The sequence below is a fragment of the Mesocricetus auratus genome, unplaced genomic scaffold, assembly GCF_017639785.1.
Source record: "Mesocricetus auratus isolate SY011 unplaced genomic scaffold, BCM_Maur_2.0 Super-Scaffold_100019, whole genome shotgun sequence".
Taxonomy (NCBI): domain Eukaryota; kingdom Metazoa; phylum Chordata; class Mammalia; order Rodentia; family Cricetidae; genus Mesocricetus; species Mesocricetus auratus.
This window is the reverse complement of record NW_024429200.1, coordinates 1,649,716-1,937,906: the sequence shown is the minus strand read 5'-3', so window position 1 is coordinate 1,937,906 and position 288,191 is coordinate 1,649,716. Positions and strand designations below refer to the sequence as shown.

Genomic DNA, 288,191 nt, shown 5'->3' with positions numbered 1-288,191 from the left:
TCGCTATCGCTATTGCCGTTAGAAGATGGCGCTGACATCCACTGTCAGTTGGAGTTAACTGTCGCTGTCAGTTGGAGTTAACTGTCGCTGTCAGTTGGAGTTAACTGTCGCTGTCAGTTGGAGTTAACTGTCGCTGTCAGTTGGAGTTAACTGTCGCTGTCAGTTGGAGTTAACCGTTTAAACTGTGCCTCTCCCGTGACGTCATCTGGGGTGATGTGCAAACCACCAATCCCGGCTCTACACATCTCACTCGGAGCTCCTAGGCTTATATAAGGGGCTGGGTTTCTTAGCTTGGGGTCTCCCTCTAAGAAGCTGATCATCTATCTCTCAAGATGCATTAAAGCTTTACTGCAGAAGGATCCGAGTGTTCTGCGTCGTTCTTGCTGGCGAGACGGTAGCGCGGGACATCTGGTGCCGAAACCCGGGAACTCTTCAACATCGCCGGCGCCGCGGAGACCCCTCGGAAGACGGGGCGGATTCAGAACTGCAGGGACGTAGGTTCAGAGAGGTATGCTTTATCCTGAACAACCCTTTTCTCGACTTTGGCCTTAGTTTGTCATCACCGTGGGACGGGTCAGTGGAGGCTTTGGTGCTAGTCCTGTTTGTCCTTCTCCTTCATCGTGGCTGGTGCTGACAGAACGGCGCTGTCCGTCTGGCGCTGTCCGTCTGGCGCTGTCCGTCTGGCGCTGTCCATCTGGCGCTGTCCATCTGGCGCTGTCCAGTCTGGTGCTGTCAGTCTGGTGCTGTCAGTCTGGTGCTGTCAGTCTGGTAACGGAGTTGAGCGCGTTTTTAGATAAGCTGTCAGCGCGATGGGGTCGTCACAGTCAGTGGTTACAGCCTTACAGACTGTGCTAAAACAAAGAGATCTTAAAATTGCACCACGAACACTTCAAAATTTTGTGAAGGAGGTAGATAGAGTGGCACCATGGTATGCTTGTTCCGGGTCCCTCACTGTGGCCTCATGGAACAAGCTAGGTAAGAACTAGACAGGAAGCATGCAGAAGGAGATCTCTGCTTAGGTACCAAAGCCATTTGGAAGCTAGTTAAAAACTGCTTGGAGGATGAGGCCTGTCACCCTGCTATAATAGAAAGTCAGGGAACCTTAGAGGAAGTTCAGGATAGCATGTCAGAAACTGAACGGAGTGAGAGAATGGGAGCTCGCAAAAGAAAAGACATGTCTAAGAAAAAAGGCCCTCCCAGGAAGTTAAGAAAGGGGAGAGAAAGAAGGGAGTTATCATTCACCCCTTAACAAATCTAAGAAAAAGAAAAAGCCAGAATCTAGTCTATACCCTGCAGTAGAGCTAGAAGCCTTGGAGCTAGATAATTCTGATTCTGACACTCTGGATTCTAGCGAAGAAGGTGGTCTAGAGGAGGAGGTGGCACGGTATGAGGAAAAAAGATATCACCCTGATAGACACCGGCCACTGAAAACAAAAATGAATGTGAGGCCACCGCCTATAAATCCGGCGGGCTCACGCCCCTCAGCGCCTCCGCCATATGAGCTTCGGCTGAATACTGGTACTGACTCCTTTTTACCTTTAGAGGAACGGAGAAAAATACAAATGGCTTTTCCAGTATTCGAGAATGTGGAAGGCGGAAGAGTACATACCCCGTAGATTACAATCAAATTAAAGAATTGGCCGAATCCGTTCGTAATTATGGGGTCAATGCTAACTTTACCACATTACAGGTGGAAAGGCTTGCTAATTTTGCCATGACTCCCACTGACTGGCAAACGACAGTGAAAGCAGTGCTTCCCAACATGGGACAATACATGGAATGGAAGGCTCTCTGGTATGATGCAGCCCAGGCACAAGCTAGAGTTAATGCCACGGCTGAAGATGAGAATCAGAGGCAGTGGACATTTGAAATGCTGACAGGTCAGGGTCAACATGCCCTTAATCAAACCAACTACATCTGGGGCGTCTATGGTCAGGTGTCGGCCGCCGCTATTAAAGCATGGAAGGCCCTCACAAAAGGGAGAGTCCAGTGGACACCTTACAAAGATTGTCCAAGGACCCCAAGAGCCATTTTCAGACTTTGTGGCCAGAATGACAGAGGCCGCCAGTCGCATCTTTGGTGATTCAGAACAAGCTATGCCCCTGATTGAGCAACTTGTCTATGAACAAGCAACCCAGGAATGTCGAGCGGCTATCGCCCCTCGCAAAAGCAAAGGTTTACAAGATTGGCTCAGAGTGTGCAGGGAGCTGGGGGACCCTAACCAATGCAGGACTAGCTGCCGCCATTTTACAAACGCACAGGTATAGAGATTTATCTAATCGAAAAGCTTGTTTTAATTGTGGGAGAATGGGGCACCTTAAGAAAGATTGTCAAGCCCCTGAAAGAACAAGAGAATCGAAGCTTTGCTATCGTTGTGGTAAAGGTTATCATAGGGCTAGCGAATGCAGGTCAGTCCGGGATGTAAAGGGAGGCTTCTGCCCCCTATTGAAGAATCCAAGGTACCCCAATCAAAAAACGGGTCACGGGGCCCATGGTCCCAGGGCCCTCAGAAATATGGGAACCAATTTCAGAAAAGCAATCAAGAGGAAGTAGAGGTTTCCGAGGAACCTCCGGAATGGACTTGCGTGCCGCCTCCGACTTCTTACTCATGCCCCAAATGAATGTTCAACCGGTCCCAGTCCATTCCCCTGGACCTTTGCCCCCTGCCACCATTGGGCTTATTCTGGGCCGTGGCTCCTTAACTTTACAGGGACTCATTATATATCCTGGGATTGTTGACCCATATCATAAAGAGGAGATTCAAGTTCTCTGTTCTAGCCCTCGGGGTGTATTTTCTATAAAGCAGGGAGATAGAATTGCACAACTGGTGTTGCTGCCCTCCCTCGGGGATGGAGAAACCTACACTTTACAAAAAAGGGCTATGGGATCTTCTGGAAGTGATTCAGCCTATCTGGCTATACCCCTAAATGAGAGACCTACAATAAAATTGTTAATTAATGGAAAAGAATTTGAAGGGATAATGGATTAGGGAGCAGACAAAAGCATTATTTCACTCCATTGGTGGCCGAAGTCTTGGCCCACTGTTGTTTCATCTCATTCTCTACAAGGTCTTGGATACCAGTCCTCTCCTGCCATCAGTGCCTCAGCCTTAACCTGGCGGGATGCTGAAGGCAAACAGGGATGTTTTACCCCCTATGTGTTGCCACTCCCTGTAAATTTATGGGGACGAGATGTGTTACAAGCCATGGGCATGACCCTAACTAATGAATACTCCCCCCAGGCATCAGCCATTATGGCAAAGATGGGGTATACAAATGGTAGAGGCTTGGGTAGGCAAGAACAAGGCAGAATAAAACCCATTACACAACACGGAAATCGGGGTAGAAAAGGACTGGGTTTTATTTAGGGGCCGTTGAGGCTTCACGACCCATACCATGGAAAACAGAGGAGCCGTTATGGGTCTCTCAATGGCCTCTATCCTCTGAAAAATTAGAGGCTGTCACAAGATTAGTGCAAGAACAGGAACGGCTGGGGCATCTAGAGCCTTCTACCTCCCCATGGAATACACCAATTTTTGTTATTAAGAAGAAATCTGGGAAGTGGAGATTACTCCACGACCTGCGGGCCATTAACAATCAGATGCATCTTTTTGGCCCTGTTCAAAGAGGCCTTCCTTTGCTTTCTGCACTTCCTCAAGATTGGAAGCTTATTATTATAGATATTAAGGATTGTTTCTTCTCTATTCCACTTTACCCACGGGATAGACCAAGGTTTGCCTTCACTATCCCTTCTCTTAATCATATGGAACCAGACAAGAGATTTCAGTGGAAGGTACTGCCGCAAGGCATGGCCAATAGCCCAACAATATGTCAGCTATATGTGCAGGAGGCTTTGGAGCCAATTAGGAAGCAATTTACATCTTTAATCGTTATCCATTATATGGACGATATTCTTATTTGTCACAAAGAGTTAGATGTTTTACAAAAGGCTTTTCCCATGCTGGTGGCTGAATTAAAACAGTGGGGATTAGAGATTGCCTCAGAAAAGGTTCAAATTGCAGATACAGGCCTCTTTTTGGGCTCAAAGATTACTCCCAAAAATATAGTTCCTCAGAAAATAGAAATTCGCAAAGACCACTTACAAACATTAAATGATTTTCAGAAACTTCTGGGAGATATAAATTGGTTGAGGCCCTTTTTAAAAATTCCATCTGCTGATCTAAAACCCCTCTTCGATCTCCTGGAGGGTGAGCCTCATATCTCCTCACCCAGAAAATTTACCCCTGCCGCCCACCGAGCCTTACAGATGGTGGAAGAGGCCTTACAGGAAGCACAATTACAACGAATTGAGGAGTCACTACCTTTTAATCTGTGTGTTTTTAAGACAGCTCAATTGCCAACTGCAGTCCTGTGGCAACATGGACCATTACTTTGGATTCATCCAAATGCTTCCCCTGCTAAGATTATTGACTGGTACCCTGATGCTGTTGCACAGCTCGCGCTTCGCGGAATAAAAGCAGCTGTTACACATTTTGGCAGGGATCCTGATTCCTTGATTGTGCCTTATACTGCTGCACAAGTTCAGACCTTGGCAGCCACATCTAGTGATTGGGCAGTTTTAGTTACTTCCTTTTCAGGACAAATTGATAATCATTTTCCAAAGCATCCAATTTTACAGTTTGCCCTAAACCAGGCTATAGTGTTTCCACAAGTGACAGCTAAAGACCCACTCCCAGATGGGACTGTGGTGTACACTGATGGATCAAAAACTGGTATGGGAGCTTATGTGGTCAAGGATAGGGTTATATCTAAACAATATAATGAAACTTCACCTCAAGTTGTAGAATGTCTGATAGTACTGGAGGTTCTTGAGGCTTTTCCAGGACCCCTCAATATTGTATCAGATTCCTCTTATGTGGTTAATGCAGTTAATCTCCTTGAGATAGCTGGAATAATAAGATCCTCCAGCAGAGTTGCTAACATCTTTCAGAAGATACAAGCTGCCTTGTTAAATAGGAGATTTCCTGTTTTCATTACCCATGTCCGAGCACATTCTGGACTCCCAGGTCCCATGTCCTTAGGGAATGACTTAGCGGACAAGGCTACAAAGCTGGTGGCCGCTGCCTTGTCTACCCATGCACAAGCAGCAAAAGAATTCCATAAGCGCTTTCATGTGACGGCTGAGACCTTGCGCCGTCGTTTTGCTCTATCCAGGAAAGAGGCTAGGGAAATTGTTACTCAATGCCAGAATTGCTGCGAATTCTTACCTACTCCCCACATGGGAATAAACCCACGTGGCATTAGACCATTGCAGATGTGGCAGATGGATGTTACTCATATTCCCTCTTTTGGAAGGCTTCAATATGTTCATGTTTCTGTTGACACCTGTTCTGGCGTAATGTTTGCCACACCCCTAACAGGGGAAAAGGCCTCATATGTGATTCAACATTGCCTTGAGGCCTGGAGTGCTTAGGGAAAACCCAGAATTTTAAAAACAGACAATGGACCAGCATATACCTCTCAAAAATTCCGACAGTTTTGTCGGCAAATGGATGTTACCCATCTAACTGGCCTACCTTATAACCCTCAAGGACAGGGCATTGTGGAACGTGCCCATCGTACACTCAAATCATATCTGATTAAACAAAAGGGGAGTATTGAGGATGTTCTACCCTCGGTACCAAGAGTTGCTGTATCCATGGCACTTTTTACCCTTAATTTCTTGAACTGTGATGCCCAAGGCCACACTGCGGCTGATCGCCACAGTTTAGAGCCTGATAGGCCAAAAGAAATGGTAAAATGGAAAGATGTCTTGACTGATCTCTGGAAAGGCCCGGATCCTATTCTTATAAGATCCAGGGGAGCTGTGTGTGTTTTTCCACAGGAGGAAGAAAACCCCCTGTGGATCCCTGAAAGACTCACTCGAAGAGCTCCTTCACAACTCCAGAATAAGAAGGATGGAGGCCAAGTGGGTGATGAAGACTCTCCTACTCGGGATGATGGTTCCTAGTATGATGGGAGAGTTACGGTGGGCCATCATGTCTACCTTCCCCCTACCGATGCCAGTGATGCAGAATGCCCAGGTGTTCCCTAGATTTTTCACAAATAATAGAGAGTTGGGGCTTGCCTTTTTGCCTTTAGATCCTCAGATACAGAGTTTTCAGGATGAGAGAACCTTGTCATTAGTAGGAAGCTTGTGCTTTACTGTGATTTCTTCATTAAAGGATAATTTTATTCATATGGATCCAGAAAGATCTAATGCTAATCCTTTTGAATTAATGGAAGCTGTACTGATCTTTCTCCTATGATAGTGAGAAGGGACAGATTACTTTTGATTGGAAAGGGGCATTAGGCAACAGTCTGAGTGAGGGACAGAGCTCTGGATCATCTGATTGGTCCTCCTCCAATGTTAAGTATACCCCTTTTAAGAGAACTAATTATTCAGCTGCCCTTTATTTGGGTTGTGAGTAATGATACCTTAGGTAAGAATCAGAAAGAAATAAATTGTTCTGCTTAGAATTGTTTTTATGCATTATGCTGGGATGCTATTAAGCACCCTTTTGCTTTGGTAATGCGCATGCCTCGATTTATTCCAGCTCCTGTTGAGGCGCCAAGTAATTTGAGTTTGTTTAGGGAAAAGCGAGATTTTTGGGATCTCTGCTATTATTGTGGGCCTGATAGCCACCGCCGCGGTTACTGCTTCGGTTACCGCCTCGGCCCTTGCACTTTCTGCCACTGTGCAGACAACTCAAACCATTAATGAACTATAGGCCACTGTGACCATGGTCCTAGATAAACAGGCCACTGCCAATTCTCAGATACAAGGAGGCCTGATGTTGGTAAACCAACAGATTAATTTGGTTCAGGAACAATTGGATATATTGTGGCAGATGGCCAAATTGGGATGTGAACAAAGTTGCCTGGCCTTTGTGTCACTTAGTACAATATGAGAATTTTACAAGAGCAGCTAACCTGTCAAAAGCTCTGTCTCAACATTTATTACAGAATTGGACTTTTGAGTTTGAGCAGACACTCCGTGAGTTGAGAATGGCGATCCTGCAAGTGAATTCGACGCATCTGGATCTTTCTCTGATGGAAGACCTCTCCCCCTGGATTTCATCTGCATTTTCTTATTTTAAGGAATGGGTGGGGGTAGGATCATTTAGCCTAGTTCTCTGCTGTGGAATAGTGTTGATGCTTTGGATGGTGTGTACGCTCAGAGCCCAAACAAAAGGAGAAAGTGGTGGTGGCACAAGCACTTGCTGCCTTAGAACACGGAGCATCCCCTGACATTTGGTTAACCATGTTAAAGCAATAGGTCGCTGGCCTCCCAGCTCTTGCACCCCACGAGGCTAGTCTCATTGCACGGGATAGAGTGGGTAGGCTTCAGCAGCCCAAGGAGTTGCAAGGCTAAGCACTGCACAGGAGAGGTCTGCGGTATAACGACTTTCTCCTGGGAGATAAGTCATCTTGCATGAAGGTTCTATGTCATGATCTCCTTCCCCCAGAAAAAAGACATCGGACTGGTCAGGACTTCCTCTGGGGATAAGACCCTGGAGAGGAGCTTTGTACATGTTCCGAATTTGCACATGGGGATTTGACCTCTATCTCCACTCCAAAGTTGTGGGTGTCCTATTGCTTCAAAAATAAATGAATAGGGGGAGATGTGAGGAGCCGCCCTCGCTATCGCTATTGCCGTTAGAAGATGGCGCTGACATCCACTGTCAGTTGGAGTTAACTGTCGCTGTCAGTTGGAGTTAACTGTCGCTGTCAGTTGGAGTTAACTGTCGCTGTCAGTTAGAGTTAACTGTCGCTGTCAGTTGGAGTTAACTGTCGCTGTCAGTTGGAGTTAACCGTTTAAACTGTGCCTCTCCCGTGACGTCATCTGGGGTGATGTGCAAACCACCAATCCCGGCTCTACACGTCTCACTCGGAGCTCCTAGGCTTATATAAGGGGCTGGGTTTCTTAGCTTGGGGTCTCCCTCTAAGAAGCTGATCATCTATCTCTCAAGATGCATTAAAGCTTTACTGCAGAAGGATCCGAGTGTTCTGCGTCGTTCTTGCTGGCGAGACGGTAGCGCGGGACAGGTACACATCACAGTATCTTCAGGGTCACCAGGATAGGGACAGTGAGTGGTCTTTCGGGTGCATATTTTAGGGGTGTGAGTCTTGTTACCCCCCCCCCGGGTTGTTTGAAGCCGGGTGTCTGTATAAGTTGCTTCTTATTTTGACTTGGTGTTATGATTCCTTTTTTCCCCGACAGCTTATTCCTGATTCTAAGTCTGTGGTATGTTTATTAAAAACATGCCTGGAGGAAGCAGGTCACACCGTCAAGTTGTCGCTCCCAAAATCACCTCTGCGAGCAAGGGAGATAGCTTCTTTGGTAAAGTGCTTGGCTTGCAAGCATGAGGACCTGAGTTAGATCCCTAGGACCCACAAATAAAGGGAAGTTGGTTGTGGTAACACTCATTTGTAATCCAGTCAGGTGGACCCTTGGGTCTCACAGGCCAACAAACTAGTCTACGTGGTGAGTTCCATTCCCTAAGAGAACTATCTCAGAAAGCAAGCAGACAAAGATGGGAAGGGAAGGAGAGAGGGAGGGAGGGAGGGAGGGAGGGAGGGAGGGAGGGAGGGAGGGAGGGAGGGGCAAAAGGAAGAAAGAAATTAAGGTAAGTAGAAACTTCTGAAGAATGACACCAGAGGCTGTCCTCTGACCTCTATGAGGCATATGGGCACACTCACGCAGAGCCCCATGGATCAGACCTCTCTTTTGGTCTTATTTGCCTCTGTTTTCTTCCTGACATTGTGCCTGTCTCTTTTTCTATCTTTTCACGCATTCTTTATTTCATCTACTCCTCTTTTCTCTTTTGATTCTGTTTCCTAACAAATCATAATATAGCCAATTTTGTTTTTTTTTTTACTATTGTTTTATTAGTCTTTTTTCTCAGTTATTCTTAAGAAATTCATTTGCATTTCCACTTTCAACTTTAACTTGGTTTCAATGATCTCTTTGTAAGAGAGCTGGTATTTAATAATGACAGTTCACTGACAAATATCACACCCACAGGGGATTTTGAAAGAGTAGATAGTGCATTCAAATGAAGAATCATAGCAGCTACAGCTTTAAGGGCAAAGGGTAGACCAGACCAGAGACTTGGCAGGGCAAAGGGGACATGACTGTTAGACAGACATGCGTGCAGCCTTAGAGGGACTTGCACGGACAAGGCCGGGATGACAGGGAAACGTCACTCATTTTCTGTTTCTGTTTACAGAAGAAAAACAATCAGACACCCCGGTGGGGGTGGGGCTGAGGTGATGCCCAAGAGCACTCAGCTGAAAGGAGTTAGTTAGGAAGAACGAAACTTGAAAGTGCACGAGAGAGAAGCCTCGAGGAAGGTGCAGGGAGGCAGGGCGGTTTTGCTGGAGATGGCAGGAATGGCAGACTGGGCTGATTTGTCCCTAGGAAGTAGTTCTGAGAGGTAATCAGGCTCTGCAGAGGACCTCCTGTGATAACAGGCGGGCAGGCAGGAGCTCCTTGCCTACACGCAGCTCGGCTGAACTTGAATAAACACGGGGAGTTTGGAAGAACATAGCAAGAGGAGGTGGCTAGGGCTAGTGGTGTACAAGGCCATCAGGTCCTGCTAAGTCAACCTGGCTCGGGGACCGAGCCTGAACATCAATGTGTATTGTGTTTGTATTGTGAATTTCCCTCCTACTGACATGAGCCTGCCCTATGGGGCAGGCCCTAGAGGGGTTGACCCCCATGGCAGAGGACTGTTGGGCTGACACTGATCTAAAGTTGCTAGTGGCCTCTTAAATGCCAATCCAGCGACCTTCCTCAGCTCTCCCACCACTGGGACTCTTAGGCAGACCACAGCTAGACTCTGTCATTCCTCTTCAGTCTCTCTCCTCTCTATGCAAAGTGTTTCCAATTTTCCTTCAGCTTTCCTGGTCATTTCCTTCGCGAAGAGCACCGTCATGACACGGATACCTGTGGTCCTCAGGGAGCACAGGCATATGAATGGTAAGGAGTGCGTTTGGGGGCAGGGGGATGGAACATCTTCGGCCAGCCTGGGGATTCTGGCAAAGGACAGCAATATGGAAAAGTCTGTGCATCTAGGATCTACACAAAATGAGATCACCGCCAGAGGCTGTGGTGGAGGAGGATACTGGGGAGACTATGCCAAACTGAGGAACCTGTACTTTATCCGATTGCACCAGGTATGGTTAGAAAATGAGTTGGATTCTGAACGGACTGAGTTCAAGGTTTCTGAGACATCCGGACAGGGCTGCTCCGCTGAAGTTGGGCGTTAGAGCTTGGAGTTCTCTAGCCAAGAGATTTCAATGGAGATGGGCTGTTTTGAGTCATATGTGTATAATATGACGCTAATCCACTATCCATGGGTGGGGGTCGCACAGGGAGGTAGTTGTGTTTCTCAAAGTGGGGTCCTTAAGCCACAGGCATCAAAACCCTGCGGGAGACAGCTAGAGGTGCAGGATCTAGACCAAGCACCTAATCTACCTTGATTAGCATTTATTCCCTCTGGGGTAGATGTACATAGTGATCTTCTGTAACCACTTGGTCTGAGGGGAGGCTTTCCCTCTTAGCTCCTGATGGCCTACTTCTAGCTTAGCTCTCCCTGCTCTGTTGGCTCTCTCTCGACAAGCTCTTTGTCTATGCCTTTCAGGCGGATCTTGGCATTGATGGGTGTTCCTAGATCTGGTCCCACATTCCCAACAGCCTTCTAGAAGCTGCTACCAAATGGAACTCATCTGCTCTTCTTGGAGAAACACCATCCTCCTGTGCTTCCACAACCCGCTCAAGTCTGGACTAATTCTCACCGTTTCTCTTCTCACAGCCCCTCCCATTAGTTCACGCCCCCCTCTCCTAGGCTGCCAGTGCCCAGTGAGCCTGGTTTCACCAGGCACCCCGGCTTCACCAGACACCCCGGCTTCACCAGACACCCCGGCTTCACCAGACACCCCGGCTTCACCAGACACCCCGGCTTCACCAGACACCCCGGCTTCACCAGACACCCCAGCTTCACCAGGCACCCCGGCTTCACCAGGCACCCCGGCTTCACAGGCACCCTGGCTTCACCAGACATCCTGGCTTCACCAGTCAGCCCCACATCACCAGACACCCCGGCTTCACCAGGCACCCCGGCTTCACCAGACACCCCGGCTCCAGTCTTTTTCTTGAATGCATGTAGCCTGATGATAAAACTGTCTTCCTGCAGCCACACCATTGCTCAGAGTCGCTGAGTCATTGCTACCTACAAGTAACCCTTAATCACCTTGACCAGACAGTAGACTCGAGTTGTCATCTGCCCCAAACCAACCTTCCAGTCTCGTCCCCCACTCTTGTCCCACCGCATCCTGAGTGGTGGCCTCACCCTTTAGTCCCTGCTCACCCTGCCTTCTGTCTTCTCCATCCTTTCAGACCCAGCTAAGGTGCTTTCAGGAAGCCCTGCCTGACACCCCCACCTGGTATTCAGGTATTCCCTTCGCTCTACCACCCCACACAGGATTAAGATTCTTTGTTCCATTTTTTAAAAATACTTTATCCTCCCCTCTCTGGAAACAGCTGAACAAGAATGGAACACGGGAAATGTATGTCTCAACTCTATTGCTCCCAACCAGATGATGATATAGAGTTTATCTAAGCCTCAGTTTCCTCATCTGTGGAATAGGATAATGATGCCTGCATCACCGGTAGAAATTAGCAGAGCACACAGGCGTTTCCAGCAAGTGAAGCACTGTAGTGTCAGATACGGAGGAAGGGCTTCACAGGCACAGCGACTGGTGAAGAAGGATGTTTCTGAGAATCTCTAAAGTGTGACCTGGGAATACACATGTAAGTGATCAATGTAAGGAAGAATTTAGTCTGGGGATCACTTATTTTTAGTTTAGCTAAGATTCATATATTTCCCCAGCTTAAAGTTTCAGGATTCTTTTTGCTTCGATTCCTGGAGCTTTCACTCTATGGAGCAGACCCATTAGGTATGCAAGTTGGGTTTTATTTGAACAGCAATGTGCCTGCCCCAGGAGTGATAGTCTTAAGTCAATTTGTGGAAAAGCAACCACGTTCCAGTGGTGACTGCATGGTGGCCTGTTCTAGCCGAGGAGGTAAAGGTGAAATTCGGAGCTACTGGGAAGTGTTTTACTTTTTATAAGAACATTCCATAGGAAGAGAACACACACACACACACACACACACACACACACACACACACACACACCACTCCTTCAGCCCGTCACAGTAGCATGGGATACTTGAAGTTGCTGCTGGAGGCTTGAGGAGTCAGAGAGAGGTGGGCTGAGGAGGGGAGCCAACCTTGAAAGCCTTGGCCTCTGATCTGACTGACAGAAGAGACCTCCCCACGAACACAGCCGTCACAAGAGGAGCCATCCTCACAGCTAATAGCATCTTAATTTATTTAAGAAATCAATTTTTGTCATTTCTTGATAGTATTTTTATCACAGTTGACATGTAGCTCTTTAAAAATATTTCTACAGCTTCAAAGTGTAAAAAATTTTTTTTTAAGAAACAAAGGATCCTTTGTCACAGAATCCTGAGGATTTTCACTGTGTGTGTGAGATGAATTGGAATTTTAAAATAATTTGCAATATGGCAATATCTTCCATTCACATTCCATTTGCCCTGGGTGGTACTTAATCAGCAGTCGGAGTTGCCAATTTGCTTATCTTTTCTTTAGGAGACAGACACTGCTGGCTGATTTGAGCTAGTTTATTTTATCTCCTTGAGTCGGATGCTTAAATAGAAAACAGAACAACAAAAGATCTCTCTTTCTCTCTCTTTCTCTCTCTGTCTCTCTTTCTCTTTCTCTTTCTCTCTCTCTCTCTCCATCTCTCTCCCCAACACACACACACACACACACACACAGGCATGCACACATACACATGCACACACATGCACATGCATGTGCACACATGCGCACGCGCGTGCACACGCGCACACACACACTATTAGACCTTCTGACAGTATTTCATTGATTCCCCAAGTTGACTGCAAGTGGTAGTATACACCTGTAATCCCAGAACTCATGAGGCAGAGAAGAAAAATCAAGATTCTGAGCTAGGACCTGGGGTAGAGGGCAGTGACTCGGAGACAGAGTGCCTCAAATGATGTCTCAGGTTCAATTCCTAGTACTGCCTGCACCTCAAACCCCCCTTCCAAATTTGAGGCCAGTCTATGCTATGTAGAGAATTCCAAGCCAACCAAGACTATATAATGAGATCTTGTCTCAACAAAGCAAAAACAAGCCTTTGAATGTTAAGTACTTTGAGACTGGAGAGCAGTGGGAGGCTTTCAGGATGAAATAGGCTGGTAAACAACAAGATGTCAGCACTGCACACCTGACTCTGAGCATTAGACAGAGCCAGGCAATAGCTTGAGGATGGCCAAGGAGAGAATGTGCTAGAAACTTAGACCCATGGGGCTTACAGTGGTGCCTTCCCTGCCCACCCCAGTTAACGTTACAACCTGTTTTGTCACCCCTGCTATCCTCTACTTGAAGCCATTTTTCTTTTCCTACTGTTTGTAACCCTTGCTTTGTTTTGAGAGAATGGGTCTCGGATAGGAGCTAGTCTTGAACTCTGTGTAGCTTAGGATAACCTTGAGGTCCTGATCTTCCTGCCTCCACCACCTGAGCGCTGGGATTACAGGCTTCCAGGAGATGCTTATATATGAGGTAAATAAAAGGCATAGGGTTGCAAAAGAAAGTAAGTATATTGACACATAGTTACTAAGTATCCATTTACTGATACACTAAAGAACAAGTTCTAATCAGAAAGCCCAATGGCTACAAAGTAGCAATGAATAGAAATAATAGTCCAAGATATCTATAACAGCTGCCAAAAAGATAGAAAATACTGTGATTTCTGGTAACAATGTTACAATTGCTACTATTAGTATACTAGTAAACTGCTACATTCAGGCTTGAGGTTTTAAAATCAATGAAAATGAAAATGCCCCTGCCCCCGTCTATTCAAATTCACAGGACCCCTGATTGCTATCTCTGAGACAACTCTTGTGGATCTGGAACTCTAAGATAAGAATTCCCATTTTAAACTATAGTGGCACACACCTATAATCCCAGCATTTGAGAGCCTGGAGCAATAGGGTCACTTTGTGTTCAAGGCCAATCTGGGTTACATTGTGAATTCTAGGTCAGTCTAGGTTATGCAGAAAGATTCTCTATCAAAAAAAGATAAAAATCCTATTTTTTATTTATTTCCCTGGGGTTCCTCTGTTTTTGGTTGGTGTGTGTGTATGTGTGTGTGTGTGTTTGTTTTTTACATAGATTTGATAGTCTTCTAACACCATAAGTTATTTACATTTTTTATTGTTCCTATTAAGATAAGATGTAAGCTCCTTGCAGCATTTGGCTGTTTTGTTCACTGATGTGCGTCTAGAATAGCTCTGACATTTACTAAGGGCTTCCTCAATGCCAGTTTTGCAACAGTGGCCAGGCTGCACCAGTGTGGACAAGAAGGCAGGGCCTGGAGTTTACATGCTTCTTCTAGTTTCCTGCAATTTCCTGTCCCCTCCCCCAATATTCTCTAGCTCAAGAAGTATTTAAGATAGGGTAGATTAAGACCTTTGCCATCAGAAGTTTGTCAGTTACTAAGGATGTGATTTTTGGAGCTAGACTGATATAGGATTTTTTGTTTGTTTGTCTGTTTGGTTGATTGGTTGGGTTTCTCTGTGGCTTTGGAGGCTGTCCTGGAACTTGCTCTTGTAGACCAGGCTGGTCTCTAACTCACAGAGATCCGCCTGCCTCTGCCTCCCGAGTGCTGGGATTAAAGGCGTGTGCCACCAACGCCCGGGGTAGACTGACATAGTTAACATCTGCTTCCACAGCACAGTTGCCCTATGACTACATTTGCTAATTGTTCCGTGACTTGGTTTTTATTTTGTGTGCTGTGTCTCTGTTTTATTGTACAATTTCTGTTTCATTTATTAGTCAATCATGAGAGGGTTTACTACATGCCTGGTCTCTGTACTCGTGTTCCAGTGGGGAAAGAGACAAGGAAACACCAGTTACAGCCAAGATAGTATGATCAGGCTCTGATGAACCAAAGACAAGGCACAAGATTCGTGGGACTCCTAAGCCCCACCAAATTCAGTCTTAGCATACTGCCACAGTCAAGAAGAAAACTTCAAATACGTCCTCTCTATCTTTTATCTATCTGCCTATCTGTCTCTCTCTCCTTTTTTTCTCCACATCTCTCTTTTTTCTCCACATCTGGAACAACACCAAGGAGGATCTAAATTCACACTCCATGCCAAGAGTTAGAAAATCTCCTTTCTTCTGCCCCCAGCTATCCCAGGGCTTCTTAATGTGGATTAAATCAAACTCTTGCCTTCTTCCTAGGGGTGAAGGGTTAGGCAGGGTAAGGATTTCAGGGTTCTCTTTGGTGGTTAGTAGAGAAAAAGACTATAGCCACCCTCTTGCGCTGATTTTGCCCATGCCCAGGAGCACACAGGAGAGGGACATTGTAAAGGAAGTGACACAAAAAAGCCAACCCCTTAATGTTAGAAAAGAAGCATAATTAGCCCAGGAGCATATCTATGGAATGAGAGGTCACAGCCCTCACCTGAGGGGCATTCAGTCAGACAGGAGGCTGGTGAGAGAGGTCAAAGGGAGAGGGGGTGTCAGGGAGGTGTATCAGGCAAGGCCTGGTCAAACTGCATCAAAGAAGGGGGATTTGCTTAGAGATAATGGCAAGTTAAGGAGCCACAGATGAGCGGCTAGAAGCCTTTACTGGCTGCAGGGATGCCCACAGCAAGGAGGCAGTGGGAGTGAGGGGCAGTAGAAATTGCTGGGTCCAAGAGACAGTGTGTGTGTGTGTGTGTGTGTGTGTGTGTCTGTGTGTCTGTGTGTGTGTATACACACTCGAGCTAGAGGTCAACCTCATGTATTGTTCCTCAGGAGCTGTCCCTCTGGCTTTTGAGACAAGGTCTCTTACTGAACCTCAGAGCAGAGAAGTGTTATGAGCTTTATTTTATTTACTTTCATTATGGTTGTACATATGTAATATATGTGAATACAGGCAGGCACGCACATCACAGAATATGTATGAATGTCAGAGATCCATTTTTGAGAGTCAGTTCCCTCTTCTCCTTGTCCTCCTCCTCCTCCCAACCTTCTTTTTAGTTTTTTACAGAGTCTTGCTGTATAATGATGTGTGTGTATATCTGTATGTGTGTGCATCCGTGTGTGTGTGCGTGCGTGTGTGTATCTGTGTGTGTATCTGTGTGTGTGTGCATCCGTGTGTGTGCATCCGTGTGTGTGTGCGTGCGTGTGTGTATCTGTGTGTGCGTACATCCGTGCGTGCGTGTGTGTGTGTGTGTGTGTGTGTGTGTGTGTGTGTATACACATAAATATTTGTTCCTCTGAAGATAAGTATTTTTTCTCCCCAAAGTGGAGCAGGGTATCTGCATGTATCAAGATACAGTACACTCTTGAGAAACACACGATGCTGATTCCATTTATGGCAAGCTAATTCCTCACCCAATATTTATTGTATTAGCTTCTGGTATATCAAAGGTTACTCAGTATTCTACACCTAAATATTTGGATCCTAAAAGGATCTCTCTCTCTCTCTCTCTTCTCCCCACCTCCTTCCCTTCCTCTCTCCTCCCCACCCCCTACCAGTATATTATTAGTCTGATTTTAAGAAGAATCAATGTAAGTCTATGGCTTGAATGGAATGGATCAACTTGTCAGGTCCTTGGTAACTCTCAAAATAGATGTACCTAGACCTCAAAGCTGAGACCTGCCTTGATCCACCCCATGATCAATACACAGAGATTCTTCTAAAACCCAGCCCTTGGGAGGCCAAAAGAGCCAATGGGCCTCACCCACAGCCTGGCTGGTAGCTTATTTCCTGGCCACTTTCTTGTCTGTATTTCCCCTGTAGATCTCAGAAGTTAAAGACTGACTATTAGTCCAATTTCCTATGGAACTTGGTCCAGCATCTGGGTAGAGTTCATTACTAATAAAAACAAGCAAACAAACAGGTGTGCTGGTCCATATCTCTAATTCTAGAAGATGGAGACAGAAGAGCCAGAGTTCAAAGCCATCCTCAGCTACATAGTCAATTTGAGGCCAGGCTTGGATACATGAGATCCTGTTTTAAAATTAATAAATCAATCAATAGCCTGGGAAGATGGGTCAGAGGTAGAGGCACTTGTGAAAGCAAGAGAACCAGTGATGAAGTCCCACATAAAAGTGGGCAATGGCCACAAGTTCCTGTAACCTTAGCATCCCGGTGGTGGTTGGTGAGGAGAGATAGACAGGTCTCAAGAGCTTTTTGACCAACCAACCTAGCCAAAAGGTTGAGTTCAGTAGGAGGCCTTATCTGGACAACGAGGTGATGTAGAGGAAGATGCCCAAAGTCCTCCTCTGATCTCTGATTGTCCATACATGGGCATATGCACCTGCATATACACACCAACCAATCAACCGATACAAACCAAGACTGGGTCCAGAGGGGTTTTTTGCCAGTCTGTTTTGAAACAGAATCTCAAGCCTCGTCTTGAACTTGCTAGGTAACAAAGGATGAACTTGAACTTCTCATCTGTCTGTTTCTACCTCTCATGTACTGGGATTACAGGTGCATGACGCTGTGCTCGACTGGGTGTTTGTAAAAACCTTATTTCATTGCATTTTTATTTAGCATTTATTGGGGGGATGCATGTAGCATATATGTGGTGGTCAGAGGACAACCTGCAGAAGTTGACTCTCTCTTCCCAGCAGTTTCTATCACCACCTTCAGTCTCAGGCTATGCATGAGTGCGTGTGGCGCACGCTGCATGCTGCATGCGTGCGCGTGCACACACACACACACACACACGAGTGCTCAGTCGGGCAGGGGAAGAGGCACATGGCTCTAGTTTCAGGAGATTCATACTCCCTTAAAAGCATTGCTTTTCTAGGTCAGAGTTGTCTGGTACAAACAACATATATGTGAGTGTTTTAAATATGTTTTTATATGATTTTGTCTAAGCCACGTCTCATGAATAGACAAAACTTGAGGATAGAGCCATTTTAGAAAGTTCCTGTATCTCTCATCTCTCATCCATATTAGGTCATGGTAGATCACAGAACAGATAAGGATATTGATTTAAAAATAACTGTACAAACAAACTATGATTTATCCATACCATTTAATATCATCCAGGGATCAAAGTGAGGTAGCAAGCCAAAAAGACACAAAGGGAATTTCCATGAATGCTGCAACAAGAGAAAGAAGCCAGTGTAAAAAAAAACATGCTACTGGATCCTTCTAACTGTGACATTTTTTCTTGTTTGTTTTTTGTTTTTTCCCGATATAGGGTTTCTCTGTATTGTTTTGGAGCCTGTCCTGGAACTCACTATGTAGACCAAGCTGGTCTTGAACCCACAGAGTTCCGCCTGCCTCCACCTCCCGAGTGCTGGGATTAAAGGCGTGCAGCACCAATGCCGGGCTAACTGTGACATTTTAAGATAATCGAGGATGGATAAGTATCGGACTGATCCTCAATTTCCAGGGATCAGTGGGGAGGAGGGAGGGGCAAACAGGTTGGGTGCAGAGGACTTTTAGCACAGTGAAACTATTCTGTTTACTGTAATAGATCCATCATTATACATTGGTCAAAACCCCAGAACATACGTACAACAGGAAGAATGAGCCCTAATGTAAACAATGGACTTCTGTGACTAATACTCTGTCAATATTGGTTCATCAGTTGTAACAAATGCACTACATTAATGCAAGATGCTAATGACAGGGTAAAAACTGCGTGAGGTGGGGGAGGAGAAACAAGGGGTTATATGGGAACGTTCTGTGTTTTCTGCTCATTTTTCTGAAAACAAAACAAAACCCCAAAGTGCGACTAATCTAAAGATTTTGACTGTAAGCACTAATGAACACAAAGATAAAGAATGTTCTATCTGGAGACTGGTGGGCTGCCTCACTTCTGTAATCCCAGCAGTTGTAAGATGAAGCAGGAAAAGTACTGTGAATCTGACACTAGCCTGGGCTTCATGGAGTCCTAGGCAAACCGGGGCTCATTTACACTCCCCTAAAAACATTGCTTTTCTAGGTCATTGTTGACCCTGTTTCGAAACATAACAAAACAAAGTAATCCCACACTAAAGAAGAAAATACATTGTATCTTCCTGCAATCTATATTCCATGGGTGTGTCTACTGTCTAAACTCACTTAAACTTGCCACTTGGTAGGGTGCTGATACAATATCCAGGAGTTTAAAACCAACCGAGTTGGTAGAAAAGTATACAAAAGAAAGATATGTTCTTGTGCTACAGGTTCTTTCTTATCCCAGTGTTGAGGAAAGCCTCAGCACTTAGCACACAGCTTTTAATAGGAAGAAAATCCATTATAATATAATCGTGGAGTCTTACCATCAGTAGAAAGAGGACCTGCACAAATTTGTCATTTAAAAGCTCCCTCCCTCCCTCCCTCCTTCCTCCTACATCCTTCCTCCCTCCCTTCCTGTGAGCACACACTAGCACAGCTGGAGAATGAGAGGTCAGATGTCCCCTTCAGTCTTTCTTCATCTGATTTTTTTTTTTTTTTGAGACGGGGACTCTCATTGAACCTGGCTTGGCTAGACTACCTCAGGTCAGTGAGCCCCAGGGATCCTCTTGCCTCTGCATCCCCGATGTCTGAATTACAGGCACAGCTGGCTCTCTGTGAGGGTGGTGGGTCAAACTTAGGTCCTCGTGCTTACCCAACAAGCTCTTCAGTAATGGAGACTTAGCCCCAGCCTCATCTTTTTCTCTGGGACTTGAACTTACTATGTACCTGAGGATGACCTTGAACTTCTAATTCTCCTGCCTTACTAAGTTCCAGGATTCCAGGCGTGCTCCTCTATGTCCGATTTATATAGTGCTGGGGATTGAACCCAGGACTTCATGTATGCTAGGCAAGCACTCTACTAATGAGCTACATCCCCAACCCCCAGCCTTGGTTTTATACTCTTTTGTTGTTATGTTTTGTTTTGTTCTATTTTTTGTTTTTGAGACAGGGTTTCTCTATGTAGTCCTGACTGTCCTGGAACTAGCTATATAGACCATGCTGGCCTTGAACTCACAGAGATCCACCTGCCTCTGCCTCTCAAGTGCTGGGACTTGCATCACTGTGCACAGCTCTTTTTTTTTTTCTAAGATTCTTAACAGAGGATTTGAGGAAAAGCCAAATCTATTTAGAATGAAATGAGTATTTGAAGTCATAGGCAATCAGCTCAGTTAGCAGTGGAGCCCAGTTCACAGTGTTGTTTTCAACTTTGAAAGAATATGCTTAAGATAACTGACCCAGGAGACTTCTCCCCCGGGACTATGCCTGAACTGTTTATTCTGAGCTGTCTGTAGTCACAGCTTCTGCATCTGTGAATTAACTGGAGGATCAAAATCATTCCTGAAAAATTGCATCCATATTAAGCATTTCCAACTTTCCTTGTCATTATTTCCTGAACAATGTAACATCATCGAATGACTATTTGCTTAGATTTGCATTGTGTTGGGTATTGGTATAAGTAACCTAGAGATGATTTTAAGTCTACAGAAGAGGCCTGGGGGGAGGCATCTATGCAAACACTATACATTTCACACTAGGGACTCTGGTGTCTGCAAAATTCTGAAACTAATTCTCTGGCATACCAAGGAATGACTTTCGAGGTCAGGCAAGGATTTGGGCCACAGACTTAGCCATTTCCCTCATGTAACCGTGCACGGTAACTAATATCATTTTGCGTGGCAACCAAGATGGCTTAACTGACAGACAAAACCATCCAAGTCCTTTACTCCCAGTGCTTTGCCTAATAACCATGGAGAACCCAGCTGGCTGCTGGAGGTGGCTTCATTTATTAGTTAGGAAAAGAGGGGCTTCCCCTCCCGTTGGCCAGTATTTCCCGTACCCAATAAACAGCGCCCATCAACTTCTTTCCTGTTCATGAACTCTTTGTGTTGGAAGGGAGGCAGAGAGACAGGCCAGTCAGTAAGCAGGGGTGGCAAAGGTGACTCTCAAGTGTCCACTTGCAGCGGAGACTATGCCAGCACCATGAAAGGCCCACACCAGACTCCCAGAACCCCCCCTGGATCCTGAGCATTGGTCTGACTGCATGAAGTTCACTTGATTCCATCTATTACCTTCTCCAATAATTATGAACAGCATGTTTACCAACTAAAGCAAAGAGAGGCTTGCTTAAATTCTTCTCAGAACACTCACGTTCTGCATTCCAAGTGCTTAGCCTGGGGGTCGCCATTGTGTACACACAATAAATCTTAGTGTATCGAGAATCCAGGCAGTCACAAAGCTCTGATGATGGAGGTTTTTTTTTTCTTCTTTAACAGACAGAAGTCAGGGAGGGCAGTCAGACAATGAGACTCAGGCAAGGGCAGCCCTGAATCTCTGAGCTGGGGGGGGGGGGAGGGGGCAGAAATGGATGAAACAGGGATTCTGAGAAAAATGACAATAAGCAAGCCAGAAAGGAAGGAAGGAAGGGAGGAAGGAAGGAAAGGAAGGAAGGAAGGAAGAAAGAAAGGAAGAAAGAAAGGAAGAAAGAAAGAAGCTGAAGCAGTAAGAGAAGAGAGCACTGAGATAAAGGAGAGTGAGAGATGGAAGCTGGTGTGTGTGAGTGTGTGTGTGAGTGTGTGTGTGAGTGTATGTGTGTGAGTGTGTGTATGAGTGTATGTGTGTGAGTGTGTGTGTGAGTGTGTGTATGAGTGTATGTATATGAGTGTGTAAGTGTATGTGTGTGAGTGTGAGTATGTGTGTGAGTGTGTATGTGTGTGTGAGTGTATGTATGTGTGTGAGTGTGTGTAAGTGTATGTGTGTGAGTGTGAGTATGTGTGAGTGTGTGTATGTGTGTGAGTGTGTATGTGTGTGTGAGTGTATGTATGTATGTGTGTGAGTGTGTGTATGAGTGTATGTGTGTGTGAGTGTGTGTGTGTGTGTGTGTGTGTGTGTGTGGAGAGCGGGGTTCACCAAAAGGGGAGGTGTAGCAGGCAGAAACCAGGGAGCCCTGGGTGGGAGGAGCCCAGACCCCACTGCAGGAAAGCAGGTGCATTGTTCTTCAAACTGCATTGCTCACTGCCTGCCATCTGGCTTCTGATGTGCGTGAGGAAAGCAAAAGCAGAAAACAAAATGCCGGTCAGTAACCCTGACGATGAAGAATGTTTGAGGAGGTTTTGAGGAGTGTGAGAATAGGATCCATTTATACAGAGATCAGCACCTTTGTAAATGTCACATATCAAAACTCAAACAGAACGTTTGGCTACCAAATCTTGATGTCCTAGATAGAAATCTTATGCACCTCCAAAAATTCCAGATCCTAACTCTGTCCCTGAAATGGGACAAAAAAAAACTTGAAGGGAACAAAAATACTCGAAGGAAACTAATTTTCAAAGAAAGATTGATTGTGTTGAGCACAACAGAGTAGATAGATGTGTGTGAATGTAGCCTAGATTCCAAATGTCATCATTACCATCATCATCACCACCGTTTTCTGGTACTTGGCGTTAAACCTAAGACCTTGCTCTACCTCTGCGTTATATGCCCAGCTCTTAAAAAAAAACAGCCGGGCGGTGGTGGTGCACGCCTTTAATCCCAGCACTCGGGAGTCAGAGGCAGGCGGATCTCTGTGAGTTTGAGGCTGGGCTGGACCAATAGTCTCCAAAACAATACAGAGAAACCCTGTCTCGTAAAAAAAACCAAACTTTTATATTTCGACGATAGGGTCTTGCACTTATCCAGGATGGCCTTAAGCTCACTGTGTATGTCAAGTGATATTCCTGCCTCAGCCTCACAAGTCGCTGGAAGTGCAGGCCAAGGAAGAGTGAGTCAATTATCTGAAAGACAGATTAACCCTTGCTGACCTAGAATGTGGTCCATGAGCCAGCCAGGCTGGATCCAACACTCTTGTTCCAGTTCTAAAGGGACAACTGTCATATGGGAATTGCACCTGGGAACCTTGCCATCGCTGGGAACCGTGACCAGGGAGGGCTCCCTGCATCCCTCCGCCTGCCTGCTTCTAGGACGTTAGCATTGCTGTCTCCCATCCTCCCCTTTGATTCTCTCTTCTCGACCTCGGTATCCCACAGCCTTTTCTTCAGACTGTCTTTCGGCTCCTCCTTTGCCATTCTCAGATCTCTTAATGAAGTCCAGGCCATCATTCTGTAGCCTTTCCCCGTTTCATCCTGCACATGATTAGCCCAATGTTCCTAGCACAGCTTTGGGCCCCAGCGTCTCCGAGGTCCCCTTGCTCTGTCTACAGCGGGAAGCTCAGCCTGCCTCATGAAACTCATGCATGATGAAGTCCTCTACTAAAAAGACACGAGTCTGCAGAGACTTGGGCTCATTCTGCATTTTCTTGTCTCCCTTAACCCCAGTTCTGGATAACACTGTAGAAATTGCGCCTCTGCAATATTAACATGCCTCCGCCCCATCATCTCCATCATTACTACCGTCACTGGGGCTCGCCTCACACCTTAGGATAACTACAACTTACTCCCACCCTCCCTGCTCCTCTCCATCCCTTCCAACTCACTCTCCACACAGTGGTCAGAAGCAATCTTCTCCAGTGCAAATCAAATTGAACCATCCTGTCAATGGCTTCTCATTGTACCAGAATAAAGTCCCAAATCTTTGTCAAACCCTCCAGGGTCCTGCCCAGTCCACTGCCTGCCTCCCTCTAGCTGGACATCTGTGGGGTTCTCACTGTTACCTCCACCACTGTTTCCAACTTCCTGCCAGGCTTTCGGGAGAAGCGTCCATTGCCCATCCTCTTCCTGTTTCTTGGCTGGCAGAACCCCCTCGCCTCTCCAGTCTTGGGTAAATGTCTTCAGAAAAGCCACTTTGTTTTGAGACACCTCTGGCTGCCCTGGAGCTTTCTTTGTAGATCAGGCTGGCCTCTAACTCACAGAGATCCGCCTGCCTCTGCCTCCAGAGTGCTGGGATTAAAGGCATGCGCCACCACCACCCGGCCTGTCTTTCTTAAGTCCTCTTCTATGCCCTCTGGTACTCCCTCTAGTTCACATTCTGACTGTCCTAAATTTTCAGTGTTTTCATTCATTTCATTACAAACAAAAACAAACCCAAAATCAACCTACTGATTCAATTCAATCATGCTTCTTCATGTATATATGGGAAAATATATTTTAATGTGTGTGTGTGTGCGTGTGTGTGTGTGTGGGGGGGGTGCCCTTGAAGGCCAGAAGAGGATGTCGTAACTCCCAGAACTGGAGTACAGGCTTTGTAAGCTGCCCTACTTGGGTGCCAAGAACTGAGTTCAGGTTGTCTACAAGAGCAGTTGGTGCTTTTAGTTGCTGAGCCACCTGTCCAGTCTGGGCTTCGTCCCCTCACGGAGACTGCTGTGGAACTGTCTTCAGCTTTCAGTACCTCCTCACTTTCATTTATTTCTTCTCTGTGCACAACTTCTTCCTATCTTCCTATTTTTTAAATTATTCCAAATAGTTTCAGAAACAGTTTTAGCAGCCTTCAAACAAACCCTAGGACACTAGCATTGAGGGGCCAGGGCGCAGACAGGTGGGGCTCTGAAGATCACTGGCCAGTCAGCCTAGCTCAATTACAAGCCTTAGAGTCTGTGAGACACCCTAGGCTAAGTCTTGAGCCTTGTGCTAGTAGATAGGGAAAGAATAGTTTCTACAACACGCGCGGTCCAGGCGCTCTTGACATTGAGAGTTCAGTGGGGAGACAGATAGGACATCAGGGAACCAAAGGACAGATGGGGCATCAGGGAACAAAAGGTGGAGAGCAAACAAAGAAAGACACCTGCTGTAGACTTCTCACCTCCATTTGCCCACGCACGCATGTGCACCCACATGCACAAGTATGTGCACACACTAACAAGTCCATACACACACCACACACATATCACAGCACACACGCACACACACACACCATATACACACTTATACCAACCACATAAACACACCAACAAAAGAAAAGATTGAGAAAAGAAGGAAAGAAAACCAAAATAAAGCAGCAGTGAAAAATGAACCCCTCCTCCTCTCCTGCTTCCGGAACCTCATTCTCTCCGCCTCTCACGCTCTCCTTTGCGTGTGCCGGTACCTTGGCTTCCCCTTTGCTCTGTCTTTCCACTTTCCCACTGTCATAAGTCATCTCATGCCTCTAGAAATTTCATGCCATCTGAAGACCTGGTGACTGGTCCAGAGGTGCAACCTAGTATCTCCAAGGCTGTGTTAAGTAGCTAGTTGTAGCATATTCTCAGCTAAAGATCTTCCAGACCAGACACTGCAACTCCACATGTCAAAAGGCACCCAAGTCCTCCTTCTTCACAGGACCTGTCTGATGCATGGTGACGGAAATCATCTAACCTCCGAGTCACCTTAGGTTCCTGCCTCTAGCTCAGCTACTCTCTAGCTAAACAACCCTGCCCTAATGCTCCTCCCAAACTTCTGCAAAGATGATCTCTTCTCTCCTTAAGCCCTTCGAAACCACAAGCTCCCGGTTTCTTAACAGACTCTCAAAGGGCCCTCTTGACCTCACCCAGTCTGTGGCTGCTACCTTCGGTTCCCAACTTCCTGAACAGTTCAGGGATCCCTGTTCAAGCCAGCCCTGTCTGCTGGTAAATGGTTGTGATATCTCATCTTCATTGGTAGCTTGGTTGGGTTCAGAACTGCTTAGGAAACATACCTTTATGTGTCTTTGAGAGGGTATCCAACAAAGTTAAAACAAAGCAGGAAACTCACAGCTCAGATGTGGACAGCAGTAACCCATGGGCTGGGGTTCAAAAAGAGAAGCCAATCAGCACCAGAACTCACCTCTCTCTCTCTCTCTGTCTCTCTCTCTCTCTGTCTCTCTCTCTCTGTCTTTCTGTCTCTGTCTCTCTGTCTCTCTCTCTGTCTTTCTGTCTCTGTCTCTGTCTCTCTCTGTCTCTCTCTCTGTCTCTCTCTCTGTGTCTCTCTGTGTCTCTCTCTGTCTCTGTCTCTATCTCTGTCTCTCTCTCTGTCTGTCTGTCTCTCTCTCTCTGTCTCTCTGTCTCTCTCTCTGTCTTTCTGTCTCTGTCTCTCTGTCTCTCTCTGTCTTTCTGTCTCTGTCTCTGTCTCTCTGTCTCTCTGTCTATCTCTCTGTCTCTCTCTGTCTCTGTCTCTATCTCTGTCTCTCTCTCTCTCTCGGCTATGGACACTGCGGCTGTCTGTCTCATGACTCTGCTACCACAGCTACAGCTGCTGTCCCCACCACACCTTCCCAGCTACAACAGATTTTAACACCTCAACCTGTGAGCCGAAACAAACCATTCCTTCCTTCAGTTGCTTTTATAAGGTATGTAGCCACGGCATGGAAGAGAGAACTCACACAGTGGTCTTCTATTCAGGGGATAAACCCTGATCCTTCACCTTCCCAGTGACACTGATGGAAATCCTCCCACTATGACCAGTCTTCAGTCTAAGCACGGCGTACTTGCCTGCGGACTTGAGAGAGATGTATAGTAGCCACCATTATGTAATATGTCTACCATGTTTGAAGGACCTAAAAATACTTCCCCAGAGCAGAGATAATGGTAAAAAAAATGTAGTAAAATAATAATGACTAGTAAAATAGAGTTTTGGTATTGATTATCTTTACTTCTCCACTTAACTATACATTTATACAATTTATTTATTTTTTTAACAGTGGCTACACTTAGCAACCATCTGGTAAGATTCCAAAACATGTAGCAACTGCCTTCCTCCGCCTGTTCTAGGCAGCTATGGGTGCGGCTCAGCTCACTCCTTGCATGGAGATGCCTGGTCTCTGATGGTCGTTCTGCGCTTAGGTCAGCTCCGCCCACGTGGCATGCAGCTCCGCCCACGTGGCATGCAGCTCCGCCCACGTGGCATGCAGCTCCGCCCACGTGGCATGCAGCTCCGCCCACGTGGCATGCAGCGCCGCCCACGTGGCATGCAGCTCCGCCCACGTGGTATGCAGCTCCGCCCACGTGGCATGCAGCTCCGCCCACGTGGCATGTGCCCTTCTCCCGCTCTGACAGAGCTCTCACCATACTGAGGGCATCCTGAGGTCAGAGGCTACGGCTCCTCTTCATCCACCCAGTACAGTCCTCGGTCCATGCACAGTAGACAATGAGCAAGCTGCTGTTCTCTGCTGGCAACATTCCTCCTTCCTTATCTCTAGTTGGAAAACTGATACATGGTACATGATAGAACCATTCGCCAGGCACCAGTGAAAAACTGAATGCTTAGTGACCGGATGAGCTGACTATGTGACTCGAGCATTTGTAGGGAGGAACAGTTTCCTAGTATCGATTTGGAGGAGGGCAGGGTCTACTCTCACTGCCGGTTTCTAGACATGAGGTCCCCATGCGCGTGACGATCATGACCTAGGCTTCAGAATGCAAATTCATTACAGGTGGGAAACTGATTGCATTAGACAGGGCTCTCCGGAGAAACGGAGTCAAGACACTGGGTGGGTGGGTGGATGGATGGAAGAGTGATGGACAAGATGGGTTTGCTATGAGGGTTGGGTCACCTAGCTATGGAGCTAGGGAGGTCCCACGATAGGCTGTCTGGAACCTGCAGTCCCAACAATGCCAGGAGTTTGCTCAGCCCAAGTCTGAAGATCTCAGAAGTAGGGGACCTTGAGATATAAGTCTCAGTGCAGGGCCAAAGGCCTAAGAACTGGAGTAAGGTAGAGGCAGGCATTGAGCCCAGACTCTAAAGGCAAAAGAGCTTGGCGTTCTGAACCCGAAGGCTGGAAGATAGAGATAGAGGGTGCACACTTGCTTTTCCTGTCTTTATGTTCTGGGGGTGGGATTTGGAGAATGCAGCCGATTGGGTGCCTGCCCACATCAGGGCCAATCATTCCCACTCATTTTATCAACTCATGTGCCAGTTTCTCCTGGGCACACCCAGAGATAATGCTTCTTAGGCAGGTAACCCTTAGCCCAGTCAAGTTGGTACCTAAGAAAGACCCACCACAACGACCAATTAAGGTGCTTATACATCTGATGTTATGAGGTGTTCTAAGCGGTGGCCTTGTCTTTTTTAATGAACGAAAACTAATTTCATCATTTTGGGATGGACAGAAAGCAGGGTAATCCCTCAGAAAGAGTTAGTTAGCTACTGGACAGAGCAAAACTGTGGCCGAGCATCTTTTGTGTGACAGGTGCTGTATTAACTACTGCAATGGGATATAATTCACAGTTGCATTGATGTCAATGGGATGCTCGTTATTATGGTGACATAGATTCTAATTTCCAAATCTTTTCCAAGAGCCTCATGTTTTTGCAGCCAATTAACTGCACTAGATGGTGTCTTTGGGCTCCTAAGTTGCAACACATCTACAAAAATTGAGCTCAGATCTTACCAGGAGCGAGTCATAATTTACGCACTTGAATTGTTTTATCTCTTACAAGGACGACTTGTTTACATAACAGAATCTTTTTTGTTTTCTGAGCAGATTCAACAGTTCCATTAAGCAGCAGCCAAAGTCGCCATCACTTTCCAGAACAGATTTCAATCTTAGCAAGATTTATATTTCACAAATAAATATTTAAAAGCAAACCATAACAGAGCTAAAACTAACCATATCACATAGCCTTAAAGTATGCCAGTTTGTCTAGACTCGGGTCTTGTAGAAATCGTGTGTTACTAAAACCTGAGAGAAATTGGAGTTTTTCCTTAAAGAAAAGTTTGGGGTCTTTAAGATCCTATCTACAAATGACCTCAGTCTGAAAGACAAAATCCAAAAATGGAATTTTTTCCCTATTTCATTCAAATTTCAGTTGGTAGAATTAAAAAAAAACTTATTTTGGGTTTGGATTCAACCTTATCCAATTTTGAATTAGATTTCTCAAAAATCTCCATGCAGAAATATTATTCCTTGCTTATGATAGGTATAATCTATATATTCTCTCCATCCAGCCATTCCTTGTCAGGCTCAGACTAGGTCACCTTGGTGGGTGGTTAGCAGACATTTCCCAAGAACCTTAGATTCCAGGGCTGGCAAGACTGCTCAGGGGGAAAAGGCACTTACTGCCAAACCTGATGACCCAAGTTCAGTCTCCAGTGCCCACATGGCAGGAGAGAACAGGCTTAGGCAAGTTTTTCTCTGACCCCCATGTGTGTGCCATGGCACATGTGTACACACACACACACACACACACTTACATTCACATGCACTCACTCACACACATGCACTCTCACACACACTCACATTTACATTCACATGCACTCACACACATACACTCTCACACACATACACACACACTTACATTCACATGCACTCACTCACACACATGCACTCTCACACACATACACTCTCACACACACTCACACACATACACTCTCACACTCACATACACTCTCACACACACATACACTCTCACACACACATACACTCACACACACATACAGTCTCACACACACACATTTACATTCACATGCACTCACACACACATACACTCTCACACAAACATACACACACACACTTACATTCACATGCACTCACTCACACACATGCACTCTTACACACATACACTCTCACACACACACACTCTCACACACATACACTCTCACACACACATACAGTCTCACACACACATACACTCTCACACACTCTCACACACATTTACATTCACATGCACTCTCACACACACATACACTCTCACACACATACACTCTCATACACACATATACTCTCACACACACATACACTCTCACACACACATACACTCTCACACACACTCACACACACATACACTCTCACACTCACATACACTCTCATACACACATACACTCTCATACACACATACACTCTCACACACACATACACTCACACACACTCACACGCACATACACTCTCACACTCACATACACACATACACTCTCACACACACATTTACATTCACATGCACTCTCACACACATACACTCTCACACACACATACACGTATGCGTGTAGCATGCATGCGCATGCACGTTTGAATGTGTGTGGACGCAGATGCATGTGGGTGCACATGCATACATGTGTCCATGTATGTGGAGACCAGAGACTGATACTCTTCTGGATCACTCCTTGATTTATTTCCTGAGATCAGATCACTTTCTGAACCTGGAACTCACCATTTTGGCTTGTCTATGTAACCAACTTGTCCAGGGACTCTCCTGCCTATGTCTCCCCAGTGCTGGGCTTACAGGCAGACTACCACACCAGCCCATCTTTTATCTGGGTGCTGGGGATCTGAACTCTGGTCCTCACATTGTTGTGGCAAGCCCTTTAGCCAGTGAGCCCCCCTCCCCCAATAAGTGCTCGCTTGCTGCTTGAGCCCAGACTGCCTTGAACTCATTAAGCAGCTTGGGTTTCCTGGCCTGTACCCTCCAGAGCAATTGCCTTTCATAAATCTCAGGTGCGTGCCTGAAGCAGATGGTTGAAATGTAGGGCTGGTCATAAATCTAGGCCCAGTGGCTTCCAGCTCTTATATTCCAGGCTCTCAAATGCTGGCCTTGGCATAGCTGGAATTCATGTCACAGAACGGCCTTCTATGGGTGGCAAGTCAGTGTGTTACACTTGTTTCTTATTGCCATCCTTGAGAGCAGCAATGCGCAGGAATGCCAGAACAGTTGACATCTTCCTCTGGACCATAAAAGGTGTTGGGAGGGCTCTCCAAAGCTAAGGCAACCAGGCTGAACCGTTCCGCACTGTGTGGTGAAGGCTGAATTCCCACTGAGCAAGTGTGCATGAACACAGAAACAGGATATCAGCCCCGCATTGTGTGTGTGTGGGGTGACCTGGGGATGTACAGCCCCAGAACAGTGGCCTTCAAATCAGGCACTTTTGATTGAAACCAAAAGATATTCCAGAACTCTTTCCCTCCCATGATAGTAATAACATTGAGGGGTGGGAGAAAAGCCAGGTATGGTGTGCATGCTTGTAACCCCAATGCCAGTATCGTGGTGCATGCTTGTAACCCCAATGCCAGTATGGTGTGCATGCTTGTAGCTGCAATGCCAGGTATGGTGGTGCATGCTTGTAATCTCAATGCGGGGGAGGTAGAGGCAGGCAGATTCTTGGGGGTGGGCAGGGGCTCTTTCTGGCTAGGCAGCCTAGCCTACTAGGTGAATACCAGGTCAGCCAGAGACCATGTCTTGAAATAACAAGTGAACAAACACAACTGAGAAATGATGGCTAAAGCTGTCCTCTGGCCTCTGCAAGCAAGCGCACACGTGATCACACACCTGTGTACCTGCCCACACAGGGACAGAAACACACACACACACACACACACACACACACACATGCGCGCGCGCGCACGCACACAGCAAAAGCAAAAGGTGTTTTCTGCTTTATATTTGTCTGAGCCTAAATTTTAGAATGAACACGCGTTGCTGTGTGTGTATGTGTGTGTGTGTGTGTGTGTGTGTGCATGCCAGGATGTCTTTCACCTTTTGGTGCACCGTGTGGGCCGTGCATAAATAAAGAAGGAACTTTCTCAGAACACAAGAGCCGGCAGCGAGTAGGAAGAACATGCAGGAAGAGAGGGTGGACTATGTCCATAACCCGCCTTCCCACTCCCGCTTGGGAAGGACAGAGGCTGCAGCATCCGTGTGCAGGAACTCGGTACCTTCTCAGCCTCCCAAGAACAGTGGGTGGGTATCCCACCCCCCACGCCTCCAGACTGTAAATGCTTCCAAGGTGATCCCCTGGGGAGGCCCCCATGCTGTTTGAAGCAAAAGTGGGGACGATCATGAGTTTGATGCCAGACTAGGTTACACGGCAAAACCCTATCTCAAAAATTAAAAACAAAACAAACGGCTGGATGTGGTGGCTCAGATATTCAGTCCTAGCACCCAGGAAACAGAGGCAGGTGGATCTCTGTGAGTTTAGGGTCAGCCTGGTCTACATAGTGAGTTCCAGGCCGGCCAAGGCTCCATAGTGAGACCCTGTCTAAAAATAGGACAACTCCCTCCAAAACAAACAAAAACAAACACTCCTAAAGAAACCAAAAATTTGAGTACTGGTGGAATTCATGTTCTACTGAACTAATTACAGTTTCCTGAGAAGAGTTAAGGATAGAGGGGCAAGTCCAGGATTCTTGGGCTTTCCAGAGGTTTATTACTTAAGAAGAAAACCCTCTATAGACTTCCTGAAGTCCTCAGACAGTCCAGATGCGCAACTGGGTCCCTGCCACTGCTTGTCTGTGAGTATGTTCCTGAAGTCACCTTCCCTGTGGCTGTGGACTGCAATAACTCTAGAACTCATGGACTCTGAATTATCCATTATTATACTTACCCATAATTACCCATTATTATCCATCGTTATATTCATTATTCACATTAAACTCTGACAAATATTAGGTTTTACAACGACAAGAGTCTGTACTTGTTTTGTTTTTTTTTTCCACAGTTGTGGCACTTGGAATCTATTCCTAATAAGAGATGGATACGAGGGTTTGGTACCTCCTTGCTTCTGCTCCTCCCCACTCACCGAAGAAGGGGTAAGTGCTTTCTTCCCGTTGGCTGGGTCTTGCTTTCGTCCCTGTCTGGCTCCCTTTGGATGAGTGCTTCTTTGGGATGGATCACAGGACTCGATGTTGCCTTTACCAGCATCCGTGCTTCCTGTCTGGCCTGGAGGAAGCTCTGTTCGGACAACATCAGCCCCTTGTTTCTGGAAACCATCTGAGTTGGAAGAGATGGTTTGAGCCATCTCTCTCTCTGTTGAGAAGCCATCCCCAGAGCTCTGTTCTTATGTTGCTCACTCAGTCATAGCCTGGGCTATTGGTTTCTTCTCCACGAAAGCTTAAGTCTGGGACACATGGCCCCTGCCTCTGTCTCTTCCTTTCTTTCTGTCTCACATATGTTGGGAAGATCACCAGAGTGACTGACATGTTCTGGGCTCTGACTATGCTCCCCACCATAACGGTCATGGTGGAGACTGCCGTGCCAGAAGGAAGCAACAATTTCTGGCCCTGCTGTCACCTAGATCACTGAGCTGATCTGCTAACACCTGGCCGAGTGTTCTCTCAGCACAGCTGTGTCTGAATCAGGAGCTGGTCAGCGCCATCAGATCAAAGAACAGATGTGGAATGTCCTAGTCCAAAACGGCATAAAGGGCTCTTCAGAAGCCCAGTGACAGTCCCAGGATGTCACTGACTGAAGGCCGTGGGGAAGCATGATGCAGACGTCGAGGCCAAGCCATAGAAGGCGGCTGCTTTCTGAGGAAGAGAAAGTCCCCAACTGAAGGAATTCAAGCAGAGAGCTGGCAACCTGGTGTCGGGGATGCTCTATGACACTGTTCCATGACTCAGTGCCCAGAGCATCCGTGTGGTATCCAGATGCCTCCCAAGACTGCCGTTGTTACCACTAATCCATGTCCTCACATGACTAGTCCATCCTGGGATCTCCATTTGGGTCTGATGTCCTGGTCACTGGGTCCTCTTCTAGCTCTGTCTCTCCTAACCTGTGGATATTCCATGGTACCCTAGTTAGGTGAGACATCAGGTCCTTCAACCCCAGATAGGAGCTCAAGTCCTGCCTCAGATCCATGCTGCACTCCTGTTCTAAGTCTGTGGGAGAGGCACGGGGGCAGGATAAGCGGGGAGAGAGCGTGTGTGTGTGTGTGTGTGTGTGTGTGTGTGTGTGTGTGTGTGTGTAGAATGAGCTTGACGGATTTTGCAAAGCAGCCCCGTGAGGCCCCCAGACCTTGCCCTCACACTTTCCCCGTTTGTAGGTAGACTGACCAAGCGGACAGATTAGTGTGGCCAGATCCTTGTGGGAGGCCGTATCTTCTGACGTGAATTATTCTAATCAGCAGCTTATTCCAGCTAGCAAATGCAGTTGAGTTAACACACCCCAAACTGATTTTGTTGGCAAACATCACCCAACTGTTTTCTTATTAATTTACCTTGGCAACACCTCTCCATCATGCAATTATGTGGGATTTTAGACCCATATTTACACCCGACCCACACATACCTTATGCTACCTCATCTTCTGCTACCATGTTGAGAGAAAGGACACAGTCTTAGGTTTCTGCAGAACTTCATATAGTATTACTGGGAAATGACAAAGACGCTGGTTCCCAGGAGTAAAAGTTCGGGACAGCCCAGGCTTGGGGAGAGGCCACCTGGAGAAGAGAAGGTGTCCCTTGGAACCTGAGAGGCAGGGGAGAGACTCTAGGCAGGTGTTTTCTGGATTTTGATTGAGTTGCTGTGAGTAAGGTCCATACTTTAGAATTTTAAGATGTCTCCCCTCATGCTGTGACTCCTGGGAGACAGGAAGGGCTGAGAAGCACAGCTCCCTCAGTGGGGGCCCAGTGTGTCAGCAGCTGCCCCCTGGGAGGTCGCTAAAGCTGTAAATTCTCAGGTCCCAGTCTAAACCCACTGAGTCAGAAGCTCCCAGGACAGCCCAGATATCCGTGTTTCACTCTGCAGGGTGTCCCTGAGGTGAAGTTGGAGAACCAGTGTGTTAGAGACTTGGGGCTTCAGATATTCCTCTTAAAAGCAATTGTCCTCAGGGCTGGGGAGATACCTCAACGGGTAAAGCGCTTGCTGACCAAGCCCAACGACTTGAGCATGAATCCTCAGAACTTGTGTAAAGCTAGACTCAGTAGCACACACATCCAGAATCCCAGGGCTTTTGTGAGGGGAGGAGGCAGGGCAGAGACAGGGGAACCCTGGGGAGTCTGAAGGCAGCTAGCCTGGCCTGTGCAGCAGTGAACTGTCTCAGTAAAGCAGGACCCACACCTCTGCGAGCCTGCCGGGGTGCCCGCTCACACACGTGAATGGGTGCTGTGTGTACACGTCAGCCCCCTCTGCCCACCAAACACCAAAGCAGCTGGCCTCCATCTTCTCTGTGTTCCTCAGCAGTCCCGTCCCTCGCTCCTGCTTCCTGCCTCAGAACTTGTGTCAAGACTGTGTCCTCACAGATGGGGTGGACCTCAACGCTACAGCATTCCACCGGGGAACAGAGCATAGAAGTTGCCGGCCGGTGGTGGTGAATGCCTTTAATCCCAGCATTCGGGAAGCAGAACTCTGTGAGTTCAAGACCAGCCTGGTGTACAAGAGCGAGTTCCAGGACAGCCTCCAAAACAATACAGAGAAACCCTGTCTCGAAAAACCAAAACCAAAACCAAACAAGAAGTTGAAGCCCAGGAAAAGCTGTCTTTTCCTAATGTGACAAGGAGTACTGCATTTTTATCACTTACACAGTGTTCTTGTTTATTCAACAGCCAGGCTTCTGCCTGGACACCTTTTTCTCCCCATCCTTCCCTATTGGTCTACTGGTCTTCAGCCTCTACAGTTCCATCTAAGACACATTCCAGAAGCTGCCCAAGATGGCTGCCTTGCACTGCCTCGCTTCTACAGCCTCAGCCCTGTTGATGAGACTCCGGCAGGGCAGGCCTCCTGTCTGTGAGTCCCCCCTGTGGCCCCTAACTTTTTAGCACGCGTCTTTCTCAGCGCCCTGCACCCGGTCCCTACCCCTTCCCCCCAGCCCATCCCCTTTCACGCACACATAAGCTCCTGCTCACACATGCACAGACACATGTGTGTGTCCACAGAAATCTTAACCGGGACATCTGGCACCTTCGGGGTAAAGTCCGTGCTCCTCGGCCTGGTATCCAGGGGCTCCGTCTGCAGCCGCCTGCCAGCGTCCAGCCTTAACCTCCCGCTAGCCTTCTTCACGAACCCCGCCTCCAGTCGGAAGGGTCTGCCTGGGAACCCTTGATAAGATAAAGCAAGCAACGCTAGACGTGAACCCAGAGCAGCTGCGGGACAGCTTCTGATGCTCGGGGTTAGAACAGATTCATTTGGGTCTTTTGAGTTAAGTGAGTGCAACCCAGAGACTGCCCTGTGGGGAGGGGTCTCAGGGGCTCGGGACCTCGACGGGGCTTTGTGGAAGTTCACCCGTTCTAGCTTCCTTAGAACATCCGGTCTGAGTAGGCGCTTGATGGCTATTGCCTAGAAAATGTACCAGTTGTTTGGGTTACGGGAACACGGCCTCAGTTTACCATTTCAGGTGTGCTTGAGGGCTACCGCCTACCCTCATAACCCAAAGAGCACTACTGCCACCTGGTGGCAGCTACCTAACACACAGGCAAGAGTTCGTTTCATTCATTCCTTCACTCATTCAACACTTTGTGACTTCCTCCTGAGTTACAAGCAGGCATCTCCTGGCCACCTGGGGTACATCACTGGGTCAGATATGGTACTCTCTAGCTTCTTTCTGGCGTGTAAGTAAATAGGAGTAACCTCAGTACTGTAGGTTTGGGGTGCTATGGTAGGAAATAGATGGTCAGATCCTTTCCTTTTTTAAATGTAAATTAGAAACAAGCTTGTTTTACATGTCAATCCCAGTTCCCTCTCCCTCCCCTCCTCCCCTGCCCCCTACCGGCGCCCCCATCCCCTTTCTGCTCCACAGGGAGGGTGAGGCCTTCCATGGGGGACCTTCAAAGTCTATCATATCATTTGGAGCAGGGCCTAGGCTCTCCCCCATGTGTCTAGGCTGAGAGAGTATCCCTCTATGTGGAGTGGGCTCCCAAAGTCCATTCGTGTACTAGGGATAAATACTGATTCACTACCAGAGGCCCCAGACATTAACCAGATCTCCAAACTGCCATCCTCGTTCAGGGGGGTCTGGAACAGTACTATGCTGGTTTCCCAGCTATCAGTCTGGGGTCCATGAGCTCCTCCTTGTTCAGGTCAGCTCTTTCTGTGGGTTTCTCCAGCCTGGTCTTGACTTTGCTCATCACTCCTCCCTCTCTGCAACTGGATTCCAGAGTTCAGCTCAGTGTTTAGCTGTAGGAATCTGCCTCTGCTTCCATCAGCCACTGGATGAAGGCTCTAGAATGGCATATAAGGTAGTCATCATTATCAGGGGAGGGTGTTTAAGATAGCCTCTCCACTACTGCTTAGATTGTAAGTTGGGGTCATCCTTGTAGATCTTTGGACATTTCCCTAGTGCCAGATTTCTCTTTAAAACTGTAATGGCTCCCTCTATTATGGTGTCTCTTGTCTTGCTGTCCTCTATTCTGACCCTGACATGACCTTCCTGCTCCCTCATGTCCTCCTCTCCTCTTCTCTTCTCCTTGGGGGCCTTTCTTGAGGGGACATCTACTCTTGAGAGTTGAAGATGGGTACAGGAAGGAACCTAGCCTATGAGGGAAGGGTGAGGTATAGGTGATTCAGGGCCTGTCATAGGTTCATAAATGATGATGTCTGGGGCCTCTGCATATATACCAATATGCACAGGGGAACATACAGGGTGGGAATACATACCAGCAGAGACAGGGATGAAGGGTATGGAGAACTGAGCCTTGGTCCAAGCAGTATGACATCTCAGACGGTCAGTGAGGTAGGCTAAGATGAATATCACATGCAGATATCCCCAGAGTCCCAGTGGGGATGGGAGCAGGCTCCAGGCAGTGGGATAAAACAGAACCTAGATCTCAGCCAGCCTCTATGTCAGTGGTTCTCAACCTGTGAGTTGAGACTCCTTTGGGGAGGTCAACCAACCCTATAACAGGGGCTGCATCTCAGATATCCTGAATTTCAGATGTTTGCATTATGATTCATAACAGTAGTAAAATTATAGTTATGGAGTAGCAGCAAAATTAATTTTATAGTTGGGTGTCACCACAACAGGAGGAAATGTAATAAAGGGTTGCAGCATTAGGACGGTTGAGAACCACAGCTCTAGGCAGTTGGGAAGACGGGGCAGAGGTTGACACACCATCGCCTTAGGAGCTAGTCCATTTCCGTGCTTGTCTCCTGAACTGGTTATGCAGATGCAGCCTTGGGAAGGCCTTAGTTGCCAGCCTGTTCTAACAGCTTGTCATCGCTGGGATTGAGTGTATGGCTCATGGTCCTCCTGCCGGTGACAGGAATGTTCTTTATCTCCCAACCTAATAACGTTTCCTCCTGGGCCTGACTCCTTTCCGGCCTCCTTCGCAGTTAGGTGCGGCTGCGTTTCTGAATCCAGGCCAAGGCAAAGGCTGATAGAACACTTCTACCACCTTCAGGCCTGGCTTGCCAAGCTCCACCTCCCAGCATCTTCCTCTTGCTTTTCCATTGGCTCTGGGTGACCCAGCAGGGACACCCAAGGGTCTGCTGAGTCACAAGCTCATGGGATGGAGGGAGCCTGGATCCCTGGGCACTGTGTGGAAGCTGCTGACAGGATTGCTTCGCTTGGACCATTGTATGAGTGACAGTCTCATATCTGCTTCCTTAAGCTAGTAAGGGTTAGCAGATCTTTGTTACATAATTCTTTCTACTCTTTTCCCTAGACCCAGTTCCAATTCTCATGCCGTTCTGGGCAGGGACAGCAGGATCCTGCTATGCACTGATGATTTTCTTGGCGGCAGCTGCTGCCCAGACTTCTGACGGATAACGCATCTTCTGCTCTATGAGCTCTCCTTATTCGTCCTGTGTAGAAGTCATGGGGCCCTCTCTTCCCTGTGGTGAGCTGTCCCAGGGCTGACAGCTTAAGGAAGGGCCAACTGCAGTCCTGCTGTCAACCTCTGCAGATTCTGCTTTCTAGGCATGCAGTCTATTTCCTCAGTGCCTGGCTTTCCCGGTGCCTGGGAGGTGACTGTTCCAAGGTCCTAGCTCGCGGAGAGCTCTCTGACTCGCCGTAAGGCAGTCGAGCCATATGCTGACTCTGCACGTTCGTCGGCAAAGCCGTGTCTCATTGTCAACAGGCGGCCACACTCGGCCGTGAGGCGTGCCAAAGAGAGTCTCCGACTATTTCGGAAGTGCCAGCATCTCACGGGCTGAAATTGCTGGTGGCATAAATTGATGGAGAGGATGAACTGGAAAGGAGGCAGGCTGGGCCATGTCTGGAGAGCAACACCAGGAGCAGCCTGTGGCTGATGACATTGTCTGCTGCCTTCTGATGGCACACACAGGTGAGATGTAAATGGTTGTGTCACTTCAGCCTCACTGTGTGATGGAAGGACCTGTGTGATGCAGACATATGGGTGTTGGAACATCATGTGACGAAACCAGACGGGATGCAATTGGTCTAACTGGCAACCCCCCCCAGACCTGCTTGCAGCCCCTGATGGCTCACCTCACTCCTTAGAAGGAAACTAGCGGCCCTCTCGCATCTCTCCTACATCACCTGGTCCAATATCAAGCCCTGCTCTCGGCCACTAGTGTCCCCTGCGTTCTTCAAGCGCAACAGAGCAAGGACAGTCAATGCCGTGTGCAAATCCAACAGCTCATGGTTGAGAGAATGAGTAAGAAGCAGGAAGCCACCTAGAGGATTGCAAACTATGAGAGGGCGTGGAGGAGAAAGTTGGCGGAGGAGGAATGGGTGTCTCTCTCTAAACACAAGCACAATGGGACCAGGCATCTTGTTCACTCGTCAGACCAGGGGGTCTCGAGGCCTAGGCTGCCGTCTGACGTGAGCAGCTGCCAAGGGGCCAAGGGTATGAACTGCAGAGGACGAAGAGGGGGAGCCGTAGGCATAAGGAGAGAGGCTTGGGAGGGAGGATCCACAAGGACTGGTGATTAGCTTGCAGTGAGCCGTGGGGGTTGCAGAAGGGAGTAAGGGTCAAGGGTGAGCCCAAGTTTCTGCTTGGAACTCCAGAGACAGGATGTGGGTGAGGTGCCGCGATGACTCTAGGTTTAGATTTTCTTCCAGTCGGCAGCATCTGTGAGATAACTGTCAGAGGGGACCCAGTGGGCAGCTGGAAATGTTGGTCTCAAGCTCAGGAATGAGCGCCCAGCTGGAGAGAAGAGACCCGGGAGCGGTCAGCTTGAGGATGCTAATGACAGCCAGTGAGTAAAAGAAACAGCAATGCGACAGACAGGTGATAAGGTTGTACAAAGAGACAGAAAATATGGTCCCTGCCCTCACAACCAATGCAAAATCAAGGTTTGACATAGACCTTAAAGCTGTTTATGCACCTGTCCATATCTCCATAGCAACCCCATAGCACAGAGAGAGCTCTGCCCTCATCACAGGCGGGGACACACACAGATGGCTGCCGTCCTTCACGAGTCTGCAAGTGCAGGCCACACCCCACACCGTGCCAGGCACAGAGGGTGGCACCTGGTGCGGCCCTTTCTCTGCCTATTTTTCTCTCCACAGGCCGCTTTCGCAGCCCTCAGGAGGATGGCCATAATGACTCAAATCCTAAGACATTTTGGGAGCCAGCACACTCGGCCTTTCTGGGGGCAGTCAGTGTCCTTGGCCATTCTGCTTTGTGGCTTTGGTAAAGACAAGCAGAGGTTGCTTACATCGAGTGTGGTGAGGTTTTGCTGAGCCAGCCTCACGGCACACACCACTGTCCCCGCCCCCCTGAGCAGTGGGAAACTGAGATACTGAGCGGTGATGACTCTGCAGGACCTCCTGAGTTAGAAAGCTGCAGTGTGAAGACCTGGACTCAGGACATTTAGGAACAAAAAACTTCTTGTCCTTCAGCGCTGAATGTGGCTTCTCCGTGTTTCTCCCGTTCTTGAGGAATCCTCTCTCCTCTTCTTTCCCAGACTTCTCTCTGCCCTTCCCTGCAGATCTGTGTCATTCCCCCACTGTGTGTGTGTGTGTGTGTGTGTGTGTGTGTGTGTCCATGTGAGAGGGTCGGAGTCAATCTTGGGTGTTGTTTCTTGGGATACTGTCTACCTGGGTTTTACAGACTGGGTCTGTCATTGGCTTGGGACTTCCTCATTAGGACATACTGGCTGCTTAGGAGGCCTAAGGTCTGGGATTACTCGAGACATCCTTCATTCCCCACCCAACTCACAAAATACTATTCATTATGCCTTTCCAGTGCCCTCAAAGCTAACCCTCCTCACAAGTTTCCATGCCTCCTGGCTGACGCAGGACATCTTCTGCCTTGATGACCCACAGACTCTTTCTCAAATGTATAAACCATCCCATCTGCCTCCTGATGGATCTTTCTAGAAGCAAATGTGATCACGTTGCCACCTAATTTTTACTTCCTGTTACAGATTATCTCTGACTCCAGAATGAAGCGTGAATTTCTTGGCTGGCCCACAACGTCTTGAGTGACCTGGCCTGAGAGTATCTGGCCGTCCTCCCCATTCACCCCGACTCCAACGCCTTTGGCTCAGTGTCAGCTGTGCTCCTTGGCTGGGCACACATGATGCTCTTGTCACATTTGGTTCAAATCTTTCCCCAATCTCCTTCCCTCTGATTTTTTAATCCTCTCTATGCCCTGAATGTTCATTAGCTATAATGCTAATGAACTCAGGCAACAGGGTCCCCTCGCTCACCCTCAGAGATGAGCTCCTTCTTGGCAAGACCTGGCTCTTGTAGGTTGAGATTCTAGCCCTGATGCCTAGTGCCTAGGAATGGTCTCCAAACCTGGACAGAGCATCTCTAAAGTACTGGAGGACAATGAGGAGATGGGACTGAACTGGGACAGCCGAGGTTTTGAGTCTTCCCAAGGGGCCCCATTGTCTTCTGCAAGGATGGGGAAAGCGCCACTTTCTGCAACTGCACAACTGCATTTCAAAGAAGCCAGCACCATAGGAAAACAAATGTCCCACCATGGGCTTACTGTGTGAGCAGTGAGTCTTCCAAGGCCCAGACTGGACATTAGTTTTAGTGGAAAAAGAAAGAATCCCTGATGGGTTTAGAGTCAGAAGTCTAGGACTTGAGCCTGCCCTCTAGAATGTTTTGAGAGTCTCATTTTCAGATGGCATTGGGTCAGATCTGACGTCACCAACACCCAGTTTCTGCAGCCTGGAGCCCAGGAATGAAGAGTGTTGTTTACCTCCTCCTGGGGTTGCTCTGAGGTGATGTGACTACACCCCTTTGCTCAGGGCTTGCCTGGCAACGAGTGCCCCCTGAAGATGCTGCCTCTTTTAGCCACCACCGTTGCCTTGCTTTTCTGTCAGAGTCATCAAGCTTAGCGCCGAGCATCTGGGAATCTTCCACTGAGAAGGAAGGCACCACTTAGACATCCACGCATGCAGCTTTTAAACACAGGGAATATGGAGGAACTATCACAGAACTCACGGAGGGAGAGCTTTAAAAGGAAACACAGACTTATGTCAAAACAGTTGCCTCAACTTTGGGGAAATGTCTGCCTCGGGGCAGGAGGGAAGGAAGATGGAATCAGAGGGTGGGGACAAGGGAAAGGCTCCTTGGGGTAGTCCGCTATGTGGTCTCAGTGGACCCCTTCACACACAGTTCTAGGGATTAGGGACAGGAAGTCATGCTGGTTGGACACAGGGTGACACTTCCCGGTATTTTTGAAAGCCTTGTTTATTGCACCCAGCAATCTCATTTCTAAGAGCCCATTTGAAGTCAAGAAAACTGGAAACAACATAAATGCCATTCAATAGAGGATCGGCTAGTTGACTCCTAACATATCCACGGAGAATAGCCATGAGCAATCGTTGATACCTTTCTTTGGATATGGAAGTGACAAATACATCACTGCAGGTAAAATGGTATGGATATAAGGAATGTTTTTCCCACATGAGAAAATGCATTGATACATTAGGGGTTGGGTTGTACTTTAGTTCATCAACAGAGTGTCCCTGCATTGCTTCATGAACAGCAGAACTGTAATAAATCCTTAATTATGCTACTTTCCCACTGAAAATCCTGTAGGTCACTTATTTCTGACCTTTCCACTCCATCCTGGGTAGTTTATGGCCTTGGTTCTTGGAGTGTTATCTCTGTCCTACAGCACACACAGAAAGGGCGTGGCCAACTGTCTTCATTGTCTATTGCTGGGATTAAAGCACCATGACCAAAAGCAGCTTGGAGAAGAAAGGGTTTATTTCATCTTACAATGTGTAGTCCATCATCCAGGGAGGGCAGGCCAGAAACTGGAGGCAGAGCTGATGTAGAGGCCGTGGAGGAGTGCTGGCTTGTTCTCCATGGCTTGTTCAACCTGCTTCCTTATAGAACCCAGGAGCAACTGACCGTGGGTTGGTAGCACCACCTACAGCAAGCTGGGTCCTCTCACATTAATCACTAAGCAAGACAATAGTACCCCACAGACTTGCCTATAGGCCGATCCTGTGCAGGCAATTTTTAAATTAAGATTCCTCCTGCCCAGGTATGTTTAGATTTGTGTCACACTGACAGAAACCAACCAGAACACCATCTCTTCATAGCGTTTGCAGGTTCCACAGATCACACATCACCTAGGGAGACTTCCAGAACCAATACAAGGATGATCACATGTTCCTAAGGGAGTGGGAGTGTTGTTCAGAAAGCTGGGCATCTCTGGGCTGGCCCCTTGCATGCCAAAGCATTGGCAATGAGCAGTGGGAGGAAGGGCAGGCCAGGCATGAGCATACGGTACCCACAGGGCCACGTGAGGGACGCATTCGGGGTGTGGTGGGCGACTTAGCTCGTATCACGACACAGCAATGGGGCCTGATTCTAGTCAGCCTCTCTTTCTGTGTTTCTGTTTCCTCCTTTATAAGTAAGACTTCGCCATGACCCACATTTCTCAGAGCAGGTGGCCTGGTGTGCTCCATCCAGGGCATGCTAATAAACGCCCCTGGAGGAGGGGTCTGGGGCCAAGTGCGCCTGGGTCAAGATGCTTGTCACATCGCACGCTTGACACGCCCAGGGCACATGGGCAGCTTCACAGCTCTGAGCAGTCCTGCGGTAAATAAGCTTACTAAGTGATGTTTATATCAACCTGCCTCACATTTATTTCACTTTGGGCTCTTAGGGAGAATACGTATGTACGTGTGTATGTGTGTATGTATGTATGTATGTATGTATGTATGTATGTATGCATGTATATGTGTGTGTATTTCCTTCCTTCCTTCTTCCCTCCCTTCCTCCCTCCCTCCCTCCCTCCCTCCCTCCCTCCCTCCCTCCCTCCCTCTCTCTCTCTCTCTCTTCCTTCCTCCCCCAGGTGTTGGTCTGGCACACACGCTGAGTTCAGTCACATCTGAGGTCACCCCTTCTCCTCTGAGTCCACGGCCGTGAGCCTGCTGCTGCTCCCTCAACACTTGCTGTCACTCCGCGTGGTAGGCCCTTAAGTTGATAGCAGACCACCTGGCCCTGTGGAGGAGAGGACGGCTCCCTGAGAGAGAGAGAGAGCTCGCACATAGGCCTGCTGCCATCACAGTGTAGAGGCTGATGGGATGGGACGCAGGGAGAAAGGGAGTCTAGAAGCCCTTGGACACCTGAATTCAGACGGCCCCCTGGATTGGGGCCACAACATAGGCACCCACAGCGAGAGGGCAGGGTATTCTGAGAGCTGGGGAAGGGCTTTTGAACTGTATGTACTCCTTCATTTCCAGTGAGCGACCCATCTGTAACCCATAGCCAGGGTTGTGTGGGTGACTTCCGCATTTGAGCACCATCGCCTAATGAAGAGGTTATGAGGCCACACACATGCCTCATAAAAATAGGACTAATCCACAGGCTTTTCCAGCTCAGCCTGAGTGCGTGGACTGAATGAGTTGAAACGCACGAAGGCTTGAGGATAACCGGATCTCCACAGATGGCGTTGCAATGATTGACTGCTGTGGTTTATATTCTTATCAAGGTTCCATTCAGACTTGACAGTTCACACACGCGCAGCGCGCATGCGCACGCACACACACACACACACACACACACACCTTCACCTTACAGGACCAAGATAAAGCTCGCTTTCCCCAAGTCTCCCCTCAGCTTCTCTGTATGGCACCACGCCCACCTGCAGCGCACACTTTGAGGCACCTGGAAGTTAGAGGTGGGTGTCCTCCACTCCCCATTCCCACCAGTCCACCCAGATTGTCCTCAGGGTTCTCCCCAAGTCTCCTTCCCACCCATGAAGCCCCCCAGTCTACACCAAGCTTCATCTCTGGATGGAGGCGCGGTCTCAGAAGTGAGCTCTCTGCTTCCCCTACGGTGACTCTTTCAGGGGCAGCTTGAAGGCCCGTGGCGGATGCACGTGTGGTACGGGGATACAGAGTGAGGCTCCTGACTGTGGCACTGTGGACGCCTGGTCCTTCCCTCAACCACCTCAACGACCCAGTGGGTCGTCTGTACTCTAGGCCCGTGGGTCGTGCTGTAGTCCTTAGACTGTAGGAAGATTCCCCGCCATGCCCTCTTTCTACGGCATTACCGATGCTCTCCCACAGGCAAATCTCCGCCGATGGCTTTCTTAGTTTCCCCGCACTATACCACCTAGTGGGTGATCCCACGGGCTGTCTCACAGTTCCATTTTTAGGACCTTCACAAATGCTGTTCTCCACTAGTAATTATTCCTTTATTTGTAGACACGTTTGCTGTTCATCCATCTGCAAAGAAAATTCTGCAGGACCCGGTGCCAGCCCCATTTGTGAATACGGCAGACCCTGGGTCCCTATGTGCCGCATGAGCGGCTCCCTCTTTACCCTGCCTTCTATCTAGTCTCAAGACGAAACGCACTGACTAATAAGCAAATAAAGTCACCCCGTGGCTGTCATCAGATCATCTCAGAGCTAGAACAAGCAACCCACGCACGAACGTACGTACGTACGTACGTACGTACGTATGTGAGCTTTTAGACAACCAGGAAACCCGCCAGCTCATGCTGAGAGCACCCACCCGAGGCGACGTCTGTGGTCTGCGCCAGCACTCTGAGTCAGGAGGTTCCACTTGTAACCATTGGACTTTGAGGTAGCTATCTCCAAAGCAGACAGTGTTTCCCATCCGGCTGGTGTCTGACCCCCAGGTTCTATGGGACATCTAGAGCGTCCCGATGTGTATCACCCCTGAAGTGTGGATTGACCAAGGTGTAGACATAGATATCTCAGAGGAGTGCTTGTCCCTGAGGAATGCTTAGCGGAGGAGCAGAGGATGGTTACAACCTTTTTGCTTCTCAGTGATCATACCCCCCCCCCGCCCCGCCCGTCTACTGCTATTTCTGGGGAAGCTAACATAAATGTTTATTGACAACACAGTCATCAAGAAAATAAAGTCGCTGATTCATTGCCTTGCCCTGAAACTCTTTGTTTCTCTCTCTGCTTCCTTCCTCTTTATGAAGGCACACTCTAAGGGCGAGCACATTTGGGGGGTGTGCACTTGATGTGAGGTGTTGCTGGCTGCCATTGCCTTTTCCACCGCCGACATACAGGTCAGGACTCCTGTGAGGGCAGAGGATCAACACCCACCTCTGGGGGCTCAGAGGAACGATGGAAGTTTTGGGGTCTCTCAGGTTAGAAGCGAGTGGCACCGTGGTGACTCTGACCCTGTTTGTGGCTCTCTTGGCCCTCCTGAAATGGTAAGTGCAGCCAGCCCCAGGGACTGTGACACGGCTAGAGATGTCCTCCCTGGGACTGTAAAACGTCCTCCCTGGAGCCTGTGGTGCCAGGCGGGGTGTGCGGGCACGTGTTTTTCTTCTTGTCTAATCTAGAGGGGGTTGAGTATTAACACAGCTTCAGAATTAAAAGCAAACAGCCAGGTTAATCTTTTGCTAAAATGCATGAGAATCAAGTGTCAGGAAATGCTGGTGATTCAGTGACTGAGAACGCTGCACATAATTAAGTCTGAAAGAGATGGGAAGAGAAGGAAATCGGAAAGGCATGAGGGATGGCCGGAAGTGTTTCCTCAGGACCCCTCAAACGCCGTCATATTGTCTCACCTTGCTTTCTGAGATCCTTCCTTCACGTTGGGTTTACAACGGATTCAGCCTCTTGGTTCACAGGATATTTAAGACCTGGAAGCTCTTGAGCAAAAGGACCAGTGACAGGGATGTCTGCAGGCTTAATGACAAAGTGGTAGAATGAATTTCCTAATTTTCTGCCACAGAGGTGCAAGTTGTGCAGCCTTTGAAGCTGGGGAACCTGAAAGAATCTTGAACTTGGGCTACACAGTCTCTCCCCCGTGGGTTTGTTAATTCAGCAGCAGCGTTCTTAATCTGGCCCCGGTGATGGCTGTAAAATAAAGACCTCACAAGGAGCTATGTTTGTGTCCCCCTAGCCTGTCAGTTACCCCAGTTAGACTTCTCAATGCTGCCTATGAGTCTCAACCACCTGGGTTTCGGTCTCTCTGGGCTTTAAGGGGAAAGTGGAAAAAAATAATAGAGCTGGAAGAGAGTTTCAATTTATGTTTCTAGTGGTAATAAAGCCTCCTGTAGATTAATAACCGGGAAGGCACTTTGAAAAACATCAAGCATTATGCAAATGTGAGGTATTATTCTTTTGGAATTTGCATAGCCGAAAGTGGAATGCACGTTTGATGTTCTCTGATGATGAAATGACTTCTTGGAAATTGGCTCTGAAGCCCGGCTTCAATCCCAGTGCTCTTTTGCTTTTTAACTGGTTTAATTATTTTTTGAACTTCTCTGTCTCGGCGTGGCTTATCTGGCACTGAAACCAGCCACATGTGAAAACAAGAGCAAATGGCGGCCCCTTGCCCCCAAGCCCCGATAATCCACTTCAGTGTGCTTTTATGCTCTGTAGAATTCAAAACAAAGTATGCGACATGCAGGAGGTGCATAAAAAAAGTCAACCACTATAATTGACTCCCAGCTCTGTAACCCAAAGCAGAGGAAAGCATGTTTGGGGTTGGGGAGGATAGCTTGGAGCACGAGCAAATAGGTGACATGTGTCGATGTCCTAGGCTTGACCCCCCCCACACTGCAAGTGAAAGTCTTAGTGTGTATTTTCACTTCTTTTTCTTTTTTGGTTTTTCGAGACAGGGTTTCTCTGCATTGTTTTGGAGGCTGTCCTGGAACTCGCTTTGTAGACCAGGCTGGCCTCGAACTCACAGAGATCCACCTGCCTCTGCCTCCCGAGTGCTGGGATTAAAGGCGTGCGCCACCAACGCCAGGCTGTATTTTCACTTCTTATTAATGTTCTGATTATGATCTGGGGCTGTAGCTCAGTTGGTAGAGTGCTTACATACCATTCACGAAGCCCCGGGCTGGATCCCCGGCACCACGTAAGTACTGGGTATGGTGACATAAATCTTTAATCCCCGAACTGGGGAGGTAGAGGCAGGAGGATGAGTTCAAGGCCATCCTTAACCAACCCAGATATAAGATCTTGTCTCAAAAAAGAGATAAAGAAGTGCTTATTAATAGTACTTTCTCTCCATCAGCTGCGTTCTGTGGCACTCAAAGCCTCACCTGCCGGAGCCTTCCAGGTGGTCCTGCAGCATCAACGCCTGCTTGGACACATTTCATCACCCCTCTGTCTTTCTCACCTCTGTCTGCTTTACTCTGCCCCCGACTACAGCGTGGCCTCAATAAATGTTTGATGAGCGAGTGAGTGAATTGCACACGTCCCCATTCCTCTGATCACAGAAAGGGCGCGTGTCCTGCCTGATAAGCTGCATGGCTGGGTGTTCCCAATCAGCTTTCGGCAGAGACTCACGGACACACCATCCGGCAAGGCAGCTGTGTGTGCCTAATCTGCTCCCAGGCCCTATTAATAACTAGGTTCAAAGATGAAGAGTGAGGATAGAAGCCTGGAGCACAGGTGGTCAATAGGAAGTAAGAGATAGCGTCCATTCGTTATCGCAGAAGTATTTATTGACCTGATAATGTGTGCCAGCATGGTGGAGGGATGGGGGGATCTGGGTCAAACAAACCAGGGATGGGGCGCCACAGCTGTGGTGGGGGCGGGGTGGGGATTGAGCTCAATGTCTACAAAGCTGAAAATTGCTAGGGAGGAAGCACAGGGATCATGGCTGAGGCCATGGCCCATGGCTATGGTACTCAGCTCAATAACAGACACGCTTGGACTACTCATGGTCCTACTCCAGGCAGGACACCAGGCAGCCAGGAGAAGCCCCCAGTTTGACTTTGGCAAGGCTTCTAACCCTCTGGCTGCATTTCCTGTGAGCATCTCTATATATGGGGGGGTTGTGTCTCCAGGGAAGGGAGACAAAGGTCAGGAATTTGAGGTATAGAAAGACCCTCACTGTCCTCTTGTATCTGAGAAGGTTTGTAGAGAATGGTGTGTTCTACTAGGCTATCTGCCAGGGTTTCCAGCCTTCTGGTATTGGCACACAATGTAGTCATCTGTGAAGCTCATAGTTGAGAACTATGCAATTGAGTTACAAAAGAAAACCACACACACACACACACACACACACACACACACACACACAAACCAAACTCATGTCTTAAGTAAGTTTAAGTGGGTAGTGATGATTCATGCCTTTAACCCCAGCACTCAGAATGTAGAGGCAGGAGGATCTCTGTGAGTTCAAGGGCAGTCTGGTCTACAGAGCTAATTTTAGGACAGCCAAGGCTGTTACTCAGTGAAACCCTGTATTGGGGGGGGGGAAGCCATAAAAATTTTAAATAAGTTTAAGATTTTGTGTTGGGCTGAATTCATGGATATCCTTGGCCATATGTGTCCTGTGGGATGATGGTTGGATGCACCTAGCTGACCTCTTTTAGGGGCTCCCTCTGACCAGTCCAGGGGAGACTGAAGTGGGTAGCCTAGCGCTGAGCAGACAAAGGCACCAGGGACCTGAGGTTGCATCATGCTCCCTCAAGCCTGTGAGTTCTTCAAGGGCTTTTGCAGGTTCTCCCTTCTCATTGCAATTCTGGAAGCACAGAGCTTGCGGCACAGAGGCCCTGCTGATGTTTGGCCGAATGAGGCCAATTTCATAAGTCCATATTCATCAGCTCCAGATACCCCCAGTGGCCTCTGTTGTCCATTTCCCTGATCTCTCCCGGCAGCCTGTACATTGGTCACACTCGACTGTGCAGTGCTGGCAATGCCTCGTGCTGTGCACGGTCAGTCTCCTGGTTCTCTCCCTCAACACTGAGCTCAGGGGTGTGTTCATGGTGAAGCATCCCTCCAAGACACCGAGAAACCCACCTCTGCCCGGTTCCTCTTTCACTCCCAAAGCCTGGCGTAGCGATAGATGTCTAATCAGTGCCAGCAGAAGGCCTGAGTCTCTGCCCGTCCTTTCTCGCTTGGCCTTCTGTTAGAGTTCATGGCTGCACAGAAACCCAAACCTTCCGCCGTGAGCCTCACTTGCTTCCTGAAGCCCTCATGTGTGCGGTGTGAGGCAGCTTGGTGCCTGCCTTTCTAATTATTTCGGCTTGACTGTTTCTACCATCCTGCTTACCTTGTAGGGAGGAGACCATGGACTTAATAATAAGCAAATTATTGTTAAGTACATGAATGGATTTGGAAGAAAGACAAGGTAACGCCATTTCATTTAAAGAGTGACTGCAATAAACTAGGTGTGATATTATTTTGATCAATCCCCCCAAACTGAATTGGTACCATTTCCCAGTGTTGTCCGTTTCAATTGACCGATGCTTGGTTAGGTGGTGTGAAATGGGGCATTGGTGGGTCAGGGCTGCTTCACTAGGACTGGGGATGGAGTTGGGGGCATCCATTAGGTTAGCAGGAAGGGTGTGAAGCTTATGCCATGGTGATTAGCACACTGTACAAACCGTGTGTGTGTGTTGTGTGTGTGCATGAGAGAGAGAGAAAACATTGTGTGTCTTCTTATATTTTTCCCTATCTTATTTATTGAGACAGGGTTTCTTACTGAGCCTGAAGCCCACCGATTCTACCATACCTCTTTCTAACAGGATAAAGAAATCTTTATCTGCCCCAGGGATCCAGCTGCCAGGCCTGACATGTTGCTTGGAAGTTGAAACACACTAGTACTTAAGGGTGTCTTAAGCAACATTCAACTCAACTTACTTCTTGGAGTAAGAATTTCAAACAATTTTGTTTAGAAAAATGATGTCTCCTCCCCAGCCCCATCTCAATGCTGGGTATGAAACGCAGGGTTTTGTTCACACTACACAAGCGCTCTACCACTAGGCCATATCACCGGATTGCAAGCGAAAGCCACCAGATGGCAAGTGAGCCTTAATCTCATAGGGATAAGACCGTGGCTCCGTGGAGAGAGCATGAAGACCTGGGCTCAGATCCTTAGCATCGAACATAAGAAAACAGGTATGGTAGCCCAACTACCAACTATTAATAATAGGCTTCTTTCAGTGGTAGAGTTAGGGAAGATATTTTTCTTCTTTTAGTCTTTCTATAGTTTCCCTGTTTCTTTAAGGAGAGACTACTTAGCAAAAGAAAGAAAGAAAGGAAGGAAGAAAGAAAGAAGGAAATGTTGCTTTTAAAACAAAAAAGGAATGGGAAACCGTTCCTGTCAACAAGCACAGGGGACACAGGAAGCAACAGGGGAGGTTTGGAACCTGAGGTGTCGCAGTTTCGTGTGGGGATTTGGAAGGGTGGTGTCATCAGCACTGAAGGCCCTGTGAAGACAGCAGAGGCAGCACCAGCCCTCACACGTGAACACGGTGGGAACCCGGGGTCTATCTTGGGAAGGTGCAAGGGCTTTTAATGCCAAGCTGTACTTAAAGTTCTGGCTTGAGGGTTCAGAGGTATGAGCTGGTTCAACATTTACACAGGAATCCGAGTGAGGTGGCATGCTGATAAATGCTTCTAAGTCTAGTTTAAATTAAAATGTGTTTGAGGATTACTAGGTCTTGAGATTATCGTGGAAAGCCCAACCCCTGTGCTCAGTAAGTTTCTCAGAAGAGAGCTTGCTTTCCGTATGGGAGAAAGAGTTCCAATTCTAGAGCCTTATCTACTGCCGGGACATATTTAAGATAAACCACTGGGGTAGAATGTGGGTGCCAGATAAGAAACCCAGAGTATGGGAGAGCAAGAAAAAATTATTTTAGTCAGCCCTCATATGTGCCGGTCTGTATTCATGGATTCAACCAACCTCAGACTAAACTATGAAACAAAATAAGAAGAACATGGTAGGAACGCCCAAGAACAAATGTGGCTTTGCCACGTGCAGATGGTACAGGGGATTCACCAGCACAAAACAGTGCTGTGGCACTTCCTGTGGTACCCTCCTGCCCTATGCCGCTCAGCCTCTGCCCATCGCTGGCTTGAGCCTTGCCTGCCTGGTGTGTCATTTGTGTGCCGTAGAGCGAGGACTACAATGCTCACACCTGTATTGAACATGTGCAGGTTTTGCCTGGCCATCATTCCCTAAACAATAAAGCACAGCGTGTTCATTCATCCTATTGGCTATTATAAGTCATCTGGAGGTTATTTAAAGGAGAGTGTGTGTATAACAAAGCCTGAATCATTTTTTGGTAAGGAACTAAAGAGTCTTTGTTTCGATGTCTGTTGGGGGTCTTAAAAATTAGGCTATGTGGATACCAAGGGACACTTGTCTTTTCTGACACAGTCAAGGGTAGGAGGGAAAAGTAGCCAGGCTCACAATGTCAGCATTCAGACCAAAGATCCGTTTAGTCGCCATTCCCAGTTTTTTGTTCCTAACAATATTTGGAACGTTAGATCTAAGGTAGGTCTGCTTTTCTTGGAGATTCATAGAAGATCAAAGGCCCTGGAAAATCCTTCAGGAGAGAAGCCTATGCAGTTCCATTTACTCCAGTATTGCCACATCTATTCGACAGAGTAACGCTGTGCATGGTAGGAGGGAAAGTTAACCCTGGAAAAGACAGCTGGAAGTGAAGCCTGCTACCAAGATGAAAGTCACCCGTTTTAGACCCTCAGGCTCCAAGGGTTGATGTATTGTTCCCTACAGGACAAGAAAGCTACGGAGTCTAGTGGCTTTAACTCGGGGTCACAATGATTCTGGCTCAAAGTTCAACATCAGAGGAACAGCAAGCAACACATTGGTTCATTCAGGGGGCAGGGACGATGCTCTGGGAGTGTGTGAGTGCCCTTGCCATCCGTCAGGGGTGCTACCAAACCACTTGGGCATGGTGTGGGCAGCAGCAAAGATGGTGATAGAACCTTCTGGACGGGGATGGTTAGGGCATTGTTTGTAGGTCCACGTGGACCTAACTACTGCTCCTGAAAAATTGGCTAAACCCCAAATTGTCCACAAATGGCGATTCTTCCTTTTGGTCAGACTCGCTACTCATTGTACTTGGCAGCCCCAAGACCAGACAAAATGCCCCAGAAGCCTAGAAATACACCTCAGAAACAGTGCGGGGGCCCTCACCGGAGCTTTGTGAATGACTCTCGTTTCTCCTGAGACTGGTCCTTTAGCCTTTGCTTTTTTTTTTTTTTTGAGACAGGGTTTCTTTGTGTAGCTCTGTAGACGAGGCTGGCCTCGAACTCACAGAGATCCGCCTGTCTCTGCCTCCCGAGTGCTGGGATTAAAGGCGTGCGCCACCACCGCCCGGCTGGCCTTTGCCTTTGCTTTTCTTTTTTTCCTTTTTGTTTATGCATGTTTTGTGCGTATGTGTCTGTGTAGCACCTGCACGCAATACCGGAGGCAGTCAAAGAGGGAGTCAGGTCCCCTGGGACTTGAGTCACAGAAGGTTGGCAGGGGCCGTGTGGGTGCTGGAGATTAAACCGAAGTCCTTTAGAAGAGCAGCCAGTGATCCTAACTGATGCATCTCTACAGACCCTTAGCCTTGAGCTTTGGTTTTTATTGCTGCTGGTTTTGTTTTATTTGTCTGTTTCCTGAGACAGGGTCTCTCACTGCATGGCCCTGGCTGACCTGGAACTCGCTCTTAGATCAAGCTGACCTCATACACATCCCCCTGTCTTTGCCTCCCAAGTGCAGGGATTACCAGCAAGTACTACCATGCCTGACCTTATAGCTCGTGCTGGCCTCTAATTCACTATGTAATCAAGGGTGACCTCAAACTCCTGATCCTCCTGCCTCCATCATCCTTTGACACATTGCAACCACGCACCACTATGCCTGACTTTATACAGTCTTCAAGATCAAACCCAGGACCTCATGCAGGCTCAGTAAGCTCTATCAGCTGAGCTACGTCTCCGGCCCTGATCTGAGTCACCTGCCAGTCAGACTCCCCTTTGCCAGGGGATGGGCCTTTAGATGGGGCTTGAAATGCAGGGAAGAACAGAACAGGCAGTTCAGAAGAGGGGGACTACTTCAGGCAGGAAGGATCCCTGGCAAAGGTCCATTAGAGGTGCTAACATTCAGCGGAACAACACATTAAGAGTGTGAATAATGGGCAGTTTAGAAATCCATTTCAAAGGCCGTGGATAATTTCCAGTGCCTCGGAGCTCCTAGAGAAGGATGCACGCCGCTCCTCCCTTTTGAGTCTTTTTTCTTTGCATTTTTGCCTGGGATACAATGGGTACTTCAGTTTAATAAGGCACTGATGAGTGTGGAGATAAAAAACATGCCTGCTTGTGAAAACTAGGTCTGCACTTCCTCCAGGACTATTTCTACGGAATATTATGGATTTTTTTTTTGTTTTCTCTTTTCAATAGTCATGCCCAATGTCTGTCCTTCTCACTTTATTGATTTCCCAGAACAAGAGTACGAGGTGTGACTGTAAAACAACGTGACTGATTATTTTAGCATATGCACCAGACCTTATACAGCCAGATGCATTTTATGACCTTCAAAGGCACTTTCTCGATAGGCTGAGCCCCCCCTCCCCCCGCAGATCCACCATGATCAGAAATGGTGTCCTTAGGACTCGGCTGCAGGGAAGACACAAGGTGTTTAGATGTGGGCTCTGGGAAGCCCTCCGGCAAAGCATCTTTGTTGAGAGTGAATTGATCCTTAAAAATAGCTCCCAATTTGGCAAATAGGTGATTAAACTGGCTAATAGTATTTGCAATCTGAATAAAAGGTGATTATAAACAATAAAGCTTCCGGGCACTATTTGCTCATGGAGGCAAATGAACCAGTTGTGCAAGACTTTGGATTCTGCAGGAGGGCCAGATTCACTGGGCAGATGATTTGTTGTGGTGGTGGTGGTGGTGGTGGTGGTGGTGGTTTTTTTTAATCTATTTATTTATTTTTAGTTTTTAAGAAAACTATGGCAATGTTCTCGTTCCTTATGCTCATTCCTTCTTTCTCTTTGTATGTCTGTCTATGCATGTATGTGCACATTAGCATGTGTGTGTGTGCGTACACAAGTGTGTATAGAGGTCAGAGGTCAAAATCGGGTGTTTTACTCAGTTGCTTCTCTGCCTTCATTAAAAAGAAAATTACGTTTATGTCCATGCATCTGGGTGGGAATGGCAGAGGCCCTTGGATCCCTGGAACCGGAGTTGCAGGCCGTGGTGAGACTCCAGATGTGGGTACGGGGACAAAACTGGGGTCCTCTGCAAGAACAGTACATGCTCTCAGCTGCTGAGCCATCTGTCCAGCCTTTCTGCCCTTTCTTCCTTTGAAACACAGACACCCACTGAACCTGGAGCTCACTGATTGGGTAGGGTGGCTGGCCAGGAAGCACCAGGGACCCCGCCCCCATCTCTGCTTCCCCCCAGTGCTGGGGTTAGAGGTTCATGCTGGCATGTTTGGCTTTTTACGTGGGTGCTGGGGACCCACGTCTGCATGCTGCCTGGGATGCACTTTACTGGCAATTTCCCATCTGTCCTTCCCTTATCCAGGAAGGAATTTGGGCCTCTGGCAGCATCTACTCTTGGAGCAGGGGTATCAGTTGCGTTTATGTTGTAAGACGACAGCAGCATTTAAAGGAGCTGAGGTTTAATTTGGTGCATGACTCATTCATCCTGGTGGCCATAGGGACACCTCGACCCATGGTGATCGGAGCTTGTAGCGTGGTTACTTCACATCTTGGCGGGTCAGTAAGCTAAAACTCAGGCCAGAGCTTGAAGTGGCTATCGCCATCAATGCTCACCCTCAGAAATCTACTTCTGTTAGCTAGGTCATGGTCCCAAAGAGTCCGCAAGTGTCCAGAACAGCGCCACCACTGGAGACCAAGTATTCAAACACACTAGCCGTGGGAGCCATTGCCCATCAAAAGCACACTAGGCAGAAATGAAACAAGAATCTCGCTTCCTACATCAACAAAGCAGAAGGTCAGGCTTTTTGTCTGTGCCTTGCTGAGCTACTCAGGTACCTGTTTGATGTTTGCTTAGCAGGAAGTGGAAGTGGCTTTCCCAGAAACAGAGCTACCTAGTATCCCCTTCCCCCACCCCCAGACACCCCAAGAACAAACAGGCTATCCTTTGACATCTAAGGCAAGCACTCATCTTTGGGGACCCTGGTAGCCTTTTAGGGACTTGTTCCTCTGGCCAGGGATGACTTGCAGGGAAAGTGTCTTTGGGGAGCTGAGATCATTGGCTCGTGTTCTCTGGGGCCCTCATGGCTCCCGGTTCATCAGGAATGTGTGATGCTGTGCATCTGCATGGTAGGAGGGACCAGGAGGACTGTGGTTCCAGGCTTCCTCTGGAACTCTCTGCATCTTTGGTTTGTCTGTCACCAGCCTAAGCAGAGTCCAGCTCCAGCCCATACTCATGAGCTATCCCATCCCTCCCAGACATTGCCACACCAAGACAAGCTTCTCAAGTTTCATCTCCATGGAGAACCAGTTCCTGAAGAAAGTTCCAGAAGGAGGCTGCCCAAGCCCCTATTTTCTCAAAGTATTTGGTAAAAAATGGTGTCAGGGATGACCCAAAATGCTAAGCCAAGATCCTAGAAACAGTGGGTTCTCCTCCACCAAGACCCTACTTCCGGAGGACGGCACAGACACGCTGTGGAAAGAACCAGAGGCCGCCAGCACGGCACCACACCACACCAGCAGCTGTCCCCACATTCTGACCAGAGGGTGCCCTAAAATCTCTCCCTGTGGTTCTCTTCTGCCTGCCACACAGCACCCTCCTGCCAGAATGCCTCCCCTGGCTGCTTCTTTACATCCTGTCCACCCTTCAGAAGCCCCCCTCAGTGATCTTCCAGGAAGGACCCTTCCAGCAGGTCAGTCTGCAGTGAGCCTTGCCTCTTCTGCCCTGTTCTCTCTAAATGCTACAACTTTATTTTGCCACACATGCCTATCCTGTCTTCCTGACTGTATGCCCTGAAGGAAGCACCTGAGTTAAAGCCACAAGCGCCTCACAGCGGCCCAACAAACGACAGTCACAACTAACCGCTAGGGCGCCATTGCTTCACAGGATGCTGTTACAGATACGGCCGAATATGTATGTACAAGGGAGGGTAGGATGAGCCACTGCGTTTCCGGCACCTGGCAGAATGCCTTGCTCGTGACTCCTAGTTGAAAGAGTAAATGCATTCTCTGTTCATGCAAGCATTGGATGCCAAAGGCTTTCTGGGCTGTTGCACTGGTTTCCTCGTGGACATGCCGTGGGTGGTGGTCCCATGAGCTCAGGGAGGTAAAGCATTAGGAATGAGAGAACAAGACTAGGGATGATGGGCATGCAGACATGGTACTGGGGATGATGACTGGCGGAGCGCCCCACCCCTGGGAGGGGAGAAGAGCATCCACGGCCACCGTAGAGAGGGAGCAAGGGGCAGGCACTGCTCTGTATGCTCCTATTGATCGCCAGCCCCGGTGGTGGAGAGCAACGGCATCTAAACTCTCCCCCAGCGTCCTCTGTTGATATGATCGTCCCCATAGGTCCGGCGCTCCATTGTCCCCGCCACAATGTGTATTTATGTAGAGATTTATTGATTTCTCCCACTGTAATTATTCAGCTACGAGCCCAGTGGAAGCCCTACCAAGGAGCAGAAGTGATCAATGAGATAGCCAGCATCAGTGGGCCAAGTTATCATTCCACTGCAGAGCAAAAAGACACGGCATCTTAGCTAACCTGCGCCCTCCTAATGTCAATAAACGCGAGATTTACATTGGGCTCCCTGAGATGTGGGAAACACTTCACTCTCCCACCTTCTCAAATCAATAGGCAACGAACGGGCCACGGGCTGCCAAGCATCAAGGAAGGGGCTGTAATCAGTGACACCCTCCACCCTCTCCGAGCACACAGACAACCGGCACTTTAGTAACCACATCCCGAGAGAAGGGGCCGCCGAGGCCGAGGGTGGAAAGCTCTCAGGAAAAGTGCTGTGCGCTGGGAATCAGCCAGACCTTTCATTTAGGGACCAGCAGTTTCCTGCAGAGTGATGCTGGGCAGGTCACGGTTCCTTTCTCGTTTCCTGTGGGTAAGAGGAGGTAACTAAGCCTCATGTCTCTGTGCACACACGCTTTCCACCTTGTCCCTCGCTGACTCTCTGGGACTCTGTCTTGTTTTTTTTTCCTGTCTCTCACCCCTATAGCTAGTCATTAATCCAGCCAGTCTCGATCCTTTGGTGGCCCTGGAGCTGCCCCTTCTCTATCTGCTCTCCTATGGCTGGGGACTTTCAGAGAATCCGAGTCTGGGACGTCTCCCCTGCCTGCCTGTCTCCAGCCCCTCAGATTCACCCTGCGTGTCGAGCCAGGAGACCCCGCAAGCGGCTAACTGCACCCCAGTGTGAAGAAGTAAGCCTTCCCTGGGCCTCCTTCCCTCGAACCAACAATCCCTGGCTCTGCTCATGAGGGCCCTTGGGGACCCGTCCACGTTGGGGCATCTCCTGTCACACCTCTCCGCTGTCCTCACGTCTGCTCTCAGTTCCTCTGAGTACCTCTGCCCACGCCCATTTCCCGCTCTTCTGTGGGAAGTCACTTCTTCACTCCGCTGACAGCCTCATCGTTACATCCTTACCCCCTCACACCTGTTATCTTCTCTCTCTGTCTCTGTCTCTGTCTCTCTGTCTCTCTCTCTCTCTCTCCCTCTCTCTCTGGCCACCCAGCACCTCCTCATCTGAAGGTGGAGGGGGGAGCAGGTGTGACTCGCTTTAGTTGGAACACTCAGTATTTGGCCCAAGAACTCAGTCCACTCCCTCTGGGCAGTAGGCACTCAGTGACCTGGTCGACTGCACTGAACCTATAGGACCCTGTGGGGCATAAACGAACGTCCAGTGCGTGCCCAGTGTTCTTTGATACTTTGTCATCTTACGGGGTACCACTCCGTTCGGGCTGAGTACCACAGGGACCAGCCACCACCCTCATTTGTCACACGGTGAGATTCCATCTGGTTCTTAAGAGATTGTTACCATTGTAAGCCGTGCTATACTATGGTGTGGGCTGAAGTTTATCTCCGTCTGACACGTTAGAGAAAGGATGTGACGCATCACAAAGGGCGTAGCCGAGCCCACTCGGGAAAACTCTCGATACATGAGCAGCTCGCCAGTCCACAGACACCTCACTCTTGCCTGCCTCTCCCTCTTTCTGTAATGGCTCGGAGCTTGGACTTTGTGATGACCTGGGTTCAAACCCTGACTGACCTTATGACCTTAAACAGGCTATGTAAGATATTGTGCCTAAGTGTACCCAGGAAGGAAGGCAGTACAGGAGAGCCACGGGTAATTTTACCAAGGCCAGAGTGTCACAGCCAGCTTTGACCCTCAGATCTTCAGTTCCCATACGACGAAGAGGAGGTGGTCATACTTCCCCATCTCTTTGAAAGTGAGGGTTTTTGAACAACATCCTTATTACCACTGCATGTGCCGCGCCGTTACTAACCCACCGGTGGCAATGTTTAGTGCCCACCAGTTCTTAGCTATTTCAAAAATCTCTTCCTTGAAAGACTGCTTTCAAAGCAAGCTCCTAGCTTAGTCTACTTCCCAGACATGTTCAAGTTTTCCCATGTCGAAATTTACATTCGTCATCTGGCGTGAAAGGGACAGTGCCATCTCTTTTCATGTGATTGTCATTTGGCTGGTTGCTGGTTGCTCTGCCTCTGGGTTCAAGAACTTGAAGCGTAAATGATGTGTGGCAAATTGGCACATAACCCTGTGAAGTCTTCCTCTTCTCTCAGCATAGGCTGTGAGACACTGTGTTTGGTGCTCACGGGAGCCTAGCCCCTAACTTCCCCCATCCTTTACCAGGCCACCAAAGACGTTTCTCTACACTTTGCTCATCTTCTGTCTTAGACCTAGTGAATAATCTAGTTAGTTAGCCAATAAACTAACCAGCCAACCAGTCAACTAACCCAACAACCAGCCAGCTAACCAAATGACCCATACTCCACAGCTTATCCCTCCCCCCTCTTCCGAGACAGGGTTTCTCTGTATTGTTTTGGAGGCTGTCCTGGAACTCACTCTGTAGACCAGGCTGGCCTCGAACTCACAGAGATCCGCCTGCCTCTGCCTCCTGAGTGCTGGGATTAAAGGTGTGACTGCATACTCTACCCACTACTACTCCGTTCTTCCTCCCCTTGCCGGCAGAGAGGCTTGAGAGGACGCCACACTTGCCCATTTACCTTTCAGCTCTTGCTGCAGTTTGGTTTCTTTGCTATGATAAAACATTGTCCAAAGGCGACTTGGGTAAGGAAAGGGTTTGTTTGGCTTACAGGTTATGGTCATCATGAAGGGAAGGCAGGCAGGAGCCAGGAGCCGTGGGGAGCTGCTTACTGGCTTGCTCTCCATGGCTTGCTTAGCTTGCCTTCCTGTACTACCCAGGACACCAGTCTGGGGTTGGCACCACCCAAAGTGGGCGGGCCTTCTTACATCAATCATCAATCAGAGACACGCTCTGCAGGCTTCAACCGTGCCAGCCTCTTGCTAATAACAGGTGATTCTTCCGCTCCAGCTGCCGGGAAGCTGCCGGCTATTAGTTAAAACATACCACACAAATGGCCCTGACAGAGTCTTTTAAAGACTCTCAAACTTTCCTCTGAGATTTCACAAACCAGGCCCCCCAGCTCCCATGTCCCAAGTTCTCAACTTCAACCTTTCCAGTCCTCCCTTGCAGTTGTAATCTGTGATACGTTTAGTCTCTGGTACTGTTGAGCATGTGTCACTGGCCGTCATTTTTCACAGTCATTATTCGTGCATCATGAGTAAAAAGACTGCACTTACTGATTATGGTCCAGTGGCCCTGTTTTATAGATGTAGAAATGAAGCCCTGGGAAATTAAGTGAATGTGGCTGTATCAGTCAGCTGTTGCTGTATAATGAGCTACCCCAAACTCAGTCACAAACAATCACATTTAGTTTCCCCGCGGTCTGTGGCTTAGCAGGAGTAGCTCTGTTCTGGGCTGAGACTGGTGTCTACTCCTTGTGGTTATAATGGCTGAGGCTTGAGGAAGCTCTGTTTTGGACCAGAACACAGAACACAGTAGAGGAAGGAGCAACACTCGAGGCTTTGTTCCAGAACTGCCTTCCGGTTGGCTCAGCAAGCCGCAAATTGAAGCCTAATTGAACGGGCTGAAGAAGATCCCACCCTGTAGTGGGAGGTACTGGTCCAGCCTGTGCCAAGAATGCTGCTGTATAATTTCGATACAGGGAACTCTTGAAGAACTGATTGCCTTCAGTTGCTCCCATGTTCCAAGTCCGTCTCTGGCAAAAACCAAAACAGCAATAAGACAAACAGCAACGAAATCCACTTAAGGCTAATGGATATTTCAGTTTTTACTAAAATGATAGTAGTGAATCCAAGTAAACCAGAGATACTGAGGAGGAATTTGCCAGCTGAGACAGTGACAGGGGGGGTCATGGCATGCCTTACTGTGAAGAGATGATCATCAAGAATTCCTGAAGCAGAGCTGGGCATTGCTGGTGCAAGCCTTTAATCCCAGCACTCGGGAGGCAGAGGCAGGTGAATCTCTGTGAGTTCGAGACCAGCCTGGTCTACAAGAGCGAGTTCCAGGACAGCCTCCAAAGTCACAGAGAAACCCTGTCTCAAAAAAAAAAAAAACCCAAAACAAAACAAAACAAAAAAGAGTTCCTGAAGCAGATCAGTGTAGGACTCAGATTGGACCTGGGCCTAGGAATTTCCAGTCATAAAAAGGATTGAGGGCAGGGACTGGTTCTGGTGACTGGGGGGGGGGGCGCATACTTTCAGGAACCCCCGAGCTCTCAACTCCAGTCCAGGACAGCAGAGTGAGGGGAAGCATGTCTGAAGATAGAGGGAGACCCCGAAGAGACCTGTGTACAGCGTGCTTGACAGGTTTTGAAACAGCAACCCATGCACACCCTTGCAGACGGTGAGCTGCGGTGGAGGACATGTTCTGTGATCTGTGCCAGGCAGAAAATGTATGGATGCAGTTATGGCAGAACTGGCTGAAGTACAAACAGGGCCAGAGACACTTCATAGTCTCACGGGTGCTAGAGCATCCTGGGTTACCAAGGGGAAATGTTTATGCTGGTTACCGGCTTTCAGAAGACAGGGGGGCTCCCTCTTGTCCCAGGCTTGTGGCACAATGATCTTACTTGGGTCACACTGCCCCCTCACCCTTGCCATGTGCACTGCCCCTCCCCCTGGAAAGCTGCTGGGGAGACTGCACCAGGGACCCCTCGTGTCTTCACCCCTAAAGGAGGGCTGACTAAACCATCTGGGATAGAGGGTGGTGGTGTTGCCACAGTGTGCAGGAAACCCAAGAGGAAATAGGAAAAAACGGGACACTCAGTGTGAGCCCACTGCAAGATGGGTTTGGAATGGGGCCTCTTCCTGCCTCACCAACTCTGTCCTTGGGGTAGTAAGGACACAGCACATACATACCACGAATGCCATGTAACACACCCCCACACACATACACCACACACACAGCTAACCACTCCCCCATACCATACACACATTCTACATACCCACGTAACACACATGTCACATACGTGCATATAGCATACATGCCATAAACATTACACACACATTTACTCACATACCACATACATACTACATGCAAATGATACACATACAACACTCACACATAATATACATACACTACATGTACACCATATACACATTAAATATACACCACATAACACATACATCATATGTGCACACACCGCATGCACCATGCATACCACCTATGAACACACACGTTGTACACATACCACACAACTAACATACCCACACATACCAACCACATGTGCTATGTTACTGTACATGTGCTACCAGTCTTGATGACCCTTGGAACAGGCTGAATAGTGTCCCCCTAAGACTCTGGAACCTCACAATATTAGAGTATGGGTCTCTGCAAATATATTCAAGTGAGGATGGTGTCATATTTGAAAGAGAACAGCCCCACAGGCTCACAGGGCGTGGCACTATTAGGAGGTGTGGCCTTGTTGGGGGAAGTGTCCCCAGGGGCAGGCTTTGAGGTCTCAGAAGCTCAAGCCAGACCCAGTGGCTCATGGTCTTTTCCCACTGCCTGCGGACCCAGATGTAGCTCTCTCAGCCATTTCTCCGGCGCCTGTCTGCCCGCCTGCCGCCGTGTCCCTCCATCACGACAAGGCACCGCACCTCTGAACTGTGAGCCAGCCCCAATGAAATGTTTTCCTTTGCAAAAGTTGCCGTGGCCGCGGTGTTCCTTCGCAGCAACAGGAAGCCTAGGACAGGAGTGTTGGTGCAGCCCCAAACCCGGGACTACCATCCTTACAAAGCAGACCTTCTGATGCAGATTCCGAGAGGGTGTGTCGCCACAGGGAGGCGGCTGCCAGGATGGAGGCAGGGAGCGGAGTGAGCGGCATGTGTACCAGACAGGGAAGGCCGGCCACTGGCAACCCCCAGTGGGGGCGAAGGCTGCTCCTCAGCTCCACAGTGGAGCAGGCGGCTGCCACGTGGACCGCCGGGGCTGGTACGGCCACACCCCAAGAGCGCGGGTCTCCCTCAACTGTGCTCTAGGTATCTCTTTTAATGCACCTGAGAGTCCTGGCCTTGGAGAGGAGAAGAGCTTGGATCTGAGCCCAGAGCAGGAAACAGGTCAGCATGACTAAAAATGTGCAAGACTGTCCCAGCCTAAAGGGGGTGAGGCTGGAAGACAGTCATCACCCCCCTCCAAAACCAGGGGGACCCATGGCTCCACCATTCACAGGACAGGCCCATTCCTGTCTCTCCAGTGTGACGTGCAATGCTTTTAAGAGCCTGCTGATGTGACCCCTGTGGCTGTCGGAGCCCCACCCCATCCTGGCACCGGCTTCCGAGTGGCTTCAGGTGTGTCCCTGATCTTTTCCACGGTGGCTGTGCAGTGAAACCCACCGTTTCCCCGGCATTAGTTGGTGTTCTGCAGATCTGACTTGGCCTCCGAGAACCTGAGTTGGCGTCTGAGGTGTGACCAGACGTCAGAGGACCCCTGAGCTGCCCGTGGCCCCAGAAGGTGGAGGAAGGGACAATGTGAAGTGTCTTGGAGGCTTTCAGGTGGCTGAGGGAGGTTTGTGTGAGCGTGACCAGGACCTTGGGAGAGACGGCCTGGAGTCGGATAATCGCTGGAAGCCCTCTCAGGAGGCTGGGCTCTGGGGTGCTGTCTGGGGGAGGCTAGCAGGAACTGGTTCAGCAGTATGGGGAAGCAAAGGTCTCTTTACTGGGGCTGCAGAAGTCCAGCTCAGGGCAGGAGGAAGGGCTGCAGGCTACATTAGGAACCACTGGATATCACTAACTTCCTCAAGCCCAGACGAGGCCACCCTGACCTTGGGGTCCACGAGGTTTCTAGATCCTTTTCTGTGAGCTTCAGTAAGACTGGGGGACCCATTTGCCCTGCACTTGAGCAGCCTGGGAAACGCCGGCCCTACCTGAACTTCCCGCTGTCCTCATGAAAACGAGGCACGTGAAAATGTGTACCTGAGCCCTTTGATACAATAATTAAGAGCCCCACCGCGTCCTCGCTTAACTGAGGGCTGCTACCTCATCTGGGGCTATTAGCAAAGCGAGAGAGCCTTTGTTGAGCTTGACAAAGTGATTAATACAGACTCTCCGTGAATTTTGGCTTCTCAACAGCTTTTGATGCGCTGAGATTCCCCAGTGAGGACAACGCCATCAATTACCTAAACAAGCCACTACCTGCAGGCCTTGGCTGTCTGTGGGGCTCGCCTGCTAATTGGCAGACAGAGTGAGAAATGGCCTCCCGAGGCAGAGGCCACGGCCTCAGCCCCGACCTTTCTTGGAGGAGCAGGCCCTGTAAGCGGCTCTGTGGAGACTGCCACCTCTGATCTGAGGTGGCCTCATTGCTCTTCTCTTCTGCGAAGTCCTGCATATCCTGCCTTCTGTCCCCAGGACACTTTGCTTGTCCAAAGCTCTGTCCCCTTGGGGTTGCAGAACTCAGCACGTGTGTGTGCGCACACACACGTGTGTGGTATGTGAGGGAGGTTCTTCAGCTCCTGGAATCTGCAGCCAGGGCTGCACATGGGCTGTGGTGTGGTGCCATATTTGGACCTCTGTCTGCTGAAGTAGTTTTTTTAAAAGGCTAAATTCAGGGCCTGGAGAGACGGCTCAGCAGTTAAGAGCACTGGTTCCTCTTCCAGAGGACCTGGTGTAAGTGAGTGTGAGTGCCAGACGTCAGAAGGAAAATGTGAGTGAGTGTGAGTGTTACAACTCCAGAGCTGCAAAGGTGACCTGGCTTATGGAGAAGCCAGGCTACTTAGAGTCGCAATAGGACGGTTCTGGAGGGGTAGAGTTGGCTCTGGTGTCAGGGCCAAAGTGGACTTCTTTGGCTGGTCCTTTTACCCTACACCTGGGTTCAATTCCCATCACCTGGATGGCAGCTCACCGACGGTAACCCCAATTCCAGGGGGAACTGACACCCTCACACAGACATGCAAGCGGGCAAAACACCAATGCACATAAAAAACAAATTAACCAGCCTGGTCTACAGAGCAAGTTCCAGGACAGACTCCAAAACAATACGGAGAAACCCTGTCTCGAAAAACCAAAAAAGAATGAAAGAAAGAAAGAAAGAGCCAGGCGTTGGTGGCGCACGCCTTTAATCCCAGCACTCGGGAGGCAGAGGCAGGCAGATCTCTGTGAGTTCGAGACCAGCCTGGACTACCAAGGGAGTTCCAGGACAGCCTCCAAAGCCACAGAGAAACCCTGTCTGGAAAAGAAACCAAAAAAAAAAAAAAAAAGAAAGAAAGAAAGAAAGGAAGGAAGGAAGAAAGAAAGAAAGAAGGAAGAAAGAAAAGTTAGATGCAGGTGCTGGAAAGATGGCTCAGCAGTTAAGAACATGCAGAACTCTTCTAGAGGACCCAAGTTCATTTCCCAGCACACATGGCAGGTGCTTCACAGCCATCTGTAACTCTAACTCCAGAAGATCCAACACCCCTGACCTCTACAGGTCCCCCACTTTAAAAAAAAACACAAAACGCTTTTGATTTTCAAAATATTTAAGGTGCTTGTATTTATACAATTAGGACCCCCCCAACCCTCTCAATCATAGAAGAGGAGTTTTGGGGAAAGGCTTTCTACTCTATCTCTGTATCTGTTGGGTATGTCTAATCTGGTCTTTTAAACACTGTCATAGAGACTGGAGAGACAGCTCAGTGTTTAAGAGCTTATACTGCTCTCAGAGGAACCCGTGAGGCGGCTCATTGACTACCTCTAATTCCTGTTGCAGGGGATCCCATGCAGTCTTCTACTTCTGCATGTATGTGGTGTACATGGACTCATGGGAGAATACACACATACTTACAAAAATGCAATTGTAATTGTAACTTATTCATACAGTGAAGTGACTTGCTGTTCTCTCTCTCTCTCTCTCTCTGTGTGTGTGTGTGTGTGTGTGTGCATGTTCACGTAAGGGAAGGCTTCCGTAGGTGCACGTAAGTATGTGCACCCCGGTGGTCAGAGGACAGCCCTGCGCCTTTTCTCACTCCGCAAGTGATGTCCGACCTCTCGACATTGCAAATTATTGATGTCATCTACGAGGTTCACTCCTGAGTACCACACAATCGAGTTAAAAACAATCAGTGTTTTAAGTAACAGTTTTGTGTTGTGTTAGGCCCAGTTAATTCCTATCATCTACCGATCTGTCGCTTGTCTGTCCTCTGCCCGTCTATTCACAGACCATCTATCGTCATTGGTTTTCCTGGTCAACAAAGTAGCTTACTACAGATAAAGTTAGATAAGTATACAACACTTTAAAAGGCCACACCACCCACCCCCCGTAAGTAAAGTCACTTACCTGCCACTCTGACATCAGATGATCACTTTGTCCCCTTTACACCAGACACAAAGCTTATGTGTACTCACACCACGACTCTACTGTTTGACTCAGTTTCCTTTAATTCTCACTGGCGTGGAAAGACAGGCCGGTGCCCCAAGAGCCTTTGGTGACTAGATGCCTGGTGGCAGAGAGCTGGCTCCCAAGACGAGATGGCCGGCTCAGGCCTCTCTTGCCTGTCCTTCCCGAGCTACCCACCTCTCCCAGCCACCTGGTGTCACTGTCCTAGTGGGCGTCGCCTGGCTCTTTCACATGGGGCTGGGTTTTCATGGAGTGCCCAGTGGAGAGCACACTCAGTGAGCAGGGTGTCTTCTAACGCGTTTGCGTTTCTGACAAGACTCGGTGGCCTCCTGCAGCCCATCCTTCCTCCGGTGCCTTTACGTGGCTGTGGTGTAATGGTCGCGTGCCCTGGTTTGACAGCATCACAGACAGAGGGCCTTCTTACAGGGTCTGAGTTGTTTTTTGTTTTGTTTTGTCCCAGATGGTTTCCAAACTGGCTTTTGCAGGAAACAACTCAGCACCGTTTGCTGTATTTTCTGATTCGTAACTGTATAGCTCAGTAGTGAGCAGAATGACCCAAATAGGAAATGCGGATTTCAACAGAGGGGCCACCTCTTTCATGTAATGTTTGGAACTCAAATGCTAAATTCACTTTTGCTCTCTGCTGTTGAACTTACCTAGGCTCTGAATGCCTGGGCAAGTGTGGTGCCGGTGACCTCCACGATGGCTTGGTACCCAGCCTCTGGCACCGTGCTGGTGAGTGGGAACACGGGGAGCCGTGAAGGGGGCAGCCACCAGCCTGGCGACTCTCTCTATCCCTAATGTGCTGGGTGCATTAGCCCAAGGGCCACACAGGCCCTCTTGCTCTCCTTTCTCCCCTGAGGATAAACCACCATCACGCTCGGACCAAGCCCAAGGTCAGGTGCTGTGCGACTCTTTGTGGTAGAGACACCTTGACCAGGCACAGAGGTTCATCCGGCCCTGGCCACCACACGAGCCTTGAGAAAGGACTGAGGTCTCCTTGGCCAGTCTCTGGCCATCGGGTCAGACCATCAGTCATGCCACACCACAGGCAGACCACACGTCACTCTGTGCCGAGCTCAGACCCACTTTGGGAGTCCTGTCTTCTCAACAGTGACTGTGGGCCACACCCAGCGGGTGAGATTAAGTCTTGTCACTGTAACAAAAAAAAGTATCGCCATTTGTTTTTGTTTATGGAAGCTGTTCTGGTTTTCACTTAAGGTCATAACTGCAAGCTTCCCCTGGGCGGGGGCGGGGGGGGGCAGGGGGGCACATTTACAGATGTAAAAGGAATTGGGAGGTGATGGTACTGGCCAGACACAGGCACGGCAAAAGTTTTCTCAGGTGTCACACACACACACACACACACACACACACACACACACACACACACACACGACTGGCTTTGTAAGGGTGAGGTCATTGTGCTTAAAAAGCCCTGAAGACTAGGATTAAAAAGGAAAAGTGGCCATTAGCTGGGGACTTTTTTTTGTTTGTTTGTTTGGTTTTGGTTTTTGGTTTTTGGTTTTTACGAGACAGGGTTTCTCTGTATTGTTTTGGAGGCTGTCGGTCCAGCCTGGCCTGGAACTCACAGAGATCCGCCTGCTTCTGCCTCCCGAGTGCTGGGATTAAAGATGTGCGCCACCACCGCCCGGCTTGGGGACTTCTTTCTAAGTCATGAAGGTTTCTAGAAGGTGCTTACCTACTTGGCCATGTAGACCATGAGCGCCAAAGCTGATTTTTGCTGCCAGGGCAGAGGTCAACTCTGGTGGGAGCAGCCTGCTGGTCTCTTGGCTCTGCCCTGCAGCTACAGCATCCATGTGTCTGAAGGAGCCCATGACATCCCCATACCAGGCACTTCTTTTCCAGAACATCCCAGATAACGCCTGGCTCTACCTAAATATGAGTTGGTATGGAAGCTGATAACAGCTACCAAAGTTGTCCATGTCCCACCTCATGAAGGTCACTATACGTGGCAACTAGGGGTTGGAAGCTATGATTCAGTTGAGAATTTTAAAAAAATATTTATTTTATGTATATGAGTGACCTATCTTCATGGGCATCAGAATAGAGCACCAGATCTCATTATAGATGGTTGTGAATCACCGTGTGGTGCTGGGAATTGAACTCAGGACCTCCAGAAGAGCAGCCAGTGCTGTTAACCTCTGTGCCATCTCTCCAGCCCCCCTCAGTTGAAAATCTTAAGAAAGAATATTCTGGATTGTGGGGGTGGATCTAAACTAATCACAAGACTTCTTGTGTTACAGGGAGGGGTCTCTAGGTTTTGTCTTTTTTTTTTTCCTTTTAGATGTATTTAATTTTGTGTTGTGAATGTTCTGCCTGCTTGTAAGTATGTGTACCAGTGTGTGCCTGGTGGCCACAGAGATAAAAAGAAGGCATTGGATCCTCTGGAATAGGTGTTGTAGGCGGTTGTAAACCACCATGTGGGCGCTGGGAACCAAACCTGGGTCCTCTGCAAGAGCAGTGAGTGATCTCAACTGAGCCGTCATCTCTCCAGTCCTGCTCTGGTCTCTAGAAGGAAAGATTTCAGGGAGAGACACGGAAGATCGCTCAGCAGGCACTCCAGAGAGATGTGGAAGCCAGGAAGGCAATACAGTGGCCTTTGTGCTACGGGTTTTTAAGACAGCTTATGAATATTTATGAGGTGGGCGGAATATTCTTGAAGCAAGGAGACCCTTTCCTGCTCCCAAGTCACGGTGGGCCAAATCCTCTTTTTATAGTATTTTCCTCATAACCCTCTAGAAAAGCCCACAAGGCAGGAGTGTGTGTGTGTGTGTGTGTGTGTGTAAGGAAATTAAACAGAAGTCACCACCTTCAGAGGCTGCCCCTCGTTAGTGTACCCCAGGTCCTGATACAGGGGGAAAACCCTAACTGCAGCCTGGAGAATGCTTAAGCACAAGGGACTCGCTGACCATCCAGAAATACGGCTGCTGAGCTCTAGTCCCTCTGGTCTGCTTGTCCGGACGCCTTGTCCACGTGCAGAAGGGATGCAGGAGTTCTAGGCGAGAGAAGACACAGGTGGTGAACACAGGCTGTCACTGCCGCCAGCCTGGGAGGCTCCAGGAGGAGCTGGCCTCAGGTGTGAAGGCTTCCAAAAGTGTTTAAGAATTTTGGATTTACAGCCTCTAGAACCACAGGTAGTAAATTTGAACTGTTTAAGCCACCGTGTCTACGGTTACTTTTTTTTTTAAGATTTATTTATTCATTATGTATACCGTATTCAGGTTGCATGTGTGCCTGCAGTCCAGAAGAGGGCGCCAGATCTCATTACAGATGGTTGTGAGCCACCATGTGGTTGCTGGGAACTGAACTCAGGGCCTCTGGAAGAGCAGTCAGTGCTCTTAACCTCTGAGCCATCTCTCCAGCCCCTGCAGTTACTTGTTATATTGGCAATGGGAAAAGCTAGCTTGTTTTAAAAATAGCTTAAATTTCTGACTTAAAAATGGTTTCAATTTCTGACAGGATTCACCATAATATTTACCTTCTAAAGAAGGTACCACCATGCATGTAAAGTGATTTTAATTATAAAGAGCTCAGTTAATGAGTCTCCAAGTTCTACTGCAGTTTTCAACAGTGGGAGAAGCTTCAGATATGGCATCAGAGGTGTACTGTTTCACCCACGTGGTGAAGGTGATGCTATATGTCTGTATCCTTTTGAACTCATGAATTTAAATAGGTTTGATGTTTTGGGTCACCCAATTATTACTGAATTGACTCAACTGTTCGTCTGAGGCATAGCTGTGCCTTGCGGGTCTAGGTGTCAGCTGAGCTGGCAGTTTCTGGAGGCCTTGTTTCTTGCCTGTTTGGGATGAGGACTCAGCACTCCTGTTTCGGATGCCAATCACCATTTTGCCTAAAGCAAACGGGATGTGTTTGTCTAATAGCCAATTAGGAGGGGCAGTCATAGTTACAACAACTATGCAACCCAAAAGGAGCAACCGCCTTAGAGGGGGAATGGAAAATGCTTAGTTCTTTTATTTAATGTCTAAATATAGTTGCTTTAGTTACTTTTCTTATTGCTGTAACCAAATACCTGGCAAAGAGCAGCTTAACAGAGGAAGGGTTTAGTTTGGCTCATGGCTCAGGAGATACAGTCCAACATGGCGGTGAGAGGATGTTTGCTCACATCTTGGTCAAAAGCAGAGACGGGGCTGCCCTCAGCCGGCTAGATCTTTCCCCCTGGCTATTTGGTTCTGGGATTGAGGGGAGAGTCTTCTCCCCTCAGCTAATCTCTCTAGAATTCCTACTGACATACCACAGCTATGCCTCACCAATGCTTGGGTGTTTCCCAATCTCATCAAGGTGACAATAGAAACAGTTAAAATTCGATAGTTGAATCACATATGGCTTGGTTGCTATGATAAAATACCATGACCAAGAACAACTTAAGAAGGAAGAGCTTATTTGGGCTTATAGTTGCAGAGGGAACGGGAGTCTACCATGCCATGGAGTCATGGCTACAAGTAGCAGACGTGGTGGTGGGAACAGGAATCTGAGCGCTCACGCCATAGCCACGAGCACGGGGCAGAGAGAGTGAACTAGGAGTGACCTGAGGCTTTTAGTCTCAAAGCTTGCTCCCGGTGGTGGTCTTCCTCCAGCAAGCCTGCACCACCCAAACTTCTTCAATGACGCCACTAACTGGGGACCAGGCGTTGGAATGCCAAGACTTTGGGGGACACTACCCGTTCAACCACCAATGGCAGTCAATGCTTAAGCTGCTGAGTAGATACTGAGAACGTGTGCTTGTGTTAGGAACTAGATAAAGAGGGTCTGAGCTCAGTGGAGAGCGCGGAGCCAGAGTCGGAAACGGGGGAGTGTTAGTTAACTTGTTAGCTACTGACAGTGACAGGCCAGCATTAAGAGGCCAGCTGCCCACAGTGCTTCCAAAGGAGCGCTCAGCTACGTGCAGGTCCCACGGAGAACTCAAGTGGAGAGACCGGCAGGGCATCATGGGATTGACATAAGATACACTCGACAAGAGCAGCCCTTTCCCGTTCTGCAGGGGCAGCAACTCAGCTGGAACAGACAGAGACGGGGTTAAAGAGACAGAAGGGGACCGCACATCTCCATCTCAAGAATCCCTGCCGAGAGGCGGGGAGAAAGGCGAGGGGCAGGTGGACCCAGGCGTCTGCCCCCTTGCCGGAAGGTGGAGGACACAGGGCCCATTTGCGCCGTGGTGGGGATGGTCCAGGAGAAAAGAAACATCAATGCACCTGACAGAAAGAACTCGGACAGCAAGCGAAGGGCTAGGCAGGGTAGCCCAGTGGGTGGGTAAAATAGCTTGCTGCCAAACCCGATGGACTGAGTTCAGTATCTAAAGCCCATGGTGCGGTAGAGAATCAAATCCTGCAAGTCCTCTTCTGACCCGCATAGGTGTGCACATATGTGCACGTGCATGCACACTAAACACATTAATAAAACAGGAGAATCACAGGACAGGCTAGGAGTACAAATGAAAGGCTGGCTTCATACAGGCAGCCCCCAAATACCCGTCAGCTCACCAGTACCTGTGTTTATGAAGCTTGCATGTTCTGAGCATCCTGCTTCTGTTCCCAGCACTGTCTGTGCAGTCTCCTGTGGTGCTGGCCCACAGAGCCAGAGCCTGGAGGACTGAATAGGTTCTCGGAGTAGGTGATAGCAACACCTGCTTGAAGACAGCCTGACCTGGTTCGAACTCTGATTCTGTCACTGAGCAGCTCTGGTACCTTGGGTGCACCAGTAAATCTCCCCAAACTTGGCACTCCTAACTAGCCACAGGAAAATAATACTGACATCTCCGTTCAAGCGGTCGTTGGAGGTTGTATATGAAATGGCATATAAGCTGCAGTGCCTGGGACATAGGAAACAATGTGACCTAAATAAATGACAATGACAGCAACGATTGTATAGCTCTCTTATGTCAGTGTAAATGTAAAACTGTTGTCTTGTGACAAAATTGCTTTCAGGCTAATGACTGAAACGGCCACATGAGTGTGTATGTGTGTGTGTGTGTGTGTGTGTGTGTGTGTGTGTGTGTGGTGCTTTTACATTATTAGGGGGAAGAACTCGTGTCAGCCATTTATACCTGAGGATCGGGATGTAATTCCGGGGGAGACCACTTGCACAGTGTAGATGGGTTCCTGGGTTCCGCCCCAGCCCGGGGAGGAAGGGAAGAAGGAAGGGAGGGAGGGAGAGAGGGAGGAAGGGGGAGAGCCAGACTTGAGGTACTGAAAGGAGAAATCAGAGTCTTGCGCACAAACTCAAAACTTCATAATTTTTCCACCAGAAACATCTGTGCTAAAACGAGAGTTAAGTTATTTCTGTCCTTGCACCTCCTTACTCTGGGTAGAGAGAGGAACCAGGCAAAGAATCAGAAGGCAGTAGAATGGAGATTCAGCCAAAGTGGCAGGTGACTGTTTTCCAAGTGAGTGGCACGAATGAGCCACACGGCTGGCAGAACCAGACTGGAGATTAAGAGGAAGCCGCTCTCATGGCTGCCTGAGACACAGAGTCAGGGAAGCCTGCAGGCCAGGCTGGCCTCTAACTGGCTTCTGGTATTCTAAACCTCTGTCCATTTGACCCGAGCCCATCAGGCGTTCTGCAAGGCCTGGGGATGTAGCTCAGTTTATGGGGAGCTTGCCCAGAACACACAAAATTTGATCCCTGGCACTGCATAATGCCCGCACACACCTGCAATCTCAACAGTTAGGAGGCGGAAACAAGAGGATGGGAAGTTTTAAGCCTTGCTCAGCTATATAACACACATACGTTGTGGCTAGTCTGGGCTATATGAGATCTTGTCTCAGACAACAACCCCACCCCTACCCCCAGGTTTACCTCAAGTGGCTTCTTTGCCTAAACAACGAACCATCGTCGCGTGTAAAATCCATCAGGAGAGCGCCTTGGCTTTGAGGAAAATGAAAGACCAGGAAACTTGTAGCCTTTGAAATTTAGCCTTATCGTGGAAACACTGCATCTGGTTCAGTGTATGTTGAGAAGGTACACCCCAAGCTTCAGCAGTGGCAGCGCAGGATTCGTATCCTGTAGCATGTAATGATTGCCTTAGACGTGAACATAAAACCAAGGAATTTCATGTGGGACCAGTATGCATGTCTGCTGTCACTTTCTGACTTAAGCATCCTTACTATAAACAGGGACAGAGGTCCAGGATGGTAGTGGCGACCACATTTGCATTAATTCCTGTCAAAGGAAAGCTGTCCTAATATCCCAACACAGTGATCACAGAACGGCTGCATAGGACCCGATAGCCACAGCCCCATCCCAGGCCACCTGCACTTTCGTTGGATAATACAGGATTTAATGACACAACCTAACATGAAAGACAGCCTTCTTTTACAACGACAGTGCTGAAAGTGACAGGGAGAAAAGGAAATTTAATGTATTTTCATGGACTGCCTGGGATGTTTGGGAGAGCACCCTGGTTTTTGGCTTCCCGTGGCTGTGCTATGGAGGACTGATTGGTTCCCAGTTCTAGAAGCTGGAAGGCAGAAATGATCTCCGCCCTCATAGATATCTGGCTTCCTCGTTGTGTGTCTGTCTTCTCACGGCCATCTTATTATTATGTGAATGTGGAATGTCCCTCACAGGCTTATTGTGACCATTCATTGCCCGTTGGAGCCACTCTTTGTTTTGGACATTTGTGGAACCTTAGGAGGTGGAGTCTTAGGAAATGGAGCCTTTAGAAGGTGGAGCCTTTAGGAGGTGGAGCCTTTAGGAGGTGGAGCCTTTAGGAGGTGGAGCCTTAGGAGGTGGAGCCCTTAGGAGGTAGAGCCTTAGGAGGTGGAGCCTTAGGAGGTGGAGCATTAGGAGGTGGAGCCTTAGGAGGTGGAGCCTTAGGAGGTGGAGCATTAGGAGGTGGAGCATTAGGAGGTGGAGCCTTAGGAGGTGGAGCCTTTAGGAGATGGAGCCTTATAAGGTGGAGCATTAGGAGGTGGAGCATTAGGAATTGGAGCCTTTAGGGGATGGAGGCTTAGGAGATGGAGATTTAGGAGATGGAGACTTAGGTATTGGAGCCTTGAAGAGATGGAGACTTAGGAGATGGAGACTTAGGAATTGGAGCCTTTAGGAGGTGGAGCCTTTAGGAGGTGGAGCCTTTAGGAATTGGAGCCTTGCTGGAGGAGCTGGGTCTTTGGGGGCAGACCTTGAGATTTCCAAGCCCTGCCACACTTCCTGCTTCTGCTCCGCTTCCTGACTGCTCTGCCTCCAGGGCTCAGGGACCCAGTGATGGTGGCCTTACCTGGTGGCTTCCCACCGAAGGCTCCCACATTCTGCATCTGAGTCCAGGCTGTGAGCAAGATCTGTGGTTGTGCACAGGACACTCTCTGCTGGTGCCATATGCTTGAAAATGTCTGAATTTTGTGCAGAGACACACAGGCCGTGTTCTAAGTGCAGTTACATAATGAAGGCGTGGACTTGCATAATAATTAGCATGTGTAATTAGGCATAGACTTCTTGTCCTTTAATTAGACAATCAAGACATCTAATTACTAAATTAAGATGTAATTATGTGGCCCAAGATCTTCATATTTCTTTTTATCTATCAGAGAGTATATTTAGAAAATAATTTGCAAAAACTGATGGGAAAATCTCCGATTCGAGAGTGTTAAAGGAGGTATTCAATAGCTGTGAGTCTCCCTTGACCTCTCCATTTGAGGATAAGGAGAGGCATTTGAAACACCATCAGTTGCTTGAAAGGCTACGTTTTCTAGACAGTGCTGCTGACCTAGTGCACACACTAACGAACAGGAATGTGGGTGTGGCTCATCCATGTAATTCACACATGGCTCTAGCGTGTGCTTCATGATGTGCACTTCACGGTGATGCTCTGGGAAGTCATTCAAACGGGCAGTCCTTTCAGATGCTGGGAGGGCCCCCTGCTCCCCGTTGTGCCCTCCCTGGTTCTTCCCCGTCGCTATTTTAGCTATAGGTACAATGCTGTGTCGTGTAAATCCCACTTAAGAGGTGTCTCCCCTTCCCTGGATAGTGGAGGGTTTGCTGAACGATTGGAGAATAAAGCAAATGTCCCATCCTTCTAGCTGCAGAATGTTTTGAGCTCTTGTATTCATCAGAAGCCAGACTGGAGTGCTATTCTGTTATTTTTCCCTGTTCCTAAATTGGGATTTGGCTGATCTCTGCATGATGCTAAACACCCAGTTTGACTCATTAGTTTTTCTGAACCGACTGAACTTTTGACCTGATCGTCTGGCTGGGTGGGGATCGGGGCCATATGGTAGGTTTGCCCAAGCCAACTCCGACTCTAACTGTGTCACCTCTCTGTTCCCATAAACTGAAATATCCCCATAATCCCAGTGTTTGGACGGCTGTACTGAAAAGTAGTGCAGCCTCGTTTGAGCCACTCTTCCTGGTTTGGGGCAGAGAAAATCTTCCTCCCTTATGTGTTTAGGCAGGGAAACAGTCTTACAAAGGCTGTAGGTGGGGAGTAAGGAGGTCTCCTTGTCCCGAGGTGCCTCTATCACTATTTTTTTTCTCAGTGAGGCCATGGCCATGGAATGTGATGAGCAGCGAGTTATATGTGAATAGGGGCTTGGCCTGGACCCAGAAAAATGATACCAGGGAGCTGATTCTCTGCCACTCTGAAGTTTTGGCTTTGTCTTCTGAGTTGTGGTTCATGATAGATTTACGAACTGAGGGACTGAGGCGAGTGTGTGGAGAAACTGACTGAGTTCTAGTGGAGGAAGGTGTTAGACTGCCTCCTCTGAGGTACCTCCAGACCCCTGAAGGCCTGGGGACCCCCTCCTCCCCATCCCCCAATCGGGAGGCACTCCTGAGTTCCTGTCCTCTTTACTAGCTCCCTGCCCTTAGATGCGTTCACTGGGAACTTCTCTCAGCCCAGCTAAGAGAACTCAAAAGTTCCGCTTCATAACAGGGCCAATGACACGGACACGCGCACTCGTTTCTTGGCTCTAAAAGTCTGCTTCTCTGTCCACCCAGGTATTCCACGTCGGCATTCTCAAGACTGGAGAAGTTGGGCATCAGACACCCCAAGCCCTCTCCTTTTGTTGGAAACTTGATGTTTTTCCGCCAGGTGAGACTCTGAATCTTGCAGAAGACTTCCCATTGGGGCATTGTTCCTGTTTACACTTCAGGGGGCACGGCGATCTTCGCAGGAAGAATACGTGCGGCATGTTAAAGAATAACTTATCAAGAGCAAGCGGGCTCATTCAAGGAGGATAGGCCTTGAAAAGTAATCAAATGCAACTTGCTATGTTAACACAGCAAAGGAGAAGAATGTATGCAATCTCAGCAGATGCCAAGAAATACTTAGTAAATTCCAATGGCCATCCGTGACACTAAATCTTAGTGGACTGAGAATAGAGTGGCAAATATAACAGGTGTTGGTGGTGCATACCTTTAATCCCAGCACTTGGGAGGCAGAGGCAGGCGGATCTCTGTGAATTCAAGGCCAGCCTGGTCTACAGAGTGAGTTCTAGGACAGCCAAGGATAGATAAGAGACCCTGTCTTGAACAACAACAACAAAAAGAATGCCTATCATGGGAAGAGCCCTTCTCCATGGGAATGGGCTTCCTTCCTTCCTTCCTTCCTTCCTTCCTTCCTTCCTTCCTTCCTTCCTTTCCCTCCCTCTCTCCCTCCCTTTTGAGGCTGGCTTCAAACTTGCTATGTAATGGCTGTGATCCTCTTACCTGCACCCCCTGAGTGCTAGGATTACAGGTGTGTGCTGCCACACCCCGATCCCGCAGTGCATGCTAGGCAAGCACTCCACCAAAGAATCTACATCTCCAGCTTTTGTGGTTATGATATTCATCTCTTATGTCTCATCAGTATGCATTCATCCATCCATTCATTCACCCACCCCAAAGCCAATTTATTGAGTATTTAAATATACCAGGTTCTAGGATGCACAGGTAGAAGACACTCACACTTTCAAGGTCACCACCCACCCAGCAAGGGTTTGTGTCACCAGTTGGGATGTGTCAGGTACTGGATTGGGAAGTGCAGATAGCAGCTGTGGTCCTGCTCCAGGTAGAACAACCGAGTAGGGGTCGTTGTGGGGGAGTTCCTGAGGAAGGGGGTCCTGCAGGAGCTGTAGACAGGGACACACACCAGGGAGAGAGCATTGCGCACAGAAGAAGGCAGCCATGTGGGGATGGTGGCACCGGTCAACCCGGCAGCCTGGAGGGACCAAAGCCAATGAGGGAAGGCTATAGGACGCAGCTGCATGCGACACATGGGCTAGCTTACTTATAGACTTGAAGGTCGGGCCAGGAACCATTCCAGGCTACTGTCGTTGAGTACAAGATTGGCACTGAAGAGCAAGATTGTCCTGCAAGGGACAGGAGTTGAGATCAGGGCTGCAGAATCCGTGCTGTGCCCAACATCAAGACTGAAGGGTCAGGGCTGGCAGCAGGGAGGCAATGGCAGTCCGCAGAAGAGAACGGCAGGGCCAAAGGACCACAGGGACTCCCAAACTCAGAGGGTTCAGGGGAAGAGAGGAAAACAGCGGTTAAAAGACTGAGCCTGCAGAGCAGAGGCAGCGGCTGCGGGGAGGCAGAAGGAAGTGGTTGGGAGGGGAAGCTGGTTCAGCGAGAAGATATTTTAAGCATCTGGCCTTCAGCTCACGAGTGTGACATGGTAGCGGGGATGACCAGGGCGTTTGCAGATAGGGACACAGTATCTATTTTTGAAGGTTATTATTATTTTTTACTGCCGTTGGTTTTTCTCAGAAGCCTGATTAACTTGTTGGGGACACTGCCTCCAGACCAACAGCAGGCGCCACCAGATCCTGCAGGTGGATTGCCATACAAGGGCAGGAAGGGCTAATTTTGGGCCAACCCTGATAGCGACCCTCAGAGGATGCTGGGACTCCCCCGCCCCTCCCCCTGCATGGCCACTGCTCCACGCCCTAGGCAGAGACTGACCTGCATCTGGTCGCTTCTCAAACACCCCTCTCGTCTCATCCCTCCCTCTGGGGTGCTGGGCTCACAGCTTCTAAGCCCACAGTCACCCCGACAGGCCCCCTACACCCCTCTTGAAGCAAGTGTGAAGAGACTTAAAAGTGTCAGAACAGAACAAACAAACCATGCTATGGGAAGGCGAAAGAAAATAAATCCCCGTACGTTACAAGGCAGGGGGAACCTATCAGATGTAGCCGGTGGAGTAAAATGTGTTTGGTGTTAACCTCCGGAGGCAGCGGGGCGGCTGTCCTGTCAGGAGAACCCTGGCTGGCTGACTCTGGAGAGTGTCCCCAGCAGCTCCTCTCATTGTGAATGTAAACTCTGCCATGCTCTTTCTAAAGCAGGGAAGTCAAATCATTAGAGAGGTCTATTAGTACATAGGCGTACTAATCTGGGCACCCACCTGAGGTACTTGTGTGTGTGTGTGTGTGTGTGTGTGTGTGTGTGTGTGTGTGTGTTTTTAATTAAAATAGAATTACATAATTTTTTTGCTTTTCCTCTCCCCATTATTTCCCATTGTCCCCTGCCTTTAGTTCATGTATAAAAATGAATAGACACAACTTGCTCAGGCCACTTAGTGTTCCTTACATGCGTGTGATTTCTGGCTGACCACTCGGGGCTGGATGACCGAGTGGGGGGTTAACCCCTGGGAGGACGATTTCTCCTGTCTCTGCACTCTGTCGTCAAGTGTAGCTCTCTGCCTGTGGGGGGCCCTGAACTTACACTCTAGTCCTGTTCTCGTCTTAGGCTTTCCTTGCTGTAACCCAGGCTTTCACTGCGGAGTGCGGAGTGCCTGGAAACAGGGCGTGGTTCCGTTCAGGACATGTGCCTTCTCCAACGCTCAGCTCTCGGACCCTCCATCCCTATGGCTCAGATCCCGCTCTTTCCACCCATGCCCTTCCCGACACAGGCACGTTTTCACAAACACGCGCTTCCCGCCGCATCTCACGTGTCTCAGTGCCTGCCCACGTGATGTCCCGTGATGCGTGCCTGTGCTCCCCGTCGGCATCCATTTCAGCCCCATCCCCGCAGCACACGGGCTTTGCAAGTTCTGGCCTCCGCCAATTTTACCCGATGCCCATCTTCCGGTACCCTAAAGTTTCAGCCTAGGAAGAACCTTGCTGAGGGTCTTAGGTTTGGAAACTTGTTGTTTGACATGTAACTTGGATCATGTGAGTTTGGAATTTGTGAAAATTTGGGTAGATTCAGAAGTTTACACATATGAGGGCCATGGAAGGGGACTTGGCGAACGTGAGCCACATCTGAGAGGAATATTGTAGATGTAAAACCAAATAGTTTTCAGATGTGTGAGCAGCAATTACGCACAGAGAGCTTAAGTGCGTGTGGTCTCTTCTGTCCATTAAATAGAGCGGCTGAGAGTTTTACTCAGCAATATTTTTAAAAGCCATTTCTTTACCCAATATTCTGTAGTAATTCAACAAAATATAATGGTTATTCTTCTTTTATTGTTTATGTAATTGTGTTCTTGCTGTCTGTCCTGGGGTTTTTGTTTTGTTTTTTTTCTGAGTAAGTTGGAAGCATTGAAATTTTGCTCAATTTTATTCTTACCATGGTCCTGTGCTCCCCCCCTTTCTTTTGCAGGGTTTTTGGGAGAGCCAATTGGAACTCAGGGAGCGATACGGGCCTCTGTATGGGTAAGGCAGAAACTCAGATTCTCTTATACATGTATTGGTTTCTCGTGTTGAACCAATGTGGAAGTCATGACAATAATAGGAGTGTCCTGAACATTTGAATTCTTTTTTGAGGACTCCGAAGGAGGATAGATAAGAACACTATAGTACATGCATACAGAGAGCTGTCTCTTATTTGAACCTGCATGTTCCATCCTGTGGGTAAGGTGTGCCACCAAAAGTGATGTTATTGTCACCTAACCTGGCACTGGAAATAAGTTCTGTGAATAATGTCAGATGACGGCAGTGTGACCAAGCCTGTCCTGGATACAGTGGGACACCTGGTCTCCTTGTTCGACACCACAAAAAGTAACATAGCCCTTCCCTTTATTTTTGATGGGTTTTATTTTGTTTGCTGTCATTCTTTTTTTAAAAAGAGATTTATTTGTTTTTAACTTGTGTGCATGCGCATTTGTACCATGTGCATGCAGGAGCTTATTGAGGCCAGAAGAGGGCACTGGATCCCCTGGAACTGGAGTTACAGATGGTTGTGAGCCAACATGTGGGTGCTGGGAACTGAACCCAGGCCCTTTGCAAGAGCAGCAAATGCTCTGAACTGCCGAGCTCTCTCTCCGGCCCCTCGTGTAAGCTCTTTTATGACTCATGATGTTTGTGCTGAATCTTTGCTTAGATCGTTTTCTGTATTCAAGTTCTGAAAGACTTGCTCTTTTTGCTTCTCAGCGTGGGTCTGTGCTCACCGGGGTCCCCCGGCTTCCAGTCTGTTTCCACGGCTCTGGGTAGCTTTGCATAGCTTCTCCTAGATCTCCAGGCTGGCAGTCATTTTTCTAGGTGCACAGTTTCTGTGGGACTGCTCTGCCTGTTCTGATGAGTTCAAGTGCTTTAAACCTTTCTGCCCCAAAGATCTGGACCTGTGTTTCCTCAGAGCTGCTATGGAAAGGTATTGGCTTGAGATCTTTGTGGACATGGATGGTCTACCATTTCCTAATTTCTTCTGTGGCCTTGAGAAAGTAAAAAGTGAAGCTGCTGTAGTAGTTGTCTGTGACTGCTGGGTAACACACTACCCCCCAAGCTCAGTGACACAGACAGCTTACTCTTTCGAGTTCATCCGAGAGCTGGCTGAGGTTGGCGGGCCTAAGAGCCACCTGGCTGGAAGGATTTTCTGGGCTTCCTGTGTCAGTCGGGGAGAGGCTCCTCTGTGCAGCTCTGCCTCTCATGTTTCCCATCATCCCTCAGGCTCGTGAGGGCAGGGTGCTCTGGCGGGAAAAGCAGAGACTTGAGAGAGCAAGGAACACCGCTGGACACGCTTGCCAGCATCCTTCCTGCCAAGCCAGGGTTAGAATGAGGCAGCAAAGTCCCTTGGCCAGGCTTGATGCTGATGGAGTGGGGAGGCAACCATTGTCTTCAAAAAACAAGCTTCTCCTTCTTCTCTGGGGCCCCCGAGTGGGGGACTTCACCCAGAGCATAACATTGCATGTGTAGCTTCCGGCTCTGAGCACGGTAGATGATAAACTACCAAGGGGCCGATTGCAGGCCCTCTTTCGTTCTCTAGTGTCTTGTTACCTTTTAAACCTCAGTCTGCAATGGCCTTGACCCCCAATGTGGTCGCCATCTATGTTTCTGGTCCAGTGGGATGCTGTCTCCACCAGAGATAGAGAAGGTTCTCCCTGATGTTAAGTAATAGAAATCACTTTCTTGGAGAATTTTTTTTTTGTATATGTGTTTAGTGTGGAAGCTTTGGGTACCTAAGAATTATTCTTAAATGTCACGTGAAGAGTATAAAGGACACACGTACACACACACACACACAGAGAGAGAGAGAGAGAGAGAGAGAGAGAGAGAGAGAGAGAGAGAGAGAGAGAGAGAGGGGGGGAGAGAGAATTGGTTTCCTTGACAACAGGCCATCCAATCAACTTTTCTTCCCAACTTTAACTAAGTTCACACAATTTATCCTTTTCATTTCCAGAAAACTTGAATCACAGAGAATGATTTCAAATGAGGTTGTAGAGATCAAAATTGCAGAATCATCTCTATTCTTTGTTCCCACCTCTGGTGAAGAAGGCGGGGGTGGGGGTTGGGGGTGGAGGAATGATGGAATAATCTCTTCACACAGAGCCATCAACCTTTTCTCCTATAGGAAAAAAGAAAGCAAACAAGAACAACAAGAACAAAAAATAAGCCCAAAAAAACAAACAAAGAAACCCGACGGGTCCTAAGACACTGCCCGATGCCTCTGGGGACCTCTAACTGAGTCACCAGTGTTGGGGGGGGGATGGCAGTGCTGAATCAGCCTCTATCTGAGCTGCCATCTAGCCTAGAAGACTCTTCTTGAACCTAACCTTTGGTACAATGGGTTCACTGGTTCAGATGTCAGAGGGCCGTGGTCCATGAACAACAAACACCACCCCCGCCTACCCACATCCCATTCCTATCCCCTCACCGCCCCCCCCCCGGCCCCTCCAAGAAACAATTCTGTTTAAATGACATTGATTTCCAGGCTGCTTTTATGACTAGGAAATGGAGTCTATCATGGTCCTCTTACAACTTGAAAAGACCAAGTAGCTTTGATTTCTCGTTGGACGAGTGAAACCAACCCCACACTATGAATGCTGAACAGAGCAGCACCAAGCCCTCCCAAGGCAGCACGGCCTGCTTGTAGACAGGGATGTGTGCAGCTCGGATCACCCAACTGCTCTGAAAGTCAGTAAGGTGACCATTGACCATGACGGCTACTGGGACCCTTACCCACTTACCATAGCAGCTTGGTCAGGGTCTGGGGACTCCTAATTGAAATAGGCTCCTAAGCAGGGTGAGGGGCGGATGTTGTCGGTGAAGAGGGGTGGATAGCATCAGTGTTTATTATTGCTGCCGTTGCCGTCCCTACCACTGCCACCGAGAAGTGTTTTCTCCAGGTGTCTAATTATGTCGGTGGCTTTGCTAGGTCAGTGTAAACCACACCCTCCTTTGAACCTGAGTGTAAACCAGGTAGCCTGGTGTGCACACTGCCTGGCTTCTGCCTCTGGTGCTCCGTCCCTTCGGACATGTGCCGTCGGTATAGACAATTAACGATTATCCATACTCTCTTTTGGTCTGAGGATCTGCTCCAAGTTACCATATTTCATCCCAATGTCCTCAAAAAACGATAGCAGCATCACCACTGATGACTAAATATAAACAGGGTAGACATTATGGCCTACCAATTGTGACAGAGTAGGGAAGGACCCGTTAGTATGCTGTGACCATTACTTATAGATGCACAGGCCCCGAGTTCAGCTCATTAGCAGCTCCCCTGCCTCAGCCATGTTTCAAGCACTCGCTCTGCAGCTCTGCCGCTGTTCAGCCTCATCCCGGTTCTCCGGTTCTCCTTGCCTCCTCGTCACTTTAATTTTGATCTCCGGTGCTGCAAACACCACTCCCCCTTGTTGGATCGCGAGGCTCACTCCTGCACCCGCTACCCGCCACCCACGCACCTGTGCCCCTCCGCGAAGCCAGCTTTGCCGCTTAACCTTCCATCGAAACGTTGAGTCGTAAACAGGTAAACCCGAGTCCCGCGTGTGACCCACAAAGCACGATGGAGCGTGCGGGTGCACGCTTACCTGTGTCGGCTTCATACCCTTAGCTGTGGAGGCAGCCTTTGTCTCCAGCTTCTAGTCATGCGCACAGCGTAGGACGGATGCAGGATTGCGTTTCCAGCCTGCTGTGCTCACTAATGGTCTTCGGGAGAACTTTCCCCTTCAGTACACACCTTATTAAATGCCACATTATTTTTCAGAAGGATTTAATTGTATGGAAATGCACCAGCTTCAAAAATAATTTCTCACTTGAACAATGAATGCCTTCTGCTTTCACAAACAACACTGCGGTGAATACCCTCAGATGTATATCACTACTCTTTTGCCTGAGTACGTCTGTAGGATACATCTCTAGGAATGGGATTTTTAGGTCAGAGACTATCTACATTTTTTATTTTGATATTACTAAATTGCTCTCTCTAGGGCTTATATCAACTTATGCTCCAACAAAAAAAAAAACGAGAAAATTGGATTCTTCACATACTTGCTACTAAAATAAGTGGTCAAAAGTTTATTAGCATTTGATGATATGCTGCTGTTGCTTTAATTAGTCCTTATTTATCATAAGCAACCTTGAACATTTTTCCTTTTTTTTAAATTTAAATTAGAAACAAGCTTGTTTCACATGTCAATCCCAGCTCCCTCTCCCTCCCCTCCTCCCCCACCCCCAACCCTCCCAAACCCTCCCCCCAACCCTCACTCTCCAGGGAGGGTGAGGCCCTTCTCGGGGGATCTCCAAAGTCTGTCATATCATCCAGGGCAAGGCCTAGACCCTCCCTCATGTGTCCAGGCTCCCAAAGTCCATTCATATGCCAGGGATAAGGACTGATCTAGTAACCGAGGCCCCAAAGATTGCTGAGGCCTCCTCACTGACACCCCCATTCAGGAGGTCTGAATCAGCCATCAGTCTGGGGTCCATGAGCTCCCCCTTGTTCAGGTCAGCTGCTTCTGTGGGTTTCATCCACATAGCCCAGTCATTCATTACTCCTCCCTCTCTGCAACTGGGTTCCAGGAGTTCAGTTCAGTGTTTATCTGTGGGTGTCTGCCTCTGCTTCCGTCAGCCACTGAATGAAGATGCTAGGATGGCATATAAGGTAGTTGTCAATCTCATTATCTAGGAAGGGCATTTAAGCTAGCCTCTCCACTACTGCTTAGATTGTCAGTTGGTGTCATCCTTGTAGCTCTCTGGAAATCTCCCTAGTTCCAGATCTCTCCTCAAACCTATAATGGCTCCCTCTATTATGGTGTCTCTCATCCTGCTCTCCTCTATTCTTCCCCCAACTCAACCTTCCTGCTCTCCCATGTCCTCCTTTCCCCTCCTCTTCTTCCCCTCACTTCCCCCCCCCCCTGCTCTGTGTCCCCTCCCCCCATGCTCCCAGTCCACTCAGGAGATCCCGTCCCATTCCCCTTCTCTGGGATACCTTGCATAACTCTCTTAGGGTCCTCACTGTCTCCCAGCCTCTCTGGCAGGGGGATTGTAGGCTGACCCTCCCCCGCTTCAGGTCGAAAGTCCATATATGAGAGAGTGCATGCCGTGTTTCTCTTTTTGTGACTGGGTTACCTCACTCAGGGTGGTTTCTTATCTTTTGCCACTTTGTGTTGTTAGTTTTTCCAATTTATTTGCAAAAATCTCTTTATATATTAAAGAAAGTAGCCATTTATATTTAACAAATATACAAGGTGTTGTTCCCAGGGTGGCGATATTGGGAAGTTGTGGCATCTTCAGGGAGTGAAGCCTGCTGGGGTTCCCTTAAAGTCATTCCAGGCACCCCCTCGCAGAGGACTAGGACTCCACTTATTGCCTCTCTCTTTCTTCCTGACCACAAGGCAACAAGTTCACTTCACCATGGACGTTCTCTTACTCCTATCCAGCCCCTCATTAGACTCTTGAAACCATGAGTTATCTGACCATGGACCGAAACTCCAAAGCTGTGAGAAAAGGCCGCCTATCCTCTTTGCAAGTTAATTAGCTCAGGCATTTTGTTACCATGTCAGAAAGTTGACTCATATAAGATACACCTCTATTTTTTCCAGATGGTTCTACTTAAAATTCATCCTTTTCCAACTGAATTGAAGTGTCATGTTTTTATGCATCATTACTTAGGAATTCCTATACTATATGTGTTTCTGACTCCTCTGCTCCTTTGAAATGTCTGCCTAGCTGGATGTCTTACTGCCTACCCTGATTGGAATGGTACATGTGAAACTCTTTGCATTTGGCGGCAGCTGGTGTTCCAAGAGCACCTTTGCAGTTCTGAGAACCTGAAGCAATCCATCTCCAGGGAACTACGGGTCCTCGTGCTGGAAAAACTACCACTGTGCCAAGCAAATATGCCCTTGACAGGAGGGGCTGACAGGTGTCCTCAGAGTTCATACCGCAGAAAGGGGAAGATTTGCCTGTGCCTCTAACATGGAGGGTTAGCACCATGATTTAATTAGCATGAGTGATCTGATAGCACCTTGTCAGGAAACAGGGAGAATGCGAGGGAGCTTTGGGAGAGTATGGCGTTCTGGATGAAGCTAATGAGGCTGCTTCAAGCTCAGATTCTGAGGTGCTGTTTATCAGGAGCATTTATGCTCCAAAAGTGACTGATGTGTGAACTTCATCCACTAAGGTGAAGACCAGGAGCAGCAGGGAGAGGTTAGCTCTGTGCAGTCAAAGGGCAATATCAACAAATTGGGGGAGAGTTCCTGACTCACTGCCATGGAGCAAGAACGCTGGAAGTTGAGAGGGTTGGAATGGTATGACCTGCTGGAGCAGTACAGTGGGGGATGATGGTTTTCAGACAGACAGACAGACACACACACACACACACACACACACACACAGAGTGAGAGAGAGACAGACAAAATACAGACATACACACACATAGAGACAGAGGCAGAGAGAGAGAGAGACAGACAAAATACAGACATATACACACACATACAGACAGACAAAATACAGACACAGACAGACAGACAGACAGACAAAATACACACACACACACAAATACACACATGTACTGTGAGACATCTGAACACACTGGGTTTGAAAATGTGACCAAGTGTGTCGGGAGAGGGACCAGGGGAACCTACGGCTGAATTGCTCAAAGAAATGTGAGTCGGCAGCAGCGGAGCTCCTGGGGCCGGAAGGCTGTCTTTGCTATTAGGCTGGCTAGAGCGCCACCAAAGGGTGCAAAATAGAAACCAGGCCACGTGGGTTTGGAACCAAAGTGAGCGTGAGACAGAATGTCCTTGAGGCCATAGTCATTGGGTATTATCTTATAAGTTTCAGTATTCTCATGGGTCAAGATGGATTAATCACAAACACCAGGCCTATAAGTTCACAATTTTTAAGTCCCTGGAATTTAAAAAACCGTTATTACATATGTGCTGGCTAGTGTTATGGCATCTCGACACAGCTAGAGTTATCTGCAAAGAGGGACCCACAACTGAGAAAACGCATCCATAAGATGGGCCTGTAGGCAAGCCTGTGGAGTATTGTCTTGATCGATGATTGGGGAGGGTAGACCCATCCCACAGGGAGCCGTATCATTCCTGGGCAGTTGGTCCTAGTGTGTGTATGACAGCAGGGCGAGCCGGCCATGAGGAGCAAGTCAGCAAGCAGCATCCTCCGTGGCCTCTGCATCAGCTCCTGCCTCCAGGTTCCTGCCCTGCTTGAGCTCCTGCCCTGGCTTCTCTCAGTGATGAATTCTGATGTGGACGTGTGAGCTGAACAAACCCTTTTCTCCCTGGGCTGCCTCTGTGGTCCTGGTGTTCATCAGAGCAACAGAGACACTAACTAAGACAGAATGTTAGAGGGCCATTATTTTATCAAGCGTCTAACCCTGACAAAAACAGGCTGACGTAGGAGGCCCTGGAGAATAGGAGGAAAATGTCCAGCGAGACAACTGTCTCCAGGCCAAGTGCATGGCCTGATAAGTAGACAATTACCCTCAGATAAATGAGCGCTGGGGACCAAAAAGAAGGAGAGGGACTGTGTAAGGCCACCGTTCCCTTGAACACATCTGAACCGATTCTCCACTTACCCTCCAGGGCCATAGCTCTTGTTATCCGTGATGGGGAGTCGCTGCAGATTTCCATTTGTCTTGGTGGGGTGGACCATCCTGTTTCCTGGGCTCCACCCACAAGTCTCTGAAGTTGGCTTAAATTCCTGGGTTTCTGATGGTGCTTTCCAGCACATTTATCTCCTGCCGTCCATTGCTCCTCCCATCCTCTTTCTGTAACAAAGTAGAAGTGACGGGCGCTGCAGGCCTTTTTATTATAAATATTTTGTTAGCATACTAAATAATGCATTTTATTCTGACATTTTTATGTAGGTGTGTCGTTATACCTTGTACATATTTGACTCTAACTATCCTCTCTGCCCCTCTCCCTCATCTCGATATTTCCTTTCCTCCCTTCAAATAGTCCCCCTCTGCTTTTATCTCTCTCTCTCTCTCACACACACACACACACACACACACACACACACATACACACACACACACATACACACACACACATACACACACACACATACACACACACATACACACATACACACACACACATACACACATACACACACACACACACACACACACACACACCCCTAGATGCTGCACATATATGATACCTTTGTCTCCCTCCCCTCTCCAATTACCTTGAGTTGTTTCCCTTCTCTTTTTTTTGACCATAAATTTCTTGCTGGGCATCTACATTGGTTCCATGTAGCAATAGCCATGGAGCATGCTGTTTTGTATTTAGATGACTACTGTGTCCCAGCTTTTGTGACTGATACTCAGAAGGAACAAAAGTATACTAATCCACTCTTTGAGTAGAAGCACTCAACAGAATATGCTAGAGTCGTTGTATGTGTGTGTGTGTGTGTGTGTGTGTGTAAAATCCCAGTTTCCACACTTCCTAACCACCTCTTGTTAGGTTAATGGATCCAGGCCAATCATTCACTTTCCATCTGTTTGCTTAGAGGTAAATGAGAGAGTTGAACTGGATCAGTGACTTTGACATTCCGTTTAATTATGAATCCCAGTAAGCAGAGACTGACCACTGGGATCCGGGACTCATGCCTGTGCGTGGGCACGTGTGAGCGCTCACACTCACACAAAGAGGAAACACAAGTTTTGTAAAAGGTTGCCTTCTTTGCTGTGCAGAGCCACCGGGAATGCTTCCTGAGGAAGAAGGCAAAGGCAGACTTCTCACCAGGCACCAGGCTGATTTTATGGCCCCTGCAGTAGTTGGCTTTCTACTGCTGTAACCAACACCACGACCAAAGGCAACTTTCTGTTTACAGTTTCCAGTCCATCGTAAAGGGAAGTCAGATCAGGAACATAGGGCAGAGACATGGAGGCCAAAGTGGAACGCTGCTTCCTGGTTTGCTCAGCCGGTTTTCTAACAGCGCCCAGGACATCTTGCCCAGTGGTGGCTCTGTCAGATGACTCCCGCTCGTGTCAAGTTGACAAAAATCCAACCTGCACAACCACTAGTGTGTCAAGGCCCCTAGTTCAAAAGCAAAGGACCATGTGATATCTGAAAGTCCTTTCCAGACAGGAACTATGCAGCCTCCAGCTGGTGATGACTCAACTCTTTCCAGTTTATGTTAGAAAAAGTGTGTGTGTGTGTGTGTGTGTGTGTGTGTGTGTGTGTGTGTGGTGCGTTTACCCCTTGGGGATTTAAGATTCTGAGAAAGCTCAGACAAAGTCAGCAAGAGTCCACTGTCGACAGCTGTAGCAGATCCAAGTGGCAGCACTGGTCCTCTGGAGACGGCGCTCACCCACCTGACTCAGGGCCAGCCCAACAGCATCATCCTTCCAATCTTCGAAACCACGCCTTCCGTTATTATTGAAATCACTTTTCAGTCCTAGCCCAGAAACTCTTCAGCTGAGAAGTTCACAGAAATAATGTATCACTTGACAATTTTGGATATCTAAGCTATTTTGCGTTAGGTAAAGTTATCCAAGGAATCTGTGTGGCTTTCCTGCCTCAGCATAGCGTGGCTGATATATTCTCGGGGAAATGGGACAGCAGAGAGAGTGACCTAGAAACCACCCTTTCAGTGGGGGTAATTAGGGATGGAAAACAGATGCAGCTCTGGACAGGAAGATGGCTCCAGCTTGCGGGTAATGTGCAGTGTTCCACAGGTGTCCAACCTTTGGACATTACAGTATGATGCTCTGGTGTACAAATGTGCCTGGCTGCCTTCCTAGTTATCTTAGGAGGCATGCAGCCTGCAGGTGACAGGCTGTACACACATGGAGAGTAAGAAGTAGAAACTCCGTGTTCTTGTAAGCTCTGGCCACAGTGGAGTGTGCAGGAGAAGGCTGCCCCCAGAGAAGGTGGTCACTTGACAGTGCCCTGGTGAGCAGTCAAGGAGTCAGCCATCGAGGAAGCCTGTCTTGGCCATTAGGACTCAGTGAGAGGTCTCTGAGCCCTGTAAGGGGAGTCAGTGGAACGGAAGATGGGCTCTGAGCCCAGGGATGAATCACATATGCAGACTCAGTTCTGAGACTCAGAGCATGGTATCAACCCAAACTCAGAACCCAGCTACCTGTGAGGAAAATGCCTGTCCCTTTGCAGCCCATCCAGACCAAGGAAACTGGTCCCCTCCTGCGTTCCTGGGATCATGTAACTTCTGGTCCATAGTGGGGCCTTGGAGGATGGAGCAGCTTGGAGGGAGAAGGGGAGCATCAGAGACTGGGGAGTCAGTTACAGATTTTCCCATTTGTCCTCTTTGATGTCTGTACCCAGATCCACAGCACAGAAGTGCGTATCAGTCTCAGGGTGGGAGGGAGTGGGATCCTCCAACGGTGACAATCAGAGGTAGCATCAATAACTCCTTTATCCCCACATGACAAGCTGCACAGATGTGTTCCCAAACAATAGACTGACTCACATTAGAGTTTTGTAAAAAGCTCTGTCTCTAGCTAATCAGTTTAAAAAAATTCCACACTTAATTGAATTGTACCTGCAACAAATCCAAGTTGTTCAACCCAAAATGCATAATAGAGTTACATAACACTGTCATGAATCACTGTGACATTTGTCAAGGCAGTCTCTCTTCTGGAAGTAAGTCCCGATGTTACAGAGCTTCATGCAAATGTCTCCTGTCAAGAACTCCTCTGCATAGCCTCCAGAGTTACACATATTTACGCGGTTCTGGTAGCTCTTAACCTTAATTAGCTGAGAAATTAAACAGCATTTCTATTCTGTCCAAAAAGATGGACAGACCATCTTAGCTTTCATAATAAAAAAAATCACTTGTAGATTAAAAGAAGCAGAAGACACCCACTCACATAGAACTTAAAGTTCCTTTCTGATCACTGTTTTGTGTGCAGAGACTCTTTTTCAACTTCTCAGATATTCTTGAACAATCTAGACATGATAGCATATAACTTGTAATCCTAGTCCTCAAGAGGTGGAGGCAGGAAAATCACGAGTTCAAGGCCAACCCAGGCTGCAGATGTATAGACTCGATTCCGAGCCTGTATCCGAATCGGCCCTAGGCCCTGGAGTACTTCTTATACCACCACCAGGCCGTGCCTCAGAACACAAAAACAGCAAAACAAAATAAAACCCTTAAAGACGAGAGGGATGGAGAGGAGAAGGGGGAGGAGGAGGAGGAGGAGTGAGAGGAGGAATAGAGAGGAGGAGAGAAGGAGAGAGGGAACCCTTGAATGATTTAAAAAAAGTTTGAAACTTTGTTGCTTACTGGCAGAAAATGAACCATGGTATCTAAAAGTCTAAAACCAAATCAACTGCAAGCATTGGCTTAAATGCTCAAACACACAAGGTCGCACACCCTCCATCACACGCATGTGTAATGCTACTAAACTCTGAGTGATCCGAGCTCTTCATGAAAATGGGCGGAGTCTTCCTTTCTTCTTCAGGACCCTTGAATCTTGGAGAGTTTGTTTACCACACATTCCAATTATCCCTGATCAGTCTTATGTGTAACATTTCCACAGCTATGCGCACAAAGCAATTCCCTAGCAAGGCACCACCGAGTTTTATGATGCTTCCATGCCTAGGGCAGATAATAGAAACTTAACTGCTAAAATAACTTCCTGGATTATTCTTTGCATCTCAAGGACCCTTTCCTGACGACATCTCCTCCATCTTGTCCTCCAACTGCAGGAATTTCACAGCCCACAAGATGAGGCTTTTCCATCCTGGGTTCAGTTCTCAGCTGATGGGTCACTCTATAAAGGTTTCGCTCTCTGACACCGTCTCCAGATCCCACATTAACCACTAGGGAAGCGCTGTTAGCTGGTGATCTTATTGTTGCCTTTCCTAAAGAGGAACCTAGTAGAGTATGCCCTGAAGCGGGGGCTGATGGGCTGCCTGCCCTTGCATGCAAGGTGGATGTACAGATTGTGGTCTGTTGAGCTATGACATCTGTCATCACCTCGAGGTCCCACTCTGTTGCGTGGGGATTCGGCAGTTTGATACCGGGTGGAGACCGTCTTTCCCAACCAGAGACTGTGGGAAGGATCTCCTGCCCCCTCCCTCCATGCAGCGTTGTGCGTTGTTAATGGAGTGCCTGGGGCGTATGAACCACCCAAAAGGTGGCTCTGAGTGAATCTGCTTTTCTTTCAAGGCTGCCTCTAATTCTGCTGGGTCTCACCTCTGCCTCACTGTCCGTCCACAGACGTGTTCAACTGTCAACAGCCCTGACTCCTCCCCCAAGCAGCCAAAAGATTTTCAGGTGCTTCCCTTCCGTGTTTGTATTCCCTGCCAGAGCAGGGTTCTCCAAACCACCCAAGAAGAGAACAGTCTCTTTTCCTTGTCCTCCTCGACGTGGAGCCTAATGGGATACTTCATTTCCCTCTTCAGCATCCTGAATCCCACCGTCTCACATCCAAACCTGTTGGTGACTGCCAGGGCTTCCGGACTCAAGATGCCATGGGTAGCGTTCACAGAGCAGTGGTTTTATCTGAGTTGGGGAAAGGGTGAGCTTTCACGTACACACATCCTGTCTGGAAGAATGGCTTTTGGATTGATGATCCCTGCTTCACAGACAAAGCCAGATACTGAAAGTGACATAAAGGCCACTTAACTAAAGGACGTTCCCTATTGTGATAAAATGTATACAAGACAAAGTTTACCGTCTTGATCATTTCTCATTGTACAGCCAGTGCTGTAAGCATGTTTACAGAGCTGTGTAGTCCGTATGTTCATACGCCAGGTGCTTCATCCCACATACTGAAATGTGTTCCTGGCAGATACTGCCTGCTGCTACCCTCTCCCTCCCCTGGCAACTACCGTTGCGTTTTCCTTCCCTTGACAGAATCACACACTGTGTGTCTTAGTTCACTTAGGAAGCTGTCCTCGGGGCTCATCTATCTTGTATCTCCTTCCTTTTCCAGGAAACAAAAATTAGTACACTGGTTATATCCTCCATGTTTTTGTTGTTCAGCCGTCGACGGACACTGGCTTGCTTCTGACATTTGGCTGCAGTAAATAATGAGCCATGATCACCGGTGTACACGTTATAACCAAGACCCTGCTTTCAGTTCAATAATGCAACCAGGATCACTGGCATTTGCGAATACTTTTTCAAATTCCTATTTTCGGTTTTTATAGCATACATCCTAAAGGGAGAATTACAGCATCAGATAGAAATTCTGCTTTTATTTCAGGGAGGGGGGTGACTTTCTTTGCCGTTTTCCATAGCAACCCCATCATTTTATCTTTGAAGGATATTTTGTAGCAATGTGTAGCCTTCTCTTTCCACCAACATTAGGTGGTGGTAATCATCGTTGTTGTCAAACCTTGAAAATGAACTCCAGACAAAATGTATGCTTTTCCTTGCAAAAAGCCCCCAGAACCCAACTGGCCAGTGTGAACCCTGCATTTCTGATAGGAACATAAGACCCAGTGATTTCCCCCTCCAAACCCACTGGCTGTGAACCTGTTAGCACTTGAAAAATATAAAACAAAGCTGGCCCATTATCATCCAGAGCTCTGCAGTGACGTATATTCAGTTTATTTTAATCCATCCCCAGCAGCCCTCATCCCAAGCTCCTCCTGGTGTTTCCTCTCTGTCAGAGTCTTTACAATTCATGTGTCTACTTTTCCATTCTGCCTTCCCGTCTCGAAGCTTCCTCTACCCCGGGAGCTCACGAGGGCCTTCGGGTCTCCCTGGTGCTGACTTCTGGTTTCCTGTTCGTGGGCTCCGCAGCTTCTTTGTACAGGAGCAGCTCCTTGGTCTGACTGTCAAGGTCAGGTCAGGAGACTTGCCAGTGTGGTCTCCCAGCTGGTCCTTAGGCACCTGTTCCAGCCCTGCGACTGTTTTCTGGAAGAGCCGCAGTCATTGTGCTTGCACAGACACGGTCACTGAGAGAAGTTGACTAGCTCCATGTGTCCAAATGCGGTGGGACCCATGGAGAAGCGTGCACCCAGGCACCTAAGCTTTGGAAGGGGTGTAGAGATTTGGGCTAGGATAGAATGGAGAGAGTAGGCGATAATAGTGTGCTGGGGAAATGTGATGTTGGATATCCATAGAGAACATTCTATTAGCCTTGGTGAATCACCAGAAATAGGGAAGAAAACAGACGGAAAACTTTAAGTAAGAAATGTTCCGTAGGAAAAACAGCAGACTCCAACAAGACTTGGGATGTAAGGATGAAGGTGGATCAGCTTGAGTCGTTGACGTTGGCTTCGAGTCCTGTGGTGGTGAGCACTGATTGTTACCGGGCATGTCAATGAGGGGGTTTCTAGAATGTGTTGATTGATGGGGAGATTTAACACACCCTAGATGCGGGTGACTTCATCCCATGGCTCGGGGCCCTGGAGTAAACAATAAACAAAAAGTGAGTTGAGCACCAGCACTTACCAGTCTTTGCTTCCTGACTTTGGACGCAACGTGAGCATCCCCAAGCTTCTGCTTCCAACCCTTCCCTGCCTGGGGCGGGGGCGCGGGGTGGGGGGGGCTGCAGCCTCAGACTGTGAGCCAGAACAAGTCTTGCTCCCTTAGGCTGCCTTTTGCCACGGCCACAAGGAACGCGCTGGTTCCCGTTCTAAGGATGAAGTGGTGATGCCATAGTGAAGACACTGAATGGGGCAAAGGAGAGAAGGGTTTCATGCTTGCCACAATCAACTGGGATGCGTCACCGCCCACCCAGGTTGCCATAGCAAAACGCCATGGGTAACTCACAAACAATAGGAACTTACTTCCCGTGGCTCTGGGGTCTGGGAAGCCCAATATCCAGGCACCAGCAGGTCAGGTATTTGGTGAGTGTTAGTTTTCTGACTCATGGGTGTCCACACATGGTGGAAGAGGTAATTAAAAGGACTCTGTCCTCATGACATAGCCCCTCCCCTCCCAGGACCCACCTCTGAATAGAATTGCCTAAGGAATTAGGATGCCAACATACAATTTTGGGGGCACAGACACTTAGACAGTAGAAGAGTTGTTAATGGCAGTGGGTCCAGCGTGACTTAGGAGTGAAACCCTCTAAGGATCACATTCTACAAGAGGGAAAGAGAGGGGAATGATGGGAGTTCGGGATGTGTCTGGACTCGGGAATCTTCTGTCTCATCCCTTGGTGGTCTAATGAGCTATTTCTCAAAGCGTGTCCTTTGGACCACTTCCACCAACAATAATAGTTGCTACATAGAAAATGAAAAGGAAGGGTCCCTCCTTAGTCAAATGATGGGTACAGAGTCCAAGGAACACAGACTTCGTTACTGCTCTATCTCAGTGAGCTTCCTGGGAAACTCTCCAAGTGAGACACTTAAGGTAAACTGTTCATTTGAACACAGGACTCTTCTGTGTCCCGTAATATCTTTTGGGGGTAAACATGAAAAATAGGCTTTGGCCAGAAATACAGACCTAATAAATAGTAAAATTCCATTTAAGACAACAACCACCAGCCAGATACGCTGGCTCATTCCTGTGATCCGAGGCAGGTGCAGTCGGATCAAGAGTTCATGGCTATCCTCTGCTACATAGAGAATTGGAGGCCAGCCTGGGCTACATGAGAACAAAACAAAAAAACTAGGCAAACAAGCAGCAGGAAAACACTGGCAAGAGTTAATGAATTATCAGGACAAGCAGTGAGTGCCCTGGGGGGAGGGACTGTCTGTGCTGCAGCAGAGGCTGGGGACACTCCCCTGTGCGCCCTGCTTGTGTGTTTGCTCCCTTAGACCTTTGAACTTCTCTCCTCCCTTCCCCAGCCCCCCCCCCCCGTAGCCAGTCACCCCACAGGATTCAGTGTGTGTGTTTGCATGGCCTATGCGTAACCACTGTGACGTCATAGGTCTCATGCTGGTCCTTAGGTTTCTCCCGTTGTTTTAAGCTCCACCGTGTCGCTGTGTTCTCATCAAATCTGCTGCATTTCCCTGCTGCCTAACGCCTGAGTCTCCCGCCTATCCACTGTTCCAGAAACCCCTCCTCTGGACATCCTTTTATGAGGCTCTTTGTGAACCTGTGAGATGACACTGTGGGCTACCTTCTTTGCTTTTATGACTGTAAGAAATGCTTGTCGTTGTTCCCAGGATCCATCGACGTATCAAACGTTGCAGTTTAAGAGTAGCATACAGCCTTCCGGTATAGTCTCTCCTGTAACCACCCTACAATACTTGCGTTTGACTGAGCTGATCATATGATTCAGAAACACGTGTCTTTAAGATGAAAAGGGCATGCAGGTGGTGAGCACTGTGCGCTGGGTTGTGTAGTGCATTAGTTTGTTGTCCCACTGCTGTGGCAGAATGCCAGGAGAAGCAACCTAGCCCCCGGTGTGGGAGATGTGGTGGCTTGCATGAGGAAAGTCACCCAAAGGCTCGTGTATGAAACATTTGGTTGGTGGCTCTGCTTGGGGGAGGCTATGGAACTTTTAGGACACACAGCCTTGCTGGAGGAAGTATGTCACAGGGTGCAGGCTTTGAGCATTTGTAGCCTTAATCCACTTCTGTATCTCTCTCTCTCTCTCTCTCTCTCTCTCTCTCTCTCTCTCTCTCTCTCTCTCTCTCTCTCTCTCTCTCTCTCTTTCCTGTTAGCTGTTGGGATACTATCTCCCAGCTTCATATTCTTGCTGTCTGTTGCAGTGCCTCCTGTACCGTTATGGACTCTCCCTCTGGGTCCATAAAGCAAAACAAACTCTTTCTTATAGAGGTTGTCTTGGCCCTGGTATTTTCTCTCACAGCAACAGGAAAGTAACTGCTACAAGGTTTCAGACCATTGTGGACAGTTTTTTTGGGGGGGAGGCAGCGTAGCATGGCGGTGTCAGGAGGCTGTTCAACTCATGGTGGCCAAGAAGTAAAGACAGAGAGGGTCCAGGGAAGTATACGCCTTCAAGGGCACCATCCTGACATTTCCTCCATCAAGGCTCCAAGTCTGCCTCTTCCATCACCTCTCAGTAGCCTATTAAAACCCTGAATCCATAAATAGATGAAGCCGTCATGAAGACAGAGTCCTCATGGTCCCGTGGCAGCGCCTGACATACACACGCACTCCATGGTGAGCTTTATTCATCTCCTAGGTGTTTCTCAACACAACCAAGCTGATAATGAGGCTCTATCACTATGAAGATATCCCATGATACTCGCAGAAAGACACACATATCTAGAAATCATGACAGCATGCGAATCAGCCAGACACAGAAAGACAATTGCAGCACGTTTTTCTCTCTGGCAGAACCTAGATTTAAAGTATACAAATATGTGAACACGTGCGTGTTTATGTGTGTGTGTTTGTAAGTCGTGACATTAGAAAGGGGATTTCAGAAAAGGAAGAAAAGATGGGAGGCAGAGAGGGTGATGGGATACGTTTGATAGAATACCGAAAGGAGGGGGCAAATGGAGAGGGAAAAGGACAGGCTAGAGAGAGGAAGTCAAGGAAGGGTACGAATGAAAACAAACGGAAATGACACGTATGCATGAAGATGCCAGGGTGAAGCCATTACTTTGTATGCTAATCTAAACATTTTTTAAAAGACCAGCCACCATGTATGAATCTCTTCGTTAATCTGGAGCTCTGTCACCCCGCTTTTCCTCTCGATGCTCACCGGAATCTGTAAGCATGCCTGCCTTAGGATGTTTGCCTCTATATCAGGCAATGTGATTGTTCATTGTCAAGTCCTCCTGGTAGGATGTAAACTCCATTACAAGAAGTTACCTCTTGCCAATCCTGTTGTTCCAAGCACCTAGAGCAGTGTCTGGCATGTAACAGGTGCTTGCTAAATATTTGTTGAGTGACTAAATACATTGCTGCTTGGTACATATTTTTTTTCTGCAATAAATTTATCCCTAAGGAAACCTCAAATGTTAGGAAGATCTTACTTTGCTAATTTGGGTAACTGGTATTTTCTAGAAGACAAAAAGAACAGGGAGAGATTCCTCTTAAAATCAGAGCTTAGAGGAATAGGGCTCATAATGGTCCTTGTCGGGAGTTAGCCCATTGAAGTACACTATGTATACTATGAAGGATGAAGGAAGGGAGGATGTATTTACAGGTTAGTGGGGCTCCATCCATACGGGGCGTCGGTTGGGTTCTTGCTGGTCTGCCTCCTCTTGTCCTGCTCCCACGGGTTGCCCTTGCCTGGGGTCAGCCTAGGGCACAAGAAAGAACACTGGATTAGAAGCCATCATATGGTTCTAACCCAGATATCCTCAGTCAGGAAGTCCCATGAATCTTTCAGCCATTTGGTCACCTTTTCAACATACATGCGTACCTGCTTATGTCACAGGTCCAGCGATGTGAGACTCAGAGGTCACCCAGAGCCCCGAGGCAGGACCATCAAGGATGCAGGAGTCTAACTGATTTCTTTACTCCTCTGGCCTGAGTTTCAAAGGCCTTCTTGTAGTCGATGGGCGTCTTGGGGGAGACCATACGCATCATGAGCCCCTCCACAGCTGCTCAAGGTTAGGTCCTTGAGTCACGAGTGTGGGTATGCGGGTCCTCTCATTTTTGTGTCTCTGGAGAATATCTGTCCTAGTGCGTCCTCCTGAGTGAGGGGTGTTTTCAGGAGACAGTGCCTCCCATCCAGTTGTCTCCATTTTTTGTACTAATTTTCTTAGCTATGGAATGTGTGTGTGTGTGTGTGTGTGGTCATCTTGAAGCTTACTTCCATTTCTAAAATACTATTATTTATGCTTACAAATTGGCCGGGTATTTGTGGCTTGTGACGCACGTCTTCAATCCCAGAGCTTGGGAGGCAGAGGCAGGTGGATCTCTGTGAGTTCAAGACCACCCTGGTCTCTAGAGCGAGTTCCAGGACAGCCTCCAACACAATACAGAAAAACCCTGTCTCGAAAAACCAAAAAAAAAAAAAATCCTCCCTGCCCATGTTTCTCCCCAGTTATGTGTGAATCTCTTATTAAAATTATCCTTTCTTGTCACACATCTGGGCTTTCTAACACCCAGCTCAGGATAACACATCCCTTGCTGGCACTGGGTTCTTCCTCTGGCTTTATTGTCTTTACAGAAGAGATAATGCTTTCACCAAATTCTCTATTTATATTCTGAGCCTGTGTGGCAGGTGATTTTGCAATATACTTTCAAGTAAATGTATGGTCTATATGTATCGTATAAATGTAATGTGACAGACAGACAGACAGACAGACAGACACACACACACACACAAAATCTCTAGTATCCAAAAATATGCCTGGGTGTAACATGTAGGCAAAAATATTTAGGGACAGCCAAATGACTATTTTAATGTTCCTTTGTCCCTGTGGTACCATCCAACTATTTATTTAGTAGCTTGATGCTGTTGGCATCAACAACTTTGCCTTATAGGCTGTTTTTCATGTTTATGATTCTTACTGTGAAAAAAATAGCTTGCCTAACATCTGTTCTGAATTTGTGTTTGTTTTTTTTCCTTTATTTTTATTTATCTATTCCCAATTGAATTAAATTTGCACCAAGGACACTAACTTGAATTGGAATCTTCAGTGTCCTTCAGGATTTCTACACACTTCAGTACATCTCTTAATTACTCTTTTTTTTTTATTGTTATGAGATACACATACATACCCCGCTCACACAGGCAGATTGGCTTGCAGCTTACCTCTGCCTGTCCCCCTCTGGGGAATATGTTTTATTAACTGAATAAATTAAATGGGCGGATATACTCGATGGAGGGGGGAGGTTTATCGTTATAGGTTTTGTTTCAAATATTTTCCCTCTTGCTGCCCAATTCTCTCCTGTATCCATCGCTCTGTTTTTGGAGAAAGATTTACTGTATCTTAATGTAGTCATAACTCACCAGGGTGGGGGGGCTTCATCTTCAGATGAAGGCTCTGAAGGCTGGAGTCAGGGAAGCTGTCTTCCTGCCTATATCCAGAAACGATGGAGAATAGCTATGTCTGAGCCTCAGACTCAGAAGCAGATCATTGCCTGGACCTGTGACTACCGGAAGACAAGCTTAGGGCCTCTTTGGAAACACAGGCAGCCCCTGGGGGAGCCTAGACACGATCCACACACTACACCATTGTGGAGGCCCCATTCTCCTAGAGCAAGCAGAACCCATATTCCCATGGGCGCAGATGGGGTTGGGTGGTTAGGAAAAGCACAAAGAAGGTGGCGTGAGCTTGGACAGGGCAAAACATAATGGTGTTTCCTCCCCTTGGGGCCTCTCCTGGTGGATCCATAATTCTCTGGCCTTTTCTAGGGTGGCTTCATATGTGACCCCAGACCCCATTAACTCCCTGTTGTCACCGATGCTGAGAAACCTACCTAGAGACCACATGTGTATTCCCAGAGGTCAGCAGGAATGTTCTCAAGAAGGGTGAAAACCTGCTTTAATCCAAGCCTTGAGATATCTACCAGATACAGAGACAGTAGCCTAGATACTCGGAGGGTTTGCCCAGTGTCCCCAACGGACACAAATCCAATGGTCTCTACCACGAATTCTCTGCTCATTCTGAGAAAGGACACCCACTTGGTGGCCTCTCCTTGACTCTTGCCCAGATCTCCCAGAGGCACAAGGCAGAGGAGATGGTTGTCCCATCTCCACAAGCGCCCCCTGTTGGCCCTTGTTCAGGTGTGGTCTCCTTGACAGCCACGTCTGTGTAGAGCTCAGATGACAGTGGTGGCAGAGGCCTTTGTCCGTCCCCACCAGGGAGTTCCATTCCTGCCTCTCTCCCCAAAGAGAGTTAACATCCAGTTTGAAAGGGAAATGCAGACACTGTCCAAGGTGCATGAGAACTCTGGGCAGGAAGTGACCGTAATCCCAAAATAGATCAGGGACGGAGCATGGGATCTAGGCTGTGGAGACTGAGAAGGCTTTTCGGGGGAGGAGGTACTTGCCTGTGGCCGCGTGGAGAGCATCAGGGAACACAAGGGGAAGGCGAACTCTGCTTGGTAAGAACCGTTAGGGAAGGGTCCTGAGGACAGGGCAGCGGGGGAGGGAGTGGAAGGCTGGAGAAGGGGAGGCCCACAGCCCATCACATAATGAGGTCCTGTCTCCCGGGCTCAGGATGTGGGTGATAGTCCTTGCTCACAGCTGTGGAGCCGGTTAAAGCAGGTTCCCGGACTGACAGTGGGATAGGCTTGGTGTATAGCGTGTTGACTGGGCATTCTTGTCTGTAGTGGGATGGAGGCAGGGGGGAGGTTATCATTCTTGTCTGTAGTGGGAGGGAGGCAGGGGGGAGGTTATTGTTCTTGTCTGTAGTGGGAGGGAGGCAGGGGGGAGGTTATTGTTCTTGTCTGTAGTGGGAGGGAGGCAGGAGCTATGGGGGGGCGGGAGGTTATCATCCAACGGGATGACATGGGCCGTCACGTGCTCTGTCGTTGGATGCTGGCTTTCAGGTGAGTTCCTGCAGCTGAAGCCAGCACACAGGGAGCCAATAGCTGTCGCTGCATTGGATGGCAAACTGCTCCCCGAGGAGAGCTCTGGGCGACACACCTCAGCATCACCGCGACAAGGGAACTGGTTGAGATGATAGTTTGACAGAAGCCTTGGTTTGAGGTTAGAGGTGATTTGAAGGTTCTGTACATCCAACTCCCCCCACACAGTGACACTTTGTCCATCTAGGTCTGAGACTTTCTCTGTATGCTGGCCACCAAGGGAGGGGGGCACACAAGCTATCAGGGCAGTCAGGGGGTCTGCAGAAAGGGTGTCCCCAAGCGTTAGAGAGCCATCTGGGCTGTGTGGCCTCAGGGGTGGAGGATAAAGGTGAATAAAGGTCGCCAGTATTGAGTCTTCCCTGGGTCCTTCAGAGGCGGGAATGTGGACACCAGAGAGACAACATGATTTCCTGAAGGACCTCCCCAAACCATCCTCAGACCTCCTCTATGGACCTGCACTTCTGCCGGCTTCTTGGGGATTCCGGAAGAAAAATAAGGCGAGGGTCTGTCCTCCGAGAACTTGCAGAGCCGTGAGGAGCCAATAGGTGTGGTATTAGTGTGATGTGGCGTGATAGAGACCAATAGAGGAATTCTCTGACTGACAAGAGCTTCGGCAGTTATAGCTATATACTTTGGTCACGGGACATGGAGAAATGACCTCAGTGCTAACTAGGAAGGCTCTTCCCTGCAGGCTAGCTCTCAGGGTGCTGGGAGGTGCTATGCAGGTTGCTGGGAGGGGTGGGGTGATTATCAATCCTTCCAACCACAAACCCTGTGAAGTGCAATGATGACCAGCATGCCAAGACATGCCTGTGGGTGCAGCGGTGGTACACACGTTATGGAGGTAACTACCCACTTGCTATTGGATTAAAGGCCTCTGCCACAGGATGGAATGCATGCCTGGCACTGTAACTCTGATCCAGAAGCCATGGTTGGGGAGCCCACAGGCTCCAGCGTGAACCTTCTACTGTCATTCTACCTAAAGAGGCGTGGCTTTAAATTGCATTCTAAGCGTGAAGCTCTCTAGTTTGGTGCAGCCTTTAAACCTTGCCGGAGAGCTTTCCTGCTGCGGATAGTGATTAACACACAAAGTCACAGAGTAGAGAACAAGTGGGTATCTCTGTCGGCCTCACCCACACCCAAGGCTCAGGGACCACCAAAGAAGAGGTATCGGACAGACTTTAAGAGCCAGGGGCCAGGGGGCACTAGAGAGGGACAGCATCTTGTGGGTGTAAGAGGACCGCAGTGCTCATGAGCTCACAGCCGATATTGCCTGTACATGACACGCACAAGACCAAACCCTCCGTAACAAACTGTCGGCAGCTGATGACTTCCCACGGAGGGAGGATCAGTCTTCCTTAAGGCCATGTCCCTAGTAGGTTGGCCACATTCCAGTGCGTAGCACGAATTAGACTTAAGAGGGCCATTTAAAAAGACCAGGACATGAAGCTGGGAAGGGGCAAGGAGGGGGTGGGCCTGGGAGGAGTTGGGGGGTTGGGGGTGGGTATGATCAAAATGTAATACATGGAATTCTCAAAGAGGTAATAAGTAGCTTTTTTTTTAAGTCAGCCGCAAGAGTGGGGGCTCCAAGAACAGGGTGGGTGGGCTGAGGGCCTGGATGGAAAATATACACAGAGCAAAGGGATCTGGAGAAAGACTGCACATTTAGGAACCCACAAACGTCTTTCACGTAACAAGGGTGAGGGGCTGTAATTCTCACACTGTGTGCTGAGACACCCCAGGGCACCACAATTAATACATAGGGTCCTCCTTAAATACTGTAAGCATTTATTGAAAAAATACAGCGCCATCTATTGGTCTCTCCAAGAACTGCTTCCTTCCAATCGTGTGTGTCCATTGAATCCGTGTTCACTGAGTTGTTAGAGTACTTACTGTGTGGACTTTGCTACTCAAGAGCAGGAGTGTGTTAAGTAATTCTTTTGGGCTGTGACATGCTATAAGATTATTAAGTCAGTAAGGAATCCATGAGCTTTGGTAGGAAAGCAGAAGGGCCAGCGGCTAGAGGTCAAAACACTAGAGCTTGCTTCAAACAATAGAAACCCATCAGGACTCACAGTGAGTGAGGTCACATAGTTGCCCCTGTCCCCAAAAGGAAGCTTTGACCTTAATGGGGATTGGCTTTGGAGATACAGATCCCCCCTCCCCACCAGAGCCCTGCAATAGTCTAAGTAGAAGTGGCAAGGCCCAAACACAGTTGGCATGAGAGGTTAGAACTAACAATATGGGAACTACAGCGTCTCTGTAGCATAGTGGGGGCTGCCATAGGAGGAGCAGCTATCCCAGGAGCTGCCATTACCTCAGGAGCTGACTGCCGGGGAGCTGCCGCTAGCCCCGGAGGAGCTGCTTAAGCCAAATGTTCAGGAACCGCAAACTCAAGTTAACGTTCTCTGAACTTCGTGGAATTTGTGAGTCCAGGCCATCCATCACAGTCTTGCCAGAACACATGGCCGCCTTTCCCCGTGGAGCTTTCTGACGCTTCCATATCCAGCCAAAGGTGAGGTGTGAGGCCGTGTGGCATCTCCTACTGACGGGAAGTGAGGCTGTTACCGAGGCACAGAGCCTTTCAGAAGCCTGATGTCTAGTGGTGCACAGAAGGTCCCATCAACCACGCATGTGCTCATAGCCCTTCTGCTGATGTGGGGGTGCCAGGCTTTCATCAGGAACCTCCCAGTGCCCCCGCGGGCACCTAGGAGCTCACTTCTCATAGATGGGGGCAGTCACCGCCCACTAGCCACGCCCACACACAGCTTCAGTGCTGAGGGACTTCCCACTGACCTTCACCGTGGCCTCTTTTATCAAAGAAGCAGGCTCACCATGGACATGATCCGTCCACGGTGACACAGATATTAGTTGCAAACAAGGCCTGGAACTGAGTCCCCAAGACTCCGGCGCCACAGACACAGCACTGTCAGCCTCACCTTGACCTTGACAGCCTCAGGAGGCCAACTTAGTGGCATCCCCTTCCTACTTCAAGTCACACACTAACTGCAAAATGCTGACACGTTTAAGAAATAAGGGACATGAAAAGGAGAAGTACCCACAACTCCCTGCTTCAGATACATGTCCAGACTTGTCAGCCTGTGTCAGCCGGATGCCTGACAGAGTATGAGCTCAATAAATACTTCTTGTATGTGCTAATTAATACTGGGATTGACTATTCTTTACTAGCAGGACCACAACGCTGTTTTTACAAGGTGCACCCCTATCAAGAGGTGGAGCCTGGATCTTTCTGTGTGATTGTGAGTGGTCATCCACCCGTGAATGGCCCTAGAGTTTTGGCACCCCTGCCAGGGGCCTTCTGGAACAGAGTCAGTTGGCCCCTAGGCTAACGCCAATAGTCTCGTTTGGCATGGTTGCCAGAAAGAAGGCAGCTGTGCTATGTTGGTTATACTGGTCAGTTTTGGGTTTTGGTTTGTTTTTTTTTTTTTTTTTTTTGTAAAGGAAGAAAAGAAAACCGCTAATTAAGCAAGTCAAACAAGTGTTATTTTTAACCGCACAATACTTCCCTGGTTCGCCTACATTTTTCTCTTCAACCAGGTGCTTTGGGGTTGGATAAGCAAATTATTATGTGCATAAATAAATATAAATGAATAATCAGTTATGAATTTCTTGCCCCTACAGTAGTCAGCATGCAACTTGGATTAGCGGGGAGCAGGACCTCACCTCCTTAATTAGGCTGGAAGGGGGTTTTTGGTCCATTAAGCAAGACTCTGCTCCCAACAGTCTGCTGGGGGCGGGGAGGATACAGACAGTGTGGCTGGAGCTTGCCTGGGCCCTCCGCACATCTGCTTGCACTGGATTTCACAGACCAGGCCAGCCTGGGAGGGAAGGGAAAGTTAGACATCTCGGAGAAGGACAGCTCCGAGACAGGGTTCAGACGGTCCTGGACAAGTGTTGGTTTCCTCTTCCAGAAGTGAGTAGAATGACTTCCCCTTACTCACCTGCTGCAGTAGAGGCCATGAAGAGCTCAGAGTGTGTCCGGAAGCAAGCACTGATGCTTGTGATGGTCACCACGAAGTTTCTGAGAAGGACTCATGACCCAGCCACATATCACTGACCTGTTTCGTGGTTTGGGATCTTTCTTTGCATCCTATTGGCTGGACTTGAAGAACTGTAATTTCATTTCCCTCTAAACTCACAGGGTTGGTAGGACTTAAAGCCACAGTGAATTAAGACTGCCTGGATTTCACTTCCATGTTTCAGCTGTGGCATAGGGGGTCTGAGGAGTTTGTGTCTAAAACTGTCCCCTGTAACAGGTGACAGTGACATGAGTATAAGTTCAGACCCCGCCTGCCGAGCTCCAAGGCATACTGTATGAGAGCTCCTTAGGAAGCAGGAAGCAGGAACATACATACCAATTTGGCCTATTTTCTTTTGCTATCACAAAACACTTCAGACTGAAAGACTTATACAGAAGAAAGGTTTCTCCAACTCACAGTTCTGGAAGCAGGGAGACCGGGACTTGATGAGCTGCAACTGATCAGAGCCTCATGTTTGTTTGTTTATTTTGCTTGTTTTGTTTTTGTTCTTTTGTTGTTTTTGGTTTTTCGAGGCAGGGTTTCTCTGTATTGTTTTGGAGGCTGGCCTCGAACTCAGAAAAGAGGGCGTCCTGGAAATGGTGCCAAAGTGTCCTTTTAACAGGTCGGGCGACATATCATCAATCCATCCATTCTGAGGCTGAGCCTCTGTGGCCTAATTCATCCCTGAAGATACCACTTGGACACGCCTCTGAGGGCTCCCAGTGGAGATTAAATTACAGCAAAGATTTTGGTAGAAACATTTAAACCAAAGTACATATTAAAAAAATAAGACAGAGATTTTCTTTTTTTTTTTTTTTAGAAGGAAGTCTCCTGGAGACAAGACACAGCAGCACAGTACTAGTTGAGGTCTGCGGATTATATATGATAGAAACCCAAGTCAAACTAACACACTTTAAGCCTGTGGGATCCAGTGAAGGGATTCAAGGCACAGAGGCTGGGACTTGGTAGTGCTTCCTAGACAGACTCTCTCTGGTATCTTAAATCTCTGTGGGTATCCCTCAGTTCCTTCTGCAGATAGGGTTCCCTCCGTGTGGAAGTAAAACGATCCCCACAGCCCCAAATTCACATATTAGACCACAGAGTAGGCGCTCCAGGAGGAAGTGACATTTCATGCACTGTGGAAAAATCCCAGTGCATGCCGGATCATGTGTGCAACCCTTGGACCAATTACCAAGGATGGGATGCTATGCTTGGCCATGTCTGGATGATTAAATCCATCCCATGAGCTGAGGGGTGTTGTTCTGTAATTAACCTTGCCTCCAGAGCTACATGGGACTGGAGACTAGCTTCCCAAAGACAAGAGGTGGGCAGACACACACGGCAGACACACACGGCAGAGCCATCCCAGGCTGTAGGAAGGAAAGCCACACCTGTGTATGTCAAATACATTTTTCCTGTTTAAGATCTTGCCAGGAGCTCCTCAAACTACAGATGAGCATTTTTATAAGCATAAATTCACAAGATTACACAATTTACATGTAAAATGGGGCCAGTTTCCTCACGAGGTTCATAAAGCAGCTCTGAGGCAATTCGAAAGGAATTGTTGCAAAATTGGTTTTAGCATTAGTAATATTACTAGAAAAATACAGAAAGACTCCCGTGGCAGATCCTTCCACCAGAATACACAAGTATTATTTTGCTTTTTAAAAAAAAATCCAGAGGGTGTACAAAATTATTTTGATCATAAGAAACTCAATACAAATATCTTGCCAAAATATACGTGCCTCCCACCGTCTAAGTATTTGAGGAAATGAAAATGGGTGTGCCCTCTGCTCAGACAGAGATCAAGATTTGTAAGGTGGGGCCTGATGTCAACCACACCAGAATCCCCTGGGAGCTTGTTAAAATTATCGGTGACTGGTCCCACCCCTGCCTGAGACTAGGGCCTGGTGGGCCTGGGTGGGACCATCCTTCCTTGAGTGCTCCCCTTTTGGCTTTGGCCAGCTGCTGAGGCTCTGAGCCACTGCCCTAGGAGGGTGGCCCCATCTTGTAGCATCAGAATCTGAGAACTAGTTCTTATTTAGGTTTCTAGGGCCCGCCCAAGCCTGGTAGAACAGGATCAGCTGGGAACGGGCCTATGTCTTTAAGCTCTGTTAACTTCCCGAATGACTTGTAAAATGCTACCTTAGCTTGAAATAATTATAGATGCACAGGGATTTGCAAACAAATAAGCAAAAAATGCACAGGGAGGTTCAGTGTCTTCTTTACCTAGTTTACCCCATGGTGATCTACGCCACCCGTAGGTAAAACTGCAGCATGTTAGCAAAACCAGCAGGTGAACCCAGATCATGTACAGAGATCATTCAGATCTTATCCAAGTATATGGGTACATATAGAGATCATTCAGATCTTATCCAAGTATATGGGCACATATGAGAGAGAGAGAGAGGGAGGGAGGGAGGGAGGGAGGGAGGGAGGGAGGGAGGGAGGGAGGGAGGGAGGGAGGGAGAGAGGAGAAGATACACGTATGTATCTGTCTCTCTCTGCCAGCATCATAGTTTCAACTGCTACAGTCAAGTTTCTGGCAAACTCATTTCTCCTGCTTCGTTCTTCAAGAAAAAAAAATCAGTTATTCTATATCTTTTGTCTTCCCATAAAATTTGTCTATGCTTTTAAGTAAGTTTGTCTATGCTTTTATTAATTCTTAGAAGGATTTTGAATGGAAATACAACATGTCTGCATACCAGTTTAAGTAGGATTGTACCTGTGTCATGTCTTCCAACCTATGAGCATGGTTTGTCTCTGCATTTACTTAGGGGTTCTCCTTCTTGCATTAATAGTGTGTGTGTGTGTGTGTGTGTGTGTGTGTGTGTGTGTTATTGTTGGTTTGTTTGTTTTGCAATGATGGGAAATGAATCTGGGACCTCACGAGCTAGCAAAATGTTCTATCACTGGGCTCCATCCCTAGTTGGTTCTACGGGGGGTTTCCCCAAACTTCTAAAATTATACTTACTGTGGTAGTTTGGATGAGAACGAATTTAAAATTATGAGTTCCATTTTTGTGATCACAGAGCTGTTCAGACTGCTACCATGTTTTTCTTTTGTTAGTATTTTTATCAGCATGAGAAGCAATGGGCTCCAGGACTGCATTTTCACATATACTCTCTTTCTGTCCTCTGTTCCCTACTTGCTGTTCTTCTTTCTGTGTCTAATGTGTGTGCATATGTGTGGGAGTCTGTGCAGGCCATAGGAGGTCATCAGATCCTCTGGACACTTACAGGTGGATGGGAGCTGCCAAGTGGATTCTGGGAACCAAGAGAGACGAGTGTACCTAACGGTTGGGCCATCACACACTCTATTTTTGACTCATTAAAATGTTCCTATCATTTGTGTCATGTTCTTAGTAGTTGCATACACATACCTACATAATCTATCTTGGTCTGTGAGTATGGCTGCCTTACCCTCTGAGTGACGTGTAGAAACCTTCCACATGGGTTTGCCTCCCGAATGTAGCTGTCTCTGGCTTTTCCTCCAGGCGTGTTGATCACGGTTGATGAGATCTTAGCTCTTGCTTCATCCACCCAGGATACTTTAAGAAGTATGTGAGGAATGGCCGCCTATGTTTCACCCATCCTGTGGTCTTTGTTTTATGAAGTTTCTTCTGTTATCATTCCATTTCTCAGTGGAGAATCTCCTTTAACCTTCCTTTGAGGGCAGATCTATTAGTGATAAATTCTCTTAGTTGCTCTTCTTAAAAATGCAATTTTTAACCTGGAAGATACATTCACCAGATATGCACTGGAAAATTCTTGCCTGCAGCAGCTAAAACATGCCAGTTCCTTCTGACCTCCAGGATTTTGGCCTGTGTATATGTACATGCTTGTGCATGTGTACACATGTGCATTGAAGTCAGAGATCAGTGTTGGATATCTTCGTCTATCTCTCTCAACTTTGTATTTTGAAAAGAGTCTTTGTCCTTCAAATTGGAGTTCACCATTTGGCAGGATTGGGTTGCAAGCAAGGCCCAAGGGTTCCCCCATCTCCGCCTCTCCAGTGTTAGGACTACAGGCATGTGCTGTCATGCCCAAGTCCCCCACCCCACCATGGGTCCTGGGAATTATTATTTTCACTCAAGTTCAGCAGTAAACAGAACTGGAGAGTCATCTCTCCAGTCCCCTAGTTTCCATTCTCTCTCTCTCTCTCTCTCTCTCTCTCTCTCTCTCTCTCTCTCTCTCTCTCTCTCTCTCTCTCTGTCTTTCTCTCCCTCCCTCCCTCCTCCCTCCTCCCTCCCCCCTCCCTCCTCCCTCCCTCCCTCCCCCTCCTTCCCTCCCCCCTCTCTCCCTCCCTCCCTTCCCCCCTCTCTCTCCCCTACCCCCTAGCTACCTTTCCCTTCCTGCTTTGTGTGTTGATCATAGTGTTCTGCTGTCATTCTCCACCTCCTTCCCTTAGGACAGGGTCTCCCACAGAGCTAAGCCTCCCATCCTCCTGCCTCCACACACCAGGGTTATAGAAGCACTCTACTGCACCTGGGCTCTGGGGATCTCAACTCAGGTCCTCAGGTTTGCACAGTGCTCTTACCTGCCAAGCTACCTTGTGAATCTCAGTCTCCTTGATTTCTGATGAGAACCTGCTCTCCTTTGTATTAATAACCCTACAAGGAGCCATCTTAAACATTTTTGTTCTTTCTTTTGCCATTTGTCTTCCGGAAGCTTGATTGTGACGTGTCTTGGTGTATGTTTCTTTGTGTTTACCTTATTTGAGGTTCATTTGGCTTCTTGAATTTTTAACTTAGTCTTTTTTTTCAGACTGGAGCATTTTTTTTTATCTAGCATGCCTTCAGATGAAGGTAGTTTACAGCACACTAAGTCTGAGAAGCCCTGCTCTGGGTGGAGGCAAGGCAGGAACTCAACCCCTTCTCAATGTGGACAGAGTCCTGTAAGTGTCCATTCTTCTTGGTTGAGCATCTGTAGCCTGGTTCTTGCTGGTCCTCAGAGGACTCCATGACACCTGCCACAGAGTTTATAAAAACGTTGGCTGATGGCCATGCCCCATTATTTTCAGTGTTCTGTTGGTTAAAAACAGTAAGAAACTAGTTGGTGGCCTTTCTTTCCTTGTACCACATCTGTTGAATTCCTGTGGTCCAAAGACTTCCCTAACAATTTTGGAAAATATGATCACTTGGTTGAATATTTTCTGAGTGCCTAATGGATGCCAGATAAATCTTTTGTCTTAAAAAGTGTAGCAGGCAATAGTAGCACACACCTTTAAACCCAGCACTCGGGAGGCAGAGGTAGGCAGATCTCTGTGAGTTCAAGGCCAGCCTGGTCTACAAAGCTACACAGAGAAGCCCTGTCTCGAAAAATCTAATTAATGAAAAGTGTGTATTGTGCACATGTGGGTGCACATGTGTGTGCATGATGTGGAGACCAAAAAGCCAACGTTGGGTGTCACCTTCAGTCATGCTCCACTTCAGTTTTTGAGACAAGCTGTCTCACTGAACCTGGGGCTCACAGGCTGACTGGCCCAGCGATGCTAGGAACCCACCGTCTCCATGACACTGTCCCAGCCCTGGGGACCTAGAAGCACATGGTCACACCCATCTTTCTCTACGTGGGTGCTGGGGATCTGAACTCGGGTCCGCATCTTGTGTGGCAGACACTTAGCCATTTGGGTCATCTCCCCAGCCCCTTCTTATTTTCCCCCCTTATTTGCTTTACTAGATGAGCATCCTTTTGGCTTGTGGAAACCTGAGTTGGAATGCTCGCACAAACTCAGCTGCCTTTAAAATGTGATTTCCCTTTTAAAATCTGACCCCCGCTGCTGCGAACAGGCCACACCAGCCAGCCAGCCAGTTACACCCAGGAATGTGTCAGCTCGTCCACTGGAAACATGCCTGGCCTGTGGCCCCACTGTTAATCCGCTTTGCCAGGCACAGTTAGTCTCCAGCCACTCACCCAAGCGGGCTGAGCCCTGGGTCTTGGTGGTTTTGGTCCTCAGTCCTTTTGTGAAGACAAACCATGTGTGCAAGCACTTCCTCTGGCCAGAGTTCACCAGCAGCAGGTGCCTGGCTGAGGCTGTCCTCCATGCCCGGATGCTGTGAGTATCTGCTGAACTCCCCTTACAAAGCCCAGCCTTCCGACGCAAGGCCAATCATTCCCGTGTTCTCTCTGGCTTCTGCGTATTCACTCAGTGCAGAATTAGTACAAATGTTTCCCTTCTAAAATGCCAGCCTCTCATGTTTGGAAAGCCCTGCCTTCTCCCCGCATTTACTGCTGGATCTCAGGACCCTTGTCAGGGCATTGACACTTACGGACCTGTCTTTCCTCTCAGCCCATAAGCTGCCTGAGGCAGGGACTGTGTTTATCTAAATTTCCAGTTCTGGGACAAGGTGGCAGTTTGTAAGTGTTGACTGACGGGAAGTGCCTTGGTGACACTTCATCACAAATCTACTATTGCTCACCATTGGAGTCTATTCTCTCTCATCTCTATGTTTTTATTCCCACTTACTGTTCAGACTACATTCTTTTTTTTTTTTTGTTTTTTTGTTTTTTTGTTTTGGTTTTTTTTTTTTTTTTTTTTTTTTTTGGTTTTTTCGAGACAGGATTTCTCTGTGGCTTTGGAGGCTGTCCCGGAACTCACTCTGTAGACCAGGCTGGCCTCGAACTCACAGAGATCCGCCTGCCTCTGCCTCCCGAGTGCTGGGATTAAAGGCGTGCGCCGCCAACGGCATTCTAAACCGCTGCGAGTTTTTTTTTTTTTTTTGGCGGGGTCAAGGGTAGAAGAAATGAGTAAATGTGCCATATTTTAAAAGCAAATTATTTGATCCTTCCTAGGTACTATCTTGGTCGTCGGATGTATGTCACCATCTCTGAACCAGACATGATCCAGCAGGTGCTGGTTGAGAAGTTCGCTAACTTTTCCAACAGAGCGGTATGTAGTTTCTCTCTGCCTGTGGACGAATGGGCGTGGGGTCATCCAAAGATGTGAGGACTTACAGATGTGGGGGGGGTCGCTTGTGATAGTTAGCCTTGGTTGACAGTTGGGCACACTTAGGAAGAGGGGACTTCAGCAGAGGGATCGACTCTGTCTGGCTGGCCTGTGGGTGTGTCTGGGTGGGGCTATTTTTTGACGGCTAAGTGATGCTGGGTACCAAGCCAACTGCGGGCAGTAACATCCGCAGTCAGGCAGCCCTGGATTACATAAGGAAGGTAACTGAACGTAAGCCTAGAAGCAAGCCAGTAAGGAATGTTCCTCCGTGGTCCCTGCTTCAGCTGCCACCTTGAGGTATTGCCCTGACTTCCATTGATGATGGAAGCTGTAAACTAAAATAAACCCTTTCCTCTCCAAACTGCTTTTGATCATGGTGTGGTGTTTATCACAGCAGCAGGGTGCTGGTCATTTTGTTGTTGGAAAGAGTGCATTGGAAGTTTATAGTTCCAGGGGGACTAGAGTCCGTCATGGTGGTGGGAAGGCACAGCAGCAGGTGACAGGTGGTGGCCAGAGAAGGACGTTGAGAGCTGGCCTCTTCAAAGGTAAACTCGAGGCAGAAGAGAGCAGAAAGTAAGGCGAGACTAGATTCCCTCAAAGCCCTCCTCCCGGTGATGTACTTCCTCTAGCAAGAACTTCTGAAGGCTCCACAACCTTTCCGAGCTTCGCCAGTGTGGGGACCAAGTGTTCACATATCCAAAGCACCACAAACAGGAAGCAGGCTACACAGGCTTCTACGGGGCTGGGGTCGGCTCCCCTCAAAACTTAGCTCCCCGGCGAGCACGGGTCTTAGAGAGATGCCCAGAACTGCTGCGGAGATGGTGTTTACACACCTAAGAAACACTCCGAGGAAGCTCCAGCACGAGAGACACTGGAGCGAGCAGTAACGCTAAGGCCAGGAGAGTCTGCTAAAGCTGTGTTCAAAGCTCGAGGATCCACAGGCCTCGTGACTGAGAAATACCAAGCAAGGTTAATAGATGCCAGCGGAGAGTGAACCTTGAGGGTCTGTGCTCACATCTTTCCCCGGAGCTATGAAAGCAGAGAGAGGAGATGAGCAACGTTGGTAGGAAAAATCGACTCCCAGGTACTAACAGCAGGAGTCTACAGAGGACCCCGCCCCCAGGTATTAACAACAGGAGTCTACAGAGGACCCCGCCCCCAGGTACTAACAGCAGGAGTCTACAGAGGACCCCGCCCCCAGGTATTAACCGCAGGAGTCTACAGAGGACCCCGCCCCCAGGTATTAACAGCAGGAGTCTAGAGAGGACCCCGCCCCCAGGTACTAACAACAGGAGTCTACAGAGGACCCCCAGCCCAGGTATTAACCGCAGGAGTCTACAGAGGACCCCGCCCCCAGGTATTAACAGCAGGAGTCTACAGAGGACCCCGCCCCCAGGTACTAACAACAGGAGTCTACAGAGGACCCCCAGCCCAGGTACTAACAGCAGGAGTCTACAGAGGACCCCCAGCCCAGGTACTAACAGCAGGAGTCTACAGAGGACCCCCAGCCCAGGTACTAACAGCAGGAGTCTACAGAGGACCCCGCCCCCAGGTACTAACAGCAGGAGTCTACAGAGGACCCCGCCCCCAGGTACTAACAGCAGGAGTCTACAGAGGACCCCGCCCCCAGGTATTAACAACAGGAGTCTACAGAGGACCCCCAGCCCAGGTACTAACAGCAGGAGTCTACAGAGGACCCCGCCCCCAGGTATTAACCGCAGGAGTCTACAGAGGACCCCGCCCCCAGGTACTAACAGCAGGAGTCTACAGAGGACCCCCAGCCCAGGTACTAACAACAGGAGTCTACAGAGGACCCCGCCCCCAGGTACTAACAACAGGAGTCTACAGAGGACCCCGCCCCCAGGTATTAACCGCAGGAGTCTACAGAGGACCCCCAGCCCAGGTACTAACAGCAGGAGTCTACAGAGGACCCCACCCCCAGGTACTAACAGCAGGAGTCTACAGAGGACCCCCAGCCCAGGTACTAACAGCAGGAGTCTACAGAGGACCCCGCCCCAGGTACTAACAGCAGGAGTCTACAGAGGACCCCGCCCCCAGGTATTAACAACAGGAGTCTACAGAGGACCCCCAGCCCAGGTACTAACAGCAGGAGTCTACAGAGGACCCCGCCCCCAGGTATTAACCGCAGGAGTCTACAGAGGACCCCGCCCCCAGGTACTAACAGCAGGAGTCTACAGAGGACCCCGCCCCCAGGTATTAACCGCAGGAGTCTACAGAGGACCCCCAGCCCAGGTATTAACAGCAGGAGTCTACAGAGGACCCCGCCCCCAGGTACTAACAACAGGAGTCTACAGAGGACCCCCAGCCCAGGTACTAACAGCAGGAGTCTACAGAGGACCCCGCCCCCAGGTACTAACAACAGGAGTCTACAGAGGACCCCCAGCCCAGGTACTAACAGCAGGAGTCTACAGAGGACCCCCAGCCCAGGTACTAACAGCAGGAGTCTACAGAGGACCCCGCCCCCAGGTACTAACAACAGGAGTCTACAGAGGACCCCCAGCCCAGGTACTAACAGCAGGAGTCTACAGAGGACCCCAGCCCAGGTACTAACAGCAGGAGTCTACAGAGGACCCCGCCCCCAGGTATTAACCGCAGGAGTCTACAGAGGACCCCGCCCCCAGGTACTAACAGCAGGAGTCTACAGAGGACCCCCAGCCCAGGTACTAACAGGAGGAGTCTACAGAGGACCCCCAGCCCAGGTACTAACCGCAGGAGTCTACAGAGGACCCCGCCCCCAGGTATTAACCGCAGGAGTCTACAGAGGACCCCCAGCCCAGGTACTAACAGCAGGAGTCTACAGAGGACCCCCAGCCCAGGTACTAACAGCAGGAGTCTACAGAGGACCCCCAGCCCAGGTACTAACAGCAGGAGTCTACAGAGGACCCCGCCCCCAGGTACTAACAGCAGGAGTCTACAGAGGACCCCCAGCCCAGGTACTAACCGCAGGAGTCTACAGAGGACCCCGCCCCCAGGTATTAACCGCAGGAGTCTACAGAGGACCCCGCCCCCAGGTACTAACAGCAGGAGTCTACAGAGGACCCCGCCCCCAGGTACTAACAGCAGGAGTCTACAGAGGACCCCCAGCCCAGGTACTAACAGGAGGAGTCTACAGAGGACCCCCAGCCCAGGTACTAACAGCAGGAGTCTACAGAGGACCCCCAGCCCAGGTACTAACAGCAGGAGTCTACAGAGGACCCCGCCCCCAGGTACTAACAGCAGGAGTCTACAGAGGACCCCCAGCCCAGGTACTAACAGGAGGAGTCTACAGAGGACCCCCAGCCCAGGTACTAACAGCAGGAGTCTACAGAGGACCCCCAGCCCAGGTACTAACAGCAGGAGTCTACAGAGGACCCCGCCCCCATGTACTAACAACAGGAGTCTACAGAGGACCCCCAGCCCAGGTACTAACAGCAGGAGTCTACAGAGGACCCCCAGCCCAGGTACTAACAGCAGGAGTCTACAGAGGACCCCGCCCCCAGGTACTAACAGCAGGAGTCTACAGAGGACCCCGCCCCCAGGTATTAACCGCAGGAGTCTACAGAGGACCCCCAGCCCAGGTACTAACAGCAGGAGTCTACAGAGGACCCCGCCCCAGGTACTAACAGCAGGAGTCTACAGAGGACCCCGCCCCAGGTATTAACCGCAGGAGTCTACAGAGGACCCCGCCCCCAGGTACTAACAGCAGGAGTCTACAGAGGACCCCGCCCCCAGGTATTAACCGCAGGAGTCTACAGAGGACCCCCAGCCCAGGTATTAACAGCAGGAGTCTACAGAGGACCCCGCCCCAGGTACTAACAACAGGAGTCTACAGAGGACCCCCAGCCCAGGTACTAACAGCAGGAGTCTACAGAGGACCCCGCCCCCAGGTACTAACAACAGGAGTCTACAGAGGACCCCCAGCCCAGGTACTAACAGCAGGAGTCTACAGAGGACCCCCAGCCCAGGTACTAACAGCAGGAGTCTACAGAGGACCCCGCCCCCAGGTATTAACCGCAGGAGTCTACAGAGGACCCCCAGCCCAGGTACTAACAGCAGGAGTCTACAGAGGACCCCGCCCCCAGGTACTAACAGCAGGAGTCTACAGAGGACCCCCAGCCCAGGTACTAACAGCAGGAGTCTACAGAGGACCCCGCCCCCAGGTACTAACCGCAGGAGTCTACAGAGGACCCCGCCCCCAGGTACTAACAGCAGGAGTCTACAGAGGACCCCGCCCCCAGGTACTAACAGCAGGAGTCTACAGAGGACCCCCAGCCCAGGTACTAACAGCAGGAGTCTACAGAGGACCCCGCCCCCAGGTATTAACAGCAGGAGTCTACAGAGGACCCCGCCCCCAGGTATTAACCGCAGGAGTCTACAGAGGACCCCGCCCCCAGGTACTAACAGCAGGAGTCTACAGAGGACCCCCAGCCCAGGTACTAACAGCAGGAGTCTACAGAGGACCCCCAGCCCAGGTACTAACAGCAGGAGTCTACAGAGGACCCCGCCCCCAGGTACTAACCGCAGGAGTCTACAGAGGACCCCGCCCCAGGTACTAACAGCAGGAGTCTACAGAGGACCCCGCCCCCAGGTACTAACAGCAGGAGTCTACAGAGGACCCCGCCCCCAGGTACTAACAGCAGGAGTCTACAGAGGACCCACAGCCCAGGTACTAACAGCAGGAGTCTACAGAGGACCCCCAGCCCAGGTACTAACAGCAGGAGTCTACAGAGGACCCCGCCCCCAGGTACTAACAACAGGAGTCTACAGAGGACCCCGCCCCAGGTACTAACAACAGGAGTCTACAGAGGACCCCGCCCCCAGGTATTAACTGCAGGAGTCTACAGAGGACCCCGCCCCCAGGTACTAACAGCAGGAGTCTACAGAGGACCCCGCCCCCAGATACTAACAGCAGGAGTCTACAGAGGACCCCCAGCCCAGGTACTAACAGCAGGAGTCTACAGAGGACCCCCAGCCCAGGTACTAACAGCAGGAGTCTACAGAGGACCCCGCCCCCAGATACTAACAGCAGGAGTCTACAGAGGACCCCCAGCCCAGGTACTAACAGCAGGAGTCTACAGAGGACCCCGCCCCCAGGTACTAACAGCAGGAGTCTACAGAGGACCCCGCCCCCAGGTACTAACAGCAGGAGTCTACAGAGGACCCCCAGCCCAGGTACTAACAGCAGGAGTCTACAGAGGACCCCCAGCCCAGGTACTAACAGCAGGAGTCTACAGAGGACCCCCAGCCCAGGTACTAACAGCAGGAGTCTACAGAGGACCCCGCCCCCAGGTACTAACAGCAGGAGTCTACAGAGGACCCCGCCCCCAGGTACTAACAGCAGGAGTCTACAGAGGACCCCGCCCCCAGGTACTAACAGCAGGAGTCTACAGAGGACCCCGCCCCCAGGTATTAACAGCAGGAGTCTACAGAGGACCCCCAGCCCAGGTATTAACAACAGGAGTCTACAGAGGACTCCGCCCCCAGGTACTAACAACAGGAGTCTACAGAGGACCCCGCGCCAGTTCAAGCCCCCAGCCCGCTTCTTGCTTTTTACGTTTAATGAAAAAAGTTTCAAATAGAAGAAATGGCCGTGTTCAGTGCTTCCCGTATTTTCACAAGGGGAGGAGACAGAAATTATAAGGAAGAGTAGTGACCTTCATGTTGATTCTTAGACAGACTCTCAAGTGAATTAATAAACAGATACTTGTGAGAATGTGGACAGCCATAGTATCAACCATTTTTTAATGGGGTCAAATTAAAAAGGGTGTGTGTGTGTGTGTGTGTGAGCATGTATGTAGGCACATGTTTAAGTGTGTGGTGTGTGAGCATGTATGTAGGCACATGTTTAAGTGTGTGTGTGTGAGCATGTATGTAGGCACATGTTTAAGTGTGTGTGAGCATGTATGTAGGCACATGTTTAAGTGTGTGTGTGTTAGCATGTATGTAGGCACATGTTTAAGTGTGTGTGTGAGCATGTATGTAGGCACATGTTTAAGTGTGTGGGGGCCTGCAGGCTACAGGAGAGGTGTGGAGGTCAGAGGACAACCCCGGGTTGTCCATTCTTGCCGTTCACCTAGTTCAAGACAGTCTCCTATCGTTTGCACAGCACCCCACACCCTAGCTGGCTGGTGAACTTTTATAAATTCCCCTGCCTTCCCCTCCCTAGGACTGAGGGCACATGCTGCTGAATCTGACTTACAGGGGTCTGTGGGTCCAAACACAGGTCCTCACATGTGGCAGGCATTTTAGCCACTGAGGCACCCCCACCCCAGTCTCAGACTTCACTTACCACTCTTACAGAGATGGTAGGTAATGCATTCATTCCTTGGTTGACTTTTTGGCACACCCACCTTAGGGCAGACACTCCAAGGGCACTAATGGTAAAGAGGGAGAAGACAGCATGGAGAGTTCCCCCGGGTCTCGTGAAGATAGCAGAGCAGCAGAAACATTTGCAGCACACGTGGGGAGGCGCCCACAGTGGGAAGTCAGGGTTATCCAGGGTTCAGGTGGGGAAGCTTACTTAAGACTGCATGATGCTTGGGACAGAGTGCTCAGACAGCATTCTCCTGTGTCCCGTGCTTATTGAAAACCAGAGTGGATGTTTGGTCATTATAGAATATGTGAGGACAGATGGCTCAGCAGTTGAGAGCACTGGCTGCTCTTCCAGAGGTCCTGAGTTCAATTCCCAGCACCCACATGGTAGCTCACAACCATCTGTAATGAGATCTGGCGCCCTCTTCTGGTATGCAGGCGTACATAGAGGCAAAACACTGTATACATAAATAAATCTAAGAAAGGAGGGAGGGAGGGAAGAAGGAAGGAAGGAAGAAAGGAAGGAAGAAAGAAAGAAAAAAGAAAGGAAGACAGAAAAAAAGCACTTGCTACACTTGCAGAGGACCTGGGTCTGATTTTCAGCACCCGCATGACAGCTCACAATTCCCTACAATTCCAGTCCTGGGGCTCTAATGCTGCCTTCTGATCTCTTCCAGCACTGCACCCGTGCGGTGCACAGACATGCATGCAGGCAAACACTCACACACACAAAATCAAAAGGAACATATGAGCTCGATACAGACAAGGAAACTGAGGCCCACAGAGGTTACATGGCCGGGCCGTTCACAGACTAACTTGAGGACAGACAGGGGTACGAGGGTCTCCTCTCTCTTCAAGTCCAGCACTGTCTTCACTACCACAGCAGGCGCCTCGGGTGACGTTTCTAGATACCAGCAGTTAACAGAGTAATTGGCCACTGACCATAAATCCCAGATTTACTCATCTTCTAGCCCTAACTTCACACGCCCCACGCCACTAGAAGGAGGTGCACCCTGCCCCCATGCCCTTGGAGTGGCTGAAGGAATCACATAGCGTAGCTACTTCCTGCTGGGCCTTTCACCCAGAGACCCAGGCAGCCCTCGCACTGAGACCCTAAGGCTGATGGTTCAGCCAGGCTTGGGAGGTAAGAGATGTGTGTCAAAGAGCGCAGACAGCCAAGTCACATCCAGGCAAGCAGTGGGGGAGCCCTGGGTTCCTGCCATGCTTCTTGAGCCCCTGAAGAGTGAGTCTCCACGTGGCTTCCCACCTCACGAGAGACGATTCTGGGGCAGGGGACCCCGAGAGCTGGCCCTAAGAAAGCTGCACTCTGAAGGGTGTGCAAGGTGCAGACAGACTCAATGCATGACTCAATGCATGTGTCCTCGCAGAAGCCACAAGATAAAGTCGCCCTTGGCCTCCGTCAGCTTCTCCTCCACACTATTTTTTTTTCTCCTTAATTGCCTCCTCCCAAACTAGGTCTCGGCCCTAGCTGCAGACCGTGGCTCATAATTTCTTTCCTCTTCCACTCGATAAGGGATGAAGCACTCAGCTCTTGGGGTTCTTCCCACAAGATGGAAGAGCCTGCGTAACTCAGGGACAATCCACACGTTCCAATCCGACCCCTGGCTGCTCTCCAACACAACCTGTCTGTCCCTCCAGTCACCCTGGCCTCTGTGATCGTTCTTCAGTCTTCCGGACTGCCACCAGGTTTTTGCAAATGCCCACAGTTCCTGAAACAAGAGGGACTGTAATAACAGGGCTTGCCCTTATTAGCAATGCGAGCTTGAGAAAATCTTAACTTCTTAAAGCCCCCGTTCCTCCTTTGGAAACTGGGGATATGTGAGCTATCTTACTCGGCTGTTGCTAAGTTAGACAGGGCCACTCACACAAGCCAAGGCCCCTGTACAGTAATTGGCAGGTTCGAGAATTGCTCAGTATCCATTGGCTGCTTTCGGCCCTTCACCTGATCGGCACCTATGCAAAACCTAACTGTTCTTGAAGGCTCCCTTGGATTCTGCCTCCTCCAGGAAGCCTTCCCTGCCTCCATTTCCGTTCACTCTCTGCAGTCTCACACTCTCGTTCACCTGCAGCGCTTGTCTGTGTAAATGACCCCACTGGGACTTGTGGCTTTTGTCCTAACTTAGCCATTGACTTTTCAAGCCTAGGGACCGTATTTTCTACATCTTCTTTATACTTTATGGTCCAAGTACACAGTGACTTGTGGCGGGGAGTGTGAAATGTCTTCCCGTGTGTTCATTTGTTTGAACACTTGCTCCCTGACTGGCGCTCCTGTTTTGGAAGGCTGTAGAATTTTCAGAAGAATGGGGCCTAGATGGCCCAAGTGGGTCCCTGGAGAGTAGGTCTTAGCCGCTATAAGGCTGTCTGGCTCTCTCAGCTTCTGGTCTACCAAGATATAAACAAGCAGCTTCATGCCCCCTGCCGTAGCATCAGAGAGCTGCTATCACCGCTGTGACTTCCCCACTGTGATCTACTATACACTTACACCTTGAGGAAGAATAAGTCCATCCCTTACAAGTTACCTATGTCAGGTATTTGGTCGTGCCAATGAGGAAGGTATATACTACAACGTCTCTTACGAATCCAAACGGAATATCCAAATGTCCATAAGCTTGACCTTCTCCACGGTACAAGGTATGCCTGAACCTGGAGATTCCATATCTACTTCCCAACAAGGTCATTCACAAACACGTAAGAAGACACATCATAGATTAGATCCCTAGGAAACCCTAGAAATAGTTTTCCATCTGGGATGACTGTGCTTGTCTTCAGCTTTGTTTATGGTCTTTAAGCCAATTCCATATTCATGATAAAACAACCCTGGTGACTCATTTTTTTTTAAACAGTCATTAGAGTGGGATTTTCTCACAGGTTTTTGAAAGTCAAATTAAACTGGGTTCTGCGGGTCCCTCTTTTCCATTTGCTTGCTTATCTGCTCAAAGAACTCAAGGAGATTAGTGAGGCGTGATTTCCCCTCACCAACACCATGCCAGCCTTCCCTTTAATAAGCCGTATTTACTTAAGTGTTCAGCTTTATTATACATTCACTCGGTAAACACTGAACGCTTACTCCATGCAAGCGTCTACCAAGCGGTCCCTTGTGATACAGAAACACTTCGGCATATTAGTTTGATGCATTAAATGAAAAGGAACTTAAATAACACATAGCTTCATTTTCCACCGTCGAGAGCCTGTCACTGCTCACGAGTCCCATTCTGGGTCGTGCAGGTTCAAGGACAAGCTGGTAGAGAAAGGCTGTGTGAAGCTCTGGAATTTGATCTCAGCTTACGAACATCTCTTGAGGGACGCTTGGAGTTGAGGTGACACAACAGGGGACTCTCTAACACATCCTGGTTCTGAGTAAATATTGATTCAAAAAGTCATTGAAAGAAGTGTTCTTTTTCAGCTGGGTATGAAAGCACATGCTTGTAATCCCTGTACCAGGAGACTTACCTGGGATAGTCACAAGTTCGAGGCTAGCATGAGCCATATAAAGAGGTTCTGTCTCAAAAGAAGGGGTGGGAGACGCGGTAGTTTTTTTTCAAACTCCAAGATGCTGAGCTGAAGAGGCTACAAATGCTCAGACTCATGCGCGGCAGGCAGCTCTCGCGTCACACTCTCCCTCAGATTTTATGAGGCACGTCTTGGCTCCATCTTGTCCATATCCACCCTCCACCTCTGTTGGAACTGCCGGTACTCCCCAAGATGGCTCCACTAAGCCTTGAAGCCAGAGGTGACCATTAAACCCAAATCAATCTTCTTAGAGTTTGGAGACGCTCCATTGTTCCAGCAGCTTGGGACTTAGGAATTTTACTTGAGTAGTTTTCATCCCTTCTTCTTGGTTATCATGCTCTCAGTGGACTGAGGGCAGCTTCTGTTGTTTTTGCTATCTGTGGAAACCGGAGCTGAGTCTAAATGAGTTGGCAGAAATGTCCACAGCTAGTGGATGGATTTACTCTTGGGAGGTGTGTGGAGGGGTAGCCTAGGTTTGGTCGGTCGTGTTGGATGTGGTTATGAAACATGTGTGTCAGATCCTGTGACATGCAGTCGGGGTGCTGAGTGACATGCAGTCGGGGTGCTGAGTGACATGCAGTCGGGGTGCTGAGTTCTCTCCCCAACTGGTAGCATGGAGAGGAGAGGGCTGTGGGCACACTGGTTCCTGTCTTGGCTGCTTGGATATGGAGTAAAGGAGGGAGCTAAAGCCATCGTGTGTATGTGTGGAAGGGTGAGGGCCAGCCCTCAGGCTCTTATGAACAGCTCAGAGACCGCCTCTCCAGGGACAGGTGGGATCACAGCAGTCTCATCTAAGGTCATGTGACTGATCCGGTGAGTGGTTTTAATCTTGAACCATAAGCAGTGAGGGCCCTGGCTGCCCTAGATTTAGCCTCTCGAAGGACAGCCTCATCCACTCATCATGTGGCTGTTAGAATCCCAAGGATGAGTCACCGGGAGACCACAACTTGGCCACAGAGCTGACTCAAGACAGGAGGCAGATTAGTCCCTTGGAATCCTTGTGCTTCTGATGAAAGCCACGCACTGCTCAGAGAGGCCCAGAGCCAGCGGCCTTTAAAGCCTCACAGTGCAGAAAGCTCCCTTCAGAGCCACCAGCGGGTGGAACCCAACTGTGGGGGTGGGGGGAGCCACCAGAACACACGACACACGACTTGGGGAACCCCATCCCAGTCTCCGCCCACCGCAAGATTGCCCTATGTTACCACCACAACTGGCACCTTTGTACCCACAGCTTTTGAAAATTCCTTCATCTCCTCCTGGTCCCTGTCTGTCGCATAAGAACGCCACTAGGAAATGAATAGGCTCTTAGATTCCAACCGTGAGAATGGACGGTTGCTGTGTATGCCCCAAGGAAGCTCTTGTCACTTTGGCCAAGCCTGGGAGGTTTGTTTGTTTGTTGTTTGTTTTTAATAATTTTTGTTTTGCATGCATGTGTATCTGTGTGAGGGCGTCAGATCTTGGAGTTACAGACAGTCATTACCTGCCATGTGGGGGCTGGGAATTGAACCAGGGTCAGGTGCTCTTAACCAACGAGCCAAGTTATTCCCTTTCTTTCTTTCCTCTCCCTCCCTCCACTCATCTCTCCTCATACATTTCTTAAGAAAAGTGAACCCACCCAAGGGTTGTGGCACACGCCTTTGATCCCAGCACTTGGAAGGCAGAGGCGGGGGCGGGGGCGGGGGCGGGGCAGGAGCAGGAACAGGGGGATCTCTGGCTTTGAAGCCAACTTGGTCTACAGAGCAAGTAAGAAGGAAAAGAATTTAGAGGGGCTTGGGAGATGACTCAGTGGTTAAGAGCAAGGGCTGCTCTTCCAGAGGTCCTGAGTTCAATTCCCAGCAACCACATGGTGGCTCACAACCATATATATTGAGATTTGCTGTCCTCTTCTGGCATGAACACGCCAGAACACTGAATACATAATAAATAAATCTTTTAAAAAATGGTGGTGGCGCACGCCTTTAATCCCAGCACTCAGGAGGCGGAGCCAGGTGGATCTCTGTGAGTTCGAGGCCAGCCTGGTCTACAAGAGCTAATTGCAGGACAGCCTCCAAAGCCACAGAGAAACCCTGTATTGAAAAGAAGAAGAATTTAGAAAAGAAAGGTTAAGCCCCCAAACCCCAACCTAGCCCCTCTGCATGTGTGTGACACTTGTGTAGCTTGGTGTGTTTGCGGGGCTCCTAGCAGTGGGATCAGGACCTGTCCCTGGTGCTTGGGCTGGCTTTTTGGAACCTATTCCCCATGCTGTGATGCCCAACCCGGCCCTATTGCAGGGGGAGGAGCTTGGTCCTGTCTCTGCTTGATGTACCCGCTCTGTTCACACCCATGGGAGGCCTGTCCCTTTGGAAGTGGAGGAGGAGTCAATGGGGGAAGGGCTAGAGAAGAGGTGGGGGAGGGGGAGGGGGGAGGCAGGGAGGGGGGGAGGCAGGGAGGCAGGGAGGGAAAGTCAAACCACATGACAGGTCCCTAGGTCTGAGCTCAAACCTCCAGTAAGACCAGTGACCTCCAAATAGGGAGGGGCAATCTTGTGTGCTTGGTCCCCTTTCTCTTCTGGGACAGCCTCTTTGTTTTACACAAACCCTGGGCAGTGTGCTGAGCAGTCTGCAGCCTGGGCTTTCTCACCTCAACTGGGCTGCCCGCTGAGTGGCCTCCCTGTCGCCCATTGCTTTAGTCAGGAGCATGGCTGGTCCTAGAGACGGCACGGCCGTGATGCAGGGCTGCACTTGTCTGTAAAACACACCTCAAACTGAGTTTCCAGCATGATGGATTGGGTTGAACTTTGACATCTTCTTCCGAGGGCTTGAGTGCCTGTGAGGCCTTGGGATGCAGGAATGCGCCGGGCTAAGTGGTATTGATTCGGATGCTCAAGCTTTCCTTTGACTCACAACTCCTCTTTCAAAATTTCAGAATGCTGTTGGAGGGATGATTTTGTAATTTTTGTCTTAGTAGGTTCTTTCTTGTTACATGTATTTGTGTGTGTGTGTGTGTGTGTGTGTGTGTAACAGGGGTGGGGTTGGGGTGAGGGATTCCCACTGAGCACATGTGGAAGTCAAAGGATAACTTGCAGGAGTTGGTCCTTTCCTTCTGTTGTTGGTTTCGGGGACTGGCTAAGGGCCCGTCTACCTGCTGACTATTTTTGGTGCTGTTAGACTCTTGGCTTAGTAGAAAATCAACTTTTTAAAAAATAAATGAATAAAATCTTATTGTATAATTATGCTTTTCCCCCTGACCTTTATGGTGGTGGAAGTAGAAATCAGTGTGTCAGCCAGGAGATGAATGTCTAGAATTTGTAGGAAGAATTGTAAATGAGCCCCCGAAACAATTGCAGTCTTACTGTAGTTGTATTCCTGAGTATCCCATTCAGGGGGCTTGGGCTGGTTAACCTTCCTCACACAAAACACCCGATGAGAACATCTTAAACAAGCAGAGATTTGCGTCTGCTGACAGGTCCAGGGTGTGGCCCATCGTAGCAGGGGTCATGGTAGCAGGAGCTTGAGGCAGAGACACATGTCGTATCTGGTGTGCTCAGCTCCCTGTCTCCTTTTCACGAACTTCGAGACCCCAGTCCCGAGAATGGTGCCTCCCATATTTAGGGTCTTCCTACTTCAGTTAACCCAGTCTAGAAACTCCCTCACAGCCGTGATCAGAGGTTTGCTTCCTGGGCAACTCTAGACCCTGACAAGTTGGCTGCCAGTGTTAACTGTCACACAAGCCACTGTCCAGGCAAGGACTTGCCTCATTCTTTCTCACCCTGATTTCCATTTTTCTAACATCTCTTCATTCCCACAGTCCCCTTCTTAACAGTTGTCTGTCGGTGGGGCAAAGGCTTTGGTTTAAACATAGAACAGATTTTTTAGCTGTGTGACTTGTCAGTCTTTTGACCCCTCTGAGCCTTGAGCTTCTCCTGTATGGATGGTATTAGGCTGATTAGTAAAGTCTGTGACAGAGACAGTCCACCCTGGAACCCTACCCCAGCAGCCATTCTAAGTTCTAATGCAAGGACAAGCTCTCTCTCTCCCTCTCTCTCTCTCCCTCTCTCTCTCCCTCTCTCTCTCCCTCTCTCTCTCTCTCTCTCTCTCTCTCTCTCTCTCTCTCTCTCTCTCTCTCTCTCTCTCTCTCTCTCTCTCCCCTCTTTCTATGTCTCCCCTTAAGAGGGGTTCTACAGAGAACTGTTGAAACCTTCCCTTATTGGGTAGGGTTTGACAAGTCTCAGTCTCCCCTTGCTGTCAAGTGTGAGGCTAACGGAAGATCTAAGTGTATGACTTTCTACCCCAAAATATAAGCCACACTTGGCCCAAATCTTTGCCCAGATCACAGTGATCATATATTTAAAATCACCTCAAGCAGATAAATTGAAATAGTCAAAGAGACAGAATTCTCAAGCTTAATTGACTAGGCTTTAACAAGTGAACATGTCAGCAGTTTCAGATAACAGACAGGAGCAGGAAGGCCCATGGAGAACTTCTTCATGTGTGTGAGACTCAGAAATGTTGGTGGCAGCGGCAATCGTGGCAAACCATGTATTGTTGGTATTCTCAACCATTTGACATGCCTAACACTAACCCAGTTGGCAGTGCTCAAATGGTGACCACCTGAGTGACTTGGCGTCCCTTGACGTCTTCAACCTGCGTCTCTCTCCTTGCCCACAACCCTCTTCCACTTCCTGCCTCTTTCAGGCTGAGAAGACACAAGAACCTGTATATTCCCAATAGCCGCCACACCTCAAATGAAGACACGCAGTCCCAAGACCACATCCCGCGAGAGCGCATTAGGGATCCGTGTTAGATAAGCCAGTCGCCTGGACTCCACGGAAACAAGTGGGAAAATACAAGGAAGCTGTGCGAACCAAGCTGAGGAGGCCAGTAGAACCTAGTGAGAGAGATGCAATGCCTGTGTCAGCACAGGTGACAACAGTGTGGCCACTGGCAGGTGGCAACGTCAGCCATGTGACCCCGTAATACAGTGTGGTAGACCGCTCATCTTAGGTCTAATCTATATCACAAAGAAAAAATGGAAACACCTACCAAGGTAGCCAAAGGAATTCTGGGAAGAGAGAGGGTGTTCTTAACTTAGGTCTTAAATTGTGGTCCATGTCTGAAAACTGTCACCAAAATGATGAGGTCTAATCCTATCACACATCACAGTGGACACTTCCTGAGACTGAGGAGGGCCCTTATCAGGAGAATGGGCCAGGCATCCTCTGTCCTGCCAGGGATAGCCCAGCCCAGTGAGCTTATTGTTGGTTAAGGCCTATTGGGTGAGAATTGCTGGAGGTTATCCCAGCTCTGAATAGCTATGCTGAAGCCTTCCTCTTATCTGTATGGATTCTCATTTGTTTACCATCACTCGAGTCTACACAAATTAAAGATATGTGGCACCGTGTTGTCTTTTGTTGTTTTGGTTTTGGATTTCTTTGGTTTGGTTTGGTTTTTTATTTTTCTTGACAGGGTTTCTGTGTGTAGCCTTGGCTGTCTTGGAACTCATTTTGCAGACCAGGATAGCCTCAAACTCAGAGATTGCCTCCCAAGTGCTGGGATTAAAGTCATGAGCTACCACTGCCTGCCTACAAATCTTGATTGTAAAACTCAATGTGAACTGGGCATTGATGGCACACACCTTTAATCCCAGCGCTTGGGAGGCAGAGGCAGGAGGATCTCTGTGAGTTCGAGGCCAGCCTGGTCTACAGAGTGAGTTTCAGGACAGCCTCCAAAACAATACAGAGAAACCCTGTCTCGAAAAAACAAAAACAAAAACCAACCTCAATGTGCTTTGAATGCGTGTGCACTTACATGGCTGTCAGCCAGCTCAAGGTTCAGAGCAGATCCTGTATTTCTTACCACTCAGGGGTGACCACTCCTCTGACATCTATTGTATTGCCCATTCTTGAATCTTACGTAAATGAGAACGTACAGAATGTGTCATTTTGTCCTGGCTGGCTCTTTTTCTCATTGTGTCTGAGAGATTTATCTATACGTGGGTGCTAAAATGAATGCAGTCTGTCTTGTTTATTGCTGTACAGCTCTCTGATGTACACAAGACCCGTTGTTCCTCTGCTGGTAGACATGTAGGTAGTTGCTAGACTGTCACTATTCTGAGTCAAATTGTTACGCACATATGAAGGAGATGCACTTAGGAGCGTGTCCCTGGGATCACAATTGCCGAGTCACAAGAGCAGGTGTGTGCCTGGCCTTCCTGTTTACCGTGGGTCAGTTTTCAGGGTGGCTGGGCGGGCTGACACCCTTGGCAGTCGGAGGCAGAGCTCTCCATCTTCACCGTCCTTCACCCTCCGCTGTTTCCATTGTTTTCTGGCTGGGTAATGACATACCATTGCCGTTTTAATTTGCATTTGTCTAATGAATAATGATATTAAGCACTGTTTCATATGCTCACCTGCCATTTGAATGTCCTCTTTGTGCTCGTAAGGTCTTTGCTCATTTTTAAAAAGGTGTTTGACTTTTTTTCTGATCAATTAATTGCCATTCTTATATGATCTAAATTTTTTTTGTCAGATGAATATACTGGGGATAGTCTCCCTTGTCTGAAGCATTCTTGGTGTGTGTGTGTGTGTGTGTGTGTGTGTGTGTGTGTGTGTGCGTGCCTGCCTTCATGTGAGTGTATGGGTGGAGGTCTTAGTGTTCTTCCTCAGGAACCACTACCTTGTTTTTGTTTTTGTTTTTTTTTAAGATTTATTTATTATAGATATATGTCTGCAGGCCAGAGAGAGATTTAGATGGTTGTGAGCCACCATGTGATTGCTGGGAATAGAACTCAGGTCCTCTGGAAGAGCAGTCTGTGCTCTTAACCTCTGAGCCACCTCTCCAGCCCCCCTTGTTTTTTGGTTTTTTGGTGTTTGGTTTTTGTTTTTGTTTTTGTTTTTTTGAGGCAGGGCCTCTTGCTAGCTATTAAGGTAGACTGCCTAGCTAGTAAGTTCCAGGGACCCTCCTGTCTCACTCTCCATTGCTGAGACTACAAGTGCACATTACTATGCTCCCGGTTTTCATGCCAGTCCTGGGACTTGAACTGAAGTCCTCACAGGTGTCCAGCAAGTACTTTACCGACTGAGCTAGCTTCCCTGCTTCTTGATAATTTTCTTAATGATATCATTTGATAACAAAGTTTAGATTATCAAAATCTTTAATGGTATTACTTTTGTTATCCTGTTTAAGGAATCTTTCCTGCCTCCAGGCTTTGGAAACTATTGTATAAGTTTTACTTGCTTTGCCTTTCACTCATAGGGCTACGGCCATCACCAAATGACTTTCTGGAATGAAGTAAGGTATGGATCATTTTTATATCTAAATGCTCCAGTATCGGTTTGGGGGAAGTCCATTTTGCTAAGTAATATCTTTATCACAAATCAAGACATCATGTGGGTGTGTGTGTTTATTTCTGTGTCCTGTTTTGTGGCATTGAATGATTTGTTTACCATAATCACATAGTCTCTTAAATATTCCATCATTACAATAAATTTGAAAGATGAAAGTGTAATTTCTCCTGACTTTCAAATCCTTTGATTCTTTGCCTGCAGTTATGAATAGGCTTGTCTGCTTTTGAAGAATTGACATATCGACAGTATAGAGTTTCCAAATCTGTGAATGTGGCCTTTCTATCATTTAGGTTCTCTTTGTCTTAGTAATTGTTTGTATTTTCAATTTAGAGATTTTGTACATCATTTGTTGAATTTATTTCTTAACAATTAGACAATTTTAAAGCTGGTCTTGGTGGCACACGCCATTCATGGCGCTTGGGAGGCAGATGGATTTCTAAGAGTTTGAGGCCAGCCTTGGTGCATTAAAAAAACAAACAAACAAAAAGGACAGTTTTAGTTTGCACTCTATAATCTTACACCAGTATTAATTCAGACAGTGTGTTGGCGGACACTCCTTGAACTTTCTATGCTATTCCTGCATGCTATCTATAATAAATACAGTTTATTTCTTCTATGCAAATTTCTACATATTTAATGGTATTTTGTTTTTTTTTGTTTTTGTTTTTTTTTTTTTTGCTTTTGGTTTTGTTTGTTTGTTTGAGACAGGGTCTTTCTGTGTAGTCCTGGTTGTCCTGGAACTGTAGATCAAACTGGCTTCAAACTCACAGAGGTCTCCCTGCCCCTGCCTCTCAAGTGCTGGGATTAAATGTGTGCACCACCACCACCCGGCATATTTCATGCCATTTTATTTATAGTCCACTAAGATTTGGTATCATGAATGACTGTTGAAATTTATTAAATATTTTGTGACATCTGTGAGATTGCATGCATTCTTCTCCTTTACTGTGTTAATGTAGCAAGTTATATGTGGTTGCTTTTCAAGGCCTACACTCCTTGAATAAGCCCTGTTTGGTCTCGATAAATTACTCTTTAACACTGGATCATACTAGCTAGGGTTTTGCTTAAATGCCTTTTGGATCTGTGTTCATGAGAAAGTTTCTCTTTGTTGTAAGTTTCTGACAGATTTTGGAATCAGCTCTTGTTGGCTCAGGCAAAATGGTCTGGCTTGATGTTCAATTGTGCTCCTTAGAGAATTAATCTCGGCTTTGATTACTGCAAATCAGTAGTTTATTATGGCAATAACAAATAACATACGCAATTGGATTAGGCTCAGTGTGGAAACCTATGGTTTTCCCCTTGACTCCAGATTGGTAGAGTTTATCTGTCTTTGTTCTATCAGCCATGGAAAACACCCAAAAGAATTATTTACCCACCCATTATTTCTCTTTCTTCCTCATAAGAATGTCCTTGGAAGTAAGTCATAAACACTCTGTTTCCTACGGATCAGTCTCTCCGGGAAAGAAGAAATAACGAGGTTCCTTTGGTACCACTTGCTGTTCGTGAACTTGAGCTGACTCCTAAGAGCCCTTCTTTACAAATTCCTTCAAAAAAATTTCTGGCTTCTATGTATAAAAGTCTTCCAAAAAGTGGGAATGAAATGTATTGTCTGTACGGAGCTTCCTCTGGGAGGTGTTTCCTCAGCTGTGTTCTAGATGGAAAGTAGGAGCTGCAAGACAAATGAGAGAGGGCTGGGGTGGGACCAGGAGCTCCAGGTAAGAGATGAGCTGCTGAGGAGGCTCGGCCCTTAAGAGAAGGTGACGGCGGGGCTGACTGAATGACATGAAGTGGTCTCTGATGCTGCATTCTTAAGAGAAGGTGACTGTGGTGCTGGCTGAATGACCTGAAGTGGTCTCTGATGTCGCATTCTTGGGATGTTCTTCGTGTTTTACTCTATCAATACAATCCTCCCAGTTGCTCAGTTCAAAACTCCTTGGTGTCATCCTTAAGCCTGGTCCCTGTGCTAGTCACTGTCTGGTTGATGGTCTTGGTGTCACCCTGGTCTCTGTGCTAGTCACTGTCTGGTTGATGGTCTTGGTGTCACTCTGGTCTCTGTGTTAGTCACTGTCTGGTTGATGGTCTTGGTGTCACTCTGGTCTCTGTGTTAGTCACTGTCTGGTTGATGGTCTTGGTGTCACCCTGGTCTCTGTGTTAGTCACTGTCTGGTTGATGGTCTTGGTGTCACCCTGGTCTCTGTGTTAGTCACTGTCTGGTTGATGGTCTTGGTGTCACCCTGGTCTCTGTGTTAGTCACTGTCTGGTTGATGGTCTTGGTGTCACCCTGGTCTCTGTGTTAGTCACTGTCTGGTTGATGGTCTTGGTGTCACCCTGGTCCCTGTGCTAGTCACTGTCTGGTTGATGTGACTAAATACACGGCAAGAAGCAACTTAAGGGAGGCAGTGCTTATTTTACCCCACAGACTGAAGAAAAAGAGTCTACCATGGCGAGAAGGCACGTGGTGTGGCTGGTCACGTTTCACACACAGTCAGAAAGCAGATACAAATACTGGTATTCATCATTCAGCGTGGTCTTCCTCCTCAGATAAAGCTTTCTGGAAACAGCCTCACAAACACTTGTAGGTGTATCTCCTAGGTGATCCCAAATCCAGTCAAGCTGTCGGTGAAGGTCAATGATATGCTTTCCCATCCCAGACTAATTCACTGGGGAGTCCTGTTGGCTCTGCCTTCCACAGCACACAAAATCTGTTTCTCCCCTTGTCTGCCTCTGAGGAGTGACTTGCCTAGCACAGTAGGTGGGCAAGGAATATTTAACAGATACCCACTGTGCTAGGTAAGTCACTCCTCACGTTTCTGGCTGCCTTCCTCCTTTAGAGTTGGTGCAGGGAGTTTCATTTCATCTTAAGCAACCAAATCAGGGCCTTGCTTATACCAGGTACCCAGTAATTAGTGAAGTGAGAAACTTCACAACGCTGCTCGAGAATAGGCAACACTGTCGATAGATCAGGAAACGGAGGCCTAAATAGATCTCTCCTAAAGCCTACCCAGAGCCAGGCTGTGACCATTGCGCTATGCTGCCCAAGCCCGGCCTGGACTTCCAGAAAACCCCACCCTGCATCTTTACCCTGTTTAAGTAGAGGGCTGAGCTGGAGAGATGTCAGCGAGTGCTTGACAAGCATGAGGTGGGAGCCCGATGGCCAGAACCTGTGTGAGAAGTCTGCCCGTACATAAAAGGTCACCCGTGTAAAAAAGGTGTGGTCCCAGGGCTGTGGAGGCAGAGACAGACTGACCCTCCCCCCCAAGGCTTGCTGGCCAGCCAGTCTGGTTTGCTTGGTAAGAAGTTTCAGGCCAACGAGAGAGACCCTGTCTTCAAGAAACAAGGTGGATGGTTCCCGAGGGTGATAGCCAAAACTGACCCCTGACCCCCACATGCATGTGTACACACGGGCACTTGCACACACATGACCACACACATGCTGGGAAAAAAGCAAAGGAAACGAATAAACAACATAAAAAGAGGCTAAAGAATGTCCTTCTGGCGCTGGGCCGTGCCTGGGAAGAGTTGGGGGCTGGCGGAAGCATCCCTTCACTTGCAAGCAGGTGAGAAGAATCCCCACAAGGAACTGTTGGATGAAGCATCGTAAGTGCTGGTGGCGTGGTTCACTGAGTGAAAGTACTCCCTGTGCAAGCCTGACAACCTGAGTTCAAGCCCTGGATCCCATGTGAAGCCAGAAAGAGAGATTCGACTCTAAAATTGTCCCTAACTTCTATGCACAATAAATAACGAGACATCCTTACGCTATGTGATGCTCAAGGCAGGTTGATCACATCTGTCGGCTGTCTCATTTATCGTCTTCAGGGTAGGATAATACAGCATCCTTTCTTTTGGCTTTTTTGAAACACACACTCCTTTGTCGTCATCCAAGGTTACCATCCAGCAGTCCTCCAGAGCCTCCTTCTTCTGCCTAGTCATAGTGCAGAATCCCTTGACCAGCCCTCCCCGATCCCTCTCCCCTCCTGTTGTAGCCATCAGTTGACTCTCCCGTCATAGGAGATCAACTTTCAGACGTTGAAAAGATCCTGGAGTGTGGAAATGGATGGGTGTGATAAGGCTCGAGGCTGGGCAATCAGTTAGGGCAGAGATAATGGTGACCTCAGCCAGGGTGGTGGCCAAGGGGATGGGGTGAGCTGGCCTCGGCTGATCGAAGAGACTTCAGGGTTGTGACTGATATGCTTTTAGTAGAAAGAGAAAGATGACCAGAAGGGTTGGGCTTTGGATAAGGATAGGCTTTTCAAACTTTCTTTGCTAATAGTAAGAAACTGGTCAAGACCTACAGTAAGAAATGCATTTTTGATGTTGACACATACATATACACATAGACACACACACATACACCTATGACAAATGAGTTGGATCTTTGAAGTTGACACATACGTGTACACATAGACACACACTCATACACCTATGACAAATGAGTTGGATCTTAAAATCCCAACCATTTATGAAGTATTCAAGACTTTCTACTCTATTTCTTGTTTCTCTTTATCCCCTTTCCTTTGTTTTCTTCCTTTCTTTCATTTTTTGTATTTTCTTTGTTTTTATGTGTTCTGATTTTTGTTACTGTTCTGACAGAGCCTCGCTCTTTAGACTGGTCCAGCCTCATACCCACACACATCCCCCTGCTTCAGCCTCCCAGGCTCTGTAGGCATGAGACGCCACAGTGGGCTCTTTCTCCTATGTTCTGGTTGCAATTCACCACACGGATATCCTATGGGTTCTGGCCTGTATGCTACACACACCCGGCCTGAGAGAACTTGGAGGCACCTTCTACCCTCTACCCAGCCAGTTACCCATCCAACAGCAGAAGGAAGAATAAGGAAAAGGTGATATTTATCTACAGCAGAATTTTTTTTCAGCCATTAATAAAAAACACAGAACAAAGTTACATTGTTTGTAGGATGTAATCAGACCATCACACTAAGCAAATTAAGCCTGTCTCTCATTTGTGGTGCCCAGATTTTAAACAGATACGTGAAGCCGGGCACATAGTATGACATGAGGTTAGATGCAACACTGCCCTGGGAACAAAGGATTAGGCGGGGTGGGGGTGGGTAGTAGGGTGATCTTTATACAGTACATGCTTTTATGAAAGTGCCCTATGTAACACCATGCCATGCACTATAAATAGATAGAAACACATGAGAAATTCAAATATAAAAGAGACCTGTGTGGATGATGGTGGTAATGGCTGCCTAACAGTGTAAAAGCACTTAGCACTGCACTAAGCATTTAAAATGGGTTAATTTTGTATATGTATATTCATTTTTCAAAAATAATTTTTTTAAAAGGTGTGGTACTGCATGCTTGTAATTCCAGTGCTCAGCAGGACAATGGAGAGTTTGGGGTCAGCCTAGACTACATTGTGAGACCCTGCCTCCAAACAAAATAAAACAGAGTGTCAACTGTCTGGCATGATGATCTGTTGATGAAGTCATCGGAGAGTTCTAGAAGGTCATCAAGATCCTGCCCCCAACCCAGGGGTCAAACTTCCAGAATTGTGTTCCCAATAAGCTTCGTGTCACCCATCTTGTAGGGAGCTCAGTGATGAAGGCAGGTTGGCTTGGTTCAGATAAGTGTGACTTTCCTGTGAGCTATTTCCAATTCCACACCTCAGGGTCACAAAAACAACCTTAACTCCCTCCCTTGTGTAATAGGAATCCAATAAACATTCACCAGGCCAAATCCCACGGCCTGCATCTCAAGTGTTTTTCTTTCTTTTCTTTCCCAGGTAGACACCTTAGACTGTGACAACTGGTTCCCACCTAGGTTTTTGTTCTGTTTTGTGTAAAACGTGCAGCTCATGTATCTGGATATTTGGTCCTCCAATAGCAGTGCTTTTGGGGGAGGTACTAGGGCCTTTAGGATGGGTGCTCTGGCCGGAAAAATTGGTTCACTGAAGTATAGGCCTTGAGGTTTTCATCCCAGGTCCATTCCTGCCCCTGCTCTACTTCCTGGACCACTAAAATGTGGACAAGCATCTGCCACCCTCCATGGCCACAGCGCCACCTTCTGCCCCGCCGTCCCTCACTCTGTCAACCTAGGTAAACCCTTCCTTCCATAAGCCACGTCTTATGGAAGGCAAGTTTATAGTGTGAGAAAGCAGATGGAGGTGGAAAATACAAAGTTTGGTGAGGATAGAAACACAAATTCGGTCAAAGTTGCAGACAGGGTAGGCAAGGAGGGTGTGGATGAGTCCGTTTGAATTACAAAGGAGATTTAACAGAATCGAGGGGAAGCCGTGTGCTATTTACCGGGACATCAGGAGAGGCTCATGAGAGCAAGACCTTATCCACTGACTGTTATAGGATGTAGCAATGCAAACTCATTTGGAAATCTTTCATTGGAAAAGAGAGTGCTCAAACAAAGAGAGCCTATGGGGCATTCTGTTTGGGCATGGTCATCTAGGGACGGTTTTCCCAGGTGTAGTCATGGAGGCACACAGAGCCTGATGCACCTGTAGCCCAGGTAGAGGAGCTGGATGCCTCGTCAACATTGTAGTGGTTCTGCAGGCATGCAGAAACCAAGAGTTACAGGGTCACAGAAGCTTGCACCAAGGCTTCAGAAAGTAGCAGAGGCTGGAGAATGTGTAGCAGGTTGGATTCCCCACCTGGGCTCTTGAAAGGACCGCAGATGGGGCTAGGAAGACAGCCTAAGTTGTACAGTGGAGACCCCAGGATGGTGGTTGGAGTTCGCTGAGGAAAGTGTCAAGCACTAGGAGGTTCTGGCCCTAGGGAGAGACCGCACGTATCACAGGCAACACGGCTAAGAGGCAGGACTCCTCAAGCCCTTTGGAGCACTGATGACACCATCAGCAGCCCCTGATGGGAGACACGGAGCTGTGGTGCGTAGTGATTGCCTTGCTAGGTCTGGGGATTGCGTAGAGCCGGCCTTTGTCTGCTGTGCTCTAGTTTCTCCACTTGGGGGGGGGGGCTGCTTACTCTGTGTGCTGGAGGCGTGCAGCTCCTCACGTCTCAGAAGAAACTTTGGGACTTTTGAACAGTTAGAACTCAGTGAGGCTGGGGAAACCTTGGCAGCTAGACTGCGTCCGTCCTACGGTGGCCAGAGGCTGAAGGTCTGGATGCACAGTCTCTTCCTCAAGTTCAGGTGTCTGAACACTTAGTCTCAGCCGGCCGTGCTATTTGGGGAGGTGGGGGAGCCTTTAGAACAAAAGGCCCCCCTAGGAGAACTGGGTCACCGGGAGACATGGCCTACTTTCCATCCCTCCCCCACTTCCTGATGCACTGAGATGTCACACACTCGCCCTGCTACCACAGAGACACCCATTGCAGGCCTCCCCCACCGTGGAGAACTGTGTCCCCTCAAGCCACAAGCCCAAATAAACCACTCCTCTCAAGTTGTTCCTGGCCGGGTATTTAGCCACAGCCACGAGAAAAGTAGCAGATACGGCTGACATTAATACCTTCTTGCCATCTTTTGCTGTTCTTTTTGTTCTAATACATGCTTAGACATGAAATAATCATGTGAGTGCTATCCCTGACTTTGACGGTCAGAAACAAACAGACAACCCGGAAAGCAAAGCCCTGGAGGACTTCTAGTCTGAAGATAATAGCAGGGTAAGGGGGTGGGTTGAGAGTCTAACAACATACTGCCTGGAGAGTGAGGCCCCTCTTTAAACATAAGGTAAAAGGTAGCAGGAACCCAATGGTTAGGTCTTTTGTGTCTGTGTACGGGTGCACAGGTGTGTGAGTGTGGAGGCCAGAGGTCAGACACGGGTGACGTTTCTCAGGTGCCATCCTTCGTGGATTTTTGTTTTGTTTGTTAGTTTGTTTGTTTTGAGACAGGATCTCTTATTGCCTTGAGCTTGCTTGCAGAGTATGCTGGGCTGGATAGCCAGCAAACTCCAGAGATCTGCCCGTCTCCACATTCCCCAGTGCTAAGATTACCACATCCAACTTTTTTTACATGGGTTTGAGGGTTGAACTCAGGACCTCAATGTACAGTGAGCATTCCACTAGCTTCCCAGCCTCCTATTTCTTAAGTCTTAGGGATGGCTCCAATCCAGTCAATCTTGACCCTGACTCAACAATTGAGTCTGTGTTAGCAGGACTGTACAAACTGGTGTCTCACTTTTTTCCCAAGTGAAAAGTCTTAGCAGTGTGGCACAGGCTGGGGATTCTTCACTCTATAAATATCCATAATGTATGATTTCCTCCTTTGACTCGAACCTAAATAAACAGATTATGTTCCAAAAATTCCATAAAACCATAATTTAGTGGCCATGGCACTCCTAAAGAATCTCGTTCTAAATATAGAGAGGTGTTCCTCCGCAGGAAAATGTCCCAGCAACTGGGTTCTAATATATAATTAAATCCTCTAGATACTTTGCAGTTATGTTTTATGGCTTATTTTGAGTGTTCATATTTTATCAGAAAATTATAATTTTCCTCTAAATAGGAGTTTTTACAAGGCATTTGAGTTATGACGGCTGGCTTCGTGCTTCAGCTATAATTAAAACAGTGAAAGGAAATAACGGAGCCCCGTGGCACACATGACCCTGCGGAGTGCCTGGTCCCAGATCCCCCTGCATCCACGGGCCTGGGGGGCCACACTGACGAACAGTGAGGTCACCGTTTGTAACCACAGCTGGCACAGCTGCTTTTAGGATGGAAGAGAATGGACTGGGGCAGGAGGGGAAGGGGCAGGAGGGGAAGGGGCAGGAGGGGAAGGGCCAGGAGGAACTCCTTTGCGTGTTTCTTGGCTTATCTTCAGAGGCCTCCTGACCATGTAACCCACCACCTGCCCCACGCCCGGCTTCCCCTTGAGAAAACCCGCTTTCTTTCTCATGATCTGCAATGATACTCAGTGCCCGCTGCTTCTCCTCTTCACTATTATGAATGACTGGCGTGGGAGGGCCCAGCCCACTGCGGGCGGTGCCCCTCCTAGGCAGCTCACCCTGGGTTGTGTCGGAAAGCAAGCTGAGCAAACTATTAGGAGCAAGTCAGTCAGCAGTGCTCCTCCGTGGTCTCTGCCTCAGGTCTTGCCTCCAGGCTCCTTCCCTGACTTCCCTCCGTGATGGAGTATGACCTGTAAGTCAAAATAAGCCCTCTCCTCCTCAAGATGCTCGGTCTTTATCATAACAATAGAAAGCAAACCAATGTAAGGGCCAAAGCCAAGTCTTTCCTGTCCAATGCGCTCTATAATGAGCTTTTGAACATCGTATGAGCTGAGGGACTCGCACACAGAAATGCGCCTGGGCAGGCTGGAAGTATGAGTTGGGTCAGGGTTCATATCATCTGTGACCTGTCTTCTTGGCTTAAATGATTGTCTTTTCCATTCCTGTGGTCCTCTGTCTGCATGCTTGCATCCTAATCTTATAAGAATATACAGATACCAGGCACACTGGACTAGGGCTCACCATAAAGGCTTTATTTATTTTAGGTACCTTTTAAAATCCCCATGGCCAAATATGGAGCTCTAGGGATCAGGATTTCAATGTATGACATTTCAGGAATATGATTTAAGCCACAATGCCCATATTGGACATTTAACAAATCTGTGCTGATTAAGAATAAAGGTACGGCACTCATAGGCCTCCCTCCAGACTCAAGGCTTACTGTAGCTGCTGGGTCCCCCAGCTCCCATCCACCCCATGCCGTATGCACACTCACAGGCCAACCTCCCAAAACTTGATTGACATATATGCAAATGTAGATCTCATCCTCTGCTTGATAAATGTATCTCACCCTTCATCAAAATGGTTTCTCTCTGCAGTCAACAGAGACCATTACAAAAACTCAAAGAACACCCGTGACTGTGGGGTAACCTGTCCCAGCTGACACATCTGTCCCAGCTGACACATCTGTAACACAAACCCCTGCACTTAAGGCTCAGAGAACATCAGATAAGGGGGGGCAGAAAGACTGTAAGAGCCAGGGGCCCTACCTTCTTCAAAATAGCGCCTTCTACATGACAGCAAAGCTGCATTCAGGGACTCTCAATAACGCTGCGGCCTAAACAAGGCTTGAAAAATGCCAAGACCTTGGGATGAGTACCAGGAGGGAAAATCATAATCAGAACATATTATGTGAAAACAATTTTTTTCAATAAAAGGAAAAATGATAGCACCAGTTGACATACCAACAACATATGTGGGGAAATCTCACAAGATTCCATTCCTAGATGCAGAGCTACAGGCAGATAATAGTTGCAGAGAGAGAGAGAATGAGAATTAGTCTTCTCCAAGGACGAGGCAGACCCCCAGTACATTATCCAATCACAAACGGGCCACTCTGAATGCATGAGCAATACTAAATGAACTCGGCAGATTGTACTTATAAACTTATGTGTGTGTGTCTGTAATTAAAAAATAAGAGATCATGAATTTGAGAAGTCAGTAGGGATGGGCATGGGGGCGGGAGATGATATGAACACAGTACTCGTATATGGAATTTTCAAGATTAACATTAAAAAAGAAAAGGAAAGCCCAACGGATGCTAGAACATAGAGCCACCACAGCAGATAAGACTTAGAAGCCTCTCTCCTGGGTGCCTCTGAAGGCCACTTGTTCAGCAATCCTTTCTCTCACTTTCTAAGGACAAGAATACACGACTTTGTCATCTCTGAGCCAAACCCGATCAATCCAAACACCCCAAATCTCTTGCCACAAAATCCCGATGTGTCCTTCAACCCTAGGAAACCCACTTTGGTCATCATCAAAGGGCCTCACAAGGGGCCTCAGGGCACACAGGGGCCACTGTGATATTTTGATAATGTCCACACTGTGACAGGGCTAGCAGATCTGTCCCCTGTTGGCCCCAGCCACGGGTCTTAGAGCCTTGTCCATGAATATTATAATGCTTTTCTGTGTCATTGCAAGAGAAATCTCGATCTGGGTTATTGGTGGAGTTTAACACCGGTGTTTATCATGCCCTTCAATTACCACTGTCCTGGTTTCTTTCTGTCACTATGAAGAACTACTCTGACCAAAAGTAGCTCTGGGGAGAAAGGGTCTATTTGGGTTGTACTTCCAGACAGAGCACAGTTCATCACTGAAGGAGGTCAGGAACCCAAGCAAGATCTTGAAGCAGAAGCCATGGAAGAATGCTGGTTGCTGGCTCACTCCTAGGCTCATGCTTAGTTTTTTTTACACATCCCAGGACCGCTTGTTCAGGGAATAATGCTACCCACAGTGAGCTGGGTCCTCCATCAGTTAACAAACAAGATAACCCCCCACAGACACGCCCACAGGCCCATCTGACCCAGTCCCTCGATTGAGACTCCCTTCTCAGATGACTTGATTGACAGTTAAAGCTAACTAGGAGAGCCACTAAGGTGGCTCTGGCTCCCTCCGTGCTAACCCTCTGCTTGGCACTTTCCTTCAGGCCTCCGGTCTGGAACCCAAGCCGGTAGCAGACAGCGTCCTGTTTCTACGCAGCAAGAGATGGGAAGAAGTCAGAGGTGCCTTGATGTCTGCCTTCAGTCCTGAAAAGTTGAATGAGGTAAGAGGCAGGGAGCGCCGATTCTTTCCCTGAAGGAACAGGCTTCTCCAAAGTGAGGTGAAGAACTAGACCAGCTGCAATGGCTTGCCAGGGTGGTACATCAAAGTGTCTCATCTGCAGACACCCTCAGCCCATCCATTACAAGAAAGCAAAGTGTCTTCCACCTCTCTGGCGCCCCACATGCCCAGGTATCATCAATCAATGGTTCACACTGCATGTCTGGCTCTGTCCCAGGACACTGCTGGAGGCGCTCAGGAGGAAAATGGAACGGTTTTCTCATGCTTTGGTGTATAATTGATTGGGGAGCCTGCTCAAATGCAAAATCCCACCCAGGTGGTCCTGGCCTGGTCTGAGATTGTGAACTTCAAACTACCTGTTGGCGCGAGGCCGTTTGCAGGCTGGTGAAGCCCTTTCCAAGGCTGCATCATGCCTCAGGTATAGAAGGGTTGGCCGTGAGTGACTCGGAAGAAATGATGCTCTCCCTGAGGTACGCTAGGAGGGCAGCCAGGCCACAGTCATCCTTCAGACAAATTCAGAGGCTCCGTCAGGCTCCACGAGATGTCACAAATTCTTGAAGACTCTGAGCATTCTCCTTCCTCAACACAATGGCCCTCCATTCCCTATCATCCATTCCCAACTGCTGGTGGAGATAACAGACAGGACAGGTTGCCCAAGAAGTGTGTCTTGACTACCTTCCTCCCCAGCACATGTGACCCTGATGGCTTCTAGATGCTTCCTTGGCCTTTCACCTCTAGCTCATTGGTTCTCACTATGGGACTAGAGGCAGATTGCAATTTGTTGCCTGTAATCCCAGCATTCATGAAGTGGAGGAGGGTGGGTTACAAGTTTGAAGTCAGCCTAGACTACATAATTAGACCTCATCTCAAAAAAAAAACTAATTAACTAAAAAACTAATTCCTCTTGGCTACTCCAAGTCCCATGGAATCAAAATCTCAAAGGTTCCTGAGGGTCCCCCCATGATCCTGCTGACCCTGAATGGGGCAGCCCCAGGGTGAGAGTTCTGCTTGGTCCCCCCATCTCAGTTTACCTCATCTGTTGCTTTCCCAGGCCCTGCCTTCTCTGGCTTGTTTCTCTCTGTGACTCTAAGGGTCCATTCAGTTTATATATTTACTGTTTTTCGTTGTGTCTCACCCTGCTACGTGGATGCCTCAAGGGACAAAGTTTTTCCTTTTTCCTGTTATCTTTTTAAACTTTTAGCTGCATACACCAGGTGTGGGTAATGGCACTCAGTAATGGTGGCTCAAAGAACAAAAAAAAACCTTTCTGTCTGTTCTAATGAATGCTGTGATAAGAAAAAAATGAAAGGGAAGTCATTTTATCAAGAAAAAAATTAAGGGACTGGAGAGATTGGCTCCATTGTTAAGAGTCCACATTGCTCTCACGGAGGACCCAAGTTTGGTTCCCGGCATCACATCAGGGTGCTCACAACCACCTGTAACTTCAGCTCCAAGGAATCTGATGCTTCTGACCTCTTTGGGTAGCCACACTCACATGCACACACACGCACACATGCACACGCACACACACACACACAATTGGAAAAGAAAAGGCTAAGTAAGCGGATGTTGGGAATTGTTGGCTTTCTCCTTACGGACTCACAAGCAGCACCTGTGAGTAGAAACAGCAGAGACAAAGGAAATCGAGGCAGTGCTGGCATGCTGAGCCCAGGCACACAGACACACAGAGAGAACGGAGAAACCGCAGCATTCATGAATAAGGGGCTTTTGGACTTTCGTCACCAAACTTCAGGGTTTACCACCCCCGTACCCAGGGTTTGTTCTAAATAAATAAATCAAAAGTCTGCTTCTGCTTGGAATTGCGAGGCTTTTCCTTTGGCACCTTGACAGCTATGGCGCTCCCCCACCTGCAGCCCCCTTCCCTAGCGCCCTGTGGATTTCTGGAGGCCTTAGACTGAACCACCCATCGGCTTCATCTCCCTTAGGTTAGGCTGCCTCAGTCAACAGTACTTAGGATTATTTTATGTCCAGCATTGTATGTGTTCATGCACACACACACACACACACACACACACGCATGCCTGTTTGTGTGACTTTTGCTTGTTTGTTGGGAAAAGCTGGGAGTCAAGTGAGGCCACATTTTCATTTAAAAATAAATTGCTTTTGGCTTTAGTCTTAGTGGGGATAATATGCAGAGGTAAAGCCAGAGCAAATGTGATTGATACCTCCCGCCCCAGGAAGAAGGGACAGCATCATAGTATGGTGACAGACTAGTGTTAGGATTTATAGAATGGATTGCTGAGTATTGCTTAGAACATAACTGATTTCTGTTGTTGCTAGAGAAAAATCTTGCCTGGTTAACCTGCCAGATTTTCCACCCATCCTCCAAAAACATTTGTGCTTTTTAAAAGGGCAGCCGGGAGATTTATTTAGGTCTTGACAGTCTTTCACTAGATTCCTTACCAAAGACTGTGAGTAATCCTGGAATCGTGTGCAATTTTATTGTGAACCAGGAAGTAAATGGGTTTAATTTCAGGAAACAAAATTGAAACTAAATCCATACTTCTCCAACGGAAACACATAAATAATGGGATGCCCTCGGGGCGGGTTAGTGCTTGTTTTATTTTTAAATGTCATAACTCATCGGGAAGAGGGACGATTTGGTGGAACCTGTGTTTCCCTCTAAACTCTTCCAACTCGAAGGACTAGCTTTCACAGACTCTTGTAAGACAGTGAGCAGGAGGGTGGCAGGTGAGCTTCAGGCCTGAGGTCTGAGTGCCTCCTGAATGCCTGTGTATGAAAGGCTGGGTCCCTAGTGCAGCTCTGCTGGGAGTTGATAAGAAGCACATCCCTGAAAGGGGGCCGTGGCATCCCAAACATCTCAGATTCCTTCTCTTGCTTCCTGGCTGTGCAGTCGGAGGTTTTGCCCTGGCCAACCCTAGCCGTAATGCGCCGCCTCACCACAGGTCCGCCCAATCATGGACCAGACCCTCCAAAAATGTGAGCCAAGAGAAACATACTCCCTCTATAAAACTGGTCGTCTCCGGTGTGCTTTCATAGTGGCGGAAAGCCGATCATTACAACTGCCGAGGAAAGGGATCTGAAACCACGGAGGATGAAAAGGCCTCCGTGGTCGAACAACTCACCGTGCACTTCAACACGTTAAAACGACATTGGGTTATCAGTTTAGCTTTGTTTATTCTGCACTCACAGTTTTAAAAAGGCCAAAGCCTGGGGAGTCCCTGCCACCATTTGTTACTGAGCAAACGGGGCTGTTGGCTAGCGGAAACGGGGCTGTCGGCTAGTGGAAACGGGGCTGTCGGCTAGCGGGTCCCTGCAGCTCCCATGGGGAGCTCATCTTTGAACGCTTCCAGGACAACAACCCAACGTGGCAACGTGTTAGTCAACTTTGCATGGCCACGATAAAGTACCCGAGGCAGACAACCTATCAAGATAAAAGGTCTAGTTAGCTTGCAGTTTAGCAGAGTCAAAGTCTAAACTCAATCGTCTCTGCTGGCCTCCAGGCTCCCCTCGCCCAGATAACCCAGGACTGGGCAGGTACAAGGGACCAGGCCACTTCACAAGTGGGGGCCCTGAGGATGCGGGTGTCACCCCAAAGGGAACGAGCCACTCACACAGCAGTGTATGGCCGCCGGTTTGTTTCCGCAGCGTGAGACAAACAAGGAGGGCTGGCATCTTGCGCAGCACCGAGGGCTGCAGCTCTCTGCCCCATTTTTCACTTTCATCCAGATGTTTCCTGTCGGGAAGGTGCAGTCAATAATGTATGAGGCTTGCAGACAGAGGCATGTGTGCCCTTTACTCCCCATAGGCCTTTCCTGCCCGGGAGAAGACGTATGGCTCAGGAGCGCCTCCAATTTTTAAAAATTCAAGTTGATACAGCCGGCTTATGAGTGATGCATGGCTCGGACCATTTCAGTGTGAACGTCTTTTTGCACAATTACAGCCATCATCATGGCTTTGGGCTTTGTTTGGTGCTTAAATTCCCTACATAAACTCTTCAGGCAGTCAGTACGGGACTTCTACGGCGGAAGGGGTTTTCCCGCTAACCCTGGATCAAGCAGCTTTCTCTTGGTGGCATCCCTACCGGCGGTTTACTTTTAATATTTGCTTTTATTTCTTAATCTTTCCGAACAATAAAAATAAAAGTCGTTATAAACCAGAGTAGCTGTGGTAATAAATACGTCAGAGTCCAAAAATGCATTGTCCCTGTCTGACCAGTTGCCCATTTTCCAGGATGTCTGGGTATCTTTCTAGCAGCATGAGACCATTATCCTGAGACACGGTTGTATCCTACTGACACCTAATCTTCTAATTAAAATCAGAATAATGATGGACTGTTTAAATTCTACTTAAAAATGTTCCTTTTCCATTTGCATTTAAAAGAAAACACTCCTCATCACCGATACCCCATCCTGGGTTATAATTCGTCTTTCTTTTGCTGGAATCATAATGTCACTCCCAACTTGCCGCTGGTTAAATGGAAAGGAGCATCTAAATGTGCTTTACAGCTTGGCGGTTGCTTGGCAACATCAGCAACCACCTCCTCACTGGAGTAAGTTCTAATTGGCCACAACTCCTTGACAGGAGCCTCTGACTTATTGGAAACGACACTTGATTATTCATCTCGGTGGCCAGAGCGGATGCGTATCAGCAGGGAATTTTGCATAAAAATGAGTCACATGGATGTTTTTAATATCTGGGTGGCTTTTTAACAGTGGTGTAGTGGATGAAGGAAGTGATAAGTTTCATTAGCTAGAATTTTCATTTGTTAGTCAACAGTTAGAGACTCCAAGGTTTTCATTTTTAAAGCCCCCTTCGGTAGCTCACCCTTACTGATGGTTCCCCCCTAACTTCAGTTCTTAAACATAGACGCCCTGGGGCCTGCGGTGTTGGTCAATGGAGAGTTACTATAGCAAATGCCGGGATAATCATCATACACACACAAAAAGTATTCTGACTCAGAGTTCTGGGGATTCCAGTCCTCAACTGGTGGACACACTATGCTGCTTTTAAGTCTCTGCTCAGGAGAGGGGGCACAGGCAGGGGCACACCTCTCCACCGGAGGCCCGGAAGTGAATGAGAAGAAAGGGAAGGGGCAGAGGACACGGGGCTCCCTTCAAGGTCACAGCCCCGATAATCCTGAGAGCTCTTTGCAGGCCCCGCCTCTCCACGGTCCGCCACTTACCAATAGTGCCCCAGACAACACCATTAACACGGGGACCTTCGGGGACTGTTCCAGATTCAAACTGTGGCGCCAAACAGGGCGGAAGGTTAGCGTCTCACCTTTGTTGATTTCGATCTTTAAGAAATCTATAGTGGCCGGGCGTTGGTGGCGCATGCCTTTAATCCCAGCACTCGGGAGGCAGAGGCAGGCGGATCTCTGTGAGTTAGAGGCCAGCCTGGTCTACAAGAGCAAGTTCCAGGACAGGCTCCAAAGCCACAGAGAAACCCTGTCTCAAAAAACCAGAAAAGGAAGGAAGGAAGGAAGGAAGGAAGGAAGGAAGGAAGGAAGGAAGGAAGGAAGGAAGGGAGAGAGAGAGAAAGAAAGGAAGGAAGGAAGGAAGGAAGAAAGAAATCTATAGTGTAGAAGAGCAGCAAGAGACATAAGTTACCACATAATGACCAAGTCTCGGAGGGTGGTGACAGAGCCCTGGTCCTATTTTGAGGACCACAAACTACTTTGGGGGAGGGGTGCAGGGAACAGTCTTGCTACTGGGACCCCCAAAATCGACATTAGGGAGAAGGTTATGAGGTAGGCCCAGGGCATCTGGACAGAGCAGTACAGGGCTTGCTCAGAGACAGGGAACTTCCCTCAGGCTGGGACACATTGTTCAAGAAAGAGACCAGGGGAGAAAGAATTGTAAAAGTGGATTGAGGCATGCAGAGCCCACTGCCCTGTACGGGGGGGGGTCAGGAGCTTGGAAGTAGAGGAGTGATTGCTCAGAACTTCAGAATTCTCTGGCAAGAGAAAGTACTCCGTTTTGCTTTTTAGCCCTCAAGATGCCAGATGTCCCCAGACATCTCAGGCAGATCCTTCTGGAGCAAATGAGAACTGTAAATGGTACATCTGGAATCTCTTCTACAGTGCCCAGCCAAGCGGTGTGGGCAGGTTCCCGGGGTCTGGGTGTGGGCAGCTTCCCGGGGTCCGGGTGTGGGATCAGGTTCCCAGGGTCTGGGTGTGGGATCAGGTACAAGCCTCTACTCTGATTCCTAGTCTTTCTCCACACATGGGTAAATGACTGACCTAGCTACTATACACCATCAATGTGCGGGGCTCAAATCACTTTAGCAATGTCATAACTCAAGACCCTTTGTTTCCTACTCCCCAAATGGGAAATACTCCCCAATACTCAGTGAGATGCCATTCCCCAAACTTCCAGACTTCCAAAGACTTTAAAATGCTGAGGTCTTTCTTTATTCTTTTTCTTCCTCCCTCCCTCCTTCTCCTTCCTTTCTTTCTTTCTTCCTTCCTTTCTTCCTTGAGTGCGTAGTATCAGATCTGCAGAGAGTGAAATTATAACCTAACAGTAGATATATTGAGGGGCAAAGGGAACATGGGACCTGATTTTGGTGAGAAAGCCACAGGAGTCAGACGGCCTGACCTTCTTTTTTCTCGTGTTCATGAAATTATTTAAACACAAAATTCTAAAGTCAGAGATGCCAATGAAGTTCCTTTTAGATTGGATGCGTAATGCGGAAATAGGGCGTAGCCGGCGCTACGGGTACGTACATAGATCTCTCCCTACAAATGTGTCACTTCAAGTAGACCGGGTTAATGATATGGCCCTCTAAGAACCCAAATTTAGAAGATGACTGCTTCCCCTCCCCCCTGGGTCCCCAGCAAATTGTTAACCTGATATTTCATAGCGTGTTAGCTATGTTTTGCATTGATGTAACCAAACTGCAGACAACGGCAACTCTAGGGGTGAAGGGTCGACCCTTGCACACAGTTTAAGGGAAGCAGTCCATCACAGCATAGAAGGCACAGAGGCAGGAGCCAGAGACAGCTGGTTACGTTGCACCTGCAGATAGCAGACAGAGAGTAGGTAAGAAGTGAGACCAGCCTCCAGACCCCCCAGTGACCTATCTCCTCCAAGATCCTACTTCCTAAAGGGTCTACAGCTTCCCGGTACAGCATCTCCATCTGGGGACCAAGTGTTAAGACATAAAAGCCTGCTGGGCATTGGTGGCGCACGCCTTTAATCCCAGCACTTGGGAGGGAGAGGCTGGCGGATCTCTGTGAATTTGAGGCCAGCCTGGTCTATTGGATGAGTTCTAGGACAGTAATACCCTGTCTCGAAAAACCAGGAAAAAAAAAAAGATGAAATGTCAGAGCAGCATTTACACAATGAGACCAAGCCCGTGAACCCAATGGGGGGACGCCGTGGGGAAGAAGATAGTTCAGAGGATTCCTGGCGTTCACCCCAGCCTGGAGATAGAGAGGTCCTCCATGGGACAGGTGCCGTGCTCAGACCCTCCTGGCTGTGCTACGGGTTTGCATGTTTTATTTATAATTGTAGTTAGAGCACTTCCAAGGAGGTATTATTAACCCCATTCCTCGGGTGAAGAAATAAACTCACCAAGTTTGGCCTCTGACAAGAAACGGTGAAGTTCCAGGGAATGGAGTCCTAGTCACTGGAGATAACCTTGGGTGTTTTCTCTGCTTGGAGCCAGTGTGAATTACCCAAGTCAAAGTCTTCCCTCTCAAGAAGAACGCCAAGGGTGGGATGTGGGAGAGCATCAGCAGGGGTTGGAGACTGCGCCTCTGAGCAGGGGAATGCCTCTCCCCTTCTTGGCCATCTCCCTGTAAGAATTAGAACTCACACACCTGCCTCTGTCTATACTGTCTATACTGGTCAAACCCTTTGAAAAACACTGGGTGATGATTTACATAATAATGTCCAGGCTGAGCAAGAACTTCCTTTCTTGGGGAATTTTCTTCCCAAGCTTAGTAACTGTGCCTACTCACCAGCAGTCACCCAATCCCATGTTCTGTCCCCTCTAGGGACAAGCCAGGCTTGGCTGCTAGACTGTCACCCAGGCCTTAGCCAACTCAGACTGTAATAGGCTGTACTATAGACTGGGTGCTTTAAACAATAGGTACCTACCTGTTTGCTCTCAGTTATAGAGGCTGAAACTGGAGAAGGGGTCCTGGAATTGTGGCTTTTGGTGGCTTCTCTTTTGTGGTTTCCAGGGAGCCACCGATCTTGCTAGGTGCTCACAAGATCCCCCTCTGGAGACAGTGTCTCATTGTGTAGCTCAGGCTGGCCTCAAACTCACTATATGTGGCCCAGGCTAGCCTAGAAGCCAAAATTCTCCTACCTCAGCCTTCTGGGTGTTGTAATTACAGGCACACGCCATCATCCCCAGATCAAGGCCCTAGTCTTCAGATTTCATCTAATGTTACTGGTTTCCTGGGAGGTCACATCTCCAATCCAGCTACACGGGGAATTAGATCAACAACATATGGGTTTCAGGAGGACACAAGCACGCAGTCCACAACAGCCCCAGAAGAAATCCATTTTTGAAAACCAAATGGTATCAATATTTTATGTGATTAGAAGCACAACATATGTGCATCTTGAAAATGTTGGGTGAGACAAAAATAAAAATTCCCTCATTGTCCTACAGAGATGAGACACAACAAAATGAAGCCTGCCTTAAGAGCCGGATGGAGGAACACTGGGGTTCTTCTGGTCTCCTGTCCACACTTATGCCGTATCCAGCTGCTTGTCGGGAAACACAGGGAGGGGGCTGCATGGCTCTTTCCACACAGCCAACCCAGAGAGCCTTCGCTTGTATGCAGCTCATGCAAGAGGGGGTCTTCTATAACAGTGGTACACAACACAAGAAACAGAGAACGGAGACGGCGGCCACTGACCACCACTCAGATCAGGCTCCTTTGTCTTGTGGGTATTTTCTCTGCATTACTTCTTAAAACATCTTCATATTACATGCCCCGTCTCATGTCATATTAGCCCAGACAGAAACGCCATTATCCGTTCAGTCGTGACAGTTAGCAGGCGTGGGATAGAGAGCTGCAGTCACATGGTCAGCAGCAAAGCAAGTTCGGTCCCGTGCACGTGGGAGAAGCCACGTAGGCAGCTGGTCCTGGCTCGACGGAATTGCCCAGGTTTGCATTGGATTCCACCCAGGAGAACTCTGCTAATGCACAGGCCATGCTTCTAGCTCCTGAGATGTTTGTGTAAGTCAAATTGCATACCGCATCTCTCTTACTAGCGTATGGATACTTACGCTTGATGTCTAGGGAGACTTTCATTCCAACAGGTTTTTGATGGTGGTGGTTTGAGGTTTGTGTGTTTGTTTTTGTAATTTATTTAATTTAGAAACAATCTCATTTTACGTATCAATCCCAGTTCCCTCTCCTTCCCATCCTCCCATGCCCCCCACCAAACCCCCTATCCCACCTCCCATCCACTCCCCAGGGAGGGTGAGGCCTTCTATTGAGGGATCGTCAAAGTCTGTCACATCATTTGGGGGAGGGCCTAGGCCCTCCTCCCTGTATCTGGACTGAGAGAGCATCCCTCCATGGGGAGTGGGCTCCCAAAGTCCATTTGTGCACTAGGGATAAATACTGGTTCCACTGTCAGACCCCCATAGACTGCCCAGGCCTCCTAGCTGGCACCCACATTCAGCAGGCTTGGTTCAGTCCAAGGCTGGTTCCCCAGCTTTACAACTGGGGTCTGTGCGTTCTCACTTGGTCAGGTCAGTTGTTTCTTTGGGTTTCTCTTGACCCCTTTGCTCATCCCTCCTCACTCTCTACAACTGGATTCCTGGAGTTCAGCTCAGTGTTTAGCTGTGGGTGTCTGCTTCTGCTTCCATCAGCTACTGGATGAAGGCTCTAGGATGGCATATATGGCAGTCATCAATCCCATTATAAGGGAAGGGCATTTAAGGTAGTCTCTCCACTATTGCTTAGATTCTTAGTTGGGGTCATCCTTGTGGATCTCTGGACATTTCCCTAGTGCCAGATTTCTCTTTAAACCTATAATGGCTCCCTCTATTAAGGTATCTCTTAACTTTCTCTCCTCTATTCTTCCCCCAACTCAATCTTCCTGCTCTCTCCTGTCCTCCTCCCCCCCTCTTCTTCTCCCCTTCTCTTTCTCCTAACTCCCTCTCACCCCTCCCCCCCATGCTCAGGAGATCTTGTCCCTTTCCCCTTCTCCGGGGGACCATGCATCCAAGGGTCCTCCTTGTTTCCTAGCTTGTTTTTAAATGCTCTTCTGAAATATGTTTGCATACATTTTTAAAAAGCTTCCATTTTCAATATTTTATTAAAATAAGATTTACTTGAAAAACTACTGTTATTAGGACAATTGAAGGGATTAGCAGGTAAAGGCTCTTATTGCCAAACTGACTAGTTTCTTCTCTGGAAGCCCCAAGGTACAAGGAGAACGCCAACCGGCAAGTTGTCCTCTGACAGCCGCATGTCACCATGGTACATGCATACGCACACATACATACTGAGTAAATAAATAAGTTCCAGAAAATAACTTGAGAATGGCAACCAGAGAAGCTAGCTATTGAGATATAATTTAGATAGTATTGAGTTTTCCAAGTATTAAGAAAGTCAGATTTCTTCGGAATGATGGTCTGGGAGACATTTTAAGGGATCCATCTACACGCATTCTTGTATGATGAATTATTCAGTGGATGGTTTGTGAGAATTTAGAAGAGAATGCCTCTGCCGTGAAGAATTGATGCAGTCACCAAAACCAAGCCGGACTCACCCTAAGCATTTCTGTCCTGAATGGACTTCAGGATAGACAGCTGGGTCAATGACTCTCCTGCTTCAGCCAATCCCTGACAAGGTCTCCTCCTTGGGAAGGTGGTACCAGGCTGATTTTTTACTTGGGTTCGTTCGGACTGGCCAAAAGATTTTGAACTTTTCTGCAGACACCTAAAGTAACTGTCCAGTGAGGGGTCACAGGTCTGTGCTTAGGCCAGTTTGCATAATCATGAGGTGAATGATAATTTAGAAGGCACATTACCAAGAAGGCATGGAACAAAGAAGGAATGGTTACTGTTCCACTTTGAGTCATAGGAATGCCCTTGGGCTTCTCAGACCAGCTCCCTCCTACAAGGCTCTCACACCGGTGCAGGTAATGAAGCCCCGATGTCATAAGTGTGTCCCCATAGGGCATATGGGGACAGCTGACAGAAAGCTGTGAAGGGAGGGCCCCAACACAGCCACACATCCCCCGACATCTCAACAGCTGACCAGACTGTTCATACATGTCCAGGATTTTAGGGTAGTTTAGGGGGTTGTTCTTCCCAGAACAGCTGAAGACAGCTTTCTGTGGAAATAAAAGCAATAGAAATGCAAAGCCCAGCCAGGCAGTGGTGGTACACTCCATTAATCCCAAGACTCGGGAGATAAAGGCAGGCGGATCTCTGTGAGTTCCAGGTCAGACTGGTCTATAGAGCGGGTTCCAGGGCAGGCTCCAAAGTTACACAGAAAAACCCTGTCTCAAAAGACAAAAACTAAACCAAAAAGAGAAAGCAACACATTTCTAAAAATTTGCCAGGCGTTGGTGGCACACACATTTAATCCCAGCACTTGGGAGGCAGAGGCAGGCAGATCTCTGTGAGTTCGAGGCCAGCCTGGTCTACAGAGCAAGTGCCAGGATAGGCTCCAAAGCTATACAGAGAAACCCTGTCTCAAAAAAAAAAAAAACAAAAAAAAAAAAAACAAAAAAAAAGAAAAAGAAACGCAAAGCCCAGGGCTAGAGAGATGGAGCAGTAGGCCAGTTGCTCTTCCAGGGGACCTGGGTTTGGTTCCCAGCACCCACATGGCAGCTCGTAACTGTCTGTAACCCCAGTCACAGGGGATCTGGACTCCACAGGTACTGCACATCGTGATTCATTCATAACATTACATGCAGGTAAAATACCCATACAGATAAAACTTTTTTAAAATATAGAAAAATTTAAAAAAAAACAAACACAAAACCTTTCTAATGAATGGACCCATAGAGTTAAAGAATTGGTTGCATACAGTTATGATTCATGGGAAAAGACTGCATGGCTTTCATTGACCTGAATTTTTCATTGACCTTGATATTTGTTTGTGGTGCGTCTTCTGTAGCAGTCAACGTAAACCTGACCTTGCTGCTGGCTTACGGTGTGAAGATCACAGAATGTGATTAATTTACTATTTACTAGATAGTGTCTGGAACAGGACTGTGTTCTACCTATGGGCTACTGTTCGGGACTAACTTTTTTTAAGAGGAGAAATAAGAATAGAGAAAGGTGTACAAACTATGAAACCAGGGAAGCTGCTGTAATATATATCAGTCCGCTCCCCATCACGGTAACAAACACTTAGAAAAAGGAAAGGTGCTACGCTATGGCTCACAGTTTTAAAGGTTTCAGCGTGTGGCTGGTTGGACCCATTGTTGTGTGGTTCATGATGGCGGCACATGCAGAGAAAACCTCTCACCTCAAGGCCAAAAGTGAAAGAGAGAACTAGGAAAGACTAGGGCCCATAGTCCACTGAAGGACACATTCCCAGTAGCTTAGAGACCTTCCGCTAGGCCTGGCCTCCTAAGGGCTCACCACCCCCTCGGTTACACAATCCTAAGGGGATCCATTACATCCAAACTGTAGTAGAGGGAAGAGGAATTTGCCTCTATACAATAGCGTATCTCTGACAAGTAGATTAGCATTTTATACTTTTTTCCCAGTGTCTTAAGATTTGAAGAGCAAAAAGCAGATATTGCATAATCACTGAAATTCATCTATCTGCCCATCCATCCATCCAACTCATAATTACATGTGCCGGGTTCTGTTTCAGATTCTTGAGATTAAAAAAGAGTAGAGCCGGGCGTTGGTGGTGCATGCCTCCAGCACTCAGGAGGCAGAGGCAGGCGGATCTCTGTGAGTTCGAGGCCAGCCTGGTCTACAGAGCGAGTTCCAGGACAGCCTCCAAAACAATACAGAGAAACCCTGTCTCAAAAAACCAAATAAATAAATAAATAAATAAATAAATAAATAAATAAAAGAGTAGAACAGACAGACAGAAGCCTCCTCTGGCTTCAGGCCCTCCATATTTTAACATCAAAACAACAAGAACCAGGTGCTGGAGAGATGTCCTAGTGGGTAAGAAGAATATTGCTCTTGTAGAGAACTCAGTTTCAGTTACCAGTGTCTGTGTTGTGTGGCTTACGACCACTTGTAACACCAGCTCCAGGATTCCCCAAGGCCTCTCCATTGACAAGCACACACGTAATCTTAAAAGTAAAATGGGGGTGGGCGGGCCGGCAGAGGTTAAGAACTTTTGTCACTCCTGCACAGGATCTGGGTCCCAGCTCCCACACAGTGGCTCACGACCACCTGTGACTCCAGTTCCAGGAGATCTGCTGCCCTCTTCTGACCTCTGCGGGACCAGGCAAGCATGTGACCGCACACACATATAGGCAAAACACCCGTTCACATAATAAACCTAAAATTTTTTAATTTTAAATACAGTTTTAAATAATAATAATGGAAACTAAACACCAGGCACCGTTTCAAAGTATGATTTTCATAAATGCACAGAAGAACCTACAATAACATGTTGGCTCAGCTACGATGCTATTCTAGAATGTACCCTAGTCCAAATGATCCCCCTTGACAGTTTGAGCTTTGCCTCTCAAATATGTAGGAGAGAATAAAAGGCCATAAGGAATTCTACCCATCTGAGCGATCCTGTTGGAAGTCAACGTGATCGCAGCCAAGCGTGCCATCTAAATGTGCTGGAGCCAGCTGTCACCACGCAGGTGTATAGCTGTCACCACGTAGGTGCGCATAGCACCGCTCTCTAGACCTTTCTCATGGTGTTAGAACATTTTCCACAATAAAGTATTTTAATACTAAGAAGCCAACAGTTGCCTTGTGCAGGTCAAGAGTAACCGCGTCTTGGAAGGCTTAAGCTGCTGAAACAAATGAAAATCCATCTCTCAGAAATACCATCAAGATAACTTCTGGGTTAATTAAAAGTTGGAACGGCTGACCCTCAGTTCCTCTGGATACTAGATTCTATGCTGTGGTGGGAGGTCTGAAAGCTTAATTGGAGCAGGCATGCATGGACTTGGGGTAGTTCCAGGGCCAGGACATACGGAGTGTGGTCTAGTAGCTCACTAATGCTAACCACATGTCAAGGAAGCCGGGTACTGATTTGAAGTTTTGCCTAAACTTAATGATCACTTTCGTAATTATTTCACCAGATTTACTTTTCATCCTTTTTTCTTTTGTGCTTCTGCCACAGAAAGCTTACTTAAGCTTCAAATAGGTATTTATAGACACTGTATTTACAGATACTGTGCATACTCCCTTAATCTTAGCCTCATTGAAAGTGCCTTGGAAATACAATCTTCTTTTCCAGAACGCATTACGTGCAACCTTGTCCATCATCTGCAGCCGATTCAGGCACAATGCCCTAATTACACCTCTGTTGTCTATTATCAGATGACACCTCTCATCAGCCAAGCCTGTGAACGTCTCCTGGCTCACTTAAAACTCTACGCAGCATCAAGAGACGCATTCGACATCCAGAGGTAAGGCTGCCCCATTACAGGGGAGAAGCCACAGCCCTGAGTGGCTGATTCTTGTGACTGTACATAATTGCTGGACAGTTACCTTGGGAGTAGCCAACTGAAAATGCCAGATGCTCCCAACAGCACAGACGAACTAACTAATGAGAAGAAACCCACTTGAACCATGATACAAAGCAACCAGAGATGCCGCCCGCTGAGGAAATTCAAATACGCAATGGTTAGTCCCTGAAGAGACCTATCCTCCGACCTCCGTGGACGTAATGGGCAAGTCATGCCCTAGCAGGAAGGACAGGGACTTTGGGCAAAGTCCCTAAACTTTCATATCAAGAAAAATTGTGAGGTCATATGTGGTGGCACACACCTTTCACCCCAGTACTTGGGAAACGGGGGCAGGCAGATCTCTGTGAATCTGAAGGTAGCCTGGTCTACAGAGTGAGTTCCAGGTTAGGACAGCACAGTGAGACTCTGTCATGAGGCTGAGGCTACAGTTCAGTTGGTAGAATATTTAGTTGGTGTGTACAAAACCCCGGAATTAACCCCTAACACCGCGTGAAACCTGGTATGTCACTATACACCTGTAGCTCTGTGTTCTGGATATTGGGTACATGGGGAATTCAAGGCCTGTCTGGGATACCTGCAAAAATCAGAAATTACAAAAAAAATCATATAAGCAAGGCATATGGTCTGCCCTGTTCAGGAAACAAAGGCAGGAGGACCACAAGATCAAGGCCTGCCTGGGCTAAAGTTCCATGGTGGGTAGGAGGGTGATGTTAGGTATATACAGCTGGCAACGCAAGCGACTGATTCTTCTCCTGGCAACCGTTAGATGTTTTACACTAAAGTGTGGCTGGCTGGCAGCAGACTGGGACCAGAGTGACTGAAGGTCACCCACAGCTAACTCAGTTATCACTGCTAATAAATCCACAGTCAACACCAGCATTCACGGTGTGCCCAACTGTTGACAGGGCTTCTAGTCCACATTCTCGGACTGTATAGAAGGTGGAGGAGGAGAAGGACCTCCTCAACTAGTGAAGCAAAGCAAATGGCTCCTCAGTGCCTGGAGTCGTTAGGCACGAGGGTCTGGTGGAATCGCATCCAGTAGTCACGCATAGCTTTTGCTTCAATAGGGAAGCCTGTGGTCAACTGTAGAAACGTCTTCAGTAAAAGCAGTCAGAATTTTAGAGCCACCGAGTCACGGCATTCCTTCTCCACTGACAAGCTGGGGCTGCAGAACTCAAGCAGAAGAGGAACTGAACGTGGCTGTATCCATGACAAACACAGACTCACAATTATAGACGGATAGTAACAACTCGTTTATTAGCCTCCTTTAAAAGACCTTAAGATGGCAGTGCCTTTAAGAAAACAAAAAAGATGGCTGGAGAGATGGCTCAGCGGTTAAGAGCACTGGCTCCTCCTCCAGAGGTCCTGAGTTCAATTCCCAGCAACCACATGGTGGCTCACAACCATCTGTAATGAGATCTGCTGCCCTCTTCTGTCTTAAGGACTGGTGAGGTGGCTCAGAGGTCAGAGGGAATTGTGAGAAGCTCAGTGATCGAAGTTTGATCCTCAGAAATGACACAGAGAAAGAGGCCGACTGACCCACACAAATGTGTGCAGTTTCAATCTGCTGACAGTGGAGACGGCAGGGTGTGGAAGACGGGAGGAAATAACAGACTCTGCAAAGTTGTCCTCTGACTGTCACATGTGAGGTGCATGGTGGCACCATGCCCCCATATCACACTCACACACTCACATTCACACATACTCACACAAACTCATACACTCACACTCACACACTCACACACTCACACACACTCACCACTCACACACTCATACTCACACACACTCACACACTCTCTCACACACACACTCACACACACAGACACACACTCACACTCTCTCACACACACACACACACACACACACGCCGTGCAAACGTACACAATAGTAATAAGTATATAACATTTTATGAAAGAATAACGCTAGTTTAAAATGGCCTTTGGGAGGGACAGGCTTCCTATCCTCAGGTTGAATTTTCTCCGGCTATTGGAAGACACATTTACTTTTGTTTGTTTGACAGGGGCAATGGGTGTTTTCAGTAGTAAGTGGATCCTGGAAGACTGCCCCAAAGTTTGTCTGCTGTCTGTTCAAGTGTTTGTTGCACTTTCAAAAACCGCAAAGTCGCCAGGTGTTGTAGAACTTGCCTTTAGTCCCAGCACTGGAAACGCAGAGGCTAGCCAGCATTACATGCATCTTAAGAAAGAAAGAAAAAGAGGAGGGAGGGAGTGAGGGAGGGAGGGAGAGAGAGAGAGAGAGAGAGAGAGAGAGAGAGGGAGGGAGGGAGAGAGAGAGAGAGAGAGAGAGAGAGAGAGAGAGAGAGAGAGAGAGAGAGAGAGAGAGAGAGAGAACAAAAAAGTCTTCCAAATCGTGAGAAGGAAGAAGGGAGGGAAGTTAATAAAATGAACTAATTAGGTTCGTTCATCAATGCCGGTTTGACAGCTGCCGTTAATCATTAGCTTCTGAGGAGGGCTGTGCTGCATGGGGCTGAAGCCCCTAGACTTTTGGGCTCCTGCTTTGCTCCTCACAGAGAGTCCCCTCCGAAGATGTGCACCTGGGTGTTCCAACTCTGTTCTAAAACTTGAGTCAGTGATGCCATGCCCTTGGCCTCTCTCCCATGGCTCCCGGAAGGCTTCTGCTCGTACTCATTCAGGAAGCTTCCCTATCACTGCCCAACTCAGATCTGCCGCACCAGCCCTGTGGTGCCAAGACCAGCCATGTAGACTAGGAGGGACGCACTGTGCGGAAGTCAATACGGTGTCTTTCAGAGTCCAGTGTTTCTCCCGCCACAGGTGTTACTGCTGTTACACCACAAATGTGGTGGCCAGTGTGGCCTTCGGCACCCAGGTGGACTCCCAGAGCACGCCGGAAGATCCCTTTGTGCGACACTGCCGGTGTTTCTTTGCTCTCCGTGTCCCGAGGCTCCTCCTGACTTTCATCTGTAAGTGCATCCCCTACCCAGGGTGGTGAGACCAGACCATCACCCATGGGACAGCCTGCAGGGCCGAGTCCCTCCCACTAGGAAAGAGAGATCAACCCTCGGGGGTCTCTGGGGGTTGATCTGCAAAGACTTTATCTTCCTAGAGCCGCCAGAATCTCCTTGTCACAATCTGGGGTGACTTATCACCAACACAGGTAACCCTGACCTCTGTCACACCAGAAAAATGGCGCATGGAAAGGCAAAGTCAAAACTAGAACCCCAAAGTCTCTCATGTCCTAAGGCTTTTTTGTTTGCTTGTTTGTTTTTGTTCCCTCAAAATCCTTTTCTGGGGACTTCTCTACCAGAAGCCAGTGACTGCTAAACTAGAAACCACCCAGTTTGATCACTGGTCCATTGATTTTTACAAGGGAGTCTTTTCCTTCTGGCCACTTCCGGTATCTTCCTGCTTCTATGGAAACATTGGAGTGTGTGTGAGTAAGCCCTACAATTGTCGGCCACTGTGCCATACTGGCGTAGTCCAGACACTCCCGGGCCAGCTTCCTTCTTAATTCTTTTTCATTCCCCCCTCCATCTCTTCATCTCCTCCTCTTCCTCGTCTCCTCTTCCTCTTTTGAGACAGGGTCTTGTTTATACAGTCTTGTCTGGTCTCCAACTAACACTCCCTTGCCTCACCCTCCTGCGTGTCAGAATTACAGACCATTCACCAGTTTCCCCTCTCGTTTCTGAGCCAGCTTCTGCGGGAAGTCTCATCACCTCTGTCATCAGCACAGTGAAACTGTAGGCATCTGTGGGGGGGTCAGCCGGCCTTTTTCTTTGTGTCCAGGAGGTCTGCTGGGGCTAAGGCTGCCCCTCCCATGCACCTTCAGCCATCAGACACCCTGTCCTATGAGGCAAGGGGTTCCATTAGCAAGGCCCCTGCTCTCTGTACTTCTAAACAGGCTGAGGACTGAGTGTGAGCGTTGGGATCTACCAGCCCAGCTTGACTCAACGCAGAGGGTCGTGTGCAGCCTCCTTGGCAGGCTGAGAGTCTGAATGGTCACATGCCTCTGTGGCAAGGCCTCACCCCTGGGCCCAGAGCCTCTCTTAGGGAGATTTGATTAAGTGTCTTGACCCAGGCTGCATGTTGCAAGACAGGGGAGTATCCATAGTGAATGGAACCAGTATCCTGGTCAGCAGCAGTATGTCTTAGGGGCAATTCAGGTGACTGCTGTGGGGACATTTATTCCAGAGAAAGACAGATACAAATGGCCAGAAAGTTGGAGTAGATGTACTTCTTTGTGAAGCCTTAACACACCGCCAGCCACCTAGTCTGTCCTGATGAACTGCAAAGACCCCCCCCATCTGAGATTGGAGATAGGGGTTCCTAAGCGTGAAGTCGGGTTTGCAAGGCCAGGTACACAGAGGACTCACTTTATTGCACAGGCAGATAATGAGGGCTTACGGTGGGCAGGGAAACAGGATGGAGAGCTGGGCTCAAGTGAGATCACACTCTGCCGTGAGAAGCTCGCCCGTGTCCGGAGGGAAGATGGGCCTCCCCAGCGGCTCCGATTCAAGACTGGCACTTGCTTCCTAGTAACAGGAATCTAATAGCCCTGGTTCATTATCACTCCCCCCTTCAATGCCACTTTTGTTTTTCTCTTTCAAGTATCATTCCCATCCATAATGGTCCCATTGGCCCGGATTCTGCCCAATAAGAACCGCGATGAACTGAATGGCTTTTTTAACAAACTCATTAGGAATGTGATTGCCTTACGGGACCAGCAAGCAGCGGAGGAGGTAACTATTTTAATAGGATGCAGCCTGGAAACAGAATGGAACCTAATTTGGCATCACTCTCTCTTTCTTTTCTCCACCCTCCCAAACCCTCTCATCACATGGGGCTGTCCTACGAGTCTCCCGTTCTGAGCTTTCTAGGGCCAATGGAAAGCAATAGGATGGAGGGAAGGGAAGGTCCCCATCAATGTGTCTATTCCTGATGTGAGCTTTAGAATTTAATGTCTCACACAACCTGGATATTACACCCAAGCACGGGTTGCAACAGCCCCACCCCATCCCCAAATTTTCTAAGTAAGTATCTCATGCAATTTTCATGAGCATAGTCTTTCTGCTGAAAAGTAGCAGGATGGGGATTCATAGCATGAATAGCATAAATATTAGCAAGAAGTTTGGGCAACTGTCAATCAATCCCACACTCTCTTTCAACACAGAGATTCTTGCTGGAAAATCTGTGGTTGAGGGCCCTGCTCTGCTTAGCATGCTCCCCATTTCCTCTTTCCCGTACAGGCTTGCACTCTGCTTGGCACACAGTAGAGATAAGTAGATACTGGTTGAACTTGACTCTAAGTAGATGACGTTTTCAATGTAAGAAATAATCCTTCAGCATCAGGAGATACCCCTGCCCATGTTAAAGCTGTCTATTAATGGTCTCATTGCATAAGAGACAGTTACTAAATTGAAAAAACAATGGACTAAAGGGACTTTCCCTTAACTGCCTTGAGCAAGATGAAGCTTTAAAAGGGGTTTCTCAAAGGCAGTGGCTCAGAGGGATTCATAAGGCCTAATGGTTAAGGCATTGGCCTAGAATGAAATCTGAGTCAATTAGTAGCTTGATGCACTTAGCAGCCCTGGGCAGCAGCTTGTCCTACTCAGCTACACACCCTGGGGACTGTGTAGCAACTTTTTCTAGATAGGGAAGGTGTAGAGAAGTACATACAAGCTCTCAACCCTTGACCCACACCACCATCAGCTCCACTTGAATGCCCTTAGAGGTGGGGGAAAATGGGCCAACTGGTATACCCAGCCCCACTCTGAAGCAGACAGAAAAGACAGGGCAATTTCATTCAAATATATGTTTCTGGGCCATGAGGAAGAGGCCTAAAGGACATGAGATAAAGAACCATTTTCAAGCCTCCTCATTGCTGAAAAGGGCTGCCCTGTGAAAGCTTACACACACACACACACACACACACACACACACACACACACACACACACACACACATGCCTGAAACCCACTTACTGGCTGTAGAGCCAGGCTGAAAATTCAAAAACTGCTGCACTGAGTGACTAAGAGGTGAGAGGTTATTAAAGAGCCAATTACTGGGATTGCCTGAAGCTTTTCCTTTTATAAACTTTACAGCTATTTGTTTCAAACAATGAGTTGATCTGAGAAAAACCTCCCAACCACAAATCCAGGGCTGCCCGTGTCAAGTCAGAGCTATACAGTTACTAAGAAAACTCACTTAGAACCCATCTGAACTCTGTATACATTCCATCAAACAGATGTGTGTTTGCACAGCGAAAATGCCACACAGATGTTAAAAGGTAAATATTTTTCTAAGCTCTAGCCGATGGGCGGATTAGACACCTACATCTATCAGGGCATGTAGCTTTCTTGGATACAACCATAAACCAGCCCTGATTCCCTCCTAAATGGGCAGTGTTCCCACGGCCTCCATGATGCCCTGCGAATGAAAGAATCCCATCCACACGAATGTCCCGCTCTAGGGCAGGAGCCCTAGGGAGAGGACTTTCCCCTGGCCTCATTAGCTGGCAGTTAAGACACATTTCTGCAAGACTTCACCAGCCCTTTCAGCAGTCCGGCTGGGCTGGGATAAAAGGAAGGAATGCCAACCACCATGCTGCTTCTGGAAAAATACACGGTGTGCTTATGGCTGTGAGCCGTCTTGTCATCCGCACTGCACCCAAGAAAAGCTACAGTCAGGCCTTAGGGACTAAACTGTGCCGTGAGGAGTACACTCTGCTTCTCCAGTCAGATCCAGGCACTCAGAGAGTCTCAGGTGTCACATTCCCCCTGTGTCACCGTATTCCGCCCCCCCCCCAAGCCCTCACCCCGTGACATTGCAGCCATGGCACCGCAACCGCCACCCAGGTGCTGTCCAATAACAGGAAGTCTGAACAGCAAAATGAGCAGGGTCAGCCTTTTCTCTGCTGTTGAGATGGGAAACGGAGAGCGTGCCTCCTTGGCCTGAGCATGTGTAACCGTTGGTGGTAAGCCCTGCCAGGCTCCCAGCAGACACCTTTGAGTGCCACTGCCTGTTCATCAGCAAAGGCTTCTTGCTCCAAACAGCGGCTGAACGGTTGAAGCCAAACCCAATGCACCGTCCCCAAGGGCATCTGTTGCTTTGCACTCTGATTTGTAGAAGATTCAAATTCGCATTTAATATGCGCTCAGTACAACACTTGGCACGGGTCGGGGGAGAGGGGCGGGCCTCACCCTGGAGCTACTTCTCATCTCATGGAGCAGGAAAAGTAACCACACATGAAATGCCGACAGACTTAAAAGACGGAATCACATGCTGATGTGTGGAGCATAGATTATTCATGCAATGGAAACTCGGAAGCCAATGAATTGAGAAAACGCTGCAACTAGGAAAGTACTTTGAAATTATAATATTTTCCTGTCGGAGGTTCTGATACTCTCTCCTCTTGCTGTTTTAATCCCATAAACTTCAGGAAAGAGCAACATCCCGGTTGTCATTCATCACATTAAAGGACATTTCAAAGAAGGATGTGCTGGGAATATACTTTGCGAATGCCAAAGCAGTGGGTAAACACTCCTGTAGTTGGAATTAGTGGTAGCCAAAATGTAAAGGATATGCAAATCACTGATAAGGAAGGTAGGGGAAATGATAAGAAGGCTTTAACCGCTCAAAGGAGATTGGGGATTACTGGAGAGAAAAAAGGGATTCCGTGGAAGCAGGCTGCCAAGTCTGGGGACTTTGAAGGCGAGCCAGCTCCCTGCTCCATGCCCCATCCCATCCTGTTGACTTTGTACTGTGTGAGAAAACTTAGAGCCGCCCACCACATCCTTGCATGGTAAACAGTAGGCATGTGCTCCGACTTAAATCTGTCAGGTGTTTTCCCATTGTAAATTCAGCCCATGGTACAAACGTGTAGAAAGTGCTAATCAGAACTAAAGGACCTTGGTTTTCCCATCTCCTCCTGCTCTAGAGACCTGCTGAATACAGATGTGACCTATGTTTGCTTCACATGGAGAATGCACATAGTTCTCTCGATTATACACTTACTGTTTTTAAAGAATGAGATCCCACTGTTTCTACTGCTCTAAAACTTGCTGTATTTTAAGCACATTTGGGGGTCAGGTAGGAATCAGCCCGGGTGGATGGCCTTTCCCAGAGTAGAGAAGGGAGTATGGTAATACACACAATAGAATACTATCTGGCCTCATAAAAAGAATGGAATCTGCTGGTCTTCAGCTACATGGATAGAAACTGGAGGACATTCTGTTAAGTGCAATAAGCCAGGAACAGAAAGACAAACACAGCATGCTCATGTGTGGGAGCTGAAAATCTGATCGCAGAAACAGAAAAAGATTGTCGCTGGAAGCTGGGAGGATGAGGGAGAGGGGAAGGCAGAGGAGGTGGCTAGGTCCCCAGACCCCGATGAGTAAGAGGGCTATATTCTGATGTCCCCCAGCTCAGCAGGGTGACTATATTCACAGCTAGGTGACTGTCCTACAAACTACTACAAAAGGAGAGTTTGAAGGCTCCAGACACATACAACACACACAGGGTGGGTTAGGAAAGACTCTACTCTCGCCATCGAGTATTAAATTGCATGTGTTAAATCGTCCCACTGCTGCTCCGTAAGTCTGTGCAATGGCAAAGAAGACAATAACCTCATCTTTTCTCCGGTGTGTCTGTCTGCCCCTCCCCACTGTCCGGAGGGTCATTCAGGTGGCCACCAGGCTCTCACCATCTCACATGACCCGGTGACGAGACCCTGCTCCTAATGAGCTGTCTAGAAGCCTCCCGCCTCATCCTCCAGCCCCGTCCCGTGTTTCTGATGCGCCTTTTTCTCTCGTCCTCAGAGGCGGAGAGACTTCTTGCAGATGGTGCTGGATGCCCGGCACGCCACAGGCTCAGTGGGCGTGGAAGACTTTGACATGGTCACAGAAGCCCTGTCCTCCGCCGAGTGCACAGTGGACCGTCCCCAAAGAAGAGGCCACCCTGCATCCATGTCTAAGCCTTTAACCACGGATGAAGTTGTGGGTCAGGCCTTCCTCTTCCTCATTGCTGGCCACGAGATCATCACTAACACCCTCTCCTTCATCACCTACCTGCTGGCTACCCACCCTGACTGCCAGGAGAGGCTCCTGAAAGAGGTGGACCTCTTCATGGAGAAACATGTGAGTACAGCGGGGTCCAGGCATCCATGTGCGTCGACATAGCGCTGGACTAGGCGAAGCTCCCGCGTAACAGCTTAGTAAAATCTCATCCTTAAGTGTGTAAGACGAAAGGAGGTCACGTCCACCTTTGCCATCTCTCTGGGCTAGCAAGTAAAACGGGGTGTTCAGAGGAAAGTAAAGAGCCCAGGAGACTGGTTCTGGGGACCTGCAGAGACCCAGGGAGGAGTGGGGGACCAAAGGGCAGCCACAGGGAAGGAGTCTGGCGTGCTCTGACTGGGGGGGGGGCTCCCTGAGGAAGATAGGAGAGGGAAGTCAGCAATGGTAGCCGCGTCCAGTCCAGAGGCAGGCATAGATGCCAGATGAAGCAGGAAGGAGCGAGCAGGAGAGGAGGCACAACCCGGACAAGAAGGTGGAATGGGCTGGGAGCCCCAAGCGCAGATGGAGTCTGGGGATTCCTTGGAGACGAGGTCCCTCTGTAGCAGGTTGCAGCAACCTTCTAAGGGTGTTGAGCTGGGCTGCATGATCAACCTGGTGGTTTTCCCAGGATGCTACTATGTGCATTGTCTTGAATCACTTTAAAACGATGTACTTTAAATAAGAAAATTCCCACAATGGAATCTTGTCCATTACATTCTGATGCCATTAGCCAACAGTTTTGGAATGTAGCTTATTCTGCTATTGGAAGCATTAGGACCTAGAAACTACTTCCTGGAAAAGTCTACTTCTTTGTCCTAGGTCCTACTGGGGAAGTAGAGGCAAAGTTAGAGTCCTTCTTCTCCAAGTCACTTTATAAACATTTTAAACCTGAATAACTGCTAATTACCCCAGTGTTTAGCTCTGTGTGAGTCCACATAGCCAACTTCAAGTTCTTTGACATTATGACAACTGTCAAGCCGGGTCTCCCCAGCACCCTACTCATGCAGACTGGTCTTCTGAGCCTGAATGCAAGAGTTTGTGTTTCTCCTTATTACTGTTCCACTCAGTCAAAATAATTTTGAAGCTTGATTCTGCCATCTGTCATATTAGTGTTTCCTCCAGCTTGTGTCATCTGAGACTTGCTAACCATGTCTCCCATTTCATCCAAGTCATTGACAGGGTTTCCTCCTACTGACATTGATCCATTAATCAATATCCTTTGGGCATGGAGTCTCAACAAGCCATGAATCCAGATAGTCCTGCCACCTGCCCCAGTGTGCTTTATAGCAGTTATTTAATATTTGGTTCCAGTTGAGGAGCAGGGGAGAAGAGGGGTCAAACATGATAGGGTACATTACAGCGTGTCTTATGACATCTCTAGTGCCAGGCAACAGAACTCTGAGTCAAACTGATTTTTAGCGAAAACAAGCATTTGTATCTATAGGTACAAAACCTTGCTCAGTTCGGGAGTGAATGAGACTCCAGGAAAATATTAATGACGCCTCAAAGACACCCTCAGGCCTTAGTTTTTCTGCCCTTGGTTTTTGGCTCTTTCCTCTTGTTGGCCCCGTGCTTAGTCACGCTGTCCTTGGGAAACCATAGGAAGCCTGCCAAGAGCACCTGGGACCACAGGCTTCCTCACGCCTCACCACCAAATAGGAGCTATGACTGAAAGTCACAAAGGTCACTCCGATCAGAATGCTGAAATCGCTGTCCACCCATGGGCCAATCATTGTGGTCAGGGCATAGGGACACCAGTGTGCCTAAGCAAATTGACTCTAGCCCCAAGATCAAGTGTGCTGAAGATCAATGACTGAGGCCTAGGGAGGATGCCTTCCTGGGGAAACGGGCAGAGAGACGGCAAGTCCTCAGTCTCAAGCCAAGTTAAATGAAGAAGTGGACATAGAAGCATCTGAAGGGTGCCCTGTGGTGTGGGACATATGACAGAGGCTTGGGAAATGTGCAAATGTTGCAAGAGATGGGGGTCATTATCTTCACCCCAAGGGGGATTTCCAGCCAATAGTCTGTTAAGCAATATCCCTTCCAAAGAAGACCCTCAAGGGCCGCATAAGATGGATATGATTAGTTTTAGACCGTTGTTCCATCTAGACAGTAGAAAAGCCCCAGGGAGCCTGCCAGGTTCATCAGCTACAACCTGCATTAGGTATGGGTATGAAGCTATGGGCGCAGCAAGCTCCCACGCAAAATCTGGTGACACGCCCTCACCTCTACCACAGCCTGAACTGGCCCTGACCTCAAGGACGATGATGCCGATTCACCAGACCCTGGCCTCCTTCAGCCTCTGAGCCTAGGGTCAGGGCTTCTTTCCCCAAAAGGCCAATTCCCATGGGGCTGTACTCCATGTCCCCAAGCACTGGAGAGATCCATGGGTGAACAAACTGATTGTACCAGGCACAGCTTTTCAACCCTCTGAAAGACGATTTGAATGCAGATTCTGGGACCCTGCTATAGAAGTTTTGATTTTGCAAGAGTAGGCTGGGAGGGGACTGCACTTTTTTGGGGGGGGGCGGGGGAGAGGACGTTGAGACAGGGTTTCTCTGTGTAGCTTTGTAGACCAGGCTGGCCTCGAACTCACTGCCTGCCTTTGCCTTCCGAGTGCTGGGATTAAAGGCATGCGCCACCGCTGCCCAGCTGGGGGACTGCACTTTTGACCAGCAGTCCCCTAGGTGCTGATGCAGTTTGTCTTGAGACATTTGGGACCTAGAGCCATCTCCCAAGAGAAAAATGCTCTTCTCTACCTATGCAAGTCCTGAGGGTCATTTCCTTCCTATGGACAATATTTAGGGACGTTTTGACAAATGGAAATGTCTCCAGGCTATCTCTTTTTCTTTCTAACAATAAATGAGATAGTCGGAGGACACACTGTACATGGTACCCACTCGATGAATACTTGCAGGTTTTCTTTTTCTTTTCTTCCCTTTCTTTCTTCTCTTATTTATTTATTTAGTTTTTTTTAACCATGCTCAGAACTCTGTTAATATGGGCCATCTGTCAGGACATGAAAATGCAGATTAGCTGTTCACACATTAAGCATTTTCCTGAAAATATTCCCGAAAATGTGCATGTAAAGTATGATTTGTTATAACTTTCCTGCTGGTTTCCATTCAACAAATACCTGCTGAGTGCCAGTTAATGCCAGTGTCTGTGGCTGCTGACTTCCCTGTGTACGGGGTGCTGGGCCTAGAGAGCAGGGCCCCTGGGTGACCTGTCATCGTCCATGTGGCTGGATCCTGGCTCTTGTCCCTTCTCCCTACACCTTCTCTCCTCCAGTAAAGCCCTTTGGGAATGTGGTAAGAGTCACTGTCCTCATCTACAATAAAATAAAACGGTGTCATCTGGGACTGCTGCGGGCAATGGTAGCAAGTGTCACCGAATAGGCAGTCGAGATGGTCCAGCTGGTAAAGCCACCTCCAGCCAAGCTTCATGCGCTGGCTCAGTCTTCCTCCAGCAACCTATGCTATGGAATGAGGAAAACAGCTGTCACATTACCACCTGACAGCCACACTCTAGCGGGGACACACACACACACACACTCACACATAAATAAATATAAACAACAACGCCAGGTATTCTCCGGGGCACAGTGAGCTCCAGAGGCTGGCTCCCATCAGGAATGACTGATGCAAGCGTTCCAACCCTGTGCCCCATTGCTCTCTGGGTTTCAGTGCCTCTGGACATACTCATGATCCTCAGTCTCTACCATGATTTCAGGGTCCTGTGCCACCTGGATTTTGAACAGTGAATTAAATGGGGTACATGAGGGCTTTTGTGTTTTCTTCCATTATTACTTTAAATGTACTCTTCAGTTTTTCCTCGAGCGTGTGTTGTATGCGTGTGCATGTATGTATATGTGTTCACATACGTGTGAAGGCCCGAGATAGGCATTGGGCATCTCCCTCCATTGCTCTCCATCCTATCCATTGAGGAGGCATCTCTGAGTTGAACACAGAGTTTCTGCATAGCTAGTCGGTCTAGCCAGTTTGCTCTGAGGATTCCCTATCTCCACCTTCTGAATGCTGGAATTATAGGTAAGCTGCCACACCCACTCAGCATCTCTTGGGTTCTGGGATCTGGGCTTTGATCTTCACACCTCTTCGATGAGCTGCTACACCTTACTTACAGATAGGTGTTAGGGAGCCAAGCTCAAGTCCATTGCTTGTACCGCAGGTTCTTGACTGACCAAGACACCTCCACAGCCCCTGGCTGAGAGTTTCAGTAGGAAGACTCCAGCCTTGAGATAGAACTGTGACGTAGTGAGTATCCATCTCTGGTCTGCTGATTCTTGACCCAGTGAGCTACCGTTAAATCCCTCTAGCACTGAGCCGCTGCATCTGCAGCCACTCTGACCTCTATAGTAGGAAGATGGGGACGGCAGAAAGCAGGAACAAGCCCAGCATGGGGAAGCACGGTTTTCTTTCTGCAGTGCTCACACAGAAGTCTCACTGCTTCTCGGACAGATCCCTTAAGCAACCCCTGGCAATGAGAACACGAGGCCCTGCTCTGTCTGAGGCCTAGGTCACCTGTCCATCTCTGTAATTAAAGAAGGTAGGCCTCCCCCAGTCCTCGTAGCCTGTCAATGGGTGGAAGGGTAGATCCCTAAGACCCTGTTACTGGAAGTGGGATTAATGATTGCTAGGTAGCCAAAAAAAAAAAGCTTGTCCAGTGTTGGGCCTAGAATCCATGGTCCTCCAAACCTACAAATCCAGAGCTGCAGGATCTCCATGATACAAGGGAACAATAGGATATCCAAGAAGAGCCCCAGGGAGGGCCCAGTATTGAGGGTGTAGCAGAAGCCAGAGACCTCAAACCAGACCAATGACTCATTGTGATGAACACTTATTAGTAAAGATATATCAACTAAAGGGTAAACTATATGATTCAGTGGGCCGCATTACAGCTTCCATGCTGAGATTTGTTTTATTTGTTTGTTTGTCTGGTCTTGCGTTTAAATTTAGTTTAGGGGGGTTGCAAGGGCAGAGGATAGAAGCAGGTGATGGAGAGATGAGTGACATCCAGATGCATGAATGAAATCCACAAAGAATCAATGAAAAGTTAAAAAAAAATCCATGGTCCTCAAGATTGGAAGTTCCTACTTTGCAATTTCTGTTTGGGAGACCATGCTTTCCTTCCCTAAGAAGTTTTCAGACTGGCTCTGGGAAGTCAGGACAGTGACCCCAGTAGAGCCTCGGCCACATGCCTTCTGTGTATTTCTTATACACGGTGTGGCTGCCTCCTGTGACTTCCTCGGGGTACTCGATGCTTCCTGCTGCTTACAGTGAAGCCCAGGCTAGCAGGTTGCAATAGTGCATCCTTTACCAGTCTAGAAGTGATGTAAGTCAAGAGTCCCAAAGTTTCACTTTTAGTGAAAACAACTTAACACAGCTGCCCCGACCCCCACTGCTGTTGGGGAATGTCTATGTTTTTCAGCCCCCAACTTCTCTACCTAGTGATGCTCCGTCTTGTGCTCCCTACTCCGGCCCATTTGGCTTCAGCTGCCTCTCTCCTTACAGGGGTTGGATTTGTGTTCCAGTGTAAATATAAGTCATAATCTGCCTGATGGTCCATGTCTCCAGCCTCCTTTCTAGACACACATATTTTCTTCCAAATCAACTGTCTTGAGGATTTTGTTCCTTTTGCTTAGAACCTTCTCTCAGTCTGTTGCTATAACAAAAGACTTGAGAACAGACAAGTTAAAAAAACAAACAAACAAAGAGAAGTTCATTTCACTGTCATTCTAGAAGCAGGGTACCAGGGTCTGCTGGTCAGGTGACAAGGGCGTCCTGTTGCTTCGTGACATGGCAGAGAGTATTGCATGCTGAAACAGCAGGCATGCTAGTTTGCTCTCTGTTCCTTTCCTCTTGTTTTTGTGCATATTTGCCTGCATGTGTACACACACACACACACACACACACGCACACGCACACGCACGCACGCACGCACGCACAAACATACCCCTATGGAGGCCAAAAGTCAGTGTTGGGTGTCTCTCTCCATCTCTCTCAGCTTTATCTTTTTGATGCAGAGTCTTTCATTGAGCTTAGAGGTCGGTTCAGCCAGCCTGTGGCCAGTGAGCCCTGGGGACCCGCCTGTCTCCACCTTTCCACTTGGGGAAGACTTGTACATGCCGCTGGCCCCAGCCCCTTAGGTCAGTGCCAGGCATCCGCACCCAGATCTTGGCGCTAGGATGGCAAGCACTTTATCAGATGAACCACTTCCTAGCTCCTCTGTCCCTTTTGTCACAAAGCCACTCGTAGCATTGTAGGGTCCCAGCCCCCATTACATCATGCAAGCCTAAGTCCACAAAGGCTCTACCTTCCAGTAGCATCGATACATAAGATGAGGGACCAAATCCCAAGACGCAAATTCTGGTGGCTGAACACTCAGACCACAGCATTGTCCTTCTCAAGTCACTGGGCTTTTTGGTGAACTCATCTTTTCCCCCATGTCTTGGTCAGACGGAGCGGGTGGACGTTTGTTAAGCTGGTAGCAGAGGACCAGGGGAAGGCTTATTCCGTTCACCTTCTTAGGAGACTTTGAAAAGCGCTTCAGCTTTCTAATCAGGCTTTGGTCATGAGGATGTGTCATTGCCTACTCCAATATGTAATTTTTAAAGGATAAGAGAGAAAATATAGTTCTTTCCTCTTCTATTGTTTTGCTATAGCTTTAGCACTTATGTGTTGAATTTTCTGACCTGGCTGAAACCATTCTCCTTCCTCCTCTTCGGTGCTGGTCTGTGCCAGCCAAAATTTATGAGCCCTTTTCCTTCTGCTTAATTGTTGATATAAATCTGCTCTGCAGAACCCAGTTATAAATTTATCACAAACTGGACGACACTGATATACAGCCTCTGTTCAGGGGAGTTTGAACACAGTCATGACTTAGAAGGACGATCAACTCCCTAAAACTCTCCAACAGCTACTTCGTCACATTATAAAGATCTAATTAAAACACATCTTCGTCTTCCTATTTCTCTTAAGGATCAAAGAACATTCCACGCTGGCTTTTCCAGCTGATTAGCTCATGCTGCTTAATGTGGGCAAAGTTGGGGGTTTGCTCCTTGAAGCAGTCAGTGGATCTCAAAAAGCCAAACATATCCCATGGTTACAAAAATAAAATAGCGGTTATCCACAAGCAGCTCTTTCATAAATACACGTGTCCTTTTGTCACGGGGGGGGGGCACTGGGTTGGAAACTATTTAGATAGACTAACATAAATTTGTCTCTACTATGGGGGAAAAAGTGTCTCCCAGCTAGGATCACATCCAGGAAATAGAATGGGGCTGAAACTGGGAATGGGGTTCTCAGTAAGCAGGGGTTCCTACAAAGGAATAACGGATACATAAATGTCACCCTCTGACCTCCACACATGCGCGCATACACACAGATGCACACATTCACACACACACACACTCACACTCACACATCAGGTGGGGCCTGAGCATCTGCATTCCTTACGGTTTCCAGGGGAGAACTCTGGACCCTGATGTCTGTCAGCAGCTCACATGGTAAGAGCCGGACCCTTCAACTGTAAATCCTGCTCCGGCGTGACGTGCCTGGAGTCAGTGTGTTTATTCCTAATGATAATGAAGGCCTCGGGGTTCTGCTATGGCTTGCCTTTTGTGAATACATTTTAATGGTTTCTAGATTACTCCAGTGATGATGCCAGTCACTTTATGGATGGGAGATAAAGTGTCGAGGAATTCATTCCATCCTAATACATCTTGGAAAGTCTGTTAGTACTGAATTTATCCCACAGTCTTCTTGCCTCCTTAAGCAGTTCTCTGATGGGAAGTGAGGGCAGGCTTCTGGTTGATTTAAAGCTATATTCAAAACAAAGCTGGTAAGCAGAATGCAGTCTGCTTGTATAAACTGGAGGCCTGTCACATTCAACACGTACCCACTGTGTTGTCCCCCTTAAGCAGGGTGCTCTGTGTGGCCCTGAAACTTGCCCAGGAATTGATCATTGTAACCAGTAGTCCTGGCTGCCTGAGGTCCTACCCCGAAAAGCGTTGTCAACAACGGGAACTTCCCCTTGTCACATGAACCTCCGGGAGGGGGCTGCTTAGAAGTGAGCCTCAGCTTGCCTGCTTTCCTGTCCTTTCTGGGAGCTTCTGACCCAAGAACAAGGCGCCCCGACAATGAATGCTGGGCGGGGAGTCTTCATATATACAGAGAACAGGGGTCTCTGGGAGTGTGCCTGGGGCTCTGTCTTAGAAGTTATGCTCTGGAGCCCCTGCTACCAACATGACAGTTTCTGGAGGGACGGAAAACAGACTGCAGGCACTTCTGTGTGGGCAATTCATGACTCCATAGAGCAGAGTGGCCAGCAAACCTGGACCAGGTGCCAGAGACACTGTCCCCGTGGCTTTTACACAAACAGAAGGGGAGGGTGGATGGCCCCTCTCGGGCCTGTCTGGCCTGTGAATGCCCGCAGCCTCTCTCTGTCACTATCCAGGGCTCCTAAATCCTTCATAGCCGCTACAGATGCCCAGTGCCTACCCCTACAGTAGCCCCTGGGAGAACCACCCACCCTGACTGTGACCTCCTCCAGCCTCCCCTTCCCCTGCTCCTCCCCTCCGCCCACCGCCATCTCCTGTCCCTTCTCCTTTGGAGCCCACATCACTGTCTTCTCTCCTCCTCTCCTTTTCCCCCTTCATTCCTGTCCTAGTTAGCTCTGTTCCCCAGGTCTAGAGAGATCTAGAATCCCCCTGCTTCACTTCCTGGCTCACTGCCCACTAGGGACCCCAAGCCTCCAGAGACCCTGTAATTGGGCACTGTAAGGCCAGCAAGACAGGAAGGAGGCAGGTTAAAGGACAGGAAGGGTTTAGGAGCAGCTTTTGCGAGCTGTGAGCTGCAACGCCTCAGAAAATGTAGCTCTTCTGCTCTTTGGATGTTTAGCAATGAATGCTCCAAGTCCACCCCCCACCCCGCCCCTGCTGTGTCCCTGCAGAGCACAGGGAGAAGTGACCTGTAAAGAAACAGTCCCCCCGCCCAGGACCGCGGCACACCGGTCAGCCTGGCCACGTTCCTTTCCCATGACAATTTAGAGTGTTGTGTATTCACTACCTGGGGCTCCAGGGGAGCCGGGCATTGTTAAGAGTCTAAGATGGTAGGCAGGGTTGGTTCACAGCAACCCAGAAAAACGGGAATTAAAAATAAATGTGAGCCAGTTAAAGCCACAGGTGGAGCTCAGTGCTCCACTTGGCCTTGAGTTACACCAAGTGGTTCTTCTATTTAATTATGGTGCACCTCAAAAGAACGGATTTTGTTCCCTACCATTAGCTTTGGAAATAAAAGAATAAACGGAAACTTCATGTTTTGACTTCCCCGGACACCTCTGACAAATGCTGCTCTACACAGAAGTTTCCAAACAGCCAAGTCCAGTGAGAATTTGAAAACCCGTGGTCCTCAAAAGACCCTCTGTCAACCACTAGACTCATAGAGTGCCACCATTTTTGTCTGGACACATTATCCACTGTCAGCCGGCGCTTCTCTGGCAGAGGCACCAGAATCAAGCCCCAGCAGGACGCCAGCCCCGTGGGAATAGGGAACTGCATCTGCCAGGCCCACTGGTCCAGCCCAGATCCCACAAGAGCACCGGGTGCACGCCAGGCCTGTGAGATGCAGGGCTGAGAGGTACCATGCATGGATGTGGAGAGATGCCATGCATGGATGCAGAGAGGTACCATGCACGGATGCAGAGAGATGCCATGCACGGATGCTGAGAGATGCCATGTATGGATGCAGTGCCCTCCGTGAGATGCAGGTGCCATGCATGGATGCAGAGAGATGCCATGCACAGATGCAGAGAGGTACCATGCACGGATGCAGTGCCCTCCGTGAGATGCAGGTGCCATGCATGGATGCAGAGAGATGCCATGCACGGATGCAGAGAGGTACCATGCACGGATGCAGAGAGGTACCATGCACGGATGCAGAGAGGTACCATGCACGGATGCAGAGAGGTACCATGCACGGATGCTGAGAGATGCCATGCACGGATGCAGAGAGGTACCATGCACAGATGCAGTGCCCTCCGTGAGATGCAGGTGCCATGCATGGATGCAGAGAGATGCCATGCACGGATGCAGAGAGGTACCATGCACGGATGCAGAGAGGTACCATGCACGGATGCAGAGAGGTACCATGCACGGATGCAGAGAGATGCCATGCACGGATGCAGAGAGATGCCATGCACGGATGCAGAGAGGTACCATGCACGGATGCCCTCCTCCTCCAGCTGCAGGCAGATCTGAGGGCAGAGCTGGGCTGGGGTTGGCAGGGAGGAACACTTCCGGGGAGGACGGAGCTACTCAGGCCAGGACAAAGGGCCGCCGATGCAGGAGGGGACTGAAGAGGCTGCACAGGGTGGTCCCCACAGTCACACAGCTATGCTCTCACAGGCTCCTGCAGAGTGTCACACAGACCTGCCAGGTGATGGCTAGAGCCTTCCAAACAAGGAAAGGAGGGGAACTTGGGCTATCTGTGGCAGTCACGCACCCAGGAGGACAGGTATATGACAGGAATGTCGTACGGTCAGGCTTGATGGTTCCAGAACAAGAGACTTTCTGTGTGGTATGACTCCCCTGGAAGCTAACACATTCGTAGTTTTGGCCTGGGGCTCCATCCAGTCCTCCAGTACTTGAGAGCGGGGTGAGGGGCGGCAGAAGGGGGGCACGTGGTGGCAGGGGATCACCACAGAATGAGGAGTCTTTCCATACTGTCTGTGTTCCAGACTTTCTGATAAGTCTGTTCCACCCCGGGTCTGTGAGCAGCATTATGTTTTGCATGTTGTGGTGTTGTCTGTTTTAGATGTTTCATAACTGAACATGGCATGTGTGAAAACTCCAACTAGATGAGCTTGCCCGTCCAGGCCTATGAATATTCCAGATCAGAGGGATGCTTGACTCCAGCGCACGCAGTGCGGGAGGTTTGTGAAGCCGGGTGTTTAGGAATCTGTCTTTTACGTTTAAATATTTAGATTGGCTCTCTAGGACACAGGAGGCAATGCCTGCTCTTCACTTGCTTAATTTGACCCCCCCCCCCACTCCTTTGGTAGCACAAGTTGTTTCTCAAAGGCTCATTTCTTGAATGTTCCCTATAGGAAGAATGTAATTAAACTCCACTGGCCTCCTCCTGCTGGGACCAAACTGGGGCAGGATCTGTAGGGAGCACAGTGCAGACCCCCTGCTGAGACCTCTTGTTATGGAGAAGGGAACACGTTTCCCCCACGCTATGAACAAGAAGGGGTGGAGAGCCACCCAGAGCCTCCCAGACTCTTGTTACCTAGTGGCTTCCTCTCCTCTTCCTCAATGACACTATAATTAGTCATTAAGGACTGGAGGGGAGACACCCCTGCCTTCTCCGAGGGTTTGAACTGAGTGAGTAACTGACTCCAGGGGCTGACAAGGGGGTGAGCAGGGTCGGCAGTGGCGGCGATGGATACCTGGGACCCCAGAGCTCTAGATGCTAAGGCAGGAGGATCTTGAATTCGAAGCCAGCCTGGGCTAAGCAGTGCGAACTTGTCCCCAAAACACACAAAACCAGAGTCAACCAACAGAGATGGTCCAGGATTGTAGCCCTTTCAAAAAACAACAACAACAACAGAAAACAAAAACAGAAAAAAACTTTTTTCCTGAAAATGCATGGCTTGGGATCCTGGCCCTCCCTCCCATCAGTCACTGGGTTTGCAGCCCCACCCTTCTGGAGCTTGGGGTGCAGCATCAATCATTTCGTCTCTCTGGGACTCTTGGCTGGTAACATTCCATCAAACTGGACCAGAGCAAAGAGCAGACCTTCCAAGCAGGAGGGAGCGCCAGGAGCCAGATACTGGTCCCACATGTCCAGGAGAACACATGGAGGACACCGAGTGACCGTCACCGGATCCCTGACATGACACGCCTTTTTGTTACTTGGTTTTCCTCTCTGTAAAATGGGAATAGGGTGCATTCCGTAGCTCACGGATTGTCGCATAGACTCGGTTAACACACGTGTCACACTTGGGACAGCATCAACAACATACACATCAGCTGTTACCACCCGTTTTCCTTATCTGCAGAAAGGGAGGGATTGGAATAGACGCCGTCTCTGCTGCCAATGCCAGTCTCAGGCTCCTTACTTTGCAAACAAGCGTTAGCCTGGTCCTTACAAGAACTTCTCAAAGTCAGTACTGTCACGGTGCCTGTGGCATTGGCAGGGAAAGAAAAGCTCCAGAGAGAGAGAGAGTGAGAGAGAGAGAGAGAGAGAGAGAGAGAGAGAGAGAGAGAGAGAGAGAGAGAGAGAGAGAGAGAGAGAGAGAGAGAGAGAACCAAGAAGGGAGCGAGGTTTATTTTAAGGAGTTGGCTCACGCCGTGTGGGGGCTGGCAAGTCTGAAGTCTGTGGGGCAGGCTGGCAGTTGGAAACTCACAAAGGAGTTGATGCCACCATCTGGAGACAGGGTTGCTTCTCCAGGAAACAGCAATGTTCACTCTTCTGCCCTCAGCTGAATGGATGAGGGTCAACCACCCGATCCAAGGTCAAGTCCTTTATTTAATATGGTATAGACGCTAACACTATAGTATAGACGCTAGCCCTGTGGGGCAGTACATCCCGTAGATGTACTTACTACATCCTAACCAAGGTTTCAAAAGGCTGTCATGACAGAAGACAGACAGCATCCAAAGAGAAGGGTTCCATTGGGAAGGACCCAGTCACAGGGTCCTTCTGGCTTTCTCTCAGCCTGCACCTACCAACACAGTGTCTAACGTTCGGGTTCCGCGGCTGCTCCTCCAGGCTCCGGTGTTTCTGGTGACTACTCAGGTGGCGGTGGCTCTACACCTACTGGAAAAGAGGGACTTCAAGGGGTGGAGCTTGGGGCGGCATGTGCCTCAGTGTCACGGAGCCATGGAAAAGCCAGTTGTCCAGGCAGAAGGGGCAGCCCTGCCCACGCTGGTCTACGGCGAGGAGCCCCACCCTCCCCAGACACTCCACTAGCACCGCCCTACCTGTCCTCCTGCTTCTCAGCACCACAGAAGGTTTGCTGTGCTTTTCCTGTCGCAGTGGTCCACTCTCTGAGCTTCCGGATTCTCCTTTTGAGTGGCTGAAACGACAGCACTCAGGCGGCTTCACCCTTCTGCCCCTGGGAACCTGGGTGCTTCACCCACACCCACAAAAACATTCCGGAAGCTTGAAGCCTCTCTTGGTCGTCACTATCCTCTTCATGGCCATCATCATCATATTATACGTGTATCTTCGTAGTATCTATCTCTCCTTCGGCTTGTTTGTGGAGCGTGCTCGGGGTGGGGCGTCACTCAGCGAAGGTGCTGGCTCAGCCGTCTTGTGGACTCCTGTCTCAGCCACTGAGCCGCCTCTGCAACACCGTGGACCCCTCTCTAACTCTCATTCCAGGATGGCATTGCTTCATTCTTTATGGAAAGGTCTCCGGCTCTCCTCCCGCTTCTCTTTGGGGTCTGTCTCGCGGGAAGTTAACACTATGGTAGGGAGAGATCCCGTACCTGGAGCCCTAACCACACCCATCTGGGCGTGGCCACGGGTACGTGGGCGAAGGCTGGGAGATTAAGAGCTAGGTGGAAAGGGAGAGGGCTTTCTTGGGGTCGAGGTCGGAGGCCAGCAGAGTGCTGACCTCAGTTGTCGGTTTCCCACGCAAGTGATTTCTCCCTAATGAAATAGCACACGAGACATCCCTATCCCGTGTATGGTAATCCTCCTCACCACACTATGGTTGAATTTCACTGTGTTTGCTGTTAAATATATTACCCTTATACAAGAGACACTTGGCTCCGTACACACTCCTGGGGACCCAGAGGCCTCATGGTCCAGTCATCTGTGCTGCTCGGCCGGAAGGCTCTCTCCATCCTCCCTCCTGGTTACCGGGCCAAGGCCACATTCTCACTGTCCAGCCTGCCCTTGACTGCTGCTGAATCCTGCTTATCTCAGTGTAGACAAGGCCTGGAAAACGCTAGGGAAGAGAAGGGTGGCCCAGAATCCTGAGCCTGTGTTCCCCGTCCTTGTACCCGAAAGGACACAGGTCCTCCAGGCCTCACCAAGTCTCTAGATTCTCTGGCCAGAGCAAACCAAAATCTGGTGTTTGTTACAGTTTGGCAATGAAGTGGCCCCCGAAAGGCTTGTGTGCTGAAGGTTTGCTTTATAGCCAGTGATGCTGCTTGAAGGTGGCTGGACCATGAGGCCTCTGATGGACCCACAGTTTGGACACATGTCACAAAGCAGAAAGTGAAGCCTGTTTGGTTTGGAGGAGGCGTGCCGTTGAGAACAAGTCAACAGCCTCCTCCTGTTCTACCTTCACGGCTACCTCTGAGTAGCTTTCCTCTGCCATGCCCTACCACGCCTTACAGGCAGCTGTCACTGAGCCCCGAATGCAAATCAAGACCCCAGAATAGCCAGAGACGTCTACATCCCCGAGAGCTGTGAGAAATGGCAGTGGCTTGGATCCACTTCTGACTTGGTTGGTCCAGAGTGAGTCCTGGGTGTAGACGGGGTTTCTGTCCTGCCTGGTCCCATCGCCCTTCAGTCCCAAGTGAGCACACAGAGGCTTATGTTAATTATAAACTGGTTGGCCGATGGCTCAGGCTTCTTACTGGCTAGCTCTCTCTTAGTTATTAACCCATAACTATTAATCTATGTATTTCCACAAGCTCTTGGCTTACCTCATGATGCCTGGACCTCTTGCTTTCTCAGAAGCTACATGGCATACCCCTGGTGACTCCTCTCTGCAGTCCTCTTTCCAGAATTCTCCTGGTCTGGTAGCCTCATCTATCCTTCCTGCCTGGCTACATCCTGCCTGCCCCATTGGCTGAAGCATTTTTATTCATCAGCCAATAAGAGAGACATATATTCACAGCACGCAGAAGGATATTCCCCATCACCTGGGTTTCTGAAAAGTCCCTGGTGATCTAAGATGCAGCTAGGGTGAAGATCTGTGCCAAAAGATTTATTGTATGACACAGAGTCACTGTCAATGACAGGAATGATTTTATAAACACCCTCTGGTGGTTGGAGATGCTCGTGGCATTTTAAGAAAGGCCCAGGCCAGGTTGTTGGGAAGCAGCAAGCTTTCTGAGATTGTGTGGTGGTCACACCCAGTTCATCTCGCTAGCTACTAGTCTATCGAGGCCTTAGAAACGGTTGCTCTGACAGGGCTGGAAGTTGCCCCCATCTGAAAGCATCTCACAAAAGTCACGCCAAACGCAAGGCTGGAAGGTCACCTGGTCTGTGACCAACTCAAGGACTATGGGCCCATTTCTCCCTCTTGTCGGCATGACAACTGGAGCCCAGGGGTGTCCCATCACAGGTCCCTACCTTGGCTAGGAGTGAGGACAGGGTGTTCTGGAGTGGGGTGGAGGGGTGAGCCGGCTCCTTGTCTCTCTCCCACCCTCTTGTCTTTACTCCTTTCGCTGTAAATCTGGTTCGATGAGTCCCCAGCTTAGCTGCAAATGAGAGATTTGTAGACCTGGAAGATGCGAATGATGGTTCTTACCTCCTGAGTAACAGTAAACATTTACAGAGCATTATAATTATTCATAATCACTTTTATGTGCTAAATAAATCTGACCTTGCTGTAAAGAAGTCGACCCTGCTAGCCAAGAATCCTGGGTAAAATGAAGTCTCCTAGAAGCATCTAATGGCAGATGCTCTCATTCAAGAGTACTAGTACCAGGCAATCCTAACAACCAACTCTATGTTTTGATTCATTGTAAAGACTAAATGAAATGGAAGCTTGGGCATGAAGTAGCTAACTAAGTGAGAGACAGAGACTTAATTTGAACCCAGAACAATTCCCTGGTGCCATCTTGGGAATAGCCAGCAAGTCTGGGGGACATTGTCCTGTGAGAGCAGATGTCAAAAGTAGGGGATGTGGCTTCTATTTCCACTATGGCAGCCAAGTTCATAACAGGGTGTTGGAGAGTTCCCAGAGATGATTCCTCCTCTGCCCGGGACGTCCCCTTTCTGCTGCCACCCAGTCTCAAAAGGCACCATCAGAAAAAAAGATCATTCTTTACCTGGCAACAAGGAAATTTCAGTAAGTGAAGATGCATTTGTCTTCACCAGTAAAAGAATAAATTTTGTTCCGTAATTAACAAACTAATCAAACAAGATTTTTTAAAAAACACAGCAATAGAAAGAAAAAGGAGGGGCAGGAGAGATGGCTCAGAGGTTAAGAGCACTGGCTGCTCTTCCATCAGTCCTGAGTTCAATTCCCAGCACCCACATGGTGGCTCACAACCATCTACTGTGAGATCTGGTGCCCTCTTCTAGCATGCAGGCATACATGCTGGCAAGATACTGTATATATAATTAATAAATAAATAAATCTTTATAAAAGAAATAAAAAGGAGTGCTGGGGAGATGGATCAGCTATTAAGAACTCTGTTCCCAGTACCTGCATCAAATAGCTCACAACTGTCTGTCACAGGAGAACCAATGCCCTTTGGCCTCCAGGGACACCTGCATACTTGGTCATATAAACTTAGCACATATATACACAATAAAAATAAATAAATAGATCTTTAAAAGCAAGCCTGAGCTGATTAGAAATGGGTTCTTTTTTTTTAACTTAACATTTGGCAAATTTACATTCTCCTTGTCTACCCTTGGGTCTCTTAAAACTAATCTCTATAGATATCTCCATGTGTTATTAGCTTTTATTCCTACACAAAATCTCCACCATCAAAAATTCCTCTATTCATCCTGTCCTTTGGGTTTTAGGTAGACAGTTTCTTTCCCTGGGAATAATTTATGTGTTAAGCCTGTCAGTTGTCACTGTATCTAGTTGCATTTTTCTCTCTGTCCCTCAAATTTTTCCTTAAATCCTACTTAATAGGGCCCATGGTATCTGTCTGGAGTTCTGTGAAATGCTAGGCTGATATAGACCCCAACTCAGCTAAACAAACGCGGTCTGCACCTACGCAGTAGCCTATGACCTTTCCTTCCTTGCTTATCTTCCTTCTGTGGAAGACATGTGACAGTCACCCCCTGTTCCTGCTCCTGGCCTCCTAGGTCAGATTTCAAAGGCTTCTCGAGTCTCCTTCAGACTGTCTTTTCTTTGCACATGGACCAGCCTTAGACAGAAGAGGTCAATGAGTGCAGCCTGTCCTTGCTGATGAGGCATCTGGGGTCCACGTTTCCAGAAACCAGCACCTTCCCCTTGGTCCATGCTCAGGCCTTGGACCCTCTTACCCTTTCAGCTGGCACAGCCGGTGACCAAGCAAGCCACAGACCTTACCCACCCATGAAACATACCTGCCTCCATCATTTCAGGAAGGCAAGAAGCCTTGGCAGTTTCACAGCTCATCCCCTCTCTCCCCTGCCCTTCTCCCCTCCCCTTCCTGAACACCTTCTCAAGGGCAGGGGCCTCTTCTGCTTGTCTGCCCTGGGCGAACCTGACTGTCTCACAAGTGCAGGGTCCGTCAAGTGTCTCACAGTGGTCAGGGTCTGGGCCAGGTTTTGCCGGGTTCTTGGCATCTTAATCGGATAATTGAAATAAAGGTGCTCCCAGGCTGCAAAGTAGCAAGGGAACTTTATTCAAAGCAATGCATTAGATCAAGTCAGGAGGACATGCACCTTCGACAGTGACAGCAGACCACATGAGAGAGGGAACTGTTTGAGACCTCCTTCTGCGGGGTTTACCAGAAGGAAGAATTCGGTTAACCTCTGCTCATTTAGTATGCCCCTTCCCATGATGCATCTGATTCAAGTCCTTCGTGTGCCCAACTATGCATAGGCATGGACAGTGAGCAGGGAGGTCTCCCTGAATGTTCACTCAGAGGATACAATTTGCCTGAACGCACATGCACTTAAAAGCAATGTGAAACACATCAGGACCACTGCCTTCCACACCCAGACACATTCGGGTACGCATTTCATTAGAAGTCGTTCGTGAAAGGGGAGGTTTCGATCCCTGCCCAGGGGAGGGGAGCTCATTCCTTTGTTTGGAGTGAGGTGGGCATGCAGCCTGATAGGTTGGTTACAAGGTGCATTGTTAGGAAAGGGGTACGCGTGCTTGGCCCAAACCAAACAGAGGCTCCGGCTGCTAAGCCATTCCCTGTGCTTGTCTGCAGCACCTCATCAGACATGGGTGCTCAGCAGTGGTCAGTGCCAGGTGAGTAGGTGGTGATTAAAGGTCAAAACAGAGATCATTCACTCTAATCCCCCTTTGAACGTGCCCGCCTATGTGTGTGTATGTGTGTGTATGTGTGTGTGTGTCTGTGTGTGCCAGTGTGTATGCCTGTGTGTGTATGTGTGTGCCTGTGTGTGTGTCTGTATATGTATGTCTGTGTGTGTCTGTGTGTGTGTGTCTCTGTGTGTCTGTCTGTCTGTGTGTGTCTGTGTGCCTGTGTGTGTGCCTCTGTGTGTGTGTGTCTCTGTATGTGTCTGTGTCTCTGTGTATGTGTCTATGTGTGTGTGTCTGCTTGTGTGTGCCTGTGTGTGTGTCTGTATGTCTGTCTGTGTGTGTGTCTGTGTGTGCCAGTGTGTATGCCTGTGTGTGTATGTGTGTGCCTGTGTGTGTGTCTCTGTGTATGTGTCTGTGTGCCTGTGTGTGTGTGTCTCTGTGTGTGTCTGTGTCTATGTGTGTGTGTCTGCTTGTGTGTGCCTGTGTGTGTGTCTGTATGTCTGTCTGTGTGTGTGTCTGTGTGTGCCAGTGTGTATGCCTGTGTGTGTATGTGTGTGCCTGTGTGTGTGTCTGTATATGTATGTCTGTGTGTGTCTGTGTGTGTGTGTCTCTGTGTGTCTGTCTGTCTGTGTGTGTCTGTGTGCCTGTGTGTGTGCCTCTGTGTGTGTGTGTCTCTGTATGTGTCTGTGTCTCTGTGTATGTGTCTATGTGTGTGTGTCTGCTTGTGTGTGCCTGTGTGTGTGTCTGTATGTCTGTCTGTGTGTGTGTCTGTGTGTCTGTGTGTGTGTGTGCCTGTGTGTGTATGTGTGTGTCTGTGTGTGTGTCTCTGTGTATGTGTCTGTGTGCCTGTGGGTGTGTCTGTGTGTGTGCGCCTCTGTGCGTGTGCCTGTGTGTGTGTGTCCGTGTGTCTGTGTGTGTATGTGACTGAGAACTGAATTCAGGGTTTCACACATGGCGAGGCATACTCCACTACTGAGCTACACCCCTTTGTTTGTAAATCAGCAAATGGGGAAAGGCATAGGATGCTGCCCAGAATCACACTGTACTGTAGCTTCCTGGCCTAAGGCCCTTGCACACTTGCATGTGAGCTCTGAGACACCAGCACCGTCTCTGAGAAGGCCACTGGAGCCTGCCTCGTCCTTCCGAGCCCACACAGCTTTCGAGCAGTGAGGGCCTGTGTCTGTGGGATGGCAAGCACCGGCACCCCTGAGAATCCCTGCGACTGCTCCTCAACACCACTGCTTCCTGTTCCAGATCGTTCTAGGCCCTCTTTGTGGCCTTCCTTCCTGTCACTTACTCCTGCCCACAACCATTTCCAAGCAGACCTGGCATTCTGCAGTCTGCTGACAGCCATCTGGCTTCCTGTCCTCCAGGCTTTGCTGGGTACCAGGTTAATGGAGGTCATATTCTGTTTGTAATGCTCGACTCTCCCTTCCAGAACAGACATGGGCACCTCTTCCACGAGCAGGGCCTCGACTTTAAGAAACTGTCCTCCAAGTGTAGAGACACACCTGTAATCCAAGCACCCAGGAGAGGCAAGAGGAGCAAGAGTTTCATAGCTCATTCAAATCCAGCCTAGGCTATCTGACATCCTGTCTCAAGGAGACAGACAGGCAGGCAGGCAGACAGAGGTGGAATGGAAGAAAAATTATTTAAAAAACAGTGGGATATACCAGGAACCTTCAGGAAGGCTGCAACTCTAAATGATCCACTCAAGCACATCTGTCTGAGAAACTAATAGCATGTACCTGTGTCTGCTTGAACATTGAATTAGCCAGCTGGTGGGACATCAGATTAGAGATGTCCTTCTCCTTGGCTGCTCCAAGACAGAGTGACAGAGCTCACAGATAAACCTCCTCGTGGCATGCCCCTCGAGCCCCTGTGCTCACTGCCAGGAGGTACCATTCTTAGGCAAAGGGCAGGGCTGTGCGTCACCTGACAGTAGAAATCGCCACTCCTGGGCTGTTCTCCAGGGACTTAGACCAGAAGGAACTCCAAGAGTCACTAACACAGGACCTCTTGGGAGGGGTGGCCACAGCGTTCAGGCACAGGTAATCAGCTGTGCCAAGATGTAGAGCAAATCTCTTATCAGAAGATGTCATTTTCCCCCTAAATGTCATATATACAATTTTTACTGGGGCGTGATGACAGAGAGAATAATTTAACATAAATTTGCATAATGCAATACAGCTGTTAATTTATGATCATATTAAAGCCCAAAGATTTTTAGTTGGAGGCATTTTAAAGTCTTAATCTTCTAACTTTCCCTCCTGTTTGGTCTCTGTTTATTACTTACTTAAAGCTGTCAGAAAAAAATACAGGTGTCTGGTTGAATTTGAATTCCACATAAACCATGACAAATTTTTTAGTGTATCTCATTCAGTATTTGGAATATACTTATACTAAAAATGTAGGTGTTGTATTCTGATATTTAGTTAACTGGATGCTTCTGTTTCTATTCTAAATTGGGGGGTTCCTGCACTTAGCTCAGAGATGACTTAACCCCCAAGAGCTTGCTGCCACAGCAGAAGGGACTGTAGGCAGGGACAGTGCCCACAGTGGGGGACTTGTGCCTTTATGCTGTGAGGGAGACAGGTCCTCTGAGGAACATTTACAGAGTCAAGCGACTCCAGCTATACAGGGAGGCCTGTGAAAATGGGGAAACCGAGGCAACAACACATGTGGGCATTCCTGGCAGCACCAAGGTGTTACAGCTCTGGTTTTCAAACGTTAGTTCCCATCATGAGAAACCCAATGTATAATCCAGCTCAGTGTTCATTTCCGGGAGCACACCACAGAACAGAAACAATTCGCAAAAGATCACATAGCTGTCTATATGTAGTCTGCTCTGGTCTACTATGCGTATGTGTACGTGTGTGCTCATGTGTGTGTTTGTGTGCGTGCACGCTCGCATGCCATGCCCTGCATGTCTTCATTTATTCATTTATTTAGGTTTTATATTTTTCTGCTGTGGTTCAGCATTATTTTGTTATGTTTCAGAACACATATCCTTGAGTGTTCTAGAATGGACTATGTAGGATCAGGCCGACCTTAGATTTGGTCCTCCTGACTGCCCCACCTCATACCCTAGTGACAGGATTACAAGTGTGTGCCATCATGCCTGGCTATGAGGACAATCTAAATTTTTGTCTTAACCCCTTAAAATGAATTTATAAACTCATGACAGATCATAGCCCATAGTGAACGGGGGATTAAGAAAGAACCCATGAGGTGGAGAGATGACGGCTCCCTGAGCTAGCGGCTTCTGTGTAAGCATGGGGAACCGGGTGTGGGTGACGGGACACAGTCATGTGCATCTGTAACCCAGTTCTGCGGGGGACAGAGATACAAGAATCACTGAGGCTGGCTTGTTGCCAGCCTAGCTCCCTGTTCAGTGAGAGATTCTGTCTCAGACGAATTAGGCAAGACATCAGATGTCCTTCTCTGCTCTCTGCAGGCACAAGTACATGTACACACACACACACACACACAAATCCACTTTACAAATGAGGAAATATATCATTTCTAGTTGAGTTTTTTCCCATTATGTTCATTTATGACAAAAAAGCGGGGGGAGGCTAAAACTTCAGAACCCAACTTTTGAGTCTCATGTCCTCTTCTTCCTAACCTTTGCCTGGTCTCTGAGTTGTAATGCACACCCGGGGACCCTCTCCTGCACCTGCCGTCACTACGTGACATCGCTGTCTTACCATGTCATCTCCTCAAATTTCCAAACTCTGCACCGTGTCTCAGTTGGTAGCCTCACGGCTACAGCGTCTACTTGACTTCAGTAGCATTAAAACTCTTTCATCCTGTTCTGCCATTCTGTCTTCACCAGGCTTAGTGATAAACCCATCTCGCTGTCTCTGTGCCTCCGGAGAGCTTGATAGCGAGTCTCCTGCATGTCCCTGCTAGGACTGTCACCGTCAATGACATAAGGAAAATGCAGTAATAGTAACTAGTACATGGTACCACATGCTCTCCATCACCTACGTGGTAGCAATGATGTCTGTTGTAAACATTCCCTTTTAGGGTTGAGAAAGTAGAGATTTAGAGGGCTCCAGATATTTTTCTCAAGGTTATGATGCAAACCTAGAATCCACCCTTCCCCGACTCTTATACTGAGTTGAGTCTTGCAAATAAACCAACTGATAGGCAAAGCCAGCGGGCCAAGGAATCCCATGTACACTGTCTGTTTTCTTCCTGTTCCTACCCAGAATGCTTCTACTCCCCCCCTCCTCTGGAATGCCCTGGGATCTCTTCATGGACCCCTCATTTCCATGCACATTTTTCTTTTTGGTTATGGCTGGCAAGTCCCAAGGAAACTCTTGTCTCCAGGACACTTTCCCATGCCTCTGTAGTGACTGCCACCTTGCCCCCAGGATCCAAACGCAATGTTCCTTCTGACATTTTTTATTAGCTCAATGACCAGTGTACACAGAGAAGCAGGTTAGCCCTCTCCTTCCATTCTGCGGGAGATACTTCCCACTCCATCCCTCTTGGCCCTGGCATCTGCTTCGTGAGCTGCTAGACAACTCCATGGAAGCCCAAGCAGGACCAGGAAGCTAACATGGAGACTCACCCTGCATTGTCTTGGAGCCCCAGTCTGCCACCAATGTCATCCTCAAGCAGCCTGGGATACCAAACTCTAGGTCTCAGTGCTTGCCTGAAGATCAGAGTGCAAAGCTAGCCACACCAGTCAGCCATGGAGGCCATGCATAGTGGCACACACCCAGCACTCGGGAGACAGAGGCAGATGGATCTCTGTAACGAGCATTCTTCCCGCCAGCCTGGTCCCTGAGCCACGTCAACCCCAAATAACACACAGAGACTCTATTAGTTACAATGCTGTTGGCCAATATCCAGGGCTTCTCATTGGCTACTTCTGTCTTAAGTATTAACCCATAACTACTATATATATGGTCTTATCTTACCAAGGGCACAGGCCTCATGCATCCTTTCTTCCCAGGATCACATGGCAACTCTCTACTCCTGACTACATTTCCCAGACTCCTCCTTGATTCCTATTCCTACTTATCTTGCTTCCCTATTGGCAAACAGTGCTTCATTTGTCAACCAATAAGACAAACATATACACAGAAGGACTTCCCCCAGATCTCTGTTACTCCAAGGCCACCCTGTGTGACACAAAATTGGTCCAGTCTAAAAGAGAAACAGAGCTCACACAAAAGTGAGCTCAGCACTTGATCCCAGCACTGAGGAGGTGGACAGGAAGGGGTATGACTGGATGGAGAGGGAATATAAGGTGGGAGGAGATAGGAGCTCAGGGCAGTCTGAGGAGAAGTGCAGTCTGAGGATGCCATCTGGGGAGTCAGTCTGAGGACAGGATCGCCCCTTTGGTCAGAGCATTGGTAGAAGTAAGGACTCCCTAGTGGCTGGCCACTCTGCTTCTCTGATCTTCAAGTTTCATCCTCTGATAGTTGACCCTGATGGTTTTTATTAATAATACCAATTAGAATTCATGCTACACCCAACTCCCTGCTGAAAGGCCCCTTACCCAGCCATAGTACCCTGAGGACAATACAGGTCCTCCATAGCCTGTGTCTTCATCTGTTAAAGGGGACAGCAACACACACACACACACACACACACACACACACACACACACACACACACACTCTAACAGAGAGTGAGAGACAGACACACAGAGAGGGAAAGAGAGTCAGACATACACACACAGAGGGAGGGAGAGACAGACAGATACAGACACACACACACACACACACACACACACACACACACACGAGTAACCAGAGTCCCTCCCCTGCCACTGCATGTCATACCCTCCTTATTGCTGGGAACTTTTTCTACTCTCTTGCTCTAAATTTACACCTGACACTTCATTTTCCCAGGACATGATTTCCTTCTGGAGGCCAGCAGAACAATGCTCAAATCAGAGAGCATGGGTGAATCCCAGCCACTGGGGGTTCAGAACCCCTCCTAGGTCTCTCCTGGAAATTGTCCTGTTCATCCCTGCTCACTATACCAGGAATAACATCACCAGGGAGCGGGGGCTTGTGGCTGGACCAGAACAATATTCTTCCACCCATCAAACTCCCCTCAAGAGGTGCCTGCACCTTCTGGTATAGACGATCTCTCCCAGAGTAGCAAGGTCTCATGTTTCCTGCCCACCTGTGTCCCCGTGACTGTCTATCTGTGTCCCTCTGGAAGAAGCAGCAGACCCCATATGAGATGGTGTGGTGCAGATGCTGGAGGCTGCTCCCATGATACTCATTTCCTAAAGGCCAGCGTGGCCCCCTCACTGACCCATTGTCAAGTCACCATTGAATTTGTCTAGGCTTATAGCAATTATTGTGAGCCCGTATCATGAGAAGCCCTGTATGTTTATGATAGAGCAGGCGAAAAAGGCACTTCCTTTATTCTCTCCCTGAATTAAGTCTTTCAGATATTCTGGTATTTTTCTGAACAGTTTCTCCTGTACCTCCCTCAGATTCTCTCTTTAAAACATCTCATTCTGTGCCTTCACATTTGCTGATGGGACGGAACCATCCTCCATGTTGTGGAGGTGGGGGGGGTGGTACCTACACAAGCATCCCCAGTGCCTAGCAGTGTTTGGGGCATCACGGGCATCCTGGCAGACCATCCATCGCCTGTATCCGTGTCTCTCCTCATCCAGCATCACTCTCTTTCCGTGTGCAGGGCAGGAGGGGTCCTCTATTCCAGCTGCTGGTTGGCCTACTTTCTAGGACCTTGTTCCCACAGTAGTCTCGTAGAAGCCCACCCCCACTTGCAGCGAGGGTGTACAGTGAGCATTTGGTGAGCCTCTTCAGAAAGAGAGCAAATCCAAGATTTGGGCAGGTCCATCTACAATGGCTGCCTGAGGGAGGACAGCGGGGAAGCAGTGAATGTCCACTGAGTTTTCTTATGCAGACGCTACTGTCTGAGCCACCCTCGAATGGAGGTTTGTGCTGACGCAGCTCCGTGCAGCACAAGGCCAGCGCGCGTCTCTCTTTCGCTGGGTGAGAAACTGCAGCTGCCAAAGTCGACTCGGGCCGCACAGCTGGCGAGCCGCAAAACAGACTTAAACTCCGTGTGCGCTTCTGGTGTTCAGTGCTGGCTCCTGAGGTGGAACTTGAAGCCCAGTGCAGGAAAGCCTGGGCGAATTCCCCTAGCGATCTGTAAGAGCCAGTCGTGGTCTGGTGTCCCAGAGGCCACCATCTTGAGCCAACACTCACACTCCAGCAAGCCTCACAAAAGGTTTCCCATCCTTGGCTACAGCCCGGACTCGCCCTGGGGAAGCCTGTTGCCTATGGCTCCCTGGAGCTTCCTTTTCTAGAAACCGGCCTGTGTACAGGTGCATCCCCCCCCAACTCTCCGGCCTCTCCGGGCACACCCAAGGATGGGAATCAGAACATGGGGGAATCTGTCCCTTCCTGTCCATCAGAGCTCAGCACTCAGTGGTACCCTGAGCGGAAGTCCCACTCCCACAGTCCCCTCTCTGACATCACCCCATTCAATCTCACTGCACATTCCCAGCTGCATCCCTGTGTCTGGGGCCCCTGAGCCTAGAGCGATCATGCAGTTATAAAACGTGTCTGATGATGGCGAATGGTTTCAATTGAGACCACTCACTAGAAAGAAAGGCAGTCCCAGGGATATAAGGAACATGCTGACATTAGTTCCAGGCAGGTTTGTCTTCGGTCTGTGCGACTTTTACAAACAAAAACAACAAAACCCTACTACTGAACGCTCATCTGTGGGCCCCGAAATGAGAGCAGGTTGACAAGGTCACCCTTGCCTTGACCTAAAAGACTCTGAGCATCGTGAGGCCCTCCTAGACTCCAAAGAGTGGCAACATGCGTGAGGAGAAATGGCATTTCCATATCAGGTGTGTTCTTCATTTTTTTAAGATTCAACACCCAAACCAGAAATCCACCCACCTGCCAAGTCTAAGTTTGGGGAAAGAATGCTATTTTCTTAGCCAAGTGTGGGGACAAATCCCACAGCATCCTAGGGACTGAGCCAAAAGTGGGCAGACATCAAATGCTGAGGCAGGGGGCTGCCCAGCCCACAGAATCCAGTCATAGCAGCTTGTGGAGGCCAGGGGTCAGCGCACGAAGCCCAGAAACTGAGTGCAACTACAGAGGTATTGTCTTAGCTTTCAAATATGTACTAACTGCTGAATTTAAGAAATTAGGATTCTGCAGAAGCCTAGATCCTGGCTTTTCCTTGAAGCAGCAGGAGCTTAGACCACCTTTAGCCTGTCCCTTCCAGGAGCATCAGACAAGGGTGCACCCCCAGCCCTTCCATACCACACCGGTGCCCTCTGGGCGCAAGCTGACAGAGTCCGGGTGCCTCCTGGCTCCATGGGCATCTGGGTTTGCATCACAATCCGAGCTACGTCATCTTGCTCCTTCCTCTGCACTTTGACTCCCAGGATCAGCTCCTTGTCTGCTCCGAACCCAGCCTCCTCCTGGCACAGACGAAACACCTCTGCTTCCTTTGCCCTCCTACCACCTCCAAAGCTTTCTCTGGACCTTAGCACAGCTTACGTCGGCCTCTAGAATGCTTGTGTCACTGGCGTGATTTACAAGGAATTCTAGAGAACTCTAGACTCCGGCTCATGAGCTTGTAAACCTAGGGTACAGACCGGAGGGCAGGGGGCTGGGCGGCATGGTGTGGCAGGAACAGGGATGTCTTTGCTCAGGGGTGTATGAAGACAGCCTTTGGTGGCTGTCCTTGCTTGTCTGCCTGGCAGGGAGAATTGAGTTTGCTCAGCCATCCGCTCCAGGGCAGTATGCCCATCAAAGCAGGACCAGTTAGTCATGCTTGGTGGCCTATAAGAAGAGAGAGCACACCAATGAGTGGAGGAACCTTTAGAGCAGGCCACTGATGTCCCTCTCCTGCTCCAGTTTGGGTTCGTTTCCTCTGGTCCTGCAGGCACTTAGCAGAAATAAAGACAGTAGACGGTATGCTATTTTCACTACTTTCCAAAGAGATTCACAAGCCTGCCAAACTTCTCAAGGGTTGGGACAGTTCTTTGAGAAGAAGCTATGTTAGCTGAGGTCACAGAGAGGATAAACAAATTGGATTGGGGTGTCCCAACCCTGTGAAGACAATAGGGTAGGTAATTACCACTCATATGAACTCCATGCCAGAGGACTCCACTGATACCCACTGAGGGTTGAAGTTCAAGGCTAAGAAAACCATAGCCAAAATTCTATGTGGCTAGTCACACTGTAAGCAAGGGCAGCAGGATTCCCGAATGGCATCCTGTCCCTTCCAAGAGAGCTGACACCCTGTGCCAACTGGGGCCAGCCCTGACCAGCCAGAGCAGCTGGCATCAGGTCCAAAGAGGGCGGTCCTACGTCGTCTTTGCAGTGGCTTCTACGACTGAGGGAGCAGAGAATCCACAGCATCTTCCCTTCTCTTGGCCAGGGTCCACATTCGAGACCATCATCCTGCTCTCTCCCACTCACCTTCAACCTCCCTGACCCCAAAGACCCTGGACCCAAGAGGGCTCCTTACTTTGCTGGCCTGCTGTATGGTCCATTCCATGAAGCATCTCCGGTCACAGACCTTGGAGTCAAAGTTTGGTTTTTATTCACCCCAGGGTGCTATAAGCCCCACCCCTCCCTTTGCCAGTTGCCCCCGTCTGTCCCTCCTGACCTTCCACACAAATCCCGAACCTCAGTACCCTCATCTGTAAGCTACAACTCAGTTTGCACACAGCTCAGGTGAAAGTCACCCACAGAGCACGGCAACGATCCTCCATGCACCCAGAACTTTCCTTTCTCATAAATGATGCCATTGGTTCTGTTCCCACCCCTCCACAAGGCTAGGCATCTCTCCATCCCGACCCTGCCCTTGTTAATAGTCATGTCTCCCGGCCCCTCATTCAGGAACAAGGTTGCCAGGGGTGACCCAAGGGTGAGCCTGGAAATGCCTGTAAGGGTTTCCCAGCTTGTGGAGTCTGGGGTGTGAGGTGTGCTTGTCTCTGCCTGATACTCCTGCTTCATCGACTCACCACAGCCGCCCAGGCTTAGAGGTTCACCCCAGCTCGCCCATGCAACTGCAGTCCCGAGACCTGCGTCCTGTCAGTGACAGATGACTCTTGCGTCCTCTGAGAATCCATCCTGGTTCTGACCCCTGTCTTGGTCCCTTGGATCCAGGTGCCCACCCCTCAGGACTGCTGCTCTGGCTTCTCTCACCCACCACCCCACACACCAGGCTTCCCTTCTTGTCCTCTTTACCTTCTCAGTCTCTCCGTGTGAGGCCATAGACTTGACCTCTGCTTTTGGCTTCCTGGACATATGGTCCTGATGGGAAAACAAAAAAACAACCTACAGCCAGCTGTCCGTCCCGTAAGTCCTCCCTGGAGTGACCCGGAATGTCACCTCTGATACCTAGCGGGACTTAGCTTCTCAGCTGCTCTGACCTTCACACTAAGTCCCTTCGAGAAGCCTTGCCCGTGTAGGGTAGGGAGCTCTGAGACTGGGGGCATCCACGCATGCATGAGGCCCCGAACAGGGGCAGCAGGCACAGAGACAACAGAAACCCACGACTCTAAGACCCCCAGCCAAAACAAATTGCCCTCATTAACGCAGGCCTCAGCCACCGTCTCCGGGCTGAGACCAGGCTGGAGCGAGGCAGAGACCACAGGAGCGCGTGTGCCAGTAAAACGGCAATGAACGCGCAGCCGCGATGGAGCACGGCTCAGCGCTGCTCCAAAACCTTGTTTAACTGCTTTTATTGTTTCTGTGTGAAAGAGCGCAAATATATCTGGAAAATTGCTTCAGCATCGGGCTCCTGTTCTCCGGGGAAGGCTTCGCGGTGTCCCCACCCCCACCCAAGGCAGACCCTGACCTTCGCAGTGTCCCCATGAAAGCCACAGGGCCCTCGCTTGCAGCAATCCACGCGAATGTCCCCGCGCCCTTGACCCCAGGGACTGTGAATTGGCCATCTCTGCCCATGTGTACACAGAGCTGGGCGCAGAGCGGGCACAGGTGGCACTCTGCCCCAGGAAAGGCAGGGCACAGGCCTGGAGGGGTCCCGTGGGTAGCTAAGGGGATCCTTGTGAGGCAGAGAAAATTCTTACTAGGGAAGAAAAAAAAAGGGTTTATTTCTGAAGGAATCCACCACTGAAATAAACACATGAAGTAAGAGTCATTTGTCGTGTGGGACCGTGGGGTGACTTGTTCTCACGGGGCGTGGTCACCCCCTTTTAGAACAACCCAATCATAGAGGTAAGAAAGCCAAAAGAAGGCTCCCAGGGCAGGACGCAGGGATGGGGCTGGTGGAGTCCTACGTCAGGAAGCTGTAAAGAGAACCTGTGAGGTGGCCTTTGTGGGAAGCCTTGGTGTGTTTAGGCCCAGCTGACTCCGAAAATGAGGGAGGGCTTTTTGTGGGGAACTTAGGAAAGAGAGAGGGGAGACCCTCCCCATTCCATGAAGGATGCGGAAAGCTGGGGCGTCTGCTCCACCTGTGGTGTGGTGTGGTGTGGTGTGTGTGTGTGTGAGAGAGAGAGAGAGAGAGAGAGAGAGAGAGAGAGAGAGAGAGAGAGAGAGAGAGAGAGCCTGTGTCTCCCCAGAGCCCACTGTGACCTCCACATCTTCTCTGGGGAGTAAGGGGACCCGCAGTCCCTCTGGACAGGCCTGGGGGGTCTCCCTGCAGAGCTGCTGGCAGCCCCCTTCGCTGAGGCTTGGCCAGAGTGGGGAGTCAGAATTCACGGAGCGAACTACACTCTGTGGAAAACAAGACTCCACTCGGAGGCAGGTGCTGTCCCTGATTAAGCTTGCCACCCTCTTCCTCACCATAAGCATCCTCGCTCAGCTTCGCTCCCAGCTGGAGAAGGGGCGTGTCATCCTTCTAGCCGGGCCTTCTGTGCTTAGTCTGTCATTGCAGAGGCCACTCTTGGCAAGAAGTCCTCCCCATGGGAGCCGCCAGCTACGGAGGAAAGCCTAAAATAGCACCAGGTGGAAAGGGGTCACAAGAGGACCCAAGTGTCCTGGAAACAGGTGTAGGTCCAGCCCCCAGCCTTCCCATCGCCACCCAAGCTCTGGGGCCTCTGTTTGCCCCTGGGAGGCTGTGGGTTTGTTGTTGCTGTGACGAATCCTCCTGTTTATTCTGGCTTATAGTTCCAGAGGGGATGCCCATCACAGAGGAGGAGGTGTGACACCAGGTGGCTATGAAATGACATCTCAGTCGCACACAGGAAGTGGAGAGGAGTCTGTGACCCCCAAAGCCCACCCCATACCCAGTGACGTGCTTCCTCCTGTAAGGCTGCACCCCCTAAATCCCTGTGACACCCCCCAAAACACATGACTAACGGGAAACCAAGTACGCAAAGTATGTGACCTACGGGGGACATCACTCGTTCAGACCAATGACGGCCGTGGTTATCTTCGAGACAGAAGTCGCTAGCCTTGCACAGACCCTGCAGGTCATAAAGAGCCACGGGAAGACGTGAGGGCGCCATGGCACTCCTCAGGAAGTTAGAGACAGCAGGGAGCCCAGGACCAGAACCTGGTCACCAGCTGGGCAACACTGGGAAGATCTTCCGACAGACAACTGACCCAGAGCCGGGAAATGATTTGGCCTGGGTCTGTCTGGCACACTGGAGCCTGCAGCCCCACCCTGCCTTGCAGGATTTACCCGATAGCACTCTCCATCCTCCTGCCAGGAGAGCCAGGAAGTGCTGGATACCTTCTCTCTTGGCACTCACATGGCTCTGCTCAATGCCCCCCCCCCCAGAGAGTGGGAGGGCAGGAACATCTGGGCTTTGTCCTATTTCTACAGCTCTGCACTGCCCGACTGGAAGCAGGAGTGTGAATGCAAGGTGCTCAGAAATGCAAATTTGCAAATTGCACCACTCCAGTTCACCTCCTGTTAGATCTAGAACAGACCCCACCTGGCTCCTCAAGCACGCTGTCTTCTTGGGACTTTCCTTGGTCCTCACTAAAGGATGTGCGCCTGCACAGTCTCCCACCGGAGCATTGAGAGCTGGAGGTGTGACTCAGAGGCAGAGCAATGGCCCAGGGCATCTTACTCTCTAACGCTGGGGGGTTGGGGGCGGAACAGGGAAAGCACGTTCCGTGTAGTTCTTTTTGCTTTTGTTTTCTTACTCTTTTACTCTTAGTTCTTGGGGGTGGGGGGGCGGGTGCACCACCCAGCTCCCAAATAATCACATGAAAACATATTCTTTCTTATGAATGCCCAGCCTTAGCTTGGCTTATTTTCTTCAGTCAGCTCTTCTTAACTTAAATTGTTCTGTCTACCTTTTGCCTTGGGGCTTTATCTTTCTCTATTCTGTATCTTTCTTTCCCTCTTATTCCATGTCTGGCTGTGTGGCTAGCCCCTTCTTTTCTCGCCCTTTGATCCCTTCTTCCCAGAATTCTTCTATTTATTCTCTCTGCCTGCCAGCCCCGCCCATCCTTTCTCCTGCCTGGCTATTGGAGTTCAGCTCTTTATTAGACCAGTCAGGTGTTTTAGACAGGCAGAGTAACAGAGTTTTGCAGAGTTAAACAAATGGAACATCAAAGAGTGCAACACATATCTTTGCATCATTAAACAAATGTTCCACAGCATAAACAATTGTAGCCCATCTTTAACTAATGTTCCACGACAGTGTAGCTCTGGATGGTCTCATCCTGGTTTTTGGCAGAAAGCATACTGCTGAACCCTGGTCTATTGGTCTGCAGTCTGAAGCTGCCTCTGTCCCCGTTTGTATAGTAATTTGATCGAGTCACTTCACCTCTCTGGTGAATGATAGGGTTACATTTCTAGAACCTGGGTATCTCCTGTCATTTTTTTTCTTTGAAGTGTCCCATGACTGATAACTAGTGCCAGCAAAAACACTGGCACCTAACTCTTTTCTCCCAAGCCGGTGCATAAAAGTACCTCTAGGGACTTGAGAGATGGGACAGCAGTTAAGAGCACTTACTGTTTTTGCAGAGAGCCAGGCTTTAGCTCCCAGCACACACATGGTGACATGTAACCTCAGTCCCAGAGGATCTAATGCCCTCTTCAGCCTGTATAGGTACTGCCTGCATGCGAGCTATATACAGATGAACAGGCAGGTTGACATTCACACACAGAAAGTCAAAATAAATAAATAAAAAGCTCCTCGATTTCCAACAGTCCTTAAACTATGGTACCACAAACTGTTTAGGCCTCTAGACATCATTCTTGGACAAAGGAGGATTTTTTTTTTAATGGGGAAAGGGATTTTTTTTCCCAGCTTGGGCTTGGTGCTCTCCGCTTATATCCTGAGCTTTGAAAACAGACTGAGAAGTCAATAGGGATTTGAAGGGAGATGTGTGTGTGTGTGTGTGTGTGTGTGTGTGTGTGTGTGTGTGTGTGTGTGTGGGGGGTAATCCTGCTTCGATAAAGTGCATTAAAGTGGAGATCTTCTTCCAGAAAATTCTGAGCCCAGACAATGGCTCATTTGTTTGAAGCAATATTTAAAACAACAGAACTCCAGGTCAACAAAAGGATTTCTCTGGATCTTAGAGTTGATTGCAAAGGGATTTATGCCACATAGAAGAAAAAAAAAAAAGAGCCATTGGATGATAGATTCCAGGCAGGTGGAAGGTGACCTTGTAAACAAACCTAAGATGGTCTGCTGAACTGCTGTGATGTCCCGTGGGGCAAGCCCACCTAGGACAGTGTGAGACCGGAGCCCAGGAGCTCTGCCTGGGAGGACGTCTGGGTAAATATTTGGGCAGCCTTTGGCTGTTGCTGCTACCCTGGTGAACTGAGCGGGAGAGCAGAGGAAATGGCTCTTGTCTCCCAGGCCCTCCGATGATACATTGTGATAAACACCCAGACAGGCTGACTCTGGCCATGCTCTGTGAATGCATTACATACCCCACAACCAGCAGAGACCACGCTCTAGGCATGGTGGCAGAGAGGGGCAGGAAGCAAGAGGGAGGGAGGGGTCTGAAACCGGCTGTCTAAATTTAACAGGCAGTGGCTTTTAGGCCAAGTGGATAAAAAATAAATTCCAGTGCTTAGTGCTCTTATCTTTGTTTACCATTTTTCCAAACAGTGAGTGACCTGAACTCTGACTCTCAGGGTAGATTATCAACAAAAACCACACAGGAAGTGGGGGGGGGGGTAAATCGTGGAGCGCTCTGCCTTCCCATGGCATTTACTTGGTGTGACAGAGGGACTGAAATGTGCTAGGTCCACAAGGCTGTCTTGAGGCAGATGAGGCGTGGCTGGGGTCACCCACATCACCCACCCATGGATGAGGAGACATCCACTAATACCCTAAAGTGACCTTCACAGGTGCACAGGGGGCACACGGCATTTCCCTGTCACTCGTGTTACCTATGGATTGTGGCACACTGTTGATTGTCCCTGTGTTTGGTCTGTTGCCAGTCCTACCAGGACACAGGACACGAGGTATGTGCGAGTTTCACATTACCCGTCATTCTCTCTGTGCTCCCTTCGCCCCTCTGCTGTCTGTTCCGACCTGTCCCTCCCCCAAGCTGCCAGTGCGCTGGTCTTCCCGAACCCTGAAGCCCCGGCCCTCGATAGGGTTGGCCCATGTGTTGGTCAACTTCCTGCGCCTCTAGCGAATGCCCGCGGTGATCAGCCAGCAAAGAGAAAAGGCGTGTTTGGGCTCACAGCTTTGAAGGTGTCGGTCTTGGTTGAAGGGCTTCGGTTGCCTAGGGCAGGCATGATGTGGTGGGATGAATGACACCTCCAGCTCATGACTAAGATGCTAACAAGAGAGGAATGGGCTGGGGGGGTCCCACCCAGACCCCCCAACGTCAACCTCTCCAAAGACCAGATGACCCCTTCCCCCAACCCCACCTCTTAAATGTCCACCGCTTCCCCAAAGCACGGGGCCGGTACCTCCTGCATGAGCCTTTAACCCATGAACTGTGGGAGATGTTTCAGAGTCAGGTTACAGCAGCCTGAGGTGTTGTCCAGAGTCCCTTACTTTCCAGTGACCCAGCCATCTTCCCTGGGCAGCAGTGCCGGTTCAGTCTCTGCACTTTTCTTTCTCCCAATCCCTGAGGGCACAGCCACTTCTGGGTGACTGGGCCCCATTGTCCCATTTCTAGGCACGAGTTGCTCTTGGGGGTGGGGGTGGCGGGCTCCAACACAGAGCTCCAGGTACCAAGCTCCTCTCCCATAGCGTGGATCCTGTTTCCATCCTTTTTCAGCAGTGGAGCCTGGGGCTGACTTCAATCTCCCTCCCCTTAGACCCTCGTATCCCCAGCCTCCCCTCCCCTCCCGTCCAATCTTCCTTTATAATAGTGACTGTGGTACCCAGGCTACATACGATAATCCCTAGGGGAGCTTGGGAAACAACACCAATCCCTGTAGTCGATCCAAGCCAAATGAATTTAAACATCTCGGGGTAACCCCACCCCACCTAGCACCAGCCGGGAGTACCAAGATGGAGGCGTGTGGCTTAGTTCCTCAGGCTGCGCGTGGAGGTCGTCATTTTGCAATAACCCCCTGCCTCGTCCCCCAGTTCCTCCTGTCCCGTCTATTCTCCCTGTCATTGTCAGATCACAAAAATGCCATTTTCACCATGCTACCTGCTCTCTTCAGAAACCCTCAGCGGCCCCGCCGTAACAATAAATCTCTGAATGAACAAATGAATGGCTTCCCTGGTACACAATGCATTCCATATGCTCTGGGATTGCAACTTGTCTCCCCACGTCCCGCAGACTGCTAAGCAATGTCTGTCTGTGGAATGAGTGAATAAATACATTTTCCCTGCAAATTAAATGCAGTCCACTCTCTCCGCACAGAGAGCACGGGCAGGGTGATTTAACTATCATTTATGAAAGGCCTGTTTCTGTAAGCATCAAATACAAACAACTGCGAATGATTCATGCTAATGGAGAGGACAGAATGCTGAATATTATAAAACAGCAGCTAATTCAAAAACGTAAATTTGCTTGGTGCCCGAATGCATTTTTTATGAGTGCTCTCATCTGATAATTGGAACATTTTTTAAAATTATGCAATTAGATATGTCTTATTTGTTCCCATCCCTACCTCTATACACCCCCCCCATTTGAATAAACATTTCAGCTCCCCAATAGTACCCAAGTTTGTTCCCTCAACCCTTTTCTGGGATAGTTAAAATTGCTGGACTTCAGAATAGCAGACGGATGGGGGAAAGCCTGCAGCTGGAGTCAGTAGAGAAAACTAAGATGTCAACTTGCTGCTTTTTGATGGGGTCATCCCAAAAGTTTCAGGCATCACAAACAATTTGCAAAACTGTTTGAAATTATCTCCTACACCTGAGCCAGAACAAAACTTAGGACCCTGAATTCTATTCCTACCTGAGAAACTTGTGTCCGAGCTCACCCAAAACCACTGGCAGGAATATTGACATCAGCTTTACTCGTGACGGCTGGGAGCAACACAGATGATATCCACCCACACTGGAAAGGATGGGCACGTGGTTTTCTATCCGTGGTAACGTCATCACAGGTGACAGTGTGCTTGGTGACAGGATCCCTGACCAGTGTGTGCAACGCCCTGGGTTCCATCCCGAGCACGAAAGGAAACCAGCAAACAGGAGGAAGGACCGTAACCACAGCTGCACTCGCGGGCAGATCTCAGACCACGCTGAGCAAGAGAAGGCAGGCGCCGAGCCTGCTTACTCACCGGCCGCTGGTGAACTCTTAAGAGGAGGAAGGCAGGGCCACCCCCGGGTTAGCTGTCAACTACTTCTGAAGCAGTTGCGACAGGAATGGGGGCGCAGAGCCCTACAGGGTTCTGGAATGTTCTATCTTAGTCTGGAAACTTTTACACCAGTAAAAAAAAAAGAAAAAAGAAAAAAAGTCACTGAGCTCCACACATCCGGGTGAGCTATGTTTTCTGTAGGATGTTATTTTTCCATAAGATATACAGGAGGGGAGGAACGAAGAGCAGGAAGGACGGGAGAGAGGAAGAAGGCAGAGCCGGGTAGCTGGCAAGGCAGCCGGGAAAGGCTTGTCCTTTGCAGACCTGGACTCGGTTCCAAGGCTGCCTCTTAGCAAGCATGTGACCTGGGACTCTGTGGGGGAGGGAGGGGATCCAGTATGAGACGGACAGCAAAAGCTGCCCCGCCCCACTCAGAGCAGCTGTGAGGACTGGACGGTGTAAAGACACGCAGGCCCTGGTGAGCAGGCCCGGACTGCACAAGACGAGAGCCAAAGTCTTTACTCACTAAAGGCAGGCGCCGACAGAGGGTCAGCACAGCTGGCGACAGGCAACCGGGGGTCTTAGGCGTCGAGGATTGACGATGACGACGATGATGATGAAGAGAGAGACAGAGAGAGAGAGAGAGAGTGTGTGTGTGTGAGTGTGTGTGCGTGCATGAACAGGGCCTCTGAGCCCAAGCACACCTGAAAAATAATCCCTTTGTTTGTGTGAGAGGGATCCTGGCTCTTTTCTTTTTAACGCGGATATAAATAGATGCCATGTACACGCTCCTTGTGGCTTCCTCTAAGCTATGAATGTATTTCTGCCTCTAATGCTGCCAAATTCTCTAAAACTAGCTTGTAGTACTTTTGGAGCATTGCTACGTAAGCCAGGAAACTTGAGAGAAGATCGCTCACACGTGCGTGTGCATGCACCCACCCTTGTGTATACAACATACATACATACACACATACACGCACACGCATGCACACACACACGCACGCACGCACGCACGCACGCACACCACATCCAGGCCCTTGCGGCTTCCCACTCAAAGTCTGAAACAGCTCACAGGAACCCACTGAACTCCTGTGAAATCTCAGAGATGAAATGTTGGGAGAAGTCAGAGACCTGGCTTGTGAGGAAGCCAGCGAGACCCCAGGGCAGGCATCGAGATCCTAAGACAGGCAGCAAGACCCCAGGTCATGTGCCTCAAGGAAGGCTTTGCTTCCGAGTTTGTGGTCAAAAGGGCAAAGCTAAAGTTATCACATTTTCCAGAGACAACTTTCATGCTATGGCCTATGCTCCCTGGGGAACCTGGGTGCATGGAACCTTTTTCTTCCTGTATCTGTGGTGCCTGTGTTTCTCCCCCCACACCCCAACCCCCACCCCACCCACTGCCCCACCCCCACCGTCCCTACACTTGAAAGATTTCTAATTCCCTGCTTCTAGAGAGAAAGGAGGCATCACTGGGCTCTGTCTGTGTGACACAGAGGTAGCAGTGGGGTGGGGTCCCCTGTCAGTGCCATGGGGGTGGGGTGGGGTCCCCTGTCAGTGCCATGTGATGCTGCTGTGGAGGGACAATGTGGAGCCAGCCACTTTTAGTTGCTTTGACAAAACAAGAAAACGTTAACTTCTCTATTAAGTCTCTGAATCTCCAGGAGGAAAAATCTTTGTTAATCAATGCTACTATTTAGATCTCTGTGAGTTCTAGACAAGCCCGGTCTACAAGAGTGAGTTCCAGGATAGGCGCCACAGAGAAACCCTGTCTCAAAAAACTGAAAGAAAAAAAATCAAAGCCACTTTTCCGTCCTTGTTCCCATTTACACTCCAGGTCACATCTGCGCACACACCTGGTGTGTGGATTTTTGTAGGTCTGCAAGTGAGTGTATGTCCAGCTTTCAAAGACCACGATTCATACACACACACACACACACACACACACACACACACACACACACACAAATCTAGAATGGTATGGCTACTATGACAGGGAAACACTATTTCCCACTTAAAAGATACATCAATAACCTAGATTCGATGTTACATACCTATAATCCCAGCACTCGGGAAACTGAGGCAGGAGGATCACAAATTCATGGCCATCTAGGGCTACAAAGCAAGGGACCCTTTCTCAAAAAAAAAAGGAAACAAAACAAAAAGTGTTTAATGAAGTTTAACATAGGGAGCTAGCGAAATGGCTCAGCCGTTATCCGCACTTGCCGAAGACCTATTGTAGAGGACCAGGGTTCAATTCCCAGTACCCACATGGTAGCACACAACCATCCTTCAGTTCCAGGGGATCTGACACCTTTTTCTGAACTCCTAGGGCAGTAGGCACATACATAGAACGCATACATACATGCAGGCAAAACATACACATAAAATAAATGTCGAAAGTAAAAGAGTAAGAGGCCAAAAAGATCCAAGAAATAAAACTGAATTTACACCCTAGTAACGATCCAACATAAATGAAATCCTTCCTGAAAATCAAGGAAGCCTAATGTGAGACTCTAAACACAGCAGGTCTCACTCGCATTCTTAATTTCCATTTTCCCTGATATTTAGTGTTCTCCTTTCTCAGGGCACAGAAGTCCATTTCATGAAACAAATCTCAGCTGAAATGACTTTGGTGAGCCCTGGGAATCGCTTTCTTCCCAACGCTCCTTGTGGAGGACGGATGTCTCTTATCAGAATGTCTCTTATTCTGTTGGGTGTGTCCCAACAGAAGCGCCAACCATTTTGTTGCCATTTCCGGAAACCTGCCATTTTCGTCATCCATTTGCCCTTCCTGTGACTTGGGGTGGGACAGTCAAGATGATTGGCTGGTGGCGCCTTGACAACTGGGCCCAGGCCGTAGCTACTGGATGATCCGTTCATGCCTAAGCCCTACGCTTGTGGAATATGGTGGCTCTCCATGGAATGGCCAGGGACAGAGGGACAGAAGGGGTTACTTCATGGAAGAGAGGTGGGTTTCAGGGTCCTTGCTTAGAAGCAACTCTGCTTCTAAGTCTAGAGACTGCAGAATCAGGGTGACTTCTTAACGTTATCTCTTGGAGACACATTGCTGGCTTGAAGTAAGAGAGTATTCGACTCAGCTCACAGTTTTCCTGGCCCTCCAGGCCGAGGAGAGCCCACCTCACTACCCCCTACCCTCCTACCCAGTGCTGCCCACTTCCTACGGACATTAACAACTTTGAGAATCTGGAGCAAAGTTTCACTGGAGCCTGTGGAGGGCCAGCGAGAGCTCAGTGCTGCTGTTGCTCCGTGCCCCTCCCACTGGCTATTCGGACATGTGTGTGCATGTGTGCACGTGTGTGCGCATGTGTGTGTGTGGTGTATATGTGCATGTGTGTGCTACATTTGCATACTCACGTTTACACGTGTGTAAGCCAGACATTAGGTAGCTCCCCGCTTCTTTTTTGAAACAGGGCTTCTCATCAGACTAAGAGCATGCCATGTCCACTAGACCGGCTTGTCAGTGAGCCCTGGGATCCTCTGTCTCTGTCCCCAGTGTTGGGGTACAGAGTGCTGCTGTGCCTGGTTTTTATGTGGGTGCCAGGGATCCGAACTCAGGTCCTCATGCTCGTACAGCAGGTATTTTACCCACTGAGCCTTCTCCCCAGCCAACAGATGCCACTGCTACTTTAAACATATAGAATGACCCTCTAGCCTTTTCTTCCAAGGACCTGTGTGTGTGTGTGCGCGCCTCCTCTGTATGTGTGTGTGTGTGCGCATCTCCTCTGTGTGTGTGTGTGTGTGTGCGTGTGTGTGCCTCCTCCGTATGTATGTGTGTGTGCGTGCCTCCTCCGTATGTGTGTGTGTGCGCGTCTCCTCTGTGTGTGTGTGTGTGTGTGTGTGTGTGTGTGTGTGTGTGTGTGTGTGTGTGTGTGTGCCTCCTCCGTTCTCCCATCCCGCCCTCATCCACTTGCTTAGACCCTCCTTGACTGGACGGGCAGCTGCTGTGTGTCTGTGCCTCTCCTGTGCCTGGCATGGGGCTTACGGCCTGGGTGAAGAAAGGGAAGGCTTCTCAAGCCGAATGGGCTCTCTGTCCCTCCCAGCCAAGCCTATTCTACACCACTGAGTCCGGGTTGTGATTTGTTAGGTGCGTGGCTCCCTTGTCTCCCTGGGTCTCTGGCATCCAGCCCAGCAGAGTCTGGGGTGTTCGCCGTGAGAGTGTTGGCTATGGGCGTGCTCAACACACTCAGCAAGACTCTGGCTGGCAGGCTCTCTCTCCGACTCTCATCTTTTTCTCCTCTATCATGAAGAGGCGGTCGGATGGCGATGATTTCTAAGGTCCTTTCAGGAACCAGCAAGTCCCATTCGCCATACACTTGCTGCCCTCTGCTGGCCGGCTCAGCTCAGGACCTTTGTGTCCCTGGGATGCCAGAACAAATAGGGATGAGTCCAGTTGCCTGGCCTAGATTTAACTTAGATGAAGGGTGAGTTTGGTGAGTTTCTCTTAGCCTCGGTTGACTACTCTTCCTGTGTGGGGGGCGCATGAGGATCCAGGACAGCTCTGGAAAACCCCACCACAAACCATCAAATCCCCAGAGAGTAGACCGATAACACTGGGCCGGGGTGATGCTCACAGACACGCTTGAGTCAAAGCTTAGGGGCAGCAAAAGCCCTGCAGAGGCAAACAGATGGAGGGGCTAGCTTTGTAACGGAGGTGGCGGCTTTATAGTGAAGGTGTCATCTTTATAATGGAGGTGTTGCTTAGCCTGCCTAGTGGGCTTGTCCTTGTTTGACAAATCCTGACAGTTTATAATCCACACAAGTTTATCTGGGAACCAGCGCCATTTACCCATCAGAGACACAGCTCCTAGATATCCCCCCCCCTCTCTCTCTCACAGACACACACACACACACACACACACACAGAGTTCTATACTACACTATACTACACAGCTCTGCACCGTGGTGATGTAAACCCCATGTCCCTCCCTTCCTCTCCTGTCTTCTTCCATCCCCCCTTTCTTCCTTCCTTTCACATTTTTTCACTTGTTAGGACTCCTGCGGTTCCAGATAGCAGGGTTAAAACCGCCACTGACTTTGTCCACAGGCAGCAGACAGGACCTGGAACCATACGGGGCACCGGAAAAGGTCTCCATCCTTCGCCCCTGCTTCTCTCTTCGTATGCAATTGGTTTCTTTCATGCTTCGTGCTCACTAATCCGTGGAGTAGAAGGTGGCCACCAACAGCTCACAACGTCCCCTCTCTCAACCTCTGGCTCCTTCTCCTTTGCCCCAATCCAGATTTCTATACTGGTCCCCTTGGACCAGCTAACCACATCCTGCAGAGCCAGCTATACAGTCTGTGAGGCCTAAAGCAAAATGCAAACTTGGGACTCCTTACTCAAAGGCAGGAGGAAGTGCCAACCAGGCAGGCGCAACACGGCTTCCTTTCCTCCGTGCTCACTTGCTGGATGTGTTAGGGTGCCGTTCCATCTCTACTCAGTGCTATTCTTAGTAAAGGAGAAAACACCTCAATTTCCAATTATTTACTGGATTCCTCCACCGGTCTCCATGGAGTCACACGCAGGACCACTGAAATGACACAACTCGTGTTCTGTGAACCCGGTGGCCAGAGGACACAAACACAAAGAGAACCCCCGGAGATAGGAAGCTGGAGAGAGATTGTTCCCAGAACCCCAAGCTCCTCAGGCCTAGGCTGCCCCGAGGGAGTCCAGACCTTCACGGGCACCCTGGGCCCGAGTCCCAAACCTGGCTGGGAGTGGGAAAGTTGGGTCCGGTGTCTCCCCTTTCCACAGCCCACAGCAGCCTCGAATCTCTGCGCCCTTTGGCCAACCCCACCACATATTCCATGCTCTTCCAGCTTGAAGCGAAGATGGCCGCCATGGTCACCCTAAAATGCTGCAACATATGTGAGCCCCATTCACACCCCCTCTGTGTCTGTGTGCAGACAAGACAGAGACAGCAACGGAGCACTCATCTGGGGGAGGCAACCCAGGGGCCAGGGAGTGGCCATCCAAGTTCTAGAACACCCACCCCAGTTCTATCCAGCTCTGCCTCAGAGCACAAACCTAACAGTGGAGCTATTAGCATCGTCACAGAGCGTACGCACGTGCGCCCACGCAGACGCAGACACACATACACACACACACTCGGCTGAGTGTGGAGATGTAGTGCGAAGCCAAGTAAGAGCCTCAGACAGAAACAGTGCCCCAAGCAGAGGTTGGAAAGGGCTGGGGAAAAAAATCAAGCGACAGTCGACATTTTATATTGAAAGTACACATACCTCCCTTGCCTTCCGAACACAGGAACATTCACAGACATACACGTGCTGCAGCCTGACTCTTGATGGCCCAGCCGCCCCAGCTGTGTTCGGTTTAGGGGCTGAACCATCACAGATCAACTAAATCATTTATTATGGACTTCGAGACTCCAGGTGCCCTGACCCTGACTCCTCTCCCATCACTAACTTTTCTGCGGTGATGGCAATTTCCCAGGGAACACCACTGTGGCTCCGGTATGCTCACGGGGGACAAGCGGTGCCCCACCTAGCGGTATGACCTTGTGGCCACTCCTGGCTGTGTGAGCCTCTTTCCTCCAGGTAGAGGGAAGCCACCTGGGGCTGGTCTGTGGAGAGTGACAGCTGCAGGATAGACTCCCCCAGATTAGGGATTCTGCTGGGATGGCTGTGGGTGACTCACCAAACGCTGCGAGGCTGTCAGCCACTACATTTCCTTCCTCGCTGCAATGACAGGGTCCCTGACAGAAACCACACGCAGCAAAGGAAAAGACCACTTTGACTCACTGTTGCCGAGAGTTCACTCTGTCACCGTGGTGGTGACACCCACAGTGGAGTGGCAGGAGCTGTGGTTTGCTCATAGTAAGGACTGGGAAAACAGACCAGGACCTGGGTTCTAACGCTTCAAGGCGTGCCTCTAATTACCTACTTAATTAAGCAGCCCCGCCCCGCCTCCTATAGGCTCCTGACCTCTCTAAATAAAGCCACCATCTGAAGAAACAAGCCTTCAAAACATGAGCCGTGGGAGCATCTCACAGACAGACAGTGACCCCCCGCCAAGCGGAAAAATCCCCGCCCCTCCCCAGGGAGTGCCGTGGCAGGCTGGGAGTGCTTGGGTTAGACCCCGCCCCCACGCATGGGGTTCTCACAACCTGCTGACTGTACACACACCAATCTGTACCTGCTCCTAACCAGATGTTAGGAACCGTGGCATCTGCACTCCCAAAATTCAGCCAGTCTCTTCCAACTTCTAACCTGATGTGTGAGAATATTACTATTTCACATTTTCTTTTCATCATGACTCCTGCTCCTTCTCTTGGGTTCTACCTTTTCATACCCTTTGACAGCTTTTCGTCTGAGCTGTCTCTTCCTCGCTGTTATATAATAGCTTTGGGGGATTTTGTTAACTGTTCGTCCTCGCTAACTGTTGCAAGCTCTTATTCTTTGTTATCTCTCTCTGTGTCTCTTAGCTTTAGTGCCACACCAATTACTGTGCAGGTGACAGCCACTCTGAGCCTCGGCTTCCTCATTTAAAGAGGAAACAGCTGCCACCTTGGTTTGCTGGGAGGATTAAACAAGTGTGCGGGCTTCCCATACTTAGCCTGCTCTCAGCTCCCAATAAATGTGACTGTCACTATTTTAGAGTCTGCCTTCGCTGCTTTCCCTGGTGCTGTGATAAAAATACTGACAAAACCTAAGGGGAAAATGGTTTGTTTTAGCTTACAGTTTCAGGTTGCAGCCCCATCATGGTGGAGAAGGCATCGCATCAGGAGCTCACAGCAGCCAGGGCCACGGGTTCACAGTCAGAAGAGAGCAGTGCATGTCTGCGTGCCCGGGCTCACTTGCCCGGGATACACAGCCAGAATCCCCTGCCTAGGGAATGGTGTCACCCACAGTGGGTGGGTCTTATCCCCTCAGTTAACCCTGTCAAGATTATATACACTACAAGTCCATCTCCCAGATGACTCTCCCTTCTGTTAAGAGGACAACACAACCATCACACACATCTCTCCACTTTACGCCCAGAGATCCCCAGGTCCCCAGGTTGCTCTTCGTCATCTTTGTTAATGAAACGGAGCAAGCGGAGCATGGGGGGAGGGGCTACCTACCGAGAGGCCATCTGGATGGAATCTGCTTTCCATCTTGCGGGACTTTCCCAGAAGTGTTTGCTGAAGTTGGAGCAAGAGCTCACGAAGAAAGACCAAGAGCTTGAGTCCTTCTAACACGACCTCCCTTTTCTCCCTGTCTCAGCCAGCCCCTGGGTACTGCAGCCTACAGGAAGACCTGCCCTATCTGGACATGGTGATCGCAGAAACCCTGAGGATGTACCCACCAGCTTTCAGGTATGCCCACGGCCCCTTGAACATCACTGTTTGAGGCCTTTACTGATCCTCAGTCTGCGGCCACCTGTCATAGCATGTATTCCTGAAGGGTTCCTGGGTTTCCCTGTGTCCCCTGGAGCACCAGGCACAAGTCTGAAAAGTCTGGTTCATTCTCCTGTAGGTTAGCTACCTTTACCAAACATCACTAGCCTTCCCTACTCGGCCCAACCCTGTCTCCTTGGCCCCTTAGCTTTCGATGGAGTCTCCCATCACCCCTGCCCACTGATTCATTCATCCAGCCGTCATTCATTCACCACCTATATATTCAAAGGCTTCCTTGTTGCTCTTCTGATGCTGGCAAAAAGACCCAAGTCTATGGCCCTGCCATGGCTTTCTTAGAAGCCACAAGTGACCTGATGTCCAATCCTGTTTTCTTCTTCATGATTTATATCCGGCTTTCCTCCCAATGGACTTAGCACTGCAAAGTACAAATTCCAAATGAAACTCAAAACTAAACATTCAGTAGTAAAAGAGAACGAGGCTACTTTAAGGACCACCTCCAAGTCCCGGGAATGGGTGGTAATGGGGGTCGAGTCTTCCCATAGCTGCTGAGATTCCTGGGAAAGAGGGAACTGGCTGAGCTGAACAACTGTATCTCCCCAGAAGGAAGAAATTACGTAAATTGGCCAAAATTACATCACTTCAGCTGTGGTGCATGCCTTTAATTCCAGCACTCAGAAGATACAACTCTGTGACTTCCAAGGCAGCTAGGACAGCATAATTGAGGCCTTAGCTCATATATATAGGTTTTTCGAGACAGGTTTCTCTGTATTGCTTTGGAGGCTGTCCTGGAACTCACTCTGTAGACCAGGCTGGCCTCGAACTCACAGAGATCCGCCTGCCTCTGCCTCCCGAGTGCTGGGATTAAAAGCGTGTGCCACCAATGCCCGGCTCTTTTTTTTTTTTAAAGGGAAGAAATCGTTTCTTAGATCTAAACCTAATCAAGAATTCATCTCGTGGCCAGACAAGGTGGGGCACACCTATAATCCTAGGTAGCATTTGAGCAGCTGAGGCAGAAGATGATGACTCGCAGGCCCACTTGAGCTACATACAGAGATCTTACATTTTTGATTGTGAGCCTAGCCTTTAATGGCTGAGCCATCTCTCTAGCCCACAAAGATCCGATCTCAAAAAATTAAAAAAAAATCCTCCCCTGAGATCGCATCTAGGTAACACAATAAAAGAGTAAATAAACAGACTCTAAAATAAAACCCAGGTGGACAGACACTTCAACATGTGGACAGGTTCTAGAGCCTCCGAATGACCACTGTAAACAGTTAATGGGTGCAGGCATTGTTTTGGGCATCTAGTACCTGGGCTGTCTAGCATAGGACAGCATGAGCCCTGGCCCTGGTCTGGGAGATGATCTTGGTTGGTATATTCTGCTCTGGGCTTCTCTCTTCACATGGCAAGTGCTCTTAATTCTTTTTATGAGCAATATACCACCGCACTTTGTCTGATAACTATTTCCTCTAAAGCATTTGGGGATGCTTACGTCTATCTCTTGCCAGCATCATATTGTCTTCAGTGTATGTGTGTGTTCGTGGGAGCTGCTCATGCGCAGGTGTGCAAGCCATGTGTGCAGACTGGACAATCACAGCTGGTACCGTCAGGGAGGCCATCCCTCACCGTTGAGAAATTGTCTCTATCTGGCTTGAAGTTCATCAATACGGCTAACTCCTGGCCAGTGATTCCCCAGGGATCTCACGTCTGCTTTCCCAGGGGTGGGATTACACGCCTACCACACACCCATTATCAAACTCAGGTGTGCATGCTGGCAAGGCACACCCTTTACCAACTGAGCAGTGCCCAAGACCCAGGATTATTTAAACATTTATAGTAATTATAAAAGTAATGTGCTTCTACTTAAAAACAAAACAAACCTTAAAGATAGAAGGAGCCAAAGAAAATGGACTTCCAGCCCTGCCCAGTGACACTGTGAGAGACCAGTGTAGGTTAGGCATTGTGTTAGTCGGTTGCCCATCACTACACCGACTCATGATTTCTGGGGCTTCATCCAAGGCTACCATGCTCCATCGTGTTCAGGCCTGTGGCATGAAGCGCATGGTGGTAAAAGACTACTCACTTCGTGAAAGCCAAGAGCAGAAATGGAAAAGAGAAAGAAAAGAAGAATACAGAGGGGGAGAAGAAAAGGGAGCGGGAGGAGCGGGAGAGATAGAAAAAGGGAAAGGGAGAGAGAAAAGACAGAGGGAGAGAGAGAGAGAAGAGGGAGAGGAACAAAAGGGAAATAAGGAACTGGGGACAAACAGATCCTTCTATAGCAGGTCCCCAACCTGCATCTTCTAGTTTGGCCCCAAACCCTAGTTTCCACTGTTTCCCAATAATGCCCACCAAATTATGAATTCCACCAATTGATTAAGTCGGATGACTTCCCCCAAAGACTCGACTGTGAACAGTGCATTGGGAACCAGGCTTTAAACATGGGAGCCATTCAGAGGAACACTTACTAGATGCTGTGTCCTCTACCTGAGCAGATTAATACATTTCCTGGTTCATGGTATGCAGCTAATAAATGCCTTTTTCTTGGTACCTGTCCATAAGGACTACCAGAAGCAATTGGCTGTCAGTTGGCAAGGCCAGCAGTCAGCCTCAGGGATACATTAACTCTCCTGCCTTGTGTCATAGCCTATAAGGGACCTTGATCATCTGTCTCTTCTGTAAAACATCACGCTGTAGCACCATATTGATGGCATTATGCTGATTGGACCACCTGAGCAGGAGGTAGCAACCGTTTTGAACTCAATTGGTAACACATATGCATATCAGAGAACGGGAAATAAATGCAACCAAAATTCAAGGATCTTGTACGTCAGTGAAACTCTTAGGACTTCAATGGTGTGGGGCATGCGGAGACATTTATCTAAGGTGAAGGATAAGTTATTGAACTGGATGCTCCCACTGCCAAGAAAGAGGCACATTTAGTGATTGGATTCTGGACACAGCACATTCCTCGCCTGGGTGTGTCGCTCTGCCCCATGTACCAAGCAGGGCCTGTAACAGCAGAAGGCTCTTCAAGAGGTCCAGGCTGCTTCTACCGTTTGGGCCATATGATCCAACAGACTCTGTGGTACTTGAGGATGCAGTGGCAGATAGATGCTGTTTGGAGCCTTTAGCAGGCCCCTGTGGTGATATATTATTTATGATTTATTAAAGCTTCAAGCTGAAGATCAGAAAAGCAAAGCAGCTGGTCACTAGCTCTTACTCTACCTCAGAATGACAGTCAGTCCTGGTTCCACCAAACCCCAAACTGAAGCCTCTCCTCAGCATGACTGGAGAATCCTGAGACTTCATTGTCCTCCTATCTCCAGTGTGGCTGGAGAATGAATGCCTCATAGTGACCACTGAAGACCCTGCTCCTATCTCTTATACCCCTCTAGTGCTGGGATTAAAGGCGTGTGGTCCCAGGTGCTGCGATCCAATTTGTGTGAGCTGTTTCTCTTTAGTATTGGATCAATCTTGTGTAGATCTGGATGACCTTGGACTCAGAGAGATCCGTCTACCTCTTAATCCTGAGTCCTAGGATTAAAGGTGTATACTACCACTTCCTAGCTGGGATAAGACAGTTTTTGGCCTGCTCTTAGACTTTAGTGGAAACTGAATGTTTGACAACGGGCCACCAAGTTGCCATAAAACATGAATTAGCTATCATGAACTGGGTGTTATCAGACCCACCAAGTCATAACGTAGGATGTGCACAGCAGCAATCTGTTATCCAATGTGTGAGACCAGGTCCAAGCAGGTCCTAAAGGCACAAGCAAGTTACATAAAGAAGTCGCCAAAATGCCTGCTATGGTTTCTACTCCTGTCACAATACCTTCTGCTGCTGAGCATGCACCTATAGCCTCGTGGAGTGTGAAGAGGGGACTGGGGCCTGGTTTCCCGATGGTTCTGTATGTTACACCAGCACCACCGGAAGCGGAAGCTGCAGCATTACAACCCCTTTCTGGGACAACCCTGAAAGATACTGGCGAAGGGAACTCTTCACAGTGGGCAGAACTCTGGGCAGTACACAGGTGTTAGTTTGTTTGGAAGGAGAAATGGCCAGATGTGATTGTTCAATGATTCATGGGCCGTAGCCAGTGGACTAGCTGGATGATCAGGGACTTGGAAAGAACATGGCTGAAAAATTAGTGAGAAAGACATCTGGGGAAGAAGTGTGTGGATAGATCTCTCCAAAAGGGTGAAGGAGGTGAAGACGCTTGTGTCCCACGTAAATGGTCACCAAAAGGTGACTTTAGCTGAGGAGGAATTCAATAATCAAGTAGATAAGATGGCCCATTCCTGTGGACACTCGCCCATTCCTGCCATTGCCCAATGGATCCATGAACAAAATAGCCCCGGGGGGCAGAGATCGTGGTTATGCATGGGCTCACAACCTGGACTTCCACTCACCAAGGCTGACCTGGCTACAGCTGCTGCTGAGTGCCAGATCTTCCAACAGCAAAGACCAATACTGAGTCCCAGACATGGCACCATTCCTCGGGGTGACCAGCCAGCAACCTGGTGGCAGGTTGACTACACTGGACCACTTCCTCCATGGAAAGGACAACGCTTTGTCCTTATTCTTATTCTGGTTATAGATTTGTCTTTTTTGCATGCAATGCTTCTGCGAAAACTGCCATCCATGGTCTTGCAGAATGCCTGATCCACCAACATAGTACCTTTAAACCAACAGGCTAGGAAAGGAATAGCAGTGTTAGGAGCGATATACCAAGATGACCATGGGGAAACTAGAATGCCTCTCCTCAATGGAGGTGAGGATTATGTCTGGAGTACGGGAGATCCTTTAGGGTGTCTCTTGGTGCCATTGAGCCCTGTGACTAAAGTCAATGGGAAACTACAACAGCCTAACCCAGGCAGGATGACAAAGGACCCTTCAGGAATGGAGGTACGGGCCACTCCTCCAGAAAGATCCAAGACCTGCTGAGGTGCTTGCAGAGGGGGGAGGAAATAGAGAATGGATAGTGGAGGAAGGTGGTCATGAATACCATCTAAGGCCGTGCAACCACTCACAGAAATGAGGATTATAACTGACATGAGTGCTTCTGTTTTAATTGATGTTACAACATATGATAAAGAAATTGAAAGAAAACACAAATATCTATACAAACACATTCTTAACAAAATATAACAGAAGTACTTGTGTCATCAATAGTTATCATATGTAAGTTTGAGATACTAGAAAGATGTCCCCCAAGGGACAATGCCACTATTCTAAATTTACAATGTGTTTGTGATTATACAAGAGATAGTTATATCATGTTAGGCATAATTATGACCTGGTTACATACATATAATGCACTTGTGATTGTGCATGGGATATTCTATCTGGGCATTATTATGACTTGGTTATTGTTTTTCATTTGGAAACTAATCATGACATAAGGAGACATGATTGTGTTGTCAACTTGACTATATCTAGAATGAACTACAATCCAGAAATGGGGGATACACGTGTGATCCACATTTTGAGGCTGGAAGACACAGGCTTTTGACCTGGATCTTGATGCAGGGTGACACACTCCCTTAATCCAGATCTTTTAATGTGGGCCACGCCTTCTGCTGGGAGCCAATATAAGGACAATGGAAGAAAGGCTTCTTCATTCATTCTTTGCTGCTTGGCCTGGCCTTGTCAGCACACCCATTCCTTCCCTGGCATTGGCGTCTGCTTCTTCAGGATCCCTGCAGTGCAGAAGACACACCCAGCCTCGTGGGACTGAACGGTACTGGGCTCTTTGGACTTTCCATCTGCACCCTGGCTCCACACACCCTGCAGCCTGAGCAGGGAAACACCTCACGCTGCAGGAACGGCTTCCACTCACCTGCTCATTTCAATAAATTCCCAGAGAGAGGTTCATTCTGCAAATTCTGAGACTCTAGAGAACCCTGGCTAACACACGAAGCAGTAGCTTTCCTTCTGAGTCCTACCTTACTGGACAAGAACTTGAAAAGAGTCAAGAAGCTGTACCTGATCCAGGTAGTCCCCGTGCTCAGTCCCAAGGGTAGAATTATATGGCTGTAGAATTGTACAGCCAGCTCTTACATTAGATGCCTGACCCACGGCAATAAGGCAAAACTCAAGGCTTGGGCTTGTTAAGTTGTAAGAAATGGAGTTCGTTAAGTCACGGTTTGCTGTGAGAAACTGTGTGGTAAGACAAGACCTACAACCCCAGAGCCAGGAAGAATCATCAGACAGGCTCATGGTGGAAAGCCAGTGAAGGCGGCTCAGAGACTGGGCTCTGTCTCGGTCCTGGCTCCGTTCACCACGCAGCCTGAGTGGGCAAACATCTCACGCTGCAGGAACTGCTTCCACTCACCTGCTCATGGTCTTAGGCCCTAGCTAGCTCTGCCTGTGCCTCCCAAAGTGCTCCTGGCTTCCTGGTTTCTGATCCGCCCTCTCCTAGTCACGGCTTTATTTCATGAGATACAGCTGTGTTATTCAGGGTTCTCCAACAGAACAGTTGACAGAATGCAAATACACACATATGGAACTTATTAGCTTAGCTTATGGCTGTGGTCCGAGTGGTCCAGCAACGGCTGTCTCCTGAGAGAAAGGCTGAATCTGGGGTTGTTCGCTCCACGAGAATGGATGCCCCAGCAGTCCCAGTCTGGTGCTGGAGTCCCAGCGAAGTCCTAGCTTAAGATTTTTCAATCTGCATTGGAACCCTGAAGAAGCAGGTTTTAACACCAGTGAAGGAATGGTTCATCAACAGGATAGGTTACCTTGCCCATGCGACTAGGGACAAGCAGGCAAAAAGCAAAAGCTTTTCTTCTTCCAAGCCCTTTTATGTGGACTGCCACCAGGAGGTACGGCCCAGATTCAGGGTGGGTCTCCAGCTCAAATAATCCAACCAAGAAAAGTCCCTCACAAGTGTGCCCAGCTGCTTGAGTTTTAGTTAACTCCAGATGTAGTCAAGTTAGCAACCAAGATTATCCATTAATGGCTGACCCACCATTAGTCAACGGCATATAAGGGCTAAGATGTAGGTTGCAGGTCCGCAGGATGGGCCACCCAATGTTTTCATCCTTGGAATGGGGAGATGAGGACAGAAGCCGGACAATACGGCTGCACCACCAAATGAGAGGGGACGAAGGGAGAGGGAAATGGGTATTAGAGGAGGCAACAGCTAAACCTTTAGCTTAGCCTGAATGTAGCCCCCGGAAGTCACCTCCGAAATCCCCAGATACATGGAGGACTCCCCAGGGCTCAGCCCATGGATGACGCACTATCTCCAAAGGCCCTGCACATCACAAGGACCTTGAGACTGAATGGGGTTATGGAACAAAACCTTGGTTTCTCTCTGGTTCACCCTGGCTAGAGGGCTTGGTCCCTTGTCTCTAGCCTGGCTCCATATTCCACCTTGGGTCCCAGGATGCCTGAAGCCCCTCCCGACCTGCACACTGGCAAGCTTTCCCGCCTGTCTTCCACAGATTCACACGGGAGGCAGCACAGGACTGTGAGGTACGGGGACAGTTCATCCCCGCAGGTACAGTGCTCGAGATAGCCGTGGGTGCCCTACACCATGACCCAGAACACTGGCCACACCCTGAGACCTTTGACCCCGAAAGGTGAGTGAATACTGTCCAGAAACAGGGGTCCCTGAGGGATGTGAGTGTATGGGATAGAAATTTTACCATAGAGATAACAGCTATGGGCAAAGTCGTCCTCAAATGAAGATCACAGCAACTCAGACAGACTGTGAGGTACCATTTCCAAAGGAAAAATGGAACCCAAAGATCTAGCATGGCGGCGCTGATGCAAACAAGAATCAGCGTGACCCAGGAGGCAGGGTTGGTTTCTGTTTGCTTTGGTTTTACTTTTTTAAGAGATCATTCCTAATTATGGGTGGGGAGAGGTGCGTGTGTGAACATGTGCACACTGAATGTGGGGACCTATGGAGTCCGGAGGAGTGTCAGGTGTGAGCTGCCCAACATACATACTGGGAACCAAACCCGAGACCTCTACAAGAGTGTACGTGATCTTAACCGCTGAAGCGTCTCTCCACCCTGCGGGGTTACATCCTGTGTGTGCACAAGAAAGCAGCGAACACATTGCTTCCATCCAGTCCATTCCTATCAGCATAACTGCCTGCAACCCTAACTCCGTGAGAGAGATCTGACGGGCTCGGACACGGACCTGGTCTGCTACGGGCTTCGTTTCTAGGCCATGTGGTATAAGAAACCTGGGTATAAGCGCCCTCACACCCTGCTCCTTCAGAGTCACTTTCCTCCTCCTGGCCCACCGGGGAGGCTGGTCAGGAGTCACTGTGTTCTCCATCTGAACCCAGCCCACCTCGACAACGTGCCCATGGGCTGCGAGACTCAGGTAACTAACAACCCACAGCACAGCAGGTCCCGCAAACACGGTGAAGGTTCATAATCAGAAACTGCAGCTGAGGGCTCACAGCATTCGTGGCAAGACAGCCTGAGGTGGTAAGAAGCAAGCCGGCCATTTGCAGATTGGTGACTGTCACCTCCACAGAGCTGGGGATGAGATCTAAAAGCAGGCCCAGCCATTCCAACTTCAGTCCAAATCTGGAGGCTCCCAAGGACTCAAGTGTCCCACATTCTGACCAGCAAAGCCAGGGCGGTGGGGAGGTAGCAGCAGGAAGGCCCCTGGGATGCGGCCAAAGTGCCTAGGAACTTTGCTGAGGAAGAAATGAGAGGCTCTGTGGTCCGAGGGGAGGGGAGGCATGACAGGTCAGAGTGTGCTGGTCAAGCCTTAGGAGTCTGGATTATCTCTGGCTTCATACACACACACACACACACACACACACACACGCACGCACACACACACGCACGCACGCACGCACGCACGCACACACACATGTATGGATAATGAGGTGTTTAGGGTGCACTCACCTGATTGAATGGAGCAGTTTCTGGGATTGGGCAGGACAGTGCTGAGAAGAGGGACCAGAGCATGGTGGTCCCAGGCCACCAGCTACCCAGAACCTTGAGGACAGTCCTGGACTGATGGAGGGGATTCCAGATGAAGGGGTCACTCAGCCAGAAATGAGGCTTTTATATCACACGTTTACATTACGACTCACAGCAGCAGCAAAGTTACACTTGTGAAGTAGCAATGAAATGAGTTTACGGTTGGGGTCACCACAGTATGAGGAACTGTATTAAAGGGTCCCAGCCGTAGGAAGGCCGAGAACCGCTGCTCCAGAGGAGCAGGTGTCTCAGGCTGACGTTACATAACCTTCACCTGACCCATAGGTTCACAGCAGAGGCCCGGCTGCAGCAGAGACCCTTCACATACCTGCCCTTCGGAGCTGGCCCCAGGAGCTGCCTCGGGGTGCGGCTGGGGCTGCTGCTGGTGAGGCTGACACTACTCCAGGTCCTACACAAGTTCCGCTTTGAAGCCAGCTCTGAGACTCAGGTGAGGGTCTGGTGTTCCGGGGGGGGGGGGGGGCCACCCTGCTCCCCTGCCCCAGAGTAGGTCAGCCTCCGCTTGGGTTGGGTTGGTCCCTCTCCTCGGGAGGGAGGGATGCCCCATCTCTCGATCAAAGATTATAAGAGCAACAGGAAAGCCCGCAGCCTGCATCTCGTCCCACACGTGAGGGAGGCAGATGAAGGCTGTGCTCATTGTGTCCTCATTAGCATCACCCCCCGGTACAGCAGCACATAAAGCTGTCACGGCTGCCCCAAAGGGTTCGGGACGCTCAGCTTTCCCTACAGAAGCCGGGGTCTCGTCTCTCAGCCCACAAAACGATTTCCACGAGCCGTGCTTCAGGCTAGGCTCTGACAAATACTCTAACTTACTCTATTTCAGGCTCCACTTCAGCTAGAATCCAAATCTGCCCTAAGTCCCAAAAACGGAGTCTACATCAAGATTGTGTCACGTTGACACAGAAGGCAAGTGGAAAAGAAAACAGACACCTTGTGATGACGACATCTGCAAATGTTTGGAGGGCACCCAGGATTCAAACAAAAGCCTCTTGTGGAGATGAAACTGTTTAAAGAAATAGACATCTTAGGGTGATTAAAAGGGTACGTTGCACACGACCATGTCATTTATGTCCTAATTCCTGAATGTTCAATGTCTGTCATGCTTCATTTTGTCAGTGGGGTTCCACACATGGTTTTCTTGGGACTGAGGTTAAACAGAAAGGTCATTTTGATTAAAATGTGAGTATGGCATCAAAGGAAGTCCCGGCCTCGGGATGGTGCAGGGGAAACAGGGGCATGTAGCATGAGTTCTACATGAATTCTAGGTCTTAAAAATAGCTCAGAGTCAGATAAAGGGGAAAATGCTGAAAGATCAGAGAGATGAAGGAGCAGCCACAGCCACACCTTACCTCGATAACTTCCCAGCCAAAAAGAGATCGAGTTCCTGTCTCCTCCCAACTTATCACTTCCTGTCTGTCTGTACAGACCTCCAGACCTCTATGGTTAACTAGTGGCTGGCTCCGCCCTCTAACCTTCGGGCAAGCTTTGTTAGAGTATAAACAAGGTATCAGTACAGGGACACTTGGAACAGGTGCTGATGGCACTGGCATGGGCTTTTTTAGCTTCTCATGATGAATGGGTTTCAGAGAATAATGTGTATGGTCACTCAGCCTCATTATGCTTTGACTTAGTAAGGGCAGAAGAGATTTACTGGAAATTTTCACAGGTTAAAGGATCTTTTTCTTTAAAGAGCACACTGTTGGCTCTCTTGATGCTTGCCCAGGGGTTCAGACTCATTGGAGAAAGCCAAACATTCTTGGAGACCTACAGGCCTCCCTTACGTCCCAGTTTCTGACCGCTTAGCCACTGCAGGAGGCCCAACCAAGACACGCAGGAAGCTGCTGAAGGACAGTCCAAGGCCGGTACAGGCGGGGTGAGCATCTTAGGAAACATGTTAGAATGATGTCTGGATGAAGGGCAAAAACATGTAGATGGAACTGATTAGAAGGGTCTGTGGGGAGCTAGCTGGGATATAACTGGAGATTTTGTGAACATGTTTCCTGCCTAAGTGTTATTAGTGTTGGGCATGAACAGTAGGATGTAAACATGGCTGGGAAGGAAACTGATGACTCAACTGCGAGAAGGGATGGAAGTCCAGTGATTCCAACAGTCCTGTCTGAAAACAGGGATCCCTGTTCGCAGCAGGTGGATGAATCCGTGGACAGCCTTTCCTCGCAACCCCACACAACCAGGCAACTGCTCCTGTGGCTCCACGCCCTCCCACGCACTGCCAGTGCAGAGTGGCCTCTACGGCACTCACAGGACCAGACAATGCCCGCCCCACCCTCCAAACTACCACAGCAGGACCAAGAACTCAAGCAAAACACGACACACTTTTAGGAGCAGTCAGGGTGTGATAGAGCCACGGAGCACTCAGGGAAACCACGCTGTCTGCAGCTCTGGGGCAGACCCTAAAGTGGGGGCTTAGCTTTCTGGCCATTTAACTTAGCTCTCTCTGGACTGATTAGTAACATTGCCCTGTGTAAGGCCACTCCAAAGACGATAAACTAGTTAAACTGCCTTAGATTTGATCACCACAGGACATGCCAATAGCATACCTCTTTAAGAGGCCTCCCTGCCAGCTTGAACCACACAAATATGTTCAGACACAAAAGCATGTGGAGAACATGTTCTAGATTTTGTGGGACAAAACCTTCCTAATCAGTAGGAAAGAAAAACAGTACAAATATACATGTGAACATGTGACCACATTGCTAGGGCCCCTCCTAGGACCTTGGAAGAGGTGACAAGTGAGGCACCCAGACTCTTGCTATGGTATGAATTTTTCTCCCTCACAACCCATGTTAAATTTGGTCTGGGGATGTGGGCTCTTTAGGAGGTAATTAGGCTTAGAGAAGGAAACCCTCATTAGTGAGATTAACATCCTTATATAATAAAGGGCTTTTATTATATAAACTATATATGTATATATGTATGCATACATACATGCATATTATGAGATAGAGACCCTTCTGCCTCCAAAGTTACTGTGAGAAGATGGCCAGCTATGAGGAATGACCCTTAACAGACCTTGACTGTGAACTTCCTGGTCTCCAGAACCTTGAACAATGCCTAGTGTCTTCTTTAAAACCACTGTTTATAACAGTTTGCTTTATTAGCCTACAGAACTAAAATAACCCCAACACCCAGGGAAGGGCCTGCTGCCTATCCAGTTGTCTTCATTAATAGACACTGAAAAATGAACGCCAGCCTTCATCTGCTTCAGATAGTCTTTTATTTCCATACTCTTATGTGACATTTGCAGCACAGGTTATTCAGTTTCTTTGGGACATAAAACCCACACCTGGAAACTGTCAGCAATGCTTATGGGATTTGGGTACAGGCACTTATGGGCCAAGCCCAGGACTCAGGGGCACTCATCTATGTCTCCTGTCAGGGGGAATTGTGCTTCTCTTACACCAAGAATTGCCTGGGTTAGCGCCAGAGCAGTGAAGTGACAGTGACGCCCGAGGCCCTCCGTGTAATCTCCTTCCCCAAAGGCCACCATGCCACTCTGACACGATGGGCCACAAGACCCTCCAAAACCAGAATTGTTATACAGACATAAACAATTAAAATCCATAAAACGTGTAGAAATTCTGTGCTTATTGTTAATAAACATCAAAGTCAGCAAAGAGTTAAAAATATAATACTAATATTACTAAAAGACAAACTTGAGCTCACAATCACTACTGGTGAGATCATAAGCCAACCTGAAAAGACCTAAAAGCTAAGGATTAAGATAGTAGCTTCAAGTCAGGCCTGGCAACATAGGCTGTAATCCCAGCTGCTCAGGAGACTGAGGCGGAATGCAATCTAGCACAACTCTGCCTCATAATAAAACCATTTAAAAGGCGGGGAGTGTCGCTCAGTGGTAGAGGGCCTAGCAAGCGCAAGCCCATCCCCAGCACTAGGGGAGAGGAAAAACAACCCGGAAAGAAGAATGTAACTTCACTGAGAAGCCACATTAAATAAGAGTTCATTAAAAGTTGTGTTAAAAAGACTTTCCAAACAGCTCCACAAAGGCCTACTGCATCCTGGCCACGCTCATTGCCGGCTGGTGAACAAGGAGCCCAGCGCAACGAAGATGGAGGGGGCAGCCGGGGGCTTGGAGGAAGTGGAGTATTGGATGAGGTACTCAGGGTAGACTTGATGCTTCTCAAAAACGACAAAGATGGTTGGGTCGGACATGCTGTTCACGCAGCTGTCATAGAAGGCATTGCTCTGGCCTTCCTTGGCTGGAGGGCGGACGAAAGAAGCACTGCCCCTGACGAAGTCTCCCACCAGCACCCGGGCCAGGAACATCGTGTGGGAATGTGTGTCGGACTTGCTGTAATGGTGGGAATAGGCAGCATCTCTTGCAAAGTAGCTTCCTGAAACGATAACACAGGCTCCACAGGGCATTGGAAGAGCACAGCCCACCCTGGCCATGAGCCTCAGCAGAGTGCTCGTTCAACACCACAGCCCTCTGCCACTCCAGTTCTCTACCTTCCTTGTCCTCCAGGAGGACGCCAACATCTGTGAGGTGGGGCACCAGGATGCCCCCTACTCAAACCATTCTCAGTCCCGAATCCACTGAAAGCCTAGAGTCTGTCAAAACTTAGTCTAGACTTCAGTTTCCCACCTATAAAATGGGGCTGCCCCACCCAGCTCAGGTAGCATGAAAAATGAGTAACGTTCCTCTTACTGAACCACTCACCAGTAACCCAACATACAAAACAATGGTTCTTCTCAAATGGGCCCTAAAACAAGCTGCACACTCTAAGTCTTCATCAGTTTCCAATCCCACAGGTGTCCATCAGACTGAAACTGATCATCAGGTAGTCCACGCATTAAAGTAAGGCAAACAGGTTCTTTTTGGGTTTTGTTTCTCGAGACAGGATTTCTCTACATAGCCCTGGCTCTCCGGGAACACATGTAGACCAGGATGACTTCAAACTCAGAGATCCACCTGCCTCAATTTCTGAGTACTGGAATTAAAGGTGTGTGCCACCACATCTGGACAAAAAACAGATTCTTGAATTTTCTAAATTTGGTTACCACACGAGAAGCTGCCTCCTTAATGAAGGCTGAGAGGGAACCACAGATGCCAGCTACTTGAAAATGGTTCAGAAAATAAAAAGATAAAGCCAACATGGCAACATGTTAAAATTGAGGAATGTGGATAAAATTTATGCAAGAATCATAATGCATACATGTGTATATACACTTATAAACACGTAGCTTGCAACTTTTCTGAGTTTGAAATTACTATCAAGTAATGTTTTAAAATAACAGAAAAATGCCTAGAGAATTCGCATGCGGCAGATGGAATGACTGATTTCTATTCTAGGGTGTCAGTAGGCATAGTCCAGGGTGCTCAGGTTAGAAAGGCGATGCTCTCCACTCCCTGCTCTCACTACCTCTCAGAGACACCATTCTGCCAGAAACAAGGCCCAGTGAGCAGGACTGCCACGCCATCCGTTGACTGAGCTCTCAATCGCACACAACGGAGCACTGCCAGCTCGGGGTTGAGCTGTCCCCACAGAGGCACATGGACTGGCGGGCTCCTCCTGTGGCCTCTGTGAGGCCATCTTTAAGCAGTTTCCCAGCTACCCCGGCCTTACCTTTGCCATAGGATGTGCCATGTAGACCACAGACCCGCCAGTCAAAGTTCTGCTGGCAGATGGCATCCACAAAGCTGGTGTTTGTGCCATGGAACAGCTGCCTCTCATCTACTCCCTTCCCTCCGTTCTGCTTCTGCATCTGCCCTTTTTGCCTAGAATGGTAGACGCATGCTTACTGAAAGAAGAAGGTGTTGGCCAGAGGACAGTCTCCTGACCCATTTTCTTATTATTAAAAAAAAAGGCACAGAGCAGAAGGAGGTTATGGCTCCGCTGGCCAAGTCCTGGGGGCTTAAGCCCCAGAGTGCAGAATGGAGAGAAGAGCAAAGGAAGCTCCCCCCCACAGCAGAAGGTTCCAGAAGCGGGACAGCTCTTAGAAGCAGGCATGGGTCCTTCTGCCACAGCTCCTGAGTGGAAGTGAAGCGGGGAAGCTGGGAACTAGAGACAGCTGTTAGGTCTGGGGTGGGCATTCACCCCAGGAACATCCTCCCTCTCTGCTACGGCTGGTTCCAGCACTGCAGAGCACCCTGATGCTGTTCCAAACCCATGCAAGGCCAAGTCAGCAAGCTCCAGCCACCGTGGAGAGCCATGATGAATTTCTACTCTACGTGGCGAAAAGCTGGGTGACCATGAGCATGTTGGTCCTCACGGGAAGAATAAACAAACAAAGAAACGGGGCCACTCTGCTCTGGGGATACAGCTTTGAGTTCCTAAGGCTGACAGTGTGAATGAACTGTCTTGCTCTGCCCCACTGACCTTCAGAAAGTCAGAATGGACAGGAGTGGAGTCTTGCTTTGCTAGTCACAATGAGAACAGGACATATGCTAGGGAAGCTTCAGTTCCCTCACCTTTACAAGGGCTGCTACGTCACACAGCCTTAGGAAGAGAAAGAAAGAGCAGAGACAGTTCCTAGCATACAGCAGCACTGGGCAAGCATGCAGCCTGTCCTGGAGAGGCAGGCATGCTGGTGAGCAGCTAGCAGGGCAAGGAAGACAGCCTTCAGTCACACATACCACTGGTAAACTTCCCACAGGCCCAGGTTCTGGATTCGCTCGATCTTTTGAACAAAGTAGAAAGGTAATGTACGATTGAAGAGGTTCCACACCTTCTGGTACTCTTCTGAGGAAGAACTGAGAATAATCTTCTGCATGGGGAAAACAATATGTTATTATCATATGACTCAAATACATGAACTGTTCCTGAGACCACTAGGAAGTCAAGATAAAGCCAAAGAGTGATGAGCTCAGCCCCTCCTCCCTGAGATGCAGTCTCTCCAGGTATGGGATGTTTTCAAAGTATAGTTATTTACCTCTTGTTCACTTTGAAAATGGCTCAAAGGTCAACAGGTGGTGCCTAATTCACCCATCTTAAGGATATTACTGTTACTATTTTATATCTCACATAGATCAAAGACAAAAGAGCAGAGCACATGGTCTGGGAGAATTAGAATCAGCAAAGGTGTGTGAGCTCCTCTAGCCCTTCACAGGCTGGCTGCGGCTACTGTGTGTCTGCTTTGTGCTCTGTAAGGCACAGCCTCCACGATGGAAAAGCCTATCTGCAGTGTTCAGCACTGGAAATCAGCCAAGGTGCCTCATACTGCTGGAGCAGTGAGGACATTTGTTAAGAAAGTGTGCTCAGCACCCCTCCCAGAAAGCAGGCCTCAAATGAACTGTCCTCCTGTCTACCACTGCCGAGTGTCTTCCCCTCTGAATGTCCCTCATCCAAACATTCCCCCTTGTTTCCGTTTACTACTTAATGAGACAGGTGTATTAGTCCAGCCCTGCTTGTAAGCTCCTCGCTTCTGCCTCCCTAGCACAAGTCACAGTTCATCCTTTGCCTACACTAACCACCTCCTTTCCCTGAGAGCCACCGTCAACCCATAGTCATCAGCCGTCAAAGACCTACAGACACAAAACTGAAAGTCCACACACATCTCCACCCTCCGGTGCCGTGAGCCATGGTTTCATAAAGTAGTCCCTCCACACTCACCCATCTTTACAGAACCCCTTCTGTCCAGCTCCAGGGTGTGTGAATTCCATACCTTAAATCCTGGGTCTGGCAGGGCTGCAGGGTCCCAGTAGTCTGGAATGCTCCTTGGGCCTTGGAACTTAGTACTGCTACAAAAGGTAATAAGCAAAACCACTTAGTCCTTACACACATGAGAATCCATCACAGGTGATCTCTCCTCACCAATAATATCACGAGTCCTGAGTCTTAGCAAGCATATCTTAAAAGATAGGGAAGGAAACACATAGCAAAGTATCTACACCTCAAGAGCACTTTCATCTCGCCTGCCAGCCAAACTAGACAGCCACCAGTCCTGAGAATCGCACTTCGCAGCTGCACCCGGCAGCCACACAGAGGCAAGCCCTTCAGGAAAGCAGTATACACGGCCCAGCCTCTACCCACGTCGTGAAATTCAAAAGCCTTAATGATATACACTTGATATACAGAAATTTTTGTTCTGTTTTGTTTTTACAGGCAGTATTTTATAAATAGATATTTAAAATAGTATAGCTTTGGAGCCTGACCTTTAACTTACTCTGTAGACCTCAGGCTGGCCTTGAACTCACAGAGATCCTCCTGCCTCTGCCTCAGCTTCCCGAGTGCTGGGATTAAGAGCATGTACCACCAACGCCCAGTTTCAGAAAGTATTTTTAAAACTGTAAAATTGGCCCCTAAACCCACTTGGTAACAGAAATTTGAGTTAAGCTGAAGAAAGTGTACTTGTGATCTGTTTTTGTCCTTCTTAAATGTGAATTCTTTTTTGCAATTCACACACACACACATACACACACACGCTTCTGTGCTAAATTAAAGAGTGTCATGTAACAGAGGCATTATATCATCTTCTAAAAATATAAAGAATAAAAGCAGTACTAAAAAACATGACTCAAAGGGCTTAGGAGTATCACTGAAAACTACAATCCAACTAATTTCCTTTAAATTGAAACCTCCACTGTCTTTCCTACAGCAGATCTACCTTCATCCCAAGCCTCCAGGAAACCCCACAAATAATTTTTCTAGGAAAATGTCACAGTTTAAAAATAACTCAGCAGCCAGGCGTTGGTGGCGCACGCCTTTAATCCCAGCACTCGGGAGGCAGAGGCAGGAGGATCTCTGTGAGGTCGAGGCCAGCCTGGTCTACAGAGCGAGTTCCAGGACAGCCTCCAAAACAATACAGAGAAACCCTATCTCAAAAAACCAAAAAAATTAAAAATAAACTCAGCAAGGCTCCATCAGCAAGAACCAGCCACAAAGTTCTTTTTTTCACCTATTAAGACAGTGAAATTATCTGACTATAAATCAGCATTTATTCTTCCTATGACTAAAGAAAACACTTGGAATACATCTGTAGGAAAACCATAAAAATATCTACTAGAACCAAGCAGAACTGCTAGAAAAATAAAGTGACTTGCTTGTCTCAAGAGAGAAATGAGCTGAAAGGCATGTGGAATGAAAGTATTCAGAAACTGGTCCAGAGAGCAAGAAGATGGGAAATGTGGGAGAAAGGTCTAGTGGGAATCCAATCAGAACCTGAGGAAGCTCTAGACAGAACAGAACTGATAAGACACATCAACCACAGTTTTAAGAAGCCCACAGAATCTCAGGCAGAATAAATATAAATACATGCCTAGATGCAGCCGAATGTGGTGCAGAACTCTTAGACTGTGAGACCTTTACAATTAGCCAGAGGGGGCAAAAAAAAGTATGGTAGCCTCAAAAACTAGTTAGACCCACAATGCTACTGCAAAAGCAACGACGAAAGCAGGCGACAGTAAAGTGGTGGAGTCCGCGTTCTGAGAGACAGCAACCACAGCCTAACAGTCTACCCAGTGAGAGACACCAACCACAACCTAACAGTCTACCCCGTGAGAGACACCAACCACAACCTAACAGTCTACCCAGTGAGAGACAGCAACTACAGCCTAACAGTCTACCCAGTGAGAGACACCAACCACAACCTAACAGTCTACCCAGTGAGAGACACCAACCACAACCTAACAGTCTACCCAGTGAGAGACAGCAACTACAGCCTAACAGTCTACCCAGTGAGACACAGCAACCACAACCTAACAGTCTACCCAGTGAGAGACAGCAACTACAGCCTAACAGTCTACCCAGTGAGACACAGCAACCACAGCCTAACAGTCTACCCAGTGAGAGACAGCAACTACAGCCTAACAGTCAGTCTACCCAGTGAGAGACAGCAACTACAGCCTAACAGTCTACCCCGTGAGAGACAGCAACCACAGCCTAACAGTCTACCCAGTGAGAGACAGCAACTACAGCCTAACAGTCTACCCCGTGAGAGACACCAACTACAGCCTAACAGTCTACCCAGTGAGACACAGCAACTACAGCCTAACAGTCTACCCAGTGAGACACAGCAACTACAGCCTAACAGTCTACCCAGTGAGAGACACCAACCACAGCCTAACAGTCTACCCAGTGAGAGACACCAACCACAGCCTAACAGTCTACCCCGTGAGAGACAGCAACCACAGCCTAACAGTCTGTACCCAGTGAAAACATCTTTCAAAGACAAAATAAACACTCAGACTAAAAACAATCATCTCTCACTTCCCCAGGAAATCTTACCTAAGAAATTTGAAAAGACAAATCAAGGTTAAAATGTGAGTAATTTAATGAAGCCTTCACAGAAAGTGTCTCTTAAAGTTAACACACATATACACACACACACACACAAATATCAAGAGAGTATGAAGGTCCTTACAGTAGGAAAACAAAGACATTCATTCATTCATTTGTGCCTAAGTGAAGAATACAGAGCTTCTTACATTGTCTCTAATATAAGACAGTGCACAACTTCCAAACCAGTAGAGAGGAAAATAAAATATGCTTTTTTAAAAGCCAAAGAATTTTTAGTTTTTATTACACTTAATTTGTGTGCATGTGTATGTGCATGTGTGTGTACATGTGTATGTGTGCATGTGTGTGTGCGTGAGTGTGTGTGTGCATGTGTGTGTGCATGCACACCTCATGTACCACACTACGCATGTGGAAGCCACTAGAAAATTTGTAGTTGCTCCTCTCCGACCACTACGCGGGTCCAAGGGTTTAAACTTGGGTAAGTCAAGTTTGACAGCAAATGCCTTTACCCACTCTTACCAGTCCTGGATTATATTAATCGAAAATACATCTAAACTCAATGTACTCAAATCAGTTTCTAATTTTACATGATGCTCCTACAGACTAAGGTTGGCTCATATGTGCCCAAACAGCCACGGATGCTAGGGTTACTGAGTGAGGAGCCACTGCCATAGGGCTGAGGAGGGAACTGGGCACGTCACCTGTATGGGCAGGATGCAGGACAGACAGCACTCAGATCACAGCCCACTGAAGAGCAGAACTTGAGTTACTTTCCCCTATTCTGTATTTGGTTAAAATAACTACTTTTCTGTGGTGTCAGGGATCATCCAGGGTCTTGCATTGCACATGCTAAGTATGTGTCTGCTTATGGTCCCCTAAAAACTAAATTAGAATGATGACACAAGAAATCCAGTCTCAGAAAAGAGACAGAGAAAAAGACTTTTTCCAAAGTTTGCTTAGGGCAAGCTCTGCATAGGGAAAGAAAAAAAAAAATCACTTCAAATAATGTGATGTAGGACCATTGCAATCAATCACAACTAAACCTAGAAGCAATACCAAAAAGAATGGCATTTAACCAAAACAATAAAACAAAAGCAAAAAATTAAAAATTAAAAAAACAGCTCTAATGGGAAATGCCTTATAAATACCAAGACAATAAAGCAGGTAACAAGAAAGAGGATGTATTTGAAGTCCATGGAAGCAGTCGAGGGCTAACGGCCCTACGAGATGAAGAAGCTCTTGGGGCTAGGGAGTTGTTTCATTCAGTAAAGTGCTTATGTGTGAGTATAAGGACTTCTGTTCCCGGGCATCCACGATGGAAGGAGAGAGAAGAACCAGCTCCCAAAGTTTCTCTCTCGCCCTTCCATGCATGGGCCATGCCTATGCAAGTCTGTTTTCACACGCATGCATACACACACAATCATAATAAAATTTAAATTAAGAAAAAAAGACGCAGGTGGTGGTGGTACACACCTTTAATCCCAGCACCCAGGAGGCAGAGGCAGGTAGATCGCTGTGAGTTTGAAGCCAACCTGGTCAACAGAGCAAGTTCCAGGGCAGCCAGGGCTACACAGAGAAACCCTGTCTTGAAAAACAGACAGTCCACAGGAGAAAAAAATGGAATTGGTGAATTGCCCCTTATGTTTTAAAAAATATATACTCAACCTCATTCATAAAAGTAAGCAACCTAAAATACACCATGAGAAGAGCAGAAGCCCAAGGGATTGAGGATTCACTAGAGGCAAGGCCACGGAAAATCAGTAAACTGTGATTTTGCTGGGTGGCCAGAGTGATCCAAGCTCATGGAAAGGAACTCAATTTGCCTTCTGACCCTGACCTGACAACCAACCTCCAAATACACCAGAGGGTTCTCTGTAGCAAATTAATAAACTATGTTATGTACAAATGCTAATGAACCACACAAGCAGAAGCAGATTAAAGAAGTCTTCAATGATTTGAACAGAGTAATTACCCACATATTTTAAAGAATTTTTTTTTGTTTTTTTCGAAACAGGGTTTCTCTCTGGCTTTGGAGGCTGTCCTGGAACTAGCTCTTGTAGATTAGGCTGGCCTCGAACTCACAGAGATCCTCCTGCCTCTGCCTCCCGAGTGCTGGGATTAAAGGTGTGCGCCACCAACGCCCGGCTTAAAGAAATTTTTAAGGTATGTATACCATAGGCTACTTTTTACATAAGGAAAGACAGGAAGTAGGCAGATGGCTTTATATGGGTCCCTGTGCATATACACATATTATTTTATATGGGTCCCTGTGCATATGCACATATTATTTTATATGGGTCCCTGTGCATATACACATATTATTTTATATGGGTACCTGTGCATATATACATATTATTTTATATGGGTCCCTGTACATATACACATATTATTTCATATGGGCATACATACATATTATTTTATATTTTTTATAGTTTTGCAAAGATAAACACAGAAAAGGGTAATTAGAAGCAAATAAAAGTGGTTACCACATTGAGATCAGGGTAGAGATAATACAGATACAAACTACTGAGTATACTCTACTATAGAGTTCTGACTTTTAAACAAGTACATGTTTTACATTTTATCAAAGATAAACTTTAATCAGAAGAGGAAAAAGGAGAGAATATTCTCAAGAACTTATGTTGCTGTATTTGAGTACTAGCACATTGTTTCTTGGACTACTGATACACATTTCCTCTCACTTATACCAAATCTTTTTTAAATGACATCTCTGTTTTACAAACACAATCAATAAACTTTCTCTTTGAAGTCTTCAGAGTACCAACAAACCCAAAGTGATCTTGGCTTCTTGGGCTAATAAGCTTCGGCAGCTAACAACACTGCTGCCTGAAAGTCCCAGCATTGGCCATGGCAAACTCAGACTCTAAGGGGAACTTGGTACATCTCCACTGTTCAGGCCATCTTCTAGTACACAGCTATGAGGTTTGGTTAGCTCCAATGCCATCACACTTGCCCAAGACTAAACCACTCTTGCTTTAAAGGAGGCTTGATCAGTGCTGAGCTCAAGAATTCCCATCAGCTACAGGAAATCTCTCTCCTCCCTTATGTGCTGCCTATGGGTTCAATTAGATGCTCCTAACAGCCATCCTGTGACACAAAGAAACCCACTGTGAAAGTGAAGCTGCTTTGCTAATGACTATTACACCAATAGTTTCTTTCTTTTGTTTGTCTGGGAGTTTTATTTTTCAAGACAGGGTTTTTCTATGTAGCCCTAGGTGTCTTGAACTTGCCTTGTAGACCAGGATGACCTCAAACTCACAGAGATCTACCTGCCTCTGTCTCCTGAGTGCTAGGTTTAAAGGTGTGATGGCATACACCCAGCAACTTCAACATTTTTTAAAGATTCAGGTCCATAACTCAGTTGTCACATTTAAGGCAAACTGATGGTCTGGTTTCAAATCTAGCCAGGTTTGCACATCCCAACAGACAGCCTTGTGACTTTCTGATGATCACAATGCTAATTGTCACTATGGCTCAAAGACTTCCCCAACTAGGCTTCAATTTTGATGCTGTTTTGTTGTTGAGACAGGGTTTCTTTGTATAGCCATGACTGTCCTGGAACTAGCTCTGTAGACCAGACTGGCCTTGAACTCACAGAGATCGTTTGCCTCCATTCCCTGGTACAGGGATTAAAGGTGTGTGCCACCACAGCCCAGCTCCCATAGGTTTCATGACGGTAGTATGCTAGTCATGCGTGCTAGTCAGTACCCTTTCATGTAGTCTGAGAAGCTTCCTGTTACTAGCAGCAAAGCTTTTCTCAACTGAAACCATACACCAGGCAAGGTCACAAATGTCACTTACCAGGACTGTTTCATCTGGACATCCTGGGGAGAAACATACTTGGGCCTTCGACAAACCTTTCTGACGGTGCCATACACAAGGTTTTTCTGAAGAAAGGCTGAAAAAGAATCTAATGAGAAAAATAAGCATGTACACACACACACACCAAGACACCCACCTACACCTACCCACACACACACAGAGTATGCACAGCAGTAATGTTCTGTAAACATAAATTAAATGGGTTGAACAGAGATAATCCAACATGTGAAACCTAAGATCAGTCTTAAAAATAAGGCCATTTTTCACATTTCAAATAGTCATAAAGAAAATAGGTATCCTTAGGAGACTGAATTTAATGAATAGAGAAATGATTAGTAATTGGTGTATCAATTACACATAAATGCTTTTGAATTATTCCTTCCAATAATATTTAAATTATTATTTTGCTTAGCAATTTTCCAGCTTAGATGTGAAGAAGTTCCAGCCAAGTCTGAGATCAAATTACCACATTTTGAGTTAATGCAACTTATATGTAATAATGTTGTCCTTATGATTTTTTAAAATTTGAATAAGCTGCCCCTCAACTGAAGAATGGATAAAGAAAATGTGGTATATTTACACAATGGAGTACTACTACTCAGCGGTAAGAAACAAGGACATCCTAAAAATTCACAGGCAAATGGACAGAACTAAAAAAAAAAAAATCCTACGTGAGGTAACCCAAAACCAGAAAGACAAATATAGTATATACACACTCATAAGTGGATACCAGACATAAAGCAAAAGATACCCAGCTACAATTGACAACCCCAGAGAAGCTAGAACCCTCTTCCAGAAACAGATGGGAGCAGATGCAGAAATCCACAACTAACCAATGGGCCAAGCTCCTGGAGTACAATCCAAGTGAGGGAGGAACAATTATATGAACAAAGGAGTCAAGACCATGATGGGGAAACCCATGGAAACAGCTGACCCGAGCTAGAGAGAGATCACTGACTCAGGTCTGACAAATGGGGAACCTGCATAAGAACGAACTAGACTCCCTTAATATAGGTGACAATGGTGGATGGGACAATATATGAGGCCACTGGCAGTGTGTCCAAGATCTAACTCTAATGCAGAAACTGACTTAGTGGAACCCAATCTATATGGAGAGATACCTTGCTCAGCCTAGACACAGGGGTCTAGGTTCTGCCTCAGCTAGATAATGGGACAGACTTAGTAGACTTCCTAAGGGAGGCCTTACCCTCTCCGTGGAGCAGGTGGGGAGTGGGGAGAGCAGGAGGAGAGGAGGGAGGGGGAACTGGGAATGGGATGTAAAAACTAAAGAAAAAAATTTAAAAATTTGAGTAAGCTGACTCTAGAGCAATATTTATCAATCTTTTAAAATACATGTTCCCTTTAATAAACAAAACATTTGACCCACCCTCAATCTCAGGTCCATAGAGAGTGGGTATCCATCCACATTTGCATTGAAGATTACAAATATCTAGACATTATATTTCTTATTAAGAAAACCCTACCATACTTAAATATATAAACCAATTTTTATTTTCCTTTTAAGAACATTTAATACTAAAAACTTTGGATGTGTGGAATCTACCTGCCTTTGAACATAACCCATGTAATAACCTGAGGATGTGTCCCTTCCACTGCAGTCATCCTCATATCTTCTGGAATCACTGCTCACCCAGCCCCCACAGCCCTCTGTCACCATCACTTGGCTTATTACCCACATGTAGTGATAGCTTGCTTATACTCTAGTAAATAAAGCTTGCCTGATGATCAGAGGGAGGAGCTAGCCACTAGCTAACAATAGAGGTCTGGAGGTCTGCGCAGACAGACAGGAAGTGAGATGGCTGGAGAGAGAGGAAATAAGAAGGTGGGGGGAGACAGAGCTCAGTTTCTTTTCCGCTGAAAAATTAGGGAGGTAAGGTGTGGCTGTGGCCTGCTCCTTCATCTCTCTTATCTTTCAGCATGTTCCCCTTTTTCTGACTCTGGATTTCTATTATAAATCCTATTAGAACTCATGCTACAACCAAATATAATGAATCTTAAATGACCTTTCATTAGTTGAAATAGGCTATTTGGCATATATGGAAGTATATGTTAAATACCTTCTCTAACCTTCTGTTGGTGGAAAAAGAGCCCCTTTTCCTAATGAGCTTGTTGTTTTCTTAATTTACACTGGGACACATCCCTAACTGAGCTGGCTGTGAGTGATTCTGCTGTTGACAGCCAGGAACAGGAGCCATTACTCTGCTTCTGGAAACCTGGCTATCACTTCCGTACTCTGTCATTAAGAATCTTTACCAGAGGCCGGGCGTTGGTGGCGCACGCCTTTAATCCCAGCACTCGGGAGGCAGAGGCAGGCAGATCTCTGTGAGTTCGAGGCCAGCCTGGTCTACAAGAGCGAGTTCCAGGACAGCCTCCAAAGCCACAGAGAAACCCTGTCTCGAAAAACCAAAAAAAAAAAAAAATCTTTATCAGAGCTGGTTTCCCCAGACCCGTAGAATAAGTCATTTGGGCTGCTATGTATACATATTTTGAAAGTATTTGCTTCCTGATAATCAGTAAGTGTAAGTGGCAGAGTTTAGCTTGAGACTATTTCATTATACATAGTAGAGACTGTGTAGGTGACGCCAATGACTTCCATGCTGTTCTTTTATAGATACTACTATCTACCAAAAAATAAAACTCAAGCCACTGGCGAACTGACCACCTAATGACCTTAGGTCAGGCCACTGTGGGAATGTTTTTTCTAGCTACATCCTTGTCCTGAAAGTCTGCTCTATCTCCAGGGACTGACGTTCAAGCTGAGAACTAGAAAGGTATGTTTGACATTTTCCAGATATTCAAAAGGACTCTTAAACTATGGTTAGCAGCAGAGGAGTGACCAATGCGTAAACTAAGTCTTAGGACAACTCTGCTTCTTCTGTCCCCCTGTGCTCTTCTACACGCTATCATCAATTACAGAGACCGCCACCTGTGACACTCTTCTTCTGTCCCCCTGTGCTCTTCTACACGCTATCTTCAATTACAGTGACCGCCACCTGTGGCACTCTTCTTCTGTCCCCCTGTGCTCTTCTACACGCTATCTTCAATTACAGTGACCGCCACCTGTGGCACTCTTCTTTTGTCCCCCTGTGCTCTTCTACACGCTATCTTCAATTACAGTGACCGCCACTTGTGGCACTCTTCTTTGTGTCCCCCTGTGCTCTTCTACACGCTATCTTCAATTACAGTGACCGCCACCTGTGACACTCTTCTTTTGTCCCCCTGTGCTCTTCTACACGCTATCTTCAATTACAGTGACCGCCACCTGTGACACTCTTCTTTTGTCCCCCTGTGCTCTTCTACACGCTATCTTCAATTACAGTGACCGCCACCTGTGACACTCTTCTTTTGTCCCCCTGTGCTCTTCTACACGCTATCATCAATTACAGTGACCGCCACCTGTGACACTCTTCTTCTGTCCCCCTGTGCTCTTCTACACGCTATCATCAATTACAGTGACCGCCACCTGTGACACTCTTCTTCTGTCCCCCTGTGCTCTTCTACACGCTATCTTCAATTACAGTGACCGCCACCTGTGGCACTCTTCTTCTGTCCCCCTGTGCTCTTCTACACGCTATCTTCAATTACAGTGACCGCCACCTGTGGCACTCTTCTTCTGTCCCCCTGTGCTCTTCTACACGCTATCTTCAATTACAGTGACCGCCACCTGTGGCACTCTTCTTCTGTCCCCCTGTGCTCTTCTACACGCTATCTTCAATTACAGTGACCGCCACCTGTGGCACTCTTCTTCTGTCCCCCTGTGCTCTTCTACACGCTATCTTCAATTACAGTGACCGCCACCTGTGGCACTCTTCTTCTGTCCCCCTGTGCTCTTCTACACGCTATCTTCAATTACAGTGACCGCCACCTGTGGCACTCTTCTTCTGTCCCCCTGTGCTCTTCTACACGCTATCTTCAATTACAGTGACCGCCACCTGTGGCACTCTTCTTCTGTCCCCCTGTGCTCTTCTACACGCTATCTTCAATTACAGTGACCGCCACTTGTGGCACTCTTCTTCTGTCCCCCTGTGCTCTTCTACACGCTATCTTCAATTACAGTGACCGCCACTTGTGACACTCTTCTTCTGTCCCCCTGTGCTCTTCTACACGCTATCATCAATTACAGTGACTGCCTTGTGACACTCTTGGCTGGTTTCCTCCAGTACAAGTCATTCCCCTGAAGAACGGAAGAAACTTCTCTGAGGGGCAGACAAGCATCGGGGAGTCTTCCTTAAACAAAACCACAAGTGCTATAAAACCACAAGTCAATAATAACTGGACGAGAACAAGCAACCAAGTGGTGTTAGGAAAATTCCCCAATGGCGCTTTGCTGCCTTCCACACGGAACAGAGTATACAGAACCGTGTTGACGGTACTCTGTGCCAGCAAGTCCTGATTGCCTGTGCCATGCTGGGTGTAAGACACTCAATGCAAGCAAAGGTGACCAAGATTAGCTGGATGGAAACGTCTGCAGAGACCAAGAGAAGCTAAAGCACAACTAAACTTGACGCGTTCCCATAAGTCAGCCACTGAAGAACGGGCCAGAGCTGACTTCTCTACTTTTGGGAAAGATCATCGCAGCCTCTGGACACTAACTGCAAGTACAGAGCATTTGGTGTATCCTAGAACATCAAGGCTGAAAGCACCATGCGGGCCTTGGCAGGGACCTTCAGATACAGAACAGTCACACTGTATTCATTGGCCCTGTCCCTCCGTGCGTCAGAAAAGTTCCCTCTCCTCATGCCCTTGAAGCACACCTCCCTGACAATGCAGGACAGTATCACCGGTTGATGGGTCTAGCTGCCTTTTGAGACATACATCTCCTTTCTTCTACCAGCCCAGGCCCCCAGGTTAAAATGGGAGGGCTAGACTCACTCCACAAGAAAGGGTTACCTTTGAAGTCTAACTCATAGTTGTGCTTTCCAGCCTGGAACTTCAAGGTGGCTGCCTGGGAATCAGCCCCTGGGACACAGAATGCCAGGTAAGCCTTTTCCACGTCACTGCTGCTGATGGTGGTCACAGGGTGCACCGTGCCCTGTAAGGGGAAATCCAGAGATGTCATGGAGATGAGCAAAGATGCTGGTCGATCCAGCCCCTGTTCTAGACAGACGATCTTGTTATAGGGAAAGGGGAGGAGCCAGGGAGCAGGGTGAGGAGAGGGGCGATATGGAAGGGAAGTGACATGACTCTCCTGAAGCTATTCTTGTAACCTCCCTGGAGGAAAACAAGTATGAACCAGGCCCCCCTTAGAAGAATGGCTTGGCTCTATGAAGGTGGTCAGGGAAGGGGCAGAAGGCACACCGTTTGGAAGGAATGTAATTTATGGGTCCATAATGATGCCTATATTTCTCATTTTAAACTCTATCAGCCTTCAAAACTAAATTACTGGGCTATAATTTGGAAGAATGAGGATGTAGTATGAAAATCCCTTCCAAGGAAATGAAGGAAAGAATCAGCAGAGAGGAGACAGAGTCAGACATGTATCTCAAGCCCAACCCCAAACCCTAAGGCCCAAAGCCCTTAACACAGGTTATCACAGGGAAGACAATGAAGACAGCCAAACAGCAGGCAAAAGCAAGGGACTTTGGCTGTAATATTGAAGAAGAAACCAGTGGCTAAGCTGAGGAAATCCAAGTTTAGCACTTGGAGAAACTAGAAAGATTTGAAGGAATGGAAATCTCCCATGTGTTCTAAGGCAGGCCCGGTTGATTCTAATATTAAATTTTGGGGTGCATTCTAAACTAAGAAACAAACATAGCATTTCTGAAAATCAAGAGAAAATTGGCTTGAAACCAGAAATTAGAAAAAATAAAGAGCCCAATTATATGAAAAGAGAATGGCCACAAGGCTATACAGCTAACACTATAAAAGGAGACCCCGGAACCCATCAAGTCTACCTGTGTCCACATCCTAACAGCATGTGGGCACACAAATGACATCCATACGCTGTTCATTTCTAGAGATTCCCAAATGTCCTAAACAAGTTTACACATTGTAAACAAAGAGGAAGAACATGCAAAACCGAAGAGTGGACTGTTGAAGGAGAAAGGTCTCCAACTCTGAGCTTGGCAATGCAGTCTGGGAAGCTGCCCAGGGACCTACTTTTGCAAGAGTGACATCAGAGCTCTCTGTGTTACATCAACAGGGCTGCCTCTGTCTTCCCCCAAGAGCCAGAAGGATCATCAAATAAGACATGACTGTTGCCTTTGGTAGTGTTTCTAGCCTATCATTGATCCCAAAAATCTTGTAACCAGGCAAGCCAGACTCATGGAACACGCTCAGCCAATATCTGTCTCCTCTCTTCCACACGTCAGGGCCCAGCCTCTTTCCCTCATGCTCCTGACCAAGCTAGAAAATTTATCTAAATGAGGCCACATACAAGTAAGACATCCCAGGATCCTGGAGAAGAGAGGAGAGAAGGCAGGAGCAGTTGGGGAGGCAGATGCTAGGCAGGCCAGAGCAGCAGGTGAGGCAGGTGCTAGAGAGAAACTATAGAATAAAGGGATTAGGCAATAAGGCCAGCACCAACAAACAGTAACAGCTCCAGCCAACCAGCAAACAGAAGCAGCAATACCGCTTCCTTTGGTAGCCATCTATTTCTGAAGAGGCTAAAGTATACTATTCTAAGCATGGAAGATGCTCCCATGGCAAAAGAGAATGTCTGGTCCTTGTGGAGTTTACATAAAAGTCTGATCAGAGAAGGGCATTCAGAGTATAGTTAAGAACAAGAAACCAAAGCCTCGATACAACCTCCAACAAGTGAGGGAGGGAACGCGACCATCGGGCCCCACAGACAATTCCACTTGGAAAAGGATCTCTACAGAAATGGCTCTCTCCACATGCTGCACTTCTGTAAGTCCCCAGAGGATCCTTTCGAGCTTGCCCTTGTAGACATCTTCATATAATTTGACAGTGAGTTACCTGATTTGGGTTCCAAATCAATCTCTGATATAAGTCAATATTCTCACACATTGCTATCTTCTGAAATTGTAGAAACAGGCAAGAAAGGCAATTTGAAAGCCTTCAACTTTATACTATAGTTTAGGTACTAGCTCCAGAGTTTTCTATTCACTAATAAAGTCAATGAAAAGAGCTGACATTATGACAGTTATTTAATATTCAATTCTCATGATCCAAGACATCTCATCATTCAGACAGGCTTGTGAAGACTACGTCATCCAGGTGTCTAGGAATGCTGGTGTCTATCAAGTGCGCTCCCTGGCTCCTTTGTGCTTCTGTTTAGAGTGGCTTCCCCATCTTATGTGAAACAGTCACACTTTTATAATCACACTTACTTGTCGTCCATATTCCTGCCAAGAACCAAACTCATCCAACCAGTACCAAATCCAGTCAGTCATGAGGATGAAATGCGGGGGTTTGGTGACTGAGGAAGCTGTGGAGAGTCGGCGAGCCACGGTTCTACCAAACTTCATGGAACCAAAGTCTAAATTCTCAATGTGAAAGCCAGCAGATGACTCTGTGTATATAATTCTGGGAAAGAGAATGAAAGAGCAGATTAAAATTTCACAGGTCATTCTGCTTCCACCCATGAGAATACATGATGTGCAAATAGTAAATGTGTCACACAGCTTTAGAGGTGTTTCCAGTGGTGAGGAAACCTGTTTTACACGATTGTCACTTTTGCCCTATAAAAATCAGGGTGATACAAAAGACTGGTTATCATTAAAATCCTTTCACTGTAAAATTCAGAAAATGCTGGCTAAAATACTCTTCTTCAAAATAATTACCAATGGAGATGCGGTGGAGGCAGAGCACTGGCCTAGCATGAGCAGGCCAGTTTGATCTCCAAGGGTTTGATCTCTTACGGAAAATAAAACACATTACTAAGCTGTCAAAAATAGAAAAGAAATTCTTAGAAAACAAAAACAGCAACAGTTAGCATGTACTGAGCATTGCCAGCCCCCACATAAAATAATTTATGTGTAAGGGGTTCAATCTTTACAACCCTATGGGATGAGGCTATTATCTTCATGTAACAAAGGAAAAACAAAAGCCCATGAAAGCTAAGAAACACTTCTGAGCAAAAATAGCCAGCAAACAAGGTATAAAGGAAACAGGCTAGCCACCAATCCAGGCTCCTTTCTTAACGTGATGCTGCTCAAAGACCAAAGGGAATCACAAAACCAGAGTCCAAAGTGAGGCAGTGTCAATGAGTAATGATGTATTTTTAGCAGCCAAGGTAGAGAGGGACATATGCAAATGTAGTATCAGGGTAAGAAAGGAGGTCAGTTCTAAGGAGAGATTTTTTTTTTCTAGTCCTGGATACTGGACCAAGGACTTCACACACACTAAGAACCCACTCCTCAACTGAGCTATACTCCAGCTCTCTTTTCATTTTGAAACAGTCAATAAGTTGCCCAGGCAGGTCCTGAACTTGTGATCCTCCTGCCTTAACTTCCCAATTAAATGAGATTGCAGAAGAAATACTTCTAGCCAGAATTTGGGAAGTTCAGGCAGGATCACAAATTCAAGGAGTTTGAGGCCAGTCTGGGTTACTTGAGACTCCATCAAGACAAGAGAGAGATCAGAGTTGAGGTGTAGAAGAGAGAGAACAGAAACAGATCTCTGGACAGCTAGGTCCCAGGGACATGCCATGTCAAGGCAGTCAGCCAGGATATTCACCTGCACGCACACTGGTTCTGCAGGGAAGAGGAAGAATGCCCCCGACTCTCAGCCAGTCAAGCTCACACAAGTTCTAGAATGTTTCACACTTCTATGTTAGAATTAGCAGTGAAGATAGTGGTTCCCAGAAAAGCAAACATCAATTCCCTGGATCACCTCCTAAACATTTCCACAAATAAAGTTTCATCCAACAGGATCTCAAAATCAAATCAAACAACACATGTGGAAAAAGAAAGACTGAGAAAACACAGTTGACAAAACAGAATCAGACTACTGAGACAACAAACTAGCATTCTAAGGTACAAATATATGTAAAGTGGTTCTTTTTAGTTAACTATCGAAATTCCAAGTTAGGATTGAGACTAAAAGCAACTGACCAGGTAAACTTGATGAAAAAGAAGAACATTCAGGAATAAGTAATATAATACCACAAATTTTAAAGTCATAGATGGACTCAGTGGATTTCAGATGAGGCTGAACTGGTGGCTGAGACTCTGAGAACTCTCCAGCAAAGAGAGGAAAAGGGAATGAAAGAGAAGTTAGGAGAATAAAAGACAAAGTGAGGAGCTCTCAGCCTACCGTTCATCACAACTCCAGCCCAATTCTAGAGGAAGGAGACCAAGGCTCAGAAAGTGGGCCTGCGTCTGCAGAAAAACTATAAAGACACAGTTCTCCCCAAACTCACAGCAGTCAATGGAATTTTATCTAAAAATACAGCAGAGTTATCTGTAAGCTGATGAAAAACTTAAATTCCTAAAGAGCAAAATGGCAAGAACCAGAAGTGGCAGCAAGAGGAGGAAGATGAGCCTTTGCCTGGCCAGTTACCAGAACCTGGTATCACGCTCCAGCGGGTGAACGAGCGGGCCAGTGGGGGGCTGATACAGACAGTGCCAAAAGAGGCCAGAAGTGACCAACACGGTGACCGCACAGGAGGCACTGAGACAGGTGTAGGGAAGATGTACTTGACAACGCATATGAAAATGGGCTGAAGTGAGCTAAGGTGTGTTAACATTTTACCAAATTTGGCTCTCTTTTCCAGAAATGAGTAGTCATAAGCTTGGATAATATGAGTGTACTCAGTAGCTTAGCTTTACAACAGGTATTTTAATTGTGAGTAAATTAATTAAAACTTTTCAAAAGATATTGGAGAAACTGGTGATTCACCTAAGAATGAAACGGAGCTCAAATTTAATCACATAAAAAGAGAATTTAAATATAGTGTTATACTTAAAATGTTCACTTTTAGAAGAAAACTCAGAACTTTTTTGTTATTGGACTAAAGGAGGATTTCTTAAGACACATAAAGTATGAAGTCATAAAGGAAAAGATGATAAATATTTCTCTGCATTAAAGGACTGTTAGCTAATGAGAGCTGATTTTTTAACTCACATTTAACATGCAGAAATGTAGAGACTAACTCAAAATAAATGGATAGGTGAAAACACAACTCTTTCTACTCCCAAATATATTTAAGGATGGACAGCCAATGGACATGTGGAAAATGTTTTTCACTGAAAATCAAGTCTATGAAAACTGAGAAAACATTTTTCACTCTTAACTAGTTAATATGTAAATGATCAACAGTACCAGTACTGGGGAGATACGTCCTTAAATGCTGCTGCAGAAGTGGAAAATACTACAGTCACCTGGAAAAACGGTTATCACCTGACAAAGTCGAGGACAATCACAGTCTCCCTCTTGGAAATCCCTTTGGAAATTCTCCCATAGAAACCCATGTACGGTGCACAGAGAATGGCCCAACACAGTCTTGGACTGGTGTGGTGTATAACCTGCAATCCCAGTCCTGGGGAGGTGTTAGCCAGATTGACAGTTTATGGACAGCCTGTGCTACACAATGACACCCAGTCTCAAACGAGCAAAATTGAAAATTTTTAAAAGGAAAAGAAAAGAAACCACAGTGCTATTGGACTCCAGGCATGTCATCTCACACAGCAAGTGGGTCCACTTATAGATCCGAGGACTAACAAAACTAGTCTCAGGTGAGAGAGGTCAGCGAAGACAGATTTAGAAGGTGAACTGAATGAAGAACCTTCTAGAGTGATGACATACTATATCTCAATCATACTGCTGGCTCCACAAGCAGATACATTTGTGAAAAGTCACTGAGCTGTTACTTAAAATATTTATGCACACAATAAATGGGACCTCCTGAAACTGAGAAGCTTCTGTAAAGCAAAGAACATGGCCAACAAGACAAAAGGGCTCCCTATAGAATGGGAAAAGATCTTCACCAACCCCACATCTGACAGAGGGCTGATCTCCAAAATATACAAATAACTCAAGAAATGAGAAATCAAACTACCAAATAATCCAATTAAAAAATGGGGTACAGATCTAAACAGAGACTTCTCAACAGAACAATCTCAAATGTCAGAAAGACACTTAAGGAAATGCTCAACATCCTTAGTCATCAGGGAAATGCAAATCAAACCCACTCTGAGATTCCATCTTACACTGATTAGAATGACTAAAATCTAAAACACAATGGCAGCTTATGCTGGAGAGGATGTGGAGAAAGGGGAACACTCCTCCATTGCTAGTGGGAGCACAACCTTATACAGTCGCTGTGGAAATCAGTGTGGCGATTTCTCAGAAAATTAGGGATCAGCCTACCTCAAGACCCTGCAATACCACTGTTGGGCATATACACAAAGGAGGCACATTCACACCACAAGGGCATTTGCTCAGTTATGTTCATAGCATTTGTAATAGCCAGATCTCGGAAACAGCCTAGATGCCCCTCAATTGAAGAATGGATAAAGAAAATGTGGTATATGGAGTACTACTCAGTGGTAAGAAACAATGACATCCGCCGGGTGTTGGTGGCACATGCCTTTAATCCCAGCACTTGGGAGGCAGAGGCAGGCGGATCTCTGTGAGTTCAAGGCCAGCCTGGTCTACAAGAGCGAGTTCCAGGACAGCCTCCAAAGCCACAGAGAAAACCCTGTCTCGAAAAACCAAAAAAAAAAAAAAAAAAAAAAAAAAAAAAAAAAAAAAAAAAAAAAAGAAACAATGACATCCTAAAATTCACAGGCAAATGGACAGAACTAGAAAAAGTCATCCTGAGTGAGGTAACCTAAAACCCGAAAGACAAATATAGTAAGTACTCACTCATAAGTGGATACCAGACATAAAGCAAAAGATATTCAGCCTACAATCAACAACCCCAGAGAAGCTAGAACCCTCTTCCAGAAACAGACAGAAGCAGATGCAGAAATCCACAACTAACCAATGGGCCAAGCTCCTGGAGTACAATCCACGTGAGGGAGGAACAATTATATGAACAAAGGAGTCAAGACCATGATGGGGAAACCCATGGAAACAGCTGACCCGAGCTAGAGAGAGATCACTGACTCAGGTCTGACAAATGGGGAACCTGCATAAGACCAAACAAGACTCCCTTAATATAGGTGACAATAGTGTGGCTGGGACAATATATGAGGTCACTGGCAGAGGGTCCAAGATCTAACTCTAATGCACAAACTGACTTAGTGGAGCCCATTCTGTATGGAGAGATACCTTGTCCAGCCTAGACACAGGGATGTGGGGGAGGAGAGGTGTCTTGGCCCTGCCTCAACTAGATGATGAGACAGACTTAGTAGACTTCCCAGGGGAGGACTTACCCTCCCCGTGGAGCAGATGGGAGGGGAGGGGAGGGGAGGGGTTAAAGGAGAGGAGGAAGGGGAAACTGGGAGTGGAATGTAAAAAATAAATTTAAAAAAATGTAAAAAAATTTATGAACAACACTGTCTAAACTTTTAAATAGAAAGATTATGGGTGGTATGTGAGCTATTTAATCTTCCTAAGGAGAATAATTTGTTCCACATTCTTAGCCAATAGCAATTTGTACATATGCACTCTAAGTTCAAAATCATTTTAGATATTGAAATTCTTTTTAGGGGGCTCAGTGGTTAAGAGCATTTGCTGCTTTTACAGAGGATCAGAGTTTTTCCCAATACCCACAGTGGGTAGCTCACATTTGCCTACAGTGCTAGTGCCAGGGGGTCCAATAATCCCCTTTTGTGACCTCTGCAGACACCTATACTCACAGTACATACATATACATAGACACACACATAGATATAACTAACAATAAATCCCAAACTCTCTCTCTTTTAATAAAGATGTATTTATTTTATATGCATGGGTATTTTCACCACATCAGTGCAGTGTCTGAGGAGGCCAGAAGAGGGCATCGGATCCTCTACAACTGGGATTACAGGCAGCTCTCGGCTGCCTAGTGGGTTCCAGGAACCAAATACAGGAAGAGCAATGAGTACTCTTACCTACAAGGTCACTTCTCCAGCCCACGCCCAAAATAAAAATTTTGAAATTATCCAGTATGGGACTGATCAAGACCCCCTGAACGTAAGTGTCAGTGAGGAGGCCTAGGTAATCTACTGAACCTTGGGCAGTAGATCAATATTTATCCCGGGTATACAAATGGACTTTAGGATCCCATCCAACAATGAGAGATGTACTCTCACCCTAGACTCTTGGGGGAGGGTCTAGGCCCTGCCCTGGATGAAATAACAGACTATGGACACCCCCATGGAGGGCCTCACCCTTCCTGAGGAAATGAGGGGATATTGCGGGGGTTGGTGGGAGGGTGCAGGAGGAGGGGAGGGAAAGGAAGAGGGACCTGGAATTGACATGTGAAGCAACCTTGTTTCTAATTTAAATTTAAAAATAAAAAATAAATAAAATAAATTAAGACAGAGATAGCCAATAAGAAAAAAAATTTTTGAAATTATCTTTTTAGCAACACATTGCAGCACATTTTAACCCAAGTTATGGCTAAGTATTTAAAAGAAAGCTATCTGAGACATTCTTATTTATTATGAATTGGCTGAGTGAAAATACTAAAATACATAACTTAAAAGAAAAAACATTCAGGTTAAACAGTTTAGCTGTGTGACTTTATGGAAAAAATTTAAAATTCTCAAATTATCATCTCGATTGTAATAATGAATAACTGTGTGTGATCAATCCTAGCAGCGAATAATTGAGGTCACTGGTCTTTGTCCCACCTTCTTTCAGACACGCTCATACTGTTGTTCAAACTAAACCCTGGGATTGCACACAAAAGGCTAGACAGGAAGCCTGGGTGAGGAGCGCATTTTCCTTCTCCTACCTCTCTTTACTGGGATTACAATATGCCTCTTCAATAAGCTCCATGTTGCCCAAATCCTTCCATTTGCCTCCATCCAAGAACTGCCACCGATATGGCAAATGGAAATGAACTCGATAGCACTTATCTAAAATAGAAACAAAGCAGTAAGACACCCTACTAATAAACACACTTATCTAAAATAGAAACAAAGCAGTAAGACACCCTACTAATAAACACACTTATCTAAAATGGAAACATAAGGCAGAAAGACACCCTACTAATAAACACACGTATCTAAAATGGAAACAAAGCAGTAAGACACCCTACTAATAAACACACTTATCTAAAATGGAAACATAAAGCAGTAAGACACCCTACTAATAAACACACTTATCTAAAATGGAAACATAAAGCAGTAAGACACCCTACTAATAAACATTGTGTCTCCACCTTACAGTTGTCAATGGGAGTGGTCCTGATCACTGACCTGACAACATTTCTGGGACGTTATGAGGAGTTGTGTTTTGCTAATGCAGTTACACCTGGGCATTTACATACTGAAATACTATGGGTCTTAGTATTTGAGTCTTCCCTTTAAAAGGGACACTGTAATGATTTTTTTAATGTGTTAGTCTGGAATGTCATTTCATGACTGTGAAGGTGATCAGCAGGAGGTCATTGGTCTCAGCCACTCCCTGTCTCCACACACACCACGACATGTGGATGGGCACAGGTCAGATTCCAGATTTACCTCCAACAGGAAGCTACCGCAGAATCTAGCCTGATGGCTGAGGCTATAATCCCAGCTGCTTGGGAGGTTGAGCCAGGAGGATCACAAGTTCAAAGTAAACTAGGCCTGGAAACATAGTTCAGTGACAGAGTACTTTCCTAGCGTCAACAAAAGCCTTAGGTCCAATCCTGAGGAGGAAGGGAGGAAGAAAAGGAGGAAGGAAGGGAGGAGGAGAGAAGGAGGGGAGGAAGGGGGAAGGGATGAATCCATCCAGCCTCACCCATCCCAGTTCCGGCTGCTGAGGTATCCTCTGGATATCTGCTAAGACTCACCCCTTCTTCAAAGGCCCCACCCATGTCTTCCCATACACTGCTCTGCCCATCAGCGCCCATATCCTCCCCTCTATTCTGTCTTCCGGGTGCCACATGGCTCAAGCCTCACACCCCGACTCATCATTACTTATGCTAGCTCTGACATTTCTTTCAAAAGCCCCGTGAGTTTGACACATCTGTACAGAGACGGTTTCCAATTCAGTCATAAGAATGGATAATTTAGTCTCCAAAAGTAAGCAAGTGATTAAGTGAAGCAAGGAAAGTAAAAGTGTGTAGCGCTACGTATGAACAAAACTGACGACACACATACACTTAATATAGAGACATAACACGGTACACATGTAGTATCTTTCTAGACAGACACCAAAGGACCAGGAGATCACTGTTTCCGTTTTTAGAGGACCTACCTGGCTGCTAAGGAAAAGAAGGTGATGAAGATTCATTTCTTATTAACTGTAGCTAATTCGTAGTTTAAAATAGTGAATTTAAGCTACTTTGACACTTGAAAAATTAAAATTTCCTAAAATCTGCACATTCTTTCTCAATGTCAGATCTTTCCCAAATTCTACAAAAGGTGCTGTGGTGGGGAGTACCAGAGGAGCATGTGACATTGCTCCAGGCACTGTGCAGACACAGCAAAAAGGAGCACTAGGTCAGGAGGCCTCAGAACACACAATGGGGGTGTCTGGGCAAGGAACGCTCTTCAATGCAGGAAGGCCACAGCCATCCCAGGGACTTGCAACTCCCTGCTTTGTGCAGTTTGTGCTTATATGACTCATAGACGGCTCAGTGGAAGAGCACGGGAAGCTCCTCCAGAGGACCCAGGTTTGATTCCCAGCACTGATGTAGTATCTTCAAGCCCTCTGATTCCAGGAACCAGACGCCCTCTTCTGGCCTCCTTGGGCACCAAATACAAACAAGGTGCACAGACATACATGGAAGCAAACCAATACACATGAAATGAAATTTAACCCAATAAACAAATGTGCAGCAAGTGTGTACCATGGGGAGGTGACGGGGATGGAGGACATATTCTGCTCTGTTGTCTGTGACATGGGGAGGTGGCGGGGATGGAGGACTGTGTTCACTCTGTTGTCTGTGACATGGGGAGGTGGCGGGGATGGAGGACTGTGTTCTCTGTTGTCTGTGACATGGGAGGTGACGGGGATGGAGGACGTGTTCTGCTCTGTTGTCTACTCCTCCACACAGTGAAAACACTCATGGACGGCTGGTGTGACATCTAAAGACTAAAAACGGAACACGACGTTTCGGTGGCTGCAGCCACAGAAGCTGAGAAAGAATCTTCAGTCAAAGGCTAAGTACGTTGTCAGTGAAAAACAACGCTTTTGTGAAAGCACTGAGCCACACGAGAATTGCTGTTTGTGGAAAAGGGAAGATAAAGGTCCCAAGCAGGAACCACGGGCCTAATAATCCTCAGTGCTAACAAGTGTTTCCTCCTCCTCACTGAGGTCTTCCCAGCTTCTTGAGACTCCCCTAGGCCTACGGTCACCCTTCAGAAGTGGCAATTAGCTTACTAGATTGAGTAATCCCATTTTCATGAAGGTCTGTGGTCACTTGACAATCACCTGGTACAGACCCAGACTGCTGTATTCCCAAAAATTCATCTACAGCCTCACTTTCAAAAATTCTAATTCCTTCCACTGTCAACAAAGCAGATTTGGAACTAGTTTGACAAGACCCCTCTCTTTCTCTAGAACGTGCCTAAAAGCAGTTGCAGGAAGAAAAGCAGACACCCCCCCCACGAGAGGGGAGAGGAGCCTCTCACTTACCTTGAAAGCTACAACTTTTCCGAATGTGGTACAAACAAATCTGTTCACTCTCCTCCTGGCTAGGAGCACTTGGTGACACAGAACCTGAACTGTCTTTTCTTTCTACAAACAGAAAACACCACAAAATATGTCAGCGTCCATTGATACTTTTCATGTAGGATTACAGAATTTCATGGGAAAAAGGAAGAAGAAATCTACTGAGCTCTTATGCACATAACAAAACTGGCCTAGGCAAACTGACAGACCTATCAATCATTCAACAATAAAAGTATCCCAGGAGCACAGTTAGGCACCTGACTTTTAGAGGTAATCCTAGAAAACTCAGCATGCAGCTTTTTACTAAACCCAGGACACTACAGAGGAGTACTTTTTTTTCAACTTTTACTGTCCATCCAAGCCACTAGGAAAGGAAAAATTGAAGAGTATTTTAAAAAATCGTATTTAGTTTCTATAGCAAATTTTTGTCAGTGAAGTCTTTAGAACTGGGTGCTAACAAGAAAAAAAGGTGATATATAGAACTTTTCATCTCCAAATAAAATATTCTTAATTTTAGTTTACTTGTAAGCTCTTAAGATAGGCATACTAAGTTCTTTCAAGCACACCTTTCTCATGATTACTCCAAAGAGTCTTTACCTATTACATTTATCCCATCCGCTTAGCCCAAGTAAGAATAAAACTCCTTTACAACCTTTCCCTATTTACTCTGCTATCACCTATTACTATTTTATCTGCATCTTTCCTTTCCATTTTGTAAACTCCCAGATGTTCCACAGTCTGGGTCCCAAAGCCTACACCTGGGAGACCCTGACGTTCCCTGTTCAGAGTAGTGACTATTTTATGACCTGAGACACTCAGAAGTGGATCCTCCCCTCAGTTTTAATAAAGGCATAATCCAGATGATACTCCAAACATTATCTAAAGCAAAACCTTTGTATATCTGGGGATTAACAAAACATCTGAAGAGACTGAGGTGACAGCCCAGTAAGTGCCTGCTCTGCCGCTGAGAACCACGGCTCGACCCCCAGAGCCCACATCTTTAGGGTCTAAGTGGGCTGGAGAGCTGGCTCAGCAGTTAGGGGCACTGGCCGCTCTTCAGATGCCCAGTGTTCTCTTCCCAGCATTTGCATGGCCTCCTGCAATTGTCTCTCACTCCAGTTCAAAGGATCTGACGCCGTCTTCTGGTCTGTGGGCACCAGGCACCCAAGTGGTGCACAGACAAGCAAAACAGATGTACACATGTAAGAAAAATTTTGGGAAGGAAAGGCAGGTGGGTTTCTGTTAAGTTCAAGGCTAGCCTGGTCTACATAGAAATCTTTCCTAAAAAACAAACCAAAAAAAAACCCACATATTTTAATACATTTTAACCTGGGCATGATGGGAATGCCTACAGTCCCAAGGGAGGTAGGGACAGACATAAGATCCTTGGGGCTTACTGGCCAGCCTAGCCTATCTGGTGAGGTTCAGAACAATGAGAGAATTAAGATGGGCAGCACTTGAGGAACAGCACCTGAGGTTGTTTTCTGTCCTCCACTCATCCTAGTATACATGAACGCCTATGTACACAGGAACACACACACACACACACACTCTCTCTCTCTCTAAAACTGAAGTACAAAGAAAAACTAGAAGCAGCAAGAATGATTTTTAACTATGATATTCAGGTAAGAGTACAGTGGTCAACATGTTTGCTGGCAGTCTTGGCACTGACCTGATATTCTAGGAAAAGTTCTATTAAAAAACATTTTCTATCTCGCCGGGCGGTGGTGGTGCACGCCTTTAATCCCAGCACTCGGGAGGCGGAGGCAGGCGGATCTCTGAGTTCGAGGCCGGGCTGGACAGACAGCCTCCGAAACAATACAGAGAAACCCTGTCTCGTAAAAATCAAAAAAAAAAAAAAACCATTTTCTATCTCAACATCGAAATGAGCAGATAGATAAAATGATGTGTTTGTGGGGGAGGCCTGTTCTCATGTTTACCAAAGGCTAACTCAGGCCCAGGACAGAGACCAGCAATGGCATATCCTCAAATTTGCTGAAATGAAAGAGCAGAGAACCAGAGTGGCCAGCCAACAGCCTCTATAATGAAATCCAAATGAACCAAATTTCATAAGCTCCCTTAAGGGCCACATTATTCATCCACAAACCTTTAGACAGCCACAAAGATATACACTTAAAGCCCCAGCCACTAAGGAGACTGAGGCAAAAGACCATTTTACCAAATTTGAGGCCAATATGGAGAAAAGAGCAAGATGTCAGCTCAAAAAAAAAGTAAAATTTGTGTGCATTCTAGCTTTAAATCTTTAGATTTGTGTATTTAATTTGTTATGTTTATAGAGGTCTGGAAACTGGAAGGGACACATGGGGAAGGAAGGGGAGAAGGCCATAGGGCAGGTGAGCGGTTGTAACGCAGTAAGCGGGGACACTGGGGTAGAGGTTTAAGCAGGGACAGGGCCGGGATGGTGGGGAGTAAGGGGTGGAGTGCATTAACTGAAACTAGGCTCTGTGTGTGAAAACACACTGCTTTACAAGCTAACTTAAGTTCAGTACGTCATTTTAAAAAGGAATTTGAGTAGAGGCACGCTGCATGGATGGACAATTCTTTCCCCCAGAACACCGGGGTTACTAAAGAAAAATCTTAGTCCCAGGCAGGGGACACCTGTCTATAGTCATTGGTCAGGGAGACTCCAGAGGTACCCCCCCACACACACCAAAACAGCACAGGCTACTGTTCTTGGTTGCTCAGCATACGTAGATGGTTGCTGAGGACACTACATACTTTGACTGGAAAACAGAGAAATCAAACTGGAACTGACCTGAAAGCATGGCTAACTTTCACAGAGGCAGGAGGCACAGGCAGGCTACTGGAGGAGAAAGGTCATCAATGGATTCTGTAAGTTACATTCTGCCAGGCAAGATATGCCTACTGGTACATAATAGCACAACTAGTAGCGGGGAGTAACTGCTTTCTGACTGGGTTTTGGCTTGCTCTATAGAAGGAAGTTCATGTTTGGTACCGTAAACCTAACTGAAAGTCCATGGCCGGGGAGGTTACAGGCCTTAGAGGGTAACCTACTACTGCTAACTGGACATGCTGTCAAAACACCTTTTAAATACGTATTTTATACCCACATTATTAGTGCTGCTCTCAAACTTGGCTAGAGAAGATTTCTTTTTGCAGTGAGCAGCAACCAATATAGAATTATAACTCGCCAGGGCTGGAGAGATGGCTCAGAGGTTAAGAGCACTGGCTGCTCTTCCAGAGGTCTTGAGTTCAATTCCCAACAACCACATGGTGGCTCACAACCATCTACAATTCAATCTGGTGTGTTATGTAATAAATAAATCAATCTTTAAAAAAAAGAATTATAACTCGCCAAAGTGATGAAAATAAGTGACTGTTAAGTGCTTGGTCCTAAATAAGACATTTGTATCAACCCCCATCAAGGACCAGGGAACATAGAATGGGGGACAGAAAGAACATAAGATTGGAGGAGGGGTGAGTACTATGAAATGCTGTATTCTAGATACAACATGGCCATTCACAACATGCATGTAACTCGTGCATTCACAACAGCTATGGTTTACTCACACAAGATCAAGTCAGTCAGCATTCCATTAGGAATGGGAGAGGGACTCATGAGGCTCCACTCCAGCTGAGGAGCTATTGGCAACTGATTACTGCTTTGGAGAGGGAGTGTCACTTTTGGTGGTACAACCAATGGTCGGTTGTTCATTTCCAGGCGGATGGCCCCATGCCAGCAAGCATGCAGGAAGCACTAATTGGATTCAATGGTAAAGACACTTGCTTTCAAGCCTAACAACCTGAGTGTCATCCCTGGGACCAAAGGAGAGAAATGATTTCCACAAATGTCCTGACCTATACACGCGTGCTATGACATATACATGTGCACATGCACTTGCACACAGGTGATATACATCCACAGATGCACACACATACACATAAATAAAAGTGAAAAATTATTCTTAAAAATCACATACAAGTTAGAGGAGAAAGTACTGGAAAGAGTAGAAAGGGGATTTGGGTTGGATATGATTAAGAAAATTGTATACATATGAAATTATCAAAGAAGCTAAAGTTAAAGATTGCAGAGCAGCTGAGAGCATCGGTCCCTCCCTTTCAGGGGACCTGGGTACAATTCCCAGCATCACAGACATCTGTCACCCAGCTCCAAGGACTCCAATGCCTTCTCCTGGCCTGTGGCTTCTGCAAGCACCAGAAGTGCACAGTGCACAGACATACATAGAAGAAAACACCTATGAATATAAAATATTTTAATTTCTCAACTGAAAAGTCCTCTGTCTACATGTCACTAAGTCACTAAGTCTGACAGACACTTAAAAAAAACCCACACTCACTCATGTTTACAGGTTACAGGCACTGTCTAGGTGTCGAAAAGAATCAAGAGAATAAATTCAAAAGAATTTCTTTACAAGGGGGAAATGTCTGCTAATAGACCACAGCTTTCCAAATGCCTTCTTGCATTCATTTGTAATATCATAAAGAATGGCACCTAATGGTTGTATAACCAGTATGCCAACTCTAGGTCCCTTACTGAAAGGAAAAAGTCTCCCGAGGGTGGAAGGCACAGGGGGAGCTAACCTCACTTCAGTGCAGACCCAGATCCTCTTGGATTCAAAATGCACCAACACACCAACCATCTGGAATGCCTTGTCTGACTATGTCTAGATTTCAGCTGATATTCAGAACCTCCAAGCCAAGAAAGGATCAATGACCATTATTAAAGAAGTCCACAATTGTGTAAAGTCATATTCTATTTACTAGCCAAAAATGCAGGCCCCAAGCCCAGGGTCTATGAGTTTTCCCACCAGCCTTACCAGAAGTCCCCTGTGGACCTGCAGGAGAAGAAGACCCTTTGCTGAGGGCTGAGCCCTTATTCTTGATGTCGTAGGCATTCCGGTAAGTAGAGAGCAGCTTGCTCCCCAGGTCAGAACTTATACCCAACTTCTCCAATTTCTCCAGATTCTCAGAGTTGGTGAACTCGTGGGACCTCTTACAGCTGGTGCCAAACTTGCATTCTCCCTGTAAGTAGTACTGGCAGATATGGAGTTTAATGCACTGCTTTTGAAATGAGCAAGAGCCGAAGGGTCCATCACCTTTGTTGTAATGTAGGCAGATCTGTTGACAAAGAGGGAGAAAGACATCACTCCATGAACACTGTACACAGCACACCTCCTCAATGGCCAAGCCATGGGGTAGGCAGGGTCTCAAGGTCAATGTATTATTTCACCAATCACATGGACCACAGAGAGCTTATCTCTCACTTAAGACACGGATACCAAAATATTCCCTAAGAGAAAATGTGCTCTGAACAAGATCCTCCCCGGAAGACCCACAGATCTTCAAAGGAACCAGAGCAGTAGCAGCCTCCTGTCTGCCCCCACGCACAGCCTCGCCAAACCAAACACCCCTTACTAGTTCATTTCTCCCAATTTTCCTTTCTAAATTCAAAGTCAGAGAGGTTCTGAGGGCTAAAGCATCTCAGAGAAGGCCAAATGCCACCCCTTCATTGTTATGGAAAATTATTTTAAGGTGTGTTGCATTTGTTTACACTGTGGAACATTTGTTTTAATGATGCAAAGATGTGCTGCTTTCTTTTTTCTTTTTTTTTGGGGGGGGGTGGGGTTCAAGGCAGGTTTCTCTGTGTAGATCTGGAGGCTGTCCTGGAATTAGCTCTTGTAAATCAGGTTGGTCTCGAACTCACAGAGAGCCTCCTGTCTCTGCCTCCCGAGTGTTGGGATTAAAGGCGTGCGCCACCGACGCCCGGCTGTGTTGCATTGTTTTCTGTTGCATTTGTTTAGCTCCGTGAAGCTGTATACTTTGCCTGTCTAAAACATCTAACAAAGAGCTGAACAGCCAAGAGCTAGGCAGGAGAGGGGTAGGTGGGGCTAACAGGCAGAGAGAAGAAATAGAAGAAATCTGAGAAAAGAAATGGAGGAAGAAAGAGCAAAAGAACAAGGAAGCTTCCAGGGACCAACCACTCAGCCACACAGCCAGTCACAGAGTAAGAGTGAAGCAAGAAAGGAAAAATCCCAGAGTCGAAAAGTAGCTGAGGATAACTTAAGAAAATCTGGACAGAAACAAGCCAAGCTAAGGCTGGACATTCATAATTAAGAATAAGCCTCAGCAGGCTCTGGTGGCGCACGCCTTTAATCCCAGCACTCGGGAGGCAGAGGCAGGCGGATCTCTGTGAGTTTGAGACCAGCCTGGTCTAGAGAGTGAGTTCCAGGATAGCCTCCAAAACAATACAGAGAAACCCTGTCTCAAAAAACAACAACAACAAAAAAGAATATGCCTCTGCGTATGATTTATTTGGGAGCTAGGTGTTGGGTCCCCAAAGAGCAAGAGTTAAAACAACAACAAAACAAAACAAAACACAACCAACTAACAAGGCTTCATTTTTCAACGGACCTTGCAGACTCCAAAGCTCAACAGCAGGGTCAACAAGGTGGCTCAGCAGGTAAAGGCAGGGCTGCTCAGGCCTTAGGTCCTGACTCACATACCAGAGTCCACAGAAAGACAAGCAGGAAGCAAGAACAACTCCCTGGAGCTGTCCTCTGACCTCCCCACTGTGGCACACTCACACGCACCCTTGTACACACCTCTTCATGCCCGCCACTCCTAACAAATTTAATAAATTTTATTAGAGTTTCATCAGCTATCCCCAGTCACTGTATCTGTTGTTTGTTCAACTGGGTTGTTGGCAAACCTGCAACTTTTTTCTGGTTTTACTGATACAAGGTCTCCCACGGCACAAGCTGGCCTCAACCTACATAACTGAAGAAAGTCCTCGTCCTCTCCCTCCACCGTCCACGTGTTGACATCACAAGCACGCCACAATGCACAACTACAAACTTGCAACTTGAACCTCAACCAACTGCTCCTTCTCTACACTTCAATACTTCAACATGGAAACCAGCCACCTACTCAATTCCTAGACACCACTCTTGTCAAGCTGTAGGAAATCCCTAGAGGGCTTCAGAAGCAGAACTCAGTTGTCTCTCAAGGGTTCTACTCTACAGATGGTCTACCCAAGGGAAAAGCCAGGCATCAATTCCGACGACTGCTTTGGACAAGCCACCCACCAGTTTTGAGATTCTGTGTTTTTTTTTTTAATCTCTAAAATGGGTAGAATTCCATCAATGTCACAGAGTTGTGGTGATCACTAGACAGGAAACCACGTGTGTCAAACAATGCTGGCATACAAGGGGTGCCAGCTGCCCTCCTCCTCACTGTCTTCCAGCACCAGGACAGGCCTCATCTGCCCCACAACCCAGAGTGTGGACTCTCACAGCATCCCAAACATCGCCCTGGATCATCCTGTGGTCGTCCTGTCCCACCATTTAATTGCCTCCTTTAAGGGCAAAGCAGGGTCTTTCACCTCCTGACCACAGCGCCTACCAAAACAGATATTCCAGTAAGCTCAGCTGGATTAAATCAATATGAATTTTCAAAAGGCAAACATAAAAAAGTTAACATTTATTATGTGCTACTCATGCTTTGCTACCATTTCTCAAATGTGATGGGGAAGTCCTTCTGTGTATATGTTTCATTGGCATAAGTAAAACACTGTAGGCCAATAGGGAAGCAAGATAGGGACTAGGAGTCTAGGAGGATTCTGGGAAATGTAGTGAAGGGTGAGTGGTCGCCATGGGATCCCGGGAAGAGGACACATGAGGCTGCGTCTTTGGAAAGATAGGTCCTTGTAGAGCTATATATTAATAATTAAGTCATAGCTAGTCAATTAGAAACCACAGCAAATGGCCAACAGCTTTATAATTAATATAGTGTCCTGGGTGTTATTTGGGGGCTAAAGTGCCAATGGAACCTGGGCAGGATCCAATAACACAAATGGGTGACATTGTTTAATGTGGAAATATCTACATTTAAATATGCCAACCTTATTTGTTAGCTCAAATCAGTAACAGTGCCTAAGCGTCCCAGGCAGCCTGTCCGACCCAGGGAAAAAACCCTAGCTCAGATCCTCTGGAGACACTCAAGGCCCAGAGGAGCCCTATAGAGTCTATTCACACTGAGGCCTTACCCAGCACAAGGGAACACAGCACTGATCCTAAAGCAGGCCTACTCTGGGGAGTCACAGCATCCCTCCAGCAGCACCTGCGCCCAGCAGACCTGTTCTCGGAAGCATGCTACGGTCAGTCTCCTACTCAGCACCTTCCTGCCTTCTCCCAGTCACGCCTACCCTGCTGCTGTCTGAAAGTTCTCCAGACCTGCCCCTGCTCCTCAGCCAACAGATCTTTTGTGCTGTTAGTCTTCACCCACCAAATAGGTCACAAACTGAGACTGCAAGTCAGCTAATGTAAATTCCCTGGGCACAGGTGAGTACAGAGAGCACTGGATGACTGTCAAGAGCCTCTGGAAGGTACCTCCACAGACCAATGAGTCAAACCTAAGATTGCAATTCCTGCCATTCAGGTACAGGCCAACTGGGGTCCCTCATTCTGCTTCGTTCTAAATAACACTTGCTTCGGGCACTGGGCAACCTCACTGAGGAGCCAACCCAAATGACAGGGAAGGCAAAGTTTCCATAGATGCCAAGGCTGGTCCAAGATCAGCAGAGCTGGAAAATAAATGGGGCATATTGAATTAGAATAGCTGGATATTAAATCCAAGTCTCCTCCACGCAATGGCTCTTGATCTAAACGGTGTTCTCAGCTCTCTCCAGGGCCAAGTCATCTATCTTCCAACCATCCGGCTTCTCCACTATTCCCTGCAAATAAGACCTCAGCCCCCACCATCCCTCTGGCACTCACTTCTGGTAAAAGCCAGGGGTCATTCTGAACCAAGAGTTGGCAAAGCTCACTATAGGTGAGGTGGTCAACACCGTGAGTTTTCAGCACACTCAGGTTATGGTCAGTCTTCAAGTCGTGACCATTCCTACAGTTCTTCCTGCAAAGAAGCAAAGAGGGTGTTATGAGCTACATCCCATCTCCCCAAACTCCCCTAACAGAGCTTCCAGGTCCTCAGGGCCATGAGAGGTAAGTAAATTAAAATGAGTGGCCCAATCCAAAATGGCAATGTCCTTTAATAAGAAGGAGACTAGAGCATAGATCCATACAGAGAAAAGGCCCATGAGAACCCAGGAAGGAGGCCATCTGAAAGCCAAGGAAAGCGACCTTAGAAGAAACCTCCCTCCCCACACCTCATCTCAGAATTCCATCCTCCAGAACTGTGAGAAATACATCTTTGTTGTTTAAGCCTCCTGGTCTGTCAGAATGCACCTGTAATCCCAACACTCAGAAGCTGAGGCAGTGGAATTACAAATTCTAGACTAGCTGGACAACATAGCAAGACAGGCAGGAAAGAGAAGGAATGGAGAAGAGAGGACAGAAGGGGAGGGAAAAGAGAAGGGAGGGAGGGGAGGAGGAGGGAGAAAGGTCAGGCCACCCAAGCTATGGTACTTATGGCAGACTTACAGAGCTGGTGAAATCATTGTTCATGGCAATTTTTCATAAACACTTCCTGCCCCTACTTATAGGCAGCAGAGGAAAAACCAGCTATGCGTGAAAATATGTGATTATTTACCAGGAAGAGATGACACTGGGCAATAAACAGGGCCCAGACAACACTTCTCAGCGGGTATGTGACGAGAACAGCAGCAGGGCCATCGTGCAAAAGGCCTCACAGCACACTGGCCACTCAGTCAGCACTTAACCGTGGGATTAAAACCCAAGTGGGGCAGGGCATGGTAACACAAGCCTTTAATCCCAAGGAGGCTGGCAGATTTCAGTGAGTCAAGACCAGCCTGGGCTAAATATTGAGTTCCAGTACAGCCTGGGCTATGTAGAGACCATGTCTCACCCAGCCCACCACACACACAGACTCTCTCAATCTCACTCACTCACACTCACACTCACACACACACACACACACACACACGACTCTCACACATAGACTCTCTCTCTCAATCACACACACACACACACACAGACTCAATCTCACACACACACACACACACAGACTCTCTCACACACACACACAGTCTCTCTCACACACACACAGACTCTCTCTCTCACACACACACACACACACACACACACACACACACACACACACAGACTCTCTCTCTCACTCACACACACACACCCTGCAAAACAAAACACCTGGGCAGAGGGCTGGCTCAGCATTGGAGAGCACTGCACTGTTCTTGCAGAGGTCCTGAGTTCAATTCCCAGCACCCATGTGGGAGCCTCAACTGGCCGCCACTGTCTTCCGGCCTTTGGAGGCACCTGCACTTATGTGCATGACTCCCTCCAGTCTACCCCCACCCAGACACACAATTAAAAACAGTAAAAATCTCTTCTCAGTGCTAAGCAGGGTGACCCATGCTTTCAGGTACGGGTACATGTAGACACAACCGCTCCTGGGCCCAGTCCTTCTGCAGCTCCCTGTCCATTCTCCCGACCCACAGCCTCTGCTGAGCCCTGGTACTCCACCCTAAGGACCCAGGGACAAACCTTTAGATGGCGGCCTCAGTCACCTGGGAAGCCAGGCGAGGAACATCTGCCACACCTCATTTAAGGTCTGTAATAAACACATTGAAAGAACGCCAAACTCCTGATCCACTCCCAAACCCTCTCCCCTACCAGCTTCCCTGCAGATCAAACACCGGGAAGCCATCCTGACTCCTCTCCCCCACCTGGCGATTGTAACAGAAAAGAACTCAAACGTGGAGTGGAAAGTTCGAGGCCAGCTGTGTTAGGAAAACAGTAGCACAGATAAAAAGGGCACTGCAGTCTGGATTGGGGAGAGAACTGAGGAAGTGGCCAGGAGAGGTTACTGGAAAGTATAAAACGAGCCAAATACTCACTGGGTTAGGAAAGAGCTGACGGAGGAGGAGAAGAGAGGAAACCAAACAACTGCATCGACAACTAACACTTACTGAGCATTTCCACGCAACAGGGGCTGCCTAAATGCCTCATGAGTTAACTCATTCAGGCCTCAATCAACCTGTGAGGTGATAATCTTATCTTCACTGAGGGAACTGAGACTTAGCCATTAAGCTACTTGCCCAAGATTACCAGCCAGTAAAGGCCACAGCTGGGTTGAAACAAGGTGACTGACTAGCTCTTATCACCGGGAACACTGCCTCCTGAGCATAGCTCCAAAGTCAAGGACTGAAGATGCCTTGTAGGCTTGTTTCTCAGAGTTATCCCTATGATCAAGAAAACACGGAAAGTCACTTTCCATTTCCCATCAAAAGCAAAAAAAAAGTTTTAGGTAAACAGGGCGTTGGTGGCACACGCCTTTAATCCCAGCACTCGGGAGGAAGAGGCAGGTGGATCTCTGTGAGTTCAAGGCCAACCTGGTCTACAGAGCAAGTTCCAGGACAACCCCCAAAACAATACAGAGAAACCCTGTCTCAAACCAACAAAAACAGATCTTCCTTCCATGAGCACTTTACCAATTAAGCACAGTACATAGATCCACCGAGCAGGTGCAGCGGTGCATGGCTTTAACCCCGAAGCAGGCAGATAGATCTCTGAGTTTCCAGCCTGGCCCACAGGCTAAATCCCAGGTCAGCCTGAGTCCATTCATCCACAGCCAAGCCTGTCACTGCACCGAGCAGCCGCCACCTGTCACATCTCGCTTTCTCTGGGCTTGCTCCCACCCCAGAGACGATGCCTCCTTCTGGCCTGGCAGACTGTCTTCCTGGAGCTCCACCGTGTCCTGTAGACCCACCTTCTCCTCAGACCTGATCACCCCGGAGACTGGGACCACAGTTTCTACCACCTAGCAGCTTCCAAATCAGCACCTCAGGGTTCAGTTTGCCTGTTAAGTAAGAGAAGGCAAACCCTCTCCGGCTTCAGTCCGCAGTGGGAGCAGAAGCAGGAGTCGACATTCCCCCCAGCCTCTATTTCTCTCACACACATTCTTTGTGAGGCTCTAACCGGGATTATTCACGAATAGCCACATCCTAGAGACCACATTACCCAGGCCATACCCCTTAGGTAGACCTGGCCCACAAAGCCTCCCACCAGACCCCCCTACTGTCCAGATTTTCCTTCAACCCCTACAACTTGATTGATGCTTCTAACTGCCTCGAGAGTATTGAGGGTGCAGCTGTATTTGTCAGCCTGGATCCCCGAGTGACTGCGTGGGTCAACGTTACTAACCCAAGGTGACATCATAAAAATTAATGTCGACCGTGTTACAGCAAAAGGAAGCAGGAGAGGGAAGAAACTAATTCTCCTAGATATCTGGACTAGCTAGGAAGCAGGCAGTCTCAACATCTTCTGCTAACTCAGCATCCACGCCATTACCCAACCGTCTGCCTACAACGCAACCCTGATAGCTGCCACCTAACGAGCGCCATCGCCTTCAAGGTGGGGGCCAAATTCTTCGGTCTAAACGGATCTCACTAATCACCTACTATATGCAGCAGGTGCGAGCGGAGAGCGCGCCAACCCAGGCTCAGGACAGCATGAGGAGGAAGAGTGGAGAAAAGTGCTCAAAAATGGACAGAATCTTCCGGCTGCTGCCCGAGACACTGAAGAGCGAATCGAGGAAGGGCATTCCAGACAGGGCAAGGCCACCAGATGAAGCAAAGCTGGGGGTGGAGTGTGCAGAGAGGCACCCAAGAGGACTAGGTTCCCTAAGGACCTCGGAGAGACCCGAGTTTCGGCTTCTAAGCAGGCAAAAGGGAGTTGAGTGGAGCTTTCAAAGCTCCCTGGCGGCTGAGTCGTCGTCGTCGTCGGGTGGGGGCAGGCAGGGCTCCACCTCAACTTCCCCCCCCGGGAGCCACAGTGCCAAGCTCAGGTGTCCCCCGTTGGTACCGCATCCCGCATCACTGGGCGCCAGCCGCTCGCTCGGAAGGTGCCCGGGGAACGCTCTCGAGAGGGAAGGGCAGGGCAAGGCCGTGGGACGGCCACCTAGCCGTCTTGCCCCAAACTCGGGGCGGGGAGCGGAGGCCGGGGAGTGGATGGGGCAGGGTCCCGCGCCCGCCCGGCGCCCGGCGCCCGGCGCCCGTCCTTACCCGGTCTTCAGGAACTTGCAGGCACCATAGATGAGGAACTTGCAGAGATGCAGCTGAGCGCAGAGTCCGGTGCAGCTCGGCTTGGGGCCCTGGTGCGCCCGGCACAGACGCAGCGACGACACGGCCACCACCACGCGCTCCGAGGCCGCCGCCGCCGCCGCCCGGCCCGCGTCCGCGCCCGCCCGCGAGGCCACCACGAAGCGCCCGCGGTCCCGCAGCAGCCGATCCAGCGCGTCGGCGCCCGGGTTCGTTCGCAGGCGGCGCCGCAGCTCCGCTAGTTCCAGGGAACCCCCCGCGGCGCACAGCACCTGGGTCACCTCCGCCACCACCACCGCCACCGCGGCGCCGGCCTGGGCCATGGCCGTCGGACCGAAGCTGAGCTGCGGACGGACACAGCAGCCGCGGCGTCTCACAGGCCCCGGGCCCGCTACGGCTCCGCAGGACGGAGACGCTGGAAGGAAACGAAACCGAAAGCCCGCCCCGGCGGGGAAAACAGGAGCGCCGGGGCCTTGCCACGCCCCCGCCCCGCAGCTGAGGAGCCGGCGCCCTCGCCTGAGGGCCCGCAGCTGGGCGACTCCCCGCGCGGCTCGACGGGCCGGGACGGGACGGGCCGGGACCGGCGCGCGCCTGCCCGCCCGCGCTCCCCTCCGCCCTCCGCGGGCCACCCGGCGCGCCTTCGAGGCGTCGCGCGGCGGCGGCGGGAGACGCGGGTCCTCGCGAGGCCCCGGGGCCGCGCCCGAGGGAGCAGCCGGCGGGGCTTCCTTCGGGGGGTTGGGGGCGGCAGCGCCCTGGCGAGGCGAGACGCGCCTCCAGCTAGGCCGGGCTTCGGGCAACGGCCTCGGCCCCGGGAAGGAGCGAGCGAAGTTTCCGGACGGCCCCGGCCCGTTGCGCCGGTTGGCGGAGAGGCTTGGGAGGGGGGCCGGGGGCGCGTCCGTGGGCGCAGGGGGCCTCAGGAGGCGCCCAGGCTAACGCGGGCTTCGCAGTTGGACCTCGGAAGCGGGGCGAAGGCGGACCTGGGCCCGCCCCACCCCGGGGCGAAGGGGAACGACCGCTGGGGACCGGGAGACCCGACCGAAAGCTACCTGAGCGTCGGCACTCGAGCGGGGAAAGCGGTGTAGTAGGTAGGTCCTTTAAAAGGGCAGGTCCGCCTTCCCTCGCCCCCTTTGAACAAAGATGGTGCAAATATTTCAAGAGTCTTCACCAGAAAGGACTCTCCCGTGTGCTGCCCGGAGAATTGGACGGCCTTGGAGTGGGGAAATGGGAAGTAACCTGCTAAAATAAGGGTGACCTTTTGGCATCCCCCGTTTCTTCCCCCCCCCCCCCAGGAGTCCTCCCAGAGATAAACGTGGGCGAATCGCAAAGAGAGGACAGAGAACCGAGAACGATATGGCTGCCATTCCGACTGTACGGCTTTAACACGCGTGCATTAAATGTGTCTTTGACGCAGGACATCCACGTGTTAGGAGAGAAAGATCGCTGTCTCTGCTCCACAGGAGCATTTGCCGCCCTTGTAGAGGACCCCGGCTCAGTTCCCAACACCCACACGGCAGCCCCTCAACTCCCAACTGCCCGAGACTGTAGTTCGGGAGCGGGGTCTAACACCCTCTTCTGGACTCTTCGGACGCCAGGCACACACAACATACAGACAAGCAAAACACAAACACTTGAAAAAAAATCTAAGCCAGGTGTAGAGAGGCACACCTTTAATCCCAGCACTTGGGAGGCAGAGAGACAGGTGACCTCTTGAGTTCAAGGCCAGCCCGCAGTTGAGAGTATGCCAGCAGAGTGTTTTTCAGTGAACATGGAGGAAACTGGTTACAACGGAGTGAGGGTAGGAGGTATGAGCACAGTGGGGAAAAGAGATTTGATGGAGAAAATTGGGAGGTGAGTTCTTACAAACTTAAAATGAATACAAAATACTACAAAAATAAAATAAAACAGAGAGCCGAGGGTGTACAGCCCCTGTTCAATCCTCAGGAAGTGGGATTAGACCAGTTGGCAAGCCCCAGGTTCCAGAGGTGCAGAGAAAAGGCTTAGCAGAGAAAGGTGCTTGCTGTCCAAGCCTGCCAACCTGAAGTGGATCCCTTAAGCCCAGGTAAAAGTGGATGGGCCTCTGACCTCCACGTGTGTGCTGTAACATGCCTCGTGTATACATACACACAATACACTATTAAAGTGGACCGCTCCTAAAAAAAATTAAAAAAAAAAAAGTGGACCGCTCCTGAGAAATGACACCCGGCTTGACCTCTGACCTGCACATATGCACACACCATAATAAGAAGGGCATGCTGGAGCTGTAACTCAGCCATAGCCTAGGAAAAGCAAGCAACACTAGGCTCAATGTTCAGTGCTCAGTGCTCTCCCCGCCCAAAATAAATAAATAACAAGTATAACGAAGACTAGACTGCAAGAACAAATGAAAATGGATGAGGGGGTGGGGTGAAGGGTGATTTCTTGGACGAATTCAAGTGGTTTCGATGTTTTGATTGTTAAATATTTGTATTTGGCTTAAACATTTATCTGTTGTACTTTTGACATCGTTTTCTAATAATGCCTTATTGTTTTCCATCTTACATGTCAAACAAGTGCTGTTCCATAAAAGTTCCCCCATTTTATCATGACTGGCTGAAAAGACAATGATGGTAAAAATAGTGGATACTTCTGTAGAAGCAGTGAAGAAACTGAAAAACACTTTTTTGTTTTTTTTCAGAGCTTTAGAAGTTAACTAAAGGCTTGCAGTAACAACCTCCAGAGTAAAAGCAGCCAAATCTCAGCAACCTTTGTAGCATTTTCTCCTACTCGACTTATATCTTGCCCCCCTGAAGCTCTTTGATACGTCTGAGTCTGAGAAATGACAATCACATTCATGGTATCTGTACCAAGAAGAGAGCAGACAGGACTGGAGCTCTTTCAAAGGCGAATCCTAAGGACGACTGTGGAGGCCTCCTAACATGTGGGTCTGTAGAAGAAGACGCGGGGCACTTTAAGGATGATTTTAGCCTTTCCAGCTACAGGGGAGCTCAGCCACTGGGACTGAGCCACCTTCTCTTAGCCAAAGGTCTTTTTATTGTTCTCCAGGTCACAGCTTTTCAAGTTGATTTCTGCATCCTAACTAAGCTTCCAAAGGGACACTGTCAAATGCAAATCACAGTGTGCTGGATTTTTCCCAACTGAATTCCACTTTGTACCCCTGGACAGCTCAGACAGGACTCGAGTTAAACGAAGGTGCTGAAGACAAGGGCAGATTAAGGCTGTTTGCCTGCGTTCAGGAGCCCGCTGTGGCTGTGCAAGGCGCTCTCCCTACAGATGACGGTTGAAGAGGGCAATAGATTAACCAAAGACCTGAACAATGAAGGGCTTTGAAAAGTGCCAGCATGTTGTAGGAACCCACACAGGCACACACATGCATTGGACCACTCAGGTGCTCACGGAGTCCTACCTAACACTCGGGCTCTGTGCAAGCAGGAAGCAAAAGCTATGTACACTTGGAAACTGCCTGACTGTTGAAGGCATATGCCAAGATAGTCATAGAGCTCCTTGACAAAGACTAAGATGCTTACTGCCTCCTGGTGCTTAAGGTAATCCCTAGCCAGTCATTTGCCAAGAGGGAAACTCACCAAGTAGAGACGTTAGTCACACATAGTGCAGATGCACACTTTACAGACTTAGATCAGGTTGGGCATTGGTGGTGCACACCTTAAATCGCAGCACTCCCGCGGCTGAGGCATTCGGATATCTGTGAGTTTGAGGCTAGCCTGGTCTACAGAGTGAGCTCCAGGACAGCCAGGGCTGTAACACGGAGAAACCCTGTCTCTAAAAACCCAAAATAAAACGAAATTAGATCGGAAAAGTCACTAGGCAAACACAGCAACTAGTTCAACAAACAATAATAACCTTGGGAAAGGAAAAAAATCTGACTTTGGGAGCTACCACATTATTAGACATGTCCACCTCCAAGTAAATTGTGAGATATGTAAAGAAACAAAGTGTGGTCCATACGAAGGAAGTAAAAGCTAGTAATACAAACAGCTCTTGGGGGCTGGAGAGATGGCTCAGCGGTTAAGAGCACTGACTGCTGTTGCCAAGGACCCAGGTTCAGATCCCAGCACCCACATGACACACACTTGTAACTGCAGTTTCAAGGGATCTGATGAGTGTGAGCACACATGAGCACACACACTAAAAATAACAAATTTTTAAAAACTGACTTAGTTGCTACTATTAAAATACTAAAGGGAGTCTTTGAGCTGATAGGAAAGCCATTAAGCAATAATTCAGATTCTCATGAATTAAAAAACACCAGTAAAGATAATTATGGGTAAATGAAAAGTTTGTCACTCCTTCCATTTGATTATAGAGATGATAATTACAAATATTGCAAGTTATAAATGCAGGGCTCAGGGGTTAAACTCCTTCCAGATGACCTGGGGTTCAATTCCCAGAACCTACATGGTAGCTCACAATTGTTTGTACATCAGTCCCAGGTGACCTGATGCCCTCCTCCTGCAGGGTTTACAAATTATAACAATGTACAGATCATGCAAAGAATGTCCTCTAGCTTTAATGACATGAAACTAGAAATCAGTATCAGGCACAATGTAGGGAATTCACAAACGTGGAAATTATGCAGCACGCTCTTAAATCATAAGTTAAAGGAGATCTCCCAAAGGAGGCTAGAAAATAAGACAAATACAAAAGAAGGATTGCAGAGACAGCTCAGACAGAGTACTTGCTTCTCTTCTAGAGGACCCAGGTTCAGTGTTTTAGCAACTACATGACAGCTCACAACTATAATTCCATTTCCAAGGAACCCAATACCTTCCGGCCTCTGAGGACACTGCATGTACACGGTGAGCAGACATATGTGCAAGCAAAACACCCCTACATACAAAATGCATACTTGAAAAAACTAAAGAACTTGTGAGGTGTAATGGAAACAATGTTTAGGGGAAATGAACAGCTGTCATCTCAAATCAATAGCCTAATGTACCTTAGGAACTAGAATAGTAGTTTTCAAAAAAGGAGATACTGCAGATTAGAGTATTAGAGAAATACAACAGAGGCTAGAAAATAATACAATGAATCATTAGAACTAAAACGTGGTTCTTTAATATTTTAAAAACATTACCAGATCTTTACCTAGAATGACAAAAAGGACTAAAATTATTAGTAACCAAGACTAAAAGGGGTCACTATTACTGAATTTACAGAAATAAGGATTATAAATGTAAGTTCCACTTTCTAGTTTTTGTATCTGGTGCTTGGACAGACCACTCACTGGTGGATTGCCTTTCCCTCGCAAAGCACTCGCCCGAGCCTACTCCTACAACCGCCCCTTTCCTTGCCACAGTTTACCATGGGCTCTAACTTTATTTCCCTTCTTCAATTGCCACAGGTCCAGGTTTCAGACACTGAGACAGCCAGTCCTTATATTCCCCACAGGCTGGTGCTGTTATTCAAATTAGGCTATCCTAATTACCCGCTCATCACCTGTTCTTTCTCAAGGACATCTCTCACAATAAAGGCTCTTTCCTCCGCTCCCTGTCTCCTGACTGGCATTTCCCTGTGTCTTCCTGAATGGCACACTGTGCTTATTTCTAGGGCTCTCTCAATATAAAAACATCATGACAGTCCTGTGTTGTCAGACTAAACAAAATGAATCCTGAGTAGCCTTTCAGACTTTGTTACATTTATTTAGCGTGAGGGTCTAATGACACACACGTCCTGGCTCACGTGGAGGTCAAAGGGCAGCTTATGAGAGTACATCCACTCCTTTCATCACGTGGGTCCCATGGGTTAAGCTCAGGTCACGAGGCTTGGCAGCAGGCGCTTTTACAAGGTATCTTTGTTATCCGTCATTTCGGGTTGTTTTTTAATGACTTTTTAAATCATTATCCACATACCTTTTCTCCCCACAGCTCCTCCCATGTATGCCCCTCTCAAATTCATGGTGTATGTGTGCGTGCGTGTGTGTATGTGTGCGTACGTGTGTGCATGTGTGTGTGTGTTTATAATAGTATCAAAACTGGGCCAAGGTTATAATGCTTTTTATATATTCATATATCCCTAAACATATAAATTATATATTTCTAAATATATAAATACAACATTCTCAGTCTCTGTGGTGGTACTTAAATGCCTGTGATTTCCGGGCTGACCATTTTGCATTGGATAACTAATGGCAGGGGATGTTCTTGCCCAGGGAAGACCATTTCTCGTGCTCATAGCATTTCTTAGTTGACAATAGCAACTACTCAGAGTTTTAAGATAGAACAAAATACGATAAAAAGTCCAAGTGGAAATGTTCAGGAGACACTTGGATCTGTGAGTCGAACATTTATAGAAGAGGTCAATACTGGAATTTTGAAAACACAAATGACATTTGAATCCCCAAGGCTGGATTAGGTCATCCCAGAAGAGAATATAAATTGGGAAGAAGAGGATTCCAAGAAGCTGCGCCTTTAGTGGAGAAAGAAGAGACTGAGAGCGATGAATGGAGAATATGGGATCATGAAAGCCAAATATTTACATATTTTAACGAGGGGTAATCAGCTACATACTACCAAGAGATTAAAGAGGATAGAAATATATATTGCTGCACCTCCAAACTTTGCAGCTAATACCAATGATTCTTTTTCTTCAGAGGTCTGAGTTGACAGGGCTCTCCTGGGTAGTTCTTCCCGTTACATTTAAACCTGTGGCTGCATTCAGCTGGAACCCTAGCTAGGATTAGATGACCACTTGCCCCCTCCCTTCAGCTTCGGCCTCTCCCCTCTCTTCTCTCACCACTTAGAGACCTAACCTGAGTTTCTTTGGAGTTTGCTGGTGGCTGACGAGAACAAGCCCCATGGGTATGTGTTAAGTTTCCGGTTTTTCATAGCGGTTCTTGGCTCTGCCCTCAGTCATCCTTTACAAGGGGGCGCTCGGGGTAGAGAGATGGCTCAGCAGTGAAGAGCAGTTCCTGTTCTTTCAGAGGACCCCAGCTCCATTCCACTTATAACCACCTGAAACTCTGTGTAGTGAGTGCATGTACATGCGCGCGCGCGCACACACACAGTTTAGAGAGTAGTAACAAAACAAATCTAAAATTATGGCTCATATTAGCACCCGAGAGCTTTCTCAGTTTAATTTCCATAAGATGTTGAGAGCCAAGGAGGCTGGTACAGTTTAGGTTTTCTGTGTACTGAATTACAATCTCCCCTGGTAGACAAAAGCCACATCCATGACGCTTTTTGAAACAAGTCTTTCTTTACTTTGACCTTTACGTCAAAATGCCCTTCAGATTCTACACCACTAGCTACTCTGATTTCAAATGCGGGCTACATTTCACCAACAGGCCCTATGTATTGCCAAGGCCTGTACAGAGACAAGAGTAAAGTCCCCGGCCCTCCTGCTCTCCTTACCTGCAAATGGGTAGCTGCAGAGGGATAAGGGCAGCCCTCTGAAGAGTTTTGATCCTTGAGGCAAGGCTCACAGACTGTCACAGAGACGGGGTCAAAAGGACCCAACTGGCAGTCAGGCAGAACAAGGAGGGTCTGTTTGTTCATCAAGGGAAACTTACTGAGAGTGGAAAGCATCTTACAGACAGGAGAGTAAGTCTTGGGCTGCTCACCAGGGCTTCATACCGGGCATAAGATCATATTATCCCTTTGACCCAGCATTGGCACTATTGCCAAATACATTGTATATTTCCTCAACTCTGCCAGAAGAGAACCTACCTTGTTCCTTCCTGGAGCCCACTGGGAGCCTGCCTAATAGAGTACCCAATATTCAGTAAACCTCTGAGGAAGGGAATAAAGGCAACACGTCACTCATAATGTCACCACCCAGGTAAATCCCAGAGGATTAACCCCTGAATGTTTTCTCTGGCAATGAATGGGCTAGAATCTCTTCTTCCAAGCTTCACTTGGTTTAAGGGAAAGTGTCCATCCTCAGAAGCTAGGCCAGGGGCCCTGTAGAGTCCCACTCTTCAGTATTCACCACCACAGTGGCCAGGGAGTCGATACTGACCGTCTACTGTAAGAAAAGCATTTCTAAGCCGGGCGTTGGTGGCGCATGCCTTTAATCCCAGCACTCAGGAGGCAGAGGCAGGCGGATCTCTGTGAGTTCGAGGCCAGCCTGGTCTACAGAGTGAGTTCCAGGACAGCCTCCAAAGCCACAGAGAAACCTTGTCTCAAAAAACCAAAAAAAAAAAAAAAGCATTTCTATATGGATTTATGAACTACTATGGCTTGTCTGAAGGGGTATGTGTCTAAGGGTGTGTTGTGTATAGGTGTCCTTACAAGAGGACTTTGGACACAGGCATGAACAGAGGAAAGATGATGTGGACACACACAGATGAGGAGCTACAAAACCAGCAGAAAGGTTGGGAATAGGAATTTACCTCAAGGCTATCCAAGGCCCCAGTCCTTTTGTGTTTGTGTTTGGTTTTCAAGACAGGGTTTCTCTGTGGCTTTGGAGGCTGCCCTGGAACTAGCTCTATAGACCAGGATGGCCTCGAACTCACAGAGATCCGCCCGCCTCTGCCTCCCGAGTGCTGGATTAGAGGCATTTGCCACCATGCCCGACAGGCCCCACCAGTCCTTTTATGATTTCTTGTCAACTTGATGGGATTTAGAATCACCACGGAGCCGGGTGTTGGTGGCAATACAGAGAAAACCTGTCTCAAAAAAACCAAAAAAAAAAAAAAATCACTACGGAAACAAACCTCTGGGCATGTCTGTGAGAGACTTTCTATATTAGGTTAACTAAACTAGAAGACCCACCCTAAACGTGATCGGTATCAACCTATGGGCTGGTGTTTTAGACTGAATAAAAAGGAGAAAGCAAGCTATGTGGCTCTTTGCTTCCTCACTGCCTCTGCAGCGCGACCAGCTGCATCAAGATTCTGCCATGATGACTTCCCCGCTATGGCTGACTGTAACCTCAAGTGGTGTGCCAAAATAAACCCTTCCAATTGCCTCGTCAGGTGTTTTGTTGCAGCAACCAACAACTAATACCCCTGCACTTTGATCCTATACTTTTGACCTCCAAAGCTGTTCCAAATAAATCTCTTCTGTTGAAACCGTTACAATCCTCAGCCTAGACAGACTGATTCAAGCAGTGACCACCCCTCTGCCAACAATAAAAAATTAAAGTCACATTCTCATGTTGGCTTCACATTGACAAGAACTGAGAAAGTGCCAGTCTTTGAGGTGTCAAACCATTCTCTTGTTTACGGTTAGGAAAACAAACAACGCTGTGCCCTATAGAACACACGCCCAGTGTTGGTGTGCTTTACTGGTTCAGATTTAGAAATTGCTGCACGCTGTTGAAGGATGTACCTTGGGATGAAGGTGTCTCTGTACAAGAACTGGTTTTCCACAAAGGGATTTTTAAAAAGTAGATGGTTTTGTGCTGAATAGTTCGTTTGACTCCAAGGGTCATTTTTTCTTGAAGCCTGTTCTGTGCTTATAAAGTCTGATATACCTGGTCCCCAAATGTCCAGCTTCCAGAGAGTATGCTTGGGAAAGTACTAGTAGAGGTTTAGAGAGCCCGAAGGGACAACCAACCTACCGTAGGCATTCCCCGTGTGGCTACACTATGCTGGGAGCTGACGTTCCTCTGCATTCTGGTAATTCCTTCCATCTCCAGCAGTAATGGCCCCTCTGTTACTACTAACCCCAGGATGCCTCAGCATCCCTTTTTGATAATTATTTTATTAAGTTATGTAACTACTAAATTTGAAAGTGCATTTTCAAGGAACCTCCACAGATACTAGGCTGAGGAGAAATACCAGTAGAGGGTCCTGAAGTAGAAGCAAGAGCAGCGAATGGAGTATTTCTGAAAATGGTTTATTTTCCCTTAGTCTGTGAGGAATCATACTGAATGGAGACATCAGGCCATTTCTCTAATTTCCTTTCAGTGCCTAAACCTTGGGTTAACACCTGTTGGTGTGCTTAGCTTCTTGTGTGGTGCCTAGGGAGCTAAGTGGTGAAAACAGCGTGACCTTCCTCACCTCATCACTGTGCTGTGAGGAAGTCATTTCCAGGGCAGGGGCCAGTGGCATCATAAAAATCTCGATGAAAATCTGATTACCACTCAAGCAATAAGTAGACACTGTTAATAACTAGTATACTTCATTCCAGGAACTGAAGCAACAGGAAGCAGCTGCCAAAGGCTGGGTCATCTGGGGAGAGGATATAAGGCAGACATCTGTACCCCAGATAAAACACAACCAATGAGGTGTTAGAAGTTGATTCTTTAGGCATAAACATGTGTTTGAGGCAGAGACTCATGTATCATAAGCTTGAACTCATTATGAAGCTGAGGATGACCTTTAATTTTTTTTTTTTTTGGTTTTTTTCGAGACAGGGTTTCTCTGTAGCTTTTGGAGGCTGTCCTGGAACTCACTTTGTAGACCAGGCTGGCCTCAAACTCACAGAGATCCGCCTGCCTCTGCCTCCTGAGTGCTGGGATTAAAGGCGTGCGCCACCAACGCCCGGCGACCTTGAATTTTTGATCCTTCTGTAGGGTTTCCTGCATGCTAGACAGGTACTCTAAACTACACCCCCAGCCCTGTGGTGACAAATATTAAAGATAATTTTGTTCCCAGTTCTGGTTACTCTCGTGTAACTAAGGAGAAGGTAGCAAACTTGGGGGGAAATTGTTTATTTATTGAACATGTGTGTGCCAGACAGCACACGTTTTATATGGATTACCTGAGGAAGGACAGAACTGAGAAGGAATTGTAGATTCATCCTTGCCACTACTGAGTGAAGATATGACTCACCATCTTGGGCTATAAGGTGGGAACCATATATTGATAGATGTAGGTCCTTGACTACATTAAGTAGCCACACTTTCAGGCCTGCAATGCCTTATTGCCAGTGTTGTAAGTCATTCCTCTTTTGGGTTTTCTCTCTCTACAGCTGAAACTACCTCTAACATACCACACTGAGGGTTTTGCTCATGGTGCTAAGAGCTTCAGTGAGAGCCAAAGTGTGTGTGGTTGGTGATGGCGACAACAGAAGGCGAGATAGGGGGAAGAGTGTCAAACTAACAAGGAGCACGTTTGCTCTGCTGTTTACTCTGTGTCTTTAGTAAGATTCAGTTTCAAGCTCTACAAGAGGTGCTGATGATAGTTCAGGGCCCTGGGCCTAACCTCAGGTTAACAGGAAGGACACAAAGCATGGAAAAGTCAACAGCGGCAGCGCAGTGGGGACAACAGTCACAGAAGGACTTCACTGTAAGGCCTTGCAATTTCTGGTGTCAGCCACCGGTTCCAGCGGATGATCTGTGAAGGCGCACGAGCGGGATTTCTCAGGAGCTATGCACAGGCATGATGAGCAGCATGTGTGGAAGCAACCGATCCGACACTCCAGAGCAGTGGCTCTCAACCTTCATAATGCTTCACCCTTCAACACAGTTCCTCATGCTGGGACCCCCAACCGGAACATTATTTTTGCATTGCTACTCAACTGTAATTTTGTTATGAATCATAATGTAAATATCTGATATGCAGGATATATGACCCTAAGAGGTCACACAGGCTGAGCGCCACTGCCATTAAGCATGCTTGTCAGACTCCAAAATTGCTGTTACTTGGGTTTGAAAACAAAGTTTGCGGGCTGGAGAGATGGCTCAGTGGTTAAGGGCACTGGCTGCTTCTTCCAAAGGACCCTGGTTCAATTCCCAGCACTCACATGGCAGCTCATTACTGTCTGTAACTCCAGTTCCAGGGAGTCTGACACCTTCATACCAATGCACATGAAATAAAAGTTAATTATTTTAAAAAAAGAAAACAAAGTTTCCATGTGTGTGTCCCAAAATCTCCAACCTTGATGATACTACCTCATTCCCATCCTACCCAAAGGCAACTAGCCACTATGCACACTCTTAAGTGCACTGTTCCTGCAGACTCTACAGAGATCTGAAGGAGCTTGGCCAGCCACATGCAGTCTCCTTTTCCTAATAGAAGCTGGTCTGTATCAGTCTCTTGGGGAGCTATGCAGAACAAGGAGACTGATGCAAAAGGGTTGACAGTAAAATTTTGCATATTTGTAACTAGCTAGGAAAACTCAAACTGGAGGTCTTGGTAGGTGTCTGAGCCAGTGGATTCCAGTGGGATAGCTTGTGGGGCAGATGGAATAGCACAAAGTATGCAAGAAACAACAGACGGGAACTTCAGAGTAAGAGTCAAACACTAGTTTTTACTATGAATCATTTGCCCAGGTTAAATTTGCTTTTATAACCACTACATAAAACTGGGCGTTGGTGGCGCTCGCCTTTAATCCCAGCACTCGGGAGGCAGAGACAGGTGGATCTCTGAGTTTGAGGCCAGCCTGGTTTACAGAGTGAGTTCCAGGACAGCCTCCAAAACAATACAGAGAAAACCCTGTCTCAGAAAAACAAACAAAAACAAAAACTCATTACATTAAAAAAACCTTTTTGAATTTATATTAATCTTTTAGAAAAAAATTCTGGTTGGGCAGTGGTGGCACACACCTTTAATCCCACCACTCAGGAGGCAGAGACTGATCTCTATGAGTTCAAAGCCAGCCTGGTCTTTAGAATAAATTCTAGGACACAGAAACCCTGTCTCAGGGAAGAAAAAAAAAAAGGAAAAAAAAGGAAAAAGATGTCTCCACGGTTAGTGTACTTTTCTGGAAGAGGACTGGAATTTGATTCTCATCCATTCCTATCAGGCATTTCACAACTGTAATGCCAGTTCACATGGGATCTAATGCTTTTTTAGCCTTCATGGGCTACAACTGCCTACACATACATAGCCCCCCCTCCGTTTAATTATCACATAATTGAAGTGAAAGATATGTATAAGATTGGGCAGATTGGGAATAGCATGAACAAGAAGAGAGGGGACAATGGGAGCTCAGAAGCCATGGAAGAGGAGGCTAATGACAAGGCTGTGGATGGTGGAGCCCCAGCATTTAGATAGGTCTTTGCTGTTTTCTTCCCTACGTGGGCTGACCCACTTTTGGAGCTGAGAAACAGAAAGGGATAGAGGAGCAGGCTTCCATGCGAGAGGGGCTGCCATGCCAGCCATGAGGGCTATGGGCTGTTTGGAGAGATGCAGCAGGCAAGGCTTCTCTTCATCCTCTGGTTCTCTTTGGAAACACTGGGTTCATGTCTTACAACAGTGCTACTCATCCATTACCTGTTTTCAGCCTACCTTCTGTACCGGTAAGAACAGTTCTGAGCATCCATGTTCACAGTGTGTAGAACAGACACACTATGGAATCAGATGAAAAATACAATTTCTACAAGAAATTTTCACTCTGTACAGAAATATTTGGAACAAACCATTCCTACATCAAAGATGATGTAATTCCTCCTTCATAATTCAAAATACAGAATAAAAGCAACTCAGAAGCAAGACTTTTAGTTGGACAGACTTTGGGTTAAAAATCTGTTTTGGGAATTGATGGGGAAGTCCTGTGTATGTCAATAAAGCACTGTTGGCCAATAGGGAATCAAGATAGGTGGGACTAGGAGTCAGAAGGACTCTGGGTAGGAGAAACACAGGGAGTCACGATGTAGCCTGCCAGAGAAGTAAGATGTCAGGAACTTTTCTCCGGCAAGAGAAATACTTAGATTAACAATTATGGGGCAATTACTTAAGGCAGAGTTAGCCAGTAAGAAACAAGCAAGGCCAACAGCTTCATAATTAATACAGCGTCTTGTGTGTTATTTGGGGACTAGCGGGGAAAAACCAAGAGGCTGACAAGAAAAAGGCTTCTCTCTACAATTGATGGTTAGGAGTGAGATCATTGAATTTCCACGTAAAATGACCAAAGCTTTAGAGGAATTTTAGAAACAAAAGAACAGAGAAAAGCATGGATTCTTGGTAGCAGCATTTTTCTCAGGTGGGCTGTTTTGCTAGCAACAAGCAGAGACTCATGCAGCTCCCTTAAGGGAGTATTCCTGACTCAGCATAAACAAACAAACAAAACACAAGGTTCTTTTAAGAGGCTCTGCTAACGATTGAAAGGTGTGTACGCACAGCTGGAAGTGGCAGTGACCACATCTCCAAGCCGGCAGCTTTTGCTGGATGTCAGACTGAGACAGTGAGCTGGAATCATGCTTACGCCTGCCATCTTGGAAAAACTGCAGTTTAAACAGCCTCGGTTTTAACAGATGAGGCACGTGGCCAGAAAAACAAAGATTTACAGTAAAGTCAGACTTGGATGAAGAAAAACCTCTAAAGGTTTACAGTGTGTTTAAAAATATACAAAGGATTGAGAGAGAAAAAGAAACAGGATAGTGGTAAATGAATAGAGAAGCCGGCTGTGGTGGCACATGGGGGTAGGATTTGCTGCAGAGGCAGAGGCAGGCAGATTTCCAAAGAGAAACCCTGTCTCAGAGAAAAGTAAATAAAAGTAAAAGAAATAGAGTAATAATAGATAAATAAATAAGCCACATAAAGATGGAAAATACACAGAGAGTCTGGATACTGTATGCTATTGTGTTTTTCAGTTTTTTGATTGCTAAGGAAGGAACAACTACTAAAGTACACTTGATTATAAATGCTGCTGAATTAATTCAACTTATATCTGTTGAAAATGCCTTGACTTCAAAATTTAAGTATAAGGATATGTTACTTTGGAAAAGAGTTTTGTTTATGTTTCTACAGAAAACGAAAAGCTGAGGATTCCTTCCAGGCTTCTGTGGTTTGATGAACCAAGACCCTGGAAGCAATGGCCCAAGTGATTCAACATCTAAAACAGCTAAGATGATGGAGCCTTAGAGACCCTAAAAACAAAGGACTTATACGGGCTTCTGAGTTTTGTCATGATCCCCATGGTATGAACAGTGCCCCCCCTTCCAGCACGAAGCAGTTTAGAATGAGTGAGGTCCAAATCCCCATATTGTTTATAAGTCTTTGTTTTCATTTGAATGGACTTGCTTAAAATTGGTTAATGATCACAACCAATCTCTTTTTAAAGGAAAAAGGGGATTATGGTATGGAAATGAGTACTTTGTATTGGTATGGTTTTTCATTTATTGATACAAATTCAAGGTCAATTTTGTGATGTGTATTTTTCTCCTCTTGATTAAGTATTGTGCTTATACTGATCTTTTAAAACATAATGCATAATTGAATATAGACTATAGTTACTTATATTAGTCAGAATTTATAGTTAGTTAGGTTTTCTAGATATACAGAGATATATTTGAGATAGACAGTCTTCAAACCTTTCAAAGACCTTCAGAAAATGGCATTTAAAATGGTTTAGGGTTTTTCTTGACAATGAGAAATGTCTGCTCCTGGCAGCACCAATTACGTCTGAGAGGAAGATGGGCATCGATGAAACTCGTTATGGAGTTTGCTTTCAACATGGCAAGATTAGCCATTTGGGCAAGAAACTGCTCTTGCCTGGACTGTTTGGCTGTTGCTGTATAAGCTGGACATGCAGGACCCACAGGAAAGTGACTGCTGAATTCAAATAGTCCTTCAGGGTTCCTGCTTCATGGAAGAGTCTATGAGACTTTCTGCAGGACACAGAAAAATGACTGACAGACTGCCAATGCAGATGGACAGTTGGAAATTTCCTGCTTTGTTGAAAGTCTTCCAGACACATTGTGGCCTATGGGCTGAAGATGGATGCCCCAACATTACAGAGAAACTTCAGGTGACTGTTCAGGTAGCAAGATGTCTGTCAATCCTAGTGTTTATATGTTATCCTTCTGTGGTCTTTGATGGAGTTGGAGACATAATTATAGTTTTCCTTAGTTATGATGAAAAATAAGCTACATATAGAACTTTGGACTCACAAGGATGGTATGGATGACTTTCTTTAAATCTTGCTGAATGTTGTTGGACAAAATATTGTAACTATGTTCTTACTTGATAACTGTTCCGTTATATATAATTTGACTGTTAAAGTTAAGACCTTTCTTTTTGTTTAGACAGAAAAGAGGAGATGGGGGAAGTCCTGTGTATATGTCAATAAAGCACTGTTGGCCAATAGGGAATCAAGATGGGTGGGACTAGGAGTCGAGAAGGACTCTGGGTAGGAGAAACACAGGGAGTCACGATGTAGCCTGCCAGAGAAGTAAGATGCCCGGAACTTTTCTCCGGCAAGAGAAATACTTAGATTAACAATTATGGGGTAATTACTTAAGGCAGAGCTAGCCAGTAAGAAGCAAGGCCAACAGCTTCATAATTAGTACAGCGTCTTGTGTGTTATTTGGGGACTACAATGTGGCAGAGCCCAGGTGACTGATGGGGAAAAACCAAGAGGCTGGCAAGGAAAAGGCTTCTCTCTACAGGGGATGGGGTGTATATCTATATGTATATGAATGTGTCCTGTTTTCAAATTTCAGAGTTAAAACCCCTAAAACCAATACTTACCCCTTTCCTATTACCACCCTCCAACACCCCCAAAAGAAAACTTGCTGAAACACTGCAAAGTTAGATGCTTCACAATAAATGAAAGCTCACACTATATAATCTCTTAAAATGAGCTTTTCATCCTTTCCACAACATGAAACTGTTATGGCTTAACTATATTAAAGGGCTAACATGGGTGTTCTCTCATCATTCCCCACCTCATATATTGAGGCATGGTCTCTTGCTGAAGCTGGAATTCACTGATTCAGCTAGTGTAACAAGCCAGCCTGCCCCAGGGATCCAGTTTCTACATCCCAACTGCTGGCATTCATACGGTTGCTAGGCATCCTAACTCAGCTCTTCCCACTAGCCATCTCTCCAGCCCCAAGTTCTACTTAACGGTAGGTGAACTTGGACATGATACTTACCTTCTCTATACCTTGGCTTCACTTGTACAGGGTATAAGGCAGTTCCTATCTCACCGGGATACTGTGAGGAAGAATAAAATATTCCCTGTACACAGTGAGCCCTCATGATGAGGTAACGGGAGACTTGTGATCCAAATCCTGTATGTAGCAAAGCACCTGGCTCTTCCCTCTTAATCTGAAGGAGTGCAACACCAATAGTCTCTGGGATTTATTTACTAGTCCCACAAAATCAGGCTGAGTTTGGGAAGATGAGGTATGCTCATCATTTCACTGCTATAATAGGTGACCATTAGAAAAACTATCTCCTAGATCTACAAAGAGTTTCTCAGGAGCATGTTCCTACAGTTGAGGTTTGTCATCCGCTGTAAAGGAAGCTGCAGTGCTCCAGTGCACTTCTCTTCTGCAGGGGAGAGGAGGTGCCAAGGATCCCAGACCTTCTGCTGCCTTGGTTCTCATGAGCAGCACTCACCCAAGGCTTCCCTGCAACACGTTCCCTCCTTTCTGATGCCACTCCCTCTCCAATGCACACACTTGCCCTTTTTATCTGACCCTGACCTGTCACAGCAGGCCCATGGCCAAAACCATGCCCGCCTCCCCTCCCAGGATCTGATGAGATGCTTTCCTTCCTAGTAGTTGAGCCTTACTTCCCGTACCTCTTTTGTCTCACAGAAGCCCAGTGGCCGAGTATTAGTTTGCACTCCTGGAACCCTGCTGCTACAACAGTGTCTGGCCCCCTGCGGGTGGCTAGTGGACACATACTGGAATCCCAGATGGGAACCGTGCATGCTCTTGAGAATCCATCCCTAAAGAAGTAAAATGTTTTTAAAAAGGAACTGGAGAAGCACCACATCTGTCTCCACCCTGAGGTCTCATCTTGACAATCACTAAGTCACTCTTCCCCTGCAATACCTCTAATGAGATAAGACATTACTTTTCACATTTGAATCCTCAGTAAGAATACAACAGTTTTCCACATACTAGTGTCTTGAGATTCAGAAAAAGGGGACAAAGTCAGAATTGGATATAGAATTCAGGTTTTTTTTCTTCAGAGACACAGTTTATACAACTTTCAACATTTATACTTTTAAACAAAATGAGCAAAAAATACACTGAGTGCTAAAAAATCAAAACAGAAGTAATACAATTTTAATTTCAATCTTTAAAAATACAGAAATCAGGAAGTAAGAATTCTAAATACAACTTTAAGCAAGTCACTTGTCTTCCCCTATAATAATAATATAAGCTACTTAAAGACTTACAAATTCAGAGTAAAACAGGAACAAAATAAATACTGTACACTTTCCCTGCCTGCAGGCAAAAGATGGGAAATACTGTTCTGAATAAAACAAATGCTCTCAAAGCTCCAGCGTCCCACTCCCAGCCACACCCCATTTCACTGTCACACAGTGTGTTTCTGTAGTCAAAAGGACACATTGCACACACACTGACTGCCTACACACAGATGTAACACTACTCTGCACACACCCCAAACAATGAGAGTAACAGTCACCAGGGACCACGGACATAAAAACCAGTAAGGAAAGTCAGGCTAGCAAAACATTACTACAAAACTAGTAAGTACCAGAGCCAACAACTGTCCTGTTTTCAAATTTCACAGAGTCAAAACCCCTAAAACCAATACTTACCCCTTTCCCATTACCGCCCTCCAACACCCCCAAAAGAAAACTTGCTGAAACACTGGCAAAGTTAGATGTTTCACAATAAATGTGAAAGCTCACACTATATAATCTCTTAAAATGAACCTTTTTATCCTTTCCACAGCATGAAACTGTTATGGCTTAATTATATTAAGAGTAGAAAAGTCTTTTCCAAAGGAAATACAGTCCGCGAAGATGCACGTGCATTTCCTATCAGTGCTATTTCATACATAACAACTGCATGACTTGCCTGTGCGGTCAAGAGCTGCTTTTGGAAAAACTGAGGTTACAGCATTTGATTCAGTCTAACCATAAACTGTAAGGCCCTTAGTTTGGTTTAGGTTTCTTTTGCAAGATAAAATAACCTTGGGGTTCACTTAGCAAGTTACACCTCAGGTCCCTGACTATATTGTATAAGTTATATGCATGCTTTGTGAAAATAAAATGTTACTTATGAATCTTAGGAGGAAAAAAATTATTCTAGGCAAGGAATCAACTCTACTAATGCTAATGCCGGCATTTCTTATCAAACAAAATCCAAAGAAATATAAGCATATGTCTTGGTTATTTTATTCCTGCAAAATAGTATATATTCGAGCACTTATGATAATTGTTTTGGTAAAAAAATATGGAGGGAAAATAGCTGATTATATTGAAAAGAAAAAAGCTACTAAAGACAAACCTTTTAAGTTACATTTATGACTGCTTTCTGTAATGAAGTGAATCTAGAGTATCACAGGTCTTGCATAGGTAAACTACTTGGAGGTCGAGGGCTACGTGGTAGCCAGGGTTTCATTAATGAATAGTGCAGAGCAGGTAAATTTGTTGGAAGAATCGCTGGATACATCCTTTAAAAGATTTTAAACAAAAAGTGTAATGTCACAGTTAAGACAAAGCCGTAAGAAAGTAAAAGGGCACCAAGGGTTATGGGAGACCTAAGGGCTTCTCCGGTGCGTGCTATTTGTGTCTCTCCTGTAAAAAAGGGGAGACCTACTACAGAATACTAAAACCATGGGAGTGATAATATGCCAGCTGCTTTGAAAATAGACATCTGCTTTTTTAAAAACTTTTTATGTTTATAGAAAGGGTATCAAATATTTAACTTATAGCATGAGAGCAAAATAAAGAAAAGGCTTAGGAGTTAAGTACGAAGGTTAAATATGCTCAACCGCAGTTTAATGAGCACACTAATTCATTTTTCTGTCTAGCTTCAAGAACATATACGGACAGCATCCACAAAACAAGTAGAGGCTGCAGTGTCAAAGAACACGGTCTGTGTAAGGAAACAAAGGATCAGATTTCAAAGCCGCTGTGTGTCCCTAGGCAAATCTCTCTCCTATCTCAGTTACATTGGTCACTATTACTGACTAGCTTTTCCTAGATTCGATGCTTAATTTTTTGAGATTGTATCAGATAAAAGTCTAGGGTACCATTAACAGTCTGAAAGCCTTGGCTCATCTTTGCTGTCTTTGTGGTGCTAGGGATAAAACTCAGGGCAAGACCTTCTCTCTTACACACGAGAGAAATTAGTTTAATATATAATGGGAAAGACGAATTTGAGGAATTTTTACATTTGCATTATGAAGTTTCTTATTTCTCTATGTGAAAACTAGAGATTCACATTTGCTATGACAGTTCTTTCTAGCAGCAGTACACTAGGCCATACGATGATTCCCACCAGTTCTCGGGGACTGTCACCACGGCAGAACATCTTCTGAAGCAAGCTGTGACACCTTTCCACACTACCCATGACCTTCCTCTCCCTATGCTATTGGGACCTAACTCAGAGCTGTCATTGCCGAGTTCTTCTTCCTAGTCCCTATTTCCCCCAGTTCCATGGGTAGCTGCTACGTCATTATAAATTCATCACCTGTTTTATCTTTTGTACCTCAAAAGTATGTCAAATCTGGGAACAGCACTAATTTCTCTTTGAGAGAAAACCTAAAGCTAGGTCTTCTGCTGTGCTAAATAATCTTCACCAACTTGATGAGCGCTCTTACTCTTGTGTTCACAAACCAGCTCACTTCTTGTTCTTGCACTTCAAGCGCCTTGTTAGGAATGGCTCGGGGTTCCGTAGCACGCTCTGGCGTACAGCACATCAAGTGTGGTGCATAGAAGCAGTTCTCACTACGTAGTTCTCTACGGGCGTACTCATCATCAGCTGTAACTCAATAGTTAACTGCTGTAATGCTTAACAATGCTGGTCTTCACTGAGTATCATCAAGTGCTTTTTATCAAAACTTACAAACACAAAACAAGGGCTCAGAAGTAAAACTCAGAATAACTTACTGACTCCGGGCTGCTCAGCCGACATACGGCAGAGCATGGACCACACACAGGCCTTTTGCTTCCCTCCAAGCTTTACCACGGTCACAACCTTTCGTCACCAACAAGTTACTGGCTTGTGGACTTTTTCTTAAACGTTAAAGAAGAGGGATCTTTTTTTTAACACTTCCACCTGTACAGTGGATGTCTCAGTTGAAACTAATGAAGTTAGACTGTTGTGTTTTGCTCTCTTTTACAAATGCTCACCTTCTGCTCAAGTATGCTTGAAGTGAAAACAATACCGCTAGCCTCCTGGAGAAGACACCTTCACAGGCAGACAAAAACTAAAACTGAGATTCCTCTACAGTACTAACTAGCTCTGGGCACATGATGGATGTCGGATAAATACCTGATCATATGAATAAATACAGTGAAATACACTGAAAAGCAATTAATTAGGATGAGCAAAACACAGAATAGTATTCACCTAGTATCTAAGTATTAAGCTAAGTTTTTAACAAGTCATATAGGTGGACTTGTCTCCTCTGAGTTTGTGGTTTCAGTAGATGGTTCAATTCTGTGAATTTCAATGTATTCCAAAGATCCTGAACTACTAAGCTGCCAGTTTTGTATTGTTAACTATTCACCAATACTGGAGAGCATGATATTATCTAATGTTGTGAATTACAGTACAGTAGATTCCAGGCTAAGGGTCACTTAGTTGAATTACAACAGGGTAACTACTGCTATTAAAGCTGCATGGTGATCATTAGTTCTCAGTTTTACATTTTATCTGCTTATAACTACTAAATGCTATCACTGCCGTCTTCTTACTTAAGCTGTGGTACACTACTTATAAATGAGACTACCTATAACTGTTGAGCCCAGATCCTGGCAGTTCACACCTCAAAGTCCAGCCATTTCTATGGGATAAAAGGACACACCACAGTTGGGAACTATATAAGAGGTCTGACTAGAAAAGTCACTGGCTGGCTGCCTGAATTTTTATCAACTCAGAAGATACATGGATTCTTACTTAGTGGCTATATTAACTTGCTAAAGTTTTGTAATTTAGTCAGTTTTGGGTTAAAATGATCAAAAATGAATCCACAGTATTGTTACTTAAAAATTCCAAATACTGGTAATAACTCATAATTAGTGTTTATCAGCCTAAAGACACAGGGTGGATACTGGACACAATTTTAATTCATAAAAATAAGGTTTTAATTTTTATGATCATAAAAAGTAGCTAAACTACTTTTGTTGTTAAAAAAAATCCAAGTCATTATAACTGAAGAAAGAAATCATCCTGCTTATTTCCTAACACAAAATAAAAATGTGTATTCCAACAAAAGAGAAAGCAAAGACATCACAGTGATACATTGTAGGAAGGTGAGGGGCCAGTCAATCCAGAGTTTTGCATCTTGAGATACAACCAGTGCCTGGACTGCATTCCTCTCTCTAATAGTTATGGCATAGTGCAGGCAGGGGTTAGAGAGGCTTCTACAGATACTAAGAATTCCAAAAAAGTCCTCCCTGACACCCAAAGTGAATTGAAACTTGGGTCCAGACAATCTAGACCAAAATGGTGAACTCATAACTTCCTTATCTCTTGAAATATTGTAAAAGACACAATACTATTCCTCTTTGGAAATACATCTTTTGAATGCAACTATGAAAGGTACATAATTCTTTTCTTACAACTTAATGCCTAGTGCAGAAGGAAAAGTCCAGCTACTTTGTGGAGTGAGAAAGACGAAAGTCCATTATATAGTCATATTTCTCCAGAAAAATAAATTTCATGTCATTTGTCTTTGTAGTAATTTGTAAAATATGATACCATCAGACCCCCAGTATCAATTTATTTTAATGCCATGAGGGGAAAATAGGGAGACTAAAAGATACTAAAAACTATTACAAGCAACTGAAAACTTGGCATTAGTGAAAGTTGTTTATAAAGGATATAAATAATTATCTTAACTAAAGCTCAACCAGACACTTAACCTCCATATGCTACTAGCCAAGACAGATGGAAGAAACTGCAAAAAGCACCCATTGTACTCCAAATATGTATTCTTCAGAAAATTAACACACACACACACACACACACACACACACACACACACACACACACAGATCTATTCCACATGCTTGCTTCTATACAACTTAATATAGTATAGTCCTATTGTATTACAGCTTTTATGCAGATTTTAACATCATAAATCAAATTGTATTTCTAAAAAACTTATGTCTAGACAATAAAAGCATGGTAAGATATAACCTGTGGTAGATGTTGGTTGGCTCCTCCAACATCAGCAGTATGAAGAAGGCCCTCTGTAATTATAAAGGTTTCTGAAAAAACTACAAACGTGACATTTTAACCAAACTTATACTTTCCCCATTAGTAGGAAAAAGATATTAAAGCTGTTCTCTTTGGGACCTAGATATCATCAGGAGAAATGAAAATGAAACAAGCCTGTTTCTTTACATGTAGAAGAAAACCACAATGTCGAAAGAAATGAGAAATGAGGACTCTTTTATGTGGTTCTTAAACATTGGCTATAAAGGTGTTTCCCTGCAAGGAGAAGAGTCTTGGGTCATCTCAGTATGTTGGGGGCGGGGTTACAGTGGAAAGGCGGGGTGTAAGGGAATCAACCTGGATAACAGTATGCACCTTGGATGTTAGCAAAAGCGAAGCTAATAGCTTATAAAAAACACATGAAATATATAAAATAAAATGATTTCATATACATCTTAATTTAAAATAATTAATGCATCAAATCCCTGTTTAAGACTTTAACCTGAATATCAAATTTAAGAGTCCAGACTAGCTACTGTTACTGTGGCTCTTCCCCACACGTAACACACACACTATCAAAAATAATTTAAAAACCTTCACATTCTTAAATCTAAATCAGTGAGATATTTCTCCAGAAATCTTCCAAATAAATAGCTTTAAAAAAGAAAGAATTTAAAAGCTGTTAACTTTAAAAAAAATCTGTTAAATAAATTATTGATAATTCTTTATCCTACTACTGAAAATAAATCAAGACACTACCAACAACAAAATTAAATTCAAGCCCTGACAAGAGACCCCTTTCCAGTTCCAGGTCTCTTTTTAAGGTTCTACCCTCCTTCTTCCTCTCCCCACCAGGTCCAAGGGTTATTGCTGAGTGGGCGTGGCACAGTGAAAGCGCAGCTCCTTCTGTCTGGTCTCGGCAGTGCTCTGACTGTACACACACTGGTCCAGGCCTGGGCAGCGGAAACCCCGGCTCCCACACCCCGAGACGGCCTCCAAAGGAAGAGTGACGGAGACAGCAGCTCTGTCACACAAAGAAGCGTGCGTGGCCATTTCTGTTCAATTTAAGGATCTTCCCAAGACGTTGCTTGGCTGTTGCCATTCCTTTTTTTTGGGCGCTTACCTATAAAACACCAACAACACTGTTAATACTCACAAAAAGTGTATGTGTCATGTAATACCCAGGAGAGCTTCATAGCAAAGAAATGTGTGGGGTCACATCTCTGGACTTCATGCCTTAAAAACCCTTCCACTTGAGCACACAGAAGAGAAAGGGCAGCGTCCCTCCAACCATGCTTCATCAACAAAGAAGACCACGATTTTCTGCGTTCCTCATGAACCACTCACTGCCCTCCTAGCCTCAGGTCACGCTCACATCACGCTCACCTGTTTTCACTGCTGTCTCTTCTGTGACATCCCTTAGCCCCGCCTAGCAAACTCATCCCCCCACCCCCACTCCCCGCCCCATTCAAGAGGTTTATTGGGAGGGAAGAATCCAGGAGAGTGGCTGCCTCTGCCAGGGTGGCAGAGGACACAAACTCATCCTTTTTCCTCAGAAAGCCACTCCTGTCCCTCAGGACTGGCCTAGGTGTCTCTCACTGTTTCTACAGTAGCTCACCCCCACTGCTTCCATGCTGTTGTCCCTAATGCAGGAGACAGGACAACAGGCAGCAGTTCTCAACCCCTGGGGGAGGGTCATTTCACAGGAGTGGCCTAAAGCCACCAGAAAACACAAATGCTTGTATTACAATTTATAACAGCAGCAAAATTAGGGTTATGAAGCAGTAACGAAAACAATTTTATGGTTGGGTAGTCACCACAACACAAGGAACTGTCTTAAAGGGGGAAAGCACTAGAAGGTTGAAAACCACTAGCATACAGACTGTCCCCACCTGCTACCAGTGCCTTTACACACGGTCACAAACACACTGCCCTGCTAACATACACAAGGTACCTTTTGTTGCCTGGTTACTGATAGGTGGTGGGTTTGATGCAGGTCTCTTGGTGGGGTGAAGGGGCACTGAAAAAGAGGTTTCACCAATCGGCCTTTCTGGGCTAACCCTGCCATTACTCATCTGGCATGGCCCTGAAACCAAGCTGGGATTCAGCGTGCACTTTCCAGTTTGAATACTTGAGTTACTGTCCACACAATGCCTGCTCTGTGCCTTCTGACTGGTTTCTGAAGAACTTTCCTTTTTGATGGATTTCTGGTTTCTACCTAAGTCCTAAAGAAGGAAAAGAAAGAAATGTAGCTGCATTTTCCAGGTTTCAGATAAATGAGGTATTTAACCTCTCTGCATTAGAAAAATCAACGAAGATGAGGACACAAATTACTTAATTTTGGTTTACTTTTTCCCCCTTCTATATTATGTCTCATTCATACACACACACACACACACACACACACACACACACACACACACAGAGAGAGAGAGAGAGAGAGAGAGAGAGAGAGAGAGAGAGAGAGAGAGAGAGAGAGAGAGAGAGAGAGAGAGAGAGAGAGACAGAGACAGAGAGAGACAGAGACAGAGACAGAGACAGAGTGTCAGAGTCTGTATGCATGTCCATACATCAGGATGCATGTGTGGGAGCCAGAAGACAACGTATGGGAATTGTTTCTCTCCTTCCATCATGTGGTTACCAGGTATCAAACTCAGGCCATTAGTCTTAGTGGCAAGTGCTCTTAAACAGTGCTCAAAGTACCTATCCTTCATGATGGTCAGTTCAGTCCATAACCAGCATTAAAGGCTTACAAGATTAGTTCTTATTACTTAAGTTCTGAAGTTCATTAAATCAACATCAATCCCATAACTGGAAGGAAAACTGAAATAGAAGCAATGGACCCACAGTTTCTTTGGTTCATCATGGTTCTCAATGTAATATGCTTCCTTTTAGAGTTCTCCTTCTACCATGTGGGTCCCAGGAATACCCAAACCATTAGGCCCCGTAGCTGAGCCATCTTTTCAAACACAGCTAGTGTAAGGTTCATCTCTACTATATTTATTTGCTATAAAAATGACAAGATCCAGGTCCAAGCCTGGTTTTTCTTTTAACTAGGAGTTCTCTTTGAGTCTCTTATAATAATTGAGTCAATCTGTAAGGGAAAAATAATGTTACTGATAAGACCTGAAATTAACTGAGAGGTCCTGATCAACATCAAAAGAGAAAGAAACTGAATAAACACATGAAGTTTTAAAATGAAAGCAAAACTAATATTGAACACTCTAAATCTCTTCTTCATATTTTCACTCTGGAATATACCTGAGGATTAAATCTGGAAGTTCTATCAAACTGTTTAGTCCAGGAAGAAGTCCTCAAATCTTGATCTGCAGTTCTGTCATGGTTCCCTAGAAAGAAGTTTCAAAGATTAAGTTATCTTTGCACAAACTTATCTTAAAACTAGTCCAGTGCTTACAACTGAAAGCAAATATACGTTGACATTTCACTATACATTAATTATTC

At 47.8% G+C, this 288,191-nt stretch overlaps 3 protein-coding genes and 4 long non-coding RNA genes across 10 annotated transcripts in view; 3 read left to right on the top strand and 4 right to left on the bottom strand.

Moving 5' to 3' along the window:
- Positions 1–9,698: 9,698 nt before the first annotated feature.
- Positions 9,699–11,803, top strand: LOC110339239. Its single transcript, XR_002381350.2, has 3 exons — positions 9,699–9,984; positions 10,081–10,181; positions 10,649–11,803. It is a non-coding gene; the product is annotated as an uncharacterized LOC110339239 (long non-coding RNA).
- Positions 11,804–45,924: 34,121 nt separating this feature from the next.
- Positions 45,925–219,059, top strand: Tbxas1 (thromboxane A synthase 1). Its single transcript, XM_040728790.1, has 13 exons — positions 45,925–46,171; positions 76,586–76,679; positions 80,171–80,223; positions 112,421–112,517; positions 141,101–141,217; positions 155,686–155,774; positions 158,624–158,772; positions 160,418–160,548; positions 164,626–164,943; positions 208,894–208,985; positions 216,477–216,614; positions 218,271–218,433; positions 218,827–219,059. Exons 1-13 carry the CDS (start codon positions 46,083–46,085, stop codon positions 218,899–218,901), a joined length of 1,605 nt encoding a protein of 534 aa, XP_040584724.1. The 5' UTR covers positions 45,925–46,082; the 3' UTR covers positions 218,902–219,059.
- LOC110339236 lies at positions 93,333–105,687 on the bottom strand. Of its 3 annotated transcripts, none has more exons than XR_005869805.1 (6): positions 105,549–105,687; positions 103,904–104,128; positions 100,004–100,071; positions 98,457–98,607; positions 98,244–98,342; positions 93,333–94,580 (listed from the first exon to the last, which is right to left on the bottom strand). It is a non-coding gene; the product is annotated as an uncharacterized LOC110339236 (long non-coding RNA). The 3 variants fall into 3 exon arrangements; XR_005869804.1 differs by having other exon boundaries at positions 98,465–98,607; XR_002381347.2 differs by lacking the exon at positions 103,904–104,128 and having other exon boundaries at positions 98,465–98,607.
- LOC121133058 lies at positions 188,761–196,443 on the bottom strand. The gene is made up of 3 exons (XR_005869806.1): positions 194,802–196,443; positions 193,242–193,307; positions 188,761–192,567 (listed from the first exon to the last, which is right to left on the bottom strand). It is a non-coding gene; the product is annotated as an uncharacterized LOC121133058 (long non-coding RNA).
- A 2,162-nt stretch (positions 219,060–221,221) lies between the features above and the next one.
- Parp12 (poly(ADP-ribose) polymerase family member 12) lies at positions 221,222–262,207 on the bottom strand. 2 transcript variants are annotated; one of them, XM_040728788.1, is made up of 12 exons: positions 261,747–262,207; positions 257,524–257,659; positions 253,567–253,867; positions 248,711–248,812; positions 245,880–246,003; positions 239,377–239,572; positions 236,975–237,116; positions 232,043–232,151; positions 225,648–225,723; positions 224,620–224,750; positions 223,610–223,761; positions 221,222–222,376 (listed from the first exon to the last, which is right to left on the bottom strand). In XM_040728788.1, exons 1-12 carry the CDS (start codon positions 262,103–262,105, stop codon positions 222,051–222,053), a joined length of 2,154 nt encoding a protein of 717 aa, XP_040584722.1. In that variant the 5' UTR covers positions 262,106–262,207; the 3' UTR covers positions 221,222–222,050. The 2 variants fall into 2 exon arrangements, with proteins under 2 accessions (XP_040584722.1, XP_040584723.1); XM_040728789.1 differs by having other exon boundaries at positions 232,043–232,139; positions 261,747–262,203.
- Positions 262,208–262,326: 119 nt separating this feature from the next.
- Positions 262,327–267,284, top strand: LOC121133057. The gene is made up of 2 exons (XR_005869803.1): positions 262,327–262,867; positions 264,457–267,284. It is a non-coding gene; the product is annotated as an uncharacterized LOC121133057 (long non-coding RNA).
- A 12,240-nt stretch (positions 267,285–279,524) lies between these two features.
- Positions 279,525–288,191, bottom strand: part of Kdm7a (lysine demethylase 7A) — a 62,775-nt gene continuing 54,108 nt past the window's right edge. Inside the window, exons 18-20 of the mRNA XM_040728498.1 lie at positions 287,991–288,076; positions 286,684–286,954; positions 279,525–285,852 (exon numbers count right to left, since the gene is read on the bottom strand). Of these exons, the coding sequence (XP_040584432.1) occupies positions 285,794–285,852; positions 286,684–286,954; positions 287,991–288,076 (416 nt within the window). The 3' untranslated portion in view covers positions 279,525–285,793. The remainder of the gene's footprint in view (positions 285,853–286,683; positions 286,955–287,990; positions 288,077–288,191) is intronic.

Excerpts from the sequence above, each read along its gene's own strand:
- Tbxas1 (XM_040728790.1), top strand. The coding sequence starts at position 46,083 with ATGGAAGTTTTGGGGTCTCTCAGGTTAGAAGCGAGTGGCACCGTGGTG. Across the intron at positions 80,224-112,420 it reads CGATACGGGCCTCTGTATGG|GTACTATCTTGGTCGTCGGA; the intron begins GTAAGGCAGAAA and ends GATCCTTCCTAG. Across the intron at positions 141,218-155,685 it reads GTCCTGAAAAGTTGAATGAG|ATGACACCTCTCATCAGCCA; the intron begins GTAAGAGGCAGG and ends GTCTATTATCAG.
- Parp12 (XM_040728788.1), bottom strand. The coding sequence starts at position 262,105 with ATGGCCCAGGCCGGCGCCGCGGTGGCGGTGGTGGTGGCGGAGGTGACC. Across the intron at positions 253,868-257,523 it reads ACCCCTGGCTTTTACCAGAA|ATCTGCCTACATTACAACAA; the intron begins GTGAGTGCCAGA and ends CTTTGTCAACAG. Across the intron at positions 239,573-245,879 it reads TGTAATCCCAGTAAAGAGAG|AATTATATACACAGAGTCAT; the intron begins GTAGGAGAAGGA and ends TCTCTTTCCCAG.